The sequence below is a fragment of the Jaculus jaculus genome, chromosome 13, assembly GCF_020740685.1.
Source record: "Jaculus jaculus isolate mJacJac1 chromosome 13, mJacJac1.mat.Y.cur, whole genome shotgun sequence".
Taxonomy (NCBI): domain Eukaryota; kingdom Metazoa; phylum Chordata; class Mammalia; order Rodentia; family Dipodidae; genus Jaculus; species Jaculus jaculus.
In genome coordinates, this window is record NC_059114.1 from 12015198 (window position 1) to 12302875 (window position 287678).

At 46.4% G+C, this 287678-nt stretch overlaps 6 protein-coding genes and 1 long non-coding RNA gene across 17 annotated transcripts in view; 3 read left to right on the plus strand and 4 right to left on the minus strand.

Moving 5' to 3' along the window:
• Positions 1-2885: 2885 nt before the first annotated feature.
• LOC101598107 (solute carrier family 5 member 4A) lies at positions 2886-48703 on the minus strand. Of its 2 annotated transcripts, XM_045132643.1 has the most exons (16): positions 48548-48684; positions 47540-47611; positions 45825-45929; positions 42645-42704; positions 40015-40119; positions 27868-27973; positions 26296-26376; positions 24040-24260; positions 16432-16567; positions 13899-14006; positions 12953-13103; positions 10233-10401; positions 8461-8676; positions 7528-7625; positions 4773-4875; positions 3092-3227 (listed from the first exon to the last, which is right to left on the minus strand). In XM_045132643.1, the coding sequence occupies exons 1-15, from the start codon at positions 48680-48682 to the stop codon at positions 4821-4823; spliced, it is 1818 nt and encodes a 605-aa protein (XP_044988578.1). In that variant the 5' UTR covers positions 48683-48684; the 3' UTR covers positions 3092-3227; positions 4773-4820. The 2 variants fall into 2 exon arrangements, with proteins under 2 accessions (XP_044988579.1, XP_044988578.1); XM_045132644.1 differs by lacking the exon at positions 7528-7625 and having other exon boundaries at positions 2886-3227; positions 48548-48703.
• Positions 48704-61538: 12835 nt separating this feature from the next.
• Positions 61539-105573, plus strand: LOC101601932 (solute carrier family 5 member 4-like). 2 transcript variants are annotated; one of them, XM_045132653.1, is made up of 16 exons: positions 61653-61673; positions 62477-62548; positions 64752-64856; positions 67577-67636; positions 72224-72328; positions 77962-78067; positions 79517-79597; positions 82503-82723; positions 86228-86363; positions 92204-92311; positions 93415-93565; positions 97276-97444; positions 99113-99328; positions 103494-103596; positions 104516-104521; positions 105359-105573. In XM_045132653.1, exons 1-16 carry the CDS (start codon positions 61668-61670, stop codon positions 105571-105573), a joined length of 1860 nt encoding a protein of 619 aa, XP_044988588.1. In that variant the 5' UTR covers positions 61653-61667. The 2 variants fall into 2 exon arrangements, with proteins under 2 accessions (XP_044988587.1, XP_044988588.1); XM_045132652.1 differs by lacking the exon at positions 104516-104521 and having other exon boundaries at positions 61539-61673.
• A 13450-nt stretch (positions 105574-119023) lies between these two features.
• On the plus strand, positions 119024-160068 carry LOC101602232 (solute carrier family 5 member 4-like). Of its 2 annotated transcripts, XM_045132797.1 has the most exons (15): positions 119024-119158; positions 119798-119869; positions 121859-121963; positions 124344-124403; positions 128700-128804; positions 134273-134378; positions 136374-136454; positions 143212-143432; positions 147101-147236; positions 147496-147603; positions 149898-150048; positions 151817-151985; positions 154140-154355; positions 157001-157100; positions 159854-160068. In XM_045132797.1, exons 1-15 carry the CDS (start codon positions 119024-119026, stop codon positions 160066-160068), a joined length of 1980 nt encoding a protein of 659 aa, XP_044988732.1. The 2 variants fall into 2 exon arrangements, with proteins under 2 accessions (XP_044988732.1, XP_044988733.1); XM_045132798.1 differs by lacking the exon at positions 119024-119158 and having other exon boundaries at positions 157001-157071; positions 159807-160068.
• Positions 160069-169914: 9846 nt separating this feature from the next.
• LOC101602525 (zinc finger protein 280B-like) lies at positions 169915-182935 on the minus strand. Its single transcript, XM_045132788.1, has 3 exons — positions 182861-182935; positions 181298-181358; positions 169915-171671 (listed from the first exon to the last, which is right to left on the minus strand). Exon 3 carries the CDS (start codon positions 171601-171603, stop codon positions 169969-169971), a length of 1635 nt encoding a protein of 544 aa, XP_044988723.1. The 5' UTR covers positions 171604-171671; positions 181298-181358; positions 182861-182935; the 3' UTR covers positions 169915-169968.
• Positions 182936-191346: 8411 nt separating this feature from the next.
• Positions 191347-195734, minus strand: Crybb3 (crystallin beta B3). Its single transcript, XM_004664096.2, has 5 exons — positions 195660-195734; positions 194821-194939; positions 193173-193305; positions 192144-192286; positions 191347-191512 (listed from the first exon to the last, which is right to left on the minus strand). The coding sequence occupies exons 1-5, from the start codon at positions 195732-195734 to the stop codon at positions 191347-191349; spliced, it is 636 nt and encodes a 211-aa protein (XP_004664153.1).
• A 5861-nt stretch (positions 195735-201595) lies between these two features.
• Positions 201596-287678, minus strand: part of Kiaa1671 (KIAA1671 ortholog) — a 172705-nt gene continuing 86622 nt past the window's right edge. For 5 of the 6 annotated variants that reach the window (XM_045132300.1, XM_045132299.1, XM_045132298.1 and 2 more), the window contains 7 exons: positions 222762-222880; positions 216921-217173; positions 214969-215143; positions 211265-211410; positions 210162-210304; positions 207379-207461; positions 201596-206422 (listed from right to left, as the gene is read on the minus strand). In XM_045132300.1, coding sequence (XP_044988235.1) covers positions 207383-207461; positions 210162-210304; positions 211265-211410; positions 214969-215143; positions 216921-217173; positions 222762-222880 — 915 coding nt within the window. In that variant the 3' untranslated portion in view covers positions 201596-206422; positions 207379-207382. Of the gene's footprint in view, positions 206423-207378; positions 207462-210161; positions 210305-211264; positions 211411-214968; positions 215144-216920; positions 217174-222761; positions 222881-262973; positions 264255-287678 lie in introns of those variants that run through there. The other variant, XM_045132301.1, reaches the window with a different exon arrangement.
• LOC123454121 lies at positions 263044-266584 on the plus strand. Of its 3 annotated transcripts, XR_006633172.1 has the most exons (4): positions 263044-263249; positions 263998-264071; positions 264309-264397; positions 264632-266584. It is a non-coding gene; the product is annotated as an uncharacterized LOC123454121 (long non-coding RNA). The 3 variants fall into 3 exon arrangements; XR_006633170.1 differs by lacking the exon at positions 264309-264397; XR_006633171.1 differs by lacking the exons at positions 263044-263249; positions 264309-264397 and adding an exon at positions 263344-263508.

Sequence of the window (287678 nt, forward strand, 5' to 3'; positions counted from 1 at the left end):
CATAGAACAAAGAAAGAATACTGAAAGCTGTAAGGGAGAAACATTAGGAGACACATAAAAGCAGACTCATCAATGGAATCACTTTCCAATGGAAACTCTAAAAGCCAGAGGGGTTTGGGATGGATTATTTCCAGTTTTAAAAAGACCCAAACTACTATTCTCAGCAAAATCATCCCTTATGACAGGAGAAAAACAAACTTTCCATGATAAAAACTGGCTCAACAAATATATGAACACTAGGCCAGCTCTACAGGGCATATAGGATGGAACACTTTACACTGAAGAAAACAAAACATATTCAAAAAGCTGTAAGGGAGCTGGTCATGGTGGTGCACGCCTTTAATCCTAGCACTTGGGAGACAGAGGTAGGAGGATTGATAGGAGTTCAAGGTCAGCCTGAGACTGCAGAGTGAGTTCCAGGTCAGCCTGGGCTACAGTAAGACCTTATCTTAAAACCAAACCAAATCAAAACAAAGCAAGCAAAAAAGCGATAGTAAGAAAAACAATAATCAAAACTATAATAGTAGTTAAAGTAAATGAAGATCAAGAAAACACCAAACTTGGGCTGGACAGATGGCTTAGCGGTTAAGTGCTTGCCTGTAAAACCTAAGGACCCTGGTTCGAGGCTCGATTCCCCAGGACCCATGTTAGCCAGATGCACAAGGGGGTGCATGCGTCTGGAGTTCATCTGCAGTGGATGGAAGCCCTCGTGCACCCATTCTCTCTCTCTCTCTTTGCCTCTTTCTCTCTCTGTCTGTAGCTCTCAAATAAATAAATAAAAATAAACAAAAAATTTTCAAAAAACCCACCAAACTCCACAAAGTATCAACATGACAGGGACTGACTCTCACCTTTCAAAGACAACTCCCGGTCAAAAGACACAGACCAACAGACTGGATCAGAAAGCAGGATCCACCCTTTTGCTATCTTGAAGAAACTCCTCTTACTGTCAAAGACAGGCACTGCCTTGAAGTGAAAGGATGGAAAAAGATATTCCAAGCAAATGAAAATAGGAAACAAGCAAGTTTGGCCACACTAATATCTGACAAAATAGACTTTTGGGGTCTAACCTCAGTCGTAGTGTGGTCGTGATAGACTATATGAGCTCAAAGCAGATTAGCTGGTGTCTTCAAATTTCTTTTTCCTTCTTGGGCTTTAGATTATTAGGGATCGTTTATCCTTTTATTCTTGTATATCTATCTATTAGAATGTTAATTTCTACCCTATGCCTACCCCACCTTTTGGTTTTGGAATTAGATAACTTCTTTAATTTCATAGGTTCACAACTGAGGAGGGAGGATTTGTTTCAGGATGAAATATGTCTTGCCTTCATTCATATCTGATTTAGATTAGGACCTGCATTTCTTGAGATTTTTTTTTTTTGCTTTTGAGTTGATTCTGGAGCAAACCCTTTGGTGTCACTTGAATGGAATGAAAGCATTTTTGAACATGAGATGGACTTGAATTTTGGGGATTAAGATTGAATTCTATAGTTGAATGGGTCCCCAAAGTTTGTATATTGAAAATTCAATCATCAGTGTCATGACGGTGTGGAGAAATGAGACACTTAAGAGTTGATTAGATCATGAGAGTCCTTCCTTCATGAATGAATTAATGTCATCACAGGAGCGGGTGGTTATTAAAGGAATGGGTTACTGATAAAAAGTTCCTTCTTTCCAGACTCTCTTGACCTTCCACCTTTTTCTGTAGAATGATGCAGGAAAAAAACTTCCTCATGTGCTGGAGAGATGACTTAGCAATTAAGGTGCTTGCCTACAAAGCCAGAGAACCCAGGTTTAAATATCCAGGTCCCCTGTTGCCAGTTGCAGTGATGCAAGCTCACAATGTTGCAATGTGCCACAAGGGGGCACACGCATCTGGAGTTTGTTTGCAGCAAGCTGAAGGTCCTGGCATGACCATTTTTTCTTTCTCTCTAAAAAAAAATATATATATATATATATATATATATGTATATATATATATTTACATATATATTTATGTATATATACATATATATACATATATATATATAAATATATGTTTAAAAAACTCTTTGTTAGCTCTTTGGTCTTGGATATCCTCCTCTGACAAACAAGAAAAATCAAACCTTTTTAAAAAAACAATTTCCCAGTATTTGTTTTTCTATCACAGCAGCAAAATAAACAGACTAAGAGAGTAGTGGTTTCCAGGAGCTGAGGGGTGGAATAAAAGTTGAGATGTTGGTACAAACTTTCAGCTACAAGATGAATGTAATTTGGGGATCTAATATGCAGAATTGTAACTATGGTGAATAATGATTATCATGCATTTTAAATTTACTTAGAGATGGATATTAAGTATTCTCTCCACATGCAAAAGGGTAACTATGGGGGCTGGAGAGATGGCTTAGTGGTTAAGCGCTTGCCTGTGAAGCCTAAGGACCCTGGTTCGAGGCTCTATTCCCCAGGACCCATGTTAGCCGGATGCACAAGGGGGCACATGCATTTGGAGTTCATTTGCAGTGGCTGGAAGCCCTGGCACACCCATTCTCTCTCTCTGTCTGTCTGTCACTCTCAAATAAATAAATAATAAACAACAACAAAAAATTAAAAAAACAAAACCAAAAGGGTAACTATGGTGGGTGATGGGTGTGCTAATTAACTTGATTGTGGTAACGACTTCATAATGTATACATGTATCAACTCATTACATTACACACCTTAAATATACAAGAATGAATTTACTAAGTATGCCCCAGTAAAAATACAGAACAAGATTTTAGACCTTTTGCTTAGTTCACACAATTATAAGGAGAGGTTTACTAGTGTTTTAAGTGTTGTTTATTTTATTTACAGGAGAGAAACAACAAAAGCAAAAAAAAAAAAAAAGACATAATCAAGCCTGAAGTTACCCCATTGGATAAAAATTGCCAACTGCTTGTATCCCTTTGCAAGACAAGAGACAAGAGTATAGAATGAAAATGGATGCGACTTTCCCTTTGCTGTATCGGTATTGCAGTGGACGAGACAGAGTTCAGGCGAAGTAAGCATAGAAAAAAACGGCCACGGTGAGGAGAAGGATGGCATTGATGTTCACTACTGTCCTCCACAGGGGCTTCTCTGATGTGTCTGTGACCTTCTTCCCCAGGGCCTCTTCCTCTTCCTTCGTCATCTTGGGTCCTGTCTTTTGCAAACCGCAGAACAAGTCACAAGTCTTCTTGGGACATCCATACTGTTTCTCAGGGGGATCTGGGACAAAAGAAAGCAAAATCAACTATCTCCAAAGATGGGAACTACAGCCACTTGCCCATGTTGTACCGCTCTGTACGGAATGGCTATGGTCCTCATAAGTGCTGACGGAATCAGGACTACATGAAAATTCACATGCTTGTGTGGCAAAGTGTCTGCTAAGCCATAGCCAGACGTGGTGGCACACGTCTTTAGTCCCAGCACCCGGGAAGGAGGCAGAGGTAGGAGGATCGCCGTGAGTTCAAGGCCACCCTGACAATACATAGCGAATTCCAGGTCAGCCTGGACTAGAGCAAGAAACTACCTTGAAAAAAACAATTAAGGGCTGGAGAGATGGCTTAGCGGTTAGGCCCTTGCCTGTGAAGCCTAAGGATCCCGGTTCGAGGCTTGATTCCCCAGGACCCACATTAGCCAGATGCACAAGGGGGTGCACACATCTGGAGTGCATTTGCAGTGGCTGGAGGCTCTGGCGCGCCCATTCTCTCTCTCTCTGCCTCTTTCTCCCTCTATCTGTCGCTCTCAAATAAATAAATAAAAATTAAAAAATTAAAAAAACCAAAAATTTTTAAAAATGTGTGTCAGTGGGGGGGTAGGGGGGACTCATCTTGAGCCCAGCCCTGCTAAAGATGTGTCGAGAGCCAGTTTTGAGCTCTGGCTGTTTGTTCTCTGGTTGGGGGGGGGGTTGATGCTGCCTTTTCTCCCTCTGCTGCGGCTGTATGGATGACAGTGAGCAGGCTACTTCTGCCATGATGCAGTTTCCCCTGGAATCTGTAAGCTGGAAACAAATCCTTCCCTCCCATAGCTGCTTCGGGTCTGGTGTTTGAACAGAAACCTAAATGCAATACCTTCCTTCCTGCGATGGAGGATGTATTGGTCAGAACAGTGAGAAATAAGGTTGGCAAGCGGCTGGGGCTTGATGCTTAATAGCAACCTATCAAGACAGAGCATGTCTTGTGCTTAGTGTGCAACCGAGAAAGAAACGTGTGTCGCTGTGTCGCGTCAGGAGCTGGCACACAGACTCAGACCTGCCTCCTCAGGCTTCACAGGAAAGCCCTTTAAATTGCTAAGCCATCTCTCTAGCCCAATTTTAAAGTTTCAGTTTGCCATAAATATAATAGCGTTGGTCAGGTGTGGTGGTGCACGCCTTTAATCCCAGCACTCTGGAGGCAGAGGTAGGAGGATCACCATGAGTTCGAGGCCACCCTGAGACTACATAGTGAATTCTATGTCAGCCTGAACTAGAGTGAGACCCTACCTCGAAAAACCAAAAAAACCAAACAAACAAAAAAAACCCAAAACACTTATTAAACCAAGATACCCAAACAATAAAATGTGGAGACTGGAGAGATGGCTTAGCAGTTAAGGGGCTTGCCTGCAAAGCCTAAGAGCCTAGGTTTAATTCCCCAGCATCTGCACAAGCCAGATGAACAAGGTGGCGCATGCATCTGGAGTCCATTTGCAGTGGCTAGAGACCCTGGTGTGCCCAGTTTCTCTCTCTCTTTTTATAAATAAATAAATAATTAAAAAATATAAGGCAGGCATTACCTTCTTTGGTGTCATTATTAGCTTCTTCCTCCCTTTTCTCCTCTGCATCTAAATCGATTCTTTCCTCTGTACTGTTTCGGAGAGCCCAGCACAGGCGATACAGCTGACCAGAGAACACACACAAGTAACGTTAGTGGGCAAACATTTGAAACAGCTGGATAGTAACCTTGTTTGTTTTTGTATTGTTTAAAAACTCAAAATGGCTGGGCGTGGTGGCGCATGCCTTTAATCCCAGCACTCGGGAGGCAGAGGTAGGAGGATCACCGTGAGTTCGAGGCCACCCTGAGACTCCGTAGTGAATTCCAGGTCAGTCTGAGCTAGAGTGAAACCCTACCTCAGAAAACCGAAAAAAAAAAAAAAAAAAACCCTCAAAATGCACCAGTATAGATTATAATGAAAAGATCTCCTATAATACCCATTCACCAAAACAACAACCCATTTGAAATTGTTTTTATTCTTGTAGAACTATTGAATTTCTGAATCTCTTGCCTCTGCCTCCTAAGGGCTGGGATCATAGGCATGCACTGCCATGTCTGTGCTTAAAGTTCTTTCTTTCTTTCTTTCTTTCTTTTTTTTTTTTTTTTTGAGGCAAGGTCTCACTCTAGCTCAGGCTGACCTGGAATTCACTATATATTCTCAGGGTGGCCTCGAACTTATGATGATCCTCCTACCTCTGCCTCCTGAGTGCTGAAATTAAAGGTGTGTGCCACCATGCCTGACTTAAAATTTTTTTAAAAAAATATTTATTTATTGGGGAGAAAAAGCGACAGAGAGACAGAATGGGTGATTTATTTATTTGAGAGAGAAACAAGCAGAGGGAGAGAAGTGGGGGGGGGGGGGGAGAGACAGAGAGAATGGGCACCCTAGGGCTTCTAGCCACTGGAAATGAACTCCATGTGCCACCTTGTGCATCTGGCTTACATGGGATCTAGAGAGTTGAATGGGGATCCCTAGACTTTGCAGGCAAGCTCATGAACCTCCAAGCCATCTCTCCAGCCCCTGGCTTAAAAAATTTTAATTGACATACAATAACCATGCATTTTTATGGGGTACAAGGTGACAATCTGATACACATACACATTGTATAATGTATAAAGTATATAGTGAGGGCAATTAGCATTTCCTTAATCATTGATGGTTTTTTGTGTTGGACATCTTTAGACTCCTCTCTTTTGCTTCCTTACTAAACACATAATGGGTTGCTGGGCACTACAGGGAGCTCACCATCCTATAGAACACTAGAAGTTACTTCCGTGATGAAGTCTATCTTGGCGCTTGTTATCTGATTAGCCCCTCTCCTTTCTCCTCCTTCCGCTTCTTAACCTGCGATGCCTTCTGGCTGCTATTATCACTTAAAAAATCTTGAGTTCAGGGGCTTGGAAGATGGTTTGTTTAGTAAGAGGTTGAGGACCTGAGTTTGTTTCCCCAGGCCCATGGTGAAAACTGGACACGGCCACACATGCCTGTAACCTGAGTGATGAGTGGTTGTAGAGACTGGGGAGTCACTGGGTTCACTGGTTACCAGTCTGACTGAAATAAACAGCAGCCCCAGGTATGCATTTTAAGCCTTTCGGTTTTGTAGAATTTTGTCATTTGCAGTAAATACATAGCACATGTGTTATCATAGCTCCCCCGCCCACAGATAAGAGAAATGTGATTGGACATAATGAATATGCTAGACTAAGAACGTTATAAGGGAAGTGTCAATACTGATGGGCTTAAAAACCATCATGGGGCTGGAGAGATGGCCTAGCAGTTAAGATGCCTGCCTGCAAGACCTAACAACCCAGGTTCAGTTCCCCACTACCCATGTAAAGCCAGATGCACAAAGTGGCGCATGCATTTGGCCTTGATTTACAGTGGCTGGAGGCCCTGGCATGCCCATTTTCTGTCTCTGTCTCTCTCTTTCTGTTTGCAAATAAAAAATATATATATTTGGTTTTTTTTCGAGGTAGGGTCTCACTCTAGCCCAAGCTGACCTGAAATTCACTATGGAGTCTCAGGGTGGTCTCGAACTCACGGTGATCCTCCTACCTCTGCCTCCCGAGTGCTGGGATTAAAGGCGTGCGCCACCATGCCCGGCACTAAAAATATTTTTAAGAGCCATTATATTCTCAAAGTCACACTTTAATTTTCCCCCATAACTTCCCTACCAATTTCATAAGAATTTGTCATTTTTTAAAATTTGTTGTTAACCAATCATTATTATAGCTTCATAAGCCTCTATTCATACTTTTTTTTTTTTTCTTCCTGAGGTAGGGTCTCACTCTGGCTCAGGTGGACTTGGAATTAACTATGTAGTTTCAGGGTGGCCTCGAACTCACGTCCTCCTACCTCTGCCCCCTGAGTGCTGGGATTAAAGGCGTGCACCACCACACCTGGTCATACTTTTTTTTTTTTTTTTTTTTTTTTGAGGTAGATTCTTGCTTTAGGTCCAGCTGACCTGGAATTCACTATGTAGTCTCAGGCTGGTCTTGCAATCATGGCGATTCTCCTACCTCTGCCTCCCTGAGTGCTGGGATTAAAGGCGTGCGCCACCACACCCGGCTATTCATACATTTTGTTTATTAAGTTATTAGAACTATCTTATTGGGACTTCTTGAATTCCTATCCTACTGCGAACTATCACATTCTAGATTTTGTTTGTTTGTTTGTTTTGTTGTTTTTTGAGGTTGGGTCTCAATCTAGCACCAGGCTGGCCTGAAATTCACCATGTACTCTCAGGCTAGCCTTGGACTCACAACAATCCTCCTACCTCAGCCTCTCTGGTGCTGGGATTAAAGGCGTGCGCCACCACAGCTGGCCACATTCTAGTCCTGCAGAGAAGCTTCCATCCGGGCATCTCATGTTGCTCTAGTGAATGAAGACCGTGATGCTTTTCACGACTGTCTATAAAGTATCTGTTGATCTCTATCAGTCTGCTTTGAAGGTTCAAGTCTCATAGCATCTTAACAACACAAAAAATGGTACTCGAGACAACATTCTTTTTTTTTTTTTTTTTTTACAAAATCAATAATAAATTATAGTTAAATACATTAGAAAAAAGAATTTAACTTTAAGATTTATTTTTTTGGAAGCTATAGTGTGCTTTCTAAAACTCAACACCTAACATTCAACATAAATATTTAATTATGAATTCTAGTGACAAATTTTTTGTTCGAGGCAGTGTCTTTACTGGCGTACAACTCACCAGTTAGGCTAGAGTGGCCACGGAGTCCCAGGGCTTTGCTTGTCCCTGCCTCTCCAGCACTGGGATTACAAGCACAATTTTCACATATGCGTTCCCGTGTGTTTATGCATGTACGTGCAGACAGGTGTACAAGTGCACTTGTACGTGTGTGCACATGTGCATGGAGGCCAGAGGTTGGTGTCAGGTATCTCTCTATCACTGGACCCCTTGTTTACTGAGGCAGGGTCTCTTACTGAACCCAGAGCTCACCAGGGCAGCTGCTCTAGCTTGGGTGCGTCTACTTCCTGAATGCTGGGACTGAAGGCACGCGTCATACCACGCCCAGCCTTTACGTGGGTGCTCAGGATCTGAACTCGGGTCTTCACACTTGTGTGGTAAACTTCACCAACTGGGCCATTCCCCCAGCCCGTAACTTTTGAAGGCAAATACCTCTTAGTTTAGAATATATATAAACATATACATGCATATATATGTGTACATTCATAAGTCATGGCTTACGTGTACGTCAGCGATGGGCTTTGTTAAGAAGGAAACTCCCAGCATGACCAGGATAGACACAGAGAACAGAATGATGGCGTAATATAGATAGTGCACTCCACAGATGATCTTGGGACAGCTACTGGCAGCCAAGCAGGTCCCTGTGCCATAGGAAAACTCTGCAATCATGCGGATAAGGCCCATTACGAGCCCGACCATTAGGCCCCAGAATGCTCCCTGTAAAAGAAACAAGAACAGCATTAGTGCGTTCAGGAAGGACGAGAAGCTTGCCCAGGCAAGTCCCAGTCATCACTCTGCCTCCTTTCTCAGCTAAGGGCCAACAGATTAGCTAATCCTGATTCCAAGGTCACCAAAAGAGGGTGAAATACTATCACACTGCTGACCCTCTTCCTCCACTGCTCGCTCAAGCCCAAGATTTTCCTAACTTTTCTTTTACGGGCAGGTTAATTATAGAATTAATTCTGTAATTATTTATTTTGTAGAGCAATTATTTATTTCACGTTACACAATCCGGAGAGCTGATGGGAACTCTTTTTTTTTTTTTTTTCTGTTTTGGAGATAGGGTTTCACTCTAACCCAGGCTGACCTGGAATGCACTCTGTAGTCTCAGGGTGGCCTCCAACTCTCGGTGATCCTCCTACCTCTGCCTCTCGGGTGCTGGGATTAAAGGTGTGCACCACCATGCCAGGCTTGATGGGAACTTTTGAGAGTTCTGTTAAACTCTTGACAATGGAGAGTGTTTAATCTTCTCTGAGAAATGGCTGGTGGTTGGACACAGGTTCTCTTTGCTTCCCTCCTTATGATGTTATGTTTTAGAAAACATTTTTGCAAGTAAACACTATGAGCTTTGGATGGAGCAGCGCTGAGTCTGAACCATAAAGCCCCACGTACTGAAAAGAGTGACATGCGGAAAGCACATAGATATTGATTTCCCTGCACCCATTATTCATGTGAAAGTCACAATAGCAAGGTAAATACCTAGGAACAATGAAAGGACTAAGTGTTTAAGGTCAATAATGATCAATTGCTTATATTTAATAGTTATATATAATATGACATAATACACTATACATCATTTATATAATAACAATTAATACATTTTAAATTTTTTACTTGATTTCCTTCTAAGTATTGAATATGTGATCTCACTTGATCCTCACAGAATTCCCACGAAGTAGGCATTATTGTTCTTTTCACCGAACAGACAGTGAAGCTATTTGCTTCAGATCAAGACATTATTATTAGGTTGTAGAGTCATGGTTGAAAATTGATGGTCTATCTGCTAAACGTGTGTTCCCCAGCACTGTGACATGTACATAATATTTGGTAACAAATATAAAGACTTTACTATGAACGTAGGGTATATAAGTAAAGAATTTCATAATTTAATGAGGATCCAGAACTATGGTGACTGCGGCAGAAACTGAAATGTGCTTTCAGTGGTATACCTGGAATAGAAAGAATTCACTTTTTTCTCACTCTGGAAACAAAAATCTCCTCATCTTTTTTTTTTTTATATTTTTTTAATTATTTATTTATTTATTTGAGAGTGACAGACACAGAGAGAAAGACAGATAGAGGGAGAGAGAGAGAATGGGCGCGCCAGGGCTTCAGCCTCTGCAAACGAACTCCAGACGCGTGCGCCCCCTTGTGCATCTGGCTAACGTGGGACCTGGGGAACCGAGCCTGGAACCGGGGTCCTTAGGCTTCACAGGCAAGCGCTTAACCGCCAAGCCATCTCTCCATCCCAAATCTCCTCATCTTTTACTTACTTGTTCATTGACTCTTTTGCAGCAGACAGCAAGCAGGAAGACGGCAGCAATGGGAGGCCCCAGGTAGCTAGAGATGGCTTCTGTATAATGGATCAGTTGTCCACCTTGAGACACCTCCACTAATGGGACCCACAGGATGCTAGTGACAATTAATACAGTGACAAATAGCCTGCAAGAAGCCAAAATGATTTGATTATTTTTTTTTTTTTTTTGGTTTTTCGAGGTAGGGTCTCACTCTGGCCCAGACTGACCTGGAATTCACTATGGAGTCTCAGGGTGGCCTTGAACTCATGGCGATCCTCCTACCTCTACCTCCCGAGTGCTGGGATTAAAGGCGTGCGCCACCACGCCCGGCTCCAAAATGATTTGATTATTAAACACTGGCATTGCAGGCACCTTTGTGGGCTCCTGAATCGATTCTTGTACTATTCATTCATGGGTTCACAAGACAAAATTCAGCTCCTTGGCCTGACAGAAACCTATGCCATGCTATTTGTTAGTACAACGTCAATCATGTTTAGCTATAGCTGTCATAAAAGCTTCATCTGTGAGGTCAAATGCCCGCTCTTAAAAACAGTGCAAATGTCAGCTATTGAGTAATAATTCTCTAATGCAATGTATATAATGTATAAATTGGAAATAAGCAGTACATTGGTTTTATATATCAGTAACTATTTGTATGAGGAAAGAGAGTTCCTATGTAGAGGGAGACCAGGATAGTTTACATAAGTAAGGATTAAAAGAGCCTCAGTCTATCCCTGGATGCTAGATGGATGGACAGAAATACTTCTTGGTGGATTTTACTAATTCAGTCCTCCAGCAGATAGAAAGGATTGGTTAAAATATTGATAAATGGGCTGGAGAGATTGCTCAGCAGTTAAAGTGCTTGCCAGCAAAGCCTAATTCTCTAGATCCAATTCTCTAGTACCCATGTAAAGCCAGATGCACAAAGTAGCACATTCATCTGGAGTTCATTTGCAGCCGCTAGAGGCCCTGGTGTGTCCATTCTTTCTTCCTACCCCATCCCTGTTTGCAAATAAATATTTATAAATTTGGATGAGCAAACATGAAGATGGTACACGAACACTATTTGCCAGTCTCCAGGACATAAACCGAGGCATGTTGGGTAACAGCTATGAGAAGAGGTGACTGATACCTGGATATATCTCTAGCTTTAATAGCAAAGTAATGTGGGGAGTGTTACAAAGCTGGAGAGAAAGTCTAGAGTCTATCTTGGTGGGATTGGCTTGGTGGCTCTCGTGAGAGGAAGTGCCAACAGCTGACCATGGCTTAAGACAGGCTCAGAATATTGACACTATACTTTCAGTAATGGGCATTTTCTTTATTTGTTATGTTATGTTTTATTTTGTTTTGAGGTAGAATCTCACTGTAGCCCAGGCAGACCTGGAATTCACCCTGTAGTCTCAGGGTGGCCTCGAACTCATGGCGATCCTACTTTTGCCTCCTGAATGCTGGGATTAAAGGCATGCGCCACCACGCCCGGCCTGACATTTTATTTTATTTTACTCTAAAATAGTTTCTATTGTATAAGCTTTACGAGGGAGACAGCAAGACCCTCCTTCTCCTCCCTCTCTATGCAGCCGCACCCTGCTTGCATGTTATCTGGTTAGTGCAGCTATGGGCACAAACACCCCTCAACACACAGATTTCTGTTCTACACAGTCCTGGACATTTTAAACATGACTCAACCCTTTGCTAATATAGCTGATGAGCTCATGTGTTTTTTTTTTCTAGTTTTAAATTTTTATTTATTTATTTATTAGAGAGAGAGAGAGAGAGAGAGAGAGAGAGAGAGAGAGAGAGAGAGAATGGGTATGCCAGGGCCTCTAGCCACTGCAAGTGAACTTCAGATGCATGCACCTCCTTATGCATCTGACTTACATGGGACCTAGAGAATCAAACCTGGATCCTTAGGCTTCATAGGCAAGAGCCTTCACCGCTAAGCCATCGCTCCAGCCTGGGCTCATCTGTCTTCATGTGTGAATGACTTAACCTATTATCCCCTTCATGTTGACATACACAGAAACTTCTACAGACAAGAGCCAGCCTATTGGAGTAGATGGCAATTGGTGAAGACGTGGTTGGATGGAGATTGGACGGGGGAAATGTCAAAATAAAAAGCTACCAGAAGCATTAATAACCTGAAAAGGCAACTATTTAATGAAAGCGTATGACTTCACAATCCCACTAAGGAGGGCCCTCAGTGGAATGGGGGTAGAGGGGAGGAAGGAAATGATGGCCCCAACATCTGTGTCCATACACTGTTTCTACTTAATAATGATTAAAAAATTGAAGTATGGGGGGCTGGAGAGATGGCTTAGCAGTTAAGCACTTGCCTGTGAAGCCTAACGAGCCTGGTTCAAGGCTCGGATTCCCCAGGACCCATGTTAGCCAGATGCACAAGGGGGCGCACGCGTCTGGAGTTCGTTTGCAGAGGCAGGAAGCCCTGGCATGCCCACTCTCTCTCTCTCTCTCTGCCTCCTTCTCTCTGTCTGTCACTCTCAAATAAATTAAAACAATTTTTTTTTAAATTAAAGTATGGCCTCTGTTTCTGTACGTAAAAAGAGATAAGTTGAATTCATTCATCCAGAATGTCCGTTTTGCTCACTATGACGATTTCCACTGAAATCAAAGATATGGGTGTCCTAGCTGACTTCTACCTCTGTCCTTCCTCAGGGGCAGTACCAGGGCGCCCTCACCTGCCGGCTATCAGGAGCTCTCTCTCCGACGCTCGCTTCCGCATCTTGGTGTAGAGGTCCATGGTGAAGAGCGTGCTGGCGCTGTTGAAGATGGAGGTCAGGGAGCTCATGAGGGAGGCCACCATGACCGACAGCATCAGGCCTCGCAGCCCTGGGGGTCAAGAGAGGGGCCACCTGGTTAGTGACCGAATGTCATGACCTCTGTGAGCCAGGGTACCAGTACAGAGCTATCCCAGGGGAAGGAACGTCATCTGGAACATTAATGTGCCTATCAACAATACACAACGGTTTGCAGAGTTTCTGGAATATTTCCTAGAGATGGAAGGGTCATCTGGTATGGAAGTCAATCACAAATGTAAACTTAGGGAACACCTGCTGTACCCCAGTTTTAACATGTGGAAGGGGCCCAAGAAGAGTCCATAACTGAACTTAATGAATGGAAGGAAGGATTACTAAGGATTGGGCGGGATGGCTCAGCAGTTAAGGCACTTGCTTGCAAAGCCTGACGGCTCAGGTTTGATTCTCCAGTACTGACTTAAAGCCAGATGCACAAAGTGGCACATATGTCTGGAGTTGATTTATAGTGACTAGAGGCCCTGACATGTCCTTCCACTCCCCCCCCACTCTTTCCTCCCTCCCTCCCTTCCCCACCCTCTCTCTCTCTTTCTTTCTCTGCTGCAAATAAATAAAAATAAAAAGAAATTGCTAAGGATTACACAACACTTTCTGTTGGTCATCTATTGATTTAAGCATCTGAAACTCTTTTTTCTTTTTTTTCTGTTTTTTGAGGTAGGGTCTCACTCTAGCCCAGGCTGACCTGAAATTCACTATGGAGTCTCAGGGTGGCCTCGAACTCATGGCGATCCTCCTACCTCTGCCTTTCAAGTGCGTGCAACCACCATGCCCGGCAACATCTGAAATTCTTTGAGCCTGGGTATCTACTTACCAATAGGCATCAGTTTCAGCACCAATGTTGGGTAGGCATAGTTAGTGCAACCAACGTCAACACCGCAGTGCTTTATACACTCAGAAGGTACAACACAGGCCACCATATCTAGAGAGATATGCAGAGGTGAGTCCAGTGAGCAGAACTCAACCAGCTACAGTTTGCAACGACTGGACAAAGAAATGAGGTATAAGATTACCAGCGGGTGGAAAGACATTTGCCTGGGAATGGAGACTCATTGATGTGGAATCTGTTTAACCAGAACACGACCTCTTAATTGTCTCATTCCCATAGCTCCCCATGTATTGAACTGCTGTGCAGGACTCTCACTTGGGATATCACCCAGCCAGAGCTTTAGGACATACAGAAGGAGACATTTCCATCTTCTAGAAAATAACAAGAGCACACATACCAAGGGAACTGACTCTCACCCTCTAGAACACAACCAAAGAGCACCTCCTCCCAAACACAGAACTCCGGGGATGAAGCTGCAGCAGCAAGAAGTTAGGTGCTATGTCCACACAGAGTCACCCTGATGTTTGTCATCTACACCTGCTGAGAGGTGTCGCTCGATAAGGTCAATAGCTGAGACTGTCCTTTGGGGGGTGTCAGAACACCTTGATGGTTTCCCTTTTAGCTGAGGCAATATCATGACAAATAATAGGGAAAGGCGATGGTTCAGAATACCAGCACCTTAATACACTAGCTTCTCTGTAATGATTTTTTAAAGTATTTTTCAACAGAGTAATGGATTTTTTTTTTTTAGTACACCTATGGTAATTGTTCAGGTATTATCATATAGCTTTCCTTTGACACTTAATGTAACATTTATAACAACTAATTTCTCCTTGTTGTGAGCAAATACCAGAACAGAAGCAACTTATAGAAGGAAAAAGGTATAACTTCGTTTATAGTTTTGAGGGGATGTTTCATGGCAGGAAACATCCTCTTGTCTCAGAGTAGGAGCAGAGCAAGTCACATCTCACCAGAGGGAGTCAGAGGGAGGATAGGAAGTTGGGAGGGACTGTAAAACCTCAAGGCCTGGCCCCAAGTAACCCGCTTCCTTTGGAAACTACCTCCAAAGCTTCCAGAACCTTCCCAAAGAGCTGGGGGTCAAGTGTTCAAACACATGAGCCTATGGAAGGGCATTTTATATTCAGATCATAACAAAAAGCTTAGAATTTCTTCAAGCTTTGAGACAATGTTCAGTTCTTTTGCTGGGTGTGGTGGCACACACCTTTATGAGAGAGAGAGTGAGGGAACGAGAGAGAGGAGAATTGGCGCGCCAGGGCCTCCAGCCACTGCAGTCAAACTCCAGATGTGTGCACCACCTTGTGCACATGTGTAACCGCTTGCATCACCTTGTGCGTCTGGCTTACATGGGCTCTGGGGAGCCGAACATGGGCCCTTAGGCTTCACAGACCAGAGCCTTAACCACTAAGCCATTTCTCCAGCTCATGTTCAGTCTCTTGAATGAAAGTTAACCACAACTATGTGGCTGTTTCCTCACTTGTATACTTAAGTATTCTTTACAGGCAGCACTGCAATGCTACAATAAGAAGCAATGCCAGTCCCTTCAACATTCACAGCAATGGGATTTCAGTGAAATAAATTGATGCCCTATGAAGAAAATGTAGTGACGATTCAGTATTATCTGATGGGTTCAATTATACTTCATTCCATTTTCATAACAAAGATTTTTTTAGCAAAAATTTTCAGCAACATACTTATCCTCAGCTGACTCAAAAGTCATGTACTCCCCAACACATAGTTCTAAAGCAAAGAAAATGTATCTGGCTCCCCATCTACTTCAGGGATCCAAGAAATCAGCGCATCTCAAAAACTCACCAACTTCATCCCAATAGCTCACCCAATTCTCACTCGGCAAATTCCACCTCCTCCTCCAATGCTCTTGTGCTATATTTTCTAAACTTCTTTGAAGCTACTCATGAAAACAGGACACAAGGTCACAAATATCTTCAGTAGATGACCAGGCATTATGAGAGGGATAAGAAAACAAGTGTCAAATGTTCCCTGCCTCTGACTCTCTTGTACAAACTGTTTCCTCAACCTGGATTTCTGCTTTTATTTCCATCTAAAATGGAGTTTCCATTTAATCAGGATTTTACTTCACCTTACGAAGTAATTTGAATGTGACATGTTCCCTATAGCCTCATGTGTTTGCGGTTAAGCCTAATCCAATCCCCAGGTGGTAGAGATTTGGGAGGCGGAGCCTTGCTGGAGGAGGTGTGTCACAGAGGGCAGGCCTTGAGGTTCATTAGTCCAGCTGTATAGAGGGCGTGCGCTAGTTAGCTCATTGTTCACAGCTGTGGCAGGATGGGATGCCCGGCCTCTGCTCTGCCATGCTTTCTCTGCCATGAAGAAACTTTCTTACTTTTCCCTAAGCCCTCTCCTCCCATAAGCTGCTTCTGGCCAAGTGTCTGTCTCAGCAACAAGAAGGCAACAGCTATGTGCTGAAAATACTTCTAAGACTTCAAACGCAAAACAGTGGGAAAATGGTTCTGTAGCTTGCCTGTGTACAGAACACGGCTGATCATGCCCGGCATCACCATGAGGAACATGGGCAGCAGCTTCAGGTAGCCGCACATGATACAGGCGGCCTTCACGTGAGACATGTTCCTGCCGCACAAGCAGCGCTGCACGATCACCTGCCGGGAAGACACAGCGCTACAGAAACAGCCGGAAGATGACGTCAAAGAGGACAAGCTTACCTTTCAGGGTTTAATGTGGTCATAAGAACTGATGCGATTAGTGGAAATAAATGGGCTTTGGGGTATGATCAGGGTTTGAATTACTGCTTAAATTTGAACACATGTGAGCACAGTTTAGGGTTATCTCTCTCAGATGTAAGGCTCCTGGTATGGACAAGGCAATTCATATAAGATCGAGTTAAAGTATGTTTAGTACCCAGGCTGCAATCTAACCATAGCAGTGTGTTCCCCCATCAGTGATACAAAACCACTGAGGCTGCCACAAGTTGTGTCTTTAATACTGTAGGCGCAGGGCATGGTGGCACATACCTTTACTCCTAGCTGAGATCCTGAGACTACCTAGTGAATTCCAGGTCAGCCTGGGCTAGAGAGAGACCCTACCTCGAAAAACAAAACAACACCAAAAAAGTTCTGTAGACATCATCAACACCTTTCTATTATTATGAGGTGATTGCTTCTGCTAGACAGGTCAGTTGCTATGGATATATCATCAGAACAGGCCATTCAGACAGTTAGGAATATTTCTTCAGAATGCTCTATTTCTGAATCATCACCTAGTTATGATATTACTTGGGGAAAGAACTCATATAATTTTACAATTCTTTCTTACATTGTGTAATTTCTCAAGATTTTTCCTAGGACAGCAGGATTTGTAAGATACCGTAACTTCTTATATCTTTCTTTCTTCTGCCTTTTGCTCCTTTATCTCTCTCTGTCTTTTTTTCTTCCATTCTTTCTTTGGCTATGTAAGTGATAGAATCCAGGGTCTTGTGCTGTGTTCTCTACACCAGCCCCTCACAAAGTCATTACTTCTTGACATTTTTCTTCTCAAAGATGGTCAGAAAACAGGAATGCTCAAAATCAAAGAGGGACTAATTGGAAAGGAGAATGAGTTCATTGAGAAGGGAATAGGGGAAGAGGAACCAAAGGGGGTAATGGGAGGGGCTTCTGAGCCAAATATATTATGTACATGTATGAAAATTGTCCATAAAAATCTTTAAAAAGAAGTGAAGATGCTTCCCTCTGCTTAATTCTCTTTGGAGAAGCAATCTACTAGTGATCTCGTTGATATCATTCAGTGCCAGTGAAACAGGCAGAATTAAAAAATATATATGTACATGTATATGTGTATATATATATATATATATATTTGTGTGTGTGTGTGTGTGTGTGTGTGTGTATGTGTGTGTGTGTGTGTGTGTGTGTGTGTGTGTGTGTGTATTTACTTGCAAAGAGAGAGAGGATGAAGGAGAGGAAACAGGTGTATCAGGGTCTCTAGCCCCTGCAAATGAACTCCAGATGCATGTACCACTTTGTGCATCTGGCTTTATGGGGAGTACTGGGAAATTGAACTGGGGCCATCAGGCTTTGCTAGCAAGCACCTTTAACCATGGAACCGTCTCTCCATCCCCAGACAGAATCTTTTGACAGCAGGCTAGAAGCAGTTAGAGGGGTAACACAAGTCACAGGTGAAGAGGGGAGCTCTTCAATAGACAGAGGAGAGTATCAGATCTAAGGGTGAAGGCAAGTCGGGAACTCACAGATGAAATGTCAATAACAGAGTCACATGAACCAATGGTTAAATGATATATTCTTTGGTAGATATGTTGAAAAAAAAAAAACAGGTCGTTACGTAGAGAAAAATGAATCTGTGACCACTGATTTAAGATGGACTAAAATTCAAGATATTATTAGATTGAAGTTGACAGGAACTGTTCAGATAGGAGGAATTTTCAAAAACCACAGGGGAAAAGCTGGGCGTGGGGATGCATACCTTTAATCCCCGCACTCGGAAGACAGAGGTAGGAGGATCGGCATGGGTTCAAGGCCACCCTGAGACTACATGGTGAATTCCAGGTTAGCCTGGGCTAGAGTGAGACCCTACCTCAAGAAAGAAAGAAAGAAAGAAAGAAAGAGAGAGAGAGAGGGAGGGAGGGAGGGAGGGAGGGAGGGAGGGAGGGAGGGAGGGAGGAAGGAAGGAAGGAAGGAAGGAAGGAAGGAAGGAAGGAAGGAAGGAAGAAACCCAACAATGACTGACTGCTGCTCTCAAAACTCATGATCCACAATCCCATACTGAATACCAGTAACCCCACTGAGTGGGTCCTCAGTGGAATGAAGGCAGGGGCATGGTACCAACACATGATTTGTCCATACAAAATTTCTACTTAATAAAAAAAAAATGCTTGGGTGTTTGTAAGTGCTAGGAGGAGATATTTACAATATTCAGAGTGTTTAACACCTAAATAAGAAATAATTACCAATCATTATTAAACTGAAAGCTGAAGGGGTAAAAAGACTGTTGTGTGCATAGGTCTGTCTCAGAAGATACATAACTTCCTCAACCCCCCCCCCCCAATGGCTCTGGTGACATCCCCTGCCTCACACGGCTCAGTGGACCTGGTTAACTTTGGCGAAAGGAACAGGCCAGATCCAGATGCCTTGCTACCGTATCGGGAGCAAGTTCCAGTCTTGTATCCAACACCCAGTCATACTTGGGGAGTAACTGAGCTGAAGAGGAAGAGGTCAGCATTGTTCAGAAACCAGGCTGGATACAGCATCTGCCTACAGGCGCTGAGGATCCTGGAAAGATGGACCTGAGCCAGGCGTGGTGGCGCATGCCTTTAACCTCAGCACTCGGGAGGCAGAGGTAGGAGGATTGCTGTGAGTTTGAGGCCACCCCGAGGGTACAGAGTGAATTCCAGGTCAGCCTGGGCTAGAGCAAGACCCTACCTTGAAAAAAGAAAGAGAGAGAGAGGAAGAAAGAAGGAAAGAAAGACCAGAAAACCAAACTCAAAGCTGTGCATGTGATCTGTATGATGGGCTTTATTTATGGCGACCCCATTCCATTTCAGCTGTGTACATGTTTCTGTTAACATGTTCTGGAACACAGGGCTGACAGGTGGACAAGCCCCTATATGTGCCCTTCCTGCATGAAGCCAGTGTCATCATGTGAAATTTGATGTCATTCCCTGACTTCACATGATTTTGATCTTCTATCGCTGAGCGTAGGGACCAAGGGTTAGGAATTAAGTCATGCATCAGAGTTTCTTGGAAATTCCTGGCGGGGCGGTGGGGGGTGGGGGCTGTAGATGTTCAGGGAAGCACATAAAATTTTAGAAACTTGTGTGAAAGTAAGGTAAATTTTAAATCTTAAGATTTCTAGAATATTGACCCCCGTGCTTATGTAAAGCTGAAAGCTGCACCATGGCGAAATTTAATAAGTAGCTTCTCAGTTATCACCATCTTGTTCTTTTTCTTGTGACCTATTTTCCTATTGTTTTTTTTTAATATATATTTTTTTGGTCATTTTTTATTTATTTATTTGAGAGCGACAGACATAGAGAGAAAGACAGAGGAAGAGGGAGAATGGGCGTGCCAGGGCTTCCAGCCCCTGCAAACGAACTCCAGACATGTGCGCCCCCTTGTGCATCTGGCTAACGTGGGACCTGGGGAACCGAGCCTCGAACCGGGGTCCTTAGGCTTCACAGGCAAGCGCTTAACCACTAAGCCATCTCTCCAGCCCTTCCTATTGTTTTGAACAAGGGCAAACCGATACTGCATCTCCAGTTCCTGTAGGGCTGAAGTTATATATATAAACTTGTCATTTCTTGGAAAGACAGCTGACAGAAAGCTGAAATAAGACATTCTGCATGCAGTTCAATGGGAGAGAGAGAAATCAACAGTGAAGATAATCAACAGTGGACACTGCAAACCTTATATTTGGCCACCCAGCCCAAATGAGCCAACGGGTGCAATAGTGGCACGTCTGTCATGGTGGAAAACAACTGCCCTCTGATTGGACTGGAGGCCTGTTTCATGGGAGGGAATACATCCCTGGTACCAAAAACCTACAACAGGGGTAGTCATGAGCCCTAGGGGTGTAACATCTGCTGCTGTCTGGCTAAATGTATATACTATGCTTATCAAACTGCCCAGTAAGCATTTCTCTTAATGTTCATACCCTTATATTAATGCTACTCTCACTTCTGGTAGAGAACCTTCTCTTTTCAGATGGCAGTGACCTTGGGATGACTCAGAAGGCACCATGGTGCTGAGAAGAAGTGACAGAGGAGTGTTCAGCACTGCAATATCTCTATCATACCTTCCAACACTCAGGGTCCATTGCAGAAGAGGTGGCAGAAAGAATGTAAGAGCCAAAGGAAGGGTAGGACTCCTTACAACGTGCTCCTCCAGACACAAAATGGCCTGGATATCCATGACCTCACAGTGCCTGACACTACCTACACAAGACCATCATCACAGGAGGAAAAGATCATGACATCAAAATAAAAGAGAGAGCCAGTAAGTTAAAAAGGAGACATAAAGGGTAGAGAAAGGAAGAGGGGAGGATACTTAATAGGTTGATATTGTATATATGTAATTACAATGATTGTAATGGGGAGGTAATATGATGGAGAATGGAATTTCAAATGGGAAAGTGTGGGGGTGGGGAGGGAGGGAATTACTATGGGATATATTTTATAATCATGGAAAATGTTAATAAAAAAAATTAAAAAAAAACAAAACAAAACATGTCAGCCAGGCCTATGGTGGTTCCATGTATGATAAATGTGTCTGTGACAGGATCAAGCGAGCTTTCCTTACTGAGGAGCAGAAAATCGTTGTGAAGGTGTTGAAGGCACAAGCAAAGAGTCGGAAAGCTAAATAAATATGAAGCTTTTTAAAATAATAAAAACCAAGGCTTGTTATGTGACTTTATGCTAAAAAAAATTAAGTAAATAAAATAACTGTAAAATAAAAATAAATAATAAATAAATAAAAATAAATAAAAAATAAATAAAAGAGAGACTGATTGAGAGGGGGAGGGGATGTGATGGAGAGTGGAGTTTCAAAGGGGAAAGTGGGGGAGGGGGAGGAGGGCATTTCCATGGGATATTGTCTACAATCATGGAAGTTGTTAATCAAAATAAAAATTACAGAAAGAATAAAGGTGAACGTGGCTCGTGAGTGTGACACAAATGTAGCAGAGCTTGTATAAGCACATGATTTCATAAGTGTGATCTCAAAAAATTAAAAGAGGGCTATGGTGATTGCTCAGCACTTAACGGTGCTTGCTTGCTTACAAAGCCTGATGGCCTGTGTTTGTTCACCCAGTGTCCAGGTACAGCTGGGTGCACAAAGTGAAGCAGGCATCTAAAGTTTGTTTTCAGTGGAAAGAGGTCCTGGTGCATCCACGCCCCTCCTCTCTTTCTCTCTCTCCTTGCAAATAAGTAAATAATATTTTTAAAAGGACATTCAGGGCTGGAGAGATGGCTTAGTGGTTAAGGGCTTGCCTGTGAAGCCTAAGGATCCTGGTTCGAGGCTCAATTCCCAGGACCCACGTTAGCCAGATGCACAAGGGGGCCCACACACCTGGAGTTCGTTTGCAGTGGCTGGAGGCCCTGACATGCCCATTCTCTCTCTCTCTATCTGCCTCTTTCTCTCTCTGTCTGTCACTCTCACATAAATAAATAAACTTTTTTAAAAAAGGACATTCAACTGTAATATCAATATGTTGCTTAATTTTCATATGAGCCCTATCATGGGAAGACTTAAAGAAGAATTTGAGAATGTTTGAAAGAAATTAGACAATCCGATTCTGATAAATTGTGGCATGTACCTCACTTAATTTCTATTCATATTTATATATCCAGTTAGATAAAGAAAATTTGGAGAAAAAAGTAAAACTAAAGAATGATTAATTTCATGGAAGAGAAAGTGAAAGAAAAATCAATCAGAGCATGTCATGTGGGTTACATTTGCATGGGCACAAAAATGATAGCACTGAGCCGGGCGTGGTGGCATGTGCCTTTAACCCCAGCACTCGGGAGGCAGAGGTAGAAGGATTGCTATGAGTTCAAGGTCATCCTGAGACTACATAATGAATTCCAGGTCAGCCTGGACTACAGAGAGACCCTACCTTGAAAAACCAAAAAAACTGGGCTGGAGAGATGACTTAGCATTTAAGGCTTTTGCCTACAAAGCCAAAGGATCTCAGTTTGATTCTCCAGGACCTACATAAGCCAGATGCACAAGGAGGCGCATGCTTTTGGAGTTCGTTTGCAGTGGCTAGAGGCCTTGGTGTGCTCACTGCTCTCTCTCTCCCTCTTTCTCTCTCTCGAATAAATAAATAAAATAAAATATTTAAAAAACAACAACAAAAAACACGATAGCACTGGGCTGGAGAAATGGCTCAGTAATTAAGGCACTTGCCTGCAAAGCCAAAGAACCCAGGTCCAATTCCCCAAATACCCATGTAAAGCCAGAAGCACAAGTTGGCGCATGTGTCTGGAGTTTGTTTGTAGTGGCTAGAAGTCCTGGTATGCCCATTCTCTCTCTCTCTTCCTCTTTCTCTCTCTCTCAAGTAAATTAAAAAAATATTTTTAAAAATTATAGTACTGGGGGCTGGAGAGATGGCTTAGCAGTTAAGCACTTGCCTGTGAAGCCTAAGGACCCCATTTTGAGGCTCAATTCCCCAGGACCCATGTTAGCCAGATGCACAAGGGGGCGCACACATCTAGAGCTCATTTGCAGTGGCTGGAGGCCCTGGTGTGCCCATTCTCTCTCTCTATCTCTCTCTGCCTCTTTCTCTCTCTGTCTGTCATTCTCAAATAAATAAATAAAAATAAACAAAAAAATGGTAGTACTGAATGCTAATTCCACTGGGAAAGATGGAAAATTGGAAGAGCTGAGCTTCATCTTGCATCATGGAAGGCCACATGAAAACCAAAAGGAAGTAAAACAATCAGTTATTTGAATCAATTAGTGATCATGTTAATGAGAAAATTCTGATTCAATGTGTGTGGTATAGGATTTGAGAGCGTTGATTTCTTTTGTATTTTTATTTAATTTATTTAATTCTTTTATTTATCTGATAGAGAAAGATGGAAAGAGAGAGAGAGAGAGGGAGAGAGAAAGAGAGAGAGAGAGAGAGAATGGGCATGCCAGGGCCTCCAGCTACTGCAAAGGAACTCCAGATGCATGCCCCCTTGTGCATCTGACTAATGTGGGTCCTGGGGAATAGAACCTGGGTCCTTTGGCTTTGCAGCCAAACACCTTAACAGCTAAGCTATCCCTCCAGCCTGAGAGCATTGATTTCTAGTCAGGTTTAAGACAATGTCCATGCTGATGGGGCACAGATAATTTTTTTTCCATCCAGAGGATAGTAATAAATACCAAAGTACTGAGTTGAGGGAGTACAATATTAAACAGGTGAGGCATGAAGAGCCTTTTGTTTTTTTTCTCCATAAGAAGCCTTGCAGAAGTGTTTGATTCTTTTCATGACGCTCATGTGTGAAGCTAGGTGCTTTCCTGAGATGGGAAGGAACAACATAAATTCTCCCTCCATACACCAACACACACATACACACACACACACACACACACACACACACACACTAATCACTCACCTGGTTTGTGCACCAGTACCACAGAGCTGTAATGACCATTCCAAATACTGTTCCCGGCCATGGAATATCTCCAGTGACAGCGTCTCGGAAGATGTGGAAGGCGTCCTCCTGAGGGGTGTAGCACCTGGGGCTGATGGTCAGGTTGTCCCCCTGGACGACAGATGGGATGGCGTTCATGTACTTCTCTGTGAAGCTCTCATAGCCTCCGACTTCAACGAAGGCTGAAAGGTGTCAGACAAAATGAAATGTCTCATGCAAGTCTAAGGCAGCTGATTGTCCAGGATCACTCATTTGTAGCAGAGGCATACCAGCACCAGCCCCTGAGCCTGGGCAAATGCTCAGTGACCCTTTCCCATGTCTCTCTAGGCAGCACCCATGTTAATAGAATGCCTTTCATATACATAAGGCAAATGATCACCTAACGCTAGCTTTATGGTAATAATAAAGCTGTTAGTCAACAGACTGACATTGGTCTCTCACAACCATCCAAGGCACAAACAAACCTGATGGTTTGATAACAGAGCAGATCTAATGAAATTAGGGCATCAGAAATCCAAATGCTGGGCTGGAGAGATGGCTTAGCAGTTAAGGCACTTGCCTGTGAAGCCTAAGGACCCAGGTTCAATTCTCCGGGTCCCACATAAGCCAGATGCACATGGTGGCACATGCATCTGGAGTTTGTTTGCAGTGGCTAGAGGCCCTGGTGTGCTCATTCTCTCTTTCTTCTTCTCTGTCTCAAATAAATAAATAAATAAATATCTTAAAAAAAACCCAGAAATCCCAATGCTTATGAAAGGAGCAAGAAGTAATGGTTGTTCTGACCTTATGCAAGATCTGTTTTTCTTGTTCCAACTATTATATAACAAATAATGGGGGACCGAGGGGATTGCTCAGTGGCTAAAGGCACTTGCTTACAAAGTCTGCTGGGTTTGATTCTCCAGTATGGACATAAAGCCAGTTGTACAAAGCAGCAGGTGCAGCTGGAGCTCTTTTGCAATTACAAGAGACCCTGGCACGCCCATTTTCTCCTCTTCTTTCTCTCTCTGCTCACAGATAAGTTAAAAAAATACAGTGGAAAGATAAGGAGGAGCAATTATAGGTGGTAAGTTACATGTGATGTGGGAAAATGGTGAGACTGAGCAATTGGAAGTCTGGTTAGCTGTAAACTAGAATTATAGGTAATATTAGAAAGATGAGTCCAGGCATTTTGGCTCACTTACTACATGCTCAAGTGATACAAAATTCATTAATTGTGTTATATAATTGCGTTACATTGATATTCCTTCATTTATTCATTAATAAAGTCCGTACAACGTGCCAAACATGGTGCTGGGGTCGTGTAGAAAACAAATGTGCAAGACCAGTGGGGAATACAGACAAGATAAGAAAATTACCTTGATTGGGTCAATAGCTCTCATTTTTCTGTAGTTACCACACTCCATTCAATAAGCTGTACTAACTACAATCCTGAACATGCATGCACTTACTTACGTAGCTTGAAATACATGAAGCAAAAATTCAAACAGTACAGACCCACAGTGACTAGCGGTGATCCCAACACGATCTAGATGCTACTAACCACGCGTGGCTAGCACATTAAATTCGTTTCATTTGCCCAGACATATTTCAAATGACCAAGAAGCACTAGTCTCTGCCATTATAACTGGGGAGCACAAAACACACACAACCCCGTCGCTGTTGGACAGTTTTTATTGCAAGGTCCTATTCTGGAGGCAACGGCTGGAACCAATTCCTGCATGCATTATTTCTAGTTACCCAGGATTCCTTGCGTGCATTATATCTAGTCACCCAGAATTTCTGTGCTTTGTTGTTGCTGTTCATAGTTCTTTGGTTTCTAAAGTCAGTGGTGGTGCATTCCCAGAGTGGCTTCTCTGAGCCTCACTTCTCCTATCCATAGGAAAAGGAAGGGAACCTGCTTATCTTGCAGGGTCCTCCAGTTACTTATTTATTTTGCAAAAGGAAAATGTGACCCAGTAGGATTGGACAGCAGCAAATAAGAACAGCCAGATAAAAAATCAAGTATCCAAGCCAGGCATGATGGCACACGCCTTTAGTTCCAGCACTCGGGAGGTAGAGGTAGGAGGATCTCCGTGAGTTTAAGGCCACCCTGAGATTACATAGTGAATTCCAGGTCAGCCTCGGCTAGACTGAGACCCTACCTCAAACCCTCCCCCCACCCCACAAGAAAAAAAAAAATCAAGTATCCTGGGCTCTGTGTGTGCTATCCTTGCTTACCGAACACCATGAGAATAAAAGATCCAGCCAACATGATGATGGCCTGGAGGGTGTCTGTGTAGATCACGGTGGCTAAGCCTCCTGTGGAGAGAGGGCAAGCAGGAAACTTTATCCGTGTGCACTCACGTGTTTCCTTCATGTCTGGGTTTCCTCCCATCCAAATTTCACAAATGACCCAGGAGAAAACAGGAGAAATTACCAGTTACTGGGCAGAGTAAGCCTGTAAATCCACACCACCTACTTGAGAGATGGAGGCAAGGTTGCCAGTTCAAGGGCAGCCTAGCTTACGACTGAGTTCAAGGCCAGCCAGGGTAACTTAGTGAGGCAGTCTCAAAATAAAAAGTAAAAACAAACAGATTAAACTCAAAAGCTCAATAGTAACAAGCTTATCTTTTTGTTCTGTTGTTTTGAGATAGGGTCTTATGTTTTAGTATAGGCTGGCCCTGAACTCTATGTAGCCCAGACTGGCCTTGAACTCCTGGCAATCACTTGCTTCTGCCTTCTCACTGCTAGGATTACAGATGTGAGCCATCATGCCTGTCTGCACAAGCTTATTTTGACATGGCTATCTCTCTAGTGCTTGTGTCTTTTATTATTTCTATTTCTCTTGCCTTAATTCTGCTTTCATTTTCTTAACCTTTCCTCCTTTTCCATTTCCTCCCTTTATTTCACTTCCTTTCTTTCCTTCTCTTTTCTTCTTTTTTCTTTCCCATACTTCCTTCTCTTCTTTCTTCCCCCCATTCTTCCCTTCCCTTCCGTTCCCTTCTACTCTTCCTCTCCCCTCTTTTCCCCTTCCATTTTTCTTTTCCTTTGATGGCAGTCCTTGCTCTATAACTCAGTCTTGCCTTGAGCTCCCAATCCTCCTGCCTTAGACTCCAGAGCTCTGGAATCACAGACACACCACCAGGCTTGGCCTTTGTCTTGTTCTGATTCTGAGGTTCCTCTGTGGAGTTTCATCCTTGTGCTTTGTTTTAAATATTAAGTAGGAGAAAGGACAAAAGTTTAGCATCCTAAATGTTATCCTTAACAATTCCTCCACTTCCACCACTTAGCACCATTTCCTAAACAAAGCCAACAGGAGTTTTCCCCAAAGAGCAGGAAGGAGGACAAAAAGAAGGAGACATCACCACAGGACTACTTGTAAAGGGGAGGGGGCTCAGTGGAATGGGGTGAGGGAGAAGGACAAACAGGATCAATAGGAGGAGACTACAATCAGATTATATGTTCAAAAATCCTCAACAACAACAAAAAAAGCTGGGCGTGGTGGCGCTAGCCTTTAATCCCAGTACTTGGAAGGCAGAGGTTGGAGGATTACTGTGAGTTCAAGACCAGCTTGAAACTACAGAGTGAATTCCAGGTCAGCCTAAGCTAGAATGAGACCCTATCTCAACCACCCCCCTAAAAAAAAATTCTCAAAAATAAACAATTTTTTTCTCCAGTGTTGCAATGTTAGTTGCAGTCATTAAATAGCAGATTTATCCTTGACTGTGTTTTTGGCAACGTGACACACACACACAAACTCACATTCACACACATATGGGTAGGATAGAGAGAAGACCATAGCAAACTCACCAGTGATGGTAAAAACAGCAGTGATGGCCAGGAGGATGAAGATGGCCAGGTAGAGGTCTAATCCGAAAGCCAGTTTTATGAATATGGCTCCAGAAAATATATTTGCCTAGAAAGGAGACATTCAGGATGGGGAAAAAACAAAAGCGTCAGGCCATTCAAACCTCTGGTGTCTTCTCCAGTGCCAGCATACCCTCTTCTTCCTGGCAGACTTCTACTCATCTTTGAAGACTGAACATCAAGATTCCTACAAGACCTTCCATAAAGCCTCAAACAGTGGTGATGGTTTTCCCCACTTCATAATTAGCTCCTTGTCCAGCTGAAGCACTTGTGAAGTACGTGACGTATTCTGAGAACATTTTTTGCACATTGAGGATAAGAAAGTCTTAGTAAATGCTTATGGGAATCCCTAAGCATGATGCAGTGAAAAGTATATTATTAATACTAGTGTTTCTGTCTGTCAGTGAGGACTTTTGCATATAGATGGGTATGTACATACATAATTTTATTGCTTTTATATATTTGAAACTGCTAAGCATTTTGTGAGACTGCTTCCATGAGATTGTGTACTTAATGCTATATACTAGGAACATTTGGAAATGTAGAGAGGTAAGCTGAGGAGATGGTTCAGCAGTTAAAGGCACTTGAATACAAAGCCTGATAACCCAGGTTTGATTCCCCAGTACCCACATCAAGCCAGATGCACAAAGTGGCGCACGTACCTGGAGTTTGTTTCGTAGTGACAGGAGGCCCTGACATTCCCATATTTTCTCTCTTTTGCTAGCTCAAATAAATAAATTTAAAAAATTTTTTAAAAAAAGGCAATATAGAGAAATTCTGGGGAAGTGGTGGAGGTGCCAGCATGGTTTGTGAACCTCCATGAATCTCTACATTAGATAGAGCAAGGATGTAAAACACAAAATACGGTGTGACAAGGTACGTCCATGGAGTCCACAGGACAAGACATGGAAGTAAATTAACCTCATTAACAAGTTCTACATGGCATCAAGGTCAGTGTGAAACTGGAAAGGAACAAGACTTCTTTGAAGGAACTGAGAATTATATAGTCTCAGGGTGGTCTTGAACACACGGTGATCCTCCTACCTCTGCCTTCCAAGTGGTGGGATTAAAGACATAGATTACCATGTCCAGCCAAAATATTCTTAATTGCAGGCAATATGTTTGTATACAAAAGATCCGAAATATTACACGGGAAAGCTTTTTAGATTTAATAAACATTTTTTAGCAAAGTAGTATGATAAAAAAAAATCAGCATACAAACTGGGCATGGTGGCTCATGCCTTTAATCCTGGCATTCAGGAGGCAGAAGTATAAAGTTTACTGTGAGTTTGAGGTTATCCTGAGACTACATAGTGAATTCCAGGTCAGCTTGGGCTAGAGAAAGACTTTATCTGAAAACAACAACAGCAACAACAACAACAACAACAAAAAGTCAGCATACAAACTGGGCACGGTGGCTCATGCCTTTAATCCTGGCATTCAGGAGGCAGAAGTATAAAGTTTACTGTGAGTTTGAGGTCATCCTGAGACTACATAGTGAATTCCAGGTCAGCTTGGGCTAGAGAAAGACTTTATCTGAAAACAATAACAACAACAACAACAAAATCAGCATACAAAAATCAGCATTCTTCCTATGCAGCAACCACATCCTGAGAAGGATACTAGGGAACAATCCCATTCACAACTGCCTAAAAGGATATCTTGGAATAAATCTAATTAATAAAGTGAAAGACATGTATAATGAAAATGTTAAAACATTCAAGAGAGAACTTGTAAAGGACACTAAAAGACAGAAAGACCTCTTGTAATCACAGATCATATTATAATAAAAATAGTGGGCCAGAGAGATGACTTAGTGGTTAAGGCACTTGCCTGCGAAGCCTAAGGACCCATGTTCAACTCTCCAGATCCCACATAAGCCAGATGCATAAAGTGAGGCAAGCACAAGGTCAACAATGCTCACTACGTGGCACATGTGTATGGAGTTTGATTTCAGTGGCTGAGGCCCTGATGTACCAATTCTCTCTCCTTCTGTATCTGTCTCTAAAAATAATAAATAAACAATTTAAAAACGACAACTTTACTAAAAGCAAGCTACAGATTGAATGGAATGCCTATGAAATTCTGATGTCATTCTTCATAAAATAGAAAAAAATAATCATGGAGGCAAAAAATAGTCTGGTTACTCAAAGCTAAAAAAGAATCATGCTGGAAGTATCATCATGCCTGATTTTATGTTATACCACAGAGCTACTGTAACAAAATAGCATGGTACCAACACAATATAGACATGTCGATTAATGCAACTAAACAGAAAATTCAGATATAAATTATACATACAACTGTAATCTCCTGTTTTCTTTTCTTTTCTTTTCTTTTCTTTTCTTTTCTTTTCTTTTCTTTTCTTTTCTTTTCTTTTCTTTTCTTTTCCTTTCTTTTCTTTTCCTTTCTTTTCCTTCCTTCCTTCCTTCCTTCCTTCCTTCCTTCCTTTCTTTCTTTCTTTCTTTCTTTCTTTCTTTCTTTCTTTCTTCCTTCCTTTCTTTCTTTCTTTCTTTCTTCCTTTTTTTTCAAAGATACCCAAAAATATATGCTGGAGAAAAGACAGAATCTTCAACAAATGGTGCTAGAAAAACTGGGTATCCACCCACAAAGAATGAAACTAGATCTCTATCTCCAGAGAATACTTGGAGACTTCTGGGTAAGATGGTGGCATAGGAATCACACTAATCCAGCCTACAGATGGATTTGAGCAAAGCCACAGCAAAATACACTCTTCATCTGAAAAGTGAAGGTGTATAGGGTTTTTTTTTTCCACCACAGCGGAGAAGCAGGAGACCCTAAGATCTATCAGAAAGGAAGAAATCGGCCAGAATCCCACTGAGGAGCTTGTGGACCCCAGCTGCGGGACCCACATGGGTCTGCACACTTGCTTGGTGTCCAGCTGCAAGAGCAGAGACCAAAAAAGGGGATTTTTCCAACCTCATCATCCTCCTTGCAAAGTCAAGAAACCTGAAGGGGAGACAGCAGAAGAGCTGCTGAACGGGGACACAGGTGGGACCAGCTGAGCAGCTCCAGTACAACTCCAGGCTTCCTGCACTCTCCCATCCCCCACCTGACAGAACCTCGACCCGACCCTCCGGAGAAGGCGTTCGGCTTCTGGCAGCAGGGCATCCAGCGCAGCTGATCAGAGCACCTGATTCACAGCCCAACACGGAGGGATCGAGGCGGGCTCTCAGCATTGGTGAGATTTGAAGCCACTCCCAAAGGTAATGAGGTTGCAAAAGAGCAGGTGCACAGGCCTGCACTGGAAGTGCTAGCCTCTCTTTCTATGTCAGGGCAGGTTATTGGTTACATCTCCTTGGTTGGATTTACCTTTCTCAATTAAGCTGTATCTGGGGGTTGGCTATTGTTGCCTTTGATGCTTTCAGACTCTTAGGGCTTTTGTCTTTTTCTTCTGTCATTATTGGGGGCAGGGTCTGATTCAGACCCAGGCTGAACTAGAACTCATTTTGGGACAGCATCACCCTGATTCCAAAATCAGGCAAAGACAAAACAAAAAAAGAAAATTACAGACCAATCTCCCTCATAAACATAGATGCATAATTCTCAACAAAATGTTGGCAAAGAGAATACAAGAATATATCAAAAAGATTATTCACTTCAACCAAGTAGGCTTTGTTCCTGAGATGAAGGAATAGCTCAACACACACAAATCGATAAATGTAATACAAAAGTGGACTGAAGGATAAAAATCACATGACCATCTCAATAGGTGCAGTAAAAGCAATCAACAAATCCAACCTCCCTTCATGGTAAAAGTCCTACAGTAACTGGGAATAGAAGGAGCATATCTCAACATAATAAAGGCTATTTATTTATTTAGTTTTGTTTTTGGAGGTAGGGTCTTGCTCTAGTCCAGGCTGACCTGGAATTCACTCTGTAGTCTCAGGGTGGCCTTGAACTCACAGCAATCCTTCTATCTCTGCCTCCCAGGTGCTGGGATTAAAGGTGTGCACCACCACATCCAACCTAATAAAGGAGTTCTATTCAGTGGTAAAGAAAAATAAAATTATGAAATTTGCAGGGAAATGAATGGATCTGGAAAGGATTATACTAAGTGAGGTAATCCAGGCCCAGAAAGCCAAACATTGCATGTTCTCTCTCATATGTGGATCTTAGCTACAAATGTTTAGACTTGTGTGTGAGCTGGAACCAAAAAAATCAGTAGCAGAGGCCAGTAAGCTGGATAAAGGCCATAAGGGAGGGAGGAGAGGAAGGACTTTAGAGGATGAGATTGTATATATGTAAGTAGAAGAAAAGATTACAGGGAGTGGAATAGCCTAAGTGAGGCCAGGGGAAGAGATTGAGTAAGAGAAGGGTTGGGGGAGGTCACTCAAAATTCAAGATATTCTGAATGAGACATATGAAAGCCTACCGCTTTGGATAATGGCACATCCAGAAGCCATAGATTGCTATTAGTTGTTTTGTTTTTGTTTTTTTTTTTTTTGGTTTTTCGAGGTAGGGTCTCACTCTGGTCCAGGCTGGAATTAACTCTGTAGTCTCAGGGTGGCCTCGACCTCATGGCGATCCTCCTACCTCTGCCTCCCAAGTGCTGGGATTAAAGGTGTGAGCCACCACGCCCGGCTCATAGATTGCTATTAGAATATTAGAATAGTGCCAGGGCTGGGTTACCAACCAGTGAGTTGTTGGTCAGAGAGGTCCCTGCTGCTTCCAAAACGCTACAGGCTTTTGTCAAGGCCCTTGGTTTCCCAGGAGTAACATATGGTCAGACCCTATTGCTGAACAGTTCACATGCCTGGGCAGCAAGATCACTGAAAAATCAAGCTGGTGTTGAGCTGAAAAGCTTCTCCCTGTAGACCATACAACTGTAAGATGAAAAAAGCTGCACTGCATGCAGCCTTTTGGGAGACAGAAGTCATCAGCCATGAAAAAAGTGGACACTGGAAGCCTCAAGTTTGGCCAGACAAGCCAAATGACCAAACAGGTGCAATGGTGGCATGTCTGCTCTGGGGGAAACCAACTGCTCTCTAATTGGACTGGAGGCCCGCTCTATGGGAGGGAATACATGTCTGGTACTGGAAACCTAATCAAAAGCCTATGGCAGGGCTGGAGAGATGGCTTAGCGGTTAAGCGCTTGCCTGTGAAGCCTAAGGACCCCGGTTCGAGGCTCGGTTCCCCAGGTCCCACGTTAGCCAGATGCACAAGGGGGCGCACGCGTCTGGAGTTCGTTTGCAGAGGCTGGAAGCCCTGGCGCGCCCATTCTCTCTCTCTCTCCCTCTATCTGTCTTTCTCTCTATGTCTGTCGCTCTCAAATAAATAAATAAAAAATGAACAAAAAAAAATTTTTAAAAAAAAAAAAAAAAAAAAAAAAGCCTATGGCAGGGGAGGTCATGTGCCTTAGGGGTATAAAGCTTGCTCTTGTCTGGCTAAATGCATATATTATTCTCACCAAACTGTTCTGAAAGCACTGCACTTAATGTTCATTCCCATTTATTAATGCTACCCTCACTTTTGGTTGGAGAAGTTTCTCTTTTCAGATGGCGGTGACCCAAAAGGCAGTATAGGGCTGAGAAGAAGGGATGGAGGAGTGCTCAGCACTGAAATATCTCTTTCACACTGTCCAAGCCTCAGGGTCCATTGCTTAAGAGGTGGTGGAAAAAATGTAAAAGCCAAAGAAAGGGCACCACTCCTTCCAATGCAACTGCACAGACAGAAATTGGCCTGGATATCCATGACCGCCCAGTGCCTGCAATACCTTCACAAGACCCTCGTAATAGTAGAACAAGATGATGACATCAAAATAAAAGAGAGACCGATGGAGAGAGGGAGGGGATATGATGGAGAGCGGAGTATGAAGGGAAAAATGGGGGAGAGAAATATCATTGTTTATTGTCTGTAAGTATGGAAGTTGTCAATAAAAAATAAAGAAAAAAATCAACTCCAAATGGATCAATGATCATAACATAATGTAAGTCCTGGAATTCTGAAACTATTAGAAGAAAAAGTAGGAATAATATGTCAAAAGATAGGTAGGCTATAGAAGCTACCTTCTTGTTCTGGCGAAAAAACACCCAACCAGAATCGGGTCATGGGAAGAGTTTCTTTCCGCTTATAGTTTTGAGGGTAAGTTTCATCGCGATGGGGAAAGTGTGGCAAGGCCAGAGCAGGTAGCGGGGATCACATCTCCATGTTGGCATGAAGAAGATGGTCAGAGTGAACTAGCCATATGGCAGGAGGGAGGGCCAGACCGTAAAGTCCCAAAGCCCTCTGCCAGTGACACGCTTTCTTCAGCAAAGCTCCATAACCCCCAAGACCCCACAAGTTTCCCAAATTGCCACCAACTGGGAACCAAATATTCAAAATACATGAGCCTATGGTGGGGGTGGCATTTCATTCAAACCACACAGGCATAGGCAAGGACTTTCAGAATAGGATTTTAAGACTCTCAGGAAATAATACCAACAGTTTATAAATAGGGCCTCATAAAACTGAAAAGCTTCTCCCCAGCAAACAGTTAATTATTGAAGAGGTGGTCTACAAAATGAGAGAAAATGTTTGTTAGGCATACAGGTAACAAGGATTAATATTTAGAATAAAAAGTACTCAAGAAACAAAACAGGGGCTGGGAAGATGACTCAGTGGTTAAAATGTTTGCTTGCAAAGCCTGCTGGCCCAGATTCAATTCCCCAGTACCCAAGGAAAGTCAGATGCACAAAGTGGCACAGGAATCTGGGCTTTGTTTGCAGCAGCAAGAGGCCCTGGCACACTCATACTCTCTCTTAAATCAATCAATAAAAATATTCTCAAAAAAGAAACTAGCCATTGCCTGGTGTGGTGGCGCACGCCTTTAATCCCAGCACTCAGGAGGCAGAGGTAGGAGGATTGCCTTGCCGTGAGTTTGAGGCCACCCTGAGACTCCATAGTGAATTCCAGGTCAGCCTGGACTAGAGTGAGACCTTACCTCGAAAAACCAAAAAAGAAAAAAAGAAACTAATCAACAGGAATCAAACAACCCAATGAATAAATGGAATAATGAAATGGATAGCTCACAAAGATGAAACAGAAATGCTAATAAACATTGAAAAAATTGTTCATTCTAATTAGGCATGAGAGAAATGCAAATCAAAACAACATTGAGATTCCACCTTATCCCAGTGAGAATGTCAGTCACTAAGGAAACACATAACAAGAAATGCTGGTGAAGATAGGGACAAAGGGCAACTCTCATACAGTGCACAGCAGTATATGAGAGCTACATTCTCGTATATAGAATATATGAGAGGGCTGGAGAGATGGCTTAGCGGTTAGGCGCTTGCCTGTGAAGCCTAAGGACCCGGTTCGAGGCTCGGTTCCCCAGGTCCCACGTTAGCCAGGTGCACAAGGGGGCGCACACGTCTGGAGTTCATTTGCAGAGGCTGGAAGCCCTGGTGTGCCCATTCTCTCTCTCTCCCTCTACCTGTCTTTCTCTCTGTGTCTGTCGCTCTCAAATAAATAAATTTAAAAAATATAGAATATATGAGAATGTAAACTAGTCTGGCCACTATAGAAATCAGTACGACAGTTCCTCAGAAAACTAAAAATAGGGCTTACCACATGACCCTACTATACCACTCCTGGGTATTAACTCAAAGGATTCTGAGTCAGCATATCACAGAGATATTTTTATGTCAATATTTGTTGTAACACTATTTACAATATCTGAGTTGTAGAACTAACCTAGGTGCTCAAAAAGAGAAGAATTAATAAAGAAAATTGAACATATGCCATGCAAGGCATATAGATGCAAAAGCAGAAAAACATTTTAAACAAATTAAACCAGTCCCAGAAAGAAAAATATTTCCTCTTGTTTGTAGTTCCTGGATTTTGTATAGATACATAAACTCATGTACCAATATGACACGAAAGTAGAAATGAAATTGTCTAGGAGACAAACTAGATTAGCAGATGGGGAACCTACAAATAGCTGTGCGTGGTGGCGCATGCCTTAAATCCCAGCACTCAGGAGGCAGAGGAAGGAGAATCACCATGAGTTCAAGGCCACCCTGAGACTACCTAGTGCATTCCAGGTCAGCCTGAGCTTGAGTGAGACCCTACCTTGAAAAACCAAAACCAAAAATAAAAATAAATCTAAAAACTTAGAAATTGCATATTAAGCATGTAAATTAGACATGCAGAAGCAAATTTCAAATGAGTCATAGAAGAATTTATGTAAGTATCTTTGTGGAACCTGAGTCTGGGGAGGGGTGGGGCAATACATGGTTATTTTTCCCCCTCTAGGATTTAAAACAGGACCTGGGGCTGGAGAGATAGCTTAGCCATTAAGGCGCTTAACCTGCAAAGCCTAAGGACCCATGTTCAACTCTTCAGATCCCACATAAGCCAGACACACAAGGTGACACAAGTGTACAAAGTCATGCATGTGCACAAAGTGGCACATGCATCTGAAGTTTGAGTATAGTGGCTGGATGTCCTGGTGCACCAATTCTCTCTCTCAATATATATGTTGGTGAAAATCCTGATTCTGGTTACCTCAGCCTAGAACTCAAGCCAGCTTTATAAATAAGCACTTAAAAAAAACAACAACAAACAACTTCATTACATGCTACGGTTCTCCAGAAAGGCAATTGCTATGCATATTGAAGGCAGAGTATGTTTTTAAATATTGGATGTATATAAAAGTTCTTACTATTTCAGAAAAGATTATTACCCATGGAGGTACCACCTATGCACGTCTGTATCCGTCCGCATCATAATTGTCTCATCGATCCTGGCCTGTGAACGGGGAGCTTAGTGAACCAAAACATTTTCATTTTTTCTGTTGTCCCACCTAATCATTTTCTCATTGAGACACAGTATCCTACTATGAATTTCTTGACTTTTCTTTCTATTATTTTGTATCGGTAAGGCATTCAATGGATGGTTTTGAAACCTGTGTAAATGCCTTATATCTTAATATGTATTTATTGTGGCAAAATATATTTAGGTTAAAATATGTCATTTTCACCATTTTTAAGTGGAAAGGTAACTTGTAGTTATCACACACAAAAATGATGAATTATCTCTAGTAAAGAGGAATTGTGGGCTGGAGAGAAGGCTTAGCGATTAAGGCACTTGCCTGTGAAGCCTAAGGACCCAGGTTTGATTCCCCAGACCTCACATAAGCCAGATGCATAAAGTGACGCATACATCTGGAGTTCATTTGCAGTGGGTAGAGGCCCTGGTGTGCCCATTCTCTCTCTCTCTCTTTCTTACTGAGAAATAAATACAAATAAAATAAACATTTTTAAAGAGGAATGGTAATGACCCCCAAATTATCTTTTGTTATGAGACTGTTGGATGAAGCTATATAAATAAGGGTCATAGATAAGATTGTAATTTTTAATAATGTGAATTTTATGATTTCACACTTTGTAATGTAGTTTTCTAAAAGAGCTTCAGTGCTTTGGGAAATATAAACTGAGATGTTTAGGGCTCAAGGGACACCATACCTTACAACTGATTCTCAATTTATGTGCTTTTGGAGGCTGAGAACCTGTGAACATGCTGATCTTTCCCTAACCTGAGCTGGGGAGAATGCTGAAAATGGTTCCATCCTAAGTTCTCATAGTGATTTGTTTAATAAGTAGCAGGTGTAGAATTTGTTATCGGAGTGTAAACATATGTAAACATATGAATGAATGTGTCTCAGACGTGTCATTAATTTAAATCAAAACACAACCTTGGGCTGGAGAGATGGCTTAGCAATTAAGGCACTTGCCCGCAAAGCCAAAGGACCCCAGTGCGATTCCCCAGGACCCACGCTAGCCGGATGCACAAGGGGACGCACGCGTCTGGAGTCCGTTTGCAGTGGCTGGAGGCACTGGCGTGCCCATTCTCTCCCTCTCTCCCTCTCTTTCTCTCTCAAGTAAATAAATAAATATTTTAAAAAAGAAAACACAAGCTTGTAGGTCAGGAAGGACTCTTCCTGTGTTGTCTTTGCAGCTGACCACAGACCTGCACAAGAACACACATCCTTCACCTCCGCCCAGCTCACCATATCCAATCCTATTTTTCCTACCAGAAGCCTCCCAACTCCAAAAGCCCATATCCATCAGAGGCTCCTTTAACTGCTTCCGTTTTGAGACATGTTCGTGGCCTTTAGGACGATAGAGCTGTAGATATTAGAGTCAGAGGACAACTGGATGGTCAGCAAGTCCAGCCCACTCGTGGAACATGTGAGCACCCCACTGTGGCACCCCGGGGACCCTCTGCTTATGCTAACCTTCATGCCCTACGGACTGTTTAAGTGGCTCCTCCATGATGACAACTCTAATCGTACCTGGCAGATAGCAGCATCTTTTCTGATTGAGTAGAGCATCTTCTGTTTTGCCCATACCCCATTCTAGATTGTATGCTATTTGAATGTGTCTTCACAAGGGACCAATTATTTCATGTTTAGAATTCTTATCGCCTTAGGCATACAGTGAACTGCTGTTGCTCAAGAATCTTCATTACCCTAAGACGCAGCTTAATAATCTTCAGTAAGTGCTGGAAAATGCTCACATTGAAGGAGGAAGACTCATGGAAATTAACCTAAGGAGCCCAAAAGAGAAGGCTAGCTTCTCTCTTATAAATCTCGACATGTCCTTTGGACTATAAACTTGGGGACATTGTTTACATTAGTGATACGTGAGGATAAGTGAATTGATTTTCCCTTGTTTGCTTTATGTATTGATTAAACTTCAAATTCCTATCTTCTTTCTGATAGTCTCCAGGGAACAACTATTTCATCACTTATTTATGATACCTGTTTTATAGGGGCCATCTTTGACAAGGCCGGGTCAACTTAAGGAAAGCCAGTATATTAATAGAAAGCACTTTCTTTCTGGTGTTTGATGATTAAACTGAAAGTGAAAATATAAATGGGGGTTGACTCTGGGAAAGCAGAAGGGAGTTAGTGTGCAGTGGGAAAGGTAAAAGTCAAGAGAGATCTTTCTCTGTGTCATAAGGGAGCAATGGTGACTTGAATGACTGAAACATTTGCTCTTTCTGTACATCAGCTTAAAAATATTTATCTATTTGAGGGCTGGAGAGATGGCTTAGTGGTTAAGCGCTTGCCTGTGGATCCTAAGGACCCTGGTTCGAGGCTCAATTCCCCAGGACCCACGTTAGCCAGATGCACAAGGGGGCGCAGGTGTCTGGAGTTCGTTTGCAGTGGCTGGAAGCCCTGGCGAGCCCGTTCTCTCTCTCTCTCTCTCTGTCACTCTCTCTCTGTCGCTCTCAAATAAATAAACAACAAAAAAATCTTAAGGGCTGGAGAGATGGCTTAGCGGTTAAGCGCTTGCCTGTGAAGCCTAAGGACGCTGGTTCAAGGCTCAGTTCCCCAGGTCCCACGTTAGCCAGATGCACAAGGGGGTGCATGCGTCTGGAGTTCGTTTGCAGAGGCTGGAAGCCCTGGCGCGCCCATTCTCTCTCTCTCCCTCTATCTGTCTTTCTCTCTCTGTCTGTCACTCTCAAATAAATAAATAAATAAATTTTAAAAAAACTTAAAAATATTTATTTATTTGAGAGAGAAAGAGGGTGAGAGAGAGAAAGAGAGAGAGAATGGGCATACCAGGGCCTCCAGCCACTGCAAACGAACTCCAGATGCATGTGTCCCTTGTGCATGTGCCTTACGTGGGTCCTGGAGAATGGAACCAGGATCCTTTGGTTTTGCAGGCAAACGCCTTAACCACTAAGCCATCTCTCCAGCCCATATTAGTTTCTTTCTTTCTTTTTTTTTTTTTTACTGCTCAGAGAGTAGATTTATATTTTGGAAGTTCTCCTGACTTGAAGGTTCTCTACTTTATCATTTCAACTCTCCTGAGTTTCTTTCCCCACATTAAGACTTTGTAGATGGGCTGGCGCAACCATTCTCACTCTCTCTATCCTTCTGTCTGTAAATAATAATAATAAATAAAATAATAAAATCTTAAAAAACATGACTTTGTAGAAAGATCCCAGGGATCCATTTAAGTTTTGACCCTATAAATACCATTGACAGTCTATACATGCCAATCTCTGATGTTAGCATTCAGGCACCATCAGGAAACTTCTGGAAGGTACAATGCCAGGAGGCAATGAACTCACGGAGATTGACAAAGCCACGCAGCTGAAGAGGGAGAGGATGGAGAGGTAGATCTGGAGTCGCTTCCCTCCAAACCGTTTCTTGAGATATTCCGGCATGGTTGTCACCTGCAGGGACAGACATCAGAAGAGTCCACTTCATCTTGGAGCCTCGTGCACTCAGAATCCTCACTACTCATTAGACGGCGGTTAGGCACTGTGCATAGCCCCTGGAGAATAACAGAGGTGTGAGTCCTCGGTAAAGTGCCAAGGCTGGGACAAACGCGGGCATTGTAAGTACAGTGACAATCTTGAGATTTCTTCTTAGCTCTGACATACATTGCATGTTGTGACCTCTGACAAATGACCATCTTTGAATCTTCCTTTTCTCAAAGGAAGGGTTTTAAACAAAAGCACAGGTACATTTCCTACAATACTACCAATGCCTAGTAGACACTTGATAAATATATTTCTTATTATTTTCTCAGTAGCTCTACAGTCGAGTAGTCATAATAAGATTTGAAAATAACAGATTTCAATATAGCTGGTTGACAGATTGATAGTTGAACACATTATATATCTACATTTGAGTATGTATTTACATAGTTGTGTTTTGTATTGAACAGAAGAGAATCACATTAAATCTTTATTAAGAGAGAAGCCTGTGGTTTTTCATTACTGAAATATGAGATTGACTATGAGATATATGAAATAAAAAGGGTATCTCTCTGGCTTCTTCAGAGACTATTGTGTGCATGATTTAGTCCCCTCTAGTATGAAAGGATGTTGATATACACGTATATTTATGAATTTTATCAAAAACCAAAAGGAGAACTCTTAGTGGATCACCAACTGATAGTAGCCCTTGGGAGACGGAACGCCACAGCCAAGAGCACATGCAAAAGTTCTGTGGCATGAGCCCTTGATCCAAGGATAGCATTGCTCTGTGTGTGTGTGTGGCTCTGTGTGTGTGTGTGTGTGTGTGTGTGTGTGTGTGTGTGTGTGTAGTGATGCCAATGTGCTTGTCAAAGGACATTGGGTGTCTTCCACTCTTCCTTCACCTGCCTGTTTCCTTGAAGTGAAATATCTCACTCAACTCAGAGCTGCTGTTTCCCCCCGCCCCTTTTTTTGTTTGGTCAGCAAGCCTCAGCCATTGTCAGGTATCTGCCCTTGCCTGATGGACTGAGGTTATAGATGTGTGCGGCCACACCACGCTGTTTACTTGGGTTCTGGGGAATCAAACTGTGGTGGTCTCAGGTCCTTATGCTTGAGCAGCAAGTGCTCTTAACCACTGAGCCATTGTCCCAGCCCAAGGTTAGCATCTTTCAGCAAAGCGTATTCAGGTCTGGAGCCAGAAGGGACCTGGGTGAGCAAAAGGTATTCATCTTCGATGCGTACGTGAGCAGTATTCACTTACTGTGCTGTGCAAAGCGATAGAAAGATTGTCTTTCAACATACTTTCATCCCAGGAATCACCCCATGACATAGCACCCATGGTCTATGCCCCACGGCCAGAAGAGACTCACAGTATCAGTAGGTAATGCTTGGGGGGAGGGCTGGAGAGATGGCTTAGCACTTAAGGTGCTTGTCTGCAAAGCCAAAGGACCCAGGTTCGATTCCCTAACACCCATGTAAGCCAGATGCACAAGGGGACACACGTGTCTGAAGTTTGTTTGCAGTGGCTAGAGGCCCTGGCACACCTATTCTCTCTCTCTCTCTCTCTCTCTCTCTCTGCCTCTTTCTCTCTGTCTGTCACTCTCAAATAAATAAATAAAAATAAAACAAAAGAAATTTAAAAAAAAAAGAAGGATCTTTGGGAGAAATCCATGTTTGGTAGAGTAAAAAAGCCTGTGTCTGGGAAGGCTCTTGTAGGAAGCTACTGCTTTGTTTCTCTGAATGGGTATGATGTAACCATTAAATTGCCTTCTAAATAGTTATATTTACATCCATAGACTAGTGCTGTTTCCAGCTTTGGTCAGAGAAGCTCCTTTTGGCAGTGAGCAGTAGCAACTCAAGAGATTCATAATTGGTCAGTGTGCTGAGAATAAGGGGCCCTTGAGTTCTTGCTCATACATGGGACTTCTAGATCAACCCCCCAATGCCAAGGGAACATCACAGAAGCTGCAGGGGGCGGGGGGATGCAGAAGAGCCCAGGGAGAGCGAAGAGGGAAGTGGAGCACTGTCTTCGGAGCATGGCATTGCGGTTGCGCTCTTGATCTCACGGCAGCTGTGACTAACGGCATGAGATCTGCCCCAGATTTGGCCTGGCATCATCCTGTCATAGGATTGGCAGGATACTGGGAGATCCTATGGGAAGGAAATTTGACTTTTTGTCAACCTGTTTGGTTTTAGCAAAAGAACTGAGGAGGGGAAAGCACCCAGGTTTTAAATTTAGAGCAGAAAGAATGAGTGAATAAAGGAATGCATGATAGACATATATATCTGAAAGATTTTTTTTTTTTTTTTTCGAGGTAGGGTCTCAGCGTAGCTCAGGCTGACCTGGAATTCCCTCTGTAGTCTCAGGATGGCCTTGAACTCACGGCGATCCTCCTACCTCTGCCTCCCGAGTGCTGGGATTAAAGGTGTGTGCCACCATGCCCGGCCCTATCTGGAAGATTTTTTTTTTTTCCCTCAGAATTGCTGCAGATACTCACCCCGGCCTTGATGTAGATGGGGACAAAGAACCACCCCAAGAGCAGCAGCAGCAGAAAAGACTGCAAGAGAACCAGAAGAGAGCAAAGTTAAAGAGGTTGGACGTGTGGGCCTTATTAATTCACAACCCCTCTAATAGTAATGAAGGTCTTCTTAAGTCTTGTCTCAGTCAATAACTAGGACCCCGAGGTACCTGTGGGTCTTGTTTGTGTGATCCACAGGTCATAGTCCCTGTGGCGTAGGATGTGACTGGAAATGTGTGGTTAAAAAAGAGAAGGAAGTCGAACTACTGAAAGGTCATACAGCTTTTGTCAAAGGCAAATGCCGGGGCTGGAGAGATGGCTTAGTGGTTAAGGTGCTGGCTTGCAAGCCTGACTGTCCAGGTTGGAATCCCAAGTACCCACATAAAACCAGATGCACAGAGTGGCTTGTGTGTTTGGAGGTCGTTGGCAGTGGCTGGAGGCCCTGGTGTGCCCATTCTCATTCTCCCTGCTTGCAAATAATAAATATATTTATTACATATATAATAATAAAAGATGAATGACAGAAACAAAATTTGATTGACAAAATATATTACACTATCTAGGAACTTAAAAATGATGCTGAGAACACAATGCTAGGAGTGTTGGGTATAAAGGCTCTTCATGCAGGGGCTCGAGATATGGCTTTAGCGGTTAAGGTGCTTCCTTGCAAAGCCAAAGGACCGAGGTTCAAATTCCTAGGGCCCACGTAAGCCAGATGCACAAGGTAGCACATGCATCTGGAGTTCCTTTGCAGTGGCTGGAAAGCCCTGGTGGGCCCATTCTCTCTCTCTGTGTGACTCTGTCTATCTGTCTCTCTCTGCCTCTTTCCTTCTTTCAAATAAATAAATAAATGAATAAAAATAAATAAAAAGAACTTTAAAGGTCCTTCATGCAGACTGTGCTGCCAGTCACAGTGGGAGAGCACAAGGCATTGTCCCCGCAGGAGAGCAACGCCCCAGCACTTGGCATGGGTATCTGTGTGCAGCGCAGTGTCTCATCAAGAGCACTTTCTATGGAGGAACAGATGTAACCCGTGACACGGCCAGGCAGGCACCTTTGCCCCTAACGCATGTAAGGTCCTTCCACAGAAACCTCCCAGCTGGGGGCCTCCTCCTGCTGTTTTTCAGACACTTTTTCTAGAGAACTCCTTAAAGAAAATTCAGTGAGTAGATTTGATACACTCCACCTATATTTATAACAGAACAATATATTACTTTCATTATCTTTGTGTATTCTGACGTGGAGGAAAAGGTAGGAATTTTTTTCTTTTTTTTAAAGAGCAGTGTTATGGAATGGTGAGGAATATATATGAATGTCAAAGCAATGAGAAAGACATTTGGAAATCAAAGGATATCCCCAGTACTCTTACCAAAAGAGATAATGATGATATAATCAAGCATTACGATGCAAATTGTTACAAAGTCACTACATATAACATTTATGTTGTTCTCGAATAGCCAATAAAGGAGACATAATAAGCACATGCATTGTGTTATGTGGGCAGATGTTGATGTTCACAGAGATTAGGGAAATTCAAGGTCAGGAGCTAAAAGAACATCAGAGTTATCTTCAGCTTGATAACAATCCTCATTGGGCCATAGGTCATTCTCTCCATGCTTCTGAAAGTTGCCTTCACTGTGGGGTCCGTGACACTGTCCAAACAACCTCACATCATAAGGCTTATCTGACCAATGGCTGGCTACATACTGAATGGACCCTCTGATACTTATGAGGTAAAAGCAGCCAAATAAGTAAAGAAATAGATAAATAAATAAATAAAATTCCTTCAACATCAGAAGAGTCAAGACATTTGTTATGATTAAGATTAGTTTCTGAGTCCATCTAGGGCTGAGCTATTTAAAATTTTCACTATGGCTGGAGATACAGGTCAGTGGTAGATTGTTAGCCCAGCATGTGCAAAGCCCTGGGTTCGATCCTTAGCATTACAAATACACCCCAAAGTAAAATGTCAGTGTGGTTCAACTTTCTTCCACTTACCAGTACGCACACATGTAAACAAAACCACTAGAAAGAATAAAACTGGGCTGCAGGGATGGCTTAGCGGTTAAGGAGTTTGCCTGCAAAGCCAAAAGACCCAGGTTCTATTCCCCAGGACCCACATTAGCCAGATGCACAAGGGGTGCACGTGTCTGGAGTTAGTTTGCAGTGGCTGGAGACCCTGATGTGCACATTCTCTCTCTCTCTCTTTCCCTGTCAAATAAATAAATAAAACTAAAATATTTAAAAAAAAAAGAATAAAACAATGTAATGGGGGAAACCCAGGCTATTCACATGCCCTGCCCTGTGCTGGGTGATTGGGAGGTATGAGTGGGAAAATGTATGTGCCATGTCCTTAAAGGATCTGGAATATGATTAAAGCACACAGGTGCTGTAGACTGACAATAGAATAAGGCAGTCAATCACAGGCATTGTATCTACCATCTTTCAAAATATTCTTTCCTCACTGTACTTACTGACCTGCTGAGGCCCACATGGACCTTTTCCATTCCTCCTTCTGACAGGTGGTAAGCCTTCACTATACCGTGGGCGACTCTCTCCTCGTAATTTGTACACTAGTGAGTGTGTATCTGTTTCGCCTATCTGAATGTAAGCTCCTCCAAAAAAAAAAAGGGACTTTTTTTTTCATAATGCTTTTACATTTTATCTGGTCGATTGCTGGAGATACAGGGCCCAGGGAGGACAGCTAAAACTGAGAGCTCAAATGGGCAAGTTTAAGTAGAGGCAGGATCATAGAAAAGATGTTCTTGGTAGGAATAACCGTAGGAGAAGAGTCTGAGACGTCAGTAAGGATGCGACCCAAACGACCTAAGCAGAATGCAGGAATAGTGGTGCTGGAAAGGAAACAAAACAAATGGACTGGTAGTGGGGAAAATTAAAATAAAAGCAAAAGGTGTATATCCTATACAGACTCCCAGAAAAACCTGGCATATGTTTTCATTCAAATATTTGGACCTGTGGCGCACGCCATTAATCCCAGAGGCAGAGGTAGGAGGATCGCTGTGAGTTCGAGGCCAGCCTGAGACTTACATAGTGAATTCCAGGTCAGCCTGGGCTAGAGTGAGTCTCTACCTTGAAAAACCAAAAAGAAAGTGAAAAAAAAATGGACCTGTATTATGTGAAAGAAATGATGTCACTTACATGTGACTCAAATGCCGTCACAGCGATGCCTGAAGCTGCTCCCGTCCCAGCCAGGCCCACGAAGTGTCCACTGCCGATGTTACTGGCAAAGAGTGAAGCCCCCATCTGGAAAGCAAGAGAACAGACTTGAAATTAGGTTCAAAAGATCCAAATCAGACTTCTTCAGAACCAATAGATGTTGGGGTGTTCTAAAGCACTGCTTTTCAGAGCAAAAGTCAACAAATTAGAGCTCCAGGGAAAGGATAGAGCTGGTTTGTACCTTTGGGATTGGCTGAGACTTTTATCTCAACAGGACATAAACAGTCCTACAAGGCAACAGTCTGATTTCATGTCCCAGATAAATCTGCCCCTGTCACATTGGCCAAGTTGCTTGTTAATTTCCATTTCTTTTTCTACTACTTAAATAAGCCAGAAGTTCTGTTGAAAAAAGCACCTATTGAGTACCGACTAATTAGCCAATCCAACTTGCACTCTCTTCAACTTCGTTGAGAAAGATGTTTCCTTTCTATTGCAGCAAAATAATAAACAAACAGCCAGGAGTGGTGGCGCACGCCTTTAATCCCAGCACTTGGGAGGCAGAGGTAGGAGGATCACCATGAGTTCGAGGCCACCCTGAGACTCAATAGTGAATTCCAGGTCAGCCTGGGCTAGAGTGAGACCCTACCTTGAAAAACCAAAATAATAATAATAATAAACAAGCAAACAAACAAATCTGGCTGAGGAGGTCACACACTAAAATTCTGAAAGAAAGAAACCCAGTCGGCAGGAGTCCAAGAGGAGGAGCCTTAGAAACACCGTCACAGTGAGCAGAAGCCACCGGCAACAGACATGTACAGCAGAAAGCTAGGTGGGTTTCAAGGGCAGGGTTGGAGGGACCCAGGAGTCAGCTGACAGTGAAGTGGGTGAGCAGAGGCTGATCCCAACAGGAAGAGCAGCAACAGTGCGGGCCTGGGAGCTGAGGAAGTGTGCCGAGCTAGCAAGAAGCCAAGGAGATTCTTCCTGAGAACCAAGGTAAACACACAAGATAGAGCTGAACTGGAGGGCTCCACGTGCAGTCTAAACCGGGGCTCAACTGATGATTCCACGGCATCTGGAACAATGGTTTCAGCACAGAGTGGAGGACTTAAAAAATTTTATTTATGTGTGTGAAAGAGGAGAGGAGAGGAGAAGAGAGGAGAGGATAGGAGAGGAGAGGAGAGACGAGACGAGACGACACCAGGGCTTCTTGCTGCTACAAATGAAGTCCAGATGGATATGCCACTTTGTGCATCTGGCTTTATGTAGGTAACTGGGGAATCAGACCCAGGCTGTCAGGCATTGCAACACTGATCCATCTTCCCAGCCTTTCTCTTTTTCTTTTCTTTACTTTTTCTTTTAAATTTTATTTATTTATTTGCAAGGAGAGAAAGAGAGAGAGAAAGAAGACCGACAGAGACAGAATGGGTGTGCCAGGGCCTCTAGCCACTGGAAACAAACTCCAGACTCATGCAGCCCCCTGTGCATCTGGCTTACGTGGGTACTGGGGAATCGAACCTGGGTCCTTTGGTTTCACAGGCAAGTGCTTTAACTGCTAAGCCATCTCTCCAGCCCCCCTTCTCTTTTATCAAAGTGGAGGGTTTACGAAGATTAAATGAGCAGCCCGTGCACACCAGGATCAACGTCTTCAACGTTTTCTTTTTTATTCTCACTCACACACGAAACTCCAGCCTACTTACTGGCCACCAGGTCATGTCTCTGCCAGCCAGGAAGAAGCCTCCGACAGTGCTCCGATTGGTCTTCAGCATCGCCTGAGCAGAACAGGAAACACACAAGGGTCAGAAGACAGTGCATCCCAGATTCCCACAGGTCCCCAGCTGCTCTGGCCAGCGTGCTGACTTCGGGGTTTCAGCAGTCCCGTGGAGAGACACGCTTTCCTAGATAGCGTGAGGCAGCATTAATTTTTAACGATGTCCAGGGTCACGGTTTTATAATGACTCAGCTGGCACAGACTTCTAAGAAATCATCTCTCACAAAACGGATGCTTTTCATCATTTGTGAAAACAGCGGCCTATCACTAAAGCTGCCTTTGGCAAAAAGACGAGGAGGCACAAGTTCATTACTACAAGGAATGAACAGAAAACGTATGACTCAAACATCCGATTTACTAAGTCAGAAAGTGGGTAACAAGGAAAGCAAATGCAATGTTCTTTTTAAAGACTAAAAACAACCCATTTGTCCATTATGTCAGATGCTGAAGAGACCACACAGTTCCGTCTCTGTTCAAACGAGAGGAACACTAGGAAAGTCATTTCATTCCGTACAAGCACCCAAAGAAGTGATTCCAACCGAGAGACAGTAACATTTGAAAAAAAATTGTTTAGGTCGTCTTAATTTGCCATGTCTCACTTCCCCCTCATTAAAATGCTTTTCCCTTGGCTGGAGAGATGGCTTAGTGGTTAAGCGCTTGCCTGTGAAGCCTAAGGACCCCGGTTCGAGGCTCGGTTCCCCAGGTCCCACGTTAGCCAGATGCACAAGGGGGCGCACGCGTCTGGAGTTCGTTTGCAGAGGCTGGAAGCCCTGGCACGCCCATTCTCTCTCTCTCCCTCTACCTGTCTTTCTCTCTGTGTCTGTCGCTCTCAAATAAATAAATAAATAAATAAATAAATAAATAAATAAAAGTTATTAAAATGCTTTTCCCTCCAATTTTGCTGCCCATCCCCAAATCCCGCTGGTCTTCCACGTACCCACACTCCGACAGCCATCACCACCACAAAATAGATGACAATGACAGAGATGTCAGCAGCATTTTGGATGTTCCCTGACAGTGAAGACAGATCTGGGGGTCCAGCCGTGGTGTTGGGGCTTAATGTGCTGGCCATGGCTGCGGCCAGGGCTGTTCCTAGACTGTAGAATGACCTCTTCTTTTCATAGAAGCACTGAGTTAATGATCAGCCTTAGGCAGGTGGGGCAAGATATGAGAGTCAGCTCCTGGTCATGGGGACCTTTAAACCTCTGCTGTGAGTCCAGGCTGTTAGACCCCCCCCACCACACCCCCAGCCTTCCAGTGGCTAGAGCTGTCTTCAATAGAATGTAAAAGCCAGGGAGAGGAGTCAGAAGTGGGACGTGGATCAGAGGAATAAAGTGGGGTAGCGAGTGAAAAGACAAGGTATTTAAAGGAGATTTGGCCATTCGCGTGAGCACAAGGAGGAGATGAAGCGGGGGATATGGAGCGATGGGGCTGGGTGGACTTAGGTTGAGCAGTAGGTGGTGACCCCTTACGGAACATATAAGACCCTTGGCCACAAATCATAGCCTTTGGAAGTGAAGTGACCGGGTAGTCCGAGCAGTCTTCATATGATGTGACAAGATGCCGGCATCCCGTCGGGGAACGGCAGCAGCTCTGACAGTGCTCCTTGTGGGAAGGAGAGGGCGGGAAGGTGAAGCCGGTGGGGCCAGGGGTTGTGACGGGTGAACCAACCTAAAACGATGGGATGGCGGTTTCCACGACTCATGACCCTGGTTGCTTTTAGGACAGTCTGTTGGAAGTTAGAAGAAGAGCCCTGACACACTTTCCCCCTACTTTTTTTTTTTTTTTTTTTTTGCCAAACAGGGTCTCCTTCTAGCCCAGGCTGACCTGGAATTCACTCTGTAGTCTCAGGCTGGCCTCGAACTCACAGAGACCCTCCTACCTCTGCCTCCCGAGTGCTGGGATTAAAGGCGAGTACCACCATGCCCAGCTTCCCCTATATTTTTATGTTAAAAAAACCAAACATAAAACTTACCATTTTACCTATTAAATATACAATTCTGTGACATTAAGTACATTTGAAATATTGTGCCATTCTCACCACCAGTCCTTTTCAGAGTTTCTTTGGCATTTCAAATGGCGCTCACGACAGTGGCCCTACCCTCTCCGAGTTCTTAGAAGCTTATCAGTATCCTAAGTGCCCTAGCAGCTGTGACATGCAGAACTGTCCTTGCCCTCATGGCACGGGAATTGCGAGCCAGGGAGCTGTTCTTGGCTCCGGGGTGAGCAATACCCCAGCAGACAGCTCATGGGAGCCGCACAGGCCTTGTCTTATGAGTATATGACAAAATGAATTTCACAGACCACAGGAGGGTGAAATTTATGAAGATTTTACTAGAGAGCTTGAGAGAAGGAAAGAGTCTTCAGTGGAGACAGACAGAATTTACATATATATATATATATATATATATATATATATATATATATATATATAAATTTTTTTTTCTAGGTAGGGTCTCGCTCTAGTCCAGGCTGACCTAGAATGCACTATGTAGTCTCAGGGTGCCCTCGAACTCATGGTGATCCTCATACCTCTGCTTCCCAAGTGCTGGGATTAAAGACATGCACCACCACACCCGGCTCTTTATTATATCTTTGAGACGAGGGTTTTGAGGTAGGGTCTCCCTCTAGCTCAGGCTGACCTGTAATTCATTCTGTACTCTCAGGCTGGCCTCAAACTCGCAGTGGTCCTCCTGCCTCTGCCTCCCAAGTGCTGGGATTAAAGGCGAGTACCACCACGCCTGGCTTCATCTTACTTTTTGAGACATGTCTGTATCTAAGCCTGTAGCTCCGTGGTTGGGCTAGACAAGCTAGCCAGCAAGCTCCAGAGATATTCCTGTCTCTGCCTTCCTGGCTTTGGGATTACAGGCCTACCTTGCCCCTGGAGCCATCTTGCCTGCTCAGGAATGGAGATAGTCTATAGAGATATTTGTGCTCCTTTCTCTGGCTTCTGGCTATCGACAAGGAATTGTACTCAAGGAATTGGAACTTCCCTAGGAATCTCATGTTGGCAGAAGGAAAAGACTAAAGTTCTGGAGCCGTCCAGAGGGAAACCTGTCTCTCAGAGAGAACATAGTTGTTTTTCTTAAAGATTTTATTTAAGAGAGAGAGAGTGTGAGAGAATGGGTGTGCCAGAGCCTCTAGCCACCGCAAATGAATCCCTGATGCATGTGCCACCTTGTTCATTGGCTTTATGTGGGTACTGAGGAATCAAACCAGAGTCCTTTGGCTTTACTGCCAAGCACCTTAATCGCTAAGCCACCTCTCCAGCCTGTGAGCACATAGTTTTGACAATTGTGAGGCCACCTCTCTGGGATGACTGGTGCTGAGACACTAATATGTCCATGATGGGCAGAAGCACGCCTTGACAAGGACGGCTCTTGCCCTCTATTTAACAGTCTCATGCTCTACCAACTGAGCTAGCTGGGCAGCAACAGCTCTCTATTTAAATAAACCAAAGCCTCATGTCAGGACCCAGAAAATAGACTACCTATTTATTTTTGGTTTTATTTATTTCTTAATTTGTTTTTATTTATTTATCAATTTATTTTTGTTTCTTGAGATAGGGTTTCACTCTAGCTCAGGCTGACCTGGAATTCACTATGTAGTCTCAAAGTGGCCTTGAACTTATGGCGATCCTCCTACCTCTGCTTCCCGAATGCTGGGATTAAAGGTGTGCGCCACCACACCCAGATTTCTTTCTTAATTTTTTGTTGTTGTTGTTGTTGCTACCCCTCATTATTTGTTCCTCTTCCCAATATGGCCGCATTGAATAACTCTCCTTTCTCTGCTTTTCACTGTTATGCTTCCTTAATTGACGCATTGAGGATCGGTGAGGGAGCTGAGGTTGCAAGGGCTGTCAAAGACCAAGATCTGGCCCTAATGACTCTGGTCACACTATGAAAACCACTGTGAAATTAATCAAAATAACTAGTCTTTCAAATTAGCATATGCTAATACAGGAACAAAAGAAGCATGAAAATGCAATGAAACATGACATTTCCAAAGGAAAACCATAATTCTCTAGACACTTCCCAATGGGAAAAAAAGGAAATTTGTCTCCCCAAAATACTTTAACACAATGATTTGGAGGCTGGGGAGATATCTGGTAAAGACCAGAATTTGGTCCCCGGTACCTATGTGAATGCCAGGCGTGGGTGGCATGCACGTCATCCTAGCACTGAGAGAGTAGCCATAGGCCTTGGGGCCCGCAGGTGAGGCTGGCTAGATTAATAGCTGGGCTTCAGGCCAATTAGATACCCTGTCTTCAAGAGAGGACGATGGCACATCTGATAGTAATGCCAGAGGTTGTCTTCTGACTTCCAAATGCATATGCCCACATACATACGAACATACATGCATACACACATGAACACCACACATATGTTAAGAGTCTCAGAGCCCTGTACCTATTTCCGAACTCTCCTTCTTCCAGTCAGCCAGACTGAACTGAGGCTTGAAAGATCTCATTTCCCCAAAGAACTCACTGGGCAGGGAGTCTAGCCAGCCTGGCTCCTTCCCCATTACCAGCCCATATCTCTGCAAGGCTCTCTTGTATGGTAGCCCCCTCCCCACAAAGGACGCATATATATATATATAAAATATATGTATATATATTATATATGTATATATATACATGGCTTCCTCAGGTGCTTCTCTCTGTATTTTTCCCTGGTGTCTTCTCCATCTAAGTGTGTGCCCCATCCCTCCTTGCCCTCTTCCCCTCTCTGCCACTGTTTCTCTCCTTCCCTTCCTTCCTTTCTCCCTCCCTCCAGTTCCCTTCCTCTCTGTCACTCTTGCCACTTCTTGGCTTGGATCCAGTTTGCTTTTCCCCAGCCGCCTTCTGCCCTCTTTTGCTATTCCACCTCAGGTTTTCCAAAGTTCTCACACACCTTTCCAGCCACCAGCCTCAGCCTCAACATTTCTGGACTTCTTTCTTCACTACTTGGCTATTTCTCCCAGCCCTGGCCCCTTCCCATTTCAAAACGATGCCACTCTCCCCATTTATCTGTCCCTCTCTTTTCCCCAGTTCCTTTCCTTCCCCTTCTGGGGTCTGCAGCCAATACAAAAACAAACTTCCTTACCCCAAGAAAACTGTGTCCCAGAACTTCTATTCCAAACCTAGCACCATACATAAAATGAAAATATTCAAACTAATGATGTTAAGGGAACTTAATATGATCAAAGAGAATTAAGACAAAATCCAATGAAATTAGAAAGAAATAATTAATGATCTGAATGAGAAATTAAGCAAAGAGGTAGCAGAGATAATAAAAAGGAACTGAAAGGGTATATAGGAATTAAAGAACTAAGTCAAAGATTGCTTAGTGACAGGGCACTTGCCTAGCACGTGTAAAGCCCTGGCTTTGATCCTCAGCTCTGAAAAAGAAAACCCCAATAAATAAAATAAAACTACAATTGAGATCCTTAACAACACAATAGATCATGTAAATGAATGAAATTCTGACCGGTAAAATGGATTTGTTATAAATCACTCAGACAGAATACAAACAACAACAACAAAACCCCAACATGACAAGATGAAGAAAGCTTTGAGAATAGGAAACATTAAAAAACTGTATGTTCACATTATAAGTATTACAGAAGTGGAGGAGAAAAAAAAATTGGAAGTTTACTTAAATAATTACCAGAAAACCTTTCCTAATCTTAGAGGAAAAAAAAAAAAATACAGACATCCTGATCAAGGAATCTCATTGCACGCCAATTATATCCAACCAAGGAAGAGGCTTTCTGAGGCACCCCAGAATCAAACTCACACATGGTCAAGGCAGAGAAAATTATAAAAGCAACAAGAGAATAACTCAAGTTACATGCTAAAAGCATACTTACTGAGGAAGAGTAGAAAGACGGGGAAAATTATGGAGACATGGGGTGATGGTTTAAAAATAAAATGTCGGGCTGGAGAGATGGCTTAGTGGTTAAGCGCTTGCCTGTGAAGCCTAAGGACCCCGGTTCGAGGCTCGGTTCCCCAGGTCCCACGTTAGCCAGATGCACAAGGGGGCACACGCGTCTGGAGTTCGTTTGCAGAGGCTGGAGGCCCTGGCGCGCCCATTCTCTCTCTCTCCCTCTATCTGTCTTTCTCTCTGTGTTATTTTTCTCAAATAAATAAATAAAAAATTTAAAAATAAAATAAAATAAAATGTCCTCTTCGACTCATGTGTTTGAATACTTAATCCCCAGTTGGTGGAGCTATTTGGGAAGGTTGTGGAGCCTTCTGGAGGAGTTACCTCGCTGGACAAACTACATCTGCTAGGTGGGATCCAAAATCACCGAGTCTGGTTCTCCAGTACACATCTCAGTGCTATTTGCTTTGCTCACTCTCCAACACACTTAAAGTGCTCAGACATTAGTTACTGTAAGGTACACAGAAAGGGGGGTGTCTCTTGAGGGAGTGAGAACCTACTTGGCTGACAGGCTGCAGAACCAAGAGTAGCCAGCAGAGGCTGCTGGAACACAAAAAGGAAAGTGCTTGCCATGAATACAGCCCTGTCAGACAAGTGACCTCTGATCTGTCTGGGTCCAGTGTCCGGTAGAAGAGACAAGACACTTGAAGTACGATTGATTCCTTCCTTCACTTACAGACCAAGGTAACTGCATCTTCAAAGCATTGCCATTTACTTACAATGTTTTTATTTCTTTTTTCTTTCCCTTTTACTACAGTTTTAATATTACTTCCAATTTGTTTTATTTTATTTTTAATATTATTTGTTTATTTGCAAATAGTAGAGGAAGGGAGACAGACTAGGCTCATGCCAGGGCCTCTAGCCACTGCAAACAAACCCCAGACAACGGGCCACTTTGTGCATCTGGCTTCATGTGGTTATTGGGGAATCAAACCCAGGTTGGTAGAGTTTCTGGCAAGTGCTTTAACCACTGAGCAATCTCCCAGCCACTTATTTTAATTTTTTTTTTTTTTTTTGGTTTTATGAGATAGGGTCTCACTTTAGCTCAGGCTGACCTGGAATTCTCTATGTAGTCTCAGGGTGGCCTCGAACTCATGGTGATCCTCCTACCTCTGCCTCCCAAGTGCTGGGATTAAAGGCGTGCACCACCACGCCTGGCTTTATTTTAATTTTTTAAAATTGTTTTATATTTTATTTTATTTCAGAGAGAGAAAGGGAGAGAGAGTGAAAATGGGTGTGCCAGGGCCTCCAGCTGCCACAAATGAACTCAGATGGATGTGCCACCGTGGGTATCTGGCTTACTAGACAAAGACACAGAGAACGAAGGGTTTGATAAGCCAGAGAGAAGCAGAAGCTGAAAATATGCTCCTAGCTGATAAATGAGACTTCAAGACAAAATAAGCCAGAGCAAAGTAAAAAGACTACTACATACTGGGGCTAAAGAGATAGTTTGGCGACTAAGGTACTTGCCTGGGAAGCCTAAGGACCCAGGTTCAATTCCCCAGGATCCCCATAAGCCAGATGCACAAGGTGGTGCATGCGTCTGGAGCTCGTTTGCAGTGGCTGAAGGCCCTGGCTTGTCCATTCTTGCACGTGCATTTTCTCTCACTGCCTCTTTTTCTCTCTCAAATTAAATTAAAAATTTAGAAAAGACCACTACATACTAATAAGCAGAACAATGATCAAGAACATATGATAATTGGGCTGCAGAGTTGGCTTAGCAGTTAAGGCACTTGCCTGGAAGCCTTAGGACCCAGGTTCTATTCTCCAGGTCACACATAAGCCAGATGCACAAGGTAGTGCATGCATCTGGAGTTCGTTTGCAGTGGCTGGAGGCCCTGGGGTGCCCATTCTCATTCTCTCCCCCCCCATCTCTCTGTCTCAAATAAATAAATAAAAAATAAATGCATCTTAAAAATAATATATAATGATTGGTAATATATACATATCTCATATATATATGACATAAAATAAATATGACATACAATAAATAAATATATATATGGCATTTATTGTATGTATTATATGGCATATATATATTTTTTTTGTGGTCCCAATTTAATAAAATAATCATTTATGTACATAAAGGGATAGAAAGGTTCAGAATCAATAATAGGGGGTGAATTCAACACTTCACTGTCATGAGTAGATAGGTCATCCAAAAAAAAATCAATAAAGCCAGAAGGGGGGCACACGCCTTTTAATCTCAGCATTGGGGAGGCAGAGGTAGGAGGAGCACCATAAATTCAAGGCCACTCTGAGACTACATAGTGAATTCCAGATCAGCTTGGACTAGAGCGAGACCCTGCCTTGAAACTACAACATCAACAACAAATCAACAAAAGGCTAGGGACATGGCTCAATGGCTAAAGTGCTTGCTTGCACAGCCTGCCAGTCTAGGTGTGATTCTTTAATACTCACATAAAGTCAATTGCATAAAGTGGTGCACGCATCTAGATTTTGTGTGCAGTGGCAAGAGGCTCCGGCACGTCTGCTTTTCTCCCTCCTCATAAATAATAAATAAAAGTATTTCAAAAATTTAACAAAGAAAATTCAAAGTTAAATTGTACCACAGAGGAAATAGATTAACAGTTATCAATAGAACATTATATCCAGGGCTTGAGGGATGGCTGAGTGGTTAAGGCATTTGCCTGCAAAGTCAAAAGACCCAGGTTCTATTCCCCAGGAACCATGTTAGCCAGATGCACAAGGGGGTGCACGCGTCTGGAGTTCATTTGCAGTGGCTGGAGGCCCTGGCGCGCCCATTCTCTCTCTCATTCTCTGTCCCTCTTTCTCTGCCAAATAAATAAATAACTGAAATGAAATTTTAAAAAAGAATATTATATCCAAAATTGTGAATCACACATTCTTTTCAGCAGTCCATGCTACCTTTCCAACATTGATTACATTTTAGGCTATAGAAAAAGTCTCAACAAGTAAAATAAGCTGAAATATTTTCTTGTATATCATCAAATCATAATGGAATAAAAGTAAACACCAACAGCATGAAGAACTGCATAACCTATGCAAATACAAGGGTATTGAGAAATAAACTCTTTTTTCAATATTTTATTTATTTGTACAGATAGACAGAGAGAGAGAGAGAATATGGAATATGGGTGCACCAGGGCCTTTATCCACTGCAAAGGAACTCCAGGTGCAGGTGCCACATTGTGCATCTGGTTTTATGTGGGTACTGGGGAATCAAAGTCAAGTCATTAGGCTCTGCAAGCAAGTGCCTTGGCCTCTGAGACATCTCTCCAGCCCAAGTAATATAATCCTGAATGATCAATTTGTCAGTGAAGAAATCAGGGAGGAAATTGAAATTGAATATTCTTAGGGTCAAATGAGAATAAAACCACGACTCACCTGAACATTTGTGCAAGAGGGTACTAAGAGGAAAATTTGTAGCAGTCTCAACTCAATAATTTAATGATGCACGTCAAGGTCTTAGAAAAATATACTAACTTAAAATCAGTATGTTTGGAACAGAAATAATAAAAGCCATGGCAAAAGTAAATAAAACAATGGCTAAAATAATGATACAATGAAGAGTTGGGTCCTTGAAAAAAATAAATAATAAACAAAAGAGAACTCTCTCTAAAATGAATCATACAATAGGACACAAAGCCTTAACAAATATAGGAAAAATCAAAATAATTCTTTGTATTCTATCTGATCACAATGGCTTGCAACAACTAGTAACAGCAAGAGAGACTATATAACATGTGCAGGCTCATGGGAATTAAACAACCCACTACTGAATAATGAATGGGTCATTGAAGAAACAGAGAAGGAAACAGAAGCATTCCTAAAATCAAATTATAATGAATACATAACACACCAAAACTTGTGTGATACAATTTTGAAAGCAGCCCTATGAGGTAAGTTTATAGCTCTAAGTGCCTATGTTATCAAATCAGAGAGACCTCAAATAAATAACCTAATGATTTACCTTAACACCTTGGAAAACAAACAAGCCAGACCAAAAATTGGTAGATGGAAAAAATAAATCATGATCAGGGCAGAAATTAATTAGCAAAGAAAGACAATAAGAGAAAAGAATCAATGAAACAAGGAGTTAGTTAGTTGATTCTTTGAAAGAATAAGACCATCAAACACATAAAAATTAACCAAAAGAAAAAGAAGATGCAAATTAGTAAAATTAGAGATGGAAAGAGAACCATATAGTACCAGATATTGATGAAATTCAGGAAATCATAAGGACATACCTTAAAAACATACATCAAATTGGCAAAGCTAACAGAAATGGACAAATTACTAGGTGCATATGATCTAGTATTATTAAACCATGATGAAATAAAATATTTAAGGAGACCTATAATAAACAATGAGTTTAAGCCAGGTGTGGTGGTACACACCTTTAATCCCAGCACTTAGGAGGCAGAGGTAGGAGGATCGCCATGAATTGGAGGCCACCCTGAGACTACATAGTGAATTCTAGGTCTGCCTGAGCTACAGTGAGACCTTTCCTCGAAAAACAAAACAACAGCAACGAAAAGAAACGATGAGTTTGAAGCAATTATAAAAATTGTCTCAACTAAAAAAAAAAGTCTAAGCACACATGGATTAATGCTGAATTTCATCAGACCTTCAAGGAAGACTAACACAAAACGTTTCTCAAACTATTCCATGAAACAGGAAATGAAAGAACTCTACAAAGTCCCTCTCGTGAAGCTAGTATTACCCTGATACCCAAACTAGACAAAAACATGAGGAAAAACAAAACTTGTCAGGTGTGGTGGCTCACACCTAGAATCCCAGCACTTGGAGGCTGTGATAAGAGATTTACCCTAACTCACCATGACTCACCAATATGTCTGCCCTAGTGCCCTTGTTCCTTTTTTATCTAGAGCCTCCAGGTACATTCAAAATTGCCAATCCAGTCCACCCTGACCTTGAAACCTAGTTTCCATTTCACAGGGTGGAACTTAGGTGACTCAAAGTCACCTAAGCAACTTGCCCTGACTTGATGCCTAGTTTGCATCCCTGAGGGTATAAGACCCCATCGTCCCAGTCACCACGGGGGCTACCCTGTCAGGGCTCCTCCTAACTTGGGAGTGTTCTGATTTTCTTTCTAAGAATAAAACTTTGCTTAACTTGCTCTTCTGTTTGGTCCATACTTGTCAAGCTTTTGTGGGTTGTATGACAAAGTGACCCCTTCAGTATACAGCACTCTGAGCCCAGCCAGAGCTGAGAAAGGCTCCATCATTCTTTTTTTTTTCTTTCTCAACTTTTATTAACATTTTCCATGATTATAAAAATTATCCCATGGTAATACCCTCTGTTCCCCCCCCCCGCACTTTCCCCTTTGAAACTCCATTCTCCGTCATATCCCCTCCCCCTCTCAATCAGTCTCTCTTTTATTTTGATGTCATGATCTTTTCCTCCTGTGATGATGGTCTTGTGTAGGTAGTGTCAGGCACTGTGAGGTCGTGGATATCCAGGCCATTTTGTGTCTGGAGGGAGCACGTTGTAAGGAGTCCTACCCTTCCTTTGGCTCTTACATTCTTTCTGCCACCATCATTCTTAAAACCTGCAACACTTGGACCGCACTCCCCAAAACCTTGTAAGAATGCTTAGGCCCACTATAGCTAAATTAATGCAGGAGACATAGCTGATGAACCCACTTTAGCCTGAGGGCTCCGGCAGCCATCTTTAGTTCTCCTTTGTAGCCAGGGCCTTTTGTGGCACCAACGGCTTTCAATACTTGCATTACTTGGTTTATCAAAATGCCATTGGCTTATTGTCCTGGAATATTTTCTACAGAGAGCTATCATTTTTAAACAAAATATTTTACATTTGTTCTTTTTTTTTTTTTAACTTTTGATTGACGATATACCATGAATCACATTCCCCTCTATCACCATCGCTTTTCCTGCTCCCAAATCCCCCTCCACTGAATCCCTTATTCTTTCCAGCTGGTCTCTCTTCGACTTTGATGCCATCATTTTTTTTCCCCTTCTGTTATGCAGATCTTGAGTAGGTAGCACCAGCCACTGTGAGGTCATGAATATCAAGGCCACTTTGTGGCTGGATGGTAGTATTGTAAACATCCCCCCTTCTTTTGGCTGTCATGTTCTTCCTGCCACCTCTTCTGCAGTGGTCCCGGAGCCTTGGAAGGGGTAATGGAGATGTCCTAGTGCAGAACACTGCACGGCCACTTCTTGGCAGCACTTGGTCCAATTTTTGTATCACACCAGCCGTCGGTCACCGCCATGAAAGTGAGGCTTCTCTAACCAAAAGTGAGAGTAGCATTAATATACAGGCACAAACAGAAGTGTTTAGAGGGAAGTTTAGAAGGAATAATACATGCATTTAGCCAGACAATAGTATTAAGTTCCTTACTATGGCTTAGGACCTTCCTAGCCATATAGACTTTAGAAATATATGTAAGTGTATGTGTGTGTATGTGCATGTATATGTAGGTATACATATATATGTATATATGTATATATATGTGTGTATATATATATATCTTTTTTTACATAAGTTATAGGCTTTTGAGTAGGTTTTCAGCACAAGGCAGGAATTCCCTCCTTTGGGAAGAAACCTCAAATCCAATCAAAGAGCAGTTGGTTTTCCCCAAAACAGAAATGCCATCTTTGCACTAGTTGGCTGGAAAGTTCAGGGGAGCATGAGGTCCTTCTAGACCATCATCTGGCATCACTCCATAATAAAACTGAATTTAATGATGATTTCTTAGATATGACACCAATAGCACCAATAATAAAATTAAAAAAATATGTAACTTGGGCTGGAGAGATGACTTAGCAATTAAGCGCTTGCCTGTGAAGCCTAGGGACTCTGGTTCGAGGTTTGATTTCCCAGGACCCACATAAGTCATAGGCACAAGGGGTCTCATGCATCTGAAATTCGTTTGCAGTGGCTGGAGACCCTGGTGTGCCCGTTTTCTCTCTCTCTGCGTCTTTCTCTCTCTGTCTGTCTGTTGCTCTCAAAAAATAAATAAAAATAAACAAAATTTTAAAAAATACATAACTTGGAATTTAAAAAGAAAACTATATCAGGGGCAAAGGACTTAAACAGACATTTCTCCACAAATGTGTACAAAGCGGTGCTTAACGCATCAGAAGATGATCACTGTTACTAGTCACTATGGAAGAGCTGCAGATAAAAAAATCCCTAAGTATCACTTTATGGCATTCAATAGAAAAATAAAGCACTTTGATATGCTATGAGGTCTATAAGAATTTTTGTTTCTTTTTGTTTTTTGAGGTAGGGTCTCCCTCTAGCTCAGGCTGACTATGTAGTCTCAGGCTGGCCTCTAACTCAAGGCGATCCTCCGACCTCTGCCTCCCAAGTGCTGGGATTCAAGGCGTGCGCCACCATGCCCGGCTACAAGTATTCCTTTTAATTTTCTTTGTTTAATTTTATTTATTTATTTGAGAGTGACAGACAGAGAGAGAAAGAGGCTGAGAGAGAGAGAGAATGGGCGTGCCAGGGCTTCTAGCCACTGCAAACGAACACCAGATGCGTGCGCCCCCTTGTGCATCTGGCTAACGTGGGCCCTGGGGAATCGAGCCTTGAGCCTGGGGTCTTTAGGCTTCACAGGCAAGCGCTTAACCGCTAAGCCATCTCTCCAGCCCCATAAGTATTTTTTTTAAATAAGTATGGCAAAGATGTGGACAAATGGGAGCACTTGTGCATTGCTGGTAGCAACGCAAATGGTACAGCTGCCGTGAAAAACATCTGGATGAGTCCTTAGGAAGCGTCATGCAGGCTGTCATGAGATCTAGCTATTCTCTTCCCAGGTGTGCACCCACAGGAATCCAAACAAATTCTTATAAACCAAAGTTCTTGCACCATTACTTCCAAAGTGTAAGTTAACAGCGGAGGTGTAAAGGTCCGCCTGCCCAAGCTTCAGCCCTGATATCTTGCTCATTTGCCTGAGAGTTGATCATTAATCCAGGGCTCATATAAAGAAGGTGCTCACCCTGGATGGGGACAGAACCACATGAAGCCATGGCCAGCACATTAAGTCCCAGCACCACGACATGGACCCAAGGGCCTCCTGCAATGTCAGAGCGCATCCAAAATGCTGCGGACATCTCGGTCATTGTCATTTATTTCATAGTGGTTCTGGCTGTAGGAATGTGGGTATGTGAAGATCAAATGGGCTTTATCGCAGGGGAGGGGTGTCCAGGGCTGGGGAAAAGTGTCTTAGGATGGAACACATGTGTCATGATCAACTGAGATATTATCAGTTTTCACTGATGTCATTGTCTTTTTATTTGAATCATCTTCTTTTCATGATGTGTATTGTTTTGTTTTTTTGAGGTAGGGTATCACTCTAGCTCAGGCTAACCTGAAATTCACTACGCAGTCTCAGGGTGGCCTTGAACTCATGGACATCCTCCTATCTCTGTCTCCTGAGTGCTGGATTGTCACCACACCCAGCTTGAATCGTCTTCTTACATGGGAAATTACTAAGTGGATTCACTTTACTAATGACAACATTGTCATTTGAATAGAGGAAAGGCTGGGAACTACAGCCTTACTCTGTCATGCCTGGTACCCAGTATGTAAACAGAAGTATTTTATGATCTTATTTTATTGTTTGTTAATTTTCTGATGGTGTGTTGGACACTGAAATCATCTGTGCACCATTTCTTTTTGGAAGCATTGGATACCAAGTGTGCTTCACGTCCTTTCCACCAGTGAAAATGGACAGTTCAATTCAAGATAAGATTTCTTGAAATCCTGCTAACATTGAGCATTTATCAAACTATGATTTTGAAGTCTACTGAATATTGACACCATAGCCCAGGTTCCAGACAATGCTTCTCGGTGGATGAGTGCTGAAAACTCATTAACCGCTGCAGAGTCCTGGCCAAAGTCATGGGAGCATCTTGGGTGCACCTGCTGGGGCTTAATCCTTGTGTGTCTTCCTTTCTGCTCAGGCGATACTGAAGACCAACAGGAGCACTGTTGGAGGCTTCTTCCTGGCTGGCAGAGACATGGCCTGGTGGCCGGTAAGTAGGCGGGAGTTTATATATATATAAACGACTTCCATGATTATAAAAAATACATAATGCCCTCCCTCCCAGCACTTTCCCCTTTGAAACTCCTCTCTCCATCATATCCTCTCCCCTTCTCAATCAGTCTCTCTTTTATTTTAAAGTCAGGATCTTTTCCTCCTATTATGATGGTCTTGTGTAGGTAGTGTTAGGCACTGTGAGGTCATGGATCGGCTCGAGTTTTGTGTGTGTGTGTGTGTGTGTGTGTATGATCTAAGACTGAATAAATAAAACATTGGAAGAATTGTTAATCACTGGTTTGCCACTTGCTGGTGGTTCCTTTCCTAAATCCTTGACATCATGGCCAAGATGTATAAACAGAAAATCTTAGGGGCACCAATTGAGAAAAGGCAAAGCCCAACGTTTAAGGGCCCTGCTGAACCCTGTTCATGCTCTTCCTGCAGGGACATCAAGAAGCTAATGCCTTGACTCCTTACTCACTCCACACACTCCTTCACCCCCCCCCCACAGTCCTGAGCTAATTCTGCTCCTTGGATCTGGATTATCCTCCCCCTCTGCTCTGCTGGCCTCCTTCAATGTCCCAGACCACTCTCAGATCACTCCATCCCTGCCCAGGGTGTCTGGGTCGCTCTTATGTTGGGCGCACTTACTGATAGTGGCCTGCGTGTGATCCCTGATTGATGGTGATCCTCTCTGAGTCAGCCTATGGGCAGTTTTCTTTGTGTTTATTTTATTTAGTTGCAAGCAGAAATAAATAAATAAATAAAGGCACACTAGGGCCTTTAGCCACTGCAAAGTCCAGATGCACGTGTCACTTTGTAAGTCAGGCTTTACGAGGGTACTGGGGAATTGAACCTGGGCCATTAGGCTTTGCAGGAAAGCACCTTAACCCCTGAGTCATCTCTCCAGCCCTCTTTGTGGGTTTTCAGGTGTGACATCTTTGGCCAGTTCTCCACTGAAAGAGGCTAGACATTCCTCTTTGAGCCTGAACAGCGTTAGCGCTGGGTTGTATGTAGTGAGGCCACCATAAATGATTCCACCACAGACCTGTGTACTTATTCATGCAGTATGAAAGGAAAAGAAGGTTGGGAAATGACCTTGCCAAAGTAACAGAAGACTGACTTGAACTCAGGATGAATTTTTATTTGGAGTATATAGTCAGACATTGCCTTTGTGAGCTATGCAAGGATGTCATAAAACAATACAAGCTCTTTGGGTAGCTGGATATATTTTTTAAAAGGAATTTTTAGGGGGCTGAAAGTGTAGGAACAAATGAAATAACCACAGGTCCCAACCCCAGTTCTGCTGCGGCATGGTTGGCAATCATTCATACTCACTCATGAGATCTCTCTGGAGCCTTGAATTTTAAAGGCAGCAGACAGTGTAGTGGAAAGGAAGATTGACGCAGTTTAAGGTATGTCCAGGAAAGTGGAGAGGAATTCCCTCATTCTGAAACATAAGCTCCTTGAGACTGGCTTAAGGGTCAGGTTCAGCTAAAGATGGGCTCCACTCAGGGTATCTTGGCAGATACAAGTAGGAACCCTGAAGGCAATGTTTAATAAGCTTTTCTGGTTGGTAAAAATGTAAGTGCTTTAGGGGTTGCAAGCTGTGCCATTTCAACAACACAGTCCTGTCAGACAGCACAAAACCAGATACAGTGTGGAGAACAAATCAGCGTGACTACCTTCCAATGAGACTGTTAATGGATGCTGAACTATTAAATGCATTGTCATTTTTAGGTTGATACTACACTTTTGGCAGTTCAAAAAATATATAAGCAGGCTATAGAGATGGTTTAGCAGTTAAAGCACTTGCTTGTGAAACATAAGAACCCAGATTCGATTCCCCAAGACCCACGTAAGCCAAATGCACAAGGTGGTGCACACGTCTGGAGTTCATTAGCAGTGGCTGGAGGCCCTGGCATGCCCCTTCTATCTGTCTGTCCCTCCCTCTTTCTTTCTCTCTCTTTCTGTCTGATTCTTTCTCTCTCTTTCTAAAAATATATTTAAAAGCATTCTTAAGTTATAGTCTTCATAAAAACAGGTAAAATACTACATTTAGTCCATGGGATATAGTATGTTGGCTTTTATTCTAAAAAAAAAAAAGAGTCATTAAAGCACCACATTATCTATTGATTTTCAAGGGTCCAGGTTTGGATATTTTAATCCTTACCCTATCCTCTTCTTTTGCTTTCCAGATGGGTGCCTCTCTCTTTGCCAGCAACATCGGCAGTAACCACTTTGTGGGTCTGGCAGGGACAGGTGCAGCTTCAGGAATTGCCATCGCGGCCATTGAATGGAATGTAAGTGAAGTCAGTGCTTTGCAAAGTCAAACCCGTGTCCAGATTGTTGAACCAGAACTTGCCACAGGTTCTGCTGGGAGTCTGTATAAACTGTATTCATTTAAAAAAAATATTTTATTTTTATTTATTTAAGAGATATACAGAAATAGGCAGGGAGAGAGAGAGAGAGAATGGGCATGCTAGGACCACTACAAACGAACTCCAGACACATGGGCCACCTTGTGCATCTGGCTTACGTGGGTCCTGGGGAATCGAACCTGGGTCCTTTGGCTTTGCAAACAAGCGCCTTAACCACTAAGCCTTCTATCCAGCCCTGTATTCCTTTTGAAAAATTATCTTTCTCCTACTACCACTCAGCTCTTTGCCCTTCAGCTCTTCTGGGGCTCTGCTCTGCTCAAGTCATTCCAGTCTCATCATCACTGATCTCTGCAACTGTTCTCATGCAGCTGCTCCTAGTGAGAATATCATTGCTATGATCCAAACTCCACATTCACTTGCCACCCTTGACCAGATGAGGTCTGAGTTTTAGCTCTCCTCCCTAGATGCCCTATGTCCCGCAGTCCACTAGCTGAAATGCAAATGTGATGCTTCCTTCTTTTCCGAAGTTCACATTCCAATGGAAGGAGCAGATCTGCACACATGAGTGTACAAAGTATGAGGAAAGAACCGTCCATCATATACTGGGGGACCTTGTGGTAGGAAATCCATCACAGATAATGACTTGGGTTGCCACGTGTCGAGAGAGCTTCTTGGTACTGATGTCAGAAGGATGATGAGAAACTGTTCGTGTGGGGCCTAAGCAAGTCACAGTGCATTGAGGAGTAAACGTTTTATTCTTTTTTAAAATTATTTTTGTACTCAGCAAATACAGTCAGTTTGGTACCATTATTAGCCTCATCCGTGACCTATCCCCTCCCCTTGGCCCCTCCTTGTTGAAATATATGGGTCATGCATTCTGGCGTTTTATTCTTTATTTTATTTATGAGAGAGAGAATGGACGCACCAGGGCATTCAGCCACTGCTAACAAGCTCCTGACACATGGGCCACCTTGTGCATCTGGCTTACGTGGGTCCTGGGGAATCGAACCTGGGTCCACTGGCTTTGCAATCAATGAGTACCTTATCTACTAAGCCATCACTCCAGCCCCCAGGAGTGAATGTTTTGAGAGATGGTAGACAGAATGTACAAGAGCTTGTGATGGACTACCTAACTGCTCTATTATTATTTCATAGCAGCTAGGTTCCTTAATTATGTCCTAAGCTCTACATGGGTAGGGTCATGTCTTCTCTTCCACACATACCACCCTGCCTTTTTAGCCCATGCTTGGATATGTGGTGACAGTGTCATAAACTGTTCCTGACTAGCCTGAGTTTTTTTGTGCTATTTTGTCATTTTTAGTTTCTTCACATAGTGTGCATATTTGTAAGAAGATACTACTGTGGGAGAAATCTAGACCATAATGAAGTTTTGTATTTTATTCATTTATTTGAGGGAGAGAGCGAGAGAGAGAGAGAGAGAGACAGACAGAGAAAGAATGGGCCTGCCAGGGCCTATAGCCATTGCAAACAAACTCCAGACACATGTGCCACCTTGTGCACTTGACTTACATGGGTACTTGGGAATTGAACCTGGGTCCTTAGGCTTTGCATGCAAGCATCTTGAGCAATCTCTCCAGCCCTAACAGATAGCTCCTCCTTTGCTCTCTCTTGTCAGATATTTTGTTCCTAATTTTATTTTATATACTCTGTGTGTATATATGCTTATATTCCCAGCACTGGGAATATAAGCATACACCAGCAGTATTTTACATGGGTTCTGGGGCTCCACGTTCAGATTCTCATGGCTGTGCAGCAAGCACTTTACCTGATGAGCCATCTGTCCAGCCACACCCCAGTAAACACGCAGCCTCCAGATATGCCTTATGGCCAAATTTTCACTCTGACAGTTCCATGGACTCTGCCTCTAGAGTCTGGTCATAAGTACCTGTGACCAACCTGGGTGTGACTCTTGGGCTGCTGGTAATGCAATTATTCTCTCTCTCTAGCCTGTGACATTGTACTTTCTTAGTCTTGATAAGGTTAATTTCTACCTCTAGAAGATAAGGATATTGCTTAAAACATCTCCCTAGCCTGGTTGTTAAACAGTGTAAGTTATATATACAAAGAGCCTGTCGATCTTGCATGTTCATGACAGGTTATATTTCTGTCATTGCTATATGTGTGAAGACGTGCTGAGCACCAAATCTTCTCATAATCGCTTTATCCATTCAAGAATAATGTTTTATTTTCCTTCCATTCAAAAATAATACTTAGTGTCGGGTGTGGTGGTGCACGCCTTTAATCCCAGCACTCAGGAGGCAGAGGTAGGAGGATCACTGTGAGTTTGAGGCCACCCTGAGATGACATAATGAATTCCACGTCAGCCTGGGCTAGAGTGAGATCCTACCTCGAAAAACAGAAACAAATAATAATAATAATAATACTTTATGGGGCTCAGATCTCCTATAACACAGTTATCTTTCACCACATACCTTTTGTCCTTTCTTATGCCTCAGAAAGTATTGGCCTCTAAATCATAAAAAGAGAAGAGAGGAGAATCCACAGTTGGTTGAGGATCATTATTGTTTCAATGGCAGAGGCTCTGAGACAATGCCATATATTCATAAATCTGAAGAATTCCACAGGCCAGGTCTCCTTAACTTTCTCTCTTTTTTTAACAGGCTCTACTGATGGTGGTGGTTCTCGGGTGGTTCTTTGTGCCCATCTACATTAAGGCGGGGGTGAGTATCCACAGATACCCAAATGAAGCTTTCACGTGTATCTTCAGTATTATTTTAAAAAATTCACCAACTACCCATAATAGTGAAGTTCAGGTAACAGCCTTCACCTGGTCTATTGCTAAAACTCTACAGGTGGCATAAATCAAATTCCTTCCTAGGGGTGGGCTCTCACTGTAGAATGTGGCTAGAGTCAGGTGTGAAATCTATAAGAGGCATTGTATAATGACCGCTGTTGCAGGATACACCTGGTTTGGGAAGCCTGACTCTAGGAACACCCATGTGCTTCAAGGACTGTGTCTCACATGTGACCAGAAGTAATCTGACTGCGCCTTTGAGGGATGTGACACTTCTGTAGCAGAAAAATTCAGATCTAAGGGCATTCGAGAAGACATGTAGAGGCTGAAATCATGAAAGAACCTGTAGTATTTGGTGGTCAGTTATACCTGTGGATACATGGGGAAGAGAGTTAGGAGATAGAGGTGGGTTGGAGGTACGGGTAGGGTTTAATTGTAAAAGCCATTATATGTTCCGATACCCTATTGGAAGTGGGTGACATGAGATTTCAGACACTAAAGGCATATGATCAGGTTCCTTCCTCTCAATCAGTTTATGGGGGGATGGACCTAAGCAAGTGGTCCGATGGATGATAAAAAAGACATTTCAAGAGACTTCATGAATCCATAGAAAAGACAAAGAAAGGAATGGGAGCTGTTTGGGGCACAGATGTCAGGGCTTGTGGAGAGATTAGAGCTGAGGGCATGTGAAGGGAGAAACATCGTGAGCAACTTGAAGACTTAAGCTTGAGGGCTTGGAGGCACTGACACCTCCATTCTGGAGATGGGGAGTCCCCAAAGGAGCCAGATGATGGGTAGAAAGGAAACCATTGACCTCATTTTTTGCTAGTATTTTTATTTTTTTAACAACTTCTATGATTGTAAACAACATCCCATGGTAACGCCCTCCCTCTCCTCACTTTCCCCTTTGAAACTCCACTCTCCATCATATCCCCTTCCCCTCTCAATCAGTCTCTCTTTTATTTTGATGTCACTGAACTCATTTTGAAAGTGGGCATTTGGTATCCTTTGGAGTCTTAGTTCATTTCATGTGACTATAACAAAATTCCAGAAACAGAGTAGGTCATACATTAAAAGGGGGTTAAACAGCATGGTGCCTCAACTCCTTGGCTCTGAGTATGGCCAACAAACATAAGAATATGGTGAAGAATCAGAAAAGGGGAAATGACTGTGTGAAGGGACCAAGCACGTCATGCATGGGGGAAGGGTACTTGCTCTATCATAACCCACTCTCTGAAGGACGGACTCAATCCTGTGAGAGTGACATTGATCCATTCACAATAGTGGAGACCTCAGGCCTCATTTCTCTTCCCACTAGGCCTTACCTGCTACAGATTCCACAGTGTCAAGATGTGAACCTCATGAAACTTTTGGGGGCCAAAGCATGTTCAAGTCATAGCATTCTGTTCCTGCCTCCCACAATTCATACCCAACCTCACAATATAAACTTAATTCATTCCATGGCCATAGTCCCAAGGTTTGGACTCATTCCAGCAGCTGCTCAAAATCCAAGTCCAAAGTCACATCTCACACTCAATAAAATCTCCAAAGCTGGGCGTGGTGGCGCATGCCTTTAATCCCAGCACTCAGGAGGATTGCCATGAGTTTGAGGCCATCCTGAATACAGAGTGAATTCCAGGTCAGCCTGGACTAGAGTGAGACCTTACCTTGGCGGAAAAAAAACAAAACAAAAAAAACCTAGTTGTGAGTCTATAAAATCAAAAACAGGGCCAGAGAGATGGCTTAGTGGTTAAGGCACTTGCCTGCAAAGCCAAAGGACTCAGGTTTGATTCCCCAGGGCCCATGTAAGCCAGATGCACAAGGTGGCACATGCATCTATAGTTTGTTTGCAGTGGCTTTAGGCACTGGCACACCCATTCTCTCTCTCTCTCTCTCTCTCTCTCTCTCTCTCTCTCTCTCTCTGCCTCTCTCTCCTTCTCTAAATAGATAAATAAAAATAAAAAATATTAAAATCAAAAACAAGTTGCTTCCAAAATATAATAGTGGGACATGGATAGGATAACATTTATATTCAAAAAGGGAGAAATAGGTCTACCAATGGGCCAAAGATCCCATCAACACCCAAACACAGAAGCCTCTGGCCATCTTTACCATTGTCCCAATGCAGAACAGTTGGCCCATCTTTAATGGTGGATTTTTAAAAAAAATAATAATTACAGCTTAAAAGGCTTAAAATCAGTTTCTGGCTAGAACTTCAAATTTGCTTAAATTTTTTCTGTGCCAAGCTTTACATCTCTCATATGTTTTGTTCAATATTTTCTTCTGTCAAATATATCAGTCCATTACTTCTAACTTCAACTTTGCTCAAATTCTCAGGACATGCACAGAATACAGCCAGCCTTTCTGACAGTAGCTCAGTTCTGGTAACATTCTTTCTTTCCCCTCTGCAACCTCATAAACCAAGTCTTCACAGTTCATAATTCTCTATGCATTTTAAACTCTCATAAGAATGGCCCATCAAGCTCTGCTTACAGCACCATAAGGCTTCTGTAGTCCAAAGTTCCAAATCCTGCCAAGCATGGGGCACGCCTTTAATCCCAGACCTTAGGAGGCTGAGGTAGAAAGATTGCAGTGAGTTCAAGGCTTGCCCGAGACTACATACTTAATTCCAGATCAGTCTGGACTAGAACAAGACCCTACCTTGAAACCACTGACCTCCCCCCCCCCACAAAACGTTCCAATTTCTTCCATATTTCTCCTGCAAACCAGATCCAAAAGACTGAAAACCACATGGGCAGGTCCATCACAGCAACCTCATTTCTCAGTACCAATTTTATTTTTTTTTTTAAAGAATTTTTTTAAAAAAATTATTTATTTGAAAGCAGAGATAGAAATAATAGAGAGACATACAAACAGAAAATGGACATTCCAAGGCCTTTGGCTGTTGCAAATGAACTCCACACTCATGTGCCCCTTGTGCATCTGCCTTACGTGGGTCCTGGGGAATTGAACCTGGGTCCTTTGGCTTTGCAGACAAATTCCTTAACTGCTAAGCCATCTCTCCAGCCCCAGTACCAATTTTCTATAGCAGCTACCTTCTCATTGCTGGGACAAAACACCTGACCATAAGCAGCCTGTGGGAAGATGGAATTTGTTTCAGGCCTACAGTAGTTTTGAGGGGATGTTCCATCGTGGTGGAGAAAGCATGACAACTGGCTCATACCTTTATACATGAGAGAGCCAGAGAAAGAGAGAGAGAGAGAGGGAAAAGGAGAGAGAGAAATAAGTGAGAGAGAGATCTGAATACTCTCTGGGGTAGACTAATGGACTCAGATCTCACCCCTAGTGACACACCTCCTCCAGCAAGGCTCCACTTTCCAAAGGCTCCACCAGCTGGTGACTGAGTAGAAAGCTTAATCACAAACACTTGAGGCTATGGGGACATTTCTCATTATAACCATTACGCCATTCCTTGATAGACAGTCCTTATAAGCACTGGTGCCTGGTGAGAGAGCCAGCTTCAAAGATGTCTGAGATGCCACTGAAAATCTTCTTCCCATCATCCCAGGCACAGACCCTGGCTCTGTTTGGTCCATACTAACCTCTACAGCAGGCAGTGGCTAGACTAGAATATACACTTTTTTCCCCCTATGGTAGGTTATTTAAATCTTCCCAATTTTCCTCCTCTCCTTCCTTTTAATGATAAAGTTTGCCTTTAGCTCATGCTATCGTTGTGATGCAAGATCATATATTCAGGCTCATGCTTTAGTAATGAAAACATATTTCATACATATTTCTTTAAATAGGGATTTCATGTAATTCTCTTTTTTTTTTCAAAAAGTTAATCAAATGAATATAGATAATGATGTACATCTGCAAATTACTGAAAAAATAAATCAGTTATTTAACCATCATGGCAGTTCCTTGTTTACAGGTAATATTGGTTTAAAAATTTTATTTTTACTTATTTGTTTGAGAGAGAGAGATAGATGAAGAGGCAGTGAGAGGGAGAGGAGAGAGAGAAAGAGAGAGAGAGAGAATGGGCATGTCAGGGCATCTAGCTACTGCAAACAAACTCCAGACACATGAACCACCTTGTGCATCTGGCTTACATGAGTCCTGGGGAATCAAACCTGTATCATTTGGCTTTGCAGGCAAGCACCTTAACTGCTAAGCAATCTCTCCAGCCCTAATGTTTTTTGTTTTTTAAGATTACAACATTATTAGTCTAAATAATTAAAATGCATTAGTTGTATATCTACAAGGTATTTGGTATCGTGGGTACTGAATGTCTACATTCATATTAAACCCACATTTAAGCCAAGCACAGCGGCACAGATCTATAATCCTAACACTCAGGAAATAGAAGGAGGAGGAATCCTAAGGACCTTCTATGGTCTGTTTCCAGAGTCTGTGTTCATTCTAACCTTGCTCCCTTACATTCCCAACTTGCTATGTATGGTATTTAACTGACCGTAAGTGTTTTGCTATGTTACCTAATCAAATTGTACTAGGCTCTGAAATGAATTCCTATTGTTGTCTGTCTCTGCAGGTAACGACCATGCCCGAATATCTCAGGAAGCGGTTTGGGGGGCAGCGACTCCAGATCTACCTTTCTGTCCTCTCCCTCTTTGGGATAGTGGTCATTCAACTCTCAGTGAGTTTGGTGCCTCCTGGGATTTTAGTTCCAAGGGGATGCTTGATGGGATCTGTGTGAGACCATCAGAGAGTGAGCTGTGTAGATTTTCAGCAGCTAGAGCCATGTGCATGCCTGAACCTCCTTGAGGTCTTTCTGCGAAGCATCGGTGAGAGAAAGCAGAGCTTCGGAGACCCTGAGCCCACGGAGCGACAGGCTGTCAGTTCTCCAGAGCGCAGATCTGCTTTCTCATTAAGGATGGGAAAAAAATGGGTATATGGAAGAAAGAAAATGTCTCTTTAAATAACAAATATTCGGTAATGAAGAAGACATTTCTGTTATCTTCTGCTTTTTCCAACGTATCATGCAAACCAAAAATTTGAAAACGGGATTAAAGAAAAGCCAAGATCTCATTCAGGTGCTGAATATATTCACACATCAGAACAGTGTTCGGTTTGGAACTGAAATGAGTATTTTCTTGAGGTGAGGCGTGGCTGAAGCTTTGATAACAAAAAGGCCAAGAGGGAATGTCTAGTTTAGTATCCTGCGTAGATAAACAAGTGTTGACAAAGCCAGGTAGTGGGAAACTTCCAGGAAGCATAGCCCTCACAAAGTTTGCAGTTACACAGAATTTTCTGTGCCTGGAAAAGGTTAGTCACTCATTCATTAGGCGTTCATTTTGACCCTTTTCCCATACCAATAATAATCTCTTCATTCTGTCTTAGAAGCAACCTAGGCTAATATTTTGTTTTCAGCTAGAGTATCACATACATGAACCATATACCAGAGGAAAACACTTTCACCACTATACTGACTTTTCTTAAATTTACTCTATTTTGTCTAAAACTACCTCTGAACGCATGATATGTACAAAGTTTATACTTAATAAAAAAATACCCCCCAAATAAGTAAAACTACCTCCATAAACAAGACAATTAAATATTAAAAGAATTTAAAACTTCTATAGTATTTTTAAATCAAATTTAACTTTTGACAATTTCATACAATTCAATGTATTTTGATCCTATTCACCTACCCCATTACCCTTAGAGAGAATCAAGAACAAGCTAAAAAAAGCATTTGAGGATTCAGAAGTATGTGTAGAAAATATGGAAGAAACTATTTGTTCCTCATGTATTTGTGTCCAAAGATATAATCTTAGGGTCTGCAGAGTTGGCTCAGTGGTTAAGGCCACTTGCCTGCAAAGCCTAAGGACCCAGGTTCAATTCTCCAGTACCCAAGTAAAGTCAGATACACAAGGTGGTGTATGTGTCTGTAGTTTGCAAATAAATCAATTTATATATTATTATTATATTTATAATAATTATTATATATTCATAATATTTAATATATTATATAATATATATCAATTAATATATTATATATTATATGATGTATAAGTATATAATATATTATATATAATATATTATAAAAATATATAATATATAATATACATTGTATATTATTATATATTATATATTACATAATATATAGTAATTATTGTATTATTATTAATATATAATAAATTATATATACTATATAAATAATAATTTATATAATGAGTATGATATTATTAATATATAATAAATTATATATGTGAGTATATATATATATATATATATATATATATATATCTGACAGAGTTCAGAGTCCAGGCAGGTGTATTTTACTTGTATTCACTGTCATTACTCTTTCTTATACCCCCCTCACTTACTATGATCCCCTTCCTCCTCCCAACTACTCGATCTTCAACTTTCTTGCAGGCTTTTGTTTTGGTTTTTTGATAACTCAATGTGTTTATTTAGGGTTCTTACAACCTGGGTGAGGGGCGTTGTTTTACAGTAAAATAGGCAACTTACTAGTGCCTTATATCACTGAAGAGAATGTCTTTCCCTCTATAAGCAACCTATGGCCAACTTACGAATCTTCAGGGAGGGGCAGAGCCTCCTGATGTCTTCCTCCCCCCACTACAGGATGTTTTATTTGTTTATTTGAGAGGGGGGGGGGATTAGGAGAGAGGATGGGTGCACTAGGGCCTCTAGCCCTGCCAATGAACTCCAGATGCATGTGCTGCCTTGTACGTCTGGCTTATGTGGGTCCTGGAGAATCGAACCTGAGTCCTTTGGCTTTGCAGGCAAGCACCTTAACTGCTAAGCCACTAACTGCTAACCCCCCACTATGGAGATGTTGATGGGTCCAGTCTTGTTCAAGTCATCACACTGTTGAGAGGTTAAAAGTGCAGTGGCCATGTGGTCATGGTAGAACACAAGAAATAATTTCAATTTGACTATTTTATTTGTTTATTTGACTACAATTTGCTTTGTGCCCTAACATATATTTTTTATTTTAGAGAAAATATATTGGGATACTGAGAAGAATGTGTATCCTGACTCATTTGGATGAAATGTCCTGTAGATATCTCTTAGGTCAATTTGATCGATCATGTCATTAACCCAGATATTTATCTTTAATTTTGTCTGGATAACCTTCCATTGCTAAGAATGAGATATTGAAGTCCTCTGCGTTATTGTGTTGGGGTTAAAATGTGTCTTTGCATTTGGTAGTGTTTGTTTTATGAAATTGGATAATGGTGTTTAGTTTAACACTGTAATTAAGTTGAGAATTGTAATATCCTCTTAACAGTTTCTTAATCAGTGTGCTGTGACCCTTGTATCTTCTGACCAATTTTGGTTTGAAGTCTGTCAGCTATTAAACCAGTGACACTTACTTTCTTCTCAGTTCCATGGCTTTGAATATATTTTTTCCATCCTTTCACCCTAAAAAAGTATCTATCTTTGGTAGTGACATGTGTTTCTTGGGGCCAACAAATAGAGCTTGTTTTTAAGTCCAGTCTGCTAGTATATGTCCTTCAATTATGAAATGGAACCCATTTAGTATTCAGATTTATTACTGAAAGGTGTACATTAATTTCTATCACTTTGCTGATTTTGTGTGCTTTGTGTTTTCCTATTTATAATTTGTTTACCTACTGTTACAACATAGCTTTATTCCTTCTCATAGCCTCATGTTTATGTTCAGTTTTTGCCATTGTCCATAGGCTCCATGCAGGCATTTTCTGAAGAGCTGGCTTATTAGTTATGAAGTCTTTCAGTTGTTTTTAGTTGTAAAAAGGATTTTTCCTATTTCAATTAAGGCATATCTTTTTTCCCCCAGTAATAGTTCTCTGGATTTATAATAATTTTCTTTTAGAAATTGAAATATTTCATTCCACGCCCTCCTGGACTTCAAAGTTTCTATTAATGAATCTCCTGTTACTCTGTTGGGCCTGCCTTTATGTAAGACTTGCTCTCTGTCTCTCTGTCTCTCTGTTTCTCTGTTTCTCTGTCTCCCTCTCTCCCTCTCTCTCTCTCTCTCTCTCACACACACACACACATACACACACACACAGAGAGCTTTAAATGCATCTTCTTTATTCCATATATTTAGTGTTTTAGCTTTAATATGACATGAGGTTGTTCTTTTCTGGTCTTGTCTGTGTTCTAAATGTTTCCTGTACCTGGGTGGAGAGCTATTTCTATAGATTTCATAGAGTTATATTCTATAGATTTGGAAATTTTTTTTGCTAGGATTTTTTAAAAATTTAATTTAATTATATTTTTTAGTAAAAGGCCAAAGATTTATTCAGTCTGAAGAGAAACCAGAGTATATCTGCTAGGATTTTTAAAAACATTATTTATTTGTTTGTTTGTTTATTTATGATAAAGAGAGAGGGGGAGAGAGAGAGAGAGAGAGAGAGAGAGAGAGAGAGAGAGAGAGAGAGAGAATGGGTGCATCATTGCAAATGAACTCCAGATGCATGTGCCAGCCTGTGTATCTGGCCTTATGTGGATACTGGGGACTTGAACGTGGGTCCTTAGGCTTTTGTAGGCAAGTGCCTTAACTGCTGAGCATCTCTCCAGTCCTCCGCTAGGATTTTATGGAAAGAGTTTTCTATATCTTTTGTATGAAATTATTTGCCCTCTTTGATATCCCTGGACATTCTTCACGTTTTTTGATATGTGACATTATATGGTCACTGAAAATCCAGTATTTATTCCGGTCTTCATATTTTGACTTTGTGCCTTTGTTTCCAGAATTTCTGAGCAGGCTGCTTATACTTATGAGCTTTAAGTTATTTCCACTAGTTTATCACTAAAGGATACCTCAACTCCAGATTTGTTATTGGCTCTCTGTTGGAGTTCTGTCACTGTTCTAGTACTTATCGGGCTGTTCAGTGTTAGGACTGTCTCATGCATTAATTGGCACGCTGTTCACCACGAGCTGGAGGGATTTCTAGAAAGTATACGAGGTCCCTAGACGACTCTTTAGAGTGCTGAGACAGTCCGAGAGTCGTCATTCTGTCACTTGCATGTCGTCGAGTCCTGTAATGCGTCGAGTGCCTGGAGGCAGCGCCACCATGCAGCGGACCCGCCCCAGCTCCTGTGCCACACTTGAGGCCAGCAGTGCAAGTCTGGGCCACTTCTGAGCCTGCGTCCCACTGAGGCCAGCGCAACTACGGTTTTGCTGCTATGGCTCTGTAATGTAGCTTAAGACTGACTTGTGATGTATCCAGCATATTCTTCTTTCTGCAAAGGAATGCTTTAGCTATTGGGGACCTTTTGTGCTTTCATATGATTTTTGGATATTTTTTTTCTAGCTCTTTGAAAAAAAAAATGTCACTATGAGTTTACTAGAGATTGCATTGAAGTTTGATATCACCTTGAATGATCTGGCTATTTTCACAACATCAATTCTGGCAATACATGAGCATGGGAGGTGTTCCAACTTCCAGTATCTCTTCAGTTTCATTCTTTAGTGTCTTGATATTCTCATTGTGGGGGTCTTTTACCTCCTTGATTTGCCAGATAGATAGATAGATAGATAGATAGATAGATAGATAGATAGACAGACAGATAGATAGACAGATAGGAGATAGATATGAAGTTATTGTGAATAGGGTTTTTTTAACTTTTTTATTGACAATTTTCATACATATGCATACTTATGTTGATCATAATCACCTCCCATTACCTTTTTTGGTCACTCTTCCCTTGTTCTCTTACCACAGTATCCCTTCATTTCAGTCAGCCCTTCTTCTATTTTGATATCCTTCCTTTCTCTCTTCCATCATCTATGACATGATTTTAAACACCCAACTGGAAAGTATACAATTTCTGGTAGTGTCCAGACACTTCTTCATCACAACCTGTGGAGGTCACATCTAATCTACCATATCATCTGAAAGCGTATGTACAGTAACTTGAAGGAGTTGTAAGAGTCTATTAGGGGGCTGGAGAAATTGCACAGAAGTTAAGGCACTTGCGTGTGAAGCCTAAGGACCAAGGTTCGATCCCCCAGTACCCACATAAACCAGATGCACAAGGTGGAATATGTGTGTGGAGTTTGTTTGCAGTGGTTAGAGGCTCTGGCATGCCCACTCTCTCTCTCTATTTGCCTCCTTCTCTCTAGAAGATTCTTCTCTCTGAAAGGAAAAAAGGAAAGAAGGAAGGAAGGAAAGAAGGGAGGAAGGAAGGAAGGAAAACAGTCTATTAGGAAAACAAGGGCAAGAGGGGAAAGGTGGCATCATGTTGGAGCCAAGGGATCAGAGCCCTGAAGTTCACACTCGTTTTCCACCCTGACTGTCTCTCTTGCAGTCAAGTATATTTTCAGGAGCCATATTCATCCAGCTGGCCTTCGGACTGGACCTCTACCTGGCCATCTTCATCCTCCTGGCCATCACTGCTGTCTACACCGTCACCGGTGAGTCCATGGCTTGCTTCACTCGTTCATGCCATGGTCTGCGGATCCTGCCCCGGGCCTGTGATTGGTCACCTCAGTGTCGGCCTTGACCTTGTCACCATAGCGACACTTTCATTCCCACAATGAGAGTCAGGCACAGGACCAGGAACGCAACTCGAATAAACATGACAGAATCCTCACTACTGGGAGCAAGCAGCCTGACTGAGAAAACAATGTGGTTGGATGGACTAACTGGGGACTAATAATTCTATCCAGCTGTGTGTTTGGTACCTAAATTTCCATTTTATAGTGTGTGTATCAAATATCTAGAAAGCTTGACCAGTATAAGACCGAGAAATGCAAAGTGAGGCTCAAACTAATACAAAATGCCAGGAAACAGAAGTCATCTGTGATTGTTACAATGAAAAGGGAAGAATTGAAGCAATAGATTGCACAGCGATTTGTGTTCCAAGCAGGGTGTCAAGTACCAGGTATATTGGTCTAGTATGCCATGCAGACTAAATTAGACTAACTTAATTAGCTGGTATGGTTTATACCAGCAGAATTGGAAGAAATAAAGAAAAATAGTCTGAACAATCGAGATAGTTCTGAAGTAAATTAAATACATTGATCATATGCTTCAGGTTAGATGAGAGATAAAGTTCTTGCTGTCCTATTTTCAGGTCATTTATTTCCCCATAGTACTCATAAAAGAAACACCCTTTTGACAGATAATTTGGTAGGCCTAGAATTTCAAGAGATTTTATTCTTTGTACATACAACATTGCTACAGAACACAAGCCAATGATTATCTCTAGGATTCAACCAACAAAATCAGTTTCGCTATGCTAGCGACAAAACAGACTGTTCTATGAGAGGTAATTGAGTGATTTCTTTTTCTTTTCTGATGAACTTTCATGGTATAAACTGATTGCTCCCCCCCCCATGGAATATTTAAAAAATTTTTTGGTTCATTTTTTAATTATTTATTTGAGAGCAACAGACAGAGCGAGAAAGGCAGGTAGAGAGAGAGAGAGAGAGAGAATGGATGCTCCAGGGCCTCCAGCCACTGCAAACGAACTCCAGATGCATGCACCCCCTTGTGCATCTGGCTAACATGGGTCCTGGGGAATGGAGCCTCGAACTGGGGTCCTGAGGCTTCACAGGCAAGAGCTTAACCACGAAGCTGTCTCTCCAGCCCCCATGTAATATTTTAAAACGAACAAAGACAGAGTTCCGGAGCTCCGCTAGAGCTCACAGAAACCTCAAAGCAGGGCTGCACAAGAGAAAAAGGAAACCAATGAGTCACACAAGCACTAGGGAAATAACTATGTCAAGACAGTCTTGGGGCTCTCATGGGAGCTGCTGGTACGTTTCCTGCTGACACATGTCAGTCAGTGGCCAAGAGTGGAGAGAGATCCGTCAGTGTGCATGCATCCGACGTCCTGGTCCCTCACGCTCTCTCCACAGGGGGCTTGGCCTCGGTGATTTACACGGACACCATCCAGGCGTTCATCATGGTCGTGGGCTCTGTGATTCTCATGGTGTTTGGTAAGTGACGCCGACCGTGACTCTCTCAAGTAAATACACATAAAATGTTTTAAAAATATTCCAGTTGTTAAATAACTGAAGAATATATGGCAAATATTTTCTTATCCTATTTACTTGTTGTGTCTACACACTTTTGTTTGTTTCTTTTGTTTTTGTGAACGATTTTAAGTTTCATGCAATATGCAGTCTCATTTGTCAGTCCTTACTCTTTGTACATATGTGTTTATGTGTGTGTGTGTGTGTGTGTTGGCAAGTGTATGCCATGGCACATGTGTGGCTATAAAAGGACAACTTTCAGATGTTGTTCCTCATTATGTACTACCTTATTTTGAAGCTAAGTGTCTCCTCATTTTTTCTCCCCATGTGCCCCCCCCCCCCACATCTCATCTTCTTGCTGTTGTTGTTGACTGCTGCACTTGCCTCCAAGCTTCTGAGAAATTCTATGGTCTGTTTTTCCCCTCTTGCTGCCAGTGTGCTGGGATCACTGGCATCCACCCCAGCTACCAGATTTTTATGTAGAGTCTGGGGATCAAATTTGTGTTACGGGGTTTTAGTGGCAGGAAAGCATTTTATCCACTGGACTGTCTCTCCTCTTCTCCATTCTTGCATTAATTTTCTGAATTAGTGAAGTCCTAGTCTTAAAGTCAATACCTATATCTAGATCCTTAATTATTTTCCCTATGATATTCTCCAGGATTTTATAGTATCTGGTTTTACATTAATGCCTCTGATATATTTGGAGTTGTTTCTTTTTTTTTGCGGGGGGGGGGGGAGTGTTCATAGTAAGGTCTCACTCTTGCCCAGGTTGACCTGGAATTCATTATGTAGTTTCAGGCTGACCTTGAACCCATAGCAGTCCTCCTGCCTCTGCCTCCTGTGTGCAGGGATTACAGGTGTGCACCATGATGCCCAGCTTGAGTTGATTTTTGTATAAGGTCATAGATAGAGATCTAGTTTCAGTGTTCTACATGTCAATATCCAGTTGTATAGCATCACTTGTTTAAAAAAAGAGTGTTCAATTTTTTCAATGTGCATTTTGGACATCTTTGTTATGAAAAATATGATAACTGCTTGGACTATTTTCTGTATCTTTTCATTCAATTCCATTGGTTTACATATCTGCTTTGTGCTGGTACCACATTATTTGTATTGCTATGGCTTTTTAGTTTACTTTGACTCATGTAAAATCTTTATGATTTTCCTTTTCACTCAGGATTTCTTTGGCCATTTGTAGCTTTTGGTGTTTCCATTTGAATTTTGGGGTGGTTTTTTTTTTTTTATTCTGTGAAAAATGTCATTGCAATTTTAATACAGTTCATTATGTACAATATTATATATAATTTTAGGCATATAGCTATTTTTACAGCATATGTTCTCCAATTCATGAACATGGGAGGTATTTCCATTTTCTAGTGTTTTACCCCATTTCTTTCTTCAGTGATTATAGTTTTCATGGTAGAGGCCTTTTATATTGTCAATTAAATTCATGCCTATTTTTCTGGAGGCTATTGTGACTGGAATTATTGTCCAGATTTCTTTGTCAGAAAGTTTATGCTAGTATTCAGAAAAGCTACTAAAATTCGTACATTGGTTTTGTTTCATGTTACTTTGCTGAACATATTTATCAGATTTAAGCATCTTCTTTTGGAGTCTTTAGGATCATGTATCTGACCTTTTCCTGGGTTCCCAGAGACAGAGCAACCTATGAATCTCTAACTAACCCTACAAACTCAGATAGGACTCTCTCAGAATGCCAAATGTCTTCTTGCCTATGACAGAATGATGGAAAGAAGAGGAACTGTTTCTAGTGCACTCCTATCCACTTAGACTGAAATTATGTTCACTATTAAGTACCACGTTAATTGTACTTTCTATTTCATTCTTTTTTCTCTGCCCCCTCTGCAGCCTTTTTCCTTCTTTCATGCCCTTCCTGTCTTCCCTTCCTCTGTCTTTCTTCATCCCATTCCATGTTCCAGTTTCATGAGGCTCTATGTCTTTCTTTTGCCAAATACATACCCCAACACACACACACACACACACACACACACACACGTACGCACACAGGCGCACACGCACTGCATCTTCACACGACCCATGCTCCGTGCTGGGCACTCTGGCCACTGGTGTGGTCTTTCTTTCCTTCTGCTGCACCTTCAAATCTCTGTTTTAAAAATTGGTTGTTTATTCACTACTCACCTCAGTGACTTCTCACCACCACTGACCTCAAAGTCACCCCAGTGTTCTCCATGCAGCTCTTGGCAACTGGTTCGTAGACCACCATCTTCAAGACTCCTGTTCTGCGTCACACTGGCTTAACATAGACAGTTTTGCTTTATACCAGAAAGCCAGGTTGGCATGAAGATCAGATCAAACAGTCTCTTAGGAAGAAAAGCTATTTCTTCCTGCTCCTTACAGAGGAGTTGGGATATCTACTGGCTAATTCCATTAGAATTTCTCTGCTAGTATTTTCACATACTGTCTGGATGGTATGGGTCATCCGTACCTGTCTGTTGACTAATGAACTTAATGGGCATAGCAAGAAAATAATGTCAAATAATAATATGCTTTGTGTACTCTGTGGAAATCAACTTTTTACAATGATGAATACTAATGGAGAAATTATAGAGACATGGATCAAGAGAAAAAGTTACAGGGGGGAGAGGGAGGGAATTACCATGGGATTTTTTTTATAATCATGGAAAATGTTAATAAAAAATAAAAAATAATTAAAAAAAGAAATGAAAAGAAAAAAATAAATAAAATAATAATTTCAAAGAAAAAAAAAGTTACAGAGGATTTGACCAGGCTAGTAGGAGGTATTCATGTACGTCTACCAGGAAAAAGCAATTACAGACATCAGGTATTCTAAATTTTCACAAAACTTTTTTTTCTGATGCCTTTTCAGCATTCATTGAAGTTGGAGGTTATGAGAGTTTTACAGAGAAATACATGAACGCCATCCCATCTGTAGTTGAGGGGGACAACCTGACCATCAGCCCCAAGTGCTACACCCCTCAGGAGGACGCCTTCCACATTTTCCGAGATCCTGTCACTGGAGATATACCTTGGCCAGGACTGATTTTTGGAATGAGCACTTTAGCTCTGAAGTACTGGTGTACAGATCAGGTAAGCATGCAGGTTATTTACGTGTGCAGTTCTCGTGTCGCAGACAAGCATATAGTTTCTATCTCATACACATACACAGCATGTAATGAGTCAAGTATTTTATTTTATTTTATTTTATTTGGTTTTTCGAGGTAAGGTTTCACTCTAGCCCAGGCTGACCTGGAATTCACTATGGAGTCTCAGGGTGCCCTCGAACTCACGGCGATCCTCCTACCTCTGCCTCCCGAGTGCTGGGATTAAAGGCGTGCACCACCACGCCCGGCAAGTCAAGTATTTTATTGAGAACCTTAGTTATGAGCATATTGCAAATTGGTCATAGTCCCATTGGGTTATACTCTTATGTTCCCTCTCTGCTCCCACCATTCCACTGAGGACCCTCCTCAGTGGGGCTATCGGTAATCGCCATGGAGTCACAGATGCCGCAGTCTCTGTGGAGGGTGACCAGTGCCTTAGAGTACAACTTTCCACCCTATGGCTCTTCTGTTCTTTCTTGCCCTCTCTTCCACAGTGTTTTCTGAGCTCTAGAAGGCTTAAGTCTCCTTTAGTGTTAAGCTCCAGGCGGCCTCCGGTTTTCTGCACTGATGAGTTTTGGGTCTCCTCAGTGTGTGCAAGAGTCAAATATTTTGTAATTCTTATGGAAAATCGTTGCTTTGGGCCCTACTCACACCACTGTTTTCTTTCCCCACAGAGACAGACACGTTCAGCTCTTTCAAATAAGTGTGTTGGCATTTATATCTTAAATCATTGTACTCAGCGTGTGATCTGTGACGTATCAGGATAGGTAGTATTTTGGAAATCACTAGATATAACCCTTCTCAGATCTTACTGTGGCTCATTAAATGAGAATTGTATCATTAACTTATCTCCACGTGATTTAAATGCTTATAATCTCTCTTTAAGTTTTCCAATTTTAAGATTTTTTTTTATTTTTGTTTTTGAGGTTTTTCTAGCCCAGGCTGACCTGGAATTCACTATGTAGTCTCAGGATGGCCTTGAACTCATTGTGATCCTCCTACCTCTGCCTCATGAGGGTTGGGATTAAAGGTATGCACCACCATGCCCAGCTTAATTTTAGGATTTTCTGTTAGATGAGAATTCAGTTTTCCATCTTTAACTTCCACAAGTACATGCTTTATTGTCTCATCTTTATTTTTTTCTTTTCTTTGCTTCTTTTTTGATTCTCTTTTTCTTTTTTGAAGCAGAGTCTCACTCTAGCCAAGGCTGACCTGGAATTTACTATGAAGTCACAGGGTGGTCTCAAACTCACAGTGATCCTCCTATCTCTTCCTCCCGAGTGCTAGGATGAAAGGTGTGCACCACCACGCTCAGCCTTTGTCTCATCCTTCCAATGGATCTTAAACATAATATTTGGGGAGATCATCATTCAAAGTTTCTACTTTTATGATTACTTGGAAGTAATTCACCATTGAGGCACATATCTATCTTCTGGTTAAATTTTCTGTGGCTTTTGTTGTTCCATGAAACTAATTCCTGTTTTTAATATTTGGCTATTACTATTCACTATGTATGAAAACATCTGCAAATTGGTGAAATATCCTCTAAGTCCTTTCAAACAGAAATGTGACATCAGCAACATATCAGAATAGGAGGATCCTAGCTGTTTCCCTTCCCATTGATGCATTTAATAAACATTGCTTTACTTGCCTTATGGGCTAAGTGCCTTGAAGAGTCCTACACATGGATCAACTAAGAAAATATTCACATGAAAATGAATAGGAAATTGGGTGAGTATCCTCCTGGAAAGAGGCTCTGAGATCCTGAGATCTAGTCTTGCTTGAAGAAGAGCGAGGGCACTCCCTGTGACTTCCTCATGGTTTGCTGCAATAATTAACACAGCCAGATCTGTGGATTCTTCCTGGAACCAGCTTCTGAAAACATCCACTGTCTCCAATTTTTACAGCCCTTCAGCCATTATACTGGCCTCTAAGGCACCAGGCTGTGGAGGCCAGGAAGCTCTGCATTGTGAGTCTCCTAAGCCATGAAGGACAAGAAGACTCGCAGAGCCTCAGCGGCCACCTTCCCAGGTTCAGCACAATCAGTCTATTCACGTGTACAGCAGGCACCTGCTTCCTGCCGTCTCGTGGGAGTAGGTGGAATAAGTTTAATGAACTCTGGCTCTCAGCTTTCTGCAAGGAAAACTCACCTCTCGAGATGCAAACTGAGACTGGCTTCTGTCCTACCTCCTGAAAGGCAATAGCAAGACGACTGGACCTTGTAATTTTCTCAGTATACAGTGAAGAGTACATCATTTCATCATGGATTTGTGGAACTGTCTGTAATATATGTTTAATTCCTATACCCTTGGCTTGCCTCCTATAAAAGGCATCACCTTCCCTCTCAGATCTGATGCCCAACTCTGCTAATCCGCAGATGGTGCAACCATGTTCACCTTTTGATCTGTGTTTCCCTTCAAAATATTGACTACTCGGGCTGGAGACTTGGCTTAGAGGCTAAGGCACTTGCCTGCAAAGCCAAAGGACCTCAGTTCGATTCCCCAGGACCCATGTAAGCCAGATGCACAAGGGGGCGCACACATCTGGAGTTCGATTGCAGTGGCTGTAGGTCCTGGCATGCCCATTCTCTCTCTCTCTCTCTCTCTCTCTCTCTCTCTCTCTCTCTCTCTCCCTCTTTCTCTCAAATAAATAAATAAAAATAGAACTATAAAAAAGCATTGACGAATAGTCCTCTAAACAGTCTGTTCTCCTCTAGTGCTGGATGCTGCTGCTTGTGTTGCCAAAGGGTTGATTTTCCCAAGGAAAATAATTAAACAGAAAACGTCAACCATATTTCCTGACAGTTTCTGAATTGAAAAACATCATGACAATTTGACATTACCAGATACGCCACTTTTCTCAAAGAGAGTGAATAAAAATCGGCACAAGCAGAAATTATGACACTGCATCTACTTCCTCCCAAATACAGTAATTTGCGATTCCCGGCTCTGTGAGGGTCTGTGAAGAGCCTGAAGAAATCCAGACATGGCTGTCTTGCTGTTCCGTTTTCATGACTCCTTCAGCGTGGTGTTCCCATGGCAACTTTCTTGAGCTTTCTCTCTGTTACCTGATAACAGGAAGATGCTGGTGACATCTGTTCTATTAAAGGCACAACTTAAACAAATGACATCAATAGTGGCATATTTGGACTTTGAGAAGTAAGCTTTACAATGGAATACATATATTACATATATGTATAAATAATTATATATATATGTATGTATAACATATGTATTCTATGTACCAAGAACCCCACATACATGGGACAAAATATTCAGACATGCTGCAAGAGATACTCCTACTTTAGAGCTGAAAACATGAGACTTGAAGAGGCCAAATGCTGAGCAACCTAAGAGACAATTCAAGTCCTAATCTTGCTCCAAAGCCCAAAATTGTCAATAATCACGTCATTTCTCATGATATTAATCCCTGAAACCCTCTGAAGTCATTTTTCTGGCTGTTTCTGTAGCGTGCTGTGTCTTCCCGGCAGGTGATCGTGCAGCGCTGCTTGTGCGGCAGGAACATGTCTCACGTGAAGGCCGCCTGTATCATGTGCGGCTACCTGAAGCTGCTGCCCATGTTCCTCATGGTGATGCCAGGCATGATCAGCCGCATTCTGTACACAGGCAAGCCCTAAATCCATATCCCTGGCTTGAATTCTTTTGTTTCTTTTAAATTTTATTATTATTGTTGTTTCGTGCATGTCGTTTGGGCCAAGTTAATTTCTTAGTGGGTTCAGGTGCTGCTTCTGCATACTTATGTGTATGTTCATATGTGTGTTCATACATGTGAAAGCCAAAGAACAACTGTAGGTGTTATCCTCAAGAATGCTGCCCACCCATTTTTGAGACAGGGTCTGTCATTGACCTGAACATCACCAATTAGCTAAACTGGCTGGCCAGTGAGCTCCAGAGATCCACCTGCACCAGCCTCCCCAGCTCTGAGATAAGAAGTAGATGCACCTGCCTGGTGTTTACACGGGTTTTGGGGGCTGAGGTTAGATCTCAGTGATCGTGAGGAAAGCACTTTACTGACAGGACGGTTTTCCCAGCCCTTGAATTCCGTGCATTTACGATCCAGAAAAAATCTTAATAGAGTAGAAGATGTTGTTCTGGATAGAAGCCCAAGCAGAATTGCAGATTAAGGGAAATGCTTGTGCAAAAAAAAAAAAAAAAGTATCAGGAATATTTGGCACTGTTTCCATGTCTTGCCCATATCTTTTATCCATCTCCTTGCAGATACCTCAGACTGTGCATCCTGCTATCAGGAGTTAATCTGGTCTAGTCTAGAAGACAGTGAGTGGTTAGGTAGAATTTGAGTGAATGGTTAGGTCGAAACGAGAAAGTGTAAGTTGGGTGAGGTCTTGTGGTTGAGTGTGGTGACATCTTTGACCAGGAAAGACTGAGATACACTCTCACATGTTTGGAACTTTCTGAGACAATAACAAAAATGAATCAATTTTCAACATTTGGAATTACGCTTCTTGAGGAAAATTAACCTGAGTTAAATGAGAGTAACTATTACTATAGAAATTTCCCCTTAAAATTTTGCTTTCTTTGTGACTGGGAACTCAGCTCAGTAATAGAGGACTTGCCTAGCAAGTACAAGACTCTAGATTTGGTCCCTAGCACCAATTTTTTTGAACTTTATTTAAATATGAAGGAAAGGGCTAGGGAAATGGCTCAGTAGTTAAAGGCACTTGCTTGCAAAGCCTGACAGCCTGGGTTCAATTCCCCAGTACCCATGTAAAGCCAGATGCACAAAGTGATGCACGTGTCTGGAGTTTGTTTGCAGTGGCAGGAGGTCCTGGTGTGCCCATTTCATTTTCTCTCTCTGTCTTAAATAAACAGATAAGTAAATAAATAGTGAAGGAAGCAGAACAAATCTATCTTGACTTAAAAGACTCATTTCTATTGAGGAAATCCATCAGCTCACACAATATTCAATTTATTTTCTCTATTAGACATAAATCTATTTAACTACAATTTTTGAGGTATTTTTAAAGTTTTATTTATGTATTTTAAGATTTAGAGATACTTCTTTATTGCTGTTGTTTGTTTTACTTTTTTTAAAATTATTTTTATTTATTTAGTTGAGAGTGACACATAGAGAAAGAGGGAGAGAGAGAGAGAGAGAGAGAGAGAGAGAGAGAGAGAGAGAGAGAGAGAGAGAATGGGCGTGCCAGGGCTTCCAGCCACTGCAAACGAACTCCAGACGCATGCGCCCCCTTGTGCATCTGGCTAACGTGGGACCTGGGGAACCGAGCCTCGAACCGGGGTCCTTAGGCTTCACAGGCAAGCATTTAACCGCTAGGCAATCTCCCCAACCCTTGTTTTTCTTTTTTGAGGTAGCATCTCACTCTAGCCCCAGCTGACCTGGAATTCACTATGTAGTCTCAGGGTGACCTCGAACTCACAGCAATCCTCCTACCTCTGCCTCCCGAGTGCTGGGATCAGAGATGTGCGCCACCATGCCCAGCTAGAGATACTTCTTTACTAGATGAAGAGAAGGAAGTGTGGTAAGCTCCTGTCATATGGCTGGCAGGAGGGGTACAGAGCCCATGTGGGAACAGAGGAACCTCTTCATCTCAACCCAATAGCTGAGATGGGTACAGAGGCGGGAGGTGACTTACCATTAGCAAACTGCGTTGGGTGCCCTTCTATGGTCTTAGTCCCTAGGCGCAGACTTTGGGCCAGATTCACACAGTATCAGGCATGATTTTCCTCCTGTGGAGCAGGCCTCAAACCCAGCCAGAGAGGGACTGATTCTTCACCTAACTTTCCTGCCACTGTCGCACCAGCGGACCCATCTTGTCTTTCAGATTAGTAGTGAGGCATACAGGGTCCGCAGCTGGGTAGAACTGTCTATGTCTCCCCCCCCCCCCGGCACCCCGAGGTTGGCATAGCACCTATTGGCATTGGAACACACAAGCTTGGAGGGAGGAAGCCTCCAGCTCAGCAGCAGCTTCGTTCCTTCATGTTCTGCCACCCGAGTGCGACGTCTTCACAACAGAGACCTGCCGTTGCTTCTGGGTGGGCAGTGATGGAAAACATTATTTTAAGGGCCTCAGTAGCCTCTCTGACTCACTGGGAACTTTCTCATCCCTAGCACCGGGGTTTTCCATCCATACCCTAGAGCTTCTGGAAGCAGCTTTAGCCTCCCACGTAGGAGATCTTTGTTTAAAAAAGAAAGTTGGCTTACGAAGTAGTAGGGTTTATTTACCTGTCCTTAGTTCTGCTTCCTCTTCCCACCAACCCAGGCCCTCACTCATCCTCCCATCCTCATCCCAACTTAAACCTTTCCTTCTCACTGTCACCCGCCCCCATCTTCTTTTTTAATTTTTTTTTTTTTTTTGAGAGCAACAGACACAGAGAGAAAGACAGATAGAGGGAGAGAGAGAGAATGGGCTCGCCAGGGCTTCCAGCCTCTGCAAACGAACTCCAGACGCGTGCGCCCCCTTGTGCATCTGGCTAACGTGGGACCTGGGGAACCGAGCCTCAAACTGGGGTCCTTAGGCTTCACAGGCAAGCGCTTAACCGCTAAGCCATCTCTCCAGCCCCACCCCCATCTTCTTTCGTGTCCTTCTGCGTGACTCCCCCTCCTTGGCCCTTTCCTGATTTCTGGGCCTCTACAGATGCTCATTCCAACTTATATCCCCTAATCCACAAGCTCAAAGCTAGGATCGACACGTGAGAGAGAACATGCTCCACTTGGGTTTCAGAGCCCGTGTCACCTCACTCAGTAGGATCTTTTTCGGTTCTGTTTATTTTCCTGCAAATTTCATGATATCATTTTTCTTCATGAATGAATAAAACTCTATTGCATATATGTATCACATATTCATAATCTGTTCATCAGTTGACCAGCATCTTGGCAGGCTTCATTTCCTAAGTATTATTATTATTATTATTTAAATTTTTATTTATTTATTTGACAGAGAGAGAGAGAGAGAGAGAAAATGGATGAACCAGGGCTTCCAGCCCTTGCAGACGAACTCTAGACACATGTTCCCCCTTGTGCATCTGGCTAACATGGGTCCTGGGGAATCAAACCTGGGTCCTTTGTCTTTGCAGGCAAATGCCTTAAATGCTAAGCCATCCCTCCAGCTCTATTATTATTATTAATAGTATTTTTTATTTATTTGAATGACAGAGAGAGAGAGAGAGAGCGCATGGGCACACCATGACCTTCTGCCATTGCATATGAACTCCAGATGCATGTGCCACTTTGTGCATCTGGTTCTGTGTGGGGACTTGAACCTGGGCCTTCAGGCTTGCAAGCAAGTGCCTTTAACTGCTAATCCATCTCTCCAGTCCATGTAGCTATTATTTCTGAAGCAGCAATGAACAGATGAACAAGTATCTCTGAAATAGACTACAGAGTTTTTAGGGTGTGTTCCCAGGAGTGGTATTGATGGGTCTTACGATAGGTCTACTTTTAGCTTTCTGAGAAACCGCCATATTGGTTTCCATAACAGCTATGCCCACTTGAATTTCCACCAACAGTGGAACGTCAGGATTTGATGTTTGTCCTGTCTGTTTTAGATCTTGCATTGGTTCAATTTTTCCTTGCAATGCCACCTTTCTTTGTTTTACTCTGTGCCATTGTGTGTTTTGGGTTTTACAGGCTCACCGTTAAGAGACCTTAGAACTATGGAGATGTTTGAGGTTGAACTGTATGCAGTTTTCATCATAAAATAGTCATGAGTTTGTGGGGGCTGGGGACAAAATGTGGTAGCTTGAATCAGATGTTCACCATACTCTCGCGTGTTTTGAATGCTTGGTCCCTGGCTGACAGTGATTTGGGAGGTGGAGCCTTGTCGGAGGAGGTGTGTTATTGGGGACGGGCTTAGGGATGTGAGCACCAGCTCTCCCCACCAGAATTCAGCTCATTCTCTTGCTGCTATTGTCCACCTTCTGTGGCAGAGGTGATGTCCAGCCTCTGTTCATGCCATGACTGCCCCTTGCCATCATCCCTCAAGACTGTAGACCAGCTACAAGAGAGAACCATCAAATCACATATAAAGGGAGGCTTATAAGAATAATAGCCAATTTTTGAATGGAAACTCTAAAATCCAGAATGTCTCACAGTAACATATTTCAAGAACTGAAAGACCACAGCTGCAAAGATGTATTACTCTACCCAGCAAAATATTCTGTTGTAATAGAATGAGAAAGCAAAAAAGATTCCATGATAACAGAAGTCAAAGGGTATTTCTGAACATGGAGCTAGTGCCTCAAAAGATAGTAGATGGAATACTTTGCATAGAAGAGGGAAAGAAGCATGTATAAAAGGTTACAGGATTCCCCATGTAAAGCCAGATGCACAAAGTGGCACATGGATCTTGAGTTGGTTTGCAGTGGCAAGAGGCCCTAGCATGCCCATTCTGTCTGTCTCTCTCTCTCTCTCTCCTGGCAAGTAAATTTAATGTTTAAAAAAAAACAAAAAAACAAAAAAACAAAAAACAAAAAACAAGAAAGACATTTCTCTGTGGACAAGGATTAGAAAAGAAGAAAAGTAATTTTAAAAAGTTAATGCAGGGGCTGGAGATATGGGCTCAGTGGTTAAGAGGCTTGCCTGCAAAGCCTAAGGCCCCAGGTTTGATTACCCAGGGCTCACATAAACCCAGATTCTCAAGGTGGTGCATGCATATGGAATTCGTTTGCAGTGGCTAAAGGGCTCTGGCACACCCATTCTCTCTCTCATGACTAAATAACTAATTAAATAAAATATTTTAAACTAATGCATTAAGACAATATCATTCTAAGTAGTTCTGTATCAATTTTTCTTTATTAAAATATGGTTCAAGAAAAAATGTCATCAAGCTATTGTGCAGCTATCACAGAGGTAAGATGTCATCACTCAAGGGCTGGTCACCCAACTGATGACCACAAGTGACACTGCTTAGATGTAGGTGAATGACACTGGATAAATGTGACAAGATAGAGGACTTAGCTTTGGGGTGGGGTGTTGTTTATACTTGAAGTTTACTGCTTCTGAGAGAAAACTTGTTCTCTTCTTGTTTCTTTCTGGAGGATGAGGTAAGCTCCTTCTCTCTGTTATTCCAATGCTCTAGCTGGACCACATCTAAAAGAGAGCTCCGAGCCACAGGTCAGTACAAGGGAGACAAAAAGCTCAAGACATGTGGGGGGGTTCTGCTCTGGGAAGTGTGCCTAGACCATGCTATTTCTTTTCAAGATAGGGTCTCGCTCTAGCCCAGGCTGAACTGGAATTTACTATATAGTCTCAGGGTAGCCTTGAACTCACAATGATCCTCCTACCTCTGCCTCCCAAGTGCTGGCATTAAAGGCATGTACTACCACGCCTGGCTCAGACCCATGCTATTAAAGTCACACTTCAGTATCCAATTTTCAGGCCAATATATTTCCTTACATCATTATCTCTGTCCAGTGCTTACAGATGGCACCTCATTGAGCCCCACTCACTAACGTGCGTCTCTCCTCAGATAAGGTGGCCTGTGTGGTGCCTTCTGAGTGTGTGAAACACTGTGGCACTGAAGTGGGCTGCACCAACTATGCCTACCCAACACTGGTGATGGAACTGATGCCTGCTGGTGAGTAAAGGGTCCACGCACGCCTTGGAGGCCAGATCCATAAATGGGCGTGAGGAGGGATTGCGGGATGATTCTCCGCGGTTCTCGGTTCTTCGATTCATACCATTTGATCCATCAGACCTCCCGCAGTCACCTAGTCATATGTGGGGCCCGTGGATCTCAGGCAGGAGCAGTTTCTGTTAGAATACTTGCTCCTTCAGGCTGGAGACTGTCTTTCATCTCAGCCAACGTGTAAAAGACCCATCTGCCAGTGAAAGGGCCACAAATGTATAAACTCAGGAGCTTTCAACTGATGTCTCTGGGCTACTGATACCTAAGAAATATATTTCAGTGTATATCATTTATGCCTATTTATTAAGCTATTTATCAGATAGTTTTATTGGAACTTGGAAAATATCAAAAAGTAAGCAGCAATGTCCCTAGATCTTGAAACTTGTATTTTGTCAGATAATAAATAAGCCGCAGCGATGTGATGCTAATTATCAGCATTTCAGGAAGTGAAGTTTCATTACTGTGGTCAAGGTACAGAGCTCAGGGGTACTCAGGTGGTCTGGGTCTTGGAACCATCCAAGTCTGGCTGGCATTTCTGTGCCTCTTCTCCTCCCTACCCCTCCAAGGTTTCCAGGAGGAAAGGAATAGCACCCCCAGTCGGGAGGTGGCAAACGCAGCCTCCCACTCTGTCCTCGGAGGTTTGGAGCCATGGGTAATGGTAGGGGGCACTGAAGTGCCCACAGAGTTTCAAGCCCTTTGTTTTGCTCACACCACCGCCCAGCAGTACCACCTGCCTGGCCGCCCCCTCTCCAGCTTCGTTGTCTTCAGGAAGCCAGGAGTTTCTCCTGCAAAGAGAGATGACACCAGATGCTTCCCTCTCTTCCAAAATCCATTCCTAGCACACGACTTCTCAGTACATATTTAGAATTGCAATTAAATCCTGGATTATTGTGAAATCACTAGAAAATGCCATGATAGTGTATGTTTGTAATTATATTAGCTAATCAATGCTGCTGATGAGTTTTATCTTTGAATGACTCTGATTCAGCAAATCACTTGTAGGCCGTGGCACATGGCCTCCGACCGGTGTTTCTACCCTCTCCCTGCCCCAGGGCTGCGAGGCCTGATGCTGTCGGTCATGGTGGCCTCCCTCATGAGCTCCCTGACCTCCATGTTCAACAGCGCCAGCACGCTCTTCACCATGGACCTCTACACCAAGATGCGGAAGCGAGCGTCGGAGAGAGAGCTCCTGCTGGCCGGCAGGTGAGGGCGCCCTGGTCTCCACGAAGAGCTCCCCTGAGGGGGGGCTCGTAGAAGAGTGAGCTACGGCGCCCTGGTCTGTGGCTTCAGTGAAGCAAAGCATTGAGTCGTAGAGCGGGGAAGGAGCACTAGATGATGTTCACATTCCCTTCTGCGGTGAATAATGGTTCCTTTTTTCCTAATGTTCACCAGCATCTGTTGTCATTTGGTTCCTTGATAGTCATGCTGATTGGGGTGAGATGGATTCCCAGAGTAGCTTTACCATGCATTTTTCTGATGATTCCAAATATATATATTTATTGACCGTTTGTACACCCTTCTTTAAACTTCATGTATGTATATTTTTGCTTTTTTTTTATTCATTTGCAAACCGAGATAGAAGAGAGAGAGAGACAGAGAGTCAGAGAGCCAGAAAGAATGGGCACACCAGGGCCCCCAGCTACTGCAGACAGTCTCCAGACACATGTGCCACTTTGTGCATCTGGCTTTAGATGGCTACTGGTGAATTGAACCCTGCTCTTTAGACTTTGCAGGCAAGCACCTTAACTATTGAGCCATCTCCCCAGCCCAACACTTTGTACTTCTCTTGAGAATTGTCTGTTCTGGTCATTGGCCCATTTACTGGAAGAAACTTTCTGTTTCTTTATACATTCTATATAGCAGTGTGTTTTCCAAAGCAGAGCTGGCAAGGATTTGCCTGCATTCAGTAAGCTGTTTGTTTACTCTTGATAGTTTCCCTTGATGTGCTAAGCTTTTTAATTTCAGGTAACCCTGTTTGTCAATGCTTGTCATTATTTCCTGTGTTAATATCAGTGGCAGGTCTCTATCTGGGTGTTTCCTGTCATCTCACTCAAAGATTTAAAGAAAGGCACCCATAAATAATGAAGCAACAGGAAACATTATTAACACAAAGATGATAGTGACGGTTTGAACACACTGCCAAGGTGGGCAGCTGGCAACTGGAGTGGACTGTCCTGGTTATTCCCTGTGGCTTCTTTTCTGTTTTTTCAATTTTTATTAGCATTTTCCATGATTATAAAAAATATCCCATGGTAATACCCCCCCAAATTTTCCTTTTGAAATTCCATTCTCCATCATATCCCCTCCCCATCTCAATGAGTCTCTCTTTTATTTTGATGTCATGGTCTTTTCCTCCTCTTATGATGGTCTTATGTAGGTAGTGCCAGGCACTATGAGGTCATGGATATACAGGCCATTTTATGTCAGGAGGGAGCATGCTGTAAGGGGTCCTACCCTTCCTTTGGCTTTTACATTCTTTCCGCCACCTCTTCCGCATTAGACCCTGAGCCTTGGAAGGTGTGATCAAGATGTTGCTCAGTACTCCAGCCACTTCTTTCCAGCACTATGATAACTTCTGAGTCATCTTCCTGGGGCTTCTTTTTAAGGAGTCCACAAGAGGGAAGGGTCAGTTTCTGTCATGGTCAGCCTCAGTTGCCAGGATGAAATTCTGTACCAGGCACAAGTTATAGGAGGAATGGCATTTATTGAAGCTTACAGATCCAGAAGAAGTTTCATAATGGCAGAAGCTGAACCCCTTTCATAGGTTCATGAAGAGAGAAATATCACCACCGAGACCACAAGCACACCAGCTCCAGGAACCCCAGGCAGAGCTCAAGCACTCTGTGTATCTTTAGACTGGAATTCCTGATCCTCCCCCACTCCTTAGGGTGGACCCCAGGACCTACCCAGCCAGGCAGCTATAAATCTGATAAGTTTTAATAAAACTCCTGAATCTATTGGGGGACATCCATTCAAACTACCATAGTTACCAAAGGGTGTGGCTGAATGGTTCTCTATTTTGGTTGATAGAACCTTTTCTCTACCACACATGTCCCGACCCTTGTGGCTTGGTTGGGTTTCACCACAAGCATGCCTCACCCTTCCACACATTGCCTGGCCTCAGTGGCTCTCTGGAACTGTGGGAGAAATACTCCGCAACCAGCCCCACGTAGGCGATGTTGCCAAGTTATACCCACAGCCTTGAATGGAACCTGGGCCTCTTGGACCACATCTGTAGTGTCTCTGTGTATTGTATTGGCTGAGTCAGCAAAATCCCCTTCCTAAGCAGTTGTTTTTCAGCAGAGAATCCACTCAGTGACATGCTTGCCTCAGGGTCTCTCCTTTATTTATTTATTTTTACAAGTTGTACCTTCTGATGAGTGGGGTTTTGTCTTAGGGCAGAGAAGAAATTGCTTGTCTCTTCTCCTGGCTACACTGCACAGTTATCCTCTCTGTCTGTTTTGCCTGTTGCTTTTTTCACCACCCACCCAGGTAAGAGCAACAACCAGTAACCACATGATGGACATAATGCTATGCTATTTTGAAGTTTCCACAGCCAAACATATTGGCCCACGATTTTATATATTTATTTTAAATTTTTTAGACAGAGAGAGAATTGGCGTGCAGGGCCCCAGCCCCTGCAATCACACTCCAGACACTTACACCAGCTAGTGGGCATGTGCGACCTTGCACTTGCCTTGCCTTGGTGCGTCTGGATAATGTGGGAACTGAAGAGCTGAACATGGGTCCTTGGGCTTCACAAGCAAGTGCCTTAATTGCTAAGCCATCTGTTGAGCCCTGACCCATGATTTAAAAATCCAGCCTCACTCAGATCCTCAGGACATGTAAAGAATGCAGTCAGGTTCTTTGGAGGAATATAACTGAGTGGTCTCCAGTCCAGTTCTGACAGAGCTCTTGCCTCCCTGTGAAACTTCATGAGCTAGGGCTCCTCTGTCTGACTTTCTTTCTCTTTTTTTTTTTTTTTTTGGTTTTTTTTGAGGTAGGGTCTCACTCCAGCTCAGTCTGACCTGGAATTCACTATGTAGTCTCAGGGTGGCCTTGAACTCATGACGATACTCCTACCTCTGCTTTCCAAGTTCTGGGATTAAAGGCATGTGCCACCACACCTGGCACCCCATCATAGATTCTTATTGATGAATAGAAACAATCTGATGTTCATTTCTAATTAATGTATACATTTAGAAATATTAATTATACAATTTGAGTTGATTTCATGAATGGATAGTTAACCTCATACATAAATATATCATAATTAGGACTTGAGAGATTGCTCAGTAGTTAAGACACTTGCTTGCAAAGCCAAAAGACATAGGTTCAATTCCCCGGGGCCCATGGTAAGCCACATGCACAAGGTGGTGCATGCATCTGGAGTTAATTTGCAGTGGCTGGAGGCCCTGAAGCACCCATTTTCTATCTGCTTCTTACTCACCCCTCAAATAAATAAATAAATAAAAATATATTATAACTATACAGAAGAAATCTCTCTGTTGACATTTTTAGTAATAGGTAATTATTAGGCACATTGTGAACTCCTGCAAGGCCACAGAGCTTGATTCTGTTTGGAAATTCAATGAAATGTCACAAGAGTAAATTCAAGAGTAGTGAAAACATTTGTAAATGCTTCCATTTCACCTTTTTAAATTTTATTTTATATTTTTTTAGAGAGAGAGAGAATTGGCATGCCATGGCCTCAGCTACTTAAATTGAACTCCAGACACTTGTACCACCTAGTGGGCATATGCAACCTTGCGCTTGCCTCACCTATGTATGTCTGGCTTAGGTGGGATCTGGAGAGTTGAACATGGGTCCTTAGGCTTTGCGGGCAAATGCCTTAACCACTAAGTCATCACTCCAGCCCCCATCTCATCTTTAAATCATTGCTCTCCCACCAGAGTGTTTTCCACCCTGCTAATCATCAGCAGCATCCTGTGCGTCCCGTTAGTGCAGACATCACAAAATGGACAACTATTTCACTACATAAGTTCATTTTCTAGCTACATTGGGCCTCCAGTTTCAGCTGTCTTCCTTCTTGCCATGAGCTGTAAAAGAGTCAATGAACAGGTAAGTGAAAACCAAGGAATCTTTCTTTATTTTTTCCCCCTAAGAGTAAAGGGAAACCATTCCATCTTCTACTGGGATAGGAAAATCCATTTCTTTACTGGGACATGGTGGCCCATGCCCCTAGCTCCAACTACTCAGAAGCCTGTATCAGAAAGACATTTTTGCCCAGGTGTTCAACACCAGCCTTGGTATCTCAAAAATAATTCTTTCTGCCCTATTATATGATTGATATGTGTATTTCCACTTCAATTGTATCTTCACAAAAGTGTGTGTGGATATATATGTGTATAATCATACTAAAATTGTTACAGTTTCACAAATTGTTAATGATATTCATGGTACAAGTGTTGAGGGAATTAATACCTGGGAGACAGAGTGTCAGCACCCAACATGATACTATCATAGTATAGTGCTGTGATGATCATTGTGAACTACCATAGTATAGTGCTGTGATGATCATTGTGATTTTTATGCTACGGAGGCAACTTGGTAATGTAAAAATCCAGATGGCACCTATCCTGTGGGATTGCTGGGAGGACTGAATCAGAAGAAATACATAAACGGCATAGAAGAAAACATCCCACACTAGTAATAGTTAAAATATGTCTGTTAATATGATAGAAATGACTGATTCTTGGGGATTATTGACCTTTAGCTCCTTAACTTTTCCTAGGTGTTATTTTTAGTACTGTAATTTTTCAGGTAAGGACCAGGTGTAGAGAAGTTAGTGTCTCATTTTGCTTGGTCCATATTACTTTGTAAGTGGGGTATTGGGATTCGGACTCAGCCTTTCTTCCTCTAGAGCTCATGTTCCTAATCTCCCCACACTACTATTTCCCAAATATATAACATCTGGGATGGGAGAACAGAGAGCGCACGCTTCCAACTGTCATTGGGATTTCAGAGAAGGAAACAAGGCTGTGGATAGTTAAAAAGCTTGGCAGAGGGCTGGAGGGATGGCTTAGCAGTTAAGGTGCTTGCCTGCAAAGCCAAAGGACCCAGGTTCAACTCCCTAGGGCCCATGTAAACCAGATGCACAAGGGGGCACACGCGTCTGGAGTTCATTTGCAGTGGCTGGAGGCCCTGGTGCACTCATTCTCTCTCTCGAATAAATATAAATATAAACAGCTTGGTGGAACTTGAAAGCATGCCTACTATCAGTCCTAAAAATTACGTAAATTAAGTAATAGCTCAATTTATTCAACAAAATAAATCACAAGTGTTTAACTCTATATACAGAATGAACGTCAAGAAAAACTTCAGCTTTGGTCAAGAGTAGACAATAGTGTTCTGGGGTTGGGGACTCAAAATGTGATGCAGATGATCTTGAAATTAATGGAAACCATTACACAATGAACATATAATCTAAGCCCATTGTGTGTGTATATCTATACATACCATATATATATATTTGTACATATATATGTACAAATATCATTTGTCAAACAAAATAACACAAAATTTAAAAAGCAAAAGATGTGTCAGAGTATCTCAGAAGCAAGGACAGGATCACCACACTAATTATGTGTAACATTTCCTACTTTGGAAACCTTGTGCTCATGGTTAGCCTCTTATTTCTTGTTGGGGGAGAAGGCAGGCAGGATGGTAATTGTGCTTGTTTGGGTGATCCTGTCATATTTCCGAACATTAACTTTGTTTCCTTTGCAGGGCGCATTCTGGGGTCTGATTATTGGCCTTGTGATCGGTCTTATTCGTCTGATCACAGAGCTTATATATGGAACGGGGAGCTGCTTGGCCCCCAGCAACTGTCCCAAGATTATCTGTGGAGTGCATTATATGTACTTTGGCATCATTCTCTTCTTTGTGTCCTCATTCATCATACTGGGAATCTCCTTCCTAACGAAGCCAATTCCTGAAGTGCACGTGAGTAGTGTGTCGTTGAGCTCTCTGCCTGGAGGCTGCGGAAACGGGCCCAGTGGCTAAAAGTGCTTGCCATGCAACTTGGAGAGCCTGAGCTGGGTCCCCAGACTCCACAGCAAAGCCAAAAGCCCTGGGTGGGTTTCTGCCATCCCAGTTTGGTTTTGGTGAGCAGGGTGGTGGAGATGAGAGAATTTCCTAGAAGATCACTAACAGAGGGGTGAACAAAAGCAAAGAACACGCCTCAAATGAGGCAGAGGAAGACTCACCTGGTAGCCATCTGGCTTTCACACACGTGCCATGGTTTCTGCACGCCTGCGTTCATTCTTTCTCTCTCTCTCACCAAATGAATAACAGGAGAAATACATAAGACTTCTTTTCTTAGGCGAGCATGGTGGTGCACGTCTTTAATTCCCACGCTGGGGAGGCAGAGGTAGGAGGATCGCTATGAGTTCAAGGCCAGCCTGAGACTGCATAGTGAATTCCAGGTCAGCCTGGGCTAGAGTGAGACTCTACCTTGAAAAACCAAAAGGGGGAAAAAAAAGAGAGAGAGAGAGAGAGAGAGTTCTTTTCTTCTTAGCACTGCTACCAGTATACAGTGTCAGGTCAGTGAAATCACTGCTGCTAGAGCTAGAAGGAGTCTGATGCTGTCATCCAGCCATCCAAGGCAACAACCATTTTGTAGCTAGCACATGCCAAACCCCAGAGTTGAAGAAGTAAGGGATTAGCAAGTGAGCTGGAGAGTCAAGAGACTTCACACGGCAGCTGGGAGGAACACGGCACCATGCCACTGTGGTAGGATACCAGGAGGAGAGTTTTCAGTGTAACCCAAGACACTAGGAAACACCTTGGAGCAGAAGGGTGACCTGAGCAGGGCCGATTTAGGGACAAGTCAGATTTTGTAAACAACACGAAAACTGGGACAGAGTTAAAAATGCACATGGTGCACAGTAGGAATCTTTTGTCATTTTTAGTTTTCAAATTGGAAGAACAATAAATACGAATAATGCTCACTGTTGGGAAAGTGAGAAAATGTTCACAGTCCAGATTTAAATTATTAGTGAATATATGAAAATTCTAATTTGTAGGAGGGTTAACTGGGCGGTAGTTTTCAATGTTTAAATTCTGACATCTATGAGTCAACATTGCATTGCACTTTTAGTAAATTTGTGTGTGTGTGCAGGTGAGCGCATATCGCGGCATGCATGTGGAGGTCAGAGGACAACCTTCAGGTGTCGGTCCTCTTCTTTGACCTAGTTTTAAGTCAGGCTCTCTTGTTGTTCACCTCTCCTTTCACCAAGCGAGCTGGTCTGGAAGCTTCTGGGAAATTCTGCCATCTCTGCCTCCCATCGGATCACAAAAGTCCTCCATAGCCTCTGCTTTTACATGGGCTGTAGGGATCTGAACTCAGGTAGTCATGTTAACACGGCAAGCCATCTCCCAGTGCCAAGGATTTTCCTTCTCTCCCCTTCCCTTCCCTTTATTTCTCTCTCTCTCTCTCTCTCTTTTATTTTTTTGTTTTTCAAGGTAGGGTCTCACTCTAGCCCGGGCTGACCTGGGATTCACTATGTTGTCTCAGAGTGGCCTCAAACTCATGGCAATCCTCCTACCTCTGCCTCCTGAGTGCTGGAATTAAAGGCGTATGCCACCAGACCCAGCTTTTTTTTTTTTTGATGTAGGATCTCATGTAGCCCAGGCTGGCCTCTAGCTTGCTATGTAGCTGCCTAGTTTCCAAGTGTGCACTAGAATATGTGTGTGTGTGTGTGTGTGTGTGTTTAATGCAGTACTGGGGATCAGATATGGCTTCTTGCACGTTGGGCAAGAACTTTACCAGCTGAGCTCTGTCCCCAGCCCAGTAAAATTTTTCTAATGGAAAAAGATGTGGACAAAATGAATATACAATGAGACAGCTCTATCATTCTTTTTAGGAAAAAACATTCAGGATATGGTAATAGCCCATAATATCATTTTTGGAATAAAATACATGTTGGTATAAGTGTAGAAAATAATCTTAAAACGAATAAACCTGTATTGTTCAATAGAGCTACCTCTGCAGGGGTGAAACAATATGGGAGCTCAGAAAATATTGATTCTTTTTAGAATATATATACTAATTATTTAGTAATATTATTTTGCTTTATTAGTAGCATGCATGCTTTTATATATTTTGTTTATTATTCATAACCTTTATAATAATATCTATATGCATATTATAGAAGACTGGCTGGTAATGATGTCAGAATTAGGAAACTGATGTCTGTGGAAGCTAAAATCACATTAACAATGTTTACAGGTATAAATATATTCATTACAATTGGAACTCAAGAACATCTTATAGATACTAGATAAGAATTATGGATCCAGAAATAGAACTTAGTTAAAAAGAAAAAAGTAAGGCTGGAGAAATGGCTCAGCAGTTAAGGTGCTTGCCTGTGAAGCCTAAGGACCCATGTTCAACTTCCCAGGTCCCATGTAAGCCAGGCGCACAAACTAACACATAAGCAAGGTCACACATGTGCACAAGGTGGCCCATGCATCTGGAGTTTGATGACAGCAGCTGAGGCCCTGGTGTGCCAATTCTCTCTCTCTTACTCTTGCTCTCTCTCATAAAAAAAAAAAAAAAAAAAAAAAAAAAAGGCCAGTCTATTGGGCTTGCCTCAAAAAAAAAAAAAAAAAAAAAAAAAGAAAGAAAGAAAGAAAGAAATGTAACCTTACTAAAGAAACTACTAGACCAGCAATCATGGTGCAGCTATTAACACTTGGGTAGCAGGACAATGAGTGAAGCCAACACAGTGTAGAGAGAGCTAATGCTGGCTTCTTCTCAAGTCACAAAATCAGAAGTAGGCGTTCTCAACATGTTACCTGGAGTTTTGAATGACTTCTAGAAGAATAAAATGAAGAAAGAGGGCCCGAGGAGATGGATCATGGAGATACCTCAGTGAGTAAGAGTGCTTGCCATGGAAAACATGAGAGCCTCAGTTTGCTCCCCAGTACCTACTTAAAAAGGTGGGTGCATGTTTGTGACCCCCCCTCCATGCTGTGTGGGGATGAAATGGGAAGGTCACTGGAGCTCCCTAGTCAGCCAGATTAACCAAACAGAGTTCCGGGTTCAGTGAGAGACTCTGTCTCAAAGAAATAAGATAGAACAGGCTGGAGAGATGGCTCAATGGTTAAAGGCACTTAATTGCAAAGCCCAGTTCCCTAGCACCCACGTGAAGCCAGATGCACAAAGTGGTGCATGGGTCTGGGGTTCATTTGCAGTGGCTGGAGGTCCTGGCATGACCATTCTTCCTCCATCTCTCTCTCTCTCTCTCTCTCTTTCTTTATGTTCCACTCTCTCAAATAAACACATAGGTGATTTTTAAAAATAAGGTGAAAACATTATAGAAAAGGACTCCTAGTGTCTACCTCTGCCCTAAACATGCATGCCCACAGAGCTCACACAGCTGCACACACAAATGTATACACCACATGCATGTATGTGTGCACATATGCGCACACATACCCACACCAGAAAAAGGATTCAAAATAGTGTGTTCTGGCGAGTGAGTCTGGGAAGACCTTTTCTTTATGCCTACACTGTCCTTTGCAGATTTTTTTGTTTATTTTTATTTATTTATTTGAGAGCAACAGAGAGAGAGAGAGAGAGAGAGAGAGAGAGAGAGAGAGAGAGAGAAAGAGGCAGAGAGAGAGAGAGATTGGGCATGCCAGGGCCTCCAGACACTGCAAATGAACTCCAGATGCGTGTGCCCCCCTTGTGCATATGGCTAATATGGGTCCTGGGGAATGGAGCCTCGAACCAGGGTCCTGAAGCTTCACAGGCAAGCACTTAACCGCTGAGCCACCTCTCCAGGCCCTTTGCAGATTTTTTAAAAATATTGTTTATTTATTTGAGAGAGAGAGAGAGAGAGAGAAAGACAGAATGAGCACACTAGGGCCTCTAGCCAGCACAGATGAACTCCAGACATATGCATCACCTTGTGCATCATCTGGCTTATATGGGTACTAGGGAATTGAACCTGGGTCTTTAGGCTTCACAGACAAGTGCCTTAACCACTAAGCAATCTCTCCAGCCCTGCAGATGTTTTAACCATATCTTGAACGAAGGTTATCACTGGGTTGGTGTAAACATTTTCTATTGCTAATGAACTTGTGCATTGTTTCTGGTCAGCTGTATCGCCTGTGCTGGACCCTTTGGAACAGGACAGAAGAACGGATTGATTTAGATGCAGAGGACAAGAGGCCAGAGGAAGATGATGGTCTCCCTGAAGAAGGTAATGTCTAGCTTACATTTGTTTTCATATAACAACTCTGTTTGTATGGCTTAGCTGAGGGATTTTTTTATTTATTTGCAAGCAGAGAAAAAGAAAGAGAGACAGACACAGAGAGAGAATGTGCACAGTAGGACCTCTCTAGCCACTGCAAATGAACTCCAGATGCACGCGCCACTTTGTCCATCTGGCCTTATATGGGTACAGAGGAATCGAAGCTGGGTCCTTAGGCTTTGCATACAAGTGCCTTAATCACTTAGCCATCTCTCCAGACCAAGTGTTTATTTTTTTATTCCTAAATTCAATTTCTGAAATTTAGACATATGCATGTATGTTAAACCAGAATTTTCAAATTGTATATTTTTTTTCAACAACCCAGACAACCCATCCCTCATTATTCACCTGCAAAACTATGTGGCAGCTGCTGAAATGGCAATCAGTCGGGGACTGCCCTTTTCCCAATGACATACTAGACTCAACCAATTCATCTTGATGACGGCATTCAAGTATCTTATCGCTGCCTTCTCTCCAGCCGTGGACCTCAGCATCTTCTGAACGCTCTGCATTTCAGGAGGGCAGATTCGTTCTAAGTCCTACTGAACACTGGACTTTTCTGTTTTCATCAAAGGACTAATGTTCAGCTTGATTTCTCTTCATTATTATCCTCCTGTCTTATTTTGTTATCTTTCCTCCCCTGTATAACCTTCCATTCACATTATTTGGTTTTATTCTGTTGAATATGGTTTATAATTTACATATTATTTCATTCATTTTCAGCCTCTTAATTTCAGCCTCATTTAAAAGCATTAGGCCATATACATTTTGTTTCCCAAAATACTATCTTTGTGTTTCAGATTTATTTTGTACAGTTTGCATCATTAATTCCTATGCTTTATCTTACTTTAATGATAATTTCCCACAGACACTCGTGCTTAGAAGCACATTTTAATTTTCTGATATTACAATGAACAGCTTTGCACATAACCTTGTATATGTGAGCCAAAAACCATTGGCATTGATTTAAGAAGTTTGGTTATTGGATTGCTGTAGTGAATGCCTACGCAATTTGGTACATTTTCCAAATTCCTCTCCACTGGAGGTAAATTTTCTTGCAGTAATATATAAGAATTCCCATCTCTAAGCCGGGCGTGGTGGCACACGCCTTTAATCCCAGCACTCGGGAGGCAGAGGTAGGAGAATTGCCATGAGTTCGAGGCCACCCTGAGACTACATAGTGAATTCCAGGTCAGCCTGAGCTAGAGTGAGACTCTACCTCAAAAAAAGAAAAAGAAAAAAAAAAGAATTCCCATTTCCACTCATACTTATTAACAATATGTTTTGTAAATGTTTATTTCTGATCGATGAAAACTGGTATTTCAAAATAATTTTAATTACACTTTTCTAAGTCATTTTATGAACCATTTTTCGTTCTTTCTCTTTTTTAAACTTCATTTTCCTAGCATGTTTATATAAGACTATAGAAGACCTTCTGCTTTTTTTTTAATTATATACTTTTATCTCGAACCCTTTGTGACATGTCAGTGTTTACACCAAGTTTTCACTACCTTTTATGTTGGTTAATGGATCTTTGCCGTGCAAAATTTTCCATTTTTACCCTGAAGTTTAGCCATATTCTCTCATGGATTCCCCTGGCGCCTATAAATGGCCGAGATCGTTTATTAGTCATTTGTAGGGTGCTGACAAGGATTTCTTCTCCCTGTTTGGTCATGGCCTGCTGATACTTTTTGTTGTTGCTTCGCTTCAGATCACCCTGAGCAGTCTCGTGGCTGTCTCAAGAAGGCGTGTGACCGGTTCTGTGGCTTACAGAAGACAGGGCCCAAGCTGACCAAAGAGGAGGAGGAAATCCTGAGGAAGAAGCTCACAGACACGTCCGAGGAGCCCTTGTGGAGGACCGTCGTGAACATCAATGCCATCCTCCTCCTGGCCGTGGCCGTCTTTGCCCACGCCTATTTTGCCTGAATGCCATCTGAGCCACCAGAACGTTGGCCAGGCAAAGAATAATTTTGACTTTTCTTTTACAGCTTGTTGTGTGGCAAAGGGGAATGGCAAGTTGAAAATGGTTATGTAATTGGATTACTATCCACTTGATTTGTTGCTTTTCTCTTTCCTTGGTGTCAATTAGGTAAAAATTCCTTTTGCAGCTCTACTTAAGCATAAATGAAAAATGAAAACTGTATATATTTAAGGCATACCATACAATGATTTGGTATATGTCATCATTTTGAAACATTTGCCATAATTGGGCCAGTTAATACATTCATCATCCCATTTGCTTATCTTCTGGGTGTTTATGGGTAACAACAGTTAACATCTGCTCATGTAATTAATTTCAATTACACAACATTGTTTTTTAAGGTCAGTCACCAAAATGTACCTAAATGCCCAGATTTTATTCATCTTGTATCTGAAAGTTTCTGCCCTGTGATCAGCATCTTCCTGTCTCAGGAGTTTGCTTCCTGTGCAGAGTTGGACAGCCAAGCAAGCATCCGTTTGATACCGTGTGAACGTCTTCCACTTCTATGCGCATGCTCTGGACACTTCCTCCTTACTGTTTGTTTGTGAGGGGCGAGATCCCTTGTGCACTCAGATTTGTGCGTCTGCATTTGTGAAGTTTGGTGATGCCCTGGCCCATCTGTCCTTTGTATTTGCCACCCTCTTGGGCAAGGAACATGAATGTGACAATATGAATGAACCAAAAAGCTCGCCTTGTTTTTTCTTAAAATTTTAAAAATATTTTATTTTCGAGCCGGGCGTGGTGGTGCACGCCTTTAATCCCAGCACTTGGGAGGCAGAGGTAGGAGGATTGCCGAGAGTTCGAGGCCACCCTGAGACTACATAGTGAAGTCCAGGTCAGCCTGAGCCAAAGTGAGACCCTACCTCAAAAAAAAAAAATTTATTTTTGTTTATTTATGAGAGAGAGAGGGAGAGAATGAGTGCGCCAGGGCCTTTAGACACTGTAAACAAACTCCTGATGCATGCGCCACCTTGTGCTTCTGGCTTATGTGGGTTTTGGGGAGTCTAACCTGGGTCCTTAGGCTTCACAGGCAAGTGTGTTAACCACTAAGCCATCTCTCCAGCCCCACTTTGTCTTTAATGGAAATCTGTACATATCATTCTTCATCTTGGAAAGCTCAACCCTAGAAAGGTTATGAAACTCATGTAAATTCACATAACTTGTTATAGAGCTTGGTCAGAAAAATCACAGTTCCCAGTGTTTGCATAGATGCCTTCATATAAAACCTCATGATCTATCTTTAATTGTGTGTTTCAATATTTAACATTTAATATAACTGAAGCAAATGGACTGGATTGTGTATATTATGCTTAAGTAAATAAAATAAGGTGAAATAACACCACAAGACTCTCCTTTTTTTCTTTAAAAAAGAGAACCAAACAGAAGAATTTTCTTTCATACACATCATTTTATGGTTTGAAATCCATTTAGCAACACTCCAGTACACCTAATATGAGATCATTAAGAAATATTTAAATTTTAAAACATTTTCTTTATTATTTTTGCTTCCTAACTTGGGGTATTTTTTAGTCACAAAACTATTAATTTGGACTAGGGAGATGGCTTAGCAGTTAAAGGCATTTTCTTATAAAGCCTGAAGGCTCCAGTTCGCTTCCACAGTACTCATGTAGAGTCAGATGCACAAAGTGACACATGCATCTGGGGTTCATTTGCAGTGACAGGTATCCCTGGAGTGCCCATTCTCTCTCTCTCTATCATCTGTCTGTCTGTCTGTCTATCTACCTATCTATCTATCTTATTCTGTCCTCTTTCTCTTTCTGTCTCTGCTTGCAAATAAGTAAATAAACATGTTATTTGTAAAAAACTGGAGGAGTTGGAGGTAGCTCAGTCAGTAAAGTGCTTGCTAGGCAAGCATGAGGAGCTGAGTTTGATCCTCAGACCCCCATATACAAAAGCCATGGATGATGATGAAGTATTGTAACCCTAGCTCTGGGGAGGCAGAGACAAGCAGATTCCTGGGGCCCACTTGACAGCCAGTCTAGCCTACTAGGCTGGAGAGATGGCTCATCAGTTAGGCACTTGCCTGCAAAGCCCAACATCTCAGGTTCAATTCCCAAGTACCCACGTAAAGCAGGAGGCACAAAGTGGTGCACGTGTCTGGAGTTCATTTGCAGTGGCTACAGGCCCTGAAGTACCCATTCTCTCTCTGTCTGCAAATAAATAAAAAATATGTTTTAACTTAAAAACTATTACTTTAATTGTGCAGGGTTTTCCCTTTCTTTTCTTTTCTTAGAGAATACAGCAGAAAGTAGAAGTAAAGCAGAAAATCTCCCAGAGGGAAGCTGGGGCATTCCGGAGCAGGAGTACAATTTGGAAATAATAAATATTGACCCCTGCTCACAGTATATGCAAAAAGCAATTTAATTTGAATTATAGACTGTGTTACAAAATCTAAACCATAAAACATGTAGAAAAATAATTTGAAAATATCTTTATACTCCTACATTAAACAACGTCTCCACAAAGAGGACACAAAAATTACTGATCATAAGAGAAAAATAATAATAATTCTATTTCATCAAAATAAAGAACTTTCACCTGGCGTGGTGACACATGTCTTTAATCCCAGCACTCGGGTGACAGAGGTAGGAGGATTGCTGTGAGTTCAAGGCCAGCCCGAAACTACATAGTGAATTCCAGATCAGCCTGGGCTACAGCAAGACCCTACCTCACATTCATTCTCAGTGATGTGAAACAGAGAAGAGTGTGTCCCTTCTTCAGGAAGTCCCTCATCAGGGTTAGAGTAGCTATACATAAAAATTTCAAATAGGGGGCTGGAGAGTTGGCTTAGTGGTGAAGGTGCTTGCTTGGGAAGCCTAAGGACCCAGGTCTGACTCCCCTGAACCCACGTAAGCCAGACACACAAGGTCACACGTGCACAAGGTGGTGCATACTTCTGGAGTTGGATTGCAGTGGCTAGAAGCCCTGGCGCGCCAATGGTCTCTGTGTTTCTTTTTTTTTTTTTTTTTTAATTTTTTTTTATTTATTTATTTGAGAGCGACAGACACAGAGAGAAAGACAGATAGAGGGAGAGAGAGAATGGGCGCGCCAGGGCTTCCAGCCTCTGCAAACGAACTCCAGACGCGTGCGCCCCCTTGTGCATCTGGCTAACGTGGGACCTGGGGAACCGAGCCTCGAACCGGGGTCCTTAGGCTTCACAGGCAAGCGCTTAACCGCTAAGCCATCTCTCCAGCCCTCTGTGTTTCTTTCACTCACTTATATATTTAAAAAAAAATTAAAAAATTAAAATAGGGATAGAGAGATAGCCCAGCAATTAAGGTGCTTGCCTCTAAAGCCTAATGACCCTGGTTCAATTCCTCAGTACCCACATAAAGCCAGATGTGACACATGTATCTGGTGTTTGTTTGCAGTGGCAAGATGCCCTGGCATGACCATTCTCTCCCTCCCTCCCTCCCTCCCTCTCTCTCCAATTAAATAAAAAAATAAAATATTTAAAAAATTTTCAAATAAGACCTGCTCTTCTCCCTCCACCTAGACAAGCAATACTGATAACTAAATTTTCTGCCACTAAATACCAAGACCATTTGCTTGCTAGGGAAAGCATGTGGCAAGGGCTCAGCAAAAGACCACGCAGTTTTCCTATCATTTTGAAGATTTTATTTTCTTGATTTGTCATTCACTCAGCTGTTGTTAAGTTTTGAATGTTTTCCAGTGTTCCAATAAATCCAGCTTATTTTTTTCTCAATTTTATTAACATTTTCCATGATTATAAAAAATATCCCATGGTAATACCCCCCCACTTTTCCCTTTGAAATGCCATTCTCCATCATATTCCCTCCCCATCTCAATCAGTCTCTCTTTTATTTTGCTGTCATTATCTTTTCCTCCTCTTATGATGGTCTTGTGTAGGTAGTGTCAGATACTGTGAGGTCATGGATTTCCAGGCCATTTTATGTCTGGAGGGAGCACGTTGTAAGGAGTCCTATCCTTCCTTTGGCTCTTACATTCCTTCTGCCACCTCTTCTGCAATGGACCCTGAGCCTTGGAAGGTGTGATCGAGATGTTACTCAGTACTCCAGTCACTTCTTTCCAGCACCATGATACTATCTGAGTCATCCCAAGGTCACTGCCATCTGGAAAGAGAAGATTCTCTACCCAAAGTGAGAGCAGCGTTAATATGCGGGTATGAATATTAAAAGAAGTGCTTACTGGGCAGTTTGATAAGCATAGTGTATACATTTTTCCAGACATCAGCAGATGTTACACCCCTAGGGCTCATGACTACCCCTGTTTTAAGTTTTCAGTATCAGGGATGCACTCCCCCCCATGGAGTGGGCCTCCAGTCCAGTTGGAGGACAGTTGGTTTCCACAATGACAGACCTGCCACTATTGCACCCGTTGGCTCATTTGGCCTGGCTGGCCAATTATAAGGCTTGCAGTGTCCACTGTTGAGTATCTTCACTGGCGGTATCTCTTTCTCTCATTGAACTACATGTAGAATGGCTTCTTCCAGCTTTCCATCAGCTGGTCTACATGGAGAAGGTTTTCAGCTCAGTTCCAGCAGGATTTCTCAGTGGCCTTGCAGCCCAGGAAGGTGTAGTCTTCAGCATTAGGGTCTTACCATCTGTTCCTGGTGGGAAACCAAGGGCCTCAGCAATGGCCTATAATGTTTTGGGGGCATCAGGGACCTCCCTGGCCAATAACTCACTGGTGGTATCCCATCCCTGGCAATGAAAATTTTCTAACAATGATCTGACTCCTGAGAAATCCAGCTTATTTAATTTCTGATTATTTGTCAGATGTTTATGTGGGGAATGTCAGCTTGGAACGTTCTAGGAATGTCCCCTCCTCTCCCCCACAACCCTCAACCACCAAACACACACACACACACACACACACACACACACACACACAGGCACAGACACCATTGGTTCTTCCCCCATGTCATTCTAGAATGGAGATCACGGAAGTTTTAGTAAAATTGATCACAAAGCTGTGTTTTGGCGCCCTCTTGTGTTGAAATGAGTCAGGGTTAAGAAAACTGTCAGTCTCCTTTGAATTCCTGGACCATCTACCCCAGGTTGACCTGGAATTCACTCTGTAGTCTCAGGGTGGCCTTGAACTCTCCTCCTACCTCTGCCTCCCAAGTGCTGGGATTAAAGGAGTGCGCCACCAGGCCCGGCTTTTTTTTTTTTTTTAAGATGGTTTGATAGTAGTTACGTTTCAAGAAAGCTGCCTCTCCTGTCCACCCACTTCCCGACAGGTTTGCCCAGGACCAGTGATGATGATACCATGCACTGTTGCATAAATTGAGCAAGCCTTACTGCCCCCAGGGCTTCCGTGAGACCTCCTCCCTGGTACGACTGTGGCCCTGGGTGCAAACCTGTCCTCCTTAAAGGAGCTTCAACCCAGGCCCAGAAGGAATGTCCCCGATCACATGGATCACATGGGCCTGAGTCATCGTCCTCTCACAGACCTTCCCTCACTGTGCAAGGTCCCCTTTCCCCTTCCCAGGAAAGATTTATGATCACCTCTCTGCTGGGGAGTTCAGAGTCCCCTTTCCCTCTTGCTCTGAACCCGACCACTCTCTTCACCTGGTATTAAAATAAAACTTTGGGCCCAAGAGATGTCAGACTCTATTGTGAACCCCAAACCTGACATATGGTGTCGTGACTTGGATAGAGCTATGACTGAGAAGGACTGACTTCTCGGTTGTTCCCCCACACCACCATTTCCTTCCTTCTACTTTTGCTCTTACTGCCTCACGTCCAACACGGCTCTCCATTCTCCTGTAGTGAGTCTACTGGGGCACTGTTGGGTTACCCATTGTGGTCGTTTGAATGTATGACCCCCCCCTCATAGACTCAGATGTGTTATTAAATCTTGTAACTTGAGCTGGAGGGATTGCTTAGTGGTTAAGGTGTTTGCCTGCAAAGCCAAAGGACCCAGGTTCGATTCCCCAGGACCCACGTTAGCCAGATGCACAAGGGGGCACACGCATCTGGAGTTTGTTTGCAGTGGCTGGAGGCCCTGGTGTGCCCATTCTCTCTCTCTCTCTCTGTCAAATAAATAAATAAATAAAACAGTATTTTTTTAAAAAAATCTTGTCCCTTGGATTTCTAGCCACCTGGCTGAAAGAGGTGCCACTGGGGGCAGACCCTGGGGTCCAGTCCTAAGGTGTGTTTGGGAGATCGGATTTGCTGAGAGCTTTGAGCTTTGCCTGGTCCCTTGCTATTTTGCTGCCTGGGTGTGAGCACGCTTGTGGTGTGTACTGGCTGGTGGTGGCTTCTCTCTGCTTGGATCTGTGAAAGAATGGCCAGCCTCTTCCACCACCATGGAACATCCCCTGGATCCCTGAGCTGAAACCAATCCTCCATCTTACAAACTGCGCCTGGTTTGGATGTCCATCCCAGCAACGTGGAACTGTTTGCAACACCTGTCGTTGGGAATCTCGATGGTGAGCCAGGTGTAACTCTCCAGGCAGGATCTGAGACCCCAGTACCCCAAACCCAGTGGAGATACAAGATGCTAACATTGTTATGACATCCACCACCACACCAGAGAAGGAAAGGCTTATCTGGTCTTCAGCTGTAGTTTTGGCAGCTAAGACTCCTGACTGCCACCTGGTGGAAACCATGGTGTCCTCCGGGTGTCAGCCAGGCACCCATGGACAGACTGATTTTTTTTCTTTTTTTTTTTTTTTTAGATAGGATCTCACTCTGGCCCAGGCTGACCTGGAATTCACTATGGAGTCTCAGGGTGGCCTTGAACTCATGGTGATCCTCCTACCTCTGCCTCCCAGGGCTGGGATTAAAGGCGTGAGCCACCACGCCTGGCCAGACTAACATTTTTGTGTCTCTTCTCTCTGTATACTGGGCATGGTCTCAGAGTAGCTCATGGATTTCGGCAGGTTCTTACCCAGTGGCCTTAGGTGAAATTGTCAAATTCTACCCATTTAATCACAATGTCTTATTGTATAACCTGTCTAACTGAGAGCATGAAAATCTGCTCCCTCGAGGCCGTAAACCACGATAAAGCACAAGGAATCACACAGAAAGCTGAAGAAAACCAGGCAGCTTTTGTGAGTCACATTACAGAGAATATTACTATGTCCCAGTCCACATGAGACAATTACAGTCACGCCATGCTCTGTCGAGCCAATGGGGAGTCCTTTTTATTAGGCCGGCAGCTGAGAGGGGCTCACACCTGAAAGCGCGCTCAGTGTACAAGTTTGTGGGTTCAGCGTCTTTAAAGGCAAAAGACCAGGGAAATAATGACATCGGGGTCAGGTGTGTGTCTGGGAAACCTTGGAGCTGCTGCTGGGTCGCTCAGCCATCTTGGCGTTAGTTTACACATCTGAGGCATATTTGGGATCATGGGGAGTCTTGGAAGCTTTATCAGGGCTGGAGAGATGGCTTAGTGGTTAAGGCACTTGCCTGCAAAGCCTAAGGACCCAGGTTCGACTGTCCAGGCCCCGCATAAGCCAGACACACAAAGGTGACCTAAGTGCCCAAGGTCGCACGTTGCGAACAAGGTGGCACGCACATCTGGAGTTTCATTGCAGGGGCTGAAGGTCCTGCCGTGCCAATTTCTCTCTCTCTCTCTCTCTCTCTCTCTCTCTCTCACACACACACACACACACACAAAGGAAAGTATTATCAATGCAGACTGGCTCTCCCGGGAGTTAGGGAGTTTTCAACTGAAAGGCACCCTAGCAGGCAAGAAAGTGTTGTCTTAGCTATTTTATTTCCCTCAACACTCTTACATAATTGTGCCAAATACTCAAACCCTATCAAAATATTCCAGGGCCTTGAACCAATTATTAATACATTTCTGAACTCTGACCTTCTCAGGCTAAGTTTCCCTATAACATGCCTATGTAAGGTGTAAAAAGATGAATAAATAAAAGATGGTTCATATTGCCTTGTTCTAGACCTCAGAGTTCAAGAGTTAGTGAAGCTCTACTGGGCTGGCTCTATTGGTTCAAGCGCGTGCCGGCAAGGACCCAGGTTCAATTCTCCAGGACCCATGGAAGCCAGATGCACAAGGGGGCACATGCATTGGGAGTTCGTTTGCAGTGGCTGGGGGCCCTGGCGCACCCATTCTCTCTCACTCTCTCTCCCCCATGTCGCTCTAATGAATAGATAAATAAAAATAAATCTTAAAAAAAAAAGAAACAAACACCTGTTCAATGAAAAGCCACCATTTCTACATAGTAACATAGTCATATCCCAAAAACGGTACAGTTTAATCTCAGAAGTTGTGACTGTCTCGTCAGCAAGGGAAAGGGCCTCGTTCCCATCTCGCGTTCCCCAGCTCCCATCCTTGCCTACGCTCCTCTCGTGCCCCCTCATTTTGTATAAAAGTCTGTAAATTCTCCACTGCAGCCTCAAGCCCCAAAACAAGTCTTTGCAGTCTTGTCACTCCCAAGGAAAGCTGCTGCCCTGGGCGTGGGTGGGTCCGCCTGGGAAGCAAGCAGCTCTGGAGTCCCCACTCTGGTGGCAGTGATGAGGCCAGTTATCTATCTATCTATCTATCTATCTATCTATCTATCTATGTATTTATTTGAGAGTTAGAGAGAGAATGGGTGCGCCAGGGCCTCCAGCCACTGCAAACGAACTCCAGATGCATGTGCTACCTTGTGCATCTGGCTCACGTGGGACCTGGAGACTTGAACCTGGGTCCTTAGGTTGCAGGCAAATGCCTTAACCGCTAAGCCATCCCTCCAGCCTCCAGTTATTTATTTTTCAGGGTTTAAAATATATCATTCTATGCTTTCCTAGTTTCCATGGTTTCTTCAGAGAGGGGCTCTGATTTCTGGGTCTGGACTTGATGGCCACCTTGTTAGGGTTCTCTGCAATGTCTGTAGAAACTCCTTTATGGAGGAAAGGTTTAGAGTGCCACATTCACACCCAGGGTGACAGGTAGTGGCTGGGGATAGGGGTGAAATCTCATCCTCATCAAGTTTGGGGTTCACAACAGAAGAGTGAGACTGTTTTACGGGCTCAAGGTTTTATTTAATATCAGGTAAGAGACAGGCAGGGTAAAATGTATGAGGTCTCCCTGTACTTAGTGGTCTGTTACCAATTCTAGCAAATTGGGGATTTGAGCCCCTGAGGCTGGTTGGTGCCGGTGAGAGACCTCAGAGGGAACTATCTGAAGGAGCTCCAATGCCTTGCAGTGCGGAGATGCTGGAGGAAGTGGGAAGTGGAGGGATGGTCTCACCAATCAAAAGACACAGGTTAATGGGCTGGGTCATAAAACTGGATCCATCCATCATCTGCTTTCTACAAGAAACCCACCTTACCATTGAAGATAGATAGCACCTTAGGGCAAAAGGGCAGAAAAAGATATTCCAAGCAGGGCTGGAGGGATGGCTTAGTGGTTAAGGCGCTAGTCCGCAAAGCCAAAGGACCCTGGTTCAATTCCCCAGGACCCACATATGCCAGATGCACAAGGTGGCGCATGCATCTGGAGTTGATTTGCAGTGGCTGGAGGCCCTGGCATGTCCATTCTCTCTCTCCCTCTCTCTGCTTCTTTCTCTCTCTCTCTCACATAAATAAATAAAAATAAAGTAAAAAAAAAAAAACGATATTCCAAGCAAGTGGAAGTAGGAAACAAGCAGGTGTGGCTATACTAATATCTGGCAAAGCAGACTTTAAGCCAAAAGTAATCAAAAGAGATAAAGAAGGCCACCTTATACTCATTAACGGAACAATTCAACAGAAGGAAATTACAATCATAAAAACAAGTTCAAATCTACTGGATATTAAATCAGAAATAAATAAAATTCAACACAACAGGAGTAGTAGACTTTAATACCCCACTATCATCAGTAGACAGATCATCTAAAAAGAAAATAAACAGAGAAATAATAGATATAAACACCGCCATAGATCAAATGGACTTAACAGCTATCTACAGACTATTCCACCAAAACCCTAAAGAATACACATGGAAGCTCACGGAAACTTCACTAAAATCTATCATAGCTTAGTACATAAAGCAAGTCACAAATTCAGGAAAATGGACATAACTCCCTCTATTTTATCTGACCATAATAGAAATCAACAAGTGAAAACAACAGAATATACACCAGCTCCTAGAGATTGAACAATGAATGGGTCACTGAAGAAACCAAAGCCTTTCTAGAACTAAATGACAATGGACACACAGCAGACCAGAGCTTATGGGACACAAGGTAGGCAGTCATAAGGGAAGTTTGTGGTCCTGAATGCCTACATGGAAAAGAACAGAGAGACCTTCAATAAAGAACTTAATAATCCACCAGAAGGAAAATTTGGGAAATCAAGAAAAATACAAATGCAGAAGTACAAGATAGAAAGAAATAATCAATATCAGAGTATAAATCAGTGAATTGGAAAGGTGAGAAACAAATGATACAATGGAGGGCTGGTTCTTAGAAAAAAAAAATAAACAAGATTGATAAACCCCTAGCCAATCTGATCAAAAGAGAGCAAAGCCCCCAGTCAACAGGAGTAGACATAAAACGGTACAACAGATACCAAGGAGATTGGGATAGTCACCCAGTCATGCTTCAAAAACTTATATTCCACAAGATTGGACAATCTGGAAGAAGTGGATGGATGTCTTGACTCACATAACCTACCAAAGCAAAGTCGAGAAGAAATAAATTACCTGAATAAAGCCATATAACATCTAACCCTACTGAAAGAGTAAAAAACCTCCCAAATAAAAAAAGCCCAGATCCAGACAGATTCACTGCCAAATTCTACCAAACCCTTATTGAAGAGGTACAACCAGGTTTTTTCACAAAACTGAGAAAGAGGGAATGCTCTCTGACTCCTGTGAAGCCACCATTGCACTAATACCACAACCAGACAGACACACAACAAGAAAAGAGAATTATAGACCATGGAGCTTACACAGAAAAATGCTCAATAAAATCCTTGCAAATCAAATCCAAGAACACATCAAAGTGTCATCCACCTCGACCAAGCACATTTCATCCCAGGGATGCAGGAATGCTTCAAGATATGGAAACTGATACACATAATGCATTACATGAATAGACTTAAAGATGATCGCATGATTATTTTGCCTTCAACAAAACACAACATCCTTACACGAGTAAAAGATTGGAGAAACCCAGTGTGGTGGTGCACGCCTTTAATCCCAGCACTCGGGAGGCAGAGGCAGGAGGATCACTATGAGTTCAAGACCACCCTGAGACTACATAGTGAATTCCAGGTCAGCCTGGGCTAGAGTGAGACCTTACCTCAAAAAAAAAAAAAAAAAAGATGGGAGAGATTAGGGATGGAGAAATGGAGGGTTCATATCTCAACATAATAAGGGCCATATATTCCAGACTTAAGGTCCAAATCACTCTAAATAGGGAAAGACTTGAAACAGTCCCACTAAGATCTAAAACAAAACATCAGTGTCTGCTCTCACCACTGTTATTCGACATAGTACTTGAACTCTTTCCTCAAGCAATAAGACAACTGAAAGATGGAAAAGGTATGTGAACTGGGAGCCGGGCGTGGTGGCGCACGCCTTTAAGCCCAGAGCTTGGGAGGCAGAGGTAGGAGGATCACTGTGAGTTCCAGGCCTCCCTGAGATTACATAGCAAATTCCAGGTCAGCCTGAGCTAGAGTGAAACCCTACCTAGAAAACCAGAACAAAACAAACAAACAAAGGTATATGAACTGGAAAGGAAAAACTCAAACTAGCCCTATTTGCAGATGAAATGTTATGCATAAGTGACCCAAAAGACTCCACCATAAAACACTTAGGTGAGACATTCTCTCAGCAAAGTGGCAGAATATAATCTCAACACACAAAAATCAGGAGCCTTTTCTATATGCCAATGATGAACATATGGAGAACGAAATCAGGGAAGCTGTCCCATTTATAGTAGCCACACATACACACAGCCCAAAAGGATCTTTTTTAAAAAAAAAAAAAATTATTTATTTATTTATTTGCAAGCAGAGAGATACAGACAGCGAGAGAGAAGCAGAAAGAGTATGGGAGCCCCAGGGCCTCTAGCCACTGCAAATGAACTCCAGATGCGTGCATCACTTTGTGCATCTGGCTTTAAATGGGTCCTGGGGAAGCGAACTGGGCCATTAGGTTTTGCAGGCGAGCACCTTAACCACTAAGCCATCTCTCCAGCTCCAAAGTGTCTTTTTTTAAAAAAATTATTTATTTATTTATTTGAGAGAGACAGACACAGAGAGAAAGACAGATAGAGGGAGAGAGAGAGAATGGGCGCGCCAGGGCTTCCAGCCTCTGCAAATGAACTCCAGACGTGTGCGCCCCCTTGTGCATCTGGCTAACGTGGGACCTGGGGAACCGAGCCTCGAACCGGGGTCCTTAGGCTTCACAGGCAAGCGCTTAACCGCTAAGCCATCTCTCCAGCCCCAGCTCCAAAATGTCTTTAAGCGATTTATGCTTATCCCCTTTGATCCATGCTGCTCTCTTGTTTAGAGAATTTGCTTTTTACAAATGGCAGCTAGGACAGGGGAGACCCACAATCCATCAGTATGACAGGAAAGGAAAGCCGACGTCCCAACACAAGATGAGTTCTCCGCATTGGAGGTGGTGATGGTTGTACAACAACGGAATATATGTAATGCCACTGCCTCGTATGCTTAACATGGTTCAAACGGTGTTTTATGTGCATTTTATGTTACATTGATGGCAGAACTTCATGGTTTTCCTGCATAAGCCACTGTGGTCCCGATGTGTTACATGAAATTCATTTACACACTTGTCCCAGAGAAAAATAAGGATTTGAAAATCTTAACAGATAGTTAACTTTATTTTCAAGGACTAAAATGTTTGATCAGGCTGGGCGTGGTGGCAGATGCCTTTAATCCTGGCACTCGGGAGGCAGAGTTAGGAGGATTGCCATGAGTTTGAGGCCACCCAGAGACTACATAGTGAATTCCAGGTCAGCCTGGGCTACAGTGAGATCCTACCTCCAAACAAAAAAAAAACCCAAAAATTTGATCAATAATCTTTGTGCTATGAGAACCCAGCACATTTTATCTATCTTTCCTGGGTTCTGTCTCCTTTACATCTCTTTCCCTCTCTGTTTTCCTTCATCTCTCTCATCTTCACTTGAAATGGTCAAATCTTAAATATGCTATTTTGTTTCAAGCAATGAACACCTTGCTCTTCACTTCCAATTTGTATGCCATTTCTAGCTTCCATCCTTTATTTTTACTGCCAGAAACAACATTGGCAACTGAAGGGCCAAGGGTCCAAAGCCTGGATTCACAGCAGAAGTTTAAAGGTCCACAAAGGTAAGATTTAATCTTGCTCCAAGATACCACATATCTTGTTCATCCGAGAGTTGATCATTAATCCAGGGCTCATATAAAGAAGGCGTCAGCCTTGATGGGGACAGAACCACACGAAGCCATGGCCAGCACATTAAGTCCCAGCACCACGACATGGACCCAAGGGCCTCCTGCAATGTCAGAGCGCATCCAAAATGCTGCCGACATCTCGGTCATTGTCATTTATTTCATAGTGGTTCTGGCTGTAGGACTGTGGGTATGTGAAGATCAAATGGGCTTTATCGCAGGGGAGGGGTGTCCAGGGCTGGGGAAAAGTGTCTTAGGATGGAACACATGTGTCATGATCAACTGAGATATTATCAGTTTTCACTGATGTCATTGCCTTTATATTGGAATCATCTTATATGGGACATTACTGAGTGGATTCGCTTTAATAATGACAACATTGCTATTTGAATACAGGAAAGGCTGGGGACTACAGCCTTACTCTATCATGTCTAGCACCTGGTAGATGAACAAAAACATTTTATGATCTGATTTTATTGTTTGTTAATTTCCTGACCTGGTGAGCTGGACACTGAGATCATTCATGCACTGCTTATTTTTGTTAGCATTGGATTCCAGGCATGGTATACTTCATATCATTTTCACAAGTGAAAATTGACAGTGGTTTTCAAGATCTGATTTCTTGAAATCCTGCTAGCCTTGAGCTTTGACCAAAGCATGATTTTGAAATTCATTAAAAATTGACACCATAAGCCAGGTTCTAAACAATGGTTCTCTCTGGACAAGCGCTAAAAACTCGCTATTGCTGCAGAGTCCTGGCCAGTGTCACGGGAGCATTTTGGGTGCACCTGCTGCGGCTTAATCCTTGTGTGTCTTCCTTTCTTCTCAGGCCATGCTGAAGACCAACCGGAGCACTGTCGGAGGCTTCTTCCTGGCTGGTCGAGATGTGGCATGGTGGCCAGTAAGTTTGTGTGTGTGTGTGTGTGTGTGTATGTGTGTAACTCTTCAGGTAGCTGGATATAAAAAGGAATTTTCAGAGGGCTAAAAGTGTAGGAACACAGGCTGGAGAGATGGGTAAGCGGTTAAGGCTGTGAAGCCCACGGATCCATGTTCAATTCTCCAGATCTCACATAAGCCAGACACACAAAGGTGAGGCAAGCACAAGGTTGCACATACCCACTAGGTGGCGCAGGTATCTGGAGTTTGACTGAAGTGGCTGAAGCCCTGGCCAAATCTCTCTCTCTCTCTAAAAAAGAGAGAAAAAAAGAAATGGTCTTGTTAGGCACGGTAGTGCACCACTTTAATCCCAGCACTGGGAAGGCAGAGGTAAAAAGATTGGTATGAGTTTGAGGGTAGCCTGAGACTCCATTCCAGGTCAGCCTGGGCTACAGGGAGACCCTACCTCAAAAAAAAAAAAGTGTAGGAACAGATGAAGTCACCGCAGGTCCCAGTCCCAATCCTGCTGCCACATTTAGTTATCATTCATATTCACTCATAAATTCTCTCTGGACTTGTAAGTCTTAAAAGTATCAGATAAAGCCGGGCGTGGTGGCACACACCTTTAATCCCAGCACTCGGGAGGCAGAGGTAGGAGGATTGCCATGAGTTAGAGGCCACCCTGAGACTCCATAGTGAATTCCAGGTCAGCCTGGGCTAGAGTGAGACCCTACCTCGAAAAACCAAAAAAAAAAAAAAAAAAAAAAAAGGATCAGATAAAATGATGGAAAGGAAGATGAATGAAAGAATGACCTATATCCAGGAAAGTGGAGAGGAATTTCCTCATTCTGAAACATAAAGATCCTTGGGACTGGTTTAAGGGTAAAGTTTTGATGGTGGGACTGACAGTTTCAGCTAAAGACAGACTATACTCAGAGTATCTTGGCAGGTACATCAAAAAACCTCAAAGGCAGTGTTTAGTAAGCTTTTCTCATAGACAAAAATTTAAGTATTTTAGGTTTATAGGCTCTACAATTTTCAAGAAGAAAAGCACATTCCACCAAAAATAAAAAAAGCACTCATAGCCAATATATAAAACCAATGAGTATGGCTGCATTGTTAGTAAAAATGCCTATGGATGGTGAAATATGATCAAAAATATTGTCATTCTTTAGATGTTTAACACTTTAGCCATCTAAAATGTACAAGCTGGGAAAACGGCTTAGAGGTTAAGGCCTGTGAAGCCTAAGAACCCAGGTTCAATTCTCCAGGTACCACGTAAGCCAGATGCACACTGTGGCGCATGCGTCTGAAGTTTGTTTGCAGTGGCTAGATGCTTGGTGCACCCATTCTTCCTCTTTTTCTCCCTCTCTCTGTCTCTAATAAGTAAATAAAAATTTAAAAAAATGTAAAAGCCTGCTGCCCTTATGGTCCTCGTAAAACAGGTAACATATCAGATTCAGTCCATGGGCTATATAGTTTAATGGCCCCTGTTCTAAGAAGAAATTGAAACACCACAAAATATACATTTTCCAGAACCTTTGTTTGGATATTTTTTTTAAATTTTTATTAACATTTTCCATGATTATAAAATATATCCCATGGTAATTCCCTCCCTTCCCACCCCCACACTTTCCCATTTGAAATTCCATTCTCCATCATATTACCTCCCCATTACAATCATTGTAATTACATATATACAATATCAACCTATTAAGTATGTTTGGATATTTTTTTAAGATTGTTTTTGTTTATTTTTATTTATTTATTTGAGAGCAACAAAATGAGAAAGAGAGAGAAAGAGAGAATGAGCACACCAGGGACTCTAGCCACTGTAAATGAACTCCAGATGCATATACCACCTTGTGCATCTGGCTTACATGGGTCCTGGGGAATCGAGCCTCGAACCAGAGTCCTTAGGCTTCACAGGCAAGCGCTTAACCGCTAAGCCATCTCTCCAGCCCTTGGTTTGGACATTTTAATCCTTACCCTATCCTCTTCTTTTGCTTTCCAGATGGGTGCCTCTCTCTTTGCCAGCAACATCGGCAGTAACCACTTTGTGGGTCTGGCAGGGACAGGCGCAGCCTCAGGAATTGCCATCGCGGCTGTTGAATGGAACGTAAGTGAAGTCAGCGCTTTGCAAAGTCAAACCCGTGTCCAGATTGTTGAACCAGAACTTGCCCCAGGTTCTGCTGGGAGTCTGTATAGGATGCATTCCATTTTACTTTTCTTTCTCCCATTGCTGGTTTGCTTTCTGTTTGCCCTTCAGCACCTTTCTAGCTCTATTCTGTCTGGGTCATCATTCCCGCTACACTACTACCAACCTCAGACACTCTTCCTAGTAAGAATATCATTTCTAAAAGAAGTGGGGGCTGGGGAGATGGCTTGGCAGTCAAAGCACTTGCCTGCAAAGCCAAAGGACCTAAGTTTGGTTCCTCAGGACGCATATAAGCCAGATGCACAAGGTGGCACATGCATCTGGAATTCGTTTGCAGTGGCTAGAGGCCCTGGCGTGCCCATTCGCTCCCTCTCTCTCTCTGCTTCTCTCTCTCTCTCAAATAAATAAATAAATAATTTTTTAAAAAAATCTAGAGCCAGGCATGGTGGTTGACACCTTTAATTCCCATCACTCAGGAGGCAGAAATAGGAGATTCTCGGAGAGTTTGAGGCTGCCCTGAGACTACATAGTGAATTCTAGGTCAGCCTTGGCTAGAGCGAGACCTTACCTTGAAAAACAAAAAAAAGTCATTTGTCATTTCTATAGACTAAGCTCCACTTTCATTCCCCCCCTTGACCTTTGGAATTCTCTGTTTTAGCTCTCCTTCCTGGGCACTTACATACCCAGAAATCCACTACCTAGAAATGTAAACTTGATGGTTTCTTCTTTGGAGAAGGTAACAATCAGATGAGGGAATATGCACATGCGAGTGTACAAAGTATGAGGAAAGAACCGTCCATCATATACTGGGGGACCTTGTGGTAGGAAATCCATCACAGATAATGACCTGGGTTGCCACGTGTCGTGAGAGCTTCTTGGTACTCATGTCAGAAGGATGATGAGAAACTGTTCATGTGGGGCCTAAGCAAGTCAGTCCCAGTGCATTGAGGAGTGACTGTTTTGGGAGATGGTAGAGAGAATGTACAATACTTTGTGGTGGACTATCTAACTGCTCTATTTTTTCTTTTATTTTAGTGAGAGCGAGAGACAGAGCAGAAAGAGAGAGAATTGGTGCACTAGGGCCTCAGCCACTGTAATTGAACTCCAGATGCTTGCGCTACCTAGTGGGCATGTGTGACCTTGCGCTTGCCTCACCCTTGTGTGTCTGGCTTATGTGGGATCTGGAGAGTCAAACATGGGTCCTTAGGTTTCACAGGCAAGCTCCTTAACTACTAAGCCATCTCTGCAGCCCTCTATTATTATTTCATAAAAGCACTGTTCCTTGATTAGACACTAGCCTCTATATGTACAGGAACATGTCCCCTCCCCCACTCATTGCTATCTCTTAGCATGTCTGGGCATGTGATGAGAATATCATAATCCATTCCTAGCTAGCCTGAACTTTTTTTTTTCTGTTCTTTGATCACTTTTAGTGGTTTTATGTAGTGTGTATATTGATGAGAAGTTGTTAGTGTGGAGGACAGTAGACTGTCCCTGGATGGACTGAGGAAGTGAGCTCCAGTCATCACAAATACTTTCGCCCCTCTTGTTGAACATGTTGATCCTAATTTCACATTAGTATTATCAAGATTCTAGGAAATGCCAACCTCCAGATATGGCATTTTGAGGGTGCCATGGACCCTGCCTATAAAGTCCTTGACAGAAAGACCTATGACCCACCTGGGTGTGACTCTCAGGCTGCTGATAACTCAATTATTCTCCTTTTAGCCTGTGACAGTGCACTTTCTTAATCTCCATGAAGTTCACTTTCCACATCTATAAGATAAGAATAACTGCTTAAGACATCTGCCTCCCCTGGCTGTTGAATGACATAAATCACATATGAGAAGAGTCTGTCAATGTTGTGTGACAATGAGATGTTGTATTTCTGTCCTTGCTTTATGTGGGAAGAAGTGATGAAAAGCAAATCTCTTTCTGATTGCTTTATCCATTCAAGAATAATATTTCCATTTCCTGATATTCAGAAATAATTCTCTGCGGGCTCAGATGGCCTACGATCTGATCAGCTTGCATCATGCACCTTTGCTATCTTATGCCTCAGAAAGTATTGGTCTCTGGATCAGAAAGTGATAGGAAAGCGCACATGCCTTTAATCCCAGCACTCAGGAGGCAGAAGTAGGAGACTGCTGTGAGTTCGAGGCCAGCCTGGGCTAGAGTGAGACCTTACCTCGAAAACAAACAAGGACAGGAAAGGAATCTACATTCATCTGAGGAGCTTAATTATTTCAATGAAACATGATCAAACTTTTTTTTCTGTACTCAGAGGTTCAAGAAGTCTAGCAAGCCAAACCTCTTTAACTTCACACTGTCTTTCTTACAGGCCTTGGTAATGGTGCTAGTTCTTGGGTATTTATTCGTCCCCATCTACATCAAGGCAGGGGTGAGTATCCATAGATATGCAAATGAAGCTTTCTTTTATTCACTAAGTTCCTTTAATAGTGAAACTTAGGCGCTCCGCTTTCACCTGGTCTATGGCCATGAATATACAGGTGACAACCATCAAATCCCCTTCCTGGAAGGGCTCTCAGTGTAGAACGTGGCTAGAGTCAGTGGAACTCCGCAGGGGTGGTCCACAAGGACCCCTGTGTGAGGGGACTCCAGGACAACCCGTGTGCTTCAAGGGAAGTATCTCACAAGTGACCAGAAGTGACCTGACTTCACCTTTGAGGGGTGTGGCGCTTCTGCAGCAGAAAAAAAAAAAAGAGAGAGAAATCAGATCTACGAGTGTTAGAGAACATATGCAGAAGCTGAAAGCATGAAAGGACCCACAGTGTCTGGAGGTCAGTTAAATAGAGACTATGTGGGGGAAGAGTGGAAGGACATAGAGGTGAGTTTACAGGTACAGATGGGGTTCAGTTATGAAAGGCTTATGTGTCCTAGTATTATCTGGGGTCACATGGGCTTCCAGAGCCTCGGGGTGCATGACAGATTCCTTCCTCTCAGTCAGTTTGCAGGAGGATGGACTTGAGCAAGTGGTCCATGGATGGCATGATAAAAAAGTCATTACAAAATAATTCATAACTGTCTAGGAAAGACAGAAGAACAGAATGGGAGCTGTTTGGAGGACAGATGTCAGGGCTTGAGGAGAGATTAGAAGTGAGGGCGATGGAGAGAGGAGAATTACCAGCCACCTGAAGGCTTAAGCTTGAGGGCTTGGTGGCATGAGACCTCCGTTACTGGAGCTGGAGATTCCAGAGGGGAGCAGACGACGGGTGAGAAGGAAGCCAAAAAACTCATCTTGAAAACTATCAGTTGGTGTCCTCTGGAGCCTGTCTTAGTTCATGTCATGTTGCTATAACAAAACGCCAGAAGCAGAGTAGATTATAAACAAGAGGTTGATGTAGCTCACGCTTACAGAGATGAAGTAGCATGATACCAGCAAATCTTTGGCTCTGCATAGGACCAACATGCATAAAAGTATGTGACTATGAAGAAATCTGAAAAATATGAAGAATCAGAAAGAGACGATTGTGTGAAGAAGGGGCCGAGCACGTGCGGGGGTTCTTGCTCTATCATAACCCAGTCTCTCAAGGGCTGACTGAGTCCTGGGAGACAAGATTGATCCATCCACGATGGTGGAGCCCCCATCATGCCTCATCCTCTTCCGGCTAGGCCCTACCTGCCACAGATCCCACAGTGCCAACGCCACAACGCTTGGGACAAGATGTGAACCTCATAAAGCTTTTGGGGGGCAAAGCATGCTCGAGTCACAGCATTCTGTTCCTGCCCCCTCCCCCGATGCATATGGGTCTAACAACATAAAATCAATTCACTCCCTAGTAATAGTCCCAAGGGCTTTACTCATTCTAGCAACAGGTCGAAAGTCCAAAGGCACATCTCACTCTCAATAAAAACTCCTACTTATGAGATGGGAAAATCAAAAATTAATGATACACCTCTAAGATACAGTAGGGAGGGCAGGGATAGGGTAAATATTTATATGTGAGAGCAGACATAGGCCCACAAAAAAGGATCAAGGGTCCACTGGTACCAAAACACGGGGGAGCATTAAGTCTGAAAATTCCATGTGAGGCATCCTGGGTGGCGGCGCATGGGTCTGGAGGAGCCCACCTCATGGCTCTTCTGGGCTCATTCCACAAGGTAGCACTTAAGGGTTGGAGTCCAGCGCTTGCGGAATCCCTCCACTTTTCTAGGGTGTTGCCTGGACTCCCACTCCTGTAGTTCCACTGGATTTTGTCCACGTAGCACGTGAGTGGCATCTCCATGCCAGTGACACACTTCTGCCTGGCCTCTCAGCATTTCATTTGGAATCATGGTAGAAATCGCCCTTCTTCCCTGGCCGGCCCCCTAATGCCCCACGTCTTCCGGATTGGCAGCACATGCATGCCACCAAGGTCTGCCACTTACTGTCTTTGGAGCTGTGCTTCCATGTGAACCCCTGTCAGGCTGGCAAGCAGTTCTCTTGGCTGTGCGGGGCAGGCTTCAAGCGGCCCCTGGCAGAAATCCCGCAGAGAACCTCGCATGTCCATTCTCTGATAGGCTCTCTTCTCATAGGCCTCTCAGCGGATGGGAGAGCCAGCGTCAAAGAGTTACCATTGCTGGGCTGGAGAGATGGCTTAGTGGTTAAGCGCTTGCCTGTGAAGCCTAAGGACCCCGGTTCGAGGCTCGGTTCCCCAGGTCCCACGTTAGCCAGATGCACAAGGGGGCGCACGCGTCTGGAGTTCGTTTGCAGAGGCTGGAAGCCCTGGCGCGCCCATTCTCTCTCTCTCCCTCTACCTGTCTTTCTCTCTGTGTCTGTTGCTCTCAAATAAATAAATAAATAAATAAATAAATAAGAGTTACCATTGCTGTCCTCTTTCCCTCTTCCTCAGGCACAGACCCTGGCTCCATTTGGTCCCTGTCAACCTCTCCAGCACATGTACTGGTTGCTAGACCAGCACATAGACTTATTCTTCCTATGGCCTGGAAATCGTCCTGATTTTTCTGCTTGATTTTCCTTTTAATGATAAATTTTGCCTTCAGTTCCTATCACTGTGATATAAGATTAGATATTCATCAGCATATTTCAGAAATTCATATGTATTTCTCCAAAAAGGGATTTCATATGGTTATATTCGTTTTTATTTATTTGCAAAGGGGAGGGGAAGAGGATGGGCACTCCAGGGCCTCTAGCTGCTGCAAATGAACTCCAGATGCATGCACCACTTTGTGCATCTGGCTCTATGTGGGTCCTGAGGAATCAAACCCAGGTTGTTAGGTTTTGCAGGAAAGCTCTTTAACCTCTGAGTCATCTCACCAGCCCCATTTCTATTATTAAAAAAAAAAGTTATAGGGGTGGAGAGATGGCTTAGCAGTTAAGGCCTTTGCCTTCAAGGACCCAGGTTTGATTCCCCAGGTGCCACATAAGCCAGATGTACAAGGTGGCACATGTGTCTGGAGTTCATTTACAGTGGCTGAAGGCCCTAGCATGCCCATTCTCATTCTCTCACTATCTGCCTGTTTCTCTCTTTCTCTCTGTCAAATAAATAAAATAAAGTTAAAACTTAAAAACATTTAAAAATCCAACCCCAGGGCTGGAGAGATGGCTTAGCTGTTAAGTGCTTGCCTGTGAAGCCTAAGGACCCCACTTCAAGGCTCAGTTTCCCAGGACCACATTAACCAGATGCACAAGGGGGTGCACACGCGTCTGGAGTTCATTTGCAGTGGCTGGAAGCCCTGGCACACACATTCTCTCTCTTTCCCTCTCTCTCTTTCTGGCTCTTTCTCTCTCTGTCTGTCGCTCTCAAATAAATAAATAAATAAATAAACAAAACAATTAAAAAAAAAATCCAACCCCAAAGCTGGGGAGATAGCTGAGTGATTAAAGAGGCTTGCTTGCAAAGTCTGATGGCCAGGATTTGATTCTCTAGTACCCATGTAAAATCCAGATGTACAAAAAAAAACTTAAAAAATAAAAAGGTAATTATATGAATACATGCAATGATGGATATCTGCAAGTGACTTAGCAACTTATTGTTTAACCTTATAGTTAAACATTATTAAAATTATTTGTGGTTTGTTTTTTATAGGTAATATTACTTTTAAAGTCTACAGTATTATTAGTGGAGAAAATTAACATTATTCATTGTATATCTGCAAAGCACTTGGCATTGTAGCTACTTAACATCTACGTCAACATTAAACCCACACTTAAGCTGGGCATAATGGCACACATCTACGATCTTAGCACTCAGAAAATGGAGCGGGAGGATTGGATTGTGAATTCAAGGCCAGCCTGGGCTTGGACAGTAGAACAGGAGAGAAGGAAAGAGAGAGAGGGAGAAGGAGAAGAGAGAGGAAGAGGAGAAAGATAAGGCAGGGAAAAGAGAGAAGAGGAGGTAAGGAAAGAGAAGAGAAAGTAAAGAAAAAATAAAAGGAAAAAGAAGAGAGAAGAACGGCGATGAGAATAGATGAGATGAGAGTCAAAAACACTGTCATTTGCCAAAGGACATGCATGTGTGACATGCTGAGGCTGGGGGAAGCGCTGAGCTGGCCTGTCTCCAGTGCCCGTGCTTAGTGGAGCCTTGCTGCTTGACCATGGCACGATGCTTTTCTCCTGATCTGTTGCCAAGTTGTTAAGTACAGCATTTAACTGACCATACGTGTTTTGCTACGTGAACCAGTCAGAATACACTAAGACTCTGGGGTGAATTCTTGTTGCTGTCTGTCTCTGCAGGTGATGACCATGCCGGAATATCTCAGGAAGCGGTTCGGCGGGCAGCGACTCCAGATCTACCTTTCCGTCCTCTCCCTCTTTATCCTTGTGGCCATTCAAATCTCAGTGAGTTGGGTGCTTCCTGGTATTTCAGTTCCAAGGGGATGCTTGATGGGATCAGTGTGAGAAGATCAGAGAGTGAGCTGTGTAGATTTTCAGCAGCTAGAGCCATGTGGATGCCTGAACCCCCTTGAGGTCTTTCTGCAAAGCATCGGTGAGAGAAAGCAGAGCTTCGGAGACCCTGAGCCCACAGAGCGACAGGCTGTCAGTTCTCCAGAGCGCAGATCTGCTTTCTCATTAAGGATGGGAAAAAATGGGTATACCGAAAGAAGAAAATGTCTTCTTAAATAACAGATATTCAGTAATAAAGGGGGTATTTCTTATGTCCCGTCTTCCCATTGAATTATGAAAACCACTAATTAGAAAATGGATTAAAAACTGGCCATGATGGCACACGCCTTTAATCCCAGCACTCTGGAGGCAGAGGTAGGAGATTCGCTGTGAGCTCAAGGTAAGCCTGAGACTGCATAGTGAATTCTAGGTCAGCCTGGGCTAGAGTGAGACCCTACCTTGGAAATACCTCCTTCCCCCCCTGCAAAACAAGGCCTGCAAAGCCAAAGGACCCAGGTTCAAGTCCCTAGGACCCACATAAGCCAGATGCACAAGGTGGCACATGTATTTGGAGTTCATTTGCAGGGGCTGGAGGCTCTGGCAAGCCCATTCTCCTCCCACCTCTCTTCTCTGGCAAATAACTAACTCACTAAATAAATAAAAATATTTTAAAAACAGTTCATTAATTAATTTGCAAGGAGGGAGGCAAAGAGAGAATGATTGGGAGCACCAGAGACTCTTGCCACTGCAATCTCCAGACACATGCACTACCTTGTGCATTTGCCTTTATGTGGGTACTGGGAAATTGAATTCTAGCATCAGGCTTTACAAGCAAGTGCCTTTAACTGCTGAGCCACCTCTCCAGCCCAACAATGACAATTTAAATTTTTTTTACTTGTTTATTTTTACTTAAGACAGAGAGAGAGAGAGAGAGAGAGAGAGAGAGAGAGAGAGAGAGAGGGAGAGAATGGGTGTGCCAGGGCTTCTAGCCACTGCAAATGAACTACAGATGCATGCACCATTTTGTGCATCTGGCTTACATGGGACCTGAAGAATCAAACCTGGGTCCTTTGGCTTTGCGGGCAAGTGCCTTAACCACTAAACCATCTCTCCAGCCCTTTTTAAAAAATTTTTTATTTATTTCTTTTTATTTGAGATAGAGAGAGAGAATAATGTTAATTCTTAACAATGGACACTTGTGACTTTCCCACTGTGACAACAGTGCCTTAGCCATCTGTTCAGCCCTCAAGTACAGTTCTTTATAGCAAAAAAACAATTATTTAGCATTGCAATTAATCTTGAAAATGTGTATGTATTCTGTGCATGCACATATGTGTAAGGACTTCAGAGGACAACCTTGGTGTCATATTCAGGGATACTGTCCACATAGTCTTTCATGAGCCTGAAGGTCAGCAATTAGGCTAGACAGCCTGGCCAGTGAGCTCCAGGGATCCTCCTATCTCTATGTCCCCAATGCTGGGATTACAGGTGGGCACCACCATGCCTGTCATTTTTTTTTTAAGATATAGTTTTAAACATTTTATTTATCTATCTTATATGTTTACTTGAGACAGAGAGAGGAAGAGAGAGAGAGAGAGTGAGAATGGACGTGGCAGGGCCTCTGGCCACTGCAAATGAACTCCAGAAGCATGCGCCACCATGTGCATCTGGCTTGCATGGGACCTGGAGAATCGAACCTGGGTCCTTAGGCTTTGCAGGCACTAAGCCATGTCTGCAGCCCATGCCTGTCATTTATATGTGGGTTCTGGGGATTAAACTAAGGTCCTCATGCTTGTGAGGCAATCACAACCTAACACATACTCCTGTTCTGGCCAGATCTTTTGAGTACACAGAGTGAACACCCAGGTGAAAAGCATCGACTACGGTGCAGAAGCAAGTTGTAAGGAACTTAGTGGCTCAGCCCTTGAGCCTCCAGCACACTGCTCTGTATATCCAGTTTTTCTTGGCAAGCCACAATTATGAAACCTAATGATAGCACATATCAAAGTACTATATTCTTTTTTTGCCAATTTAATTTCCTGTAGGCTATCCAATCACCACCAAAGGTTGAATTTACAAGAATTTATCATCCAAATATTAACAGTAATGGCAGCATTTGTTTTGGTATTCAGATGGTAATTGTCTTCCCCTTTAACTATTTGTGAAGTTCTTTTATCCAGCAGTTAAAAGCGTCCCTTTGCAACATCCTTACCAACATTTTTTTAAATATTTTTTTCTTTGTTTATTTTTACTTGTTTATTTGAGAGTGACAGACATAAAGAGAAAGAGGCAGATAGAGAGAGAATGGGCACACCAGGGCCTCCAGCCACTGCAAATGAACTCCAGACACATGTGCCACCATGTGCATCTGGCTTATGTGGGACCTGGAGAATCAAACCTGGGTCCTTAAGCTTCACAGGCAAGTGCTTAACCACTAAGCCATCTCTCTAGCCTCAACTTTTTGTTTTATGATAGTCATTCTGACAGGGATGGGATGGTTTCATTTTGCATTTCACTAATGGCTAAGAATGTTGAACACGTTTCAAAATATTTACTGACCATTTGTATATCTTCTTTTGAGAACTTCATGTTTAGTTTCATATCCCACTTTTTGACTGGGCTTTTCGTTTTCTTGATTTTTTTTTTAGTTCTTTGTATATTCTAGATATTACTACTCTGTCAGATGAGTTCTGTAGGTTGCTCTTGGCTCAGCTGATAGGTTCTTTTGTTGTGCAATAACTTTACAGTTTTGCGAAGCCCCTTTTGTTGGTTGTTTGCTTTGTCTCATGGGAAACCGTGGACCCATTCATAAAGTCCTCTTCCTCAATCTCAAATTATACTCTCTTCTTCCTCCTCTAGATGTTTCAGAATTTCAGGTCTTATGTGGAAATTGTTGGTCTATTTTGTGTAGGGTACAAGATAAGACTCTAGTTTCATTCTCCTATGCTTTCTTTCTGCGTTTTCCAGTGCCATTTGTTGAAGGTGTTGTTTTTTCTCAAAATGCATTTATGCCATTTTTGTAAAATTTCATTGACAACCTCTTTACATACAGACAATATACTATTATCATAATCCCCTCCCATCATCATTCTTTTATCCCTCTTGAATCCTCCTCTACTGAATCTCTTCTTCTTTCCAACTAGTCTATTTTTATATTTATTTATTTATTTATTTATTTATTTATTTATTTATTTATTTATTTATTTATTTATGTGAGAGAGAGAGCTAATGGGCATGCCCAGGCCTCTAGCCTCTGCAAATGAACTCTAGATACATGCATCACTTTATGCATCTGGCTTATGTGGGTCCTGGAGAATCAAACCTAGGTCCTGTGGCTTTGCAGGCAGGTGAAAAGCAGTCTCTCCAGTCCAAGTCTCTTTCTATTTTGATGGCATCATTTTCCCTCCTATTAAGCAAGTCTTGTGTAGGTTTCATCATCTACTTTGACATGCGTGCCACAACCACTTTGTGTCTGGAAGACAGTATTAAAAGCATCTTTCCATTTGCTTTGGCTCTTACCTTCTTTCCACCACCTCTTCTGCAATAGTCTCTGACCTTGGAGGGTGTGACAGAGATGTCTCACTTAGTGCTGATCATACCACTGTCATTTCTTCTCAGCACTTTGGTGAGTTTTGAGTCACCCCAGTGGTCACCACCACATGAAAAGAGAAGCTTCTCCAACCAAAAGTGAGAGTAGAATTAATATGTGTGCATAAACATAAGTATTTAGAAGGCAGTTTGGTGGGCACTTTATGTACCTATGTAGCCAGACAACAGTAGTAAAAGGGTTTATGGCCTCCCTAGACAAAGGCTTTTGATTAGGTTTTCAGTACCAGGCGTTCCCTGCCCTGGAATGGGCCTCAAGTCCAATCAAAGAGCAATTAGTTTCTCCCATAGCAGATATGCCACTAGTGCACAGGTTCTTATATTTGGCCTGTGTGGCCAGCCATGAATGTGTGCGGCATATGAATGAGTGTGTGCAGGTGTACGCACACACACGTGGAGGTCAGAGGTGAACATTGGGTACCCTCCTCTGCCACTCATCTTCAGATTTCCTTGGGATGGAATACTGAGCGTGAAATGGTCTAAGTGTGGTCGTGGGAGGGGATGGAGCAAATATAAAAACTGGGGCCCCATCTTGCTTTTCTTAGCTTCGCATAATGACCATTCTCTTGTTGGTTTGACTACATAACTACTGTCTAATGAAGTGATTCATGAATGTTCAAAACAATGCTGTTATATTCATAAGCTTCTGAGGAATAATTTCTGTATGCTCCATTAAGGGAAAGCCAGCGGCAGCAGTATAACCAAGTATTTAACATTGTGAGCTTTGGAGAGACATCACAAGGCTTCAAGATCACAGCTTACCTGTTTCCTCAGCTGCGAAATATCTTTTTAAGTATTTTTCTTTATCTATTTTCAAGGAAAGAAACAGAAAGAGAGGAAAAGAGGGAGAGAGAGAAAAACTGGAAATGCCAGGGCCCCTTGCCACTGCAAACAAACTCTAGACACATGCACCACTTTGTGCACCTGGTTTTACGTGGGTACTGGGGAACTGACCTCAGGCCAACATGCTTTGCAAGCAAACATCTTAACCATTGAGCAATTTCTCCAGCCTCTGCAAAATTATTATATTATTATTATTGTAGATAGTTTGGAAAACAGAAAAGGATGAATGTGAATACATTCAGGAGTTCTAGGAAGAAATAAAACATTCAGCTGGTCATGGTGGCACACACCTATAATCCCAGCACTCAGGAGGCAGAGGTAGGAAGATTGCTGTGAGTTCAAGGCCACCCTGAGACTACAGAGTGAATTCCAGGTCATCCTGAGCTTTAGTGAGACCTTACCTCAAGAAAAAAAAAAAAAAAAAAAAAAGAAAGAAAGGGAAAGAAAGAAACATTCATATAAAGTTCCTATAATTAATTATTGAGCCTCCTGGCACAGAAAAATTCTTAGAATATTTAATGCCTTAGCTGAGCAATGAACCAACTGCTGTGAGTATATTGGTTGATGCTTTGTGGAAGACATTGTTGTAGGAGTTTTTTTTTTTTAATTTTTAATTTATTTATTTGAGAGCGACAGACACAGAGAGAAAGACAGGTAGAGGGGGAGAGAGAGAATGGGCGTGCCAGGGCTTCCAGCCTCTGCAAACGAACTCCAGACGCTTGCGCCCCCTTGTGCATCTGGCTAACGTGGGACCTGGGGAACCGAGCCTCGAACCGGGGTCCTTAGGCTTCACAGGCAAGCGCTTAACCGCTAAGCCATCTCTCCAGCCCTGTTGTAGGAGTTTTAAGGTGTGTCTGAAAAGATAAGTAGGACTCTTTAAGGAAAACAGGAGCAGCAGTTGTGGGGAGGGGTGGATGGTGTTGAAGCCAAGGGATAAGAGCCCTGAAGTTCACACTCATTTTCCACCCTTGCAGTCAAGCATATTTTCTGGAGCCATATTCATCCAGCTGGCCTTCGGACTGGACCTCTACCTGGCCATCTTCATCCTCCTGGCCATCACTGCTGTCTACACCATCACCGGTGAGTCCGCGGCTTGCTTCACTCATTCACGTGATGCTCTGAGGACCCTGCCCCGGGCCTATGATTGGTCACCTCATTGTCAGCCTTGACCTTGTCACCATCGCGACACTTTCATTCCCACAATGAGAGTCGGGCACAGGACCAGGAACGCAACTCGAATAAACATGACAGAATCCTCACTACTGGGAGCAAGCAGCCTGACTGAGAAATCAACGTGATGGAGGGACTCACTGGGGACTAATGATTCTACCCAGCTGTGTGTTTGGTACCTAAAGTTCCATTTTATAATGTGTGTATCAAATACCTAGGAAGCTTGAAGCAGCTCCAGTATAAGACTGAGAAAGGCAAGGTGAGGCTCAAACTAATACAAAATGCCAGGAAACAGACATAATGTGTGCTAGGTACATTTGAAAGGGAAGGACTAAAGCAGATGCATTGTGGGGAGGTGTGTGGCAATGATCCAAAGAGGCTTCCAGATAACCTGGTGTGTTGGTCTAGTGTCTCAAGCACACCAAATTAAACTAACTTTTCATAAATTTTAAATGAGGTGGTGTTGCAGCTGTGTTTTTGCGACTGGGACAAATACTTGACCAGGAGCGGCTTATGGGATGAAAGGGTTTATGCCAGGCTTGCAGATCCCAGGGGAAGCTTCATGGTGGCAGAAGCTGGCTCACCCACACATCCGTAGCAGAGAATTGCCAACACTCAGGCTGGCTCACACACACCTTCGGGCCAGACTCAAATCTACCCCCAGTGACACACGGCCCAGCCCGGAAGCTTAACCAAAAATGCCTGAGGCTATGGGCTATTTTACATTGCAACCACCACAAGTAGTGTAGTTACCATCAACTGAATTTGAAGAAATTTAAAAAAATAAGAACTTGAACAATTAAGATAGTCCTGAAGTGACTTTTATTCACTGATCCTATGTTTCAGATTGTAGGGCCTTGCTCTCCTAATTTCAGATCATTTCCCCCATGACTCTCTTATCATGAAGCACGTCTCTGACACAGACTCTAGCAAGTCTAGAACTTGGAGAGCATCTCTTTCTCTACATAGAACAATGCTATACAACACAAGCCAGGATTGATTTGGGAGTTTGATGAATGAAACAATGACAGATTTTGCTAGACTCTGGGACAAATATGCAGTCTTAAATAGAGGTAATGGAATGGCTTTTTTGTTTGTTTGTTTGTTTTTATTTATTTATTTGAGAGTGACAGACAGAGAGAGGAGGCAGAGAGAGAGGACAGTGGACGCGCCAAGGCTTCCATCCACTGCAAACAAACTCCAGATGCATGCGCCCCCTTGTGCATCTGGCTAACGTGGGTCCTGGGGAATCGAGCCTTGAACCGGGGTCCTTAGGCTTCACAGGCAAGCGCCTAACTGCTAAGCCATCTCTCCAGCCCCAGAATGGCTTTTTCTGATGAACTTTCATGGTATACACTGATTGCTCTTTCCCCCTATGTAATATTTTAAAATGCAAAAGATGGAGCTCTGCTAGAACTCATAGAAACCTTAAAGCAGGGCCGCATAAGAGAAAAAGGCAATGAATAAGTCACACAAGCACCAGGGAAATAATGATATCAAGACAGTCTTGGGCTGGAGAGATGGCTGAGCAGTTAAGTGCTTGCCTGTGAAGCCTAAGGACCCTGGTTCGAGGTGCGATTCCCCAGGACCCACATAAGCCAGATGCACAAGGGTGCACATGCATCTGGAGATCATCTGCAGTGGCTGGAGGCCCTGATGCACCCATTCTCTCTCTCTCTCTTTCTCTCTCTCTGCCTCTTTCTGTCTGTCGCTCTCAAATAAATAAATAAAAATAAACAAACTATTAAAAATAAATAAAAGACAGTCTCGGGGCTCCCATGGGAGCTACTGGTATGCTTTCTGCTGACGCATGTCAATGTTTGGGGCAGAGGAGAGCCAGGAGTGGAGAGAGATCCGTCAGTGTGCATGCATCCGACGTCCTGGTCCCTCACGCTCTCTCCACAGGGGGCTTGGCCTCGGTGATTTACACGGACACCATCCAGGCGTTCATCATGGTCGTGGGCTCTCTGATTCTCATGGTGTTTGGTAAGTGACGCCGACCGTGTTGGATCTTTGGCTGGGAAATTATGGGATGTTTCTATCCTTCTGCTCTGTCATGCTGTCTCCCTGTGACTCACAGTCCTGTCACTTCTATCATCATCATCATCGTGAGAAAGTTTTCAGCGGGTCTATTTGGGTGGATAGAAATTGTGGGTTGGCAAGGAGAAGCTCTTCCAGAAGGACCCACTCAGCGGTCAGTGGGCACTGTTGTATGAACTTTTCCTGGGGCGAACAAGTATCTACTTGCCCCAGACAGGGCACCAATGACGCACCAAAGAAATGACTGCGCCCACATCACTGCCTGAGGAAGCAGTGAGTTCAATGGGGTGAGCTACAGGCACACAAGAGAGGGCTTACCTACAAAAGGATCACCCAGAAACCATTACCCACCTGCTTATGTATCTTTGGGGAGGGGGTGGAGCCTCAAGTGTCTAGAGTGCTGCCTCGTGAGTCTACCCTCCCCTCTTTGGGGGAACGCTAGCGGGCTCCATCTTGCAGTGTCTTCCTGGGCATAATCACAGCTACGCCGGGCGTGGTGGTGCACGCCTTTGATCCCAGCACTTGGAGGCAGAGGGAGGAGGATCGCGTGAGTTCAAGGCCACCCTGAGATTATATAGTTAATTCAGGTCAGCCTGGGCCAAAGTGAAACCCTATCTCGAAAAACCAAAAAACAAAAAAGAAAATAAATAATCACAGCTACTCTAATTTCAAAATGGCAGTGCTCATACCGTGCCCAGCATACAGAGCTCCACGTCAGGGCCTAGGCTGATTGATACTTTGGCTACTATCTTTGATGAACGTGAATGTTCAGGTGTTATTAACTTTAAGTCTTTAGGGTACATACCTGGAAGTGATATGACTAGATTCATGTGCAAGTTCTTTTTTTCTTTTTTGTGGCTTTTCAAAGTAGGGTCTCACTCTGGCTCAGGCTGACCTGGAATTCACTATGTAGTCTCAGGGTGGCCTTGAACTCTCAGTGATCCTCCTACCTCTGCCTCCCGAGTGCTGGGATTAAAGGCGTGCGCCACCACGCCCGACCTCAAGTTCTATTTTTTAACTTTCTGAGAAAATTCCATACTGATCTCCATAGCAGACTAACTTACACTCTCGTTAAAAATGAATAAGAAGGCTGGAGAGATGGCTTAGTGGTTAAGCGCTTGCCAGTGAAGCCTAAGGACCCCGGGTCGAGGCTTGATTCCCCAGGACCCACGTTAGCCAGATGCACAAGGGGGCGCATGCGGCTGGAGTTCATTTGCAGTGGCTAGAGGCCCTGGCGCGCCCATTCTCCCTCTCTCTCTCTCTCTCTCTCTTACTCTCTCTGTCTGTCACTCTGAAATAAATAAAAATAAACAAAAAAAATAAAATAAATGAATAAGAGCTGGAGAGACGGCTTAGTGGGTAAGCACTTGCCTGTGAAGCCTAAGGATCCAGGTTCAATTCCCCAGTACCCATGTCAGCCAGATGCACAAGGTGGCACATGCATCTGGAGTTAGTTTGCAATGGCTGGAGTTCCCTGGTGTGCCCATTCTCGCTATCTGCCTCTTTCTCTTTCAAATAAATAAATAAGTATTTTTAAAAAGAATGAATAAGGCCAGTTGTAGTGGCACACTCTGGTAGGATATTGCTGAAGAGGTAGAGGCAGGAGCATCAAGAGTTCGAGGCCAGCCTGGGTTACACATTTTAGCTGGGCATGGTGGACCATGCCTTTAATCCCAGCACTTGGGAGGCAGAGGTAGGAGGATCGCCATGAGTTCAAGGGTACCCTGAGACTACATAGTGAATTCCAGGTCAGCCTGAGCTACAGTGAGACTCCACCTCAAAAAAAAAAAAAGAATGAATAAGTATTGCACTTCAGCCAAAAACTTGACAACCGCTGTTTTTTTTTTTTTTTAATGAGAGAATGGGAGAGAGAGAGAGAATTGGTGCACCAGGGCCTCCAGCCACTGCAATCAAACTCCAGATGCATCCTGCACCTCCGTGCATGCATGTATGACCTTGTGTGTCTGGCTTACATGGGACCTGGAGAGTCAAATATGGATCCTTAGGCTTTGCAGACAAGCGCCTTAACCACTCAGCCATCTCTCCAGCCCATGTTGTTTTGTGATGAGAGGTATTCCAAGTGAGGTGAGATAGAATCTCACTGCAGTTTTGGTTTAGAATTGGCTGATGACTCAAGCAGCTGAATAGTTGTTCGTGTATTTATTGGTCATTTGTAATTCTTCGTTTGAAAACCGTTGAGCTCTGTAACCCCATTTATACCAGAAAGGTTAATTCTTTGCTCTTTTGGGGCTTAAGTTTTCAAGGGCTCTGATGTGGTTTCTCAGTGATCTGCGACAGCAGCCTGGGGTGTCTTCAGCAATAGGGTCTTACCTTTTAGTTCTGGAGGGTAACCGAGTGCTTTAGCAATGGCCAGCATGGTTTTGGGGGAGCCGCTTGTAGTCCCTGAATGATTAAGACATAGTCAGAAAGTCATTGTCTATGTCTATATCCTGAACTGTTTCCCCTGTGACAGTCCCCAGGGATTTTCTACTATCAGGGTTTGCATGAAAGTCTCAGAGATGTTCTGTGTTGATTTGTATACAGGATTAGAGACAAGGATCTAGTTCTGGTCTTCTATATGTTAATATCCAGCTGTATAGTATCACTAGTGAACAGAAATGTCTATATTCAATGTGCACCTTGGTCACCTTTCTTATGAAAAAATAAGGATATAATCTCTTGGACTTATTTCTGGATCTCCCATTGGTTTACCTGACTGCTGTGCATTGGTACCATTTGCTGTATGCTATTATTACTTTGTAGTATACTTTAAACTCATGGATTGTAACGTCTTTGGGATTTTTCTTTTCACTGAGGATTGCTTCGGTTCCTTGAGGCCTTTCATGTTTCCATCTGAATGTTGGGATCGTTTTTTGTTTTTTTTTTTTCTATTTCTGTGTAGAAATGACACAGGAATTTTTACATAATTCACACTGAAGTTATATATAATCTTAACAATATATACTTTCCAGTCTATGAGCATGGGAGGTCTTTCCATCTTCTAGTGTTTTACCCCATTTCTTTCTTCAATGCTTTATAATTTTCACTGTAGAGGTCCTTTTACATAGTTGGTTCATGCCTATATTTGGAGGTTATTGTGAATAGGATGAGTTCCCTAATTTCTTTCTCAGAAAGTTTGTTATTGGTATGCAGAAAAGCTACTGAAATTCTTACATTGATTTTGTTTGTTACTTTGCTGAAAGTGTTTATCCAATCTAAGTTCTGTTGGTTTTCTGTAGAATCATGTCTTTGGCAAATAGGGGTAATTTGACTTCTTTCTTTCTTACTTGTAGCCCCTGGTATTTGTTTAGCTAACTTTTTTGCTTTACCTAAGAGCCAAGCACTAGATTGAATGAGATGGAAAGAGTAGAAAGCCTTGTTACCTTCCTGTAATATCAGGTACCTGATATTACAGGAAGGTAACAAGGGTTTCAATTTTTCTCCATTTAGAATAATGTTTGCTATCATATATATATTATGCATATATGAATAAAATGCTGAGCTCTGATCCTTCTCAGTCTAGTTTCTTCGCGGCTATTACAAATGAAGGCTCTATTTTGTCAGTTACTTTTTCTAGACCTGCTGAGGTGATCGTGCACTTTGTTCTGTTTACATGCTGTGTCACATTTACTGATCTGCACATTTGAGCCATCTTCACATTCTTAGAATGAATATTTGTCCCTACAGGAAGGCTCTGTGAGGCTACTGCATGAAGGAGGTTTGTAGGTGAACCAGTAGTTGCCTTGAAAACTTCAGGATGTTAGAGATGTTTCTCCCAAGAAAAGGTGCAGGTTCAGAGCTTGTGAAAGACTTAAGAGTTTTTCTTTCTAGGCTTTAATCTTGCTCAGATCTGATCATCTTTGTTATGCCTGCTTTCTTCCCTTTTGAACTGAGAATGGCTGCTTTGTGTTACTGCATATTGGAAGTGTGTGATCTCTTTGTGATGTTACAGGGAGCTTAATCCATCTCAGAAGAGACTCTGCTCTTACATTTTAAAACAGGGTTAGAGCTGATAAATACTATGAGACCTTTTGAAGTTGGACTGAATGCATTTTGCGGCATGAAGTGCCCATGAGCCTGTGGGGAAAAGGGGTGAAAGGTTGTGTCTTAAAAGCATGATGTCTGAATGTCAAATTAACAAGAAGCGGACTTGTGATGGTTAATCTCTGGCTGCCAACTGGACAGGATTTTAAATCACCATGGAAATAAATCTCTGGGAATGTCTGTGTGGGGTTTTCTGGATTAATTAAAATAGGAAGACCCACCGTAACTGTGGGCAGTGCCATTCCATGGCCTGAGGGGTCCTTGTCTGTATAAAAATGAGAAAGCTCAGCCAGCATTCACCCACTTCGCTTCCTCCCCACTGATGTGACAATGTGATGCTGCCTTCCTGCTCTGGCATGTTTCCTTCACAATCATAGGCTCCACCTCAAAACTGGACCTTGAAATCCTTTACTTCTTTACGATGCCTCCAGGCAGGTATTTTGCCCCAGAAATCAGAAGGCAATTGATAGACTGATAATCGGCTCACTTGTTTTCTCTGTCCTTCCCTGTCTGTCTCCCTCCCTCCAACTCCCTCTTCCCCCAATTCTACATGTTAACTGTCGTGGCTTCATGAGGCTCCATTTTCTTTCGCCACACACCTCACCCTCTCCATCTGTGGGCTCTGTGCTTCTGCTCAGTGTTCTGACCATTGGAGTTGTCTTTCTTCCCCTCTACTTCACTTTCCAATTCTATTTATTTATTTATTTTGGTTTTTTGAGGTAGGGTCTCACTCTAGCTCACGCTGTCCTGAAATTAACTCTGTAGTCTCAGGGTGGCCTCGAACTCACAGCAATTCTCCTGCCTCTGCCTCCCGAGTGCTGGGATTAAAGGCATGTGCCACTATGCCCGGCTCTTTCTTTATTTCTTTAACAGAGAATGAATGGGCGCACCAGGGCCTCCAGCCACTGCAAACAAACTCCAGATGCGGGCGCTCCCTTTGTGCATCTGGCTTACATGGGTCCTGGGGAATTGAACCTGGGTCCTTTGGCTTTGCAGGAAAGCAAGCACCTTAACTGCTAAGCCATCCCTCTAGCCCAATTTTGTCTGTTTGATGAGACCGATGTGGTGCCTGTTATACTAACAGGACCATTTGTCTGCTTTTAAAACCTAGTTCTGTCTGTTCGTTACTGAAATATCAGTGACTTCTCACCATCACCGCCCTCAAAGGACAGCTGTTCTCTTAGTTGTTCTGAGTCTCTTCCACACAGCTACTAGGATTGGGTGGGTGTCACTCATCTGTCACCATCAAAATTCTTTTGTTTCAACATGGAACAAAGTGTCTCACCACGAAACAGGAACATCAGACCCAGAAGAGAAGTCATTTTCTTCCTGCTCCTTGGGGGTGAGGGGAGGGTAGTTGGAATTTCTCCTGGCTAATTCCATTAGAAGTTCTCTGTTCATTCCCCATTATGTTCATCCACCCTCTTGGATGGTCTGGAACATTGGTCCTGCTCTGTTGGCTAACAGCTTTGTGTTTAACATAAAGCTAGACATGAAACCAAAATTTAAAGGGCATAGAAGTTACCTTCTTATTGCTGGGACAAAACACCCAGCCACAGCTGCACAGGGAAAGGACTGAACTCAGCGTACAGTTTTGAGTGGAAGTTTCACCGTGGCAGGCAAACCATGGCACTAGAAAAAAAGTGGGCACTATGTCTTAGCACGTGGGGTGTGGGGGGGAGGAAGTAGGCTAAGTACAGGGCTTGGAGCTGGGCTACTCCTGATGTTGCACCTCCTCCGGCAAGGCTCCGCCCCCCAAAGGCCCACAACTTCCCAAAGTGCCACTAGTTGACGACCAAGTATTCAGAACGTATTAGCTTATGGAGAACACTTCATTCAAACCACCACAAAGGGCATAGTAGAAAAAAAAAAAAAGAAAGAAAGAAAGAAAGAAAGAAAGAAAGAAAGAAAGAAAGAAAGAAAGAAAGAAAGAAAGAAAGGAAGGAAGGAAGAAAGAAAGAAAGAAAAGAAAAGAAACAAACAAAGCCAGGCATGGTGGCGCACGCCTTAAATCCCAGCACTCGGGAGGCAGAGGTAGAAGGATCGCTGTGAGCTCGAGGCCACCCTGAGTATACAGAGTGAATTCCAGGTCAACGTAGAATAGAGTGAAACCCTACCTCAAAAAACCAAAACCAAACAAACAAAAAGACAAATGAAAAGAAAACCCTGGGCTGGAGAGATGGCTTAGTGGTTAAGCGCTTGCCTGTGAAGCCTAAGGACCCCGGTTCGAGGCTCGGTTCCCTAGGACCCACATTAGCCAGATGCACAAGGGGGTGCATACGATTGGAGTTCATTTGCAGTGGCTGGAGGTCCTGGCAGGCCTATTCTCTCTCTCTCTCTCTCTCTCTATTGGCCTCATTCTCTCTCTGTCTGTCTCTCTCAAATAAATAAATAAAACAGAACAAAAAAGGAAAAAGAAACCCCACCTTAAAAGAATTCTTTCCTCTATGTACTTTGTGAAGATCAGTATTTTACCGTGGCCAATCCCAATGAGAAAATTATAAAGACATGGGTTATGAGGGAAAGTTACAGAGGATGTCACCAGGTTAATGGAAGCCACTCATGTACCTACACCACAGGATACCAAAGATGATTAATCATAAACCTTAGGTGTTCTAAATTCTCATAAAACATCTCCTTTTATCTGATGCCTTTTCAGCATTCGTTGAAGTTGGAGGTTATGAGAGTTTTACAGAAAAATACATGAACGCCATCCCGTCTGTAGTTGAGGGGGACAACCTGACCATCAGCTCCAAGTGCTACACCCCTCAGGAGGACGCCTTCCACATCTTCCGAGATCCTGTCACTGGAGATATACCCTGGCCAGGACTGATTTTTGGAATGAGCCTTTTAGCTATTTGGTACTGGTGTGCAGATCAGGTAAGCATGCAGGTTCTTTATGCATACTGTTCATGTTGCAGACAAGCGTCTAGTTTCTATGTCGTACACATGAACAGCATGGAATGAGTCAAACATTCACAAGTCTTGTGGGAAAGAGCTGCACTGAGCTTTCCTTGCTATACTGTTTCTTCTCTCAGAGAGAAACATGTTCAGCTCTTCCAATTAAGCCTTTTTTGAAGTTACACTGACTTCTAAGTCATTGTACTCCGCATGTGATCTGGGACTTATCAGAATGGTTAGCATTTTGGAGCTCACTAGAAAACCCATCTCAGGTTCTACTGTGGCTCGTTAAATTAGAATTTTCCCATTAACTTGCCCCCAGGTTATTCAAATGCTCATATGTCTCCTTTTCGGTTTTCCAATTTGGATTTTTTTTTCTTTCCTAAGATGAGAATTCAACTTCCCCTCTTCAATTCCCACAAGTCCATGCTCCATTTCACCATTTTCTCCATAGAGCTTAATCACAATTTTTGGAGAGATCAGCATCCAATGCTATTATTTTTGTGACTATATGGAAGTACATCTATGTTTTGGTTTTCTTTAACTTTCTTCTTCTTCTCTTTTTTTTTTTTTTGAAGCAAGCCCAACAGACTGGCTTTTTTTTTTTCTATGTGAGATAAAATGAGAATATGAGAAAGAATTTCATGCTAGGGCCTCCAGCCACTGCAGTCGAACTCCAGACGCATGTGCCCCCTTGGTGCACATTTGCGACTTTGATGCTTGCATCACTTTATGCATCTGGCTTACGTGGGATCTGGAAAGTAAAACATGAGTCCTTAGGCTTTGCAGGCAAGCGCCTTCAATGCTAAACCATCGCTCCAGCCCAGTTTTCTTATTTTTTTAAAATATTCATTTGGCAGAGAGAGAGAGTTGGAAGGGGAGAATGGGTGCTCCAGGGGCTCCTGCCACTGCAAACAAACTCCAGATGCATGTGCCACTTTGTGCCCGTGTTCTTCATGGTGATGCCAGAGATGATCAGACATGTTCTGCACACAGGCCAGTCGTGAAAACATGTGTTCTCTTTCCCTATGCCAAGATTCCATTTTTTAAATAATTTTTTAAATTTTTATTTATTTATTTGAGAGCAACAGCCAGAGAGAGAAAGAGGGAGAGAGAGAAAAACAGAGAGAATGGGCATGCCAGGGCTTCCAGCCACTGCAAATGAACTCCAGACGTGTGTGTCCCCTTGTGCATCTGGCTAATGTGGGTCCTGGGGAATCAAGCCTCGAACCGAGGTCCTTAGGTTTCACAGGCAAGTGCTTAACAGCTAAGCCATCTCTGCAGCTCCCATTTTTAAATATTATTTTATTTTATTTTATTGTGCTTTACATGGGTGCTGGGGAGTTGAACCTGGGACCTCAGACTTTGCACACAAGTGCTTTTAACCACTGTTAACCAACCCAGTAAGGCTTATTTTTAAATTTAAAATTTCTTGCCAGTTAATTTTCATTGTGTATCAAAACATCACACTTTTGTGAAATATCCTCTCTGCACATTCAAACAGAAGTGTGACAATAGCAATGTATCAGAATAGGAGGCATGTGGTTTTTGTTTGTTTGTTTCCCTATAAACACACTTAAACATTACCTTGCTTATATTATGGCCCAAGCATCTTGAAGAGTCCTACACAGTAATCAGATATGAAAATATTCATGTCAAAATTGATAGAAAATCAGATGTGGTAAATCTTCCCAGAAAGAGGCTCTGAGATCCTGAGACCTAGTCTTGCTTGAAGAAGAGCGAGGGCACTCCCTGTGACTTCCTCATGGTTTGCTGCAATAATTAACACAGCCAGATCTGTGGATTCTTCCTGGAACCAGCTTCTGAAAACATCCACTGTCCCCAACTTTTACAGCCCTTCAGCCATTATACTGGCCTCTAAGGCACCAGGCTCTGGGAAGCCAGGAAGCTCTGCACTGTGAGTCTCCTAAGCCATGAAGGACAAGAAGACTTGCAGAGCCTCAGCGGCCACCTTCCCAGGTTCAGCACAATCAGTCTATTCACGTGCACCGCAGGCACCTGCTTCCTGCCATCTCGTGGGAGAAGGAATACGTTTAATGAACTCTGGCTCTCAGCTTTCTGCAAGGAAAACTCACCTCTCGAGATGCAAACTGAGACTGGCTTCTGTCCTCCTTTCTGAAAGACAATAGCAAGATGACTGGACATTGTAAGATCAGACAGCAGTGTAATGAGCACAAAGTTTCACAGGCACCTAGAATTTTCTTCTCAGATGGCTGAAGAGGAGCAGCTCCCACACAAGAAAGTCAACCTAGATGAGCAGAGCCGGTACTTTATTAACACACAGAAACCCACAGAAGGATTGAAGGAAAATATAGTAAATGGAAGAGATATTCCAACTAAATGCAGGAAAAATATCCACAAGTTGACCCCAATGAATTGGAGGCATGTGATTCATGTAACACACTGTCCAAAACGATCCTTAGAAGCAAGTTCACAGAGGTGAGAATTGTGACCACACTGACGGGAAAACCAAGGGAACTAATTGTCACCCGACATGGTTTATAATAAATGTTCAGAAGAGAGTTTTGCCAAATTCTGGATTCAAGATAGAGGAACTGAGACAAAAGATTTCTCTGGCCCAATATGTTTTTTTTTTTTTTTTTTTTTTTTTTTCGAGGTAGGCTTTCACTCTGGCCCAGGCTGACCTGGAATTAACTATGCATTCTTCAGGGTGGCCTCGAACTCATGGTGATCCACCTACCTCTGTCTTCTGAGTGCGTGTGCCACCATGCCCTGCTGGGGCCCGATACTTTTAATGCCAGGAGAAACTAGCGGGATCTGAAGCCACAGAGAAACATCGAAAGGAGAGAGGGAGAAGGGCGTCAGAGGAGAGGGCAAGAAGCTCTGGAACGTTGAGGGTTTGAAGGGCGATGGGAAGAGGAGGGACACTGACCTGTGAGGGAGGGGCCTTTTATGATGTGACTACATATATGTACACATACATACATACATACATACATACATACATACATATATCCACACACACATGGCACTGGGGAGATGGCTCAGTAAAGTGCTTGCAAGCCTGAGTACTGGAGTTCAGATTCCTCGAAGCCACAGAAAGATGGATGCTGTCATGAGTGTCTATAATTCCAGCGCATCTACGCTGTATACTGGTATTTGTCTATCATTAGACGTCTGTGGTTAACGGAAGGGCCCAGAAGCGCTCGGGCAGGCTAGCCTGGAGAGTGCAGTGGTCAAAACAGTGGGAGACCCTGCCTCACGTTAGGTGGAATGCGGGGACCAACACGTGAACACTGTCCTCTGATCTCCATGTACGTGGCAGACGTGTACTTTGAGAAGCATGGCACCATTGCTAGTTGTAGTCTGGGAGCGATAGGCATGCCCGAGTAACGGATGCTATACATTAACTCCACGTACCACGGGCCCTACGTGCATGATGCAAAATATGCAAAGTCCTGCAAGAGATACTCCTGCTCTGGAGTTGAAAACACGAGACTTGTAGAGGCCAAGTGCTGAGCAACCTAAGAGACCATTCAAGTCCTGATCTTACTCCAAAGCCCGTAATTTCCACGGATCACATCATTTCTCATAACAATCGTAAGCCCTAAAACCCTTCGACGTCATCTTCCGGCTGTTTCTGTAGCGCTGTGTCTTCCCGACAGGTGATCGTGCAGCGCTGCTTGTGCGGCAGGAACATGTCTCACGTGAAGGCCGCCTGCATCCTGTGCGGCTACCTGAAGCTGCTGCCCATGTTCCTCATGGTGATGCCGGGCATGATCAGCCGTGTTCTGTACACAGGCAAGCCCTGAGAACATACATTCTCCCTCCCTGTGCTAAAATTCCATTTTCTAAAAATTTACTTACTTTGTGTGTGTTGATTGGGGAAAATTTGTTTCTCAGTGACTGGACCTGTAAGATCAAATTCAGACTTCAATGTCCAATTTCTAGGCCAATCTATTTCCTTCTATCCACACTCTCCCCTCCTATCTCTCCGCCCAGTGCTAGTACCTAGCTGTACCTCGCTGAGCCCCACTCACTGACGTGCGTCTCTCCTCAGATAAGGTGGCCTGTGTGGTGCCTTCTGAGTGTGTGAAACACTGTGGCACTGAAGTGGGCTGCACCAACTATGCCTACCCGACACTGGTGCTGGAACTGATGCCTGCTGGTGAGTAAAGGGTCCACGCACGCCTTGGAGGCCAGATCCATAAATGGGCGTGAGGAGGGATTGCGGGATGATTCTCCGCAGTTCTCGGTTCTTCGATTCATACCATTTGATCCATCAGACCTCCCGCAGTCACCTAGTCATATGTGGGGCCCGTGGATCTCAGGCAGGAGCAGTTTCTGTTAGAATACTTGCTCCTTCAGGTTGGAGACTGTCTTTCAACTCAGCCAACGTGTAAAAGACCCATCTGCCAGTGAAAGAGCCACAAATGTATACACTCAGAAGAAGAGGCTAACCTGTACTTTGATTTCTCTGGGCTACTGATACCTAAGAAATATATTTCAGTCTACACCATGTATGCCTACTTACTACAGGCCCGTTCTTATTCAGACATTTCTTTGGAACCTGGAAACTATCAATGAAGTAAAAACAAATGTCCCTATACCTTGAAACTCATTGCACTTTGTCAGGCAGAAATAAGCCATCTCTTGTGGTTGGTTCCATGGTGAGCACACTGGACTCTGAAAATAAGTCATCCTATGAGAGGGACAGAAAGACTCTAAGAGCCACAGGCTGGGAAGGCGTATCCTGAGGCATTGCTCACCCCCTCACACACACACAGACTGGCAATACCAGTAGTGAACACTAATAGCCCCCCTGAGGAGGACCCACAGTGAACTGGGGGCAAGGGAGAAGAAACAGAACAGTATAACCCAATGGGAATATGACCAACACCCTAGGTTCATACAATAAAAGTCATAGTCAATAAAAATTAGCATACAGAGCTGGAGAGAGGGCTCAGCAAACTTAAAGACCTGAGTTTGATTCCCCAGTGCCCACATAGAGCCAGATGCACAAAGTGGCACTTGAGTTTGGAGATGGTTTTCAGTGGCTAGAGGCCTTGGTGCACCCTCTTCTCTCTCTCTCTCTCTCTTGCCTCTCTGTGCTTGTAAATAAAATAAAATGGAAAAAAATAGCATACAAAGTATTAGGTATCATTGTGATAAAACACAATTTGTTTAAATGATTCTCCTTCATCCTTATCTTCCCCTTTCCCTCCCCCATCTCCTTTGAGTTTTATGTCTTTTATGTCTTCTGCTCTTCCCCCGCTTCCTCAGCTTCTCTTTCTACCCTTTCTTGATCTCATTTCCAGCTTTTTAGGCTTTCTCCATGTTTTCTACCCATGAATATACATATACATAAACATTATGAGCTAGGATCCACATATAAGAGAAAACATGCAGTTTTGGTCTTTCTGAGTTTGGGTCACCTCATATATGTGTGTGTGTGTGTGTGTGTGTGTGTGTGTGTGTGTGTGTGTGTATAATTCTTTCCAATTCCATGCATTTTCCACCCTAAATATTTCATAATTACATTTTTTTACTGCTGAATAAAAATCCATTGTGTATATTAAAAAAGAAAAGAAGGGCTGGAGAGACAGTTCAGTGGTTAAGGTGCTTGCCTGCAAAGCCTAATGACCTGGGTCCAATTCCCCAGCACCCATGTAAAGCCAGATGTACAGAGTGGCACATGCATCTGAGGCTCATTTGCAGCAGCTAGAGGCCCTGGTGCACACATTCTCATTCTCTTTTGTGCTCTCTGCTTGCAAATACATAAGTACTTAAAAAAAAAAAAAGAAGCCATAGCTATGGGATGATATAGATAACTATGAAATTATCAGCATTTCAGGAAGTGAAGTTTCATTACTGTGGTCAAGGTACAGAGCTCAGGGGTACTCAGGTGGTCTGGGTCTTGGGACCATCCAAACCTGGCTGGCATTTCTGTGCGTCTTCTCCTCCCTACCCCTCCAAGGTTTCCAGTAGGAAAGGAATAGCACCCCCAGACGGGAGGTGTCAAACGCAGTCTCCCACTCTGTCCTCGGAGGTTTGGAGCCATGGCTAATGGTAGGTGCACTGAAGCACCCACAGAGTTTCAAGCCCTTTGTTTTGCTCACACCACCGCCCAGCAGTACCACCTGCCTGGCCGCCCCCTCTCCAGCTCCGTTGTCTTCAGGAAGCCAGGAGTTTCTCCTGCAAAGAGAGATGACACCAGATGCTTTCCCCTCTTCCAAAATTCACTCCTACCACACAACTTCTCAGTTCATATTTAGCACTGCAATTATATCCTCGATTATTGTGAAATCACTAGAAAATGCCATGATAGTGTATGTTTGTAATTATATTAGCTAATCAATGCTGCTGATGAGTTTTATCTTTGAATGACTCTGATTCAGCAAATCACTTGTAGGCCGTGGCACATGGCCTCCGACCGGTGTTTCTACCCTGTCCCTGCCCCAGGGCTGCGAGGCCTGATGCTGTCGGTCATGGTGGCCTCCCTCATGAGCTCCCTGACCTCCATCTTCAACAGCGCCAGCACGCTCTTCACCATGGACCTCTACACCAAGATGCGGAAGCGAGCGTCGGAGAGAGAGCTCCTGCTGGCCGGCAGGTGAGGGCGCCCTGGTCTCCACGAAGAGCTCCCCTGAGGAGGGGCTCGTAGAAGAGTGAGCTACGGCGCCCTGGTCTGTGGCTTCAGTGAAGCAAAGCATTGAGTCGTAGAGCGGGGAAGGAGCACTAGATGATGTTGAAATTTTTTTCAGACACAAAAATTGTGGTCATACCTTTAAATGAAACGGTTGCTTTCCTAAGACTTTCAATATGTGGTTATTGGCCTATTCTCTCCATCTTCATAACCCTCCTACTACATATTCATAACACTGTCAGTATTTCCTAATTGTTTTATTGTTTTTCTTTGAGAGAGAGAGAGAGAGAGACAGAGAGTTAGCCAGCCAGGGCCCCCAGCCAGTGAAACTGAACTCCAGACGTGTATGCCCTCTTGTGCACATGTGCAGTCTTGCACTCCTGCTTCACCTTGTGTGTCTGGTTTATGTGGGACCTGGAGAGTTGAACATGAGTCCTTAGGCTTCACTGGCAACTGCCTTAACCACTAACTAGGTCATCTCTCCAGCCCAAACTGTCAGTATTTTAACAGGATCTAATTTCTGACACCTTAATGTGTTCTCCTCAACTACTTCCAAGCCTACCATGTGGAATTAATTTATTACAGTATCCACATATTAGACAAGAGTTTATCAACTGTATTCATTAAGGATTAGGTCATGTTACAGAGGGACAGACTGAAGGAAGACTATAAGCCAAAGAGGCAGCTTGCATGGTATGTCAGCCCCAAGCACACTGAGCAGTTAGGGAAACTTTGGAAGGAAAGTAGCAGAAACAATGGATAATATAGTGTCCTTTTTCTTCTTCAAAATGCTCAAATAGAATCTATATTGCCATAGCATTTTTGTAATTAATTTTTTTTTTTACAAATTAGAATCTAACACACATATAAAAAGTTCATGACGCTGAGTGTGGTGGTGCACACCTTTCATCGCAGCATTCAGGAGGCAGAGGAGCACCGTGAGTTCAAGGCTACCCTAAGGCTACATAGGGAATTCTAAGTCAGCCTGAGCTAGAGTGAGACCTTACCTCAAAAAAATCAGAAAAAAAAAAGTACATGAAACATAGCTTGATGATAGAAATATGATCTGGCTATGATTTTTTTTTTTCTGCTTAGAATTTATTTGGCTTTTGACTAGATTTTCAGTACCAGACATGGGTTTCTTTCCATGGAACAGACCTCAAATCCAAGGTCAGAGAGCAGTTAGTTACCCCCATAGTAGCCATGCAATGGTGGGCATAGCCTGAAGGGTCTACTCATAGTTAAAGACTGTTGAGACAGTGACTTTTCTTCTGTTTTATCTAACTTCTCCAATTTCTCAGAACAAGAATATAAACAAAACGTATTTTTTTATTTCACTCATGAGATTTATAACTGTGGAGAAAATAGAGAATTAAACACATTCTGTATCAGATAACAAGAAGGGGGGAGACTAAGGTGAAAAGCTGCAGTAATGTAATGGTGAATAGAAATAGACTGGTGTTTATTTCTTACACATTGAGTAATACTGATGAGTTACTGTGATTTGAGTTGACTTCATGAATGGATAGGTAGTTAATCTTGTACATAAATATGTAGTATAACTAGTTATAAACAAGAATCGTCTTCATTGACATTTTGGTAACAGTGGGCTCATGCAAGTCATGGGGCTTGGTTTTGTCTGGAAATGCAATGAAAGACTATAAGAATAAATGTAGGAACAGTGAAGGCTCCTATAATACTTTTGCTCAATTTTAAACCATTGTCTACCTACCAGGCTATTTGTCATCCTACTAATCCTCACCAGCATCCTGTGGGTCCCATTAGTACAGGCTGCACAAAATGGACAGCTTTTCCACTACATGGGGTCATTTTCCAGCTATGTTGGGCCTCCAGTTTCAGCTGTTTTCCTTCTTGCCATCTTTGTTAAAAGAGTCAATGAACAAGTAAGTGAAAAGTGAGAAAATGTGTTTGCTAAGGCTTGGGCCGGGGGGGAGGGAATTCTATCTTCTATTAGGATAATGAAACGTGTTCTTTCATGAGGGCATGGTGGCCCATGTCTCCTAGTCTCAACTACTCATGAGCCTATATGAAGAAGTCATATCTTTAGCTCAGGAGTTCAAGAGCAGCCTAGGCAACATAATGACCCCGATCTCAAAAATAATACACACATATGAATTCAGGCCTATTTCCAAGTTCAACTGTGGTAAGGCATGATTGGTTTATAATCCTTACAAAAGGGGGCAACTATATAGTGCAAACCATGCTAAAATTGTTGCTTTTCTTCCCCACAAAGGATTACATTAATGGAACAAGAGGAAAACACAGCTGGGTGACAGACATCCAACATCCACTGATGGCTTTAACACATTATAGTATTGTAACCTTAAGCAAACCATGCAACTTTGTAACATGAAAATAGCGAGGCCTGGGGAGATGACTCGGTGGTGAGCGGCTCTTTCTTGCAGAGTCAGCCAGCCTCGGTTCAATTCCCCAGCCGCCCGTGCACAGCTGGATGACAGGTGACACATGACCTGTGGTGATGGGAGGCAGAGCCAGGAGGACCCAAAGCTGGTGGGCCGCTAGTTTGACAATCCTTCGCAGTCTGGAAGTTCGCTGGTAGTGGCAAGTGATCCTTTCTCAAAGGAGGTGGAGCAGGACACCTCCATCTTGTCCTTTGACCCCACCCCCCCACACACTTGTGCCAAGGAACGTGAGCCCATACATACAAAAACATAAACAATAAATAAATAATGATAACCCCTATCTGGTTGGAGTGCTTGGAGGATTAAATTAGAAGAACTCTGTGAAATGCATAGAAGAAAATATCACACACTAGTAATCATTTAAATGTGCTAACGGATGTGATATAAATGACTGATGCATATGTATAATTTAGCTTTAATTCCTCAGTTATTCCTAGATGTTAAGTCTTATTACTATAATTTTCAGACAAGAAAAAGGTATAGAGAAGTTAGTTTCTTTTTTTTAATGTTTTTTAAAATTTATTTATTTGAGAGAGATACAGAAATAGGCAGGGAGAGAGAGAGAGAGAATGGGTGCACCAGGGCCTTCAGCCACTGCAAATGAACTCCAGATGCATGTGCCCCCTTGTGCATCTGGCTTACATGGGTCCTGGGGAGTTGACCTGGGTCCTTTGGCTTTGCAGGCAAGGGCCTTAACCGCTAAGGCATCTCTCCAGCCCCGAAGTTAGCTTCTTATTTTGCTTGTTCCATCTTACTTCATAAATGGGGTAGTGGGATTCAGACTCAGCCTTCCTCCTCTAAAGCTCATATCCTAATTTCCATGCAATACTACTTCCCAAAACCATAACATCTGAGGCAGGAGAACAGAGAGCACATGCTCCCAACTACCATTAACTTTTCAGTGGAAATAAAAGATGTGCGTTGTTAAGTGCTTGATAAAACTAGAAAATTATAAATTCCAAAAATTATGTAAATTAGTCGCAGTCCTCTTAATTCCACGAAATACATCACAGGTGTTTAAATCTATAGACAAAGTAAAAGTCAAGAAAAACTTCAGCTTTGGTCAGAGTAGACAACAGGGTTCTGGGGTTGGAGACTCAAAATGTGATGTGGAGGAGATGGGAATTAGCTTAATCATTCTACAATAGACATATCATAATAGAAGTCCATTGTACCTGTAAGCAAGCACAGGTATTAGTTGTCAATAAAAATACAATATCAATCTGGGCATGGTGGTGTGAGCCTTTGATCCCAGCGCTCGGGGAGGCAGAGGTAGGAGGATCGCCATGAGTTTGAGGCCAGCCTGAGACTCCATAGTGAATTCCAGGTCAGCCTGGGCTAGAGTGAGACCCTACCTCGAAAGCCAACCCCCCCCCAAAAAAAAATCAAAACAGTGTGTATCTTTAAAACAAGGCCAGCAACATCACACTAGGACATACACACATATGTGTGTATGCATACACATATGTGTAACTTTCCCTACTTTGGAAACCTTGTGCTCATGGTTAGCCACTTATTTCTTGTTGGGGGAGAAGGCAGGCGGGATGGTAATTGTGCTTGTTTGGATGATCCTGTCATATTTCTGAACATTAACTTTGTCTGTTTCCTTTGCAGGGCGCATTCTGGGGTCTGGTGGTTGGCCTTGTGATCGGTCTTATTCGTCTGATCACAGAGCTTATATATGGAACGGGGAGCTGCTTGGCCCCCAGCAACTGTCCCGAGGTTATCTGTGGAGTGCATTATATGTACTTTGGCATCATTCTCTTTTGTGTGACTGTACTGGTCATCCTGGGAATTTCCTTCCTCACAAAACCAATTCCTGATGTACATGTGAGTATATGCTCATTTAAAAATAAGAGTATAGGCTCATTTAAAAATAAGAGTCCTCTTCCCGGAGACTGGGGAAGTAGCTGGTGCCCAGTGGATAAAGCGCCTGCCATGCAGCTCTGATGACTGGAGTTGGGTCATCAGACCTCACATAAAAGATGGAAGCTGCAGCGGTGTGTGCCACCAATGAGACAGAATGCAGTGAACCAGGAGAAACCTGCCTCAAATGGGGTGGGAGGCGAGGACCATCTTAAGAGTTGTCCTCTGACCACACACAAATAAGACCGTGGCACACGCACACCTTTCTGACACACACAAAATAGATAAATAGACGTCAGATAGATAGACAGACAGATGATAAATTTTTTAAGTTGTGTTGTTCCTTGCACTGCTACTAATATACAGTCTTCTTACTAGAGTTAGAAGGACTCAAAGACACTCTTCTCCAACCATCCAATCAACAACAATTTGACAGCTAGCATATGCAGAACACCAGAGAATGAAGAAGTAAGGGATTAAGAAGGGAGCTGAGGAGTTAAGAAACTTCATAGCAGCTGGGAGGTAAATCTATGCAAATGAACTCCGGATGCATATGTCACTGTCCTGGAGAAATGTAGCCTGGGTCCTTTGGCTTTGCAGGCTAGTGCCTTAACAGCTAAGCCATCTCTCCAGCCAGCTTGTGGCTTTTACATGGGTTGTAGGGATCCAAACTCTAGTACCCATGCTTGCACAACAAGCTCTTTGTACACTGAGCCATCCCACCTCTCGGCAAGGAGGGTTTCCTTTCCTTTCCTTTCCTTTCCTTTCCTTTCCTTTCCTTTCCTTTCCTTTCCTTTCCTTTCCTTTCCTTTCCTTTCCTTTCCTTTCCTTTCCTTTCCTTTCCTTTCCTTTCCTTTCCTTTCCTTTCCTTTCCTTTCCTTTCCTTTCCTTTCCTTTCCTTTCCTTTCCTTTCCTTTCCTTTCCTTTCCTTTCCTTTCCTTTCCTTTCCTTTCCTTTCCTTTCCTTTCCTTTCCTTTCCTTTCCTTTCCTTTCCTTTCCTTTCCTTTCCTTTCTTTTCTTTTCTTTTTCGAGGTAGGGTCTCACTCTAGCTCAGGCTGACCTTGAATTCACTAAGTAGTCTCAGGGTGGCCTCGAACTCACGGCGATCTTCCTACCTGTGCCTTCCCAGTGCTGGGATTATAGGTGTGCACCACCATGCCCGGCCAAGGAAGGTTTCTTTTTTCTTTCCTTCTCATTTTTATTTTTATGCATTTATTTTTTTAGAGAGTCTCACGTAGTCAAGGCTGGCCTCCAACGTGCTATGTAGTTGCTGGGTTTCAGGCTGTACACATGAATACCTTGCTTTATTTAATAGTTACATGGATTGAGCCTAAGGTTTCTTACATGTAAGTCTAATACTAACAACTGAGCTATATCCCCAGCCCTAAATATTTTTAAAGCAAATTTTTCTAACAGAAAAGTTGGGGACAATCTGGATTTCCATCAATAAAAGAACGAATATACATTGAGGGAGCTCTATTATTCGTTTAAAAATATTCTCACTTATTTTTTGTTGTTGTTGTTATTTCCAGGTAGGGTTTCACTCTAGCACAGGCTGACCTGGAATTCACTATGTAGTCTCACGGTGGCCTCGAACTCACGGCGATCCTCTTACCTCTGCCTCCTGAGTGCTGGGGTTAAAGACGTGCTCCACCATGCCTGGCTAACAATGAGGGAGCTCTATTATTCTTTTAAAAATATTCTTTAAAAATATTCTTATTTATTTTTCAAGCAGAAAGAGAGAGAGGGGAAAGAGAAGAAGGGAGGGAAAGAGAGAGAGAATGGGCACACCAGACCCTCCAGTCACTGCAAACGAACCCCAGATGCATGTGCCACTATGCATCTGACTTTACATGGGTACTGGGGAATTGAACCTGGGTTGTTAAGCTTTGCAGGTAAACACTTTATCCACTTAGCCATCTCTCCACCCCTCTATTATGTTCATAATATGATTCAATCAGGAAAAATACATGCAGGATATTACATCTTTTAATATCATCGTTGAAATAAAATACACATAGGTACAAGTACGTTTGTGTGAGCATAGAAAAAAAATCTTAAAACATATATATCTATAATTTTCAGTAGCATTGCTTCTAGAAGGAGGGAACTATGGAAACCCAGAAAATATTAATCCTTCTAAAATAGATTGCAAATAAATAAAATAGGACCATTGAGACCATTATTAATTTGCTGGGAGCTCCCCAGATCAGCCAATGTAACCAAAAAACAAAAACAAAAACAAAAACAAAAACTGGAATCTTCAATTTCAGTGAGAGGCTCTGTCACAATGAAAAAGGCGGAAGAGGAAGAGGACCCCTATATCTTCCTCTGACTTCTGTACATGTACACACAGGGCTTGCATTTCTGCACACATATGTGCAGATACTACATGCGTGTAATTGTGTGCCTGCACACACACACACACACACACACACAAATTCAAAGCGCATGTGTTGGTATGTTGGTAAGTTTGTAGACCTTTCTGTTATGACCTAAACTATCCTGTGTGGTCAGGTTCCTTAAAATAATATATTAAATGAAGGTTATCACTGGGTTGGTGTAAACATTTTCCATCACCGATGAACTTGTGCATTGTTTCTGGTCAGCTGTATCGTCTGTGCTGGACTCTCTGGAACAGGACAGAAGAACGGATTGACTTGGATGCAGAGGAGAAGAGGCCAGAAGCTGATGGTGCCCCTGAAGAAGGTAATGTCCGGCTTACATTTGTTTTCATATAACAACTGTGTGTGTCTCTTGGCATGATGGGTGTTTTTGTTGTTGTTATCATTTTGGTTCGCTAGTTTACTTATTTATTTAACAGAGAAAGAGGGAGAGAGGGGGAGAGAATGGACATGCCAGGGTCTCCAGCCACTGCAAACTCCAGATGCATGTGCCCCCTTGTGCATCTGGCTAATGTGGGTCCTGGGGAATTGAACCTGGGTCCTTTGGCTTTGTAGGCAAACTCCTTAACCACTGAGTTATCCCTTCAGCCCTACTCATTTATTTTTTAACTCAGCTAAATTTAGCTTCTGAAATTACATATGCATATATATGTGTGTGTAATTTCATAATGTACATATGTTTGCTACATTTGCTACAATTTTGCCTGTGTGTATGTCATACTAAATAAAAATTTTTAATATTTTTATTTATTGGCAAGGAGGGAGGGGGAATGGGCACACCAGGGCATCTTGCCACTGCAAAGAAACTCCAGATACATGTGCCACTTTGTGCATCTGGCTTTACGTGGTGAGGGGGAGTTAATTAGGATTGGGCCAGGCCCATACAAACTGTCCAAGAGGAGCAATCAAGGAGGGAATGTGCCCTGCTCTGGTTTCTGCTGGTTCAGCTGGAGGTAGACATGGCTGTGCCTGTGTCAATGGCTCCTGCTGGTTGTGGCTCTCTACAGTGTGGGTACTGGAGAATTGAACCTGGGCCATCAGGCTTTGCAAGCAACCTTTAACCACTAAGCCATTTCTCCAGCCCCAAACTCAAAATTTTTATTTGTATATTCTCAACAACCCAACAACTGGTCATCACATATTCATCTGCCTGTCCGTCTGACCACCCACCCATTATTCACCCATGAAACTATGTGGCGGCTGCTGAAATGGCAATCAGTCGGGAACTGCCCTTTTCCCAATGACATACTAGACTCAACCAATTCATCTTGATGACGGCGTTCAAGTATCTTAGCGCTGCCTTCTCTCCAGCCGTGGACCTCAGCATCTTCTGAACGCTCTGCATTTCAGGAGGGCAGATTCGTTCTAAGTCCTACTGAACACTGGACTTTTCTGTTTTCATGTAAGGACTAATGTTCAGCTTGATTTCTCTTAATTACTATCCTTCTGTTTTATTTTGTTACCTTTCCTTCTTTGTTTACTCTTCCATTATTTAGGTTCATTCTGTTGACTATAGTTTATAACTTAAGTTGGGTATTATCCCATTAAATTTCAGCCTCTTAGTGTCTACTTCTTTTTAAAAAAAACATAGGCCATAGACATTTTGCCCCCCAAATATTTTCATTGTGTTTCACATATTGCGCAATTTTCATGCTCATTAATTTTTATATTTTTCTTACTTTTATTGTAATTTCCCATATCCATTTGTGTTTAGAAACACATTTTAGTTTTCTGTGCTACAATGAATAGCTTTGTACATAATTTTGTGTGTGTGAGCCAGTAAGCATTGGCACTGATTTTAAGAAGCCTGATTGTTGGATTACAGGGTGAAGGCCTATGCAATTTTGCTACATTCTCCAAGCTTCCCTTTATAGGAGGTAAATTTTTCCTTGCAATAATGTATGACTTTCAACTTCCACTCAAACTTGCTAACATGCATGATGAAACTTAAATGTTTACCACTGATGGATGAGAGCTAGTGTTTTAAAATAATTTTAATTTAGCCAGGCGTGGTGGTGCAAATGCCTTAACGGCTAAACCATCTTTCCAGTCCCATCTTTCTTTTTTATTTGAACTACTTATTTCTTCATCAGTATAGAATGTTGAAATAAGGTTGTTGATTGTCTAACCTACTGCTTTAAAAAAAACAAAAAACACATTGTATACTTAGAATATCAACTCCATTTTGACATGCCAACATCTACCGCAAGTTTTCACTGATTTATTTTTTTATTTTGCTTAATGGATTTTTGCCATGTATCATTTTGTAATGTGTGTGTGGTTATTTATTTGAGGGGGTAGAGAATGGGCACATGAGGGCCTCTAGCCACTGCAAATGAACTCCAGTCGCATACGCCACCTTGTGCATTTGACTTTACGTGGGTACTTGGGGAACTTAGCCTGGGTCCTTTGCCTTTGCAGACAAGTGCCTTAACCACTAAGCCATCTCTCCAGCCTGAATTTTCTACTTTTATATCATCAGCTTTAGCCATATTTTCTTGTGGATTCCCCTGGCACATATAAATGGCTGAGGTAATTTCTTAGTCATTTGTACAATAATGACAAGGATTTCTTCTGCCTGTTTGGTGAGGGTCTGCTCATACTTTTTTAAACTTTTACTTATTTATTTGAGAGAGAGGGAGAAAAAGTGGGTGTACCAGGGCCTCCAGCCATTGCAAATGAACTCCAGATGCATGCGCCCCCTTGTGCATCTGGCTTCCGTGGGTCCTGGGAAATTGAACTGAAGTCCTTTCGCTTTGCAGGCAAACACCTTAACCGCTAAGCCATCCCTCCAGCCCCCACATTTTAAAAAAGAAATTATTTGTTTATTTATTTGAAAGAGTGAGGAAGAGGCAGAAAGAGAGAAAGAGAGGGAGAATGGGCACGCCAGGGCCTCTAGCCACTGCAAACAAACTCCAGACACATGTGCCCCCTTGTGCATTTGACTTAGGTGGGTCCTGGGGAATTGAACCAAGCTTTGGCATTGCAGGCAAACGCCTTAACCACTAAGTCATCTCTCCAGCCCTGCTGATACTTTTTGTTGTTGCTTCGCTTCAGATCACCCTGAGCAGTCTCGTGGCTGTCTCAAGAAGGCGTGTGACCAGTTCTGTGGCTTGCAGAAGACAGGGCCCAAGCTGACCAAAGAGGAGGAGGAAATCCTGAGGAAGAAGCTTACAGACACGTCCGAGGAGCCCTTGTGGAGGACTGTCGTGAACATCAATGCCATCCTCCTCCTGGCCGTGGCCGTCTTTGCCCACGCCTATTTTGCCTGAATGCCATCTGAGCCACTAGAACGTTGGCCAGGCAAAGAATAATTTTGACTTTTCTTTTACAGCTTGTTGTGTGGCAAAAGGGGATGGCCAATTGAAAATGTTACATAATTATATTACTATACACTTAATTCTTTTGCTATTATCATTCTTTTGCGTCAGGTAAAAATTCATTTTTCAGATCTACTTAAGTATAAGTGAAAAACGAAAATTGTATATATGAAAAAGCCTCCATCATGTAAAATGGTTAGCACTCTGGATTCTGAAAATTGTATATATTTAAGATATATGAGTTAATGAATATAACTGTCATCAAATTTGGTCCTTTGTTTGTTTTCAGGGTAGGGTCTCACTCTAGTCCAGGCTGACCTGGAACTCGCTCTGTAGTTCCAGGCTGGCTTTGAATTCACAGCAATTCTCTTACCTCTGCCTCCCAAGTGCTGGGATTAAAGGTGTGCGCCACCGTGACCACCTTCTTGTACTTTTTGATACTTTTATACATGTATATATTTTGATTTTATTCCTCCAAATTATCCTCTTATTCACTCACCCTCCCCACAAACATCCTTCTTCTTTCCCATTAATCTTTATCTTCCTTCTATACCTTTTGTTTGTTTGTTTTTTTGATCCACTGAGTTAAAATTAGCATTTCTTCAATGATCACAGCTGGGAGGTGATTTACTATGCAATGGACAACTTCCCAGGGCTACACCACTGGAGAACATGACTTGCCATCATCCAGCAATTATTATCTGTCATTAGCTACAATGGGAGCTGAAGGCTCTTATGAACCCTTTTCCCATCCATGATAAAATATTGATAAGCTCCACTTTGAGCAGAAAACAATAGTGACAGACTGAAAATATGGCCAAGTTTACAAAAATTAACAACATATTTCTGGTGGACAAATGTGTCACTGAAGAAACCACGAATGAAATTTTTTTTTTAATTTATTTATTTGAGAGCGACAGACACAGAGAGAAAGACAGATAGAGGGAGAGAGAGAGAATGGGCGTGCCAGGGCTTCCAGCCTCTGCAAACGAACTCCAGACGCGTGTACCCCCTTGTGCATCTGGTTAACGTGGGACCTGGGGAACCGAGCCTCGAACCAGGGTCCTTAGGCTTCACAGGCAAGCGCTTAACCACTAAGCCATCTCTCCAGCCCCGAATGAAATTTTTTAAAATGTAGAATCAAATGATAACAAAACACAACCTATTAAGACTTATGGGATAAAATACAAGTAGTCTTTGTAAAAAAAAAAAATTATTTATCTTAGATAGAGGTAAGTTTGGGCACACCAGCTTCTCTTGCTACTACTGCAAGCAAATTCCAGACACCAGTCCCAATTTATGCATCTGGCTTTACACGGATACTGGGAAATTGAACCAAGACAATCAAGGTTCAACACAAGTGCCTTTAACCACTGTGCCATGTCTTCTGTCTCAATAAAGGTAGTCTTAAGGGGAAACTTATAGCTCTAAGTGTTTATATTAAGAACTTGGAGAGCTTTCATATAAAAAAAAAACAAAACTTAATGATACAGCATATAGCCAGGCAAAGGACAAGCAAGCAAAACCAACAATCAGTACATGGAAAGAAATACTTAAGATCAAGGAAGAAACTAATGAATTGGAAACAACAACAAAAAAAATCAGACAGAGTTGGTTCTTTGAAAGGATAAACAAGCTGGGTGTGTGGTGGCACATGCCTTTAATCCTAGCTTTTGGGAGGCAGAGGTAGGAGGATCACCATGAGTTCAAGGCAACCCTGAGACTACATAGTGAATTCCAGGTCAGCCTGAGCTACAGTAAAACCCTACCTAAAAAAAAGGATAAACAAGGGGCTGGAAAGATGGCTCAATGGTTAAGACACTTGCCTGCAGAGCCTAATGATACATGTTTGATTCCCTGGTACCCATGTAAAGCCAGAAGCACAAGGTGGCGCATGCATCTGGACGTGGTTTGCAGTGGCTTGAGGACCTGGCATTCTCATTCCTCCCACCCCGCTTTCTCTCTCTGTTTTCAAGTAAATGAAAAAATATATATATATATATTTTTGTTCGTTTGTTTGCGGTAGGGTCTCACTCTAGCCCAGGCTGACCTGGAATTCACTATGGAGTCTCAGGGTGGCCTTGAACTCACAGCGATCCTCCTACCTCTGCCTCCTGAATGCTGGGATTAAAGGCGTGCGCCACCACTGGCTAAGGAAATTTTTTTTTTAAAAAAAGGATAAACAAGATAAGCTGATAACCCTTAACAAAACTGACTGAAACAGAAGGGCTAGGAAGATACCTTAACCAAAAGAAATGGAGGGTCTAGGAAAATAGCTTAGTGGTTAAAGGTGCTTGTTCACATACCCTGCTGGCCTGGGTTCAATTCCCAAGCCACCCAAAGAGGTTGGATGCAAAAGGTGTTGCTTCTGGTTTTCATTTCCAGATGCAAGAGGTCCTGGCGTGCCCATGCACAGACACACACACTTTTTTTTAAAGAAAAGAAAAATCCAAATAAATAAAATTAGAGATGAAAAGGAAGCCATAACTACAGAAGTTCAAAAAATCATAAGGAAATACTTTAAAAACATGCATACTCCACCAAACTGGAAAAAAAATCTAAAAGAGATACATGTATTTATGTGTGTGGATATATAGCGGTCAGGAAACTAGAAAGAGGGTCCAGAAGAGGGGCAGGAGGTAAGAGGCTGTGTGGAAAAGCAGTGTGGAGGGTAATAGAACCCATGTGATGTGGAAGGGAAAATGCTAAGAGCGAAAGGGTTTAAGTGGACACTGGGCCAGAAAGATGAGGGAGAGGAAAAAGTGGGTCATTGAAAACTAAGTATATGTGAAAATACCACAAAAAACCCCTGCAACTTTGTAAATGAAAATAAATATTTCTCACAAAAAGAAAATCACCATAAGATTAAGTAAATTCAATTATATTTAGTATTTTTGTTTATGAGACAAGGTCTTATATAGCCCAAACACTAGGTAGCTGAGGATGACCTTGAACTCTTGATCTCTACATCCAAGTCCTGAGACTACAGGCACACACCAGCACCCCTGGCTAGTATTTACCTTTCTTTCCATCAAGAATCCCATGCATCACTATAAAGTATGTGCAAATTCAGCATTGGGTCCAGCAGTACATGCGTGTAATCCCAGCACTCAGGAGGAGGCAGGAGGATGAGATCAAGGCTAGTCTCAGCTACACAGCCAATTATGACACCAGCCCAGGTGCTCCAGAGACCCTGTCTCAAAAACAAAACAAAGATGCTGAAGAGGTGAGTCCATGGTTTAGGTGCTTGCTTGCAAAGCCTAAAGGCCTGGGTTTGATTCCCCAGTGCCCACGTAGCAAAATGCACAAAGTGGCACATGTATCTGGAGTTCCTTTGCAGTGGGAGGAGACTCTTAAGTACTCTCTCTGCTTTCAAATTAAAAAAAAAAAAATTTTTTTTAATAGATAAGGAGACAGGAGTGGTGGCACACACCTTTAGTCCCAGCACTTGGGAGGCAGAGGTAGGAGGATGGCTGAGAGTTCGAGGCCACCCTGAGACTACATAGTGAATTCCAGGTCAGCCTGGACCACAGTGAGACCCTACCTCAAAACAAAAAACAAAAAATAAAAGGTAAGGAGAACTGGAGAGAGATGGCTTAGTGGTAAAGACACTAGCCTGTGAACTCCAAGGACCCAGGTTTGACTCTCCAAAACCCATGTTAAGCCAGACACACAAGGTGACGCATGCACACAAGGTGGTTCACTGGAGTTCCGCTGCAGTGGCTAGAGGCCCTGCCACATCAATTCTCTCTCTCTTTCTCTCTCTTCTAAAAAAATAGGTTAAGGCCAGGTGTGGTAGCACACGTCTTTAATCCCAGCACTCAGGAGGCAGAGGTAGGAGGATTGCTGTGAGTTCGAGGCCACCCTGAGATTTCATAGTCTATTCCAGGTCAGTCTGGGCTAGAGCAAGAAAAAAAAAAAAGGTTAAGGAGCTGGGCATGGTGGTGCACACCCTGAGTCCCAGCGCTAGAAGGCACAGGTAGGAGGATCGCTGAATTCAAGGCCAGTCTGAGACTCCATAGTGAATTCCAGGGCAGCCTAGACTACAGCGAAACAACCTCGAAAAACACAACAAAAGGTAAGGAAACGAATTTATATGCTGCTCCCTCACCCCACATTCTGGTTAAAACTTTGCACTGCCCTAGCTCCTGTCATCAGTGATAGTGCCGTGTGCATACGTGCCTGTGTGTTTAACAATCTCTTTGATCTTCAGTTTGGTTTCAGATTTTGTGACTAGAAATTAACTCTCCAGTGAGTATCTTTTCTTTTTTTTTTCTTTTTTGGTTTTTCGAGGTAGGGTCTTACTCTGGCTCAGGCTGACCTGGAATTCACTATGGAGTCTCAGGGTGGCCTTGAACTCGCAGCGATCCTTCTACCTCTGCCTCCCGAGTGCTGGGATTAAAGACGTGTGCCACCATGCCTAGCTCCAGTGAATATCTTAATAGATATGCCAGTGTATGTCACACACATGCATGCTCTCAAAGAACACAGCAAAAACTCAATTTTTAAAAAAACAGGATTTTCAAAATTTTTATTTATTTGACGCCGGGCGTGGTGGCGCACGCCTTTAATCCCAGCACTCGGGAGGCAGAGGTAGGAGGATCACCGTGAGTTCAAGGCCACCCTGAGATGACAGAGTGAATTCCAGGTCAGCCTGGACCAGAGTGAGACCCTACCTCGAAAAACCAAAAAAAAAAAAAAAAATTTATTTATTTGAGAGAAAATGGGGCAGATAGAATGTGCACACCAGGACCTCTAGCCACTGCAAATGAACTCCAGATACATAGACCACCTTCCATATCTGGCTCATGTGGGTACTGGGGAATAAAACTTGGGTCGTTAGGCTTCACAGGCATGAGCCTTAACCACTAATCCATCTCTCCAGCCCATTAATTCCTGATAAAATTATCAGTGATACCACTTGATAGGTGTGTAGCTCACTGATGAAGTAGCTACGCACAAGACCCACATCAACCACCAGTAACATAAAAAATACACTGCTTATCCTGCAAAATTTTAAGTTTTTTTGAATTACCTTACCTGCAAAAAAAAAAAAAAAAGGTATCGAGAATGAACACCTTAGATTCTGCATCAAAAGATAGGATTCAGGCAAAACTGCACACAAAGGTAGAGAAAATCTTATTTTTCCTTAAAAGGGGATTTGGAGAGATGGCTTAGCAGTTAAGGCGCTTACCTGAGAAGCCTAAGGACCCAGGTTCGACTCCCCAGGACCCATGGAAGCCAGATGCACAAGGTGGCACATGTGTCTGGAGTTTGTTTGCAGTGGCTAAGACCCTGGTGCACCAATTCTCTCTCTCATAAAACTAAAACAAAACAAACAAAAAACCCTAAAAAACTTTGAAGATAAAAGGTCACACACACAAAAAAGTGCCCAGTGTGGTAACACACACCTTTAATCCTACCACTGGGGGATTGGGAGGGACAGAGGTAGGAGAATCTTCATGAGTTCAAGGCCACCCTGAGAATAGTTAATTCCAGGTCAGCCTGAGCTACAGTGATACCCTATCTTGAGAGAGTGAGAGAAAGAAAAAAAAAAAAAAAGAAAGAAAGAAAGAAAAAAAAACAAGCTGGGGGAGCATAATGAATAAAGACAAACGTATACAACAAAAATACTGCTACATGGGCTGGAATGATAGCTTAGTGGTTAAGGCACTTACCTGCGAAGCCTAAGGACCCAGGTTCAATTCCCCAGTACCCACGTATGCCAGATTCACATGGTGGCACATGTCTGGATTTTGTCTGCAGTGGCTGAAAGCTCTTGTGTGCCCGTTCTATCTGCCTCTCTCTCAAATAAATAAATAAATAAGTAAATAAATCTACCTTGGGATAATTGAAAAGATCAAATGCTGCTACTTGAAGCAAGTTAACTAGAAGAATTAATGAACTGACACACCCTGAGAGGAAGAGAAATGCACTTAGTATCATGTATGAGACAAGAAACAGGATCCCAAGTCATAAAAATAATAGCAGGGGCCGGGCGTGGTGGCGCATGACTTTAATCCCAGCACTTGGGAGGCAGAGGTAGGTAGACTGCTGTGAGTTCGAGGCCATCCTAAGACTACATAGTAAATTCCAGGTCAGCCTGGGCTAGAGTAAAACCCTACTTCAAAAAAACAAAAACTAAAATAATAATAATAGGAGGGTACTGGAATGATTATGATGATGGTATGCATCATCATAATCTGGTTTAGAAAAGTAAGGTTTTGGGTAGGAAAGGTGTTAGTATAGCCAAGCAAAACCTTAGGTTAGCAAAGAAAAAAATAAATGTTTATCCAAGAGAATGCAACAATTCTCGTTAAAGATGAAAAGTGTAGAAACGGAAATTCTTTAAGCAATATAATCACTTCCTTTGATAGCAAATCACTTCTCATGAAAACCAAGAACAAGCCCATCAACTCCATTGTGCAAGCCACTACTTACAAGTTCTAACCAATGAAATAAGACTAAAAACCTCAACTTGCAGATTTATTGGTAGAAGACAAAGCAATTTTTTTCACAAAACACTTTATTACTATAATTGCATTTTTACTTAGAATTTTGGCAACAATAAAATAATAAATTTTATTTGAAAGAACAAGCAAGAAAATTCACAAAGTGTAATAAAATAGGAATCTGGACATATTCAATATATTTGTAAACAAAGTGACACAATATTAAAATATATAGTTATCAATACAAAAAACAGAAAGCTTTTGAGAGACAACTCACTGTATGCATCTTGTTGATTACAGGCACGGAAGCTGACTCAAGGTGGGTCATTTCTAAGACATAAGCAAAGCTCTTGAATCCTTCCCAGATTTTTGCGAATATCTAGGAAACTTAACTAGATTGTTCAAGTTCGTCAAAAAGAAGGTTAAGCAAGTTTCAAAAGCAGCAAACCCTTCTACGCATTCTAAAAATCTGAGTGGCGCTTAATAAAGCGATGTGAGGTAGCAGCAAGCCATGCGGGCCCAGGGGAAGAAGGTTCTGCGGGAACAGCCTGGGCAGCTCTGGACCTTTGGATCAGGAAGAAATGCAGCCTACACGAGGAGTGACCGGCCAGTAACAGGGCACTGGGGGAGGGGGGGGGGCTGTAGGAAGCATAGCGGAGGATGAGACAGGAGGTTGGCAGGGGCCAGCAGGACCCCGGGAGCCTCTGGTTAGCAATACACAACATTTGCACTCCTTAGGAGCATACTTCAGTGAGACAGCAACTGGGCTAACAATATGAAGCAGTCACTCAAAACTGGAGCGAAGAGTTCTTAGTTTACCTTAGAGAGCACACAAAAGCCTGCAAATTTATTTCATACACAGTAGGAGTTTTCAGCAGAACACACAGAGCAAACACATACATTTTCCTCACCTAAAGGAAAGGTGCAGAGTAAAATTGTAGCAATGTGCCTTGGCCCAGGTAAACTATTCAAGGTGCAAATCAGTTCATCAATCAAGCTCGGAGCAAATAAATAGCAAAGAGATCTACTCACAACCTCTTCTCTCTCTCATCTGTAACAGACGCAAAGGCCTGGTAAAGATCTCCTCCCAACTTTGGTGAAATCTAAGTTAATTTAACTAGACTGAGGAAAGAAGAAAGGACTAGGGAGAGATAAGATACCCACCCCTTCTCCTTGCTTCTGTGTTTTGAAAGAGGGGGTTTCTAAATGGCTCAGACTGGCTGCAAACTCATTATACAGCCCAGGCTGATTCTGAAGATCCTTCTGCCCCAGTTTTCCCAGCGTCAGGACAGTACTTGAGCTACCACACCCAGTGAGACTAAGTCCCTTTCAAGAAATGACAAGTCAGAGGTTTCCCCGGATTACATTTATAGTCAGGTGCTATCCAGATTCCTTGACTGGTGAACTGAAGTTGCTGGCGACCTTGGGTGGGGATGAAGGACGGATGGATGGTACTGGCCCAGGGAAACAACTCTGGGGACTCACGGAAGCAGCTGAAGCTATTGATGGGGCATAGGCATCAACACTCTAGAGGGCACACCAGCTCTGTGAGAGTCCTTGGGGAGGGCAAGGAACCAAGGTTCTTCCACAGCACAGGGACATCTTCAGTAGTGCACGTTAGGTGAATGAAGACAAGACGTAATCATTAAGTCTTAGAATTAGGGTGTTTCTTGACACTAAAGTGCTTCAAGTATGACTGCGACAGTGTTAGTGAGATCAACTGGGAAAGTACACAAACAGCAAGTGAAACTATTACCTGTAAGACACACCTGAGACAAAATTTAAAAAAAAGGGGGGGGGTAGCTAGGGACTGCAACTCAGGTAGAGCACTTGCCTAGCATAGGCAAGGTCGTGGGTGTACCCCTTAGCACTGCAAAAACAAACAAACCCCCTCAGAACTACAGGTTTCACATGTTTACTTACCATGGTGCACATGTGCTGCAAAGGAAAAGCTCTATGGGCTTAATTCTAAGTAGTCACTATTTTGTGTCATACTACCTGTTCTTAGACAAGCCCCATAGTCGTTTAACAGTACAACGAAGTTTAGCCCAAGTCACGAACTGAAAAGATGTAATTAAACGTTTTCAGTTAAAACTATGGATCTAATACACTTCAAACCATGGACGCAGGCGTTTCTTGGCCCAGGCTTCACTGCCACGGCTGACGGGCTATCAGCTCGGTCTTCAAACGTGGCTGGCCAAAGGGGAGAGGAGGGAAGACACATTTGATTTCCCGTGGGATTACTCAGCAGGAGGTCCGCTTGCACCAGTTCCCACTCTACCAATCACTGCTGTTTTTTCTTATCAAGCTAAAAACACAGCAGTGGTCTAATGTCTGTGAGGGTCCTTTTCCAAATGTAGGCCTTTTCTTTTTGGTTTTTCGAGGTAGGGTCTCGCTCTAGCCCAGGCTGACCTGGAATTCACTATATAGTCTCAGGGTGGCCTCGAACTCACAGCGATCGTCCTACCTCTGCCTCCGGAGTGCTGGGATTAAAGGTAAGCATTTTCTAAGAATGGTTTTGCTTCCTTGAATTTTATTCCCTTAGGAATAACTCAGAGACAGCAGTCTTCCTGCTTTGCTTCAAAGACTGCAATAAATGTGTGTTGAACATAACCTCAACGGACCAGAAGACTGCTCTCCCTTGACTTTCTGATCTTCCTTCATGCCACAGCATGCTCCTCAACTTCATACCTAGACTTTCAGAATCAAGTGTTTGAAGCCAGCACTCACAGAGGCACTTCTGGAAGTTCATGAGCAAATGAATCAGGCTGCAGCAAATCTATTTCAGCCTGACTACAGTTAATAATGAAATCTGTGGCACGCACACACACACACACACGCACACACATGCACACGCACACACACACGATGGAAAATAAATACTTTAGAAACTGAATTCTGTATGTAAACGAGCTCTCCAGCTTAGGAGGAGTAAAATGAAATACTAATCGGTTCCCACGTTTCTTTTTTCTCCACACCCACTCACATGCTCCCCTGTCATGAATGACAGGGTTTTGGCCAGTTCATTCTTCACACACGACTGAAATTCATTACACAGCCCTTTGTGCGTTGAGCCAAATATGGAAACAAGGTAATACATTTTAAATACACCTAGTATTCAATCAGACAATACTATGTAATTAGGAATGGGGCTTGGTGGTAGAATACTTGCCTAGTGTGTGTGAGGCCTTAGATTTGGCCTCAACAATGGAAAAATTAAAAAAAAAACTGCAAGCACACACACACAAACCCTGCATTATCATGAACTTAAAAAAAATCTCAAATTATTCATTAGTCATCTTGGTACTGATGAATAATGTATAGTTTGTATTTTTCTTTTGTCTCTACAAGGGTTTTGATTTAGATTGAAATACTTACTTTTAGTTTACCAAAACTAGAATTAATGGGGCTTTTTTGAAATTCTACCTTTCGACCTGAGGGAAGAGGGCTCAGAATCGCAGCTTACAGTGATGGACGCGACTTTTACAGATGCAGACTGGCCAGGTTCCAGTGACACTTGGATGACAACCTTCGTTTCAGGAGGCAGCCCCTCCAGCTGCTTAGGCTTCTTGAACATTTGATGACACTGAGTCTTGTGCTCCATTTTCTCCTTGAAAGTCAGAAACTGCAGCCGACACTTGGAACACTGGTGGACACTCCTCTCCCAGTGCCCCCTGTAATGACACATGTAAGGTGTTCCAGTTTTGAAAATTTTAAGACAAAATGGACAGAGTAGATTCTTGGTGTTTATATGGCACTTTCTGAAATGGGCATCCACATCAGCAAAGACCGACGACCTATAATTACACACCAGGCACACGTAGGGCATCTCTCCGGGCTTGTGGTTGTCTTTCATATGTTGTAAAAGAACCTGGTCTGTTTCGAATGACAACTCACAGATTTTGCACACAGCAGCAGAGTCCTGGGCAGTGTGCACGTTGTCAACGTGGCGCTCCAGCTGGAAGGGAGTGGGAAAGTGCCGGTGGCAATGCTGGCAGGTGGCGTGCTTTTCCCAGCTGTCACCGCTCTGCTTCTCCAGTTCCAGGTGATGCTTCACGTGATTCATAAACTTAATGTTTTTCAAAACTTTTAAGCACAGGAGGCATTTAAAGGCTGAGTGTGTTTTCTGTTCTGCCTGAGCATTTCCTCTGTGGTGTCCATAATAAAAGTCACTAAGTAACAGGATCAGATTTCCTTTCTTAGGATCACTGGTCTCCTTTTGACTTTCTAAACCTGAACAATCTGATTTTGACAATCCATTTTCCCTGTCAGGGTTTACACTCGTGGGACTGGACTGGATGCTGTCTTCGGGAACAGTGGCTGGAGAAGGCGGTCCACTCTGAGCCCGGTTTGATGTGACTGAACCACCACCTGAGGGTGCACTTTGTTGAGTCCCCGCATGACAAGTACCCAGAGGGGACAGAGCTGAAGAAGCGCCCTTGGCAACTTCAGCGTTAAGTTTGGGCCTTTGGGGACTTCCGCCGTCTACCTCAGAAGCGGAATGTCGCTTTGACACATGAGGACTTTCCTTCACACCTCCTACAGAAAGTGCTGCTTTGACTGGACGACGCCATGAACTTATGAATATGACCTCAGGAGAGCATGACTTCGAAGAGCTACTAGGCACGACTTGCGGTGAATTATTTTTGTAATCAGATTCCTGCAATGGCTCAATAACAACAGGACTGTCTGTCGATCTTGATTCAGATGGGGATGCTGGCAAGACAGACACGACTTCCGATTCGGGGGTCACGCCAGCAGGACTTGTGGGCTGCAGTCGGTGGGCAGTGTTTCTTCTGCGGTGACCCTGATTTCTTCTTAAGCGGGACCCTGGGGTGACTCTGTTCAAAATGGTTGAAATGGCTGGCTTTGAATTTGAAGTAACCCCAACAAAGATCAGCTCAGCGTCCTTATTCACATGTTCTACCCCAACAAAGATGAGTTCAGCGTCTTCATCGTCTGTCTGTCTGGTTTCTTGGAAACTCGGCTGTGGCTGTGGGTCTTGTTCTTCCTCACATAACAAGGATACTTCCATTTTCTAAGTTTTTGATTCTTGAAAGGAATGGTCACAAACCTCAGTGCTTCTTTTACATAAACTGCCACCTAAATACAAACACACCACACCAATGGTAAGCACAGAGAAATGCATTATCTCACTAAACTTTCCTCAGAAACTCTGAAATAGTTATAAACCTCCTCGTTTTATAGGCAAGGGCACTGAGACTCAGGAAGATTCAATGGCAGCTTGAAACTTACAATGCCAGGTAAGGTCTGACTCCACAACCAGTTTCACAGCTTTGCCCAAGTTCACTACGCTGTCATCCATTAAAAAACAAACAAAATATCTCCAGTAATTCATCAGCAAAGGAAGTCATATGAAAGGACAAATATTTTATTGCCATTTGAAAACCTGGCTTTTAGATCTGGAGGTTAAGTTGGAATCTTCAGTCTAACATGTATACTAGCTGTATCTTCATCAGCAAGGTGGTTTTTTGTTTGTTTGTTTTACTTTAAGTGTACCTTGGTATCTTGAAGGCAAAAGTTCATTTTTTTTTTAAACTTTTCATTTGTTTGGGAGAAAGAGGCAGACAGAGAATGAGCATGCCAGGGCCTTCAGATGCTGCAAACGAACTCCAGATGCACGCACCCCTTGTGCATCTGGCTTACTTGGACTCTGAGGAATTGAACCTGCATCCTTTGGCTTTGTAGGCAAACCACTAACCACTTAACCACTAAGCCATCTCTCCAGCCCTTTTTGTTCTTTTGAGTTAGGGGTTCATGCAGCCCATGCTGGCTTTCACCTCACTACCTTGAAGCTCGGTTGGTTCCAAGCTCCCTTCTCAGTGAGGTCCTCTGCTTCCAAGCAACTTCTAACTCACACTCGCAGTTTCTTTCCTGCTCTTCTGTCTTCATGTCCTATCACCATTTAAAGTTATAAACTTCACATGTTTATTTTGAATTGTTCCTCTTGTTCACCCACTAGGAGGTAAAGTACAGACTACAGTCAGTCATTTGTTGACAGTTATGTCCCTAGTGCAAAGGGAAGTGCCTGACCAAGCACAGGTACTCAGCAAATATAGAACTTGTTAAATGAATCAGTTGAACAATAACATTAGAAAGATCTTTTAGCTGTTAGAAAAAAAGATTACGACAGGGCATGGTGGTGCACACCTTTAATCCCAGCACTCGGGAGGCAGAGGTAGGATAACGAGTTCGAGGCCACTCTAAAGACACATAAATAATAACTGAGATAAGCCATGATGGTACATGCCTGCAATCCTAGCACTCAGAAGGGTCATGAGTTTAACTAAGCCAAGTTAAGATATGGAGTGAGTGCCAGAACAGTTGGATCTCAATGACAGGAAGATCCAAGACCCTGTCACAATTAAAAAAGAAATCACAGTCTAGGGTGTCATATTTAGTATGATACAGGAGCCAGGTGTGGTGGCACATGCCTTTAATCCCAGCACTCAGGAGGCAGTGGTAAGAGGATCGCCATGAGTTCAAGGCTACCCTGAGACTCTGACTACACAGTGAATTCCAGGTTAGCCTGAGCTAGAGTGAGACCCTAGCTGGAAACACCCCCCCCCCGAAAAAAAAAAATCAGGGCCGGAGAGACAGCTTAGATGTTAAGACATTTGTCTACAATGTCTGACGGTCCAGGTTCGATTACCCAGCACCTACATAAAAGTAGACGCACAGAGCGGTGCATGTGTCTGGTGTTTGTTTGCAGTTGCTGGTGCACTCATATATTCTCTCTCCCCCCCTTCCTCCCTCCCTTCCTATGTTTGCAAACAAATATATTTTTAATTAAAATAAAACAATCTGTCTATATGTAGTGTCATAAAAATATGATGCTAATTTGAAAACGTGTGTCTGGAATCAACTAAAGTAAGTTTGCCTCCATACAGCTTCAGTCATCCAACCTCAAGATACTGCCACACAGTTCAGCTTTTCCCAACCTAAGCACTACTGAACTGTCAATTCAGGCATTTGGGCCAGGAGCCAAGTGTGAGTTCTGGCACAGGTGCAGGTGAACAGAGAGCACGTCGTCTGCGAAGCACCACAGACCAGAGGAAAGACAAGCAAATGCACAAAGCCAAGAAGGACTGTTCCAAGTACTCAAAACTCACAGGTATTACCCATTACAACAGACATCAATGAGGTTCAGAAAATCATAAGGAAAGCTCCAAAAAACAAATACTCTACTAAAGTGGAAAATCTAAAAGAAACTGATGAATTTCTAGTTGTGTGACCTATCAAAATTAAACCAAGACAAGATAAATCATTTAAAAAACCTTAAGGGCTGAAGAGATAGCTTAATGGTTAAGGTGCTTGCCTACAAAGCCAAAGGACCCAGGTTCAATCCCCCAAGGCCCATGTAAGCCAGATACACAAGGAGGTAAATGTTCTTGGTGTTCGTTTGCAGTGGCTAGAGGCCCTGGTGTGTGTGCTCTTGCATGCTCTTTCTCTCTCAAATAAATATATAAAAGCAAAAAAAAAAAAAAAAAAAAATTTTAACCTCCCAAATAAAAGTCCAGGCCTAGAGGGGATTCACTGGTGAATTTACCAACCCCTCAAAGAGGAATGCCAAAGCTTCTCAAGCTATTACATGAAATAGAAAAGGACGAAATACCACCAAAAACTCCTTTTATGAAGCCAGCACTGCCTTGACACCAAAGCCAGATAGGCAAAAAGAAAAAAAAAAAGAAAGAGAATTATAGATTAATCTCCCTCCTGAACACAGATGAAAAACTCCTCAATAAAATGGTGACAATCAGAATAGAGGAACACATCAAAAAAACTCAGATCAAGTGGATTTTTAAATTTTTTATTTATTTATTTGAGAGAGAGAGAGAAGAGGCAGACTGAGAGAGAAAGGGCATGTCAGGGCCTCTATCTGCTGCAAACGAACTCCAGAACATGCACCACCTTGTGTATCTGGCTTACATGGGTTCTGGGGAACTGAACCTGGGTTCTTCGGCTTTGCTGGCAAGTGCCTTAACCACTAAGCCATCCTTCCAGCCCATCAGATCACGTGGGTTTATTCCAGGGATGCAAGGATAGTTCAACATATGCAAATCAGTAAATGTAACACCATACAAACTGACTCAAGAACAAAAAGCACAGGATCATCTGATTAGAAGTGGAAAAGGCATTTCCCAAAATCCAACATCCTTCCATGCTAAACATCCTGGAGAAATTGCAACAGAAAGAACGTCGCACAACAAAGCCCACCTAAGACAACCAACATCGTACTGAAGCCAACTACTGCAACACTGTACGAAATGGGGGAAACCTGAAGCAATTCCACTCAAGTCAGGAACGAGACAGGTGTCCACTTCCTCCACTCTACTCAACACAGCCCTGGAAGCCTTCACCATGAGAAAAGAGAAAATAAAAAGGATGCAAATAAGAAAGGAAGAAGTCAAATTTTCTTTTATTTGTAGATGATATGATTCTATACACTCCACCAGAAAATTTAGAGCTGATAAAACACTTTCAGTAGCAGGATACAAAATTAACACTTCCTATATACCAGTAACAAACATACAATGATGAAATCAGGGAAATACTATTAAAAATTGCCTCGAGGGGCTGGAGAGATGGCTCAGTGGTGAAAGGCACTTGCTTCAAAGCCTGACAGCTGGGGTTCAGTTCCCCAGTACCAGATAAAGCCTGATGCACAAAGTGGTGCATGCATGTGTCGTTTGTTTGCGGTGGCAAGAGACCCGGGTGCACCCACCTCTATCTTTTTCTCGCTCTCCCCTCTCTGCTTGCAAATAAATAAATAATCTTTTTAAAAAGTATATGTAAAAAAGAGTACCTTGGCATAAACCTAATCAAGAAAGTAAAAAACTCTACAATGAAGCCTTGAAAGAACTCAGAAGAGAAACTGAAGGAAGTAGGAAACAGAAGACATCCCATGCTCATGGAGTGGATGAATTAATATTATGAAAATGTCTATCTTACCAAAAGCAATTTACAGTTTCAGTGTAATCTCCATCAAAATGCAAATGCCATTCTTCATTAAAACAGAAACACCTATCCTAAAATTCATTTGAAAGCACAAAAAAATCTCAGACAGCCAAAGCAATCCTGTTCTGATGTTAAGGATTATTACACAGGCATAGGTCCAAAAACAACACTGCATTTCCTTCAAGAAACTCAATCATGTCATAGTCAAAAACAGACACCACCTTAGGTAAAAGGATGGAAAAAGACTCTCCAACAAAATGGAAGTAGGAAACAGGCAGATGTGCTTATTCTATTATCAGACAAAATATATTTCAAACCAAAATTAATCACAATAAAGGTCACTTCATACCAATTAAGGAAACAATTCACCAAGAGGACATTACAATTCTAAACAATACACACCAAACACTGGAGCACCTAACTTAATAAAACAAAATCTACCAGATATAAAGTCAGAGATAAATCCCAATACAACAGCAGGTGACTTCAATATCCCTCTATCACCAATAGATAAGTGTTCTAGACAGAAAATAAACAGAAACAATGGAGCTGAAGGACACCATAGGTCAATGGACTCAACATTGACAGAATATTCCATCTAAACACTTTACAATGCATATTCTTCTTAGTAACCCAGAGCTTTCTCTAAAATAAATCACATATTAGGACACACAGTGTGTCCAAAGGAAAATTGAAATAATTTATTGTATTTTATCTGATCACAATACAATTAAGCTTGAAATCTACAAGAAAAATTAGAGAAAATACACAAACTCCTGAAAACTGAACACAGTATTGAACAATAAATGGGTTGTTGAATCAAGAAGAAAATTAAGACTCTTGGAATTAAATGAAAACACAACACAAAAACCTGATGGAGGGACAGTTCAGTGGTTAAAGGTGCTTGCCTGCAAACCCTGACAACCTACGTTCTAGTCTCCAGTACCCACGTAAAAGTTGATGCACAAAGTGGTGCATGTGTCTGGCATTTGTTTGCAGCAATGAGAAGCTCTAGTGTGCCCATTCATATACACACCACAAAACACACACTCACACATGTATAAATATTATTTTAATATTTTATTTTTAATTTATTTGAGAGAATACAGAAATAGGCAGGTACAGAGAGAGAATGGGCATGCCAGGGTCCCCAGATGAACTCCAGATACATGAGCCCCTGTGTACCTGCTTATGTGGGTCCTGGGGTGTCAAATCGGGGTCCTTTAGCTTTGCAGGCAAGTGTCTTAACTGCTAAGCCATCTCTCCAGCCCAATTAAAAAAAAAAAAAATTAAAGGGCTGGAGAGCTGGGTGTGGTGGTGCACGCTTTTAATCCCAGCACTTGGGAGGCAGAGATAGGACTGCAGTGAGTTTGAGACCATCCTGAGACTACATAGTGAATTCCATGTCTGCCTGGGTGAGAATGAGACCCTACCTTGAGAAAGAAAACAAAACATAAAACAGGGCTGGAGAGATGGCTTAGGGGTTAAGGCGCTTGCCTGCAAAGCCTAAGAACCCAGGTTCAACTCTTCAAATCCCACATAAGCCAGATGCAAGGTGTTGCAAAAGTGCAAGGTCACACTTGTGCACTAGGTGGTGCATGCATCTGAAGTTCAATTACAGTGGCTGGAGGCCGTGGCACGTCAATTCCCCTCCTCCCCCTTTTCGTTCTCTCACATAAAAACAACCATGTCTATTGGGTTTGCCTCAAAAAAAAAAAAAAAAGAAAGAAAAAGAAAAGAAAAGAAAGAAAGCAGCCGGATTATAGTAGTGCATGAGGTGGCAAAGGTAGGAGGATTACCAGGAATTAGAGGCCAGCCTGAAACTACATAATGAATTCCAGGTCAACCTGGGCTAGAACTAAACCCTACCTCAAAAAAAGAGGAGGAAAAGAAAAAGAAAGGAGAGGAAAAAAGAAAACAAAAAAAGTGACAAAACAAAGTGTTCTTCAAAAAGATAAGCCAGGCATGGTGGCACACACCTTTAATCCCAGCACTTGGGAGGGAGAGTTAGGAGGATTGCTGTGAGTCTGAGGTGAATTCCAGGTCGGCTTGAGCTAGAGCAAGACCCTACCTTGAAAAAAAAAAAAAAAAAGACTGACAAAGCTTTAGCCAAATTAATTAAAATAGAAGACTTTAGGGCTGGAGAGATGGCTTGGTGGTTAAGGTGCTTGCCTGTGAAGGCCAAGGACCCATGTTCGACTCTCCAGATCCCACGTAAGCTAGACACACAAAGGTGAGACAAGCGCATCGCTGCACATGCCTAATAGGTGGCAAGAGTGTCTGCAGTTCGATTGCAGTGGCTGAGGCCCCGGCATGCCAATTCTCTCTCTCCCTAAAATAAAGGGGAAAAAAGACTTTAATCAACAAAATTACAGACAAAAATTGAGCCATTATAGCGGATACCAATGAAACCAAAAGAATCATGACGTATTTCAAAAAACGTATTTCAAAATGGAAAACTTAGGATGAATTTCTTGACACATGATCTTCCAAGTGAAGCCAAGAAGAGATAAGAATTTAAGTAGAGCTATAACAAGTAATGAGAATTAAAAAGTAATAAAATATCTCCCAAGTAATAAAAGTCCAGGCTCAGAAGAGTTTCCTACAGAATTCTATCAGACCTTTATATAACATATCAAGCCACTGCTTCTCAAGCTCTTTCACAAGGTTTAAAGGGAGGGAATGCACCCTAACGCCTTCTGTGACACCAGCACCACTAATCATAAAATCAGAAAGGAACACAACAAAAAAAGAAAACTATTGACCAATACTAGTCTTTAATTCCTGAAACCTGTAATATAATAACCTTATTTGGATACAAGGACTTTGTAGATGTGATCAAGTATTTTAAGATGGAGAAATTCAGCTGAAATACAGGTGGGCCATCATAAGTTTCCTTGTAAGAGAAGCAGAAGAGCCAGAAATATCGTGCACACCTGTGACACAGCACTCACGTGACTGAAGAAGGGCTGTGAATGCGAGGCCAGCCTGGGCGAAGTAAATAGCAAGTTTGTCTCCAAAAAGGAAGCAAACAGGGTGGAGGAGTTCACATCGACACTAGGAGAGGTAACATGAGGATGGAGGCCGAGACTGCAGTGAAATGGCATCAAGCCAAAGGTCACCTGCATATCATGGAGGAGGCAAGGAAAAAATCCTCTCCCAGAGTCTGCAGCAAAAACATGGTCTTTCCAAAACCCACCTTGACTTAGGTTCAGTAAACTGACTTTGAACATCTCATCTCTAGAATTTAGAATAAATTTTTTTTTTTTTTTTTGGTTTTTCGAGGTAGGGTCTCACTCTGGTCCAGGCTGACCTGGAATTAACTCTGTCATCTCAGGGTGGCCTTGAACTCATGGCGATCCTCCTACCTCTGCCTCCCGAGTGCTGGGATTAAAAGCGTGCGCCACCACGCCCGGCTTAGAATAAATTTTTGTTGCTTTAAACTATAAAGTGTGTGGGGTTTTTTTGTTTGTTTGTCTGTCTGACAACAACCACTGAACAGAAATACAAAGAATGGCTGCAAACAGTCTTTAGGGTTGAAGAAATGTTCCAAACTCTTAATGGTTGGGTAACTGTGTAACTAGACTATCAACATTTAATTTCACAATCTACAGGGTCTATTTTAGGGGATATGATGATATCTTAATGGGAAAATCTTGTCTAGCAACAGGCTGCTACAGCTGCCTACTACCCAACAACTCAGGCTCTTTCCGAAGCCCCTATACAGACACCATTCACAACAAGGAATAGGGAGGAAGCCTGTGTTTATGGTAACAATGTAAGCCGCTCTACCAAGCAGATTTAAGCAGGCATCAAGTAACCAATCTATAAATTTGTATTATGATTAACATTTTCCCAGGAATAGGATAGTTACATCTTACAGAATGAATACATCTCTGGCACAAAGGACTTAGAAGACCAAATGAGGTTACAAAGTAGGATTGCCAAATTTTCTGGTTTGATCATGGCAAGCTCCAGTTTAACCTGTGTCTTTGTAGACATAGGTATTTCTCTCTTTTTTAATTTAATTTAATTTATTTGAGAAAGAGATAGAAAGGGGGGAGAAAGACAGAGAGAGAGAGGATGGGTGTGCCAGGGCCTTCAGCCACTGTAAACAAACTCCAGATGCATGCACCACCTTGTATCTGGCTTAATGGGTCCTGGGGAATTGAACCCAAGCCATCAGACTTTGTAAGCAAGCAAGCCTTAACCACTGAGGCATCTCCCCAGCATAAACTAAGGCTTTTTTGTTGTTGTTGTTTTGAGGTAGGGTCTCACTCTAGCCCAGGCTGACTTGGAACTCAATTTGTAGTCCCAGGCTGGCCTCAAACTCAGAGATTCCACCTCTGCCTCCTGAGCACTGGGATTAAAGGCATGCACCACCACGCCCAGTACACGTATTTCTTTTTCTTTTCTTTTCTTGGGTTATCAAGGTAGGGTCTCACTCTGGTCCAAGCTGACCTGGAATTCAGAATGTAGTCTCAGGGTGGCCTCAAACTCACAGCAGTCCTCCTAGGGCTGGGATTAAAGGCGTGTGCCACCATATTCAGCTGTATTTCTTAAGAGCACTACTTTCATTCTTAAAAAATACTCCACTGTAGATGGCAAATTATAGTCAACCTAGCTTAAGGATTCTGGAGGTGATAACAAAACATGAGATCATATTCCACAGAGACCAGATGGGCCCTGTCATAAATTCCTATGTAACTTGTGGTTCTCTGCTCTTGGGACTCCTCAGTAGAAAAATTCTTCAGGGCTAGAGAAAATGCTTAATGGTTAAGGCACTTGCCTGTGAAGCCTAAGGAGCCAGGTTCTATTCCCCAGTACCCACATGCATCTGGGATTCATCAGCAGGGGTAGGAGGCCCTGGTGTGCCCATTCTCTCTCTCTCACTCTGTCTCTTTCTCTCTCCCCCTTAAATAAATAAAACAAAAAAAAATTTAAAGAAAAATTCTTTAGAGCATCTACACTATTGTTTTCAACTTATACAATACCATTAAGATGCCAAAAGTTGAAAGTAGTATTTTTTCCACTATTATTTCCTGACTTACCAAATAACCTTCACATAATATTGCAGCCTTAGAATTACGGGGGTCAGAGTTAGAGACATGGCTCAGTGGTTAAAGGTATTTGCTTGCAAAACCTGTTGACCTGGGTTTGATTCCCCAGTACCCACTGGAGATCATTTGCTATGGCAAAAGGTCCTGGTGTGCCCATACTCTCTCTTGAATAATAAAATTTTTGTAAATACAGCCACAGATTGGGTTGTATATACAAACACAACATACATATTTATATACTTAGTCAAAAGAATTACTGGGGTCAAAAACCAAAATGGAGAACGAGAGGTTCAAGGTCATTCTCAGCATCGTAGCAAGTTGGAAGCCAGCCTGGGCTCTATATGAGATCCTATCTCAGAAAAGCCTTAAAACTCATTGTACTAACTGAAATCCTGAGGTATGTATATTAATCACATGAGCTTCACTCACAACATGATAAAAGTCAGCTTTATAAATCTACAGTGTTCACTTTGTTTTTCTTTTCCAAACGTCAGGCGAAAAGCACCTCCGCCTCACTTTCTCCTTGTTTAAGGAAGCCAGTCAGACGACTCCAGAATTACTTAAGTCACCACCAGGACTGAATTTGTCATACACGTTCAGATCCCCCTCAGGAAACGCTAAACAGCAATGTTTTACTTTAGCACAGGAGAGAAGAGGCGAAAACTGAAGAAAAAAAGACGTCAGACTTACCTCACACATACAAAGAAACTTGTGAGAACTCAGATAGTCCAAGCAAGTTAAGGTCACATCCCTGAGGTAACCAGAGAAAAAGGAAAAGATTAACATGTTACAAGCAGATCTTTAACATGTTACAAGAGATTCTACTCAACTAACCTATCAAGCAGTGCCATTTGGAGGTTAATTTGTGTTGTTCTGAGACAGTCTCATGTATTCCTGGCTGGCCTAGAAACACCCAGCTGAGGACGATTTGGTTAATATGCCTACCTCCACGCCCAGAGGGCTGAGCTTAGAAGCCAGTGCCATCCTATTAGGTTTATGCGATGCTGGGTACTGAACCCAGGCGTTTGTGCATGCTAGGCAGGCACTCTACCCAAGTCCAGACATTGGTATGCATCTTACATGTAGACAGAAAATTGAATTCCTTTCTCCCACATCTGTCCCTCCAACATATCCTACCTCAGTAAACAAAACCACTACCACTGATTCTCTGGGAAAATTAATTAGGATCCCGTGTCTTCAGGAAGGCACACAGTTAATAATAATAAAGATACTGCATATGGAAAAGAGAGCAAAAAATTGACACACCCCCCTTTTTCTGGTTTTCCGAGGTAGGGTCCCATTCTAGCTCAGGCTGACCTGAAATTCACTATGTAGTATCAGGGTGGCCTTGAACTCACGGAAATCCTACCTCTGCCTTCCAAGTGCTGGTTTTAGTACCTGTGGGTCTCCAAAATGGAAGCAGGGCTAAAACTACAAAACTCACTTACAATTGACTTATCTAGTTACTCGGTGAAGTCCACAATCTTCCTGCCTCAGCCTTCCTAACGCTGCAATTACAGGCACGCGCAACTACGTTCTGTGGCCTGCCTTAATGACATTAAATTATTAAAAGATTTACTAACAGTTTTCCCATTTTCTTCCACGACACAGATGCAGTGTAACACATTACAGAGCTCACTGAAGGAGGTAAAAGAATCCCACGACTGACCATTAAATATTACCTCTGTAATTTCTCAGAACCCGGGAAAACAGCAAATATATGTGACTACTCATGATTAGGAAGCTAACAAGCCTTCCATGACCAGGAACAGGGCAACCGTGGGGCAGCGATGGGCACTGAGGGACCAGGTCAGGCCTAGTCCTGGGGTGAGGGGTGGCCCTTGGGGGTTGAAAGTGTTTGCAGTTGAGACGGGGTAACAGGCTGTATGAGGGAGATTGTGTGAGGGGCTCTACTGGAGGGGGGGCTGGGGTGAGAGGGGACCAGGGAGAGGGGGGCTGGGTGAGAGGGGACCAGGGAGGGGGAGCCGGGTGAGGGGGGGAACCAGGGAATGGGGGGCAGGTTGAGAGGGGACCAGGGAGGGGAAGCCGGGTGAGGGGTGCTCGGTGAGGAGAGCCGCCGCGCCCTGGAGCCGGGTCCCCGCGAGTTCGCGTCCAGCTGGGGCCGGCCTCCTGGGCAGCCCGCGGCCACCCCACGGCGGGGCGGCGCGGGGCTCGGGCGGAGGGCGCCCGCTCGGCTCGGCTCGTCGCGCCCCGAGGGAGAGGGCTCGCGCCGCACCACGCCCCCGGCCTTACCGTCCCCGCCGAGCTGCCCGGCGGCCGCGGCCGCCCCGGAGGCGCTGCACGGAGAGCGCCCAGGGCCAGCGCCACCGCCGCGGCCCGCGACCCTCCCTCGGGCCCACCACGCCGCGGGCCGCGCCGGGGCCTCCACACACGCGCCCGGCGCGACCTGTGATTGGCTGCCAGGTGTCGGCCAGGCTCCAGGCGCCGCGATCTGATTGGCCCGGCTGTCCTGAGTCGCTGGCGCCCCTGGTGGTCACTGCGAGCGACGCCGTCCCCTTGAAGACGTGAAAACCCGAGCCGGGCGCTGCAGGTTTACAGGATGCTTGAGCTACGAAATGAGACCTGATTTTTAAAAAAGGAAAGGAAGAAAGAAGGAAGGAAGGAAGGGAGGGAGGGAGAGAGAGAGGGAGGGAGGAAAGAAGGGAAGGGAGGGAGGGAAAGAAAGAAAGAAAAGAAGAGGGCTGGAGAGATGGCTCAGCGGTTAAGGTGCTTTCCTGTGAAGCCTAATGGCGTAGGTTCGATTCCCCCGTGCCCACGTAAAGATGGATGCACAAAGTGCTGCATGCATCTGGAGTCATTTTTCAGTAGCTGGGGACCCTGGCACGCTTTCTGTCTCCCTCCCTCCCTCCCTCTCTCTCCCTCCCCCCCCTCTTCTTTTCTGCTTGAAAACTAAATTAATTTTTTAAAATTCCTAAACCTTAGGGCCAGGAATTGTTACCACTCCACTAGACCATAGTTTGCCAGTCTGTAGTCTAAATATAATCCTCAGGTGTAGTCCTTTTTTGTGCATATAAGCACTAGCTGGTTGTATCATGCTTAAGGAATCTGAGTAAACAAATGATTTTGAGTCTCCTCCTCTTTGAGCTGATTCTTGAGTCCAGTCTAGCCCACCACCTGATTCTATACCACTTCTAGGGAATCATGAACAAATATTACTTTTATTTTACTGATTGCAAAAAAATATCAAAAGTGCATATCATTTTGTGATAGACAAAAGTTATATGAAATTCAAATTTTCATTATCCATCAAAAGTTTTGGAACTATATCAAACTGCCCAGTAAGCACTTCTGTTAATGTTCATACCCTTATATTAATGCTACCCTCACTTTTGGTAGAGAATCTTCTCTTTTCAGATGACAGTGACCTTGGGATGACTCAGAAGGCATCATGGTGCTGGAAAGAAGTGACAGGAGTGCTCAGCACTGCAATATCTCTATCACACCTTCCAAGGCTCAGGGTCTATTGCAGAAGAGGTGGCGGAAAGAATGTAAGAGCCAAAGGAAGGGTAGGACTCCTTACAATGTGCTCCCCCAAGACACAAAATGGCCTGGATATCCATGACCTCACAGTGCCTGACACTACCTACACAAGACCATCATCATAGGAGGAAAAGATGATGACATCAAAATGAAAGAGAGACTGATTGAGAGGGGGAGGGGATATGATGGATAATGGAGTTTCAAAGGAGAAAGTGTGGGGGGGGAGGGCTTTACCATGGGATATGTTTTATAATCATGGAAGTTGTTAATAAAAAAATTGAAAAGAAAAAAAGTTTTGGAACTCAACATTTATTTATTATTTTATTTTTTAATATTTTATTTACTTATTTCCAAGGAGGAAGAATAGGTGTGACGGGATTTCCAGCCTCTGCAACAAACTCCAGATGCAGGAGCCACTTTGTGCATCTGGCTTTGTGTGGGTGCTGAGGAACTGAAACTGGGTCCATGGGCTTTGCAGGCAAACACCTTAACCACTGAGCTATCTCTCCAGCCTAACCTGCTCATTTTTACAATAATTTTGTTTATTTATTTGAGAGAGAGAGAGACTGAGTATGGGCATTCCAGGAGCCTCTTGCAAGTACAAATGAACTCCAGATGCCTGAGCCACTTTGTGGTACTGGGGAACAGAACCCAGGCTGTTCGGCTTTCAAGAAAACGCCTTTAACCACTAAGCCATCCCTCCAGCCCCCATGTCATTTTTGTTTGTTTGTTTTTGAGGTAGGGTCTCCCTCTAACCCAGGCTGACCTGGAATTCACTCTGTAGTCCCAGGCTGGTCTTGACTCACAGCAATCTTCCTACTTCTGCTTCCTGAGTACTGGGACTAAAGGCGTGCACCACCTCGACCGACCCCCGGTCATTTATTTTTTGGCATGAGTGTATGTGTGGTGTGCGTGTTGTATGCACCTGTGTGCTCTTTGCACATGCATGAGTTGAGCAGAACAGAACACGGGCTGCCCATTTCCCTTCATCTGCCTGTTTCCTTGAAAAGTCTCTCCACTCAAGAGCTGCTGGTTTCACCATTTTCCCCCAGTGGATCACTGGTCTCAGGGCAGGACTGGGCTACCACGTCCCGCTGCGTAGGTTGTAGGTGCTGAGGAATTGAACTCAGGCCCCGTAGGGTCCTCACGCGTGCACAGCAAGCACTCCTAACCGCTGAGCAGTCTCCTCAGGCCATGCTCATTCTTTTGTTGCCAATAAAATTAATTCCCAGAGGGCTGAAGAGATGGCTTAGCGGTTAAACACTTGCCTGTGAAGCCTAAGGACCCCGGTTCGAGGCTCGGTTCCCCAGGTCCCACGTTAGCCAGATGCACAAGGGGGCGCACGCGTCTGGAGTTCGTTTGCAGAGGCTGGAAGCCCTGGCGCGCCCGTTCTCTCTCTCTCCCTCTATCTGTCTTTCTCTCTGTGTCTGTCGCTCTCAAATAAATTAAAAAAAAATTAAAAAAAAAATTAATTCCCAGGGCTGGAGAGATGGCTTAGCGGTTAAGCACTTGCCTGTGAAGCCTAAGGACCCCAGTTCGAGACTCGATTCCCAAGGACCCATGTTAGCCAGATGCACAAGGGGGCGCACGCATCTGGAGTTTGTTTGCAGTGGCTGGAGGCCCTGGTGTGCCCATTCTCTCTCTCTCTCTCTGTCTCTCTCAAATAAATAAACAAAAAAAATTTTAAAAATTAATTGCCAGCAACTATAGACAGCATTTTTTATCTGGCTTTTTAAAAGAAATTGCCCACTCATGCAGGTTTTGATATTTTTAATTGACCTGTTACGCTAGAAGTTATCTATTTTACCAATCATTCTAAGAGAGCTTTTGGGTTTAATCTACAATATTTTCCTACATTTATTTCTTCCACTGGTTATTTCTTGTGCTCTTTGTCTGTTTTTGCACTACTGGGGATTGAACCTAGGTCTTCATGCCCGCTAAGCAAATGCTGTACCTCTGCATTCTATACCCAGCCATTTCTTTTTTTCTCCTGTTTCTCTTAACGTAACTACATCAAGGGAGAAAGACCCATAATTATTTCCATATCTGTGATTAGAAACAAATCACAGGGACCCCTTTCCTCCCACCAGTGCACAGGGCAGAGATTACACAAGGGTATGATTCATTGGGAGTCACTTGCACAGTCCGTCAATAAGAAGAGAGGTAGTTACAATGTGTTACATTGAAACAATGGCCTCTTTTCTAAAACTCTCCCGGCACTTTTGTAGCCACAGCCCTTCAAGGACAAATAACTGTTGAGTCAGTCAAGGGACAAGGCAGGCTAAGATGTTCCAGAATGAAACAGCAGAAGACTTTTGTTGTTGTTATTTCCCACTTATAGGTCTGTATTTACTTGTAAAAAAGAATGCAATTAATGTGAGGAATATGAGAGACATGTTATCTTTTCTGCCAAAAGGTTAAAGAGAAACAGCTTTGAAAGCATGCCATTACATGGGAAGCCGTCTTCCACATCAGCAGTCTTTGAAACCGTGAGGCAACAATCCTCAGCAACTAAACAGCATAGAAACCAACAAGAGTAAAACAATTCTTGAAGCTCAAGCTTCTATATTTGTACTTAGTAAAGAGTCTCTGGGTGTCCGTTTTTTAGCTTTCCCCTAGAAACATGCTGTTATATTTTAGCCAATCACGTAAGAATGTGAGGCTGAGGGGCTGGAAAGATAGCTCAGCCAGTAAAGTACTTACTTTACAAAGCCTGATGGCCTGGGTTCTGTTCCCCAGCACCCATGTAAAGTCAGATTCATGTGCTGGGGGCTCCTTTGCAATAGCAAGAATCTCTCTGTCTCCCTACCTCTTCTGCAAATAAATTAATAAAATTTGGGGTCGGGGGAGCTGGAGAGATAGCTTAGCAGTTAAGGTATTTGTCTGCAGGTTTGATTCCCCAGGACCCATGTAAGCCAAATGTACAAGGTGGCGTATCATTTGCAGCAGCTGGAGACCCTGCTGTGCCCATTCTGTGTGTGTGTGCGTGCGTGCGTGCATGCATGTGTGTGCATGCATGCCTCTTTCTCTTTCTTTCACAAATAAACAAATAAAATTAAAAAAAAAAATAAAGAACGCAAGGCCAAACTCTGCCTAGTCAGAGTGAGGCACAAGACCCTGGCTTTGTGCTGGGAATAAAACCCCGGGGACCCCTGCCTGAGTGTGCCTATTTGCTGGAACTCCACAGCTGCCAACCCATCTATGGAAGCAAAATACTGCCTTGCCGAAATGTTTCGGATTGTGTGGTCTTTCTTGCAACCCCAGACTCATTCCTAACCCTGAGAACTGATGGTGTGACTCCCTGACAGAGCGTTTGTCTAGCATGCACAAGGCCTAGGGTTCAGTCCTTAGCACCACAAACAGACAGGCTGAAAGATGAAATGAATTTTAACTAAACAGAAGATTCATTACTTTGAATAATACAATTTAAAAAATATACCATTAAAGCTAATTTGGCCTTTTAGTCAGTTAATTTAGTTGATAATGCACATTTTATAAGAATTGTAGTGAAGTACTGACATTTCATAGTTTGTTTGTTTGTTGTTGAGAGAAAGAGAGAGAGAGAGAGAGAGAGAGAGAGAGAGAGAGAGAGAGAGAGAGAGAGGGAGAGAATAGGCACACCAGGGCCTCTAACCACTGCAAATGAACTCCAGACACACATGCCACCATGGGCATCTGGCTAACGTGGATCCTGGGGAATCGAACCTGGGTCCTTTGCTTTGCAGGTTAGTGCCTGAAGCACTAAGCCATCTCTCCAGCCCTGCTATATACAATCTTTAATCTGAGGATTATTTCAGGGAGTCAGTTCCAGGACAAATCATCATTCAGGTCACTAGACTCCAAAGGTTGAGTAAAACCAATCTTCCAAACAGCATATAGCCCATTTCCATAGGCACCCCAACCTGAAAGTAAAATTCACATGCATGCACACACATGGGGTCTCCAGGAAGTGTTTGGGAGTATTAGGTCCCCATGAAAATTCCAGGAAGGCTTCCTTTTTATTTATTTTATTTTTAGTTTTTTAGTTTTTCAAGGTAGGGTTTCACTCTAGTCCAGGGTGACCTATTCACTATTCACTATGTAGTCTCAGGGTGGCCTCGAACTCATGTTGATCCTCCTACCTCTGCCTCCTGAGTGCTGGGATTAAAGGCGTGTGCCACCACACCTGGCTTTTAAATTTTTTCTAAATATAGTTTTTAATTTATTTGAGACAGAGAAGCAGATAGATAGATAGATGATACAGATAGATAGATAGACAGACAGACAGACAGACAGACAGAGAATGGGTGCACCAGTGCCTCCAGCCACAGCAAATGAATTCCAGACACATGTGCCACCTTGTGCATCTGGCTTATGTGGGTCCTGGGGAATTGAACCTGGGTCCTTTGGCTTTGCAGGCCAGCATCTTAACCACTAAACCATTTTTCTAGCCCCAGGCTCCTTTTTCTACAAGAACCAGACTTTCCAGTGATTTATAGTCCATGGTGTGAGATGGTGGTACTGCAAGATGGCAGTCTCTGTCCTCCTGGATCCCTGAGGGCCCAGACGGAGGAGATCACCCACCAAGAAAGACAGAGCATGTGCACGAAAGAGAAGTAAGCGCCTGCTGAGCCCAGCCATCCAGACGCAAGCTGCTGGGTTCTACAGAGCCCAGCCTGACTGACGCACAGAAGGAAGGCCTCGGGGAGAGAACAGGTCTCCCTGTCCCTCCTGGACACACAATTTAGTCCTGAGATGCAAAAGATTCAGAAGTCAAGACACTTCTGAGATCATCCAACCAAGAAGAAAAAGTCTCACATCTATCCAAAGTGACCCTTATTTCTTGTGACAGTCCCCTTAGTCTCTCGAAAGAAACAGAAATAGACCCCCCCAACACACACACTTCATACAAGCTTTTAGAACAAATCAAGAGGCCTTTGAGGTTCTTACTGCAACGTTAATGGATCTGACGGCTGGGTCACGGTGTGTATGTGTAATAGCCTGCGCTGCCTGCAGTCTGTAAGGCAGCAGTGCCCGAGGTGTGAAGGGAGAGGGTGCTAATAGATTCTGTTTATAGTGGACACGTTTATAATGGAGGTGCCTTTGGCACCCAATGTTCATTGGCATTTCCCCACCCCTATGCAGAATCACCTGGCCAGATAGCATGAGAGGCAATGATCTGAGTGCCAGGATTTTTCAAAGTGTCAGGGAAGGGTCAACGAGAGTTTCCACCACCAGGGGACACAGTTCGGTTCATATGCCAGTACTCGTGAGACCTTGGACGGAAGCTCAGGGGTCACACTCTCATGGGAACCCTGCCTTTCATCCGCATCTTTGCTGGGCACTCCTGAACACCCAAGCTCAAGGAAACCCCAGCTTCCTGTAGAACCCCCAAAGCAGAAAGTCAAGGTGTTCTCTTGGCTTGACATTTTATTTTATTTATTAATATCTTAATTAATTATTTTATTTATTTGAGAGAGAGATACACACACAAAAAGAAAGAGGCAAATAGAGAGAGTCAGAGAGTAGGTGTGCCAGGGCCTCCAGCCAAAACCAATGATCTCTAGATGCATTTGTCTTACGTGGGTCCAGGGAGATTGAACCCGGGTCCTTAAGCTTCGCAGACCAAGAGCCTTAACTGTTAAGCCATCTCTCCAGCAGTGGGCATTTTATTTTTAAAGATGTAGGTTCGCGTCACTAAAACTTCCCATATTCTCGTCAAGCTGGGGAGGCTGCAAGTGTCCGTGACAGGCTCCACGCCACAGAGAACAAAGTGGGGACATTTCTTCGGGTGGGCTCCTGCAGCTGGGAGCCTTGGAAGGCAATGTGACTACAGAAGCCAGCCGCCCTTGCTCTCCTTGCTCAAGGTGGAGGAGGAGACTCACTCATGCCTAGCATTGCCCAGTGACTCAGGCAACCCCTGCTGTCCCAGTGAAGCCTTAGGACTCAGTGGTTAGCAGGGGAGGGGCTGGCATGGTGCTGTTCCGAGGTGGTGGGAGGCCTCCAGGCAAGGAAAAGATGCTGAGACTTGGAGAAGAGTTTCAAGGACACTATTCTTGCAGCTGCCTCTCAATCGGCGTCCCTGCGCCCGTGACCCTTGCTGTAAGTTCTGCGCAGCAGCCAGAGCCATCCTGTCCACAGCCCCCCCCCCCAAGGCAGACAGTGTTTGCCTCCCTCAGACACCCCGCAGCTGCAGCTCACACTTTCCCTGGAGGCGAGGAGGAGTCCACCGTGGTGTGCAAAGTCCTGAATGACCCGACCTGCTCCCTCTCTGACAGCCCCAGCCCTCACCCCATTCCAAAATCCCTGGTCTGCCTGCTGTCTACCCAGCACTTGCAACCCCTGCATTTTCTCCTCTGCCGGCTCCCCCTACCTGGGATATCCCCCCAAAGTCATCCTTATCTTGGCTAGATACTCTCAGAGCAGGGTCCCCACACCACCACTGCCAGTCTCACTGCCCCCCCCCCCACCAATTCACAGTTCTTCTCCAGCGGGAGAGCCAAGATCTGCTGGACTGCTTGTGCCCTCCCTCCTGCGAAAGGTCAGGGACCCAACTGCAAGCAACGGCCTTGGCCTCAAACGGAGGGTGGCGCTTGCCACCTACATGAGTGACAACACTGTCCGCAGACTGACAGGGACGGAGGGGAAGATGCCGGGGACAGGAGGAGGAAGAATGGGCTTAAGGACAAATGAACTCATGGATAAATGGGTGGACGGACAGGCTGATGAATGGGTGGGCAGATGGACGAGGTGGGTGAATGGATGATGGGTGGGTGGATGGATGGATGGACATAGGTGAATGTATGGAATGATGAATGCATTGGTGATGAATGGGCAGGCGGATAGACAGGTGGGTAGTTGAATGGTTATAGATGATGGATGGATGGATGGATGGACGGACGGACGGGCGGACAGATAAGTTGGCAGGCAGCTAGATGGGCAGATGGGAGACACAACTGCAGCCGAACGCAGCATGTGCAGCAGGTGTGTGAAGGGACTGGACCAGGGCGGGGTGTGGCCTTTGGTCCTCTCTTGCCGGTGTCCATCCCTTTGGCTTCGCCCCTTTGCCCTGCCCCCAGGAAGTGATGCAGGCAGAGGAGCGGTGAGGCAGGTGGGGAACCCCGGCTTTATTGAGTCTGTGCGGGGGAGTTGGGGGGCGGGGGAAGGGTACACAGGTGGGCCCTGCCCCATCCCTGCGGCCCCTCTTCGAGCCCGGGCTGTCCCCTGGGCAGACCAAGGAACTGGGGAGCCGACGCCCCTCAGCTGCTCAGGAAGCAGCCGCGCTTGTGCCACTTCTGGTCGCGGATGCGGCGCACGGACTGCAGCTGCGGCTGGTTGGCGTCCCACTCGTTCCAGTGGCGGTACTCCCCCCGCTCGAACACGTACTGGCGGCCGCGGTAGCCAGGGAACTCGTAGCCCACCCATCTGTGGGCATCGCAAGGCAGGGTAAGGAGGGCTTCCCCCAGTCCCCTGTCTCCTCTGGCCCAGTCCTAGCCCATTAAAGCCTACGTCTGGGGGCTGGGGAGATGGCTTAGCGGTTAAGGCACTTGCCTGCGAAGCCAAAGGTCCCCCGTTTGATTCCCCAGGACCCAAGTAAGCTTGATGTTCACGGAGGCTCATCTGTCTGGAGTTCCGTTGGCAGTGGCTGGAGGCCCAAGCGGCCCCATTCTCTCTCTCTCTCTCATAAGTAAATTATATATATACACATATACATACACACACATATATCTATATATCTATATATCTACATATCTACATATCTATATATCTATATATCTGTATCTGTATGTATATCTATATCTATATCTATATCCCAACATTTTAGCCGGGTGGGCATGCTGGCACACGCCTTTAATTCCAGCACTTGGGAGGCAGAGGATCACTGTGAGTTCAAGGCCACCCTGAGACTACATAGTGAATTCCAGGTCAGCCTGGGCTACAGTGAGACCCTACCTCATGGGGGGGGGGGCGGAGAGAGAAAAAAAAAAAGCAAAGAAAGGAGAAGAAGGGGTAGGCAGACACTCTGATGGGGCAGGGGAGAAGGAGGGCCTCTTACGTTCCGTTGATGGCGCGGACACTGGCCACGCGGTCCTGGAAGCCGTGAGCCCACAGACTGGGCACATCATCGTCCACAATTTCCATCTTGCGCCCGCTGAAGGCTGGATTCTCAAACAGGTGCAGCTTGTGGTCTGGGCCATCCTGGGAGAAAAGCCGTGGGGTGAGCAGGGAGGACTTGGGAGACACCTTGCAGGGAAGAGTCAAGTCACACACACACACACACACACACACACACCCCTGCAGCTGCTCCAGGAGGGAGGGGCTCTGTAGGCGCAGCACCCCAGGCCTAAGCTGGCGCACTGGGGACGCTGCACAGTGACAAAGGGATCTTGTTCCACAAGTCATCTGTCAGAAAGGGAAACTGAGGCTTGGGAAATGGCAGGGGAGCTGAGGAGTCAGGCCCCAGCCTCCCCTCCTCTGCACATTCTGGCTTCCCTTTCCTGGTCCTTCCCCAACTGCCACCCAAGGAGGACTCCTTTAGGGGACAGGGACATAATTTTGAGTGTGGACAGAGCAGCTGGGAGATGACTGGACTGTTGCTATCATGGACAGCGTCCTTTTCTGGTATTAGCGAAATACCCAAGAAGAACTTGAATATTTTCCAGTTATTTTCTGAAGGTATTTGGGTCTGATTCTTTAACTACCCCCCCCCCACCCATCAGAAACTGGCCCACGTGCCTTGGGTCTCACTCTGGCCCAGGCTGACCTGGAATTCACTATGTAGTTTCAGGGTGGCCTCCAATTCACAGTGATCCTCCTACCTCTGCCTCCCAAGTGCTGGGATTAAAGGTGTGCGCCAGCATACCTGGCTCCACATGCCTTTTTTATTTTAATTTGCTTGTAAAGGGGCGCTGCAGGATAAGGACCCTAGTGTCCTACCCTATCGCCCCAAGCCATCACGGAGGTCAGAAACCTGAGGCCCTTGCAGGTGGGCCGACAGTGGCTAAACTTGGGGTCAGCTTGCTTGAGGGAACCACACCCATGCACGTGCTTCTAGGAGCTCCCTTAGCAACAGGGCTTGACTCACAATGTGCAGAGGCCTGAGGGACAGGAGGATGTCACTGCGGCGGCTGCTGGACCAAGCATCCCAGCGAGGGTAGTCCCCCTTCTCCAGAACAAACTGTTCGCCACGGAAGGATCTGCACTCAAATGCCAGCCACCTGGGTGTGGAAGGAAGGACCCAGGTCACCTCCTGTGCTGCGGCTCCGCAGGGACCCAGGGGAGGAAGAGGGGACAAGAGTAGCAGACCTTTGACCTCAAGCTCTCCCCATCCCTAACCCCGTACCGATCTCTGTGCCTGCTGTTGAGGGAGCAGCCAGGACATGGAGGGGCCTGTGGTTCCCTAAGCCAGAGGACCTTCCTAGGAAATGCTGAGGATGTACGTGACATCAGGAAGGGACAAGTCCTCATGCAATACCTGACACAGGGTGAAGGGTCTGTGGGGGCTGGGGGTCAGAGTAATCATCTCCTTCTCTTCCTTTCCTCCTTCTTTCTCTTCTCTCTACCTCCGTTCTTTACTCCTGCCCTTCCTATAGTTCGTTTTTTCTTTCCTTAAAAGCACCACCTAATTCATTCTTTAATTTTTTTTTAATGGTTTTTCAAGGTAGGGTCTCACTCTAGCTCAGGCTGACCTGGAATTCACTACATAGTCTCAGGTAAAATCTTTTAAATGTATTTATTTGAGAGATAGAGATGAGAAAAAAGAGAGAAAGAGAGATAAAGGGCGCAACAGAGCCTATAGCCAGCAAATGAACTCCAGATGCATGTGCCCTCTTGTGCATATGGCTTACATGAGTCCTGGGGAATCAAACCTGGGTCATCTGGCTTTGCAGGCAAGTGCCTTAACTGCTAAGTCATCTCTCCAGCCCCTACATTATTTAAATCATTTTTAAAAATTATTTATTTGCAAGCAGATAGAGAGAAGAGAGAGAGATATGTAGAGAGAGTGGGCACACCAGGGCCTCTAGCCACTGCAAACAAACTCCAGATGCATGTGGCTCTTGTGCATCTGGCTTATATGGGTCCTGGGGAATTGAACCTGGGTTCTTTTGCTTCACAGGCAAATGCCTTAACTGCTAAGCCATTTCTCCAGCCCTTAAATCATTTTTATTCTCTTTCTCTCTCTCTGTGTGTATCAGTCTCAGTGCATGTGTGTGGTGGCCAGAGGATGACCTCAGGTGTTGGTCGTCACCTCCCACTTTTTTTTTTTTTTTTCAAAGTAGGGTCTCACTCTAGCCCAGGCTGACCTGGAATTCACTATTTTGTCTCAGGGTAGCTTCGAACTCACTTCAATTGTCCTACCTCTGCCTCCCAAGTGCTGGGATTAAAGACATGGGCCACCACGTCTGGCTCTTCCACCTTGTTAGAGACAGGGTCTCTCGCTTGTCAGTGCCCGCACCAGGTTCTCTGGCCCATGAACTTTCGTAGAGTCTCCTGACTCCCCACAGATGTGCTGTGGTTACACACATGGGCAACCGCATCCAGCTTTAGGTGGGTTCTGGGGACCAAGCTCAGGCCCTCACGCTTGCAAAGCAAGCGCTCTACCCACAGAGCCATCTCCCTAGTTCATCCATCTCATTTTCACAGAGTCTCTCTAAACTCTATGCCAGCCAGGACTCCCCCGGGGCAGATGTGGAAGGCCAGGCACTGAACAGCTGGCTGGGGAGATTACTCACGGTCCAGACTCCACTTGGATGGACCCAACCTTCTCCAACAGGCTGTCCGTGAGGTTGGGGCACTCGGCCGACAGCTCGCATCGCTTGCCCTGGAAGTTCTCTAGTTCGTACACAGTCACCTGCAAAGCAGTGTCCTAAGCATACCCTCCTGCCAGGGCTCCCTATCCCAGGCTGTGTAATCTTGCGAGATTTATATCCCTGTGCCAGGCAGTGGCCAGCACAGACAAATCTACACTGCCCCCTGCTGGCTGCAGAAGGAAACACCTCTAGGACCTCAGGCCAGTTAAAGGGGAGTGCAATAGTATCTGGAAGTCTTTGCAGCAGACCTCCCCGCTGCCCTTTGCTTCCTCCTTTACCCCTGCTAAAGCCCAAAATACATCAGAAAGCCCCGCTCCCATTTTCTCCTCCGCCCCTCCCTCCACTACCACCTAGCGCCCTCCTCAGATGCTGCCTCCAAAGGCCTGGCTTGGAAGGACAGGATTAACCCCAGTCACACCTGCCTCCATTTTCGCTGGCATCCCCTTTATTTAATCCCGCCTTGGAGCTGGGGACTTAGAGCATCGCTTCCATCCTAAAGAAGGAGCTGTTGAAGCTCAGGTCAAGAAACATGACCAAGATCACACAGGAGAGACCCCCACCTCCTGCTACCTGCTACCTCTGTTGCTCCACTGAGGCAGGCAGGGTGCGCGTGGGGTGTTAGCAGAGAGGGGAAGCTACCCGCAGTGGGCTCCTCCTCTCCCTGCTGGCTGGAGGGGCAAAGCTGCCTGGCTGGGCAGCTGACCCTGCCACCCAGGAGCTACCCTCAGACAGGGGCGCCGTGTCCTCTCGGTGTCCAGTACCTTGTAGCTGCCCCCGAGGCCTCCGTGGCTCTTGCCAGCTGCAGCCTGCTCCGGTGCTCCGTGCTGTTCTGCCATCTCCCCAGGGGCACGTCTGCCTTCAACCAGAGGAGAACAGGGTCACCAGGCCACCGGGCACTATCAGGTGCTGATGTGACTGGAGCTCAGCAGAAGCCTTGCTGCCCAAGTGATGGCACCAGGACTCAGAATCTGCATTTGCTCACTCAGTCATTCCAGCAACACACCCCAAGTTATTGGGATGAGAATCCCAATTTTAAAGGAGGATACAGGGGCCCCAAGGAGCAAGGCCGCTTCCCAGAGGCTCACAGCATGAAGGAAAGACTTAGGACTTAGCTAGCGACACTTTGCCCACACCCAGATGCTCCCCAGCTCTGTTGCCAATGCAGCCCGTCCACAGTCCTGGCCCGAAGCTTCTTGCACAAGGATCCACTGCCTCACACCCAGCAAGCTGTCTGTGGCTCACTGTAGTGACTTTCATCACCAGTGACTCCACCGGCATCTCTCAGTGCCTGGGCATAGACCCCATGACCAGGGGAACCGCAGACCGTGGATAGCAGGAGGGTCAGACAGACACCCACACAAAGCAGCTGTGAGAGAGGTCATGCCCTTGACACAAACACTTATTGGGCACTCACTGTGTACCAGCACTTCAAAAGACATAGACCTAGAAGCAAGGCGTGGTGGCACACACCTTTAATCCCAGCACTCAGGAGCAGAGGTAGGAGGATTGCCGTAAGTTCAAGGCCACCCTGAGACTACATAATAAAGTCTAGGTCAGCCTGGGCTAGAGTGAGACCCTACCCCTCAAAAAACAAAACCAAAAAAAGAAGAAGAAGAAAGAAAGAAGGAAAGAGACCAAGAGACAGACCTGCGGCTGGGAAGAAGCTCAGTGGGTAAAATGCCAGGCACTGTGGCACATGCCTGGCATCGCAGTGCTGGAGAGGCAGAGCGCAGGATCCCCGGGGCTCAGCCAGGCAGCCTAAGTCGCAAGCTTCAGGCCAGTGAAAACTCTTGTCTCAAAAAACTGCTCAGTGTTTCCTGAGGAAATTATCCTCTGGCCTCCACATACACCAGCACACGCACATGAAACTGTGTGTGCACACACATGCCTTATTTATTTATTTATTTATTTATTTATTTATTTATTTATTTATTTATTTGAGAGTGACAGACACAGAGAGAAGGACAGATAGAGGGAGAGAGAGAGAATGGGCGCGCCAGGGCTTCCAGCCACTGCAAACGAACTCCAGACACGTGCGCCCCCTTGTGCATCTGGCTAATGTGGGACCTGGGGAACCGAGCCTCGAACCAGGGTCCTTAGGCTTCACAGGCAAGTGTTTAACCGCTAAGCCATCTCTCCAGCCCACATGTCATTTTTTTTAAAAGAGAGAAGCTGGGTGTGGTGGCTCATGCCTTTAATCCCAGCACTTGGGAGGTAGAGGTAGGAGGGTTGCCATGAGTTCAAGGCCACCCTGAGACTACAGAGTGAATTCCAGGTCAGCCTGGGCTAGAGTGAGACCCCTACCAACCTCAGAAAATGAAACAAAGAGAGAGAGAGAGATCGAGACATCCCAACAGACACAGACAGTGTCCCTGTGTTGCTACGGAACACACAAGCCAGGGCCTTCCAGATGCCACGCAGAAGATTTTTTTTTTCCTGATCATTGAGCACACAGACTTCCAGGAATTTTTTTTCTCTGCCTATTTATCCATGTATGGTGTGTATGTATGTGTGTGAGAGATGCATGTGTGTCCAGGTGCATGGGCATGTATATGTGCATATGTGTGGAGGCCAGTGGTTTATGTTAGGTGTCTCCTTCAATCAGTCTTCACATTATTATTATTATTATTATTATTATTATTATTATTATTGAGACAGGATTTCTCACTGAACCTGAGGCTCACTAATTGAGCAAGTCCAGCTAGCCAGAAAGCCCCAGGGTTCCTCTTGCTTCATCTCCTGAGGGCTAGCACGCAGACTTCTGTATAACAGAACGCAACAAGTGCCCACACACATACTGTCTCAGATACATGTATGCCCCATGAACTGCCCGCCACAGTTGGCTCCTGTACACTCTATCTCCTGGCATGGCAACCTTGAGGCTAATGACTGTAGACGCTGCCCAGCTTGCACAGCCTGGCTATCTGGTCCATGTAGGACCAGTCCCAGCAGGCAACGGGGCATGGCCACATCTCACCAGCAGGGCAGCTGGCGGCTCCTAGGACATCCTATTTCCAATTCCTCAAGATATATCAACCCTTAGGATTCCCTGCCCACAGGCCCATGTCTGTGGCTACAGCCCGGCCACACACTCTGTCCCACAGATAATGCAGGACCCCAGCTCCACCTGTATCCAGCCTGGTGGCCATCTGTGTTTGGTCCCTACCCTTAAGCATCCTCCAATTTTGGCTTCAACCACCCTCCCCCGCCTGCCCTCCCCCCACGCCATTGAGACTACCAAGGTTCTGGCCTCCCAAGGCACTCTGCCCCACCCACCCTGCCCATCCCAGAATGAACCTGCCGCTGTCTGCTCCAGGAGGGTAGAGGGGCCAGTGATGTCCGCAGACTCGGCCTGTCTCCGGGGATGTCCTATTTATGGGCATGTTCTGTCAGCCCAGCACATCGTGGCCTGCTGAGGCAGCGGCCTGTCCACTTGATTCCGTCCGGGCCATTTCACCCCAATAGCAAGCCCGTGAGAGGCCCCGAGGGGTCACCTCCGGCACGGTTTTGAATGTCTTCCTGGGGGGCTGATGGCCCTTGTTGGCTTTGTGGGACGTCTAACCGGCTGGGCAGAGAGCATGGGCACTAAGCAGTCCAGTGACCCCCAACCCCAATTCCTTTCTTTCTTTGTTCCCAAGATGCTGAACACACTGAGGAAGGCCCCAGATACCGAAGCAAGGGAGCCCAGAACCCCTCTGTTTTCCATGTGCCAGACATGGTCACCCCAAATATTCCTTCCAAGTGGAGTGTAAATCCACGTGAACACTTCCACGGGCGCCGTGACATCAGAGAAGATTCAGCTTCTCTGTAGGGACAGCACACAGAATGACAATGGCCACTTATTGAGGTCGTACTGCATGCAAGGCATGGTTAGGGGTTTTTTATTTTTTTTGAGGTAGGGTTTCTCTCTAGTCCAGGCTGACATGGAATTCACTATGTAGTTTCAGAGTGGCCTTGAACTCGCGGTGATCCTCCTACCTCTGCCTCCCGAGTGCTGGCATTAAAGGCATGTGCCACCACGCCCGGCTCTGGTTAAGTTTTAAATCCATTCCTCAGCGTCTTTAGGATCTCCATTTGAGAGACAGAGAAACTGAGTTGTGGGAGGTCAAGCAGAGTGCTGGAAAGGGTTGGCCGAGGCTGTTTGTAGACTCAGCCTCCAAAGAAACAAAAAGGACCCCAATAGTCAACCTATTTATGACCAAAAGGGATAGCAGATTCAGGCACGTTTGCAAGCAAGCACCTTTGACTGCTGAGCTACATGCCCAGCCAGCCCCTACCCCACCCCAGGCATTGTAAGCATTTGCCAAAATATAGTTTTGCCTGTGACAGACATCTAAAAGGTGACCACTGGATGAATGAAATGGTGAGAAACTGTTCGAAGAGGTTTTTCTCTGCTGCTGTTTGCGTTGGGTTCGAATCCCCAGATCAGCATGCAACCTGGTTATATTGGATCCCCCTGGAGGAAGTAAAAGACATTTGTATGTAACCCCCTGATCTCGGGAATCTGCAGATTCCCTGTGACCCTGGGTGAGTGACTAAATTCTCACAGTCATCCATCAGTTGACACATGAATTACATTTTGTGACCAAAATATCTGACAGGAAAAGGGAGGGTTTATTTGGGCTCATGGTTTCATAGGGGCCAGTCCATGGTCACTTGGCCCTGTGGACTTGGGCAGAACATTCATGGCAGTGGGCATGTGGCAGAAGATTCTTCACTTCATGGCTGACAAGGAGAGAGTGAGAGGGAAAAAGACAGGGACAATATGGCCACAAGGACCCACCCTCAGCAATCTACTTTTTCACCTCCAAGGGACTCCTGACTCCCCAGAGAGCACCACCAGCTGGGGAACAAGTGTTCAACACAGGAACCTTTAGGGGACATTTCATAACAATGGAGAAACTTCTCTCTCCTGGGGCCAATGAGAGCATTTAACTGGGGCCGCTGCTCAGAGTGGAGCACTGGCCTGCATGAGGCCTTGTCTCCAATCTAAGCAACACAGACAAGAGACCATGTATTTGGATGCCATAGCACAGCCTGGAACTCCAGCCCGTGGAGGCAAGAGGATCAGGAGTTCAAGGCCAGCCTTGAGCACAGCAAATTCGAGGCCAACCTGGGCTACACAAAACCTTGTCTGAAGAAAACAGAGAGATAAAGAAAGTGGGCCAGGTGTGATGGTGCATGCCTTTACTCCCAGCACCGGGAGGCAGAGGTAGGAGGATCACTGTGATGTTGAGGCCACCCTGAGATGTCGTAGTGAATTCTAGGTCAAGCCTGAGCTAGAGTGAGACCCTACCTCAAAAAAAAAAAAAAAAAAAGGAATCAGGCGTCCATCACAGTGCCTTTATTCTATCTCTTCAGAGGACTACACCTACCATTGATGGAAAATGGAATGTGAAAAGAATGGGATGAGCCCTCCGTGCAGTGCAGGTGCTCACTGTTACCTAAGGAAGGGGCGATCCCCTGTGCAATGTCCCATGACCTCCCTGTATCTCTTGGTTTCTACATATCTTTGTGATTACACAGCATAGAATGTTTCTTGCCTCAGTTCCCCCATGTGACCTGTGTAACCTTGTGACTTCTTGTAATAGCGTGCCCCCCCTTGTTTAACAGTATGTAATTTTGTGGTTTAAGAACCTGTTTTTACTATAAACATCGTGTGGTTATTTCCAATCAAAGCTGACTCTCCGAACAGATCAGGGCTGCACCTTGAGATCCCAGACTCTGGGGTGCAGACCTGTGCACCGGCTTTCTTCTTTTTCCTTCTTTTTGCCCAATAAAACTTTGTCTCACATTCCCTGAGCCGATGGTCTTACTTGTGCGACACCACACCCATAACGCTGACAGTTCACACCAGGGTACACCCCCTACCACAGAGCCACAGAGGATGAAGCCCAGCTGTCTGCCCTGTTGCTTGGGGGGTACAGCTGGCACTGGCTGGGGGTATGAGAAAGGCAGTAGTGGGCACAGCTCGAGTCCCTCAAGTCCTTTAGGGACCCGAGAGCTCACCACGGGCTCAGCCCTTACACGTGTGCCATTTTCAGGAGCCGTGGTTCTCACCTCCAGCACTGCATCCACTTACAGCCAGACCACAGCATGGGACACGGGATTGGGGACTGCACTATGCGCGGTAGACCACGAAGTCGCGGGTAGGTCACTGAGTACCATCCCTGGGTAGGCTGTTGATTACCAACCCTGGCTAAGCTGTTGAACACCATCCTTGGGTAGGCTATTGACTGGTGTCCCTTATTAGGTTGTTGACCACCAGCCCTCGGTAGGCCATTGATTAGCATCCCTGGTTAGGCTGTTGATCACCATCCCTGGGTAGGCTGTTGATTGGCATCCCTGGCCTCTACTCACCAGCTGGCCACAGCATAAGTGCCTCCTGGCACTGCCAAGGAGTGCACGGACCACGCAGGAGAGCAGCTCTGTTGTAACTCTTAGCCACTTGTACTGTCCTCACCACCCCCATTTTATAGCTAAGAGAACCACCATGTAGAGATGTCCTACAGCCAGGAGATGGCACAATGGCCATTCAAACTGTTGTGAGCCTCAGTGGACACTGACCTCACTTTTGCCGTCTCCCATGATGAATGGTCACTTCCTCCTGGGTCCCTGGCGCCCCTCCACCTGGTGCCTGGTCACAGCTTAGCAGAGGACAGACCCAGGAAGCCCCCATCAATCACACACCAGCTTCTCCAGTGCAACTTGCATGAAAGCTTTATTTGTCATTTTTAGAGACTGATTGCAACATCTTTGTACATGCAAAACTCATCTGATTGTACTGCAGTTGAGTGATTTCCCCCTGCTTGTCTGTGCTATGAAACCTCTTGACTGTGACAAGATAGAAAAGTGCTCGTAGACATACAATACTCTGTGAGGTCCAGCAAGCCCTGTTTTTACAGTAAAAATATAGCTTTTTTTTCTTCTGTAGATGAATTGTCAGTCACATCATTATAATCTGGGATCGAGCAAAGTGCCTGTCATCTGCCTTCCATCCCGAAGTCCCAGCGCTTGTGGATTCCTAAGGCAACTGTAAGAACGTCGCGGGCCAGACACGCAACTTTCCCACCACTCACGATTTCAGCGCTCTGCCTATCGTGACTCAAATATTCTAGGTCAAGACCCAGGATAGTTAGGAAAATATATACTGCATTTATTTATATATATTCATATATCCATTCTCCCACCCCACCTTACATTTTGAAGATCATGGTCACTGCAGGATAGTGATAATCTAGAAAACACCACAGAGCAATCAATGTATTACTTTTATGAGCCCCATATGACAGGATCTCTAAGGCGACGGTGGGATGAGCTCCTGAAAAAGCACAAGTTCTTTAAGTGACAGCGTCATGGTGAGCTGGCCCAGTGATACCATGGGAGACTGTCAAGGGACAGAGTGAGGAGGGCACAGGAGATTCTGGGAGAGCTGCAAGGTGTTTCTGCAGGAATCACCCAGACCGAAGAAAGAAAACTCTACAGTGTGTGTGTGGTGCGGGGCAGCAGGGGACAGGGACGGCGACACTGTGGTGCACTCCTGCCTGCTCGTTTCTGGCGTGGCTCTAGGCTTCTGGAGCTCGGCCTGACGGGCGTGTCGATGAGTCCTCACGCACTAGGGGAACCAGACCAGAGCAGACTGCTGGGGGCAGGGAGTGGGGCCCTGGCTGCTTCCCAGGTGCTCCCCGCAACCTCAGGACAGGCCCTCCTGTGCCCCAGAGAAAGGGCACTAGCTCTTGTTTACAAACAACACGTGCTGGGCGAGAGCACATTCAGAGGGCACAGAATGCCTCTCAGTTGCCGACGTGACTTGCTAGGCTTGAACATCTCAGCTAGACAGGGGACTTTTTGTTTTTCCATCAAGCTAGTTGTGGAGAGCGCTCCAGGGGCATTAGCAAGAAAAACTCTACCGTCCAGGATGACGAGGGTGCCCTCACCCTGCAGTGGGGCTGGCTGTGATTGCCTCAAGAAAGAGACACCAAGTGCTTTGCCAGCCACCTCCCCCATGCCCACCAGTGCTCTGCAGGTGTAGGACCCTGTGCCCACTTCTGCTCGCTCCTTTAGGGACTTGACCTCACTTCCAGGATGCACAGGGGACAGCCCATTTGTCTGGCCTGCCTTGTCTCCCTGGAAAACTTTACTATTGATTGTACATTTGTTCCCTGAATCCCACCCAAACCAGAGGCCATCAAATCAACTTCACTCTAGGGCCCCCAACACCCACGGGGTTTCTCTTCCACCCACGCTTCTCAGCTAGTGCAGAGGAATTCCCCACAGTGCCACTTCTTGATGGCTTGTTGCGGGATTTAACAGGCCAAAGACAGCTGTTACGAGGCACGGGACCATGAAGAAAGGGGTCTATCTACTGGAGGGGAAAAGGAAAACAGACCAATCAAAAAAAGGCCAATGAAAACGTTGATGGACAGCAGGGGCGAAGGAGCTGTGACGTCCACAGGAACCTGCGGAGGGGAACCGAAGTCACAGGAGAGGGGCTCTGGGCAGGCCAGGTGAACGGATTGCACACAGATGAGTAAGGCAGATCGTTAGCTTAAACGGGGGCAGATTTACAAGGGGAGGGGGGAGGGGCGGACTCCAGCAACACTCAAGGAAGCAGTGAGAAACCCACTGCTTGGCTCCAAAGAGATCATCCTGTTTACAAAAAGAGAAATCTAGGGTCCACGTGCTCCACTTTCGCACAGGACCACCTGTCACCTTGCCACACCCTCTCGGGGACTCGGGGACTGCCGAGGACTGCACTGTGAGGGTCACTCCTGGCCCGGTGACTGTCGCTCCGGGGGTTTGGGAGACGGGGATGCAGAAGAGGAAAGGAAGCTCTGGTCTTCCAAGCTCGCCTTGCCCGGGTTCAAGGTCAGTGTGTGGGTCTTAACATGGACTCATACCCACTTCCTGCCAGTCACGTGCGAGAGGCAATGATCGACGGGTCAGCCTCACATCCGTCCTTCTTTCTGTTTCCCAAATGTACTTGGGCCACACACGACTGGCGGACTAGGAACTGCTCAAGGTGGGGTCACTTCCTACTGCCCACCTGAGGAGGGGGGGGGACAGTAAGATAGCACTCAAGAGAAGTCAAGGTCAAAACATTAGCAGTGCTTATTATTTTTTTTCTTAAAAAAGGGTCACTGGCCCAGAATTCACTATGTTGGCAAGAATGGCCTTGGTCTCCTGCCTCCGTCTTTGAGAGCTGGGATGTGCCACCATGCTTGGGGTATTGCCGTGTTGAGAATCAAGCTGTGACTCACTGAGCAACACCCTTAGCTCTTAGCCATGTGTTTTAAGGGAGTCGTTGGATCTGTAAAGCCACTATGTCAAAAATGCTGCAAAACACAAAATGGCCCTAAAAACAAAACAAAATACCAAAGCATTTTTTCAAAGCTTAATTCCCAAATGGCTGAGAAAATGGACTGAAACTGCAAACTGGTGTGAGGTGCCTGAGGCTATCCACTTGCAAAGGGCTGGGTAGTGGCGAGGCTCCTCAGTGGGCTTCCAGAGCTGGGTGGAGGTTGAGGTAAGGCCCACAGTTGCTGTCCACAGTGCTGACCCCTAACCCTCAAGGCACAGGTGTCTGACCTAATCTGGAGACACAAGGATTGTCATCCCTCCCGCCCCACACCCCAAACAGAAAAGAAGCAAAAAGGCAGGGCATGGTGGTGCAAGCCTCTAACCCCAGCACTTGGGAGACAGAGGTGGAAGGACCCCTGTGAGCTCCAGCCTGAGACTTCATAGTGAAGTTCAGGGCAGCCTGGGCCAGATCAAGAGCTTACCTCAAAAATAAAAATAATAAAATAAAATTTAAAAAGAAAGAAAAAGAAAAAGAAAAGAAGCAAACAGGACAAACTTGGACGGGAGACGAGATGAAGAGACAAATACAGAGATGCCCAGGGAGCAGAGAGGTAAGTTTGACACCATTTGCAAGAAATGGATTCACCAAGACAGACGTTGCCCAGTCAGGGAGTCAGGTAGGGCTGCCTGTATTCCGCTGCCCAGGCAGGGCTGTGTGCAGGTTCATGAGGACCCTACCCAGGGCCTTGCACAGTCACAGGCTGCCCTGGGAACTGCTCAAGAGTGTCATTAAGAATCTCCCAAGGCAAGGTTGGCACAAGGTTTCTGGAAACCATGGTCCTGGCAGGCGGGCAGGCCAGGCACGGCTGGGATGTTAGGTGTAACCTGGAATTTCAGAAGGCGGAGGAGGGCCAGGGCTGAAGGGTTTCAAAACAAAACAAAACAAAGCAGATCAGAAGGTGTCTGGAGTCCCAGAAGATCACTGATTCTCTCGAGGGAGCATACAGCTAGCAAGGAACAGAAAGGGCAGGAGTCTGACACCTCGTGGCCCAGCATCTGGGCTGGGGCTCAGGGCCACAGAAGGGCTCTGAGGAGATCAGCATTTGGACCAAAAAGCAGCACTTTGGCCAGGTGGATCTCTGTCTGGGGAAGGGGCGGGACGAGGGAGGGAGCATCTGCTCTGAAGCCAATTCGGTCAGAGTCTTCCCCTCCAGCAAGCCAAGTGTGTTCAAAAAAGACCAGAGAGAGAAAGACGCCCAGGACAAATTTGGTGCTGTGTGCCCAAGGCAGCTTCTACTACAGGGCTCTAATTTATGAAACACGAGGCCTAGGGACAAAGGTCGCCTCACAGACATCAGAGCTGTAAGGGAAATAAACCAGGGATATATACAAGGGCTGATCATTATAATTTTGTAAAAGGCTTGGATACAGATAAGATAACCTGAGGCAACTGGATACTTTAAAACATACTATTCACACACTTTTTCCTTCTGCCCTTCCACGTAAAAACATATGTACATATCAAGTTTCAAAGAAAATTGGCTGAGTTATTGCTTTACTGCCTTTCTAAAGCAAATCCAAAGGAGAAGTTTGATAACACAGGTCCGGCTATACATGTGGTGGCCCCACCAGAAAGATAGTATATTTGGAAGGCCTACGGAGGGTATGTTCAAAAACTTGAAGTGCTAAATCCTGCCAGGGAAGGAAGAGCCTGTCTCCTCCCCCACCTTCAAAAAATCAGTGATTGAACCCCAGGCTTGGGGATAGAGTAGATAATGCCTTGGACCAAGAACTCAGCAGAAAGTGGGTGGTATGAACTTCCTTGGAAATGTTCTGTCAAAGGACCTGGCCTGAGGAGGAGGCAGAGCCACTTCCCCAATTCGCTGTGCTTCGCAGAACTGAGGGAGATGGTCGGTCCAGCCTCGTGCTGACGGTCCCGTGGCTGGAGGTGGTGTCTGAAGAGGGCAGAAATGCAAACTTGTACACGAAAGACCACCACACCTGCCTGGATGCTTCTGGAAGTGAAGCCGGACGCTCCCTGGAGGGGCTGGAGCGGGTGCTTATGGAGGGCGGGCTTTTCTGTGGGGACCCTGATGGGGGCTCTACACAGTGTCTCCAAGACTGAAAGGCCCAGGCACATACGCGTGGCCAGGAAGGGGCCGGAGGGCTCCGACGGTCTGATGGTTAAGGCTTCTGTTGACTGGATGTGGCGATGTCTCTTCCGCTGCAGAGGAAGACACAGTCCTGCCGTTAGCAAAGGGAACATTTGGCCCCACTTTTCTCCATCAGGACCAACCGTGGGATCTGCGGCGGGGGCAAGGCTCAGGGGTAGAGTACATGCACAGCTGGGTTCCATCCCCAGCACCACCAAAAAGACACAAATAAATACCCTTTTCTGACCCTCCCCCCAAAAGATTAGAGGGAGTTGGGGAGAAGGCGAGGTGAGCAGAGTGGCAGGTGCTGTGGTCAAGTGCAACTAACTTGACATGTTAAATCCTTTCTGAGCTTTAATTTCCTCAAATGGGTTGCTGGTGATACTGTATTACAGATTTCAAAATAGCTAGGAGAGGGCTGGAGTGATGGCTTAGAGGTTAAGGCACCTGCCTGCAAAACCAAAGGATCCAGGTTTGATTGCCCAGTACCCAAGCCAGATGCACAAGGTGGGGCAGGTGTCCAGAGTTTGTTTGCAGTGGCTAGAGACCTTGGCATGCCCATTCTCTCTCTAATAAATAAAATATTTTTTTAAAATATAGCTACGAGAAAGCCGGGCGTGGTGGCACATGCCTTTAATCCCAGCACTCGGGTGGCAGAGGTAGGAGGATTGCCATGAGTTCGAGGCCACCCTGAGACTCCATAGTGAATTCCAGGTCAGCCTGGGCCAGAGTGACACCCTACCTCGAAAAACAAAAACAAAACAAAACAAAAAAGCTAGGACAGAGGACGTGGAATATTCTTACCACACAATATGATAAATGTTTGAGGTGGTGGATATGTGAGGAAGGAAGCCCTAACATGGCATCATGGACATAAGGCATATTAAGTACGGTGCCCATGGGTGTGTATAGTTCTGTTATCAGTTGAAGTATGGGAGGGAAGCACTGGCTGACACATTTGCTGCCCATCAGATACCAGATACATGTACTCAAGCAACGAAGCCCCGTCTAGAAATGCCCTTCCTACCTGGTCAAGCTTGATTCTCATACAAGCTTTGCCTCTTCTTGGACTTCAGCTCCTTCAGCCACTGGGGAGATGGCTCTTCCAACCTGAAACCATGAGGCCAGTTAAGAGTCGGGTGTGACCCAGGCCCCGGGCTCCTTGTAGGCGCGGCTGGGTGACACCCACCCCTCCATCTGCCCTGCCGAGCCTGTGTCTGAGCCGGGCAGTCCCAGGTGGAAGGATGCCATGTTGACATGACTGATAAGGAAGAATTAGGCTGGAGAGATGGCTTAGCAGTTAAGCACTTGCCTGTGAAGCCTAAGGACCCCGGTTCAAGGCTCGGTTCCCCAGGACCCACATTAGCCAGATCCACAAGGGGGGCGCATGCGTCTGGAGTTCATTTGCTGGAGGCTGGAGGTCCTGGTGCACCCATTCTCTCCACCCCCCTTTCTCTGTGCCTATTTTCTCTGTGCCTATTTCTGTCGCTCTCAAATAAATAAATAAACCAAAAAAATTTTTTTAAAGAAGAAATAAACCATAAATGGGGACTATGAAATGAGTCATGGTATATCCACTCTGCAGCTTTGAAAAATAATCTCATGTAAACTTGCTTCTACCCATCCAACCAACCGGCTGGCTATCCATTTCTCAACCTCTCTATCCATGCAAATACCTGTGATAAAACTAATACCTTCATTTTATATGTCACCTCACTGGACCATTGTACCCAGATATTTGGCCAGACATTACTTTAGATGTTTCTAGGAATTTGGGGGTGAGATTAACAACTAAGTCAGTAGCCTTTAACTAGAGCAGATGGTTTTCCATACTATAAACAGGTCTCATCCAATCAGTTGGAGACCTATAGAAAAAAAAGATTGACTTTCCAGAAAGAAGAGAGAATTCTGCCAACATTTGGCTATCTTTAAATTTGACTGGGGAGCTGAAGAGATTGCTCAATTGTTAAGGCACTTGTCTGTGAAGCCTAAAGACCCATGTTCAACTCTCCAGATCCCACGTAAGCCAAATGCACAAAGATGAGGGAAGCACAAGGTTGCACATGTCCACTAGGTGGCGCAAGCATCTGGAGTTCCATTGCAATGGCTGAGGCCCTGGTGCACCGATTCTCTCTAGCTTTCTCTAAGATTAAAAAAAAAAATGGGGCTGGAGGGATGGCTTAGCAGTTAAGGCGTGTGCCTGAAAAGCCAAAGAACCCAGGTTTGATTCCCCAGGACCCATGTTAGCCAGATGCACAATGTGGTGCATGTATCTGGAGTTCGTTTCCAGTGGCTGGAGGCCCTGGCATGACCATTCTCTCTCTCTGTCAAAACAAAAACAAACAAACAACAACAACAACAAAAAACAAATAAAAAAACCCTGAACTGGGTTTCTGTAGATCTGGACTTGCCAGACTATACAACTACATGAGGCAATTCTGTAAGTCATTCTTTCTCTTATCTATTATCTACCTACCTACATATCTATGTGCATGTGTGCGTGTGCACACACAGTCTACACCTATGTTCATACATGTATAGGCATCTGACTTATTTTCTGGTCTTCTGACCCCATGGCTCAGGGACATTGCTGACCTGGTTGGGGACAGTGCAGAGACAAGGGATGAGGTGATCTGCCCAGTAGTGTAGAAATGAGGAAGAAAGAGGGGCCTTGGGGCAGAGGGGCCTGGGGTCCCTTGACTTCATACCAGCCTCATCTGATGTCTACCTCTTCGACTCTGGTCAGTGGTTCCCAAAGCTGCTAACTAGACAACCAGCCTTGCAACTTGAGCATGCCCAAGGCGGGAGGGGGCCTCGGCTCGGCCTGTCTCTCTGACCTTGTCTTTCTACCTCCCAAGACCATCTCTGCTCTCTCATCATTCACACTACCTTCGGCTCTGGGGAACACAGGCCTGCACACAGCAGCTGCAGACTGGGGTCCTCTTTTGCTCCCCTCACCATGCTGAAACCTGTCAACCCATCATAACTCTGAAAAAGTATATCCTCTGGAGGCCTTTTTAGGGAATCTTTACCCCCGAATTTGTGCTATCGGCCCCTGTTCTCTCCAGGGGCCAAATACATCAGACTGTGGACTACAGGGTGTCTATAGTTTTAAACCAAAATGAAGGGCTAGAGCTGGGTGCCAATAAAGCTTTATTGACAGAAGCAGATAGGGGCCAAGGTTTGGCCTGTGGGCTGTACTTGGCCAAACCCTGCTCTCTCACGACACTTACAATTCCACAACTCTAATATCACCTGAGCAATTGTTGATTGTTTCATCATAAAAAATCCTGCCCTGTCGTACAGGCCTCGTGTGAAGGGATCTGTACACACTGCCTGTTTCATCCTCATGACCATCCCATAAACCTGCTTCACAAATGAGAAAAACAGAGGGCTGGAGTGGTCAGCCAGAACCCTCCGCAGGCTGTGTGACCCGGAGCCGGCGCCCTTTCCCTCCTGCTGCTCAGACTGTTCGACCTGGCTGCACCCTTCCCGTGACCCCAGGACTCCCCAGCTCTCTTGAAGTAAAGGTGCTTCCCAGAAGGAGCCCCGGGTTTCCCATGGGTCTAGAGAGGACTGTATCCAGTGGTGGTTCCCAGCAAGAGAGCCTGGGTTCTGGGCCAGGTGGGGAGAGGTGTGAGGAGAGCAGCAGTGGGGAGTCCTGAGCACTCCCCTGAGTGGCCAGTTTAGCTGTCATAGCACGGGGGGGGGGGTCACAGAAGAAAGCGGGGCGGCTTGGGGGGGCTGCAAGCAGGCGGCGCTGGAAATCCTGACTTTGGTGGGGAGGCTTGCTTGTCCTCCGCCCCTCACCTCTCATCCTTCTCCATGCTGGTGGGCAGCACACGACTGCCCAGCACCCCAGGCTGGAAGGGGGATTTAGGAGTCTTGGGTTGGGGGGACCAGCTGAGGGTCTCGCTGGGACTGTCTGCGTCTGGCCTCTTGTGCAGTTGAGCCTGGGGAGAGAAGACAGGTGGGGTTGAACGGGCTTCTGCCTGGGGAAGAGTGCCAACCAACAACATGGACAAGGGTGGGGAGCCCTCAGAGCCTGGGGGATCCCCCAGCTGAGTTGACTAGGTAGGATACAGGGGGACTAAGAAGAAGTTGAGGCTCAGGCTAGACTCCCAAACAGTAACTCTGAACCATCAAGGGTGAGACACTGCCCCCACCAAACCCATAGCGTTTCACACTCTTGCCCAACCCTCCACCTTCCTGAGGACCGCAGACAGACAGAGGCCCCATCTCCAGCAGAGCGTTAATTCTACTGTGTCCCTCAGTCCTGTGAGGACATGAGTGAAAGGAAGGCCGTGACCGCCCCTTAAGAGTCCCATGGGGAAATGGCAGGGTAGATTTCTCTCTTACATTTGTTTCAGAGGGCAGGGAGTGACTTGGATGATGTTCACACAGGACTCCCTTGGGAGAGCCTGGCATGGCAGTGCACACCTGTATTCCAAGTACTCCGGGGGCCGAGGTGGGAGGATCTCAAGTTCAAAGCCTATCTCAAAAATCAGACACATGGGGCTGGACAGATGGTTCAGCGGTTAAGGCGTCTGACCCGGGGCTCAACTCCCCAGTACCCATCTACGTCAGATGCACAAGGAGGTGCCCACGTCCGGAGTTCGTTTGCAGAAGCTGGAGGCCCTGGCGTACTTATTCTTTCTCTCTCTTGCTCTCTCAAATAAATGGAGGGAAGGGAAGGAGAAAGGCGGGGTGGGAGGTGGAAAGGAAGGTTGGTTGAAGAATGTGGATTGGAGGAAAGAAAGGGCGAATGGGGGCGGGGGAGCTGGGAGGGTGGATAGTGATCCACGGGTAGGCAGGAGTGGGAAGATGGAAGAGGGAGGGAGGTGGACGGAGAGATGGACGGAGGGTGAACAGAAGGGAGTGCGAGCCGGCGTAGGCATGGGTGAGCGCTGTACCTTCAGCACAGCAGGGTCCACGCCCGGGAACGCAGGCGTCCTCTGGAGATGGCCGGTGGCGGTCCTCTGGAGATGGCCGGTGGCGGTCCTCTCTAGGCGGGATGGCCCCTCCTCGTCGGACTCGCCCCTCCTGGGTGACTTCTCTTCTATGGCGAAGAAAAACACTCCAACGTCATGATGGCTGCCAAGCCCAGAGGTCCCTGCACACAGCAGCCCTGCACAGAGGCCCCGCCCGGCCCATTCTGCAGCTGGAGACAAACCCCGGGCCGGCTCCCACGCTCTCCTCCACACTCTGCCTCCTGCCAGAGCAGGCCCCGTCCTGGGGGAGCACGCGGACAGGCAGGCCCCTCGCAGGCCCCTGGCTCCTGCCACATCAAGTATCAGGATGTCCTGAGCAGAGGCAGGGCAGGCAGCGGAGACAGGCCCAGCCAACTAGGGGTCAGTGGGAAGGGCTCCCAGGTCTTGGGGACGCACTGGCCAGTGGAGTGGAGGGTACGGGTTTCTGCTCCCTGCAGACGGCGCAGCCCCAGCCTTCCACAGCTCCTGTGCCAACGCGCGGAAGCCTGAAGTCCTGCTGCCGTCAGGTCCCCAATCAAGTTGTTGTTTGGTCCCTACTGGGCTCTCAGTTGCCCTAAGTGGTGTGGAACATCTTGTCTCAGAAAACCGAGAAAGCGTGCAGGAAGGTTTCTCACTGGACACACAAACTTTCCTTGGTTAACTCAGATGGACAGGCGAGGAGATGCCCAGCACCTGCCCGAGCCCCACTGCTTGCCAAGGACAAACGCTAAGTCGCCACAGCTTCGCTGGAGGCTGGAGGCCACGGGGTGCTCAGCTGCCGTAGTTAGGTCACAGGAAAAAAAATCTGCTTCGCTTCCTCTTCACGTTAAGTAAAGGATGCATGTTTATGGCAGGGATCAAATGAATTTCTGGACATGGGAAGTAATCTAGAACGAAACGTTCATTACGGTTTTGTTTTTTCTTTTTCTTTGGTTTTTCTTTCTGTACATGAAAAAAATCTTTTTAAAGTATTTTATTTTTATTACTTATTTGTGTGTATGTGTATGGGCACATGTGCGTTACCAGAAGATATCCTCAGGGTGGTTATCCTTTCCTTCCACCTTCTTTTTTTTTTTTTTAATTCATTTTTCAGAGAGAGAAAGAGGTAGAGAGAGGGGGAGGAAGAATGGGCGTGCCAGGACCTTAGCTGCTGTGAATAAACTCCAGACGTGTGCGTGCCCTTGGGCGCATGTGTGATATTGATATTGTGAGCTTGTGTCCCTGTGCGTCTGGCTACGTGGGACCTAGAAGTTTGAATGTGAGTTCTTAGGCTTCGCAGGCAAGCCATCTCTCCAGCTCCATCTTTAAAGAATAATTATTTTTATTTGCTTATTTGAGAGAGAAAAGAGAGACACACAGAGAATGTGAGTGTGCCAGGACCCCCAGTAGCTGCAAATGAACTCCACACGCATGCTCCACCTTGTGCATCTGGCTTATGTGGGTTCTGGGGAATCAAACCTGGGTCCTTTGGCTTGGCAGGCAAATGACTTAAGCTCTAAGCCATCTCTCCAGCCCTTTAAATATTTTTATATGATTTATTTATTTGCAAGCAGAAAGAGGGAGAGAGGGAGAGAGGGAGAGATGAGCACGTCATGGCCTTCAGCCACTGCAAATGAACTCCAGAAGCATGCACTACTTTGTGTATCTGGCTTTACATGGGTACTGGGGAATCAAACCTGGGTTCTTAAGCTTTTCAGGCAAGCACTTTAACCACTAAGCTATCTCTCCAGCCCTAAAATGTTTTTATTTATTTGCAGAGAGGGAGAGAAGAATTGCAGAGAGAATGGGTGTACCAAGGCCTCCAGCTACTACAAATGGACTTTAGACGCATTTGCCACTTTGTGCATCTGGCTTTACATGGGTACTGGGGAATCAAACTTGGGTCATTAGGCTTTGCAGGCAAGTGCCTTAACCACTAAGCCACCTCTCCAGCCCTCCCTTCACCTTCTTTTGAGACAAGGTCCCTCTTCCTGCTGTTGCTGCCTGTGAGCTTCCGGTTCTCCTGACTCCACTCCCACTGCCCAAAGAGCACTGAGATTACATATGCATACGCCACTTTGCATTTGGCTGTATGTGGGCACTGAGGAGAAGTGAGCTTGGGTGTGTGGGTGGACAAGTGCGCACCATTAGCTGATGAGCCAGCTCTTCAACCCTGTTCTGTAAATTTAACTTTCTGTCATTCACGGTTCTCCATCTGCAGGTGGAGGCTCTAGCTCCATGGTGAGCCTTCCAGGGTCTGTATAACCTGGCCCTGCCTGACCTATCATTCTAGCTCAAGGGATACTTCATCCTACACTTCTGTCCTACAGGTTCTGTTGAAGATCCTGTCTGGAATACCCTTCTCTAAGTAATTCTTATCTTTCAGGTTGTAGCTTAGGGGGCTGGAGAGATAAGGTGCTGGTTTTGTTGTTGTTGTTTTGTTTTGTTTTTTGACTTTTCAAGGTAGAGTCTTGCTCTAGCCCAGGCTGACCTGGAATTCACCATGTAGTCTCAGGGTGGCCTTGAACTCACAGCGATCCTCCTACCTCTGCCTCCTGAGTGCTGGGATTAAAGGCGTGGGCCACCACACCTGGCTTTTTTTTCTTTTTTTTTGCAAAGCCTGATAGCCTAGGTTTGATTTTCCAGTAGCCACATAAAGCCAAAAGCACAAAGTGGCACATGAGCCCGAAATCCATCTACAGTGGCAAGAGGCACCATTCATTCATTCTCGCTCTCTCTCTTACTTTCTCTCCTTGCAAACAAATAAAAATAAGAAATGTTTTTAAAAACATTCAGCTCAGATTTTGATATGGAGTGTAGCCAAATCAGTCCTCACAGGGAAATGCATAGCCTTAAGTAGTTTATTAAGAAATGGCAAGACTTCTCACAAATGAACTGGTCTTTCAACCCAAGAATGTGGGAAAAGACTAGCAGGTGAGCTTATTAAGAATGCATAAGGGTAAATTTAGCAAGAATAAAAGCAGAAGTTGTGAAATACTAAGCTGTATCTGTCCCTGGTAATTCCAAGAGTCTCAAATAATCTGTTATCCTCAAAACATTTTTTTTTTTTTTCAAGGCAGGGTCTCACTCTAGTGAGCTGACCTGGAACTCACTCTGTATTCCCAGGTTGGCTTGGTCTTCTACCTCTGCCTCCCAAGTGCCGGAATTAAAGGCGTCCTCCATCACACCAAGCTAAAATATCTTTTATTTTTGTTTATTTATTTGTAGGACCTTGCTGCTGCAAATTTGAACTCCAGATGCATGTCACTTTGTGTATCTGGCTTTACATAAGCACTGGGGAATTAAAACCAGGCTGTCAGGCTTTGCAAGCAAGTGCCTTTAACTGCTGAGCCATCTCTGCTGTCCTCAAACATCTTTTCTTTTTAGAGACAAGGTCTCACTTTATAGCTCTAGCTGGCCTTAAATTCATTATGTAGACCAGGCTGGTTTTGAATTGTGGCTATTTTGCTACCTCAGCCTCCAAGTGCTGGTATTACAGGCATGAGCCATCACAGATGACTTTAAAATATTTTCAAACCCCAGTTCTGAGACGATCTACAGAACAGGCATCACCAGGTTCCATTCGTAGTGTTCCAAAGCCTCCAAGGTTGGAGATCCCTTCTGTTCAGTGTGGTCTACTGGCTAAGATTTGGAAGGCACGGAGGTACCTGTCGAGTCCTTGAACATCCACGTGCTGCCTGGCTCCTCTTCCAGCACAGACTGGCTCTCTGACTCGCTGAACTGGCTGCGCCGGAGAGCGTGGGAGATGGGCGCTCGGCGACGGCGTCGCTTGCTCAGCTGCACCCGGGTCTTCAGGGCGCTTGAGTCGAGGACTGAGGTTTGCTTTGAGGTGGCATGGAGGAGGAAGATGAGAGGGAGGAGAGGGAAGACATCAAAGGAACCATCAGTCGAAGGCATGGCCAACAGGTTGAGGGCAGCTTTGTTCACAGGTGGTGCATGGACTAACATTAATCTTAATAATAACCCAAAAACCGTCAGCCTAAACTTATCCCTGAACCAACTATGGTATCAAATGGACCCCCAACATAGTGCCTGACACACAGTGCAAAAGCTTTTCTCCTCCTGGAGACATTATACAGGCATGTGTATAGCAGGTGTTCAATAAATGCTTACTGCCTGTTTGCTGAATGGGTAGCTGAATACATCACCTCACCGAGTCATTTTTAACCCTCTTATTTATTAATATATTTATTTATTTATTTGAGAGAGAGAAGTAGAGGCAGACAGAAAGAAAGAAAGAGAGAATGGGCACACCAGGACCTTTAGCCACTGCAAATGAACTCCAGATGCACGTGCCACCTTGTGCATCTGGCTTACATAGGTCCTGGGGAATCGAACCTGGGTCCGTAGGCTTCTCAGGCAAGTGCCTTAACTGCTAAGCCATTTCTCCAGCCCCCTCACCAAGTCTCCATGGCAACCATATGCACAGGAGTACCTGAGCCAAGGGGCTCTTTCTGGGTCCCTCTTGAACCCGTGATAATCTGAGGCACAGGTGGGAAGAGCAGAGCCACCACGGAGCACCATTCATTCATTCTCGTGCATCCTCCAGAGAGACCTGGGCCACATGGAGGCAAGTGCGTCCCCTTGGAGGCCATCCCCAAGAATGGGAGGAGGGGCTTTGCTGCCGGGACAGAGGAGGCTTTGTGGATGGCCTGTCCTCAGGACGATGGAGCATCCAGGGAAAGGACAGATTCTAGTCTTTAAAAAATATTTTATTTAAAAAAAGAAAAGAGCTGGGCATGGTGGCTCACACCTTTAATCCCAGCACCCGGAGGCAGAGGTAGGAGGATTGCTTTAAGTCCAAGGCTACCCTGAGACCACATAGTGAATTCTAGCTCAGCCTGGGCTAGTATGAGACCCTACCTTGAAAAACCAATATATATATGAGAAAGAGCCATCTATATCTATATCTACCTATCATCCATCCCTCCATTTATCTATCTATCTACCAAGAGAGAATGCTTACACCAGGGCCTCTAGTCGCTGTAAATAAACTCCAGACACATATGCCACCTTGAACATCCAGCTTTACGTGGGCACTGGGGAATTAAATCTGGGTCCTTTGGCTCTTCTGGCAAGAGCCTTAACCACTAAGCCACCTCTCCAGGCCCAGACTGTAGTCTTGAAGGGGCTGGACCTGGGACTCAGAGCAGCTGGTATCCTGCTGGTGGCTGTAGTTGAGACCTGGGCGAGCTGAGCTCAGGGGGTGGCCTCTGGGACCCCATGAAGGGAGCAGTGCCACTAAAAGACCTTCCTGCTCGGCCACAGCCCTGGGGCCACAGTTCTGCTCAGCCTCCGTTCTAGGCAGACCCCAGGCTCTGTGTGGCAGGCAGCACAAACCCCCCAGAAGACCTCCCAGAAGTGGGGCGTCAGACTTCCTCCCTCCTGGCAGGTGAGGGTTCAGAGCAAGTGGTAAGCTGGGCCGGCACCTACCCGAAGCTGTCTGTGCTGGCCCCGTGTGAGTGAGCAAGCTGAAGCTCAGACAGGGGAGGGCGTTTGCCCCCAAAGAAACAGGTATCGGGCAGGCCCGTACTCCACACACAAAGGTAACACTGTTTGAAACCCTACCATTGCCCGCCCCTGCTTACAGACGACTTACATCAATGAAGGAGAAGTCATCCACTGTCCCTGCAGGGCAGCTGTCCGGTGGGGGCGGCCCCTCCGTGCCGTCGGTGGACTCCAGCTCAGAGCTGGAGCGGTCCGCGCTGGAACTGCGCTGCTCCCTGGGGCTGCCGTGCAGGTCTGCGGAGGTGGGCTCCGTGTGGGAGGACACCGAGGACAGGCGGCTGCCGGGAGGCTGTTTCCACGCCGACGTGGCGCTGCTGTCAGGAGATGGGGACTCCGCGGCCAAGCTGTACCAAGAGAAAGGAGGGGAGGCCTCGTCACAGAGGGGCTCTGGAGAGTGGAACGTTAGTCTGGTTTGGAACCAACAGGGCTTCCCACAGGTGGAAACAGATCAGAATACGCAGCCGGGGGCAGTTCACGGTGGACCGGGAGCCCCTGGGCAGGTTCATTGTGCGAGGAGCGCACGCTGCGTCCTCTCGACACTCCAGGCTGCTCCACACAGCAGCTGGTCACAGGCAGCCATAGGGCCTTGCAGAGTGGCGAATGAAACGGGGCGTGGTGGTGCACACCTGTAATCCCAGCACCAATAGGGAGATCTGAGAAGATATCAAGAGTTCAAGGGTAGTATTCGTACCCCTATATCAATGCTACTCTCACTTTGGGTAGAGAATCTTCTCTTTTCAGATGGCAGTGACCTTGGGACGACTCAGAAGGTTATCATGGTGCTGGAAAGAAGTGACTAGAGTACCGAGTAACATTTCGATCACACCTTCCAAGGCTCAGGGTCTAATGCGGAAGAGGTGGCGGAAAGAATGTAAGAGCCAAAGGAAGGGTAGGACTCCTTACAACGTGCTCCTTCCAGACATAAAATGGCCTCGCTATCCATGACCTCACAGTGCCTGACACTACCTACACAAGACCATCATAAGAGGAGGGAAAGATCATGACATCAAAATAAAAGAGGGACTGATTGAGATGGGGAGGGGATATGAAGGAGAGTGGAGTTTCAAAGGGGAAAAAGGGGGGAGGGTATTACCATGGGATATTTTTTATAATCATGGAAAATGTTTAAAAAATTGAGAACAAATTAAATTAAATTTAAAAAAGAGTTCAAGGGCAGCCTAGGCTATGAAATGAGACCTTGTATCAAGAAACAAGAGAGAGAGAGAAAGAGAGAGAGCAACTGGAGAGATGGTTTCGCAGTTAAGGTACTTGCTTGCGAAGCCTAAGAACGCATGCTCGAATCTCCAGGTCCCATGTACAGTGACACAAGTGTCCAGTGTTGCACATGCACATAAGGGGGCACACGCATCTTGAGTTTATTCTCAGTGGCTGAAAGGCCTTGGTGCACTCATTCTCTCTCCTTCTCTGCCTCTTTCTCTTTCTCTCAAAAATATAATTTAAAAAAAAGAGAGAGAGAGAAAGTGAGAGAGAAGACCCAAGATGGGTTGTGAGTAGTAAACATGCAGTGTACTTCAAATGCTTTGAACAACAAAAACAAAATGTCTTTGCCTGTACCTTTTCATGTTGATTACAAGTTGAAATGGGTGTATTTCAGAACTTTTGGCTCTAATCAAGTAGACCGTTAATGTTTATTTTAATTATATTAAAAGTTGTGACAATAAAATTCATTTTATCTGATCCTTCATACTTGTTTTTTTCCAAGGTAGGGGTCTCACTCTAGCTCAGGCTGACCTGAAATTCACTATGTATTCTCAGGCTGGCCTCAAACTCATGGTGATCCTCCTACCTCTGCCTCTCCAGTACTGGGATTAAAGTGTGAGCCACCACGCCCGGCTCTTGTTTTTTTTTTTTGAAATAGGGTCTCACTCTAGCCCAAGCTGACCTGGAACTCACTCTGGGGCCCCAGATTGGCCTTGAACTCACAACGATCCTCCTACCTCTGCCTCCCAAGTGCTGAGATTAAAGGCGAGTGTCACGATGCTTGGCCCCTTTACACTTTGTTGATGTGGCCACAGGACATTTTAAATGACAAAGATGTCTCATGTGTGCAGACCATGCTGTATTTCTGCAGGGCAGCAGTGACAGAGATCAAAAGATTCCCAGTGATTAGTGGAGAAAGACTGGGGACCGAGAAGCCTCGTGCATCATTCCAGTCACTAACTTGGCCATTCCCTCACTCAGCGGGGATTCACTGAGCACCTACACGTGTGAGGCATGTGTTAAAAAAACCAAAAGCCAAAAACAAAAACCCCTGCACCATTGACTCATCAGGCATGAAAATTATTTCAAATTCTATAGCTTCTGCAAGCCTGTGATACAGGAAACCAAACATGAACCTCATTAGAGATGAGGAAACTAGTGCAGAATGTGACTGTTTGACTGAAGAGGTGGAACTGGAATGGGGACACAACAGACTAGTTACCGGACCCGTGTCACTGGCATCTCCTGCTTCTTAAACCCTTCCTCACGGTACTATATTTGGGTGCCATTCAGATCATTAGGAACATGTAAGATAGCAAAGTTATGAATGAGTCATGACTTTAATTCTCTAATCCCCTTATGCACCCCCCCCCCGAAAAGACAACACAGGAGTCAAGAGCACGGGGGGGGGGGGGGGTGAATGTCACCCTGCAAGAGGGTAGGGGGCTCACCTGACATGGGCCTGGCCTGAAGGACCCCTTTCCCACCTGTACCCTTGAGTGGAACCTTCAGTCTCATTTGGCAATGGTAGTGGTTTGAACTGGATGCCCCCATAAGCGCGTATGTTTTGAACACTTGGTGGCAATTTGGGAGGCGGAGCCTTGATGAAGGAGGTGTTTTTCTGGCAGGGAGACGACTTAGGGGCGTCATAGCCCAGCTCCCCCTCGCCAGAGCACGGCTCACTCTCTTGCTGCCATCTCCCACTTTCTGACAGAAGCTGTTCAGCCTCTGCTCCAGCATCTTTCCCCTGCCACCATGGAGCTCTCCCCCCGCCCCCAGCTGAGACTGCAAGCCAAAACAAACCTTTTCCTCTCATCAGCTGCTTTTGGTCGGGTGTTTTCTCCCAGCAACATGAAGGTAACCACGACATCAACTCTGGGAGGATGTCTTGGTTTGGAATGTGGAGGATTTTGAGGAGTTGGATGGGATTGGGACACATGCACAGGCCCAGGCAAGTACCATCCCTAAAGCAGCAGGGGGCGCCAGTGTCCAGGGCTAGAGCTCCTGTTGTGGGGGGCTGCAGTACCTCATTAGACAGCAGGGGGCGACATTCACCAGGAGCGCATAGGTCCTATAAGCTGGTCTCAGAGGTCCTTACGCTAGAAGCTGGGCAAAGGAGAGCTGCGGAGGGGGTGGGCCATGGTCACTTAGGAGATGGGCAGCTTAAGTTCAGACCTGCAGTGAGTCAGGTGCTACTGCAGGAGAGCTCTATAGAGACTTCAGGAAATTCACTAAAATTTAGCCTAGATTTCACAGGCTAGGAGACATGGGGGGAGGGGGGCAGAGAGAGAAGATTAAAAAGAACTTTGTAGGCGCTTTCCCTTGCTTCCCTGTTTCTTTGGCTCATCCATTTTAAATCTCAGCTTCAACTAAGCACACACTGAGGGGTGGGCCCCTGCAGAGCCGTCCACGACCCCTCCCTGACCGTGGGAAAGACGGGCGCCCAGGTTCAATCCAGCTCTGCCACAGCCACACTGTGCTCCTGGTCTGGACCCTGTCTCTCAGAGCCTGTTTCCCATGCTGGCATGATGCCCACAAGGTGCAAGGATACTCATCTCTCTGACTTCCAAGACTTTTCTGGAGACATCTATTGGCAGAGGTGTGAACTGAACCCACAGCATATCTCCCCAGGGGGGGCATGAAGACATCACCATGCGGGACCCTACCAAAGAGCACGGGAACAGCTGTAGAAGCACTGGGCAGAAGCTCCTACTGTGTGACTGACACACAGGCTTCCCTCCCAACCAACCACGCTGGGTGCCTCCATTTTCTCTTCTGCAAGGTGGGGGGACAGAAGCGCACCAGTGCTAACTGCACAGGCGCTCCACGAACCCTGGCCACTTCTCAGCATCTGTTTCTGTGAAGGAAGGAAGGCGCTGTGGGGACAGACGTCTCGTCTCTCCCAGATGCTCCCAAGTGGGAGAGGGGCTGGGCTCACAGGCCCCTCCTAACCCTGACTTGTTCCATGATGAGCTGCAGCATTTTCCAGCAGCCAGGACGTTCCCTCCCAGCCAGGCTGATGCACAAGGGGTGGAGCCAGGAGGACAGGGCTTGCTTATAGAGCAGTGTGTACACTATGAGCCTGCATATGTGTGTGGGGGGGGTGCGAAAACATTCTAGAAAGACAAGAGAAACACGAGTAAAGGCACACCTGCGTACAGGGATTGGGGCTTTTTTGATTTTTGTTCCTTTTGCCCGGCAGTGCCGGGATGGAGTCCAGGAGCTCATGCAGGCCTCTGTGCGCTCATGATTTTGAAGTGGACAGCGCACGGGCATGAAGGTGACCACGAGTGACGAACTGCATTCACGCTGTGCGGCCAGCCTCAAAGGCCTGGCAGCGGATCGGGGCCTTTTGGCATTGCAAACAGACACTGTCCGCTACGTGTGTGTGGGGCCACACTGACAGCCATTCCGGGGCCCAAGCAGCACGCGGGCTGCAGCGTGGGAAGGGGCTAAGAGCCTAGGGTCTCCCTTAAAGGTTCCAACCCGCTCATCTCGAAACCATAATGCGCTTCCTGCACAACTCTTTGGGTCTCCTGGTCCCTGAGGTCTTCCTGTCCTGTTGGGACTGCCTGTCTCCATGGGTTTGTCACCCTGTGGGTCTTCCGGTCCCTCTAAATCTGTGTCCTGGTGGTTCTTTCTACCCTAGTGGCTCTGCCTGTCTCCACTGGTCTGCTTGTCCCTGTGAGACTGCCCGTCATGGTGGGCATGGCTGTCCTTTGGGTCAGCCCGTCCTGTCTCTGCCCGTCTTTGAGGGGCTGCCTGCACCGTTCACTTGCTGCATCTGCCAGTCCTTGTGGGCCGTGCGCCCCCGTGGGTCTCCCCACCTTGTGGGACGCCTTCCCCCGTGAATGTGCCTTTGGGTCAGACTGTCCTGTGCGTTTCCTGACCTCGTACACAGGTCTGCCTGCCTGGGTGCATCTGCCTATCTCGTTGGGACTCTGCCCCTTTGGGATTGCCTGTCCCTGGGTGCCTGTCTATGGGTGTGCATGGCTCAGGGGAGTTGCCTGTCTCCATGGGTCCGTCTGTCCCTGTGGATCTGCCTGTCTCTCTGGGTCTTGCTGGCCCTGTGGTTCCACCTTTCCCTGTGAGACTTCTCGTCTGTGAATCTGCCTTTCTCCATGGTTCTGTCTGTTCTTGTCCAGCTGTCTGTCCTGTGGGACTGCCTGATCCTGACTGCCGGCTCTCTGTTGGGTCTGCCTGTGTTGGTGGGTCTGTCCTGTCCTTATGTCTGCCTGTCTTTGTGGACTTAACCTGAGTCTATGGCCAGCCTGAGTGTATATGTGGGTCTGTCTCCGTGGTCCATCTGTCCCGTATACTTGCCTACCTGAATATAACTTTGCCTGTTTCTAAGTGTTTGTCTCAGATGTATCTTACGTGATTTCTGCATTTTTCTTTTGTACTTTCTAACTTTCCTTTTTAAAACAAGAATTTTTTTTTTTTTTTTTCGAGGTAGGGTCTCACTCTAGCTCAGGCTGACCTGGAATTCACTATGTAGTCTCAGGGTGGTCTCGAACTCACGGCGATCCTCCTACCTCTGCCTCCTGAGTGCTGGGATTAAAGGCGTGTGCCACCACGCCCGGCAAGAATTTTTTTTTTTCCTTGTAATTGCAAAGAGTTCTTAGGATATAGGACTCACTGGGTGGAGACATCAACTCCATCCCAGATGTTCCTCCACCCCACCCGCCGCAGAGACACGCGCACATCCTACCTGTCCCTGCTCTGGCGCTGGTCAGCCCACGTCCCATACTGGCTGTCCGCTTCACGCACGAGGTTATCAGTGTCCTTGGCCTCGGGGGCTCGTCGGGAGAAGCACTGCTTCAGCTGGTCCTGCAGGGACAAGAGGATGCGATCACATACTCATCATGGCACCCCTGATCGCGCTGTCCTCAGACATGGGTCCCCGTGTCTGGGCTGGCCGCTGGAGAGAGCAGAGTTCCAGCTGGCAAGGCTTCACAGGAAGCAGGAACCTCTGCATTCATGTGGGCGGCCGGGGATGGAGCGCGTGGCGCGTTGGTTTGCATATATGGTCCAGCTGGAGGAAGTGGGATGCCGAAGTAACTGTTCAAAGTGCTATCTGCCTCTCGCTCCCACCCAAGCTCTCTGCCTCCCGACCTGCCAATCCGTACCGCAAACTCCCGCTGCCACAGACTGGTCACCATGCCTTCCCTCGGTGATGGGCTATGCTTTCCACCACCACGAGCCAAAACACACCCCTCAAGTTTGTCAGAATCTTGTCACAGTGAGGAGAAAAGTATCTGTCACAGGCTGGTCCCTGGGGCTGGAGTCAGGAAGGGCCTCACTCAGCTCTCCTTAGTGGCCCCTGCACCTCGCAGTATGGCCTGGCCAGGCCTCTCTCCTTCAGTACTCTCGAAGATAGCAGTCCACTTAGGCCACTCCCATCCCTGCCCACTGGGCCATCTCCACGGTCACCACCCAGCCCAGTGCTCACACGGCAGTGACTCTGGCCAGGCATTAGCGTATGCTGCTGACACGCGATCACTTCACTGACCCAGGATCCCTGTTGCACTCAGGTTCACACTGCTGGCAGACATCACTTGACCAAGAGCAGCTTTTGGGAAAAAAGGATTTATTTTGGCTTACAGACTCAAGGGGAAGCTCCATGGTGGCAGGGGAAAACGATGGCATGAGCAGAGGGTGGACATCACCCCCCTGGCCAACATAAGGTGGACAATAGCAACAGGAGAGCGTGCCAAACACTAGCAAGGAGAAACTGGCTATAACGCCCCTAACAACTCCAGGAGGCATTACTTCCCAAATCTCCATCAGTGCGGAACCCAGTGTTCAGAACACCGATGTTTATAGGGGACACCAGAATCAAACCACCATGATGCCTCAACAAGTCTAAAAGTGGATCTTCGAGAAGCCGGGCGTGGTGGCGCACGCCTTTAATCCCAGCACTCGGCGGGAGGCAGGGGTAGGAGGATCGCCATGAGTTCGAGGTCAGTCTGAGACTACACAGTGAATTCTAGGTCAGCCCAAGCTAGAGTGAGACCCTACCTCAAAAAACCATAAATAAATAAAAGTAGACCTCCACACAATCCCGTTTTGCAGATGAAAAGACGTAGCGGCTCAGAGGGGGAGTGACGTGCTGGTAGTGAGTCACGGGACAGGTCACCGCAGAGCTGCCTAGGTAGCTGAGCCCAGTGACACACGGAGACAGTCTATGAATTACCATGAGACAATGGCACTTACGGACTCACCCACAAGCCCCTGTCTATGGTCATCACTGTAGACATGGTGCTCAGGAACACCCAAACGTCCAGTCTCCTGGACAGGCCACTGGCACAGCAGTGATCAACAGTGACCCTACAGACTGCTGCAGAATTCCCCGCCTGCACATTTCTTTCTCCCTCACCATGTCCCCTTCAAAGTCCTGGGGGTTCAGTGGAGCACCCAAAGGGCAGAGACAGAGAATGGGGAGATGGGTACTTCGCATGACCTGAATGTCAAGTTCAAGTTCTGTACTAGGAACTGCCAGGGGGAAGTCACTGGATCCTTGGGTGTGGGGGTGGGGCGGGGGCAGTGTGGGTAGAGCCAAGCTTGGTGAGTGCTCTCCCGCCAGCTCCCTGAGGTCACATGACACAGCAACCCCCCCCCCATTTGTTCCACCAGTGTGCACAGGTGCTTTGTTTCAGGATGGGTCTGTGGAAGGGAGTGAAGGTACTCAATGGCAGCCTTCTAAACCCAGAGCCAAGCTGCTCTTCCACACCCCCCCACACCCCGTCTCCAGATTCCTCACTGACAGACAGTGACTGAAATGCTGCCACCCTAAGAACTCAGCCGGGAGACCCTTACAACACCTGCTGTGCACCCTCAGAGTGCCCCAGGCCTTCTTGAGGTCCTGTGCTCACTGCAGAAGATCTGAGACTTGCAGAAAATCTCAGTCAACCGTATTTTATTATTTTAGTTTTTTAAATATTTTATTTATTTGAGAGAGGGGAAGAGGCAGAGAGAGAAAGACAGAAAGAGAGATTGAGAATGGGCACGCCAGGGCTTCCAGCCACTGCAAACGAACTTCAGATGCATGCGCCCCCTTGTGCATCTGGCTTACGTGGGTCCTGGAGAATTGAACCGAGGTCCTTTGGCTTTGCAGGCAAGCGTCTTAACTGCAAAGCCATCTCTCCAGCCCCAAACTGTATTTTAAAATAGCCCAGTGCCCAAAGAAAAACATCCTGACCTACTCCAGTCCGGAATTTTCTATGGGTCAATTCATGTGATTCCTCTCTCATAGCTGGAGGACATCCCGCTGTGTGGATGCAACATTGTTCACGTAACCAGTCCCAAGGGAGAGATTTTGGAGTTTCTCATTATGTTTGCATGATCATAATCCACAATCGGGTGGTGGACATCCTTGAGGCTAAGTCAGCACATCTCTGATTATTCCCTTAAGAGAACCTAGGCATAAAATGACCAGGCAAGCCTGGGGAGCCAGCCAGCCCTGGGATAGGCTGTAGGCTCCCTGAACCTACAGGGAGCTGTGGGGGGCAGAAGCCAGTTCCTGCTGGGGCAATGCTTACATTTTTGCCTCAGGGCCATAGGACATGCGCCAGGGCCTGGAGCCCTTGAATTCTTGTGACCCAGGGGCATATGTGCTGTTTGAGCAAGGAGTGCCCCGGACCCGGCCATCCCATTTCAGGGCCGAGGCCTTCTGGGAGTTTCTGGCTTGACATCTCTGTGGCTGCGAGCTGGCTCCTCGGACTGAACTGACTGCAGGGCAGAGGAGGGACAGCTGACAGCTGAAGGTCAGAGGATAGAGGCCAGGACTTGTATCTCCTCTCCGGACAGCGTGGAGCCCAGTCTGGCCTGTAACCAGGGCTTGGGTGCTGGACAACGGAGCTGCCATAAGTAGAACCACTTCTGTGCCTTCCCCAGAGTCATGCAAAGAGATGGCAACAAGTGGCTTCTTGCCAGGTCTGCAAATAGCACTAGAGACGGGCAGAGGAGGGAGGAAGCGGTGGGTGGGACTTCCTGCAGAAAGCTAAGGGCAGGGGCCGGAGAGACGGTTTAGTAGTTAAGGCGGTTGCCTGGAAAGCCAAAGGACCCAGGTTTGATTCTCCAGGACCCACGTAAGTCAGATGCACAAAGTGGCGTGTGTGTCTGGAGTTCTTTTATTTTATTTTATTTATTTGGGGGGGGGGGGAGGGAGGAGGGAGGGAGGGAGAGACAGACAGAGAGAGAGAGGGAGAATGTGAATGGGCGCACCAGGGCCTCCAGCCACTGCAAATGAACATGTCTGGAGTTCTTTTGCAATGGCTGAATGTCCTGGTGTACGCATTTTCTCTATCTGCCTTTCTCTTCCTCTTCTTCTCTCTTTCAAATAAATAAGTGAGTAAACAAACAAACAAATAATTGTTTACAAAAAAAGGACGCGGAGGTCAGAAAGAGGGCAGGGGCAGTACTTGCTCCTTGGGGTAGCGAGTAGTGCCCAGCCAAGTCTGCCGGCTTCCACCTACCTCCTGCCCCATCTCGTGTGAACCTACTCAGAGGTCTGGAGCACCTGCAGGCAGCAATGGGTGCATCGTCTCCATCCGCTGCCATTGGATGCCAAACTCAGGGTTCCCAAGGGCAGCACCCTGACTCCTCTCATCGCCCTCCCTGCTACATTACACGGGTCATCAGACCTGCAAAGTCTCCTTCCAGATCCTTCCATCCAGCAGATCTTCACTCACTCCCTGAAACATCTTGGTGTGTACGTGGGTGGGTATGCTCCGCATAGTTCATCTAGCCCCCACCTTCTCCTTCCATGCCACTTTCCGAACCACATCCCGAGCCTCCCAGGGTCTCGTTCTACGCAAGCAGGTCCTTCATGAGTGGGCCACCGCTGCCCCTGCAGGGTCTCTTTTCTCCCACCTCTTTTCGCCTGGAATGTCCCCGCCCCCAAAGCCCCTCAGCTCCTTTCTGTCCTCAAGCCCACAGCAACATGCTCCCTGGTGGTCAGTCAGAAGGACACTCTGAGGCTCGTCCCGGGAGTCCTCCCTGAATATCCCTGACGGCCACTAAGGCACCTCCAGACTCCACTAGCCACGTGCAGTTGTTTAAGTAAAATCAATGTTACTGCACATGTTGCTCTGCAGTGGCCACATTTTAGGAGCATCAAAGCCTCCAGTCTGTACTACACAGGTAAGAGCACATTTCTGCCAGCGCAGGACATCCTAGTGGGTAGTTCTGACTGTGTCTGTCAGTGTATGTAATAATTACAGCTGACCAGCTTCTTTCTTACCTGTTTTACCTGGACAGAGGTGCTATTTTTGGAACCAGAGCACCTGGATTTGAATCCAGCCTCCACTACACATTAGCTCGGTGAGCTTGGATAGCTCTCTGTGCCTCAATGTTCAGACCAAAAAAAAATAAAATAAAATAAAATAAAAAGGACTTAAGAGGACAATTATGGTAAATACCACTCTGGTCACTTTCCATTACAGAGAGCGCTGCTCAGACTGGGGACAATGACACAGGGCCCGGCTGTCCAAGGGAGTTCGACTTGAAAATGGGATGAGAGCCCTTAGTATAGCTTTGGTCACAGCTCATCACGTTAAGACCCCCAGGCTGCACTTTCATCTGCCATGCCTGAGCTCAGTTCCCAGGGCTGCAAGGCCGCAAGAGCAGCCACTTCCAAAAGGGCCTGCGAGTCTTCTAAAACACTGTAGACATCATGTATTTAAAATCTGCTTGAACAGGGGCTGGAGAGATGGCTGAGTAGTTAAGGCGCTTGCCTGCAAAGCCAAAAGACCCAGGTTCGATTCCTCAGGATCCGTGTAAGCCAGATGGACACAAAGAGGCGCGCATGTGTCTGGTGTTGGTTTGCAGCAGCTGAAGGCCCTGGCACACCCAGTCTCCTCTTTCTCTCTTTCAAACGAATAAAGTAAGTAAATAAATAAAACTGTAAATCAAATCTGCTTGAAGGCAGGACCCTTTCCAATTATGTTTTGTTTCATGGGCTCCAATCAACCAGCTCACAGTGAGTGAGGATGGTAGCAACGCTGGGGAAGAAGATGAGGGAAAGAGGATGAGGAAGAAGGGCCCTTGCAGCCTGGCACGCCCCACGTACCATTTGGGACAAGTGCAGGCCTATGTCCATGTCATCGGGTACAGGTGACATGCTCTGTGGCCAATGGCACTCTTTCTTTTTCTTTTTTGAGGTAGGTCTCGCTCTAGCCCAGGCTGACCTGGAATTCACTACGTAGTCTCAGGGTGGCCTCGAACTCACAGCAATCCTCCTACCTCTGCCTTCCAAGTGTGCTGGGATTAAAGGCGCATGTTGCCACGCCTGGCTAATGGCATCCTTTCTAATGCAGATAGTAAGGCACTTCTGGGTCGTGGTGACTTCCTCGGACACAGACAGTGTGGTAGCTGCTCACTGGGTCCCTTCGCCAATGTTCTAATGCAGACAGCAGGCTCTTCCCTGCCTGGACAAGGGAGACCCATAGTAAGGATATAAAGAAAACCCTATTTTACAACACGAAGACCAGCCCAAAGCCAGAGGTGGAAAGAAACAGGATATCCAGGAGAGAGAGGAGGAGATGGGAGGATGCACTACCCCTGAGGAGAGCCGAGCTTGCTTACAGCAAAGACCCCTGCCCTCCCTCAGCGCGGGCTCCCGGAGACCCTCACTGCTCAGCCTGTGGCTTTCTGAGTCTCAAGGCAAATGTAACTTTTTCTCTCCCCTTCCTCCTCCTTCCTTGACCAGCAATGGACCAGAATCCTAAGCTTGCTTGCCGTGACACTCAGACGTTTACTGTCTTCTCTCGATCTCTCTCTCCCTCCCCCAGACATCCATCGCCAGCCTGACTGTTTCCTTCATGTCTCCAAAAAGCGGATCTCTTTCTCTCTTTTTTCCTCCTCTCCCCCTCCAACAGCCACCAAGATCTGCAGTTTGCCTGCCCTGTTTTTGGTTTTTAATCTCAAACTCCAATAAAACTGTCCGTTGGAGTCCGTTTTTAAAGGCTTTTAGGTAAGAGACTAAGAATCTGCAAACGTGACCCTGGGTCCCCTGGTGACAAGGGCGGATGGGTGCCTGAAAATACCCATGACAAGCTGGTACGGTGACACCACTGTCTACGAAACCAGCACTCTGGGGGGCTAAGGAAGCAGGGGGTTGTCACAAGTTTGAGAGCAGCCTAGGCTACATAGTATCCGGCCAACCAGAGCTACATAGTAAGGCCTTGTCTCAAAACCAACAATCAACAACAACAAAAGAACGTAAAAGTCATCAACATAGCAGAGGGACTAGTTGGAAAGAAGAGGCAGAGGTTCTATGGAAGAGGGAGGGAAAAGAAGAAGGCAAAAGAAGGTAATAAATAGGAGGGGATTTTTGATCAAGTTACATTATGTCCCATATGAAAATAGTAAATAAAAAAGAAAAAAAACTACATGCGGTGAAGGGAAGGGAAAGGGCAGAAGGACTACATCAAGATGGGTCTCAGGCCACTAACCTCCCCTCCCCCCATGCCCGCCACAGTTTTGCCAACTGTCAGGTGAGGAGAATGGAGTCCAGGACTTTAGACCTGGGAGCAAAGGGGCGTAGAGTTAGGGTGACTGCACCCCTGAAGGTAGAAAGGGCAAGAACATTTTTCTTAATCTCTTGCCTAGTTCCAAAGAACTGTTTTTCCACAGTCAGGACCGCTCCTGGGAGGAAGGTCTTTCATGGGATTTAAACACAGTGGTTGGTGTGGTTAAGCGAACCTCTTCCTGAGACAGCCCCTTGTCCTAACCAGCCAGCGGGCCCTCTGGTTCACCTGGGCCAAAAGATACCACCCTAAGGTTATAAATACCTTTGCAAGGGGAGGGCAGGCTCTCTGGTCACTTGGGAACTTCCAGCTGTGGGTGAGTTTTTCACAGCTGGGCCTGGGCTGGCTCAGGCCCAGGCTCAGGCTCAGGCCCAGGCCCAGTGAGGAGGGACCCCCAACCCTTACTCTCCCCGCATGGTTCTTTATCCCCTCCAGCTCCCCATAAGTCAGGAGTTCCTTGAACTTTCTTTTCTCTTTTTCTTTCCACGCTTTTTTTCCCCCTAGATCCATCTGGTCACGTGGACTTCTGAACTACACATAGCCCACATAGGCTTTTGGGCTCCACGTGGTGTACTTCTCTTCTCCCCACTTTATCTCCCCTTACCTCCCAGCCTTCCCCTTTTCCCACTCCTTTGTGAAATATGAATAAAATGTGGTATTTTAAAATCATTCTCTTGAATCTGGAATTGCCAATTCCTTGGTTAGTTTGCAGATACGAACTCAGGGCTAGGGGTTCCAGGAAACACCCTAGGACCCCAATCTCCCCATTACAGGAAGATCCTCAGGCCATGCATGTCTCTTCAGGAGATGGCATGGCGGCCCAGGAGCTAGACAGCAGTGTAGCTCATGGTTCTCAGGGTGAGTGACAGGTACGGCTGAGTTCTGGTCCCATGGTTCCTTCTAGCCTCTCATCCTGCCTACCCAGCCTTCCCCAGGATGTCCCTCCAGGGTCTGATGAGGACCTGGACATAAAAATACTTCAAGAATTTAGAGTTTTGAAAGCCCTCTGGCTTAGACCAGTTCAGATGCCTCAGAACCATGGTGGGTGAAAACTTCAGGCCACGCCGTGTGGGCCCGGCACAGTTCTGTAAAGCCCATGCTGATGAGACCAGGCAAATGTGCAGCTTCGGGGGCTTGCCTAGAACAAGTCACAACATGCGTCTTCAGATTTAAAACGTGCATGTCTACTTAAATCAGCAAGCTTCATTTCCAGAAATGTATCTCAGGGCAGTCAGTAGGCAGGCTTGCCAGGATTTGAGAAAATAAAAGGTCCCCAGCAGGACAGTGGGATCACCGCAAAATAAAAGTCCCATGGTGTGCGCCTTTAGTGCCAGCACTCAGGAGGCAGAGGCAGGAGGATCGCTGTGAGTTCGAGGCCAGCCTGGGACTACAGAGTGAATTCCAGGTCAGCCTGGGCTAGAGTGAGACTCTACCTCACAAAAACCCAAATGAATAAATAAATATCTCCAAATGCCTAATAAGATGGGAAATCCAGAGTCCACATGATGGGACGAACAAAGCCAAGATGGCTCCCACACAAAACCTTACTGTTACGGAAAGACATGTGCCACATGCCAGCAAATGTGAGAACAAAATTGGAAAGGATCCCAACAACGGTGTGTTGTGAAACCACCTTTTCTTTAAACAAACACACGCATGGGAGTGGAAGCAAAGAAAAACATCTGGAAGGTTCCAAGGCCAGCCGGGTCACAGCGGTGCTGTCTGATGGTAAGATGGCTTATTATGGATACTGATTTGATTTAGTATGTATGCTTATAATTTTATACTGTATGATAAAATCAAGTAAAAATATCTGTGTCATATTTCTAAATCCTTTCCTGTTATACACATCATGAATTAAGAACACATCAGAAGGGGCTCTTTTTTTATTTAATTTACCCCAGAGTCAGGCAAACCTTTATTAAAAAAAAAAATCAGACAGCGGCTACTTTGGTCATTTAGCATTTAGGGGCCACTTGGGTCTCTGGGCTGAGGTGCAGTGACAACTAGTATGTAAACAAATGCTCCTGGTTGTGTTCCAATAAAACTTTATTTACAAAGCAGGCTAGCTGGCTGGTGGGTCCTCAGGCAGTAGTTTGCCAGCTGATTCCTCACGTCCTGCCTTCAGACTGTAGGCTAGTGGGGCAGGATTTGGAGGTGGGAGATCCACTCGTGGCTGAGCCCAAGCCCTTGGAAGACTGCTTGAATGGACGTGTTTGGGGAAACATGTTCCTACAGAGATGTATTTGCAAAGTGAGTAAGTGTGCTTTTCTAAACCAGGAAAGGTGATACAGCAAGGGAGGAAGGGCCAGACATCATGCCTGTGTGTATTTGGGGGTTTCTGACACATCCCCTAGGAAAGGGCCCTGAGTCAGGTGGCCCACAGCTGACAGCCCAGTTCCAAGTAATGTAAGAAGCCAGTGCCCTTGCCGCCGCCAGCAACTCTATTCGCCAGCTGTGCATCTGCGTGTGAGGTCTGCGGTCATGGGCCCAGCAGGCCTGGGGACACCGAGGGCCCAAAGCACCTTTCCGTCTCGTGCTCTGGTCAGGACAGGAACGCTGAGGAAATGTCCACCACAGTGGCACGAGAGGTTCCCACCAATCCCCTCCACGCATCCACTTTACAAGGGAGGACACTGAAGTCCAGGGATGTGATCCAACCTGCCCGACGTCCCGGGGTTAGAAAGTGGCGGGGCTAAGTGTGAACCTAGGTTTGGGGGACACACACGATCGTGCTTTCAAGGCCACACATTGGCTGCGTGCAGACACTGGGGCTCCGTGGGTCCCTCAGCAACCATTTTCGCAGGTACAAACAGGCGTGGAAAGCGCACCCAGCGCCCAGTACTAAGAGCCCTCAGTAAGCGGGGAGGCGGGCCCCTGGAGGGAGGGAGGCAGAGACCCACAGAACAAGCTCAAACAAACGCACAGAGACACTCAGGGAAAAGGGGCAGAGCAGGGAGGAGGGGTGCCTGAGCCTCGGAGCTTAGGGCTGGACTGGACCACCTACGCAGCGGCTCCATGGCCCACCCACAGCTGCGGAGCAAGGGGCTAGGCTTCCTTCTGGCTGATCTCCAGCCAGGCCCTGGGCCTCTCCCAGCCTCAGTTTCCTTTCCTGGCAAGTCAGTGGCCCTCAGACACTCAATGGTAAGGAAATGAAATCTACTCCTCACAGTCTGAATCAAGTCCATTCCATAAACCTTCCAGAGGACCTGGCCATGGGCAACCGGGACCCTTTGTGTTGCAGACGTGAAATGGGTCAACCTCGGTGCTCCTACATGTAGGAGCTGGGACAGGCTGGGCATTCTGAGAAAGGGCTCTATGATCCAGCAGCCCGCCCTCGGCAAACCTTGGTTCTCTCACTTGTAAATGTAAGATGCCTGTCCAGAGCTCATACACACCTGGCACGAGCCAGTCCACACACAGTGACGCTGATGCCCACTGTCCAGTTCCAAGTGTTTATTATACTCCAGACACATGTGCCACCATGTACATCGGCTTGTGTGGTTTCTGGGGAATCAAACTGAGGTTCTTTGGCTTTGTAGGCAAGCGCCTTAACTGCTGAGCCATCTCCCCAGCCCTCCCTGAGCCTTTTAACTAACACCGTAATGTCTCACTGCAGACCTGTCACTCAGCTAAGATCCCAAGGGACTGCCCCTACCAGGCCCTGCCCTGCTTTGCCTCTGAGGGCACCAAGGGCAAGACCCATACCATAGAATGACCAGGGCTTCAGTTCTGCAGGGCAGATGAGCCACAGCCTTGGCACACTGGCTGCGGAAAGGTGGCTTTGGCAGAGACATCCTGTCTCCCTGGAAGAGGCATTGCCCAGGGTGGCAGCCATGCACCAGCCAGGCGGTCGTTCTGTTGGAGACAGGCTTGGCTTCATGGTTGGGAGCAAAGGCTTCCTCAGAGGCTATAAAAGGAAGCAACAGCTGAGATGGGAGGCTGTGGTCCTGACAGCCTCAGGGGCACGGATTCCCCTAGGCCCAGAGTCCCCGTAGGCATCCTGGGGCATCTGGGGGTCAGAGAAAGACATAGAAGCCTCACAGCCATCGCAGGGAGAAAATATTCGAGGCTGAAACTGCACTAGATAAACTTAAGCCGCCAAGTGTCCCGGCCCGGCCCGGCCGCCGTCAACAGCACTCACGCGAGCACGTGGGAACGTCACCGGGCACCAAGCCCGCTTCACCAAGCAGCGCTGAGTCTCTCGGGTAACTGAACGCTCCTCGCTAGTGGAAAGCAGAAGGCCGGCATGGGCCTGCGCTCATCAGAGGCAGGGGGCGCGCGCCTTTAATCCCAGCACTCGGGAGGCAGAGGTAGAAGAATCACCGTGAGTTCGAGGCCACCCTGAGACGACATAGTGAATTCCAGGTCAGCCTGGGCCAGAGTGAGAGCCTGCCTTGAAAACCAAAACAAAACAACAACAACAACAGAAGACACTCAGAGAGTGGCAGCTGTGAGTGCTGGTCCCACGCACATCAGTCCGGCCCAGTCCCCATAACAGACACTGTCCGTGCTCTCCTTTCCAGACGAGGAGACAGGCTGTGGGGTTAAAGAGGAACGGCAGTGACAACAGACGTTTTCATGAAGCTCACTGTATGCCCCTAGCAGTCTGGGATTGTTGTGACCACCACAGAGAGCAAATGGCTTGCTTTGAACCCAGCAGTCGGGCTCCTGGTCTAAGGCCTGCCCCCTTCCCATTCTACCAGTGGTTCTGCCCCAAATCTGACAGGGCTGTGCCCCTAAAAGCCACCTTATACATCGCCTGCTCATCTCCAGCTAAGCCCTTGGGACTCGTCACAGAAACTGGTATGCCAGGCTCTGGAAGCTCTCGTCAAGACTGTGTGCTCCGTGAGGGTCCAGGGCCAAGTTCAGAGATGCCCATGGGGAAGGAATGACCACTACTGGATAGAGGAATGAATGAATGAATGAACCCATAGACCATCTCCTGCCTGCTCTCAAATGTTTATGAAGGGCTGCAGAGATGGCTTAGCGGTTAAGGCGCTTGCCTGTGAAGCCTAATGACCCAGGTTTGATACCCCAGTACCCATGCAAGCCAGACGCACAAGGTGTCACATGCTTCTGGAGTTTGTAGTGGCTACACGCCCTGGTGTGCCCATTCTCTATCTGCCTCTCTCATAAATAAATAAAAATAAAAATTTCAAAAAATATTTGTGAACAAAACTATTAGCCATTTCGCTATGTGCACAAACCCTGCTGACATCTCACAGGGCTGCCTGATTTTACATATGGCCTTATATTCATTCATTCTTGTTGACTTTTTGCTCTGTTTTGTTTTTGTTTTGAGGTAGAGTCTCACTCTAGCCCAGGCTGACCTGGAATTCACTATGTAATCTCAGGGTGGCCTTGAACTCACGACAATCTTCTTACCTCTGCCTCCCTAGTGCTGGCATTAAAGGCATGTACCACCACACCAGGCTTTAAAAAACAAAATTATTTATTTGAGAGAGACAGAGAGAGAATGGACATGCCAGTATCTTCAGTCACTGCAAGATGAACTCCAGATGCATGCACCACCTTGTACTTCTGGCTTACATGGGTACTGGGGAATCGAACCTGGAACCTTCTGCTTGAATCTGGAACCTTCGACTTTGCAGGCAAGTGCCTTAACTGATAAGCCATCTCTCCAGTCCCCTTGTTGACTTTTAACACAATGAAACCTTGTCTTAACTAGAAAAATGCATGCAGAGAGTACTGACAGTAAAGTGGGGTGTCAGTGTGAAACTTTTTAAGGTGTACAGCAGGAGAGACTGATCCTGAAGGAAGAGGAACCCCCTTCCCAAATAATGAGGAACTTTCGTGGGGGCGTGGCAAGGGACTAGAACATTCTAGTAATATTTTGGGTATCTTGCACAGAAACCAGTTTGACTTTCCACTGAAGTCTAAAGTGCTATTACTAAGTTCTAAAGTGAATTGAGCCAAGAGAAAATAAATTGGAGTTTAAAAAAAGATGAGTTTAACCTAAATTACGAACATTATTGCAGGGAGGCCATCCCATTGTTAGGAAAAAAAAAAGGACAAAAAGGCAGCAACAAAGGCGTGTGTGTTCAGATAAGGAACAACCCCCAGCGCACACTGTCAAGAGTAAAACCAGGGGCTGGAGAGATGGCTTAGTAGTTAAGGCGCTTGCCTGCGAAGCCTAAGGACCCAGGTTCAATCTTCCAGGTCCATGTAAGCCAGGTGCCCATGGTGGCACATGCACCTGGAGTTTGCAGTGGCTAAAGGCCCTGGAGTGCCCATTTTCTCTCTCTCTGTCTCTAATAAAAAAAATAAAATAAAAACTTTAAAAATATCAGAGTAAAATCAGGTGTGGGATAGCAGGTAGACAGAAAGTGACATTCATCAGTGGGGAAAGAGAAAAGATAACTGTCTGAAAGTTCCACAAAAGCTGTAAGGATCCAGGAGAACAGGAGTGGGAGGTCTTGCTGAGTGACCTATCCCTCCCCAATGTGGGGGACACCTGTGCACCTGTGGCTGGTGAGCTGAGGCAAAAACTCAGGACAATGCCATTCCACCAGGTCCCTATCTGCGCTGTTTCCCACTGTCTCCTCTTCCTGAAATCTGTCCCTGAATGCTGCTCCTGGAGTCTTAACACAGCCCAAGCCAAACTTGACTTCTTTTTGCAAATGCCAATTGTCAAAATCTCTCCTAGTTTATCTCCGGTACAAGCTCGGCATGTCAGGCGACAGAGTGCGTGAGTGCGGACCAGGAGGAGGCAGTGAGCGGGCGTCTCCCCTGAGGCAGGACCCCGTGCCCTTCAGTGTGAGCATGTCATCTCGCCAGGATCAGCCAGGTCTACTGGGGAGGTGGGGGTGGCGGTCATGTCGCAATGTCACCACATATCTCCACATCCCCACCTCTAATTTACCCAGCAGATATTCACACAAACACAGATGCCTGCACGAATGCAATGCAGACACAAAACCACATACAGAAACACACAAACATACAAGTACACAAATACAAAACATGTATTAGACACAAAGACACATGCAAATGCAGACAGATACGCAATACATAGGAAACAAATAGATGTACATATAACTCTATGCACACATACACTACATGCATACATCAAGCACCTAATTCAACACACAAAAACACAGATGGGGATACACAAACATACACACATACACATATACACATAAACGCACACACAAAGAAGACATCCACACCAACACACCAAACTCAGGATCACGGGGCTGGAGAGATGGCTTAGCGGTTAAGGCACTTGCCTGCGAAGCCAAAGGACCCAGGTTGAATCCCCCAGGACCCACGTAAGCCAGATGCACAAGGGGGCACACGCGTCTGGAGTTCATTTGCTATGGCTGGAGGCCCTGATGTGCCCATTCTCTCTATCTGTCTATCTGCTTGCAAATAAATAAGTAAAATAAAAATTGAAAGAAAAAAAAAACCCTCAGGATCACATTGAGAGGACAGTTAGGACAAAACCGCACTGGGTAACAGAAAACGCTACCTCAGCCCTCACAAGGAACAGCTCGTAGGTGGAGGGCGATCAGAGCGGGCGGCCAGCAAACACAATGGAAGAGGAACAGGAAGGTGACAGAGATGGAGAGGTGTCCAAGTCACTAGAGACGAGCTTAGGAAACTGTCTTAAACAACCCGTTGATCGTGAAGGTCTCCTGTCCCAAGTGAGAGGAGGCAGAGCGCAGCGGGTACAGAGCAGGGGCAGGGGTCGGTGGAGGGCATGCAACATGAACTGGGCCCTGTCAAAAGGGGGTCATATTTGGACACATGGACAGCCTGGGAAGGCAAAACAGACAATGGGGCTGGCCGGCAGGATGGAGAGATGCCTTATGGGTAGAACAGGGACCGTTGTGACATGGGGGCGGTGGGCAGGGGGCTCTATCTCCACTGGGAGCAGCCATGGGGCAGTAGAGAGCCCAGAGCAAGGCGTGGACCGTGCGCTTTTCCCCGAAGAGCAAGGCAGCCCCTTTGTGAGAGGAAAGTTGCCAGAGCCCACGTTCCATTGTCTGCGCCAAGGGCTGTTTCCTTCCACCACCCAGCCCAGCCCGGGGCTGCTTCACAGATGTGCCCAGAAGCTGGGCGCCTGCCTGTTCTAACCCATAGCTAGACCCACCCTTGTTCCCGTCCATGTCTACTAAGCCAGGGGCCGTGGGAATTGCCGGGGAGTGGGGCCTGAGTCAGGCAGGCCCTCTGCTTGTGGCATTCTCGTCTGTCCCTAGAAAGAAGTAACTGGCTGCTTGTCATAATGGCTGGAGGATCATAACCGGCCAGGCCAGATCAGCAGGCTCCTGGACACCTTGGTCATGAGCTTCAGGACACAGGGTGGGGCTTGTTCTCCCTGCACATGTCAGCATGTGTGTAAATATGTCCATCTGAGCATGTTCTGTGTGTACACACACGTGTGTATGCCCGTGTGCAGTGCTGAGTGTATACAGTGCATGTATACGGGCACATGCATATCCACGTCCATGCGTGCACATGATGTGTGCATGTGTGTAAGCATGTGCTTCTGCTTACATGTCTATCAATGTGTATGTGTGGGTGCATACATGTGCATGTGTGTTCTCACTGTGGTCTGTGCTGTTTCTACAGGGATGTTTTTTTTGAGAGAGAGTGAGAATGAGAGGATTGGTGCAGCAGGGCCTCAGCCACTGCAATCAAACTCCAGACGCTTGCGCCACCTAGTGGGCATGTGCAGCCTTGCACTTGTGTCACCTTTGTGCGTCTGGCTTATGTGGGATCTGGAGAGAGAATGAACATGGGTCCTTAGGCTTTGCAGGCAAGCACCTTAACAGCTAAGCCATCTCTCCAGCCAGTGATTTTTGTTTTTTTTTTTGTTTTGGATTTTTGAGGTAGGGTCCTGCTCTAACCCAGGCCAACCTGGAATTCACTATGTAGTCCCAGGCTAGCCTTGAACTCAGGGCAATCTTCCTACCACTGTCTCCCGAGTGCTGGGATTAAAGGCGTGCGCCACCTCATCCGGCTTTCCACAGGGATTTAATCACCTCACACACCTGTGCACAACCAAAACCACGGCTATCACCCTCAGCAACAAGCAGCGATCTTGAAACTGCACCTACTCTTTGCTCTTGTAGGTCGCCCACTTCTGAGAGTTCTAAAAGTCACTGTGATGTGCGGGGCTGTGAAGATGAGTGACCAGGGGTGGTCACTGGAGCATTGTCAGCTAGACAGAAAAAGAGAAAACAGAGCCGGGCGTGGTGGCGCACACCTTTAATCCCAGCACTCGGGAGGCAGGGGTAGGAAGATTGCCCTGAGTTCAAGGCCACCCTGAGACTACATAGGGAATTCCAGATCAGCCTGGACTAGAGCGAGACCCTACCTCAAAAAGAAAGAGTGAGAAAGAGAGAGAAAATAACCTATGTCCAAAAGGCAGCCAGGCCTGACTGACTAACGTGTGTCTCTCAGAAGCAGGGAGGGTGTGGCCATGGGACAGGGCCTAACTGTCAGCAGAACTGGGAAGAACTCAACTCTAGGCTGAGCCGATAGGACTCAGTGTGGGCACTGGGTGGGGGGTAGGAACGTGCCCGTGGTGGGCACAGGACAGAGGGAGGCAGCCACAGTAGCTGGGCTCTGGAAGTGAATGGAGCAGATGAGGGCTGGAACAGATAAACAGAGCTGGCATCTGCCATGGTAGTCTGAGGAAACTTCATGGGGCAGCTGTGAGGGGCAGTTTTGCATGGCTCCATGCATTCTGAATGTTTTTTAAATATTTTATTTTTTTATTTATGAGAGACAGAGAGGCACCCCAGAGCCTCCAGCTACTCCAGATGCCACCTTGTGCACCTGGCTTATATGGGTACTGGGGACTCAAACCTGGGTCCTTAGGCTTTCCAAGCCAGAGCCTTAACCACTGAACCATCTCTCCAGCCCAAGCATGCCCTTTTGTTTTGGCAAGCTTACATACACTTTCCCTACCCTGGTGTGGGCTTGGACCCCACAGAACACCTGCCCTGGCCTACAGAGTGGGCACTCCCATGGGGTTCTCGTCCATCCTCCTGCCCTTGGCACTTGTGTGTCTGTCATAGGTATTTCACTAAAACGTGTTGGAGGGTGGGGGAAATCTACGTCACTACCTGTTGCTCTGGCACCTTGCCCCATGTCTGACCTAGGGCAGCCTGAAAAATGCCAGAAGTTACCCAACTTATGATGGCTCAACTAACAGTGGCTCAACCCGACACTGTTAAGACTTACGATGATTTGGCCTGCAACAGCATGAAAGTTCACCCACACAGCCATCCGGTTTTTCCTTCGTGGTCCAGCACTCCACAAATCACATGTGGTTCTCTCAACACTTCATGTTTGAAGTTTTTGCCCAACTGTAAGCAAGCGCACGTGTTCTGAGCACGTGTGAAGGCAAGCCAGGCCAAGCTGGCATGTGCAGTGGGTTAGTGTATTCGATGTATTTGCGACTCACACAATAGCCCTAGCACAGGGAGGACCCATCATCAGTGGAGGGCACCTTTCCTTGTTAATAAATGGATGTGGGAGGTGGGCAGGGGGGCAGCAAAAACATAACAATAAATTAGGGCAGACCTCCCTCCTTCCTGTATGTTCCAAAGACATAATATGGGCTTTTCCCTTGGAGGCTGACACTCTGCTCATCTCAGTCCCCATGGACATAAAAGCACCACTTCAAGCCGGGCGTGGTGGTGCATGCCTTTAATCCCAGCACTGGAGAGGCAGAGGCAGGGGGACTGACATGAGTTCAAGGCCACCCTGAGACTCTATAGTGAATTCTAGGTCAGCCTGGGCTACAGTGAGACCCTACCTGGAAAAACCAAACCAAACCAAACCAAACCAAAAAGACCCACTTCAAAACCAAACTCTTGGGCCAACAGAGCAGCTGGCCCAGACCAGGGGAAGGTGCTGGACATTCGTAGCAGTCAGGTGCTCCTGGACGCACACCAGCGCCTCACTGGAAGGTGGCACCTGAAACTGCATTTATGTTACACATGCCTCCGTGGAGGGGTCGCAACCCACACCTTGTGGACAGACGGCGAGATGCCCAGCGCTGAGGCTGCTTCTCAAACAGCCTCGCATCTCAGGTCCCAGGGGGTGAAACCTTCTCACAGACGAGAGCCCCCACCCTGCAGGCTTCCCGTTGCTAGGCAGCCGGGAGCAGCTGAAGCACGCGGAGCCCCGCCCCCAGGGTTTGAGTGCGGGTGGCAATGACAGGTGCGCAGAGGTGAGAGGCCGGCCACGGGGACGCCTACAGCTCTGTTAATTCTCACTCCGGAACAGACCGTCACCCCGTCTTTCCCTCATGCCCCCCACCGCTCTCCTGGAACAGGGGGACCTGAGGCCCTAGGAGGGTGGGAGGTTCTGTTGGGCATGAAGGGGGGATGCAGCGATACTGGTTCATGCTCAGGACACCGCAGAGCTGCTGATCAGACCCACCAACTTGTGTCTAAAGCAGGAGCTCAGCCCCAGATTCCTAGGCCACTTCTTTGAGAGCAAGAAACGTGCCGGTCGGGACCTGGCCAGCTCCACATGGTCCCAGAGGGGCTCTGGGGCAAGCCAGGAGCGCGCCATGCCAAAGTCCTTAGGGGAGGGGCCTTTCTATTTATTTACGTTTTTACCTCTTCAGTGCTGGGGTTGGAGCCCAGGGCTTCACAGCCTCTAGGCAAGGCTCCGAGCCTCTTCCCCAGCCAGGCTTTCTTTTCTCCCTCGTTACAGAAGTACACTGCAAAATGCAGTACACATGCAAAATGCATTCGCTTTTGAGCCAGATTCTCATGTAGGCCAGGATGGCCTCAAACTCACTACCTCGCTAAGGCTGGCCTTGAACTCCTGATTGCCCTCTATCTCCCAAATGCTGAAACTACAGGCCACTAGGGAATGTGTGTGTGTGTGTGTGTGTGTGTGTGTGTGTGTGTATACATATATTCAATATATGTATGAAAATGTCATAAAGAAAATACAAATTGTTCCTGGTCCCAGCGGGAGTAGATTAGGATTAAAATTGGATAAATCCTCCTTGTGAGTTTCCTGATTATTGTTTTATAAAGCTAGGACTGAAACATAAGGGCAGTCCACCATGCAAGTCTTTGTTGGACATCTGACTCTCCCCACTAGCTGAGGTCCTACTACATGCCTGACCTGCGTCCTGCTGCGTTTCACAGACTCAGCAGAACAAAGGGAGAGCAGAGACGGGCCAGCCTGGGACAAAGTCCCGCAGCAAATCTCTGGAAAAGCTTGAAAGAGAATTCTCCTATTCCAGCACCCCTTCGCCTCCCCAATCCAGATATATTGTTTATCAGCGTCCCACCAGGATCCAGTGTAAAACTCCCGAAGAGGAGCAGCGACCAGTCATGGAGCCCGTGCGGTTCTGCTCTCACGACCCTTCTGCCGCTGCCCGTCACACATGGCCACCAACATCCTCACTCGTTGCCCACAACTCCCTACACTGGCATCAACCTTGTCACCGTTTGCTGTGTGTGGTGGACCCCATGGTGCCCCCACGGTCGCATGTCGTGGTGGGCACACCCGTGCAATTCCCTCGCCTAGAGCGCGAGTGGGGCGTGCCTCTCCCCAGCAGAGCGTGGCCCAGGGCGCGGTGTTGCTGGGAGATCATGCCCCGCTGTATAATACTCGGCTCATGGGGGGGAAAAATGAAAATATTATCTCACACCAGAGATTATCGTTGGTGGTTTAATAAGGCACACATGGTTCTGAGGAAGCCCATGTGGGTAAGGACAGTGGCAGGTTCTGGGCTGGCTGCCAGCGAGGAACCCCAGGGCCCTCGGTCTTTATGCAAAGGAAGTGAATTCTGATAGTGAAGGAAGTCGATCTTTCTCCACTGAGCCCCCAGATGAGATGAGCCCCACCAAAACTCGGCCGGCAACCTGGGATTCCCCGAGCAGGGAACTCGGATCCCCGACCCACAGAAACCGTGGGGTAATCGAAGCATGGGTGAAGTTTAAAGAACTTGACAACCGTGTGGAGTAACCCAGCCTCGCTCAGCTCCTCGGCCCCCAAGTCTGCCTCGCTCACTGGTCTCCAGGCGCAAGGGCTCCGTGTGGCTTTGGAAGCAAGCCAAAGGGCAACGCAGCCCCACAGAGGACTCCCTGCAGGGATGTTCCCATTCTGGAATGTGCTTTCTTCCAGAGCTCCGCGCTTCATTCATTGTTGTCCCCATCCCCCTGGAGGGCTTTCCTGGCCTCCTCAATACAGTTCTCATGTGCCCACACCTAAAGCCTCTAATCTTGTTTTATCTTTCCTCATAGCACGTACCACTTATAAGCAGCGAGGTGTGTGTGTGTGTGTAATGTATGCACGTGTGTGTGTGTGTAATGTATGCACGTGTGTGTGTGCAGATGCATATGCAGACATGCAGCTGCCAGGAAAGATCATCAGGTGTTCATTTCAATTGTTCTTCCTTCTTTCTTTCTTTCTTTCTTTCTTTCTTTCTTTCTTTCTTTCTTTCTTTCTTTCTTTCTTTTTCTTTCCGAGGCAAGCCCAACAGACTGGCATTTTTTTATGAGAGAGAGCACAAGTGTGTGTGTGGGTGGGGGGGGGATAATTGGCACGCCAGGGCCTCCAGCCACCGTGACTGAACTCCAGACACGCGCCCCCTGTGGGCATGTGTCACCTTGTGTGTTTGCCTTATGTGGGATCTGGGGAGTGGAATGCAGGTCCTTAGGAATCGCAAGCAAGCGCCTTCATTGCTAAGCCATCTCTCCAGCCCCATTTTTGTTTCTTTGAAATGGAGTCTCTCACTGAAAGCGGAGCTACCATTTTTCCGTTAGGCTGGCTGGCCAGTCCGCCCTGGCGGTTCTCCTGCCTCTGCTTCTCTCAGAGCCGGCGCTCCGGCACATGTAGCCATGCCCAGCCTCTTTACGTGGGGGCTGGGGATCGAATCCGGGTCCTTGCCACGTAGCTTGCCATCGTTCTAGTCCAGCATAACTTTTTAATTTTTTTTTAAAGAGATTTCTATTTATTTATTTGAAAGAGAAAGAGGTAGATACAGAGAGAGAGAGAGAGAGAGAGAGAGAGAGAGAGAGAGAGTGAGTGTGTGCTTGGTCCTCCAGCCACTGCAAACATACTCCAGATGCAAATGCCACCTTGTGCATCTGGCTTACATGGGTCCTGGAGAATTGAACCTGGGTCTTTAGGCTTTGCAGGCAAGCTCCTTAACCGCTAAGCCATCTCTCCAGCCCCCAGCATAGCTTTTGTTGTTTATCACCTCCCTTCTCAAGCCCAGCTAGAAAGTACACTGTGTTGTCCTGACATATTTCCCGCACAGAGTGGGCCACAGGCGTTTTAAATAGGTAGTCTCACTGTGTCTTAATGATACCCATGACAATTAGATAGTGTTAACACTGCTTTCTAGAAAGGGTACTCGGGATGTGTGCTCTCAACGGCCCGTGGCAAGCAGCTGGCAGCGTCAGGATTCAAGGCCAATCCTGTTGAACCCCCACATTCACATTACCCGGTGTTTCTCCCACTTCCCAGGGCCTCCCCTGCAATCGGGGAGGCGGCCATCCTGGGGGCAGGCCATGTGAAGGGTGCACCAACAGCCTCTTTCTGTGTAATTACTTCTCTGGGAAGCTCAGACAAGGAGTGCTCTTTGCATAACTTTCTTCACTCCCCTCCCCCCAGAACAGACAGGCACAAGTGCCCGTGGAACCCCTCAGGCTATCTGCAGAGCTTCTCACTGCTGGGGTGGGGCTGCCTGGTGCTCTTCTTCGGGGCTTTCCCTTTCCCTCCAGGGACAGCAGGCAGGGTGTGGGACTCCCCAGCTCCCCAAGAAGCCCCTGAGGCTGCCAGGAAGCATAATTCTATCCTAGAAGCAAGTGGAGAACAGTGGGTACAGGGTCAATAGAGCCCACCAGGGGAACATACGCCCCCCACAGGCCGCCTGGCACATTGCACGGCTGAGACATGGGCCTGGAGGTCCTTATAGGAGAATCTGGTTTCTCTGTCACCTCTGCAGGTGGCCAGCCCCACCTCTGGGATGAAAAGACTGGTGAGAGAAAAGAAAATTGTAAAAATTAGAGGTTACGCTGTACGTGGTTATCAGCATACACCTATGTTTAGCCCTGTGGGCTCCTTTGCAAGTCAGAGAAATCAGGGCAGAATTAATTCAGAGGGTTAGCTCATGCTGGAAGGAAGCAAAAAAAAAAAGGGGGGGGGGTGCTGGGACTTGACTTATTTCCACAAATGGGTCCATAAAGACATGCTAAGGCTGCAGGCCACTGGTCATACACAGTCGCCTTTTCTCCCTGCAAACTGATTGCATGTTCTTAGCAGTAGCCATGTAACTATAAATTTTTAAAAATTTATTTCAATTTTATTTATTTGAGAGAAAGACAGACAGAAGCGGCAGACAGAGAGAAAACGGGCACGGCAAGGCCTTCAGGCGCTGCAAATGAACTCCAGACACGCATCTGGCTTACATGGGTCCTGAGGAATCGAACCTGGGTCCTTCGGCTTTACAGGCAAGAGCCTTAACTGCTAAGCCACCTGTCCAGGAAATGCTATCACTTATTTACAGGCAGAAACTTTCCTAGCCCATGCCCATTTCCATTAGCCTTGAGGCCATTCATTTCCCCAGGCTAGCTGCTCTACCAGCCTGGGCCCAGACTAAAGATGATAGAGACATAGCTGATGGCAGTGGATACATAAGCAAGAAGCCCATTTTTGTTTCGAGCCACTTACATTTTGGGGGGGGGGTGGTGTTTGTTACTGCAGCATGGAGGGACTCAGCCTGACAGACGCGGAGGCCGACAATTTCTGAGACAAGTCACAAGACAAGTGAACCTGCGTGTGGTGAGCATTTGCCAAGGACAGCATCTGTGTGCACACTTCAGGGCAGGAGCTTCTGTGGCAAATGGGCTTTGGTCCTGGTCCTAGCCATGTCTTTCCAGCTACGGGTAGCCTCACGCACAAGTCACTTAAACCTTTCTGCGCCTCCACGTTCACCACTGGGAATTCTTTATTTGCTGGAAGCATTCCCAGCGGCAGGAAGATCCTGGCAGGGAGACAAGCTGTCCTGGGAGGTGTTGGGCAAGTGTTACTTTGTTTTGAACGGACACGAGAGTTACTGACAGTCACTGAGCAGAAAGAGGAGAACAGACTTGTAGACGCTGACCAAGGAGGCCCGGATTGATCCCTCGGCTTATGTCCAGTTCACCTATGCATTAGGGACAAGCTCTGAAAATCAGGCAGTTGGCAGAAACGACCCCATAAGGAATAAGAGATGAACTTCAGGGCTGGAGAGATGGCTTAGCGGTTAAGCGTTTGCCTGTGAAGCCTAAGAACCTTGGTTCAAGGCTTATTTCCCCAGGACCTACGTTAGCCAGATGCACAAGGGGGCGCACGCGTCTGGAGTTTGTTTGCAGTGGCTGGAGGCCCTGGTGTGCCTGTTCTTTCTCTCTGTCTCTCTCTCTCTCTGCCTCTTTCTCTGTCTGTCACTTTCAAATAAATAAATAAAAATAAAAAATTTTAAAAAAAGAGATGAATTTCAGATGTTCCCATTCACTATCTCTAGCTTCCAAGATGGAATTACTGGCCATTGTCAGGAGCTTAGAAACAAAGACCAAAGTGCTGTGACTGCGTGTTTCTTCACTATTGCCTGTACTTATCCAAGACACTGCACAGGTCTGTGGCACAGGCCAGAGAGTTGTGGGTGTGAGCTGTTGACTGCTATTATCTCCTTATCCTCTTATTTAAAACAACAACAGAAATGTCATGTGGGAACCACGTGGGATTACGTTTTAGAAAAAAAAAAAAAAAAAAGCAAAGATGAAAGTTTTAAATTAACAGTAACACTCTCTTGCCCGTGGCAGACATCAACAATCAACTGCAGAATTGAGTCTAGACAGGCCCTCTGATTCTACAATACAGCACCCTCTCCCTGCCATTGAGAGGCAGCAGGGGCATAAGGACCTCCTTGGTACCCTGCTTGTCTTTGATTAGAACCACAGAGCTGAAAGGTATCTCTGCACCCAGAGCTCGGGCTCTGCTCGGTCCCGAGAGACAGGAGGCTTGCCGTGTCACGTCCTCGCCTGTCTGCACAGGCTGGCCAAGCCGCACAGTCTGGAGCTCACAACTCCATTCCAACGACAGGGCACTCACGACTTGTCTATTTTCTGACTAGGGGTGTAACTGTCTTTGGTAACTGAATAAAAACCACTGTGGTCCAAGTATGCCTTGAATGACACTCAGGTCAGACGGGCACCACCTTCCTACCACAGGGAGACTCTCGATGGGCAGGTCTGTCCAGGGCACGCCTTTGCCAGGACACACACGCAAGTGTCATGTGCGCCAGTCAGGATGCGCATGGAGGCTGACACGTAAGAGCGGGTAGGGACCAGGGGCATCAGGCCCTTGGGGTAGACAGGACAGAGGAGACAGAAATGGAGGTATGCTTTTCCTCCAGAACCAAGGAGAAATACCAGCCTCGTTTCTGGCCCAGGGTAGCTTCTGTCACTGAGCTGTGGACCCACCTTGTCCCTTCTCTTCTGTGGAGCCAGGATCAGAAATGCCAAGGACAGACAGGCGGGGGGGGGGGGGGGGAAGCACAGACTCGGAGTTCGAGCTCTGGTGCTGATGGCTGCATGAGCGGAGCCATGTGGCCTTTCTGAGCCTCTGGGCAGGGAGAATAATGCAGAGACTTTATACAGGTAAGTGGGGCTGGAGAGTGGATAAAAAGAGCATGAGGCCTGGCGTGGTGGCGCACGTCTTTAATCCCAGCGCTCGGGAGGCCGAGGTAGGAGGATCGCTGTGAGTTCGAGGCCACCCTGAGACTACAGAGTGAATTCCAGTTTAGCCTGGGTTTAGAGCGAGACCCTACTTTGAAAACCGAGAGAGAGAGAGAGAGAGAGAGAGAGAGAGACGATGCAGACACCACACAGAGGGCTCGTACCACCAGGCGTGCATAGCAAGGGGTGGACAGACCAGTACTGTGTTCCACTCCCTTCCCTCCTCCTCTCAACTGGGCCAGGGCGGCTTGGCACTAGTGTCTGCAGAGCCGACGGCTCTGAACAACTCTCTACCCGTGGGCATCAGTGCCAACCATCCTGCGGCCTGCCCACTGGGCCACTGTGTGCCGTGGAGTGGAATGACAACAGATGGACTTCAGACCCGAAGGGTGTGAGGGCTCCACACACAGGCTGGGCCCACGCTAGGTGCTCAGTATCCACGGCCACCGCCGACCTGGCTCCCTGATCATTGCGTGGCGCCTGGCTGCTGTCCCCATCAACTGCAGACACAGGGCGAGGGGGCCGCGGGGCGGACGTGCTCTCAAGGGTCCCTTTCCGGAGCCGACACCCACCAGGCACGCGGGAGAGGAGCAGAATCACCAAAGCTGCCATTTTCACAACATCTAAAAGGACATATTTCCCCAATTAAGAGGTGCTAATTAGTCACACGTCTGGCTTCGATTCTTTCTCCTGAAGGGTGGGAAGGAAGTCTGGGAGTCATGGAGGCAGTAGGAAAAAAAACAGAAACAAAAAACCAGTCACCGTTTGCTACTCGAAGCGGCCCCCATCCAGGCCAGCGTGCGACGGATGGACGGTGTCTGGGAGGCAGCGCCAAGCGTGGCGCCCTGCAGGTCTCCCCCTGCGAATGCGGCCCCGCGGCCCCCAGGCTCTCACCCCGATGCTGCAGACGCTGTGTGACTTTCACGCAGCGACAAAGATCACCCAAGGACATGTTTCCCGGAAGGCACCTCTAACACACGACTGGGCGAAGGGAGGGTGGCTGTCATGAACAGTGTCTGTCTGTAAGGCCACGCTCTGGCAAAGTCAGGGATGCTCCCTAGCACGGGTGGCATGCCTGTGAGAGGGAATGCGTTTGCTGAGCGACACGGAGGCGTGCCTTTACCCACACGCTTGCTTTTCCTCTCTCCACCAACCGGTGCACGAGTCTGTGTCTGTGTGGACACGCCCGTGTTACCGAGGAAGAAGCCAAGGCAGGAAAGCCAGGGCTTCTACCCGGGCTACAGAGCCGCCACAAGCCGGAGCAGGAACGCGCGCATGTGGGGCCGTCCCTACACCACCTTGTGCCCATCCTGCTGCCTGGCTCTTGTCTCGCAAGCTGCCGCCCCTCTTGGAGCCCAGTATCCCATGATGCCTCTGTCTCAGCTCTTTCTCTCCTCCCCCATCTCTGGTAGGGACAGAACATCAGAGCCTCTGGGTCTGCCCACAGCGCAGACTGTGAGCTGCTGGTTCAGGGTCTCCAGGGGATGAATTTGTTTCAACAGATTGATAATGCTAAAAACAGAAGTGTCAAGCCTTAAAGGAAGGAAGGAAGGAAAGAGGAAGGAGGGAGGGAGAGAGGGGGGAGGGAAGAAGGGAAGGAAAAACCTCATGCGGTCACAAAGTCGGAAAAGCAGTGTAGGGCTCTGACTTCAACCCCCACCCCACCCTGAAACTCAGACCCCACCTTCCATGAGCTATCTCTGTACCACCCCCCACCCCCCGCCGAGGGATGGGAAACACATCCCAGCTGCCAGGTCCTCCAGCATGCTTGCTAGTTAAGCTCTATGGGTTTGCTGTTCCGGAAACTCCATCAATCACTTTAATAACGAATAGAGTCCAAAGCCGGGCGTGGTGGTGCACACCTTTAATCCCAGCACTCAGGAGGCAGAGGTAGGAGGATCGATCGATGTGAGTTCAAGACCACCCTGAGAGTACATAGTGAGCTCCAGGTCATCCTGGGCTGAAGCTAGACCCTACCTCAAAAAAACAACAATAAAATAAATAGAGTCCAGCCTGGCGCAGGCCCCAGATGCCACGTGTGGGGGCCACAGCCGTCATGATTAGCCCAGCCGATCCCTAGGTGGGGAGTAGGGTGCAGAGGTCAGGGCTCCAGTCCTGTGCCAAAGGGGTGCGACCTCCACAGTCTCCTTACTCTCTGGACAGATAGACAGTCCCTCTACTGGAATTGCGCGACCTCTCGGGTCTGTCTTCAGCAATCTTTGGGGAGCGACTCACATCCGTGCATGGACCTTCTTCTTTGCCCGGTGAAGCCAGAGCAGGGAATGAACTGAGGTTAAGTGTGTAAGGACAGCTTGGCAGAACAGTTCTTCTGAAAGCCAAATAGCCATTCCGAAGGGGGGAAAGATGACCTGGGCCATTTCCTAAAGCAGGTTATGCAAGAAACCCACATGGCCAGACACATGGATTCTCTATTTTGGTTTTGAGACCGTTACTTGCCATATAGCCCAGGATGGCGCCACATTCAAGATCCTCCTGCCTCAGTCTCTCAACGCTGTGGTGACAGGTATGCGCCACCACACGCGCAGCTCACTGTGAGTCCTGTAATCCTGCCACTGAATTCTTCCATTTTTGGGGAGTACATGCACCCTTAACCCAGAGTTAACAGTCCTGACAATGGACAACTTAACAATAGTGTGCATTTACTGGGGCGAGACCTCCCTATTCAGGTCAGGGAACAAATCCACAATGCCTTTCTCGCTAAGGTCTCAGAGACATGGAAAGCCAGAGACCGTCTCTGAAGGTTTCTATGGTACCTACCACTGCATAATCACAGGCTCTGGAAAGTCCTGCATTAAAACTGTTGCTTACCAAGTGCTTCGTAAAGGGGTGATGCTTTTAAACATGCCAAGTGCAACAGCAAAGGACTGTGGGCAGGCTTCCAGAGGGGGAAGGTAAAGGGAGAATTTTTCATAGGGATCTTCAGTAAAGTCAACTGTCAGCTGGCAACAGGGTGGCTAAGGCCCCTTCCCAGCCCTGCCATCCACGGACAAGACTGGGAAATGCCCACTTTCGAGTCGTCAGCCTCTCAGGAGGCTCTGTTGTTATCTAACCCAACAGCCTCCCGAGACAGCTGATGGACCACGTCATGCAGGGCCAGGAGACTGTCTGTGACCATCCAGCTGGCAGGCGGCTGCTCTGGGGCTCCATTCGGCATCCGGCTCACTCTGAAGCCCGCCACCTATCTATCTGCCCCACCTCAGGCGGGGGCCCTCAGGGGACTCGGCCTGCAACCCGCAGCTCAGAGAATGGGCCGACCTCTTGCCTCCAGTCCACAGCAGCCTTGCCGGACGGGAGGCAAAGGCCCGCGTACCTGCGTTTCAGCAGACCTGGGACTCTAACGGTGGTTCGTAAATGAAAATGGTGAGAGCTTTGCCTGGACGCTGGTTTTGAAGACCCTCCCACCCCGTTTACAGACTCCTGTGGCTTGTGTAGTTGTTCGGACCCAAGAGGGAGCGAGCAGGTCTGTTTCTCTGGCAAAGCTGCCCTTCCTTCCGTTTCATCAAACAGCAATCACTCCGTCACCCTCCCGGCAGTCATTACAGCATCACTGTGTCGTCAAGGTAACGGTGGCTGGTGCTCCTCAGGGCAGGCACTAAATGGCTTGGCACACAACACTTTATATCACCCTGAGGACAGCCCTGTCACCTGCACCCCCACTTCCTTCAGAGAGGAAGACACTGAGGCAGTGAGGGGCAAAACAACCTGCCCACAGCTGCCACGTCCTCCTTCCTAGGCCTACCCAATGCGCGCGCCCTGTGCGGTTCTTAATCAAGTGAACAGTGGAAATCAATAATCACAGAGTTTCCAGCGGTTCTCGGGGAAGGTGACCTTGAACCACAGGGCAGTTTGCAGTTAATCCCTGAGCCTGGATTTTGCGCCTCTCCAATCCATGTTCCTGGGAATAAGAGCACAGCTCCTCTCAGCCTTGGACTTCTACCCAACAACTCTAAGATTTCATTCACCCACTCATTCATTCATATTTTTTCAGTGTCTCCAATGTGCCAGTCACAGTGCTTGGGCTTCTGGACTTGAAATAGCCAACAATTATCATTTCTTCTTCTTCTTCTTCTTCTTTTTTTTTTTTTTTTTTTTGAGGTAGGGTCTCACTCTAGCTCAGGCTGACCTGGAATTCACTCTGTAGTCTCAGGGTGGTCTCAAACTCATGGTGATCCTCTGTCTCTCCAGTGCTGGGATTAAAGGCATGCACCACCACACCTGGCACTTCTCTCTTCTCTTCGAGCTCTAAAAAGAACTGCTAGAAGGCTGGGCATGGAGGTGCACGCCTATAAGCCCAGCCCTTAGTAGGCAGAGGCAGGAGGATTGCTATAAGTTCAAAGCCAGCTTGGTCTACATAGTGAGACTTTGTCTGTCTCAAAGACAAAAGAAAAACAAACACAACAACAACAAAAAAGAATTTCTAGAAAGAGTTGGAGAAGGTACAGAGAATTGTGTGATGAGACCTGGGGCACGGCCATAACATCCAGTGACAGAATTAACAATTCACAGCAGTGTGAAGCGCAGCACGTTTCTCAGTGGCGTTGTCTGTGAGGGTTAGCACGCGGCTCTGCCTCCTTCCCTGACGGGCCCCGGGGCCCCAAACCCTACAGCACACAGTAAAGGCTCAACAGACATCTGCCCATTAGATGAGCACTGAAGAATCACTCAGAACAGGGAAGGCTCACATGACTGTCTCCACCTGGGGCTCTAGGCACACACACACGCACACGCACACACACACACACACACACACACGCACCCATTCTAGGATGATGGTGGGCTCTCCAATCACCCAGGAGACAAACTTCTGGGCATGTCTATGAGAGAGGGTGTAGATTGGGTTAACTGAGGAAGAAAAGACCTTCTCTAACTGTGGGCGGTGCCATCCCACGGGCGTTGGTCCTGGACTGAATGAAATGGGCAGAGCGAGCTGAGCCCCAGCACTTGCCTGTCTGCTTCCTGGCTGCAGAGGCAATGTGACAGCTGCCTCAGGCTCCCGCTGTCATGGTGGACTGTGACCTGGAACCAAAATAAAACCTCCCTTCCTAAGCTGTTTTTTTTGTGGGGGCATTTTGTGGACTGTAACGTGAGCCAAAACAAACCCGCTCTTCCTAAGCTGTTCTTGTGGGTATTCTATTGTCACAGTAATGAGGACAGTATCAATACAAGGATCCACCTAGACCCAGACACGCCCACTGGGAGGCTGATTCCTGAACTAGGCACAGGGCACACCTGACACCTGCCCAAAGTTTAAGTTCAACAGCACCTTTGCAGCCAGGGATATCACAGCTGGAAGGGGCCAAGGCCAGGGTCCCACACAGGAAGTGGTGATGGCAGGACCTGAACGCAGGCCCGTCTGTGCACCTGTCATTGCCTCCCCCAACCTCCACCTTGATGGTAAGACGCCATGCAGTTTCTTCATGCGTTCCCAGGTTTGGCGCAGAAATCTGGAAGGATTACGTCTTTCAACCCATGGCACCAGAAGAAGGCTCTAGAGGCCTCTAGCCCTTTCCCACCCCTCTACCTCCAAAGGACTCATGTCTACACCTGAGGGAGGCACAGTTCTCCAACCTGGGCTGACAAAAGTCTACAATGGCTCTGCCCATCGTAAGGGTGGCAGGGGACATGTCTAGATCTTACATAGCCACACAGGAGCAAGGGGTCAGGATGAGAGATAGGCCCTGCACGAACACGTACCTCTCTCCAGGTGAGTGGGAGGCTGTAGAGCAACCAGAGGCCACTGGCCCTGTGTCATTGACGGCCAGGCCCCTCTTTACTCTTTACCCTTCTCCTCGCCCTGACACTGAGGGTGGGGTCACGCTGCTGAGCCCTCTGACTGGTTGAAGAAGCTCAACTTAAGACACCAGTGAGGTCTATGTGCTCCTCTGTCACTTGGAAGAGCGGGTGCAAACTCCTGGAGAAAGGGTTGTCTGGGCCTGCTATGGGACAGGACGGTGTGGGAAGCACTGGAGGAACGACTCCTTGTCTACTGAAAACTTACATTCATCACTAGCAAGCCCTTCACAGATGGGGAAACTGAAGCGTGCTGAAGGTCTTGCTCAAGCTAATGTTCAGAGAGGCAGGGATTTGAACCTGAGCCCATTCACTGAGAAGGCTGCAACAGGTCACACCAGCGCTTCCAGCTCCAATGGGGAAACTGAGACCTTGGGCCAGCACAATGGAAGAGGGGTTGGTATCCCTCCAGGAGGGGCTGTACCACTAGAAAATACACTGGGTTATTTTCCTGAAAATTTCCCCAAGGCATGATCTTTAGTGCCTCACATAGCTGACTGCAGGGCTCCCAAACAAGAGCTGACGATGTCAAGAATGAGATGCACTTGGTCTCTGAGTGGCCAACTTGAAACCAGAAACACAAGCTCCGGTCCCCAGTGCCGCTCTTGCTGTGTTTATTTGGGTGGGTCTCTTTCCCTCTCTGGGTTACAGATTCTCCAGGTGGAGCATCAGAGGCAGGCGCTGGACTGTGCGGGATGTTCCAGCAACGGAGGCTCCGGTGTTCAGGCAGGAAGAATCCCAGCCCACCCCCTGCCCCGGGGCAGTGTTTACACTGGCTCCTCACCACTGTCATTTAAAACTTTTATGGCTAATAAAGCTGTTTGCTCATCATCCACTTGGGCGGCTCCCCTTTTTACACTCTTCAAACCCAGCAACAGAGGTTCCAGAACCTTCCAGGCTCTTCCTGCCAAGGGTAGAGGGGATATCTGCCTCAACAAGGCCCTTGAATCCTACCTAGCACCCTGCCCACAGCAGAAAGCAAACACCCAGGGGAGGTGAACAGGCTCCCAGCTGCCAACCGAGGAAAAGCAGAGGTGAAATTACAGGTGTGCCGCTGGGAGGCTGCTTCCAGAGCCGGGGCTGGTGAGTGATGAGGCCGCGAGCTGCCGGCTACATTCCGGCGTGGGCATAAAGCAAGTATTTGGATTCAGGCATGCGGCATGGTGCTGAGAACCCCGGCAGACCGTGGAAAGCGTGCCCGGCACTGCAGAGCACCTCCCTTCGACCTCTCTAAGGCAACCACTGGGCTGGAGGGATGGCTTAGCGGTTAAGGCACTTGCCTGCAAAGCCAAAGGATCCCGGTTCGACTCTCCAGGCCCCATGTAAGCCAGATGCACAAGGGGGCGCACATGTTTGGAGCTCACTTGCAGTGGCTGGAGGCCCTGGCGCGCCCATTCTCTCTCTCAAATAAATAAGTAAAGTATATTAAGAAATAAAATAATAAAGTCAGGAACCACTGTAGGGAGCATTAACTTGGTACCAAGTGCCCTGCCAGGGACCATGACCAGCATCTCATGCCGTTCTTACCACAGCTCTAGGACGAGACTTCACCAGCTGAAGAAAGCTATCTCTCCAGAGCAGGGAGGCTGGAGGGACAAAATGGCAGCAACAAAGATCACTCTAGGCAAGAGCTAGGACGTGGACTGGAGAGACGGCTCAGTGGTTAAAGGCGCTTGCTTGCTTGCAAAGCTTGACAGCCTAGTTGAGTCCCCAGAACCCACTAAAGGCAGAGAGAGAAAAATGGGAGTGCCAGGGCCTCTAGCCACTGCAATTGAGCTCCAGACACATGCTGCAACAGTGCATCTGGCTTTATGTCACTACTGGGGGACTAACTGAACCTGGGTCCTTAGGCTTTACAGGCAAGTGCCTTAACCACTGAGCCATCTCTCCAGCCCTTATTACATATTTTCTAAGGTCCCTGGCACTGTGCTCAGTGTGCCACAAGCCATCTGACACTTACGGAATTAAAGCCAACCCGTCTTTAATGGCAAAGTCAGGACTCAGACTGGCTGGTGCTATGCGTATCCCTTTTCCTCTTAACCAAGAAAGGACGGAAGATACCAGATCGGTGTTTTAAATCAGAACTTCTAACTCTGCCATCACTCATGTTTAGGGATTCCCCCCCTTTAGTTGGAAGGGAGTCCTTGGGTCTAGAGACTGCTTCGGGAGACAAGCCCTCTTGTACGCTGGGCCACGCGCAGCGTCTGTGGCTGCTTATGGCGTAGTCCCTACGCGCAGTGAGTGCTGACGAGCTAAATGGGGTGGTGAGCACTGGGGACCCGAGCAGCAGGGTCCATCCCAAGCAGGAGATTACTGCTCACTCCCAAGAGTGTGACTTGCTCAAAAGCCTTTGGGAGCCTGAGCACAGGTTGGGAGAACAGCCTCCTTTGCAACAAAACCTGCGAACCAAGAAAGGCACCTGTGGAGGATGCTGACCGCTACCACACTGCAGCGGGTGGGTCACATGAGCACTCCCCCATCTCCGTAAACTCATCGGTAAGAGGAAGGAGTGGGGAGCTCTCCAGAGCCATCCTTAGATCATTGTTAAGGGAGTACAAATGTATACCTGTTAGCTCTCTCTGCGTAACAAACAGCCCCGCAAATTTGTCACCTAAAACAGAAACCACTTGTGCTCTGATTACGCAGAAGGCAGTAATGGCCCCACCTTACAGAAGAGAAAACTGAGGCAAAAAGAAGCTACGTAACCCGCCTCAAGTCATACAGCATATAGGAGACAGTCATCGCTCACAGTCCTAGCCCTCGGGTCCCACCACTTAGTCTCACTGATGGTGGTGTTTAGAGTCCTGGCCCCAGAGGCAGCTGGGAGATTTTTACAAGCCCGTTACAAGCTAGCTGTTACACACAAGAACACTGGGTACTTTTGTGTTGTCGTCGTTTGTTTCTGTGACAGAGTACTTGGTAGAAGTAAATAAGGTTGCTCCTCGCATCTCGGCAGACCAGGAATCCGAGAACCCAGCTTTCCCGTTCAGGGTCATTCCCCCAGTGACACAGCTCTGTCAGCTAGGTCACAATATCCCAAAGTCCCACAGCCTTCCAAAACAGCCCCACCGGCTGCAGACAAAGTGCTCAAACACATGAACCTGTGGAGGACTTTCAGACTCACACTGTAGCCCACTGCCACGACTGAAAATTAGATTAGAAACTTACAGTTAAGAGCCAGTTAAGGCAGCTTACTTGCAAAGCCAAAGGACACAGGTTCAATTCCCCAGTACCCAAGTAAAGCCAGATGCACAAGGAGGCACACGTGTGCCCATTTTTCTCTCTCTCTCTCACTAATAAATAAATAATATTTTAATAATAAAAAATAAACTTGCAGTTAGGCAACTTATGTGAGATACAAAGATAAATCAATATTCAAATGTGATGACTTGACTTTTTTTTGATTTTTTGAGGTAGGGTCTCACTCTAGTCCAGGCTGACCTGGAATTCACTATGTTGTTTCAGGGTGGCCTCAAACTCTCGGCCAACCTCCTACCTCTGCCTTTCGAGTGCTGGAATTAAAGGCATGCACCACCATGCCCTGTATTGTTTTATAAAATGTATTTAAAAAATATTTTATTTTTTTTTTGAGAGAGAGAGAGAGAGAGAAAGGAAGAGGCAGATAGAGAGATTGGGCACACTGGGATCTCTAGACACTGTAAATGAACTCCAGATGCATGTGCCACTTTGTGCATCTGGCTTTACGTGGGTACTGGGGAATTGAACCAGTGTCCTTAGGCTTTGCAGGCAAGCACCTTAACCACTAAACTATCTTTCCAGTCCACTATTTTTTTTTTTTTTTTGAGAAATGGTCTCACTATGGAGCCAATGGTGGCTTGACCCAGCTGGGATTAAGATGTGCACCACTGCTAGGGTGCTGATCCCTTCCTTTGTGTGTGGGGGGCGGGGTGTAAAGAGTACATGTAGTGTGGTATATAGATGTATACATGTGCAGATTCACATACTGTGTGCACGTGTGCAGAGGCCAGGGGAAGACACTGGATGTCCCCATCAGTCACCCACCTTGGGTCCTTGAGATGGAGTCTCTCAGTGAGCCCATGGGTGGCATTTTTGGTCATGTCTTCAGTCTCTGCTCCCCATAGGACTGGGGTTGCTGGCATGTGTGGCTGTGTCCAGATATTTATGTGGGTGTTAGGGAATCAAATTCAGGGCAAACCAGGCCCTCTCTGACTCTCATGCTTGCACGACAAGTACTCTTACCCAGGAGCCATCTTCCCCAGCACTCTGGAAACTTCTTCATTACCTTAGTGCATGTTGTGATTTTTTTTTTTTTTTTTGGTAGCCAAGGCAAACCTTGAACTTGCTATGTAATGCTATGACCACCCCCTTCTTCACGTTGCTCAAACACAACATTCTCTGTGATATGGAATGGAACAGATTTCCTTCCTGCAGAGAAAGCAGAAAGGACTCTGTGTGAACAAAACATCTGAGACGTGGGGCTGCAGAGGGAGGGAGGGAAACTGAGAGGCGCTGGGATCACAGAGAGGGCAGGGAGCCAACGACAGCCATGCGTGCACTGAGCTCCACAGACCAAGCAGAGAAGCGCTCGGGGTCGCGCCCGCCCTGCTGCTCCTTCCTGCTTGCGTCGAACGGGAAATGACCCGAGTGGCTGGCCAGACAGGTTAATAAATTGTGGAGTTCGCAAACACAGGCAGGGCTGCACATAGCTCAGGTATAACGCTGCTTGCTAGGGTCGTGGAAGATCGTTCAATTGTTTTAAAGGATAGAAGGCTGCTTGGGAGAGGCAGGGGAAAAGACAGGAAGGAAGCATACTCTAGAGCGGGTTTCATTCAGGTTGGAAGAATGGCGTGGATATCGTTTTCTGTCTGTTTTCCTATATTCTCCAAATGGACAAAAAATAAAAGAACACATCCTACCTTTTGGCTGAGGGGGAGGGTCAAGAGATCAGTATTACTTAACACAAGTGGGGCTCTGGGGTGCAGCCAAGCTCTTTGTCCTGCCCTCCTATGTCACCTCAGCTCTCTCCCAGAGGCACCTGCTCTGAGGCGCCGGCCTTAGGCCCCACTGGGCTCATAAAGAAGCCATTGTTCTCTGCTCGGTGACATCACTGTGCCAGGAGAGTGACAGGAGACCTGGAGTGGGGAGAGGCTGGGCCAGAAGAAAGCTCTTGTCCTGCCTGCCCGGGACCGGTGACATCACACTGGCCCTGGGGACAGCTGTCACACCTTAAGTCCATGGCCCAAGGTGCAGCCGGAGGCCTGGACAGAGGCTGGACAGTGGCAATGTCCAGCTCCAGTGACAAGAGGGGGGGAAGAAGGCATGCGGCTGTGGGCGCTCCTGAAGACCTGGTGTCCAGGAGACATGCAGCCAACTATGCCTGGCACACAGCAGGCACTAAATAAATGTGACAGCAGTGCCCAGGGCACGGAAGGTATCTAATAAGTGCAACAATTATGCCTGGCACACAGTAGGTTCCCAATAGATGGTATCTTCTGCTGCGATTCTGCTCCCCTTTTCCAACATACAAAATACAGGGGCACACATTTGGTGACAGCACTTTCTAACCCCCAGTCTCCCAAGCGTACCTCTGAACCCCCTCAGTCTGGGCTCCCCTGGTCCCGCGTGACTGGGCCCTGTCCACCTCCGAGGCATCCCTGGCACCCTCTGCCACCCACTCAGCCACAGCACCTCGGCCTCCCTGCTGTTCCTCCAGCACCCCAGGCCGCAGCCCTGCCTCAGGCCCTCCACACTTGCTTTTCCTGTTGCCCGGCTGCTCTTCCCCAGACCTTCCAGCGTCGCCTCCTGGGAAGTCTTCCGGGTCACACCTAACACGCGCTCCTGCTGCCCCGGAACTCCCTTAGCTTTCACTTCAGATCGTCAACAATGCCCGAGCTGAGGGCTCCCACCTGTTTCAGGGTCTTTGCTTTCTGGAGCTCTGAGTGACAGAGACCCTCTGTGAGGGCCATCTGCACCTGGCACCCACCACACCTGGCCAAGAGCAACTTGGTGAGGAATGCCCATGAAGGAACCAAGGTCTTCTCCCCACTTTTTCTTTTTTCTTTTTTTTTTTAAGATAGGGTCTCGCTCTAGCCCAGGCTGACCTGGAATTCACTATGTAGTCTCAGGGCGGCCTTGAACTCATGACGATCCTCCTACCTCTGCCTCCCTGGTGCTGGGATTAAAGGTGTGCGCCACCACGCCCGGCTCTTCTCCCCACTGACTTTCAGTGCTCCATCCCGAATCAACAAGGTTGACAACCCCAGAGCGTCTGAGCGGCAGGCTTGGTGGCAGCCCTTGGAAGAGGTGTGGGCCAGGGCGGGGCTGTTCAATTACCCCGAGCCTCAGTTTACCCAGGCATTGGCAGGAGCTGGGCAGGGGAAGGAGGCAGGGTGGGAAGTGTGCCCTTCCTGCATTGGGCCAGGCAGGGGATGACAACTCCAGGTTGAGCTGCTTGGTGACCTGGACTGGGCAAGGTGGGGCTGGGACCTGCAAGAAACTCGTCCATACCAGCTGCCTGTGGCCCCATTTGGGGAAAAGCGTCTTTGCAGATGTCGTTAAGGATGTAGAGGCTTGGTCACTCTGGGTTGCTCAGGTGGCCTGAAACCCAAGGATGGGTGTCCAAGGATGAGACAGCAGAGAAGAGGACGATGAAGACAAGACAGACCACAGGGACACCCTCACTGGCAGAGGCCAGCCTGACGCCACCAGAGATAGAACATGCACCTGTGGGCCCAGCCAACCGTGGATCGAAAATACTCAGAAAGGGCTGGAGAGGTGGCTCGGTGGTTAAGGCGCTTGCCTGCAAAGCCAAAGGACCCAGGTTCTATTCCCCGGTACCCACGTAAGCCAGATGCACAAGGTGGCGCAGGTGTCTGGAGTTTGTTTGCAGCGGCTGGAAGCCCTGGTGTGTCCATTCTCTCTGTTTGTCATCCATCCATCCATCTATCTCACTCAAATAAATAAATAAAAATAAAATATATATTAAAAAATAGAAAATGGATGGGTGTGGTGGGCATGTCTTTAGGACTCAGGAGGCAGAGGTAGGAGAATTGTCATGAGTTCAAAGCCACCCAGAGTCTACATACTGAATTCCAGGTCAGCCTGGGCAACAGTGAGACCCTACCTTAAATAACACCAACAAGAAACAACAAAAAGTCAGGAAAAAGGTCTGGAGAGATGGCTCAGTAAAGGCACTTGCTTGCATTGCCTGACAGCCTGGGTTTAATTCCCCAGTACCCACGCAAAGCCAGATGCACCAAACTGCACATGCATCTGGACTTTGTTTGTGGTGCCTGCAGACACAAAGCGACAACGCACAGCAGAGACTCGCAAGCCGAGACAGGGGCTTATGATTTTTTGTCCCCAGGGAAACCACCCCAACTCAAGAATCCCAGGGAAGCCCATTTCACAGATTCGGGCACTGAAGCTGGAAGGGGCAATGTCACTTGGCCGAGGTCACTGAGCCAGCCCCTGGGGGCACCCAGTCCTAGGTCCACGCCTGCTTCCAAAGCCGCCTTTGTGCCGTGCCCAGAGGCCCGAGCACCTCGAGGTTGCACTACTCCTCCAGCCCAGGCTCCCTAGGACTGCTTTAGTTTTCTTGGTTCTCTCTAAGCCAAGCAGGCCCCGGCAGCCTCCCTTCTCAGCACCGGGGCCTCTTCCCGCCTTTGAGGATGGACAATGCTTTTGTTTTCCCTCTTTCCCCCTTTTATGCCGGGGACACAGAGGCTGCCCATTAGCGAGACTTCAATGCTGGCTTGAGAAAACATTTTGGGGCACGCCTGCCTGCCACAGACTCTACTGAGTAAACATGAGCACGGGGCATGATTACAGATGAACAGAGAGACTATTAAGATAAATCACGTACAGAGGAAGCAGGAGGTGGCTATGCCTGAAGCCCCGCCCCCTCTGGCTCCAGCCACAGGAGCTAGGTCTGCACTCTCCTGTTGGGGGGGGACCTTTCTGGCTTTACACAGCTCCCTCCTATATAAGACAAATATTTAAGAGAGAGGCGTGTGCACATTTTCTACTTTGTTGGAAAGCTCTGAAGGAAGATGTTTGAAGGCGGAGAGGTATGGTTGCTAAGGAGCTAAGGTCTAAGGTGCCAGTGAGCACAGCCCACCCCACACCTGACCGGCTCACCATGGTCTCATTTCACAGGGCAGGAAAGGGCAGGGAGGGGGTGGCAACAAAGAGAGCGTGGGAGCCTGCCCCAGGCGGCAGGGGAGTGGCAGGCTCGGGGACGGACCTCACCAAGGAGGATCTAGGCCTGGCTTCTCTTCTCTGGGACCCCCCCACCTCACACAGTAGGACACGTTGGCACCCCACAGGGACAAGGCGGTTACAAGTGTGGACGGCTGGCTACCCGTGGTCCTTCAGCTGGGATGGGGCAAGCCTGACGAGGGGTCAATGCCGATGCCAGCCTTTGCCCACCACTCAGCAGAAGCCAAGCCAAGTGGGAGGAGAGGAGACTCACACTGACGCAGCGCGCCCAGCGACACGGAGGCAACAGTGAGCGGGCCAGTGTCAGGCGCGTTTCGCGTGCATTCATTCAGCCAGGGGAGGGCCGGTCACCGGCAGCAACAAGATCCTGTGGGTACCGAGGTCCGGGACCAACGCAGCACCTGATGGTGGTGAACACGGCCCACGAGTCACCAAACCCCAGCCCCTGGCACAACGTCACCCGAGAGAAGAGCGAGAGACGGGAAGAGTGAATGAGAGCTCTTCTCCTCCTCTGCCGAGTCGCACCTTCCAGAGCGTGGGCTGAGTCTCTGTCTCAGAAAGCCACGGCCCCACTCATCTGCCTGGGGCTACAGAGGAACACAGACCCCGTGGGAGCAGATGTCCCATCAGTGACACATATGCTGTGCTTAAGTGCCGGCTTCTGGCTTGGGTGCGCCCCTGCTTGCTCTGGTCACTGGGGGCGACTCAGGGGAGACACTAACCCCCCTCTGGGCCAACAAGAGATGGGTGCTGTGTCTCCTCGGCAGGGACAGCTGGGCGCGCTCAGGAACCTCGGTGTGCCAGAGGGCCAACCGGGGCTCCTTCTCTCCACACTGGCCCCTCAATGACCGCTGGCTCTTGTGACAAGGAGGAACCAGACAAGAATGGGCTGTGCCCATCCTTGGATGCTCCTGAGAACTGAGCCAACTCAACCAGGGTCAGGAGACAGTGGGCCCTCTTGCTGAGCTCAGAACGAGGCGGTGACATGGGCATCCCTGAGGTTACCAAAGGTCTGGAGAGAGCATCTGCCGGGTCTGAATGAGAGGCTCCGCCCCTCGCTGTGCAACCCTTGCTCTGCGCTCTGCAGGCCCGATGCCCCTGTGCCCGATGCCCCTGTGCCAGCGTTGTGATCATTGGTTACGAATATCCCCTGACCTCCAAGCCCCAAGGGGGCTCCTGTGTGAGACCCCCATGGAACACCCCAGCACTGAACCTGAGCACCCCACTCCCACCCTGGCCTGTCTCAGTAATCAGAGAAGACCTCGCTTGTGCTCAATAAGCAAAGGACAAAAGCCCCCCACTGGATGGGCACGTGAAGCTACTACCACTTGCTGTCCTGGGAGGGCTGGCGGAGATAAAGCGGGCGCCAAGTCATCTTCCCTAAAAATAGGCACGGGAGCAAGTGTCCCCGAGCAGCTCAGTGCGGGAGCCGGTACGTTCCTAACCAGCTCCAGAAGGGAGGAATCAGACATCCAGGGCAGTCAGCTGGCTGTCTCCTGCCTGGGTACGGGGGGGGGGGGCAGGGACCGCTATGACGGACAGCTGTTTCCCCGCGTGATGCTGGGGCTCCCCTCCCCAGGCGGCCGCGTACGCACAAGGGAGGGAAGCGACGGCTTCTGCTATTTTAGAAAACGGTAACAAGCTTACAATGTCGGGGGCCTCGGGGTCCGGCTGCCTCTTCCTGAGGGATGAAAACCTCTGCTGGCTGCGGGCGGAGAAGCGGCGGAAAGAGTCCCTGCTCCGCGAGGCCAGGTGTCGGAAGGAGGAGGTGCGCTTGAAGGGGGTGCGGCTGGCGGGCTCCCCGCTGTGCCGCTGGGCGCCCACTGTGGCCGTCACTAGGTGGAGGGCCTCCTGAAAGGACCGCCTCACCGTGCCCACCCATTGGGTCATGTGCGTCTGAGCCACAGCCAGTCTGTCACCCAGGTAATCCATGGGGCCGTCCTGGAGGCGAGGGCAGGAGGTGGTGACGGAGGGAAGGAGGCAGTTAGGACGCCCGGGGCCCCCCCCCCGTTCTTCGGTCTGTGGCTTTCCAAGGGGACAAGTTCTGGGTTTAGATGGAAAATACAGCCGAGTTCTTCAGGCAGAGCAGGGGAAGCATCGCCACCCCGGCCGCATCCGCGGGACACCCTCGCGGTGGAGGGACGTTAAGGGCCAGCCAGGAGGCCACCCACAGGCGCTGTGTGTAAGTCAACCAACCGGGAGGTCCAGTTCTAGTCCCGAGGGCTGGTGCGGCTGGATCCTCGAAGAAGGGAGCTTTGAGGAGCTGGCAGCAGAGCAGTCCAGGGGGTGAGGTGCCCAGAGCGGGGGGGTGGGGGGGGGAGGGACACAGGAACCCTGTCTCCACTTTTCTCCACGTGGGCGGACAGTGCGGGCTACCAGCTGCCACCCGCTGCTTCCCCCAGCCGGGCTCTGCTCACCTGAGCCGGCCAGGCTTCCTGCCGGGACTCCGACCCCGAACCGGCAGGCAAGCTCACTTCCGGAGGGAGGCAGCCACTCAGCCCCAGGTCCCCTGGCTGGGCAGCAGGGAATGACATCAGCCCCCGTCTCGGCGAGGGGCGAGCAGCCCAGGAATGCAGGAGGGGCCTCGGGAGGTGGCCGCCCAGGGGGTTGGCGTCAGCCCCAGGTTTTTTTTTTCTTCCCTTCTAAGTCTCAACTCGTTTGCTGTCCCTAGGGGCTAATGGGGACCTCACGTGCTTGACAGCCTACCCGCCCTGGATCCGCACCACAAGGAAATGTGGCTGCCGGGTATGCGTGTGTGTGCACGCGCATGTGTGTGCGTGTGGGGGCATGTGTGTGGGAGGCGCAGCAGTTCCTGGGAGGTTGAGACGCGTTGGGAACCAGCTTGGCTTCTGGGGGACCTGTAGCCTGCTGGGGTTCTGCCTCCCTCTCCAGGCTTCCGGATTCCCCCTGCTGGGCTCGGGCGGCAAGGCTCCTCTCTCCAGCTCTCCCCTCCTTCTCTCCTGCCCTCCACCCCCACTCCAGCTGCCTCCCAGACTTTCTCTGCTGGGCAGCCAGGATCCCAGAGAGCCCAAGTTTCCCATAAAGATGGATCTGGAGCGGCAGCATTTTGGGTACAGGCTGGGTTGCCATGGCAATGCTGGGGCATAGCATCTGCGCCCCATCCTATGCTGGGCCCTGGGAGCAATGGGAATGGCTCACGTGTACAGGGGGTCACATGAGCCCGCTGGCTTTAACCCTTGAGAAACTGAAGCGTGGAGGGGGCCCAGAGGGCAAGGATAGGCCGGGAAGGGGTGCACAGTGGGCCGTAAGGCTCACCTGTTGAAAGCGCCTTCTCCCTTTGGCAGGGGTCCAGGTCCCTGCCCCTTCTACAAGAGGGGATTCACTGGCCCGAGGCCACACAGTGAGGCTCCACCAAGGAACTGCTTCCTCTTTGCTGCTTCCTGCAAGGCCAACGCGGCACTGACCCTCAGTGAGGGCGGCCACCGTCTTCCTCACCTCTCTTCCTCCTCTCACCCCTCCTCCTCAGGGTCCACCTCTCTCCACTGAACCTTTCCCTCCCTCATTAAACCATGGCAGCACCTCCTCTGCGCCTCAGTGGTGGTGGTGGTGGTGGCGGCGATCCAGAGACAAGAGTGGCCCTGGCTAGGTGGCGGAGGGCCCCAGGACTCTGGGGTGGCTGCTGACGCCATAGTGCAGGGGACAAGGCCTCCTCAGCAAGCACAAATATCCACTCATGAGTGCCCACAGGAACTCATAAGCTATAGGGGGAGACCAAGAGCCAGACAGCCAAACCCCCCACAAGGTCCTGTGGGCTGCTGGCCGCACTGCAGAGCCCCCCCGGTCCTTGCTCTTCTTATTACCTGCCTCCCAGCAGTCCCTCCCACAAAGAATCAAGGTGGGCTCCTGGCTCCAAGGCGGGGCTAGGGGAGGCCTACAGCACCATGGAGTGGCTGCAGCTGACAGCCAGTGAGTGGCACTGTGGTCCCCTGTCCCCAGTCCAACCCTCAGAGGAAGCCTGAGCCGGCATCTTGACCACACTCGTGGGAACACAGGGCATCCCAAGCCAAACCACTGTGACTTCTGGGCCACACAAATCACCTGGGGTACAAATGCCCTGTGGTAAGACAGGGCTTTGTCCACCAGAAACTGAAGGTGAACGTGGCGGTGAAGAGGGGGCACTCCACAGAAGAGGGCCTGTCACCACAGCCCAGGTCACAGCAGCATGCAGACCAGGAAACTCGCTCACACCCCCACACCCCCACACCTTCGAGCCGCCAACGCTCGTCTGTTTTCTTCCCACAGAGATCTGTAGCAAGCTCCCGTCTCAGGCCACTTCACAGCCTGGGGCTCCCTTGCCAAATTGGTCAGGCGGCTTTCAGGGCACAGGTGGGGACAGAGAGCTTCTCTCTACCTGGCCACAGGAGAGCCACTCTGGACATCCTTACCGAGCCAGCATCTGGACACAGGTGTGAAATCTACTGGGGACCATTCCAAGCTTCAGGAGGAGGGAAGGCGGGGCGTGTCTGAAGCAATCACAGCTTTGACTGCGATGCAGCATGGACCAGTGGTGACAGAAATGCACATCTGTGCACGCACCTTGCAGGAAGCTGAACGCCCTGGGTCAAAGGTTTAAAAAATATCAGTGTGTGGCTGGGCATGGTGGCGCATGCCTTTAATCCCAGTACTCAGAAGGCAGAGGTAGGAGGATCACGGGGAGTTCGAGGCCACCCTGACTCCATAGTGAAGTCCAGGTCTGCCTGGGCTAGAGTGAGACCCTGCCTAGAAACACAAACAAACAAACAAAAAAATCAGTGTGCCCGGCACTTTGAGGTTCAGGATCAGTGTGTGCTGATAACATATACTTTACCTTGAAAGCATTTAAACACAGCACCATGGGTGAATGGCAGGGTTCTCATAGAGCAGACACTGTAAAGCATCAGGACTTGAAGAATCTAACTGGTAGGAGGCTCTCTGTTTCCCACACCATGGCTCTGTAGTTGCAGAATTTGGGGAGATAAAATGTTTGTTCTGGGGGGATGCACCTGACCGCTGACCCCTTGGGTCATGACTGGACTAAGATGGCTGCAGGTGGATGCTCTGCTTTCACTGTAGTGACGTAGGCGTAAGAATAATTAGTAAGAACCAAGCCATTCAGCAAGAAGGAACAGGTCTGAAGCTGTGCCAGGCCATACTGGAAACAGACGTAAAAAGAAAAAGAATCCATGAAACTGATCCTTTCTTTCTTTCTTTGATCTTGTTTTTCTTTATAGTACTGATTGTTCTCCATGGGTGTTTGCATTAATTTTCTTTTTGTTTAATTTTTAAGTGTTTTATTTTTCAGTGGTAGGGTCTCACTCTAGCCTAGGCTGACCTGGAATTCACTCTGTAATTCTAGGGTGGCCTTGAACTCATGCCCATCCTTCTACCTGGGTCTCCCAAGTGCTGGGATTAAAGGTGTGCACCACCATGCCCAGCCCCTAATTTTTACTTTTTAAAAAATGTTTTATTGATTTATTTTTCAGAAAGAAAGAGGGAGAGAGAGACAGAAAGAGACAGAGAGAATGGGCATGCCAGGGCCTCCTGACACAGCAAATGAACTCCAGATATATGTGCCACCTTGTGCATCTGGCTTTACATGGGTCCTGGGGAACTGAGCCTGGGTTCTTAGGTTTTATATGCAAGCACCTCCTTAACTGTTAAGCCATCTCTCCAGCCCCAATTTTCACTTATTAAAAAAAATATTTTTTGTATTTTTTATAAGAGAGAGAGGTGGCATACAAGGGCCTCCAGCCCCTGCAATCAAACGCCAGACGCGTGCGCCCCCTTGTGCTCATATGCGACTTTGCGTCACCTTGTGCATCTGGCTTATGTGGGACCTAGAGAGTAGAACACGGATCCTTAGGCTTTGCAGGCAAGTGCCTTAACCGCTAAGCCATCTCTCCAGCCCTATTTTAGAGAGAGAAGGAGAGACCAAGTGAGGGAAAGAATAGGTGCTCTAGGGCCTCCAGCCACTATAAATGAACTCCAGATGCATGCGCCACTTTATGCATCTGGCTTTGCATGGGTATTGGGGAACTGAACTGGAGCCCTCAGGCTCTGCAAGCAAGTCCCTTTAACAGCTGAGCCATCTCTCCAGCCCCTAATTTTCACTTTTTTTTTAAAATTTTTATTTTTTTATTTTATTTAATTGAGAGCGACAGACACAGAGAGAAAGACAGATAGAGGGGGAGAGAGAGAATGGGCGCGCCAGGGTTTCCAGCCTCTGCAAACGAACTCCAGACGCGTGCACCCCCTTGTGCATCTGGCTAACGTGGGACCTGGGGAACCGAGCCTCGAACCGGGGTCCTTGGGCTTCACAGGCAAGCGCTTAACCGCTAAGCCATCTCTCCAGCCCTAATTTTCACTTTTTTGTTGTTGTATTTTGAAGTAGGGTTTTGTAGTCTCAGTCTTGCCTCTAACTCATAGCAATCCTCCTACCTCTGCCTCCTGAATGCTGGGATTTAAGGCGTGTGCCACTGCACCCAGTTAGTAGTTTCCATTTTATAATATACTGAATTAAGATATTATTTATCCTGATTATTGACTTTTTTGGTGTCCCCTAATCTTATGCTCTAGTGGGTGCTTCCCTGGCCCCTGCACTGGGCTAGCTAAACCAGTAGGTTGACAAGAACCCCAAACCCAGGGTTTCTGTCTCGAGGCAGGACCAGCCCTGTGGACGGTCACCTCCAGGGCTGTGGGCACACTTGTGGGCCACACTGAGGCAGATTCTCAGCAGACACCACGGCACCTACTGTGTGTCATGGCGTCACGTGACACAGTCACACCGTGTCACTGCAACGCAGGTGCGACTCTGGCAACACTGCACCGTCGCTGTCTGAACGCTGTCTCTGAGCTGCGCTGCGTCACTGCACTGTCACACCTATTGCGTCACTGCCCTGGACTTCTGCTCCTCCTAACGGTGCAGCCAGGCCTGCCGTGACCAGCACTCCCACTCCACACACGGAAACCAGGGGCGGGGGGCGTCAGGTGACCCGGCCAAGGCCGCCCTGCTCTGAGAGGTGCAGCTGACCACGCCCCGGCCTCCACCCGGAGATGGGAACGGGACCCTGGCCTGACAGACCGGTGTGGGTGAGAGGGACATCAGACAAGACCCTGAGCATAGGGCAAGCGGGGTAACAGCGTCCTGCCTCCATCCGCGGGGCAGGGTGGGAGTGCAGGGGAGAGCCGCGTGCCCAGTGCCAGCGCGCTCTCGGGAAGCGGGGCTGTGAGAAGCGTGGCTCCCTGAATCTGGGGCAGCACAGGCGTCCCTCCAGAGTACCGCGTTGCAGACGTGGTTCTTTCCAGGAACTCTGGGGATGTTTCAGGCATCCGAAAAGAAAGCCGGCCATGTCTTCCTTACATAATGAGTCCAAAAACAAAACGAAACAAAACTGAAAACCACAACCCTGGAGAAGCTGAAGGGGCCAGGAGGGAAATGAGCGTTTTATCCCCAGAGTGAGGCAGGGAGAGCTCCAGGTCACTGCGTACGTGCGCCTGGCGGTCACTTCTTCACTCAGCAAACAGTCCTCAAAAGTCATGCTGTGAGAGCTCTTCGCCAACCTCCAACCGAGCCAAGGGCCCTGCCAAGCTTGGGCTGTCTCTGAAAGTCGGGCTCCCTCACACTTGAGGCGCTACCATATCCCCCCCCCCCCGATCCAATACAGACTTTCCTCAAGAAATCTTGGTTTCGTGGAATAGGAATCCAGAGAGGGGGAAAAGAAAACGAACACCAGCAACTGAAGAGCCAAGGGCTGGGATGGATACGCGAGTAACATGTTGACGTGTGACAGACGCGTGATGGGACACAAAAGGAGATGGCGAGAGCCAACCAAGAAGGCGGAAGGCTGAGCCCAGGAGAGGAGCGGGAAGACAGCTGTTTACTAAGGGGGTACGCCGGAGGACGGCCTATCTCAGAGGGGGTGTGAAGGGTGAATTGAGTGTTCAAGCGGTCTAAGAGGGAACAGTATATGCAAAGGCTAGGTCCCAACCTGCTGTCACTGAGGGATGGGACAGAGTGGGAGACACGCTGAACCCCTGACTGGAGTGAGAGGTGCCCTCTTTCCTCCCATCTCTACTGGACCTCCTCGCCCCCGGAACAGCCTGCAACCGTTTCTAAACCTCCCGGGAGCCGCACTGTGTGTTCGCATCCCGCTTCCTACAGGCTGCAGACCGCCAGGGGTGGGCAGGCCAGGCCAGGAGTCGCTGAGAGGTGGTGGTGCTCTGTGCCTGGAATCGGCCACCCACACGGCTCGCCTCACTTACTCCTCGGAGCACCTCCCCCTCCCGGGTGAGCCCCGCTTTTCAGAGCAGGACAGAGAGGTGACACGGGCTGCTGGGACCTGCTCGTAACAGCTGCGCCAATAAACAGGGCTGTGGACTTGAACCCAGGCCCCGACTCCAAAGCCTGCGCTGACCCCTTCCTTCCCCTACCAGGGTGGAAGCTGGGTGTCATGTGCTCTACAAGATCCCTCCAAAGCTTTGGGCCACTTCTAACTCATGCTTCCTTCACGAGGGCAGTGACCTCTCTAATGTGCTGATTGGGGTGAAGTCCAGGCTCACCCCAGCATCATCCCTCCGCCCTCTTCCTTTCTCGCCAGCAGCCTGGCAATGAATGCCTGGGTCTACGTGTGGGAGGACTGATGCATGAGGCTGGCGGAAACCCACTCTGCTTCTGCTCAGGTGCAGCGTGGGGGCCCCAGCCCTCACCATTCATGTCTTAGTCAGCTTCCTCGTGGAGAAAAGCTGTGAGGCCCACCTGGCTTTGCCAGGGTACAAGAGATAAACTAAAACCACTGGTGTCCAGCACACAGTAAACCAAGATATTTCGAATAGCCCACTGAGATGACTGGGCAAACTGGACAAGCCACCGTCCTGGGTCATGCTGGGCCATGTCGTGCCAACAAGTATCCCCTTCCCCTCCAGGTGCTGACCACGGGGGTCCCTCTGGCTGGGAGGGATGCCGTTCCAGCCCTTTTGTTGCCGTCTTTCCTGTCGGCCAAGCTGCTCCCTCCTCCAAGAAGCCACTGGGGATCTAGTTCACCTTCTCAAATCACTTAACGTGCTGGGCCATGACTCAGTTGACCCGACAGTTGCTGAGTCCAGGGATGGCAGGACTGGGTCCTGTTCACCTGGCATCCTGTCTGCATGCCCAGTGCGTGAGCCAGCTATTAACGAGGCTTGGACCCAAGTCAGAACTCCCAGCATCTCTAAGGTGGTTTCCAAGGCAACGAGGGAAAGAATTATGATAAGGGGAGAAAAAGCAACGCCTTGATCCCACCAGTCCTCCAGGTTATTTATAAACCAGGCCCGTGACCGCTTCCTGGCATTCACTTCTCGCCTTCCTCGTGATGTCATCCCAGTGACCTAATACACAGCATCACGCCTGAGGAGAGGGCAAAGTCGCTCAGAAAGGAAATCTGGAAACACGGGCACCACCCTGAACCTGGTGGAAAATTCGCATCCCCCCACACTGGGAGGGTGGTGTGGCTTTGCTGGCACAGGGAGGCCACTCCATCATCCCGAGCCCAGGTCCAGCATGGCCATGCTGACCTCTAATGTGGTCCACCTGTCCAGCCAGGCACCATGTGCTGAGGCCACTGAGGGGTGCCTTCTTCTGGCTGGTTGGGAGGACACATTTCTTGCACACAGTAGCTGAATTTCCACATTCTGGATCAAAATGAATGAAAGAAAGCAGGATGCTCTCTTCAAAGAATGATACATAAAGAGCCATGAAGGACACATGACCACACCCCTCCCCCCCCAGAAAGTCTCTTTCTGAGCCTTAAGTTGGCTGGGATTGGCTGAGCTGTCCCCGCTGGCAGCATCTTGAGTTTGGAAGGGTCCCCCATGAGGGGGTTAAAAGATAAAAGAAGGAATGGAAGGAAATGTAATCCCAATGCCACAGGGCAGGAAGGTAGGGCCTCCAAACTCCAGTGAGGAGACAGACCCATGCCAGGTCACAACGAAGGAGACAGAGCTCACAGACGTCCTTGCCAGGGTCACTCCCAGAAAGAGCTGAGCCTCGGTGTGTCCTTCTGTACGTCTGCCTTTGTCAAAGTCCACCCCCCACACTCACACACACACGTGTGCACATGCATGCCTTGGCCCAGTGGGTCTTGTCTCTCACAGGATCAGCCAGGATAGCCTTAACAGATGTCCCTGCACACATGGGCAGACGCTGGTCCACACTAGGGAGGGTAGTGAGGGGCTCCATAAATGTGAATTGAGGGCCGGAGGGATGGCTTGGTGGTTAAGGCACTTGGCTGCAAAGCCTAAGGACCCAGGTTTAATTCCCCAGGACCTACATAAGCCAGATGCACAAGGTGCCACATGCATCTGGAGTTTGTTTGCAGAGGTTGGAGGCCCTGCCACACCCATTCTCTCTATCTGCCTCCCCCACCTCACAAAAAAATATATATATTTTTTAAAATGTGAATTGGGCTGGAGAGATGGCTGAGCAGTTAAGGCGACTGCCTATAAAGTCAAAGGACCCAGGTTCAATTCCCTAGGACCCACATAAGCCAGATTTACAAAATGGTGTATGCATCTGAAGTTCATTTGCAGGGCTGCAAATCTCTATCTCACTCTCTCTCTCCCCTTCTTTCTCTGAATAATAAAAATGTGAATTGAGTAGATAGATAAAGGAGACAGAGTGAAGATAAAGGAGACAGCCCGCTTGGATGACTGCTATGATGGTAGCAGCCAAGGGTCACCAAAAACATCTGCTGGGTGTCGGGGTCTCCTTTCACCCTGACTTAAAAAATGCAGCTAAGCCAGCTGTGGTGGTGTCCACCTTTAATTCTAGTGCTCAGGAAGCAGAGGCTGGAGGACTGGATCACTGTGAGTTTGAGGCTACCCTGAGACTACAAAGGGAATTCCAGGTTAGCCTGGGCTAGAGTGAGACCCTACCTTTAAAAAGGAAAACAAAACAAAAACCCTCAGCTAAATGTCAAGTTCTGGCACTGAGGCAGGAGACCATGTGTGAGAACGCAATTCGGTAGCCATGGCAATTGGAATCTTCGAGTGCAATTCTGTCTCACTTTAACTTTCTACAGAGACATTTCTGGAAGGAATGCTAGGATCTCTTCCTTTGGAAACATGCTTATGGGAGAGACATCCTCACTCGGCTCCACCACAAGGGAATGTCGCAAAATGTTGGACTCCTACGGGGAGGATGCTTTAAAGGGCGTGAGCTCAGCTCAACGTCCACCTCATAAGCAAACAACACTTGGGCAAGGGAACGGCCCAGGACTTTTTCTAAGCTTCACCCGGTCACTTAAGTCACCCTCACTCATGCCGGGGCCTCAGCAGTGAATGGAACAGATGAAGATCTCTGCCCAACTGAGGAGTCAGCAGCAGGGAATAACAAGAGAAACAGCAGCCCTGGGGAACCGCGGGTCACCGGTCACTGGCGGCGTGTCCGTGGGCCAGTCGCGGTGCCTCCCGGAGCTCGGGAGGAAGATGAGGGTGCTGTGTGCAGTCAGTATGGTGGCCGGCCGAGTGCAGTGACAGGGACGCAGTGCTGTGTGTGACCAGAGGTCGCTGTGGTCTCGCGGAAGAGAAAGCCGACCACGGGCTCTCTTCAACAAGGCCTGGGGAATGAACTCTGGCTGTGAGGCTTTCCCAAGAAGTGCTGTCGTGTGGAGGGAGCAAGGGAGCCTGGGGGGGCGCCTGGGGTTTCCACGCTCCGCACGAACACGGGGAGGGGAGTGGGGGGAGGCAGGACGGGGCAAAGGGACGCTGCTGAGCTGTGCTAATCTAGCCTAACAGCTGCCAGTAGCCGAGGGGACTGGTGCCCTGGGATGGCCTCAGGTGCAGCCAGGCTGGGAGAACTGCACCCTAACCCTACCTGGTCTCGGGAACCAGAGAGTAAATTTGGGCTTCCTCCATGGAGACAGGCAGGGTGGGGACTCCGGAGCTCAGCCGTCAAGCCTGTGGCCAGAAGTGGCCAGGCCATTGGGCTGGAGCCCTCAGAGGTTAGTGCGTGTGCCTGTGGCCTGGGCCGTCCCGGTGGGTGGGAAGTCCTGGTGACTGACATTGCCCTCTCTCTCCAGGCTGGAGCCCAGGCTTGGGGACTCAGAGCTGGTTTGTGTTTCACAGTTGGCCAACCTGGTTTTCAACCTGTAGCTTGGGGGTGTCCACAAAGGCTGTCTCTGATGCCTGGATGCTATGTGTCTCTTCCCCCACCAGAACACTCCAATTTAGCCTTCAAAAGACCCACCAAGGGGCTGGAGAGATGGCTTAGCGGTTAAGGTGTTTGCCTGCAAAGCCAAAGGACCAAGGTTCCATTCCCCAGGACCCACGTAAGCCAGATGCACAAGGGGTCACATGCGTTTGGAGTTCATCGGCAGTGGTTGGAGGCCCTGGCGCACCCATTCTCTCTGTCTGTCTGTCTGCCTCTTTCCTTCTCTCGCTATCTCAAATAAATTAATTAATTAAACAAAAAAAGACCCACCAAGTCCATGGCCAGGATTTCTCTTGCAGAGAGAACAGACTGGTGTAAAGGTACCTGCGCGAGGCGGCTCATGGCAGGCAGCACCGTCCACGCTGGGCACCGGGGCCAACGACCTGCGCGCTGCCTGCAACACTGCTGCGACAGGAGCAGAAAAAGCCACCAGAGCGAGGGACACGGGCCTTTGTGCCGAGAAAAGACAAGATGGGACACCGATCAAAGCAAGGCCTGGTTACACTATGGGTAATATCACACACACACACACACACACACACACACACACACACACACACACACACACAGTTACCTTGCACATGGGTAACACACATTATGCATACGGTCCTTCAATATCCATGGGAGATTCCTCCCAGGCCCCTGGACCTGCCCAAGTCTGACGACACTCAAATACCTGGTAAAACCCTCGCTGTAGCCCTTAGCTCATCTCCCGATCGAGGACGGGGAAAGTATGTTTGTGGCACTAGGAACCCCGCTTGGGGCTGGGCACGCCATGAGCCCTCACAGACTCATCAGAAATGGCATCACAAACATCAAGGTGTACATTTTCTTCCCTTCCCTTCCCCTCCCCTCCCTGCCCTCCCTCTCTCCCTTCCTTCCTTTCGAAGTGTCAAACTATAGTGCCCAGGCTGGCCTCAAACTTTTGATCCTCCTGCCTCCGCCTCTGGACTGCTAGAAGGACGGGTATGTGCATTGCACACACCTCCACTTCCATCGTTGGAGAGCTTTTCGTTTTATCAAGTGTGGTGGTTTGATTCAGGTGTCCCCCATAAACTCCGGTGTTCTGAATGCTAGGTTCCCAGCTGATGGAGATTTGGGAATTAGCGTCTCCAGGAGGCGGTGTATTGTTGGGGGCGGGCTTATGGTTGTTATAGCCAGTTTCCCCATGCCAGTGTTTGGCACTCTCCCCTGCTGCTATTGTCCACCTTATGTTGGCCAGGGTTGATGTCCACCCTCTGCTCATGCCAACGTTTTCCCCTGCCATCGTGGAGTTTCCCCTCGAGCCTGTAAGCCAAAATAAACCTCTTTTTCCCACAAGCTGCTCTTGGTCGGGTGATTTCTACCAGCAATGCGAACCTGACTGCCACACCAAGTGACTATCCGTTGGGCAACAGTGACCGTTCCCCAGCCGAGTCACAACAAAACCTCATCTGGTTGAGTCACTAACCCTGAAGCCTTGGCTGGCAGCATCTGGCCAGATGCCCTCCACTGGCTGGGCACCGTCCCTAGGGGCTGGGGGCTCTGGCTACACAGCTCACAGCCCATCGTCTCTAGTCCTTGGGCAGTAGAGGGAACACTGTCACGTGCTCCAGAGTGGTCCTGTTCTCCCTCCAGGCTACCGGGTCAGTCCCCCACATGTACTCTCTCTGGGGACCCAGCCTAAGACCCCGCCCCCCCACAACACACTGGGAGGCGCAGGCTAGGGAACCTGGGTAGGAAGAGTCTTGGAGACCAAGTCTCTGGAGTGGAGGAAGGGTTTGAAAAGCTACACATGCAGCCAAGGTTAGGGAACACGAGCCCCTGCAAATGAGAAAGAAGCCACTTATGCCCAATGTACAGACAGGGAAACTGAGGCTTTGAAAAGCGTGCTTGCTGTCACTACAAACTTAGAGCCAAGAAGAGGGAGGTGTGTACCGCTCTTTCTGCCACCGGGCCCCACTGCTCAGCTGTGGGACGTGGTGACTTAGGCAGCTGGCCGTCTCTGTGCAGGCTGGCTTGGTGAGGCTTGCCTAGCCCTGTTCTAAAGCTACAGCCTCTAACTTGGCTGGGAAGAGGTGTCCCCAGGGGGTCCTGTTCTATAGCCAGATAAGGCTGGGGCTTGGTATGGCCTGGCCGGGCACGAAGAGAACGCGGGCAGCCCCCAGCAGCCCGTGCAGCATCCTGTCTACTGTGGAAGCTGAACAACAGGAAAGGGCTGTGGTGGTGGGGTGGGGGAGGTTAAAGTGGGGGCGCACCAGCTTCCTTCTCTATCTATTCAGCAAGGACAGAACATCCTACAGAGTTCACGGGACACGCGGGAAGCGTTTGCTAAGCACTTGCTGTGTGCCTGGCCCAGCGTGAGAACAAGAGAGGAAAGAGAAAGACAGGCCAGTCTCGAGAGTTCATTCACCTCCTCGTTCAGTCCCACGCTCCATTCGATGGGCATTTATTGAGCACCTACTTTGTGCTGAGTCCTGTTCAGCCACTAAGAACAAATGCACAAGACATGTCCCTAACCTCAAAAAAAATCTCACCTTTTCACTCATTTATTTATTTGTTTTAACATTTAATGAGTACCCTAGTATGTGCAAGGCCTTGTCTGAGAAAAAAGTAAAGGTCTTGATGAAAAAGGCATGGGTCTTGATGAAAAGTTTCATCTACTCATTATTTTTACTCACTCATGCATGTGTGTGCATGTAATGTATGTAGGTGTGTGTTGTGTGTATGTCCCACAGCACTTTTCAGTGTTTGAGATAGGGTTTCTCTCTCTCTCTCTTTAAAAATTATTTATTTGAGAGAGAGAAAAGGGGAGAGAGAGAATGGGCGCACCAGGGCCTCTATCCTCTGCACACGGATTCTAGACACATGTGCCACTATGTGCATCTGGCTTTACGTGGGTACTGAGGAATTGGACCCAGACCATCAGGCTTTGCAAGCAAGCACCTTTAACTGCTGAACCATCTCTCCAGCTCCTTCTCTTTTTTTTTTACACTGCAAATGCCAGATTAGCTGGTCTGTGAGCTTCGAGGTTCTCCTGACTCAGTTCCTCAAGCTGCGATAGGCACACTGGGATCACAGGGGGGTGAGCTACTTGGTTTTGGCCTTATGCGGGCTCTGAGGATTAGAACTCCAGGCGTCATGTCTGCTCAGCAAGCACTTCTAGCCAGACAGCCTTCTCCCAAGACCATCGCCCACCCTTTTGTTTATCTTGATCCCCATTGCTCCTTCCACATGCCCAGCCCTCCGCTAAGCACTGCGCATGGAGGTGTGGAGGACGCAACCAGTCTTGGTGGAGACCTGCTCCCGTAGCTTACTTGCTCATTCAGCCCCGTGCTTGCCGGGGGAGACACCGGGCTCTGAGCTGTGAGACAAGCACCGGGTGGTGACGCACTGACTCGTCTTCATTCCCCCACGATTCCAGCAAACCAGAAGCCATTCAGCGCCCACTGTGCGTCAGGGATGCTGTGGGCGCAGTTGTAAGAATGTCTGCTTCTAAACAGCCAGCCCTCCTACTTCCCTCCCTCCCAACGGATCAGCTCAGTCCACGGAACATGTCCTGGGCACCTACTGTATGTCTGGCCCTGGGGAGGCAGTGAATGAGCTCCTACTATGTGAATGCATATATTGGGCACCGACTGTATGCCAGGTGCTGGGGAGGCAGTGAATGAGCCCATCACCTGGACCTGCCGGGAGTCAGAGCACAGGGGCTGCTTGCTATCTTGGTCCTTCTGTCAGGACTGTGAGACCCTCTTGGTTCCTCAAAGCTCCAAGAGGCCCAAGGCCACACATCTTCCTCAGACAAGGTGGCAGGGGTCTCCTGTCCCCATAGCAAGTGTGGCACCCCTAGTGCAGCTGCAGCCTGGCTGGTGCCCAGCCCCCTGCCCCCAGGACAGCAGAAGGGCAGGCTTCAGCACACTGCCAGGCGGTGGAGGGGTGAGTGTACGCCCAGAGCACGGGGAGCTCGCGGGAGAACACCTGCCAGGCTGTGCCTCCTCCAAACTGTGCTCTTCACCCAAGGGCGAGAAGAGTCCATGACCCTTCCTTGCAGCTGCGTGGACCCACAGACAACAGCAGAAGAGGTGCCATGGGACTTCCGAGGCTGAGCCCTTATGTGGTACAATGCAGCCGGCACCCGGCTCCCGCAGCCTGGACCCACGCTTACCGAAGCCCAGGTCGCCGGGCCTGTGTGACAGAAGCTCTAGGAGCCCGGCGCTCAGCCTCCGAAACTCAGCCAAGCCCCAGCTGGGAGCAGCCACTGGTTCTGCTAGGTGTCCAGAATCGTCATGGTGACCAACAGTGTGGGTGACAGGGCTGGTTCTTGGGAGTGGCTTGTCAGGACAACAGGTATAACAAACCAACAGATAGGAACCCCCCCCCCAACCAAAGTCCCTGCCTGGAGTGCCTTGCAGACCCCAGAAGCAGAAAGAAAAAGACGGCTGTTCACACTGTAGAGTTCTGTGCCTGCAGGAATGCTCGGGACACGGTCCCCTGCGGCCTTCCTGAGCCCTCCCAACTCTGCAGAAGGGGAGAAGTGACCAGGGCCACCACTTTGCCCTGTGGCCAGGAAGCTATACAGGCCATGGGCTGACCTGGGCTCACGTTCTGCTCCCCAGAGGAGCCTTAGGTCATCTGTCCTAGGGCTGACCAGAGGACAAAGACGGCTTTCACGGGGCCAGGCTGCTCATGCAAGCACAGGCAGCTCGAGAGCTGAGCAGGGAGGGCGTCCCTAGCATGTCCCCTGGGAAGGCAGCCAGCCGAGGCAAGCCAGGGCACTGCCGAGCGCTGACAACGGCCTTGGCCCTCGTTCCCTTCCCCTGGGTCGCTCCCAACCTACTCCTTCAGTGCTGTGAGGGCACGGGCTAGAGAAAACTCCAAAGAAGTGTTAGTAAATTGCTGGATTCAGGTCATGTCAGAAACACAAACATACAGAGGCTGGGCAGCCTGGGATCGCCTCTCCACTCCACTGCTAAGCTCCTCTGTCCTTATCTTCCGCAAGAGACTTGACCTCTCCGAGTCTCCGTTTCCTCGCCTGCAAAAGCAGGCCATGCGAGTGCCTCCTTCTAGGACCGCCATGAAGAGAAATGGAAGCAACGAGGGCTGGAGAGATGGCTCAGTGGTTAAGGCGCTTGCCTGTAGAGCCTAACAACTTGGGTTCAGTCCCCCAGTAAGGCCAGGTGCACAAAGTGGTGTGTGCATCAGGAGTTTGTGTGCAGAGGCTAGAAGCGGCCCTGGCATGCCCATTCTTTCTCTCTACTGGCAAATAAGTAATCTTTTTTGTTTTTGGTTTTTTGAGGTAGGGTCTCATTTTGGTCCAGACTGACCTGGAATTAACTATGTAGTCTCAGGGTGGCTTTGAACTCACAGTGATCCTCCTACCTCTGCTTCCTGAGTGCTGGGATTGAAGGCGTGCGCCACCAAGCCCGACATCTTTTTTTTTTTTTTTGGTTTTTCGAGGTAGGGTCTCACTCTGGCTCAGGCTGACCTGGAATTCACTATGTAGTCTCAGGGTGGCCTCGAACTCTCGGCGATCCTCCTACCTCTGCCTCCCAAGTGCTGGGATTAAAGGCGTGCGCCACCACGCCCGGCCTTTTTTTTTTTTTAAGGGGCTCTGACTAGTGTAGAACTTTGCTTCCCCAAACTCATATGTGGAGTCCCATCCTCATTATCTCAGACTGTGACCCCACCTGCGAGGGAGACGTTAAAGTGGTGATTAACACAAGGCCATTCAGGTGACTCTTATTCGGTTCAAGTCCAGTGTCTTTTTTTTTTTTTTTTTTTGAGGGTGGGGTAAGGAATGGACATAGGATCTCATGGAGCCCAGGCTAGCCTCAAACTATGTAGCTGAGGCTGACCTTAAACCTTGACGATGATTCTCCTGTCTCTGCCCCCCATCTGCTGGGGTTAAAGGTGTGTGCAACCACACCTGGGGAGGCAGTGTCTTTATGTGCAGAGGAAAGAGGGGTACAGGCTCAAGACCCACGAACCTCAGCGCATTTGCAGCTCTGGACAATTGCTGTGCCCTCCGGGGACAAATGTGGGTGGCAAAATGGTCACCGCCCACAGGGGGCTTTGAACGTCCACAGCCAGCGGCTGGGGCTCTGCCACAGCAGACAAGGCTGGGGCATCTCGCGGCCCATCGTCCTCATCACCCCCACTCTCCACACTGTGCAGTCGGCCTTTGGTATCCACAGGGGCCCGCACCCAGGACCCCACTGGCGCCAATGCCCCCTGGCATGCTCAATCAAGTCCCTGATGCAAAATGGTACCATGTGTCCACTGAACATACACGCACACTCCCAGGCCCTTTGTTGCTTGTTTATACAAGTCTGTGGGGTGTGTGTGTGTCTGCATGTGTGTGCTCATGCATGTGGAGACCAGAGTTCAATGTCAGGTGTCTTTCTCGGGTGCTCTCCACTTTATTTTTATTTATTTTATTTATTGACAGAGAAAGAGAGATAGAGAGACAGACAGACAGACAGGCAGGCAGAATGGGTGTGCCACGACCTCCAGCCACTGCAAACGAACTCCAGATGCGTGCGCCCCCTGTGCATCTGGCTAACATGGGTCCTGGGAAATAGAACCTGGGTCCTTTGGCTTTGCAGGCAAACACCTTAACTGCTAAGCCATCCCTCCAGCCTCCTCTTTATTTTTTGACACAGGGTCTCTCACTGGATCCAGAGCTCCCCAGTTTAGCTCAACTAGCTGGCCAGCTTGTCCCCTGGAACCTGCTTGTCTGCCTCCTGAGCACCGGGAATCAAGGTGTGCAGTCAGGTCCAGCAATTACGTACCTTTGGGGGCTCTGAAACCATGTCTGTGTGACAAGTGCTTTCCTAACTTATGCCTCTTCTCTACCCCCAGCAACTTAAATCCCCCCCCATAACTTATCATGCCTAATACCTGGTAAGCACTTGTGAATAAGTTGTCTCATGGTTCAGAGGACAGTGACGAGGGGAAAAGGCTGCATGGCTCAGGACCTCAGTCGCTCTCTCCCTCTCAATAGAGTCCTGTGTATCCCAGGCTAGCCTAAGACTCTCTATATGGTCAAGGATGACCTTAAACTTCTGATCCTGTTGCTACTTTTTGATTGCTGGGATGACAGGCATGTGCCGCCAAGCCTGGGGACGGAATGCAGGACTTTACGCATGCCAGGCAAGCACTCTACCAACAGAGAGAACCACAACCCCAGCCCAGAGGCAACTTTTTTCCAAAAAGTTTTTGACTAGCAGTTGGCTGAATGCATCAATATAGATGAGGGGATTGCACAGGGCCGATTCTCCTTTCCTGACGTGATCTTCCAGAGACTACCAGTGAAGACTCCCATCCCGGAAGCCCAGTTCTCACAGCACTTCTCTGTGGGGACAATGGACAAGCCAAGTTACGCTCTGTGTCTGTGGAGTGCCACTCCTTGGTTGGAGAGGAAACAGCTCAGGTTTATGCAAAGCTTTGCCAGCACCTGAATTTAAAAAAATAACAATAAAAAGGCAGCCGCCCATAGAGGGGACTTGTTAACTTGTTAGAGCAGGGCGCCCTCTGCTGCCTGATCAGGGGATCGCTCTGCCAACAGGGCAGCCGGCCTCAAGTCCTACCTCTCAGTAATGTAAGACACGCTCCTGTTTATTAAACACCTACTGTTGTGCTGGCTTCTCTCAGTGCTGGTCTCCACCACAAGGGCTGACACCACCTCATCAGAAAAAGGAATTCTCATCTGCCGGTGAGAAAACAAGCTGAAAGACCTAAGGCCACTTGATCTAGGCCCCAAAGAAGGGACACCTGAACTCGAACGCAGGTCTGTCTGACCTCGAAGCTCCACTCTTTTTTATTTTTAAAACTTTTTTTTTTCTTATTGACAGCTTCCATACGAAGCTCCACTCTTTATTGGACCCCTGGAGCTGGGAGACTGTACCCAGAAAGAAACCTGCAGAAGACTCCAGTCTGATTCTTCATTCTATCTATAACAGAAATGGACACCCAGAGGCAGCAGGCAATTAGTTGCTCAAGGTTACATAGCAATGGTACTTGTGGTAGTTTCAATGGATATCCCCCAATAAAGTTCAGGAGTTTTGTTAAAACTTCTTGGATTCCCAGCCACCTGGCTGGAGGAGGTGTCACTGGGGGTGGACCTCAATTCTAGCCTGAGATATGCAAAGTGCTGGGGCCTGGCCTGCAGTTCCTACAGTGGGCTTGCTTGCATGTGCTGTGTGGTGTGGCTTTTGCCTTTTCTCTCTGTTTGGTCCTGTGAAAAGGGGCCAACCTTGTCTGCCGTTATGGGACTTCCCCTCTATCTCCAATAAGTCCCTTCCTCGGTAACTGCCTGGTTTGGAACTTTGCCCCAGTGCTGCAGAACTGGTACCAGGAGTGGGGTAGAAATGTTGTGTGATGAATTTGACCATGTGAATTTTGTCAGCTCGAGCAATGGAAAACTTGGGGCTTGCAACTTAAGCTGACTACTACGGTACTCCATTTCCCAGAAATATCTTGTCCACATAACCTCTCCTCCCAAGCACCTCCCTTGTGTTTATTATTCCTTGGAACAATCTTAAGATTGGTGTTTCCTTTAAACCTCTCTAAGCCTAAAATACCTGAAACCTAGCAATGGGAGAGAGGAGCTGAAGCCTGGAGCCTCTACCAGTGGGGCTTCCTCAGTCTGTCGACACAAAGCCCCCAACGGCATGATAGACAATGAGGCTGTCTGGGGGCCGGGGGTGGCCTGCCAGGCTTAGCACCCTCCAGCACTCCAGGGCTTTCTTTCCATGCTTTTTAAAAGGTTGGAACTGAGGGCACTGTGGGCTGATGGGCAGGGTGGGGTCCTGCTGAGGGCTGGGGAACAGCAGGTAGAAACAGTCTTGAATTGGAACCGAGGTTGCAACTCAGGTATAAAACACAAGACCAGCATGGATTCCATCCCCAGTACCACGGCCAATCTATCAACCAGCTAGTGAGGGAGGAGGCAGTGAGCCAGCCCTGGGTCCGGTAAATTTCAGGCTGCTTCTGCTTCAGGGGCTGTACCCCTCTCCCTGGGGTCTCAGACACGGTGAGGAGAACAGAGGGCAAGGGGTCTCAGACTGCACAGGCCCACTGCTTTAACCCTGAGGCAGCAGAGCCTTCCAGGGGTTCCTGACCAACTTTGGCTCTGCCTCAGTCTATGGCTTAGACAACGGACAGAGGGACCTGGTCAAGGCTCAGGCTGGGTGTGACCTTCCTACTCAAAGTACTCCTCTGGAGCTCTGGTGTCCCAAGGTATCATCCTCACAGGGGCCACAGGCCCGTAGGACTCTCACCAACACGACCTTCAGCTGATTCCTCTGCTCCTTCAACCACCATGGCCTTCGTCCTGTTTTGCCAATGTGCCTAGGATCTCTGCACTGGCTGCTTCATTTTCCTTGCCCTCCTTCAGCATTTCTCTTCCCTTTTCCAACTCCTCTGCCCCCACCCTCTCTCTTTCTTTCCCCCTAGGAAGGGTCTCACTCTAGTTCAGGCTGACCTAGAATTCACTATGTAGTCTAAGGCTAGCCTTGAACTCATGGCAATTCTCCCACCTCTGCCTCCCGAGGGCTGGGATTAAAGGTGTGCGCCATCATGCCCGGCTCTTCAACATCTCTGTTTGAATGCCACCATCTAGGAAGGTCCTCCATGCTCAGCTCACTAAGTCCTTCTGAGTCTCCTACCCACTTCCTTCCTTTCCAAGCATTCCCCACCTCCCGACATATGACATGGTCTTTATATCGTGGCCACTGTTTATTGTCTGAACTCCCTACTACGGTGCTAGGATCTTGACCACTGTGTCCATGGGTGGAGCTCAAAGAAACAGAACGGGGCCTGGCCCAGAGGCTGGGTGGACCTGAAGGTCCATTAGATGCTGAGCACCAGCATGGCCTCTCAACATTCATGCAGCACCCTATTTTTTTGTTTGTTTTGTGAGGTAGGGTTTCATTCTAGCCCAGGCTGACTTGAAATTCACTATGTAATCTCAGGATGGTCTCGAACTCATGGTGATCCTCCTACCTCTGCCTCCAGAGGGATTAAAGGCATGCGCCACCACACCCAGCTGATGCATGACTTTCTTTGTAAAACTTCATAAGTTCCTCGGGATGTCCCACAAGGAAGCCACTTCCCTTACTCTCACTTTACAGATGACAAAACTGAGACATTAAGAGGGTGGCTGAGGTCTCACGCTCTATTAGGAAGTGGCCCTGCTCTCTGCCTTTAATAGGCTCTAAAAGGCTCACACAGTCAAGTCACACTGAAACCTCTAGTGACGCATGTTGTCCTGTGGCCCAAACCTTTGGCCCAAGCAAACAGCACAAAAATAACCAATTCTTCTGTTTCAGCCACAGACACCAATGAGCAAAGCCATACCAGAACCACAGCCCAAACTAAAAGCCCCAGAATGTGGGAGCTGGAGAGGTGGTCAGAACGTCAGCAGAAGCAGCGGAGGGGGGGCCCTGGGTACGCACTAGGAACCAGGAAGCTCACCACCTCTCAAGTCTACCAGCCTTGGACACTGTGCCCATCTCAGAAGTGGTTCCTGGGCCCACATCTGCTGAGCACCTACTGTGTGCTGGCACTGGGCAATGGCTGGAGACCATTCCTGCCTCAAGGAAGCTGCACACAGTCACCAAACTGGACTATGCTTCTTGGCTCCCAAGTTCAAATCCCATCTCAGTCACTGCCCAGCTGTTGGGTATAGGGAGTTACCAAGCCTCAGTTTCCCCATGTGTTTTTTTAATTGTTTTATTATTATTATTTATTTGAGAGAGAGAGAAAGAAGAAGAGGAGAGAATGGGTGCATCAGGGTCTTCAGCCACTGCAAACAAACTCCAGACACGTGCGCCCCCTTGTGCACATGTGCAGCATTGCACATTTATGTCACTGTGCATCTGGCTTATGTGGGACCTGCAGATTCGAACAGGAGTTCTTGGACTTCACAGGCAAGCATCTTAACCGCTAAGCCATCTCTCCAGCCCCCATATGTTCTTTTAAATATTTTTACTGATTTACTTGAGAGAGAGAGAGAGAGAGAGAATATGGGTGCACCAGGGCCTCTAGCCACTGCAAATGAACACCAGATGCACATGCCACCATGTGTATCTGGTTTATGTGGATTTGGGGGAACTAAACCTGGGTCCTTAGGCTTTGCAGGCCAGTGTCTCAACTGCAAAGCTATCTCTCCAGCCCCATCCCCATATGTTAGATAATAATAATATCCATCTTTAGGGATATGTGAGATTAATAATATGCCAGGCATGAAGGTTTCTGGGGTGAAGGAACTACACATGTGCTCTCATGATTGTTACTGCTCCTGTCACAGGGTGTGGTGGGGGGCACAGGCTGCAAGAGGAATACAGCTAAGCAAACACAAATCAAGAAAGCCTGGGAGGGGGCACAGGCTTGGTGGCGCACGCCTTTAGTCCCAGCACTAGGGAGGCGGAAGCAGGAGGATCGCCCGTGAGCTTGAGGCCAGCCTGAGACTACATAGTGAATTCCAGGTCAGCCTGGGCCAGAGTGAGACCCTATCTTGAAAAAAAAGAAAAGAAAAGAAAAGAAAAAGAAAGCGGGGGAGGGGGGCTGACAGCCAAACCAGGCACATTTAGACATTCTTCCATTAAAAAAGAAAATCTACTGGTGGAATGGGATGTGGAAAGATGACATGCTGGGAAACAAAGTAGCTTGTTCCCGGCCTGGTGTGGACAGCATACAGCTTGGCCACAGAGCCTGCAAGGAGTGGCCCGTGGGCAGCCGGACGGGGACCCAGGCTCAGGGAGTGTGCTGCGTCTGGGCCTCCCTGCAGCATGGTACGGTACCGAAGGAGTTGAGCTGGCAGATGCCACAGCTGGGGCTCCCATCCAGCGGGTCTCCACGGCCGCAGAGCCCTCAGACACGTCTGTGCGGCCCTGCCCGCGCTTGCCCCTGCACACCCTGAGAAGACTCCCCTTAGAGGGAGCAGCCAGGAGCCAGACCTGGGAGGCTTGGGGAGGGCTGGAGAAGCGGCCACGGAGCAACCTCTCGGTCCAGTACCTTCTCTTAGCCAAAATTCAGCACAGTCCTGCAACTGTCAGCGCCGACTACAGACAGGGCAACTGAGGCAGGCCGTCCAACCAGCAAGGACAGTGTCCATATCCCAGCCAGGGCACCGTCACAGGACCTGGTGGCACGTCGTTCTGAAACCTTCTACCCTGTCAAGTCTGGGGTGCGTAAGAAGTCTTACAAGGCCGGCTAGTCACCCAGACCCTGGGGATCTCAGATTCCCTGTTGACAGGCCAGAAGTTTGACGTCATCAGGTCATTGGAATGGGATGGAAGGACACCTGGGTTCACATTCAGGCTCCCACACTACCCAGCTGGGGGCGAGGGCGGGTCATGGGTGAGCTTGAACCACACAGGCCTCAGCTTCTCTCCTATAAAAAACGATGGCAATGAGGAGATCTACCCAAAAGGCTTCTGGGGAGGATGGGATGAGTCATCCTTGAGAAGCGAGCCCTTCACACCTAGGGACTGTGTGAATACAGTAAGAATGGTAAGGGGGGGGGTCTCTGCTATTACTGTCACTATTACCCCAGCTGGACATGGAGGCTCCAACAGGTCCGGGGCTTGGGAGAGTCTGCAGGGTTTATCTCATCAACAAGGGAGATTAAGTGACTATCAACAGCCACACCAGAGGAGGCCACCCTCTTCCAGTTACCAATGATGTGAGAGGAAACTCTATCTCCTCCCACTTCCCAGCTGACACAGGCCGGCCAGGGCAGGTTCTTCCCCCAGAGCGAGGCTCTACCCTGAGAGCTGCCAGCAGGAGGAGGATGCATGCCACCAGCAGGAAGCCACGGACACTCAATCACAAAGGAGAACTTTGCAGAGCTGGGCTCCAGTCGCACATGACCTGGGGCCTAAGGAGTGACTTCAGGCCGATTGTGGCCGTGGAGGCCAGCCTGCACGCGGGGCACACCTGGGAACAGGCGAAGTGCTCAGCCATAAGGGGGCTGGACAATGCAGGCTGTCCAGTAGCACTGTTAAGTGCCATTAGACATCATGTTTACAAAGTGGGCTATTTATTTATTTATTGACACGACTGTGTGTGGGGGGTGGCTGGATAGATGGCTCGGCGGTTAAGGCGCTTGCCTGCAAGGCCTAAGGACCTGAGTTCGATTCCCCAGGACCCATGTAAAGCCAGATGCCCAAGGTGGCGCATGCGCCTGGAGTTTGTTTGCAGTGGCTCGAGGCCCTGGTCCACCCATTTTCTATCTTCCCCTTTCTTTCACTCTCTCTGCCTCTTTCACTCTCTTAGAAATGAATAAACAAGTAAATAAATAAATAAAGTATTTACACTACTGGAGATGGAACCCAGGACCTCACAGATGCAAGGCAAGATCTCCTCCACTTATATCCTAGACCTTTTTACTTTTTCATTTTTGAAACAATCTTGCTAAGTTGCCAAGGCAAGCTCTGAAGTCACTCTGTGGCCCAGGCAGGCCTTGAACTCCTGCCTCAGCCTCTTGAGTAAGTGGGGTTACATGCCTCCTGTGACCTAGGCTCAGCCTGTAAAGTGCTTTTAAAAAGATACGGACAGGGCTGGAGAGATGGCTTAGCTGTTAAGGTGCTTGTCTACGAAGATTAGGGACCCAGGTTCGATTCCCCAGGACCCATGTAAGCCAGATGCACAAGGTGGCACATGCATCTGGAGTTCATTTGCAGTGGCTGGAGGCCCTGGCGTGCCCATTCTCTATCTGCCTCTTCCTCTCTCTTTCTCTTTATCTCATCTCTCAAATAATAAATATTTTTTTAAAAAAAGATAATGGGCAGATGTCCCTGCCGCCAGTGGGCACACAAAAATGTGCACACCTGGGACTCACTACTCACCCACAGGGCGGCTGTGAAGCAAAAGTACACTGAGGGGTCTGCTTTGGGGAGCATTTTAGCCCGGTGCATGGGTGCTCCCTTTATAACCCTATAAATCCAAGCGTTCCAGCATGCTGCTGTGCAAAACAGTACAGAGACTCCAAGGAAAAATGAAAATAAGATCCAGCAATCCCTCTCCTGGGTCCACGCACACAGCAGAGGAAAAGCAGCGCGTGCTCCACAGAGAAGTCTCCGCTCTTACGCCACGGCTCACCGCGGAACGAGGCGGCGACAAGGAGCCAGTGCGAGACCCGCAGCAGGCGAGGAGCCGGCGGCACCGCAGAGTGGGGCGCTGCG

Bases quoted from the DNA above. Each gene is read 5' to 3' on its own strand.
- LOC101598107 (XM_045132644.1), bottom strand. From the start codon at position 48,682: ATGGCCAGCACATTAAGCCCCAACACCACGGCTGGACCCCCAGATCTG. The intron at 14,007-16,431 runs GCAAGCTACAGA...ATATCTCTCTAG, and splicing joins CAGCCGTGTTCTGTACACAG to ATATGGTGGCCTGTGTTGTA. The intron at 13,104-13,898 runs GTAAGTAGATAC...CTTGACCCCCAG, and splicing joins GCTGAAACTGATGCCTATTG to GGCTGCGAGGCCTGATGCTG.
- LOC101601932 (XM_045132652.1), top strand. From the start codon at position 61,539: ATGGCCAGCACATTAAGTCCCAGCACCACGACATGGACCCAAGGGCCT. The intron at 86,364-92,203 runs GCAAGCCCTAAA...GTCTCTCCTCAG, and splicing joins CAGCCGCATTCTGTACACAG to ATAAGGTGGCCTGTGTGGTG. The intron at 99,329-103,493 runs GTGAGTAGTGTG...GTTTCTGGTCAG, and splicing joins AGCCAATTCCTGAAGTGCAC to CTGTATCGCCTGTGCTGGAC.
- LOC101602232 (XM_045132797.1), top strand. From the start codon at position 119,024: ATGGCCAGCACATTAAGTCCCAGCACCACGACATGGACCCAAGGGCCT. The intron at 119,159-119,797 runs GTATGTGAAGAT...CTTTCTTCTCAG, and splicing joins TTCTGGCTGTAGGACTGTGG to GCCATGCTGAAGACCAACCG. The intron at 134,379-136,373 runs GTGAGTCCGCGG...CTCTCTCCACAG, and splicing joins TGCTGTCTACACCATCACCG to GGGGCTTGGCCTCGGTGATT.
- LOC101602525 (XM_045132788.1), bottom strand. From the start codon at position 171,603: ATGGAAGTATCCTTGTTATGTGAGGAAGAACAAGACCCACAGCCACAG.
- Crybb3 (XM_004664096.2), bottom strand. From the start codon at position 195,734: ATGGCAGAACAGCACGGAGCACCGGAGCAGGCTGCAGCTGGCAAGAGC. The intron at 194,940-195,659 runs GTACTGGACACC...ACTGCTTTGCAG, and splicing joins GCCTCGGGGGCAGCTACAAG to GTGACTGTGTACGAACTAGA. The intron at 191,513-192,143 runs GTAAGAGGCCCT...CGATGCCCACAG, and splicing joins GTCCGCGCCATCAACGGAAC to ATGGGTGGGCTACGAGTTCC.